This window comes from Pantherophis guttatus, chromosome 2 (assembly GCF_059756535.1).
Source record: "Pantherophis guttatus breed Tessera chromosome 2, ASM5975653v1, whole genome shotgun sequence".
NCBI classification, from domain to species: Eukaryota; Metazoa; Chordata; class Lepidosauria; order Squamata; family Colubridae; genus Pantherophis; species Pantherophis guttatus.
In genome coordinates this window covers 154,638,117-154,894,938 of record NC_142064.1, presented here as the reverse complement: position 1 = coordinate 154,894,938, position 256,822 = coordinate 154,638,117, and the positions used below count along the sequence as shown (strand labels likewise).

The 256,822-nt window shown below is 40.7% G+C and overlaps 9 protein-coding genes across 11 annotated transcripts; 3 read left to right on the top strand and 6 right to left on the bottom strand.

Annotated features, from left to right (window-relative positions):
* Positions 1 to 30,096: 30,096 nt before the first annotated feature.
* ACTG1 (actin gamma 1) lies at positions 30,097 to 34,025 on the bottom strand. Its single transcript, XM_034412759.3, has 6 exons — positions 33,942 to 34,025; positions 32,469 to 32,600; positions 32,139 to 32,378; positions 31,436 to 31,874; positions 31,130 to 31,311; positions 30,097 to 30,998 (listed from the first exon to the last, which is right to left on the bottom strand). Exons 2-6 carry the CDS (start codon positions 32,589 to 32,591, stop codon positions 30,855 to 30,857), a joined length of 1,128 nt encoding a protein of 375 aa, XP_034268650.1. The 5' UTR covers positions 32,592 to 32,600; positions 33,942 to 34,025; the 3' UTR covers positions 30,097 to 30,854.
* A 3,961-nt stretch (positions 34,026 to 37,986) lies between these two features.
* On the top strand, positions 37,987 to 116,043 carry FSCN2 (fascin actin-bundling protein 2, retinal). 3 transcript variants are annotated; one of them, XM_087887051.1, is made up of 8 exons: positions 37,987 to 38,654; positions 55,151 to 56,005; positions 59,207 to 59,293; positions 86,280 to 87,130; positions 106,917 to 107,073; positions 111,048 to 111,169; positions 112,719 to 112,886; positions 114,963 to 116,043. In XM_087887051.1, the coding sequence occupies exons 4-8, from the start codon at positions 86,311 to 86,313 to the stop codon at positions 115,166 to 115,168; spliced, it is 1,473 nt and encodes a 490-aa protein (XP_087743177.1). In that variant the 5' UTR covers positions 37,987 to 38,654; positions 55,151 to 56,005; positions 59,207 to 59,293; positions 86,280 to 86,310; the 3' UTR covers positions 115,169 to 116,043. The 3 variants fall into 3 exon arrangements, with proteins under 3 accessions (XP_087743177.1, XP_087743176.1, XP_034268649.1); XM_087887050.1 differs by lacking the exon at positions 59,207 to 59,293 and having other exon boundaries at positions 38,564 to 38,654; XM_034412758.3 differs by lacking the exons at positions 37,987 to 38,654; positions 55,151 to 56,005; positions 59,207 to 59,293 and adding an exon at positions 85,557 to 85,652.
* Positions 116,044 to 123,310: 7,267 nt separating this feature from the next.
* Positions 123,311 to 152,703, bottom strand: FAAP100 (FA core complex associated protein 100). Its single transcript, XM_034412755.3, has 10 exons — positions 152,413 to 152,703; positions 151,843 to 152,023; positions 147,089 to 147,207; positions 143,759 to 144,687; positions 136,934 to 137,087; positions 134,013 to 134,803; positions 132,341 to 132,477; positions 129,737 to 129,853; positions 128,516 to 128,602; positions 123,311 to 124,218 (listed from the first exon to the last, which is right to left on the bottom strand). Exons 2-10 carry the CDS (start codon positions 152,005 to 152,007, stop codon positions 124,093 to 124,095), a joined length of 2,625 nt encoding a protein of 874 aa, XP_034268646.2. The 5' UTR covers positions 152,008 to 152,023; positions 152,413 to 152,703; the 3' UTR covers positions 123,311 to 124,092.
* A 5,277-nt stretch (positions 152,704 to 157,980) lies between these two features.
* On the bottom strand, positions 157,981 to 161,647 carry LOC148115387 (uncharacterized). Its single transcript, XM_087887049.1, has 3 exons — positions 161,111 to 161,647; positions 159,810 to 159,939; positions 157,981 to 158,991 (listed from the first exon to the last, which is right to left on the bottom strand). Exons 1-3 carry the CDS (start codon positions 161,208 to 161,210, stop codon positions 158,721 to 158,723), a joined length of 501 nt encoding a protein of 166 aa, XP_087743175.1. The 5' UTR covers positions 161,211 to 161,647; the 3' UTR covers positions 157,981 to 158,720.
* A 4,122-nt stretch (positions 161,648 to 165,769) lies between these two features.
* NPLOC4 (NPL4 homolog, ubiquitin recognition factor) lies at positions 165,770 to 215,221 on the bottom strand. Its single transcript, XM_060688782.2, has 17 exons — positions 214,789 to 215,221; positions 210,577 to 210,657; positions 208,062 to 208,174; positions 203,639 to 203,818; positions 200,320 to 200,368; positions 199,464 to 199,558; positions 198,621 to 198,744; positions 196,013 to 196,192; positions 193,500 to 193,586; positions 191,465 to 191,536; positions 189,942 to 190,068; positions 184,994 to 185,154; positions 174,910 to 174,981; positions 172,846 to 172,941; positions 170,404 to 170,520; positions 168,167 to 168,269; positions 165,770 to 167,735 (listed from the first exon to the last, which is right to left on the bottom strand). The coding sequence occupies exons 1-17, from the start codon at positions 214,801 to 214,803 to the stop codon at positions 167,578 to 167,580; spliced, it is 1,830 nt and encodes a 609-aa protein (XP_060544765.2). The 5' UTR covers positions 214,804 to 215,221; the 3' UTR covers positions 165,770 to 167,577.
* A 2,824-nt stretch (positions 215,222 to 218,045) lies between these two features.
* On the top strand, positions 218,046 to 226,726 carry TSPAN10 (tetraspanin 10). Its single transcript, XM_034413046.3, has 3 exons — positions 218,046 to 218,264; positions 221,800 to 222,395; positions 224,394 to 226,726. Exons 1-3 carry the CDS (start codon positions 218,088 to 218,090, stop codon positions 224,722 to 224,724), a joined length of 1,104 nt encoding a protein of 367 aa, XP_034268937.2. The 5' UTR covers positions 218,046 to 218,087; the 3' UTR covers positions 224,725 to 226,726.
* Positions 226,727 to 226,802: 76 nt separating this feature from the next.
* PDE6G (phosphodiesterase 6G) lies at positions 226,803 to 236,047 on the bottom strand. Its single transcript, XM_034412749.2, has 4 exons — positions 235,957 to 236,047; positions 230,116 to 230,322; positions 229,138 to 229,178; positions 226,803 to 227,049 (listed from the first exon to the last, which is right to left on the bottom strand). Exons 1-4 carry the CDS (start codon positions 236,031 to 236,033, stop codon positions 226,973 to 226,975), a joined length of 402 nt encoding a protein of 133 aa, XP_034268640.2. The 5' UTR covers positions 236,034 to 236,047; the 3' UTR covers positions 226,803 to 226,972.
* A 591-nt stretch (positions 236,048 to 236,638) lies between these two features.
* OXLD1 (oxidoreductase like domain containing 1) lies at positions 236,639 to 242,172 on the bottom strand. Its single transcript, XM_034412748.3, has 2 exons — positions 242,033 to 242,172; positions 236,639 to 239,205 (listed from the first exon to the last, which is right to left on the bottom strand). Exons 1-2 carry the CDS (start codon positions 242,102 to 242,104, stop codon positions 238,762 to 238,764), a joined length of 516 nt encoding a protein of 171 aa, XP_034268639.2. The 5' UTR covers positions 242,105 to 242,172; the 3' UTR covers positions 236,639 to 238,761.
* An 89-nt stretch (positions 242,173 to 242,261) lies between these two features.
* On the top strand, positions 242,262 to 251,373 carry CCDC137 (coiled-coil domain containing 137). Its single transcript, XM_034412747.3, has 6 exons — positions 242,262 to 242,425; positions 244,845 to 244,972; positions 246,079 to 246,274; positions 247,117 to 247,199; positions 249,769 to 249,848; positions 250,137 to 251,373. The coding sequence occupies exons 1-6, from the start codon at positions 242,355 to 242,357 to the stop codon at positions 250,359 to 250,361; spliced, it is 783 nt and encodes a 260-aa protein (XP_034268638.2). The 5' UTR covers positions 242,262 to 242,354; the 3' UTR covers positions 250,362 to 251,373.
* Positions 251,374 to 256,822: the final 5,449 nt, after the last annotated feature.

Here is a 256,822-nt window from a genome sequence, read left to right as displayed (position 1 = left end):
GGGAGAAGCCACGTCTGTCTGCTCTCCGAACGAGCCTTGCGGAGCAAGGAACGAGGCGAAGATCCAAAACAGCTTTTCCACCGCGACAGTTCAGCGGAGGAATAGCGAAACACAAGTGCATCCTTGGGTGTAGAGAAAGACAGCCAGGTCCATGTGCTTTGCCCTGTAACGGTGGGCAGATCACGCCCAAAGCACGAGAGGGCAGCCCCCAGGTTCTCAAGAGAAAGGCCGTCAAGGGAAGGTAACATTAGAGATCGATCCACGAGTCATCTCAGTGTGTGATGCCCGTCCCCTCGTTTATTTAAGACTCGGGGCTTCGTCACCGTAGGTTTGGCTTACCCATGGGTTGTCTAAGCTCTCCAGCGTTGGCTGGATTCACACGTTAAAGCGAAACCAAATCGCAACCCGTGAATTCTTCCTCAGATTACAAATAGACGTGCACTAAAACCCAGAATAAACGCGGGGAGCCTTGCGTCAGAATAAATACGACGCCGTTACATTCGGATGTCTTTTATGTTTCCGTGGGCCTTTGGGGAGAGGGAAGGAAAGGAAAGGAAAGGAAGCGTCTGCTACGGTAGTAAAGAAGAGGCAAGATTTCTCGCACCCGTTTAGGAAACGTATAACCTAATCCTGGGTTTTTCAAGGAAAGAAGGGCGGCTGGGTCAGTATCTCGCAAAGCTTCCAGATGGCTTCGTAGGCGAAAGACGTAACTTGAGAGCAAACCTGGAGGACTGATTGCTCGCTCCTTGATATGCTCGGTCTACTTCTCGACAACCACAAGGCGAATGTATCTGGGTGGTAAAACTCAGATGATCTCTAGGTGGCGGCACTGAGATCCAGAAATAGCTAACTCTTTGCTGCCAACAAGCGACCGACGGGGGTTTTGCAGGGGAGATCTGGTAGCCCATGAGCTCCACAGGGGGCCTTCCGCAGCTCCAAGGCGCGAAATAAGTTACTGTCCTTTTTTAATTTGTGCTCAAAGCGGCTAGCCATTGCTAGTCTACTCGGGTTAAGTGCTCCCGAAGAGGATCACATTACCCGGTATCAAGGCAAGTCGCCTTCTTTTCAAAGGCTTTCCTGCCTGCTGTTCCCCCTTAACCCCTTCCCCTCTTGGGCGAGCCAATCCTTTTCCGGCATCGGAAGAAGTCGCTGTTGTTTTGAAGCTCCTAAAACCCCTCGCCGGCTCACAACCTCTCCTCACTAGCGATTTATAGCGTCACCCAGCCCTCGCGTGATGATGTATGGATTGTTTGATCAAACCATGGAAAATTTCCCAGCTTTCTGGCCTTTGGTAATCTTCCCAAGTTTCTCCCCCCTCCCCCCCTCGCTGCCTGCCTCGACAAAGCCAGCGGACCCGATTTCTTCTCCCACTCCAGTTTAAGCTGCGGGGAAGCGCGACTGTCGATTTCGCGCCGGCTTCTGAAGAGTTAAAGCCTGCCTCTCCCGCGCGTGCCTCCCGTGATCGAGCCACCCTCCCCAATCCGCGGTATAGCCGCCTGGCAGGGATTCCTTCCAACGCCACGATCTAAGAAGTCACCGACTAAGCAAGTTAACAAGTGAACAATCATATGCAGCCAATTTGGCGAGAGCTGAGCTGTGAGGGATGCCAATAGCGAGAGGTTAAAAAAAAAAGAAAAGAAAAGAAAAAGAAAAAAGAAAGGGAAGGGAAGGAAGGAAGTTAGGATTGGCAGCTTTTGCTACCACCTGGATAAGGACAAGACACACATTGGCAAACGTCCCCGGCACCTTCTCTGCCTCTGCCGCCACCGAGCTGCCTTTCCGTGACTTGATTGCCAAGTTTCCCTTTCACAGCAAGACAGTGGTGGCGTGCCACTCATAGGGGCCATTCAGTCCAGGGAGCAGCTCAAAAAGAAGAGCAGGTTGTACTGAAAGGGGATTGTCTATCTCCTCCTCTTGGTACCTTTTGACAAGTAGGGTTGTCCAATATTTGAACCCAGGATCAATTTTACTCTCAGATAAATGAACTTTGCAACGTGCACCGGCTTTGCCTTGGCATGTTCCTCTGCTGCCTACCCTCTGGTATGTTTACATTGCCAAAGCTCAGGTGCTCAGCTGTGGGGAGACAGAGCCTGTGATAGTAGAAACTACTTTCTGGGCATGTTTTTACAGGTTTCCTGTTTCTCATTCAGCCTCTTCCATACCAGGGTGCCTCCCAAGTTTGAGTGGACTACAGATCCCATCATCTCCATCTGGCAGAGCTATTATTGATTGAGCACGCGGTCTCTAGCCAGCAGCTGGATCTGCAATATTTAGCCCAGTATTTGCTTGGAATTTCCTTTCCATTTAACTGGAGCTTTTGGTAAATTTGTTTTATGACTGCAGCTCTAGCCTCCAATTTCAACATCTTTCCTTATTTACAGCTGCAAGAAAGCATAGGCCTCCCAGAATCAGCTGCACAAGAACACTTTCTAAGGGGGGGGGGGGGATCATTTTTTTCTGCCTGCTCTGGAACAATATGATATTGAGTTACTGTGTATGATGGATACAGAAAATCACAACCTTTTATTCCTAATTAATAAAGCAAATAGTTTCCATCCTCCCAGTTCCTTATAGCCACTCAAACCATCCCACTGCAGTCACTGAAGCATATATGAATAGAAATTATGAATGTATGCAAAAGGGGGAAAGAATTAAGCCTTTTGTCCTCCTTATGCAACCTTGCTGTCACACCATTTATTTTCTTCTGGTTTTTTTGAGATAGTTGGTGAATTAAGTTAATGAATGTAATCAGCAGTAAATGACCTTGAATTATTTCTCACTTGAGAAACAGTCCACCAGTGATATCAAAGTGGACTGCAATTTGGGATAAAAAAGATCCCACAATCTCCACAATCAATTCTGGATTTTATTCTGATAAAACTTTTTTCCCCTTTTCTTTCCACTATCCTGTCTCAATGCTACTAGTTCACCTAGTAGCAGGCGTGGTCATTTTGGCACTCAATGTAAAAAAAAAAAATCCATCAAATTGCCTGCTTCCTAGCCTCATGAATTTTACCCAAAACATGTGTTATTTATAGGTAATGCAAGGGATTGCTAATTTTTTGTTGTTTTAACAATATCATGTCTTAAGTATTGCATTTAATTTTTGTTCCTGTCCCCCTTGCCTTGTGGATCTTCTCATTCTGACCCCAATTTCCTGGCTTCACCTCTGCCCCCTTTTTAATATTAAGGGGTTAGGCTGATGTTTGCAATCCATGACAAGTAGATCTGTATAAGCTACATCTTACAACCAATCAAAGTAATTGGCCTTTCCAGGCATTTTTTTTTAAAAAAAGCAAGGACCCCCTCCCAGATTTAAGCACTTTCCAGTGCAATTTGCAAAAGGCAGACTTCTGCATCTACAACCAGCCCCATCTCCATGGCAGCCACCTGCTAATTTATTACATTTATGTATATTGTGGTTGCCACCTCTTCAAAAGAAGAGGGAAAAGAGATTGGGGGGGGGGGCAGAGACCAGTACTCATTTGTGCCTGTTAATCCAGTAAAAAATGTATGCAAACCAAGATTTAGGAAGGAAGGAAGGAAGGAAGGAAGGAAGGAAGGAAGGAAGGAAGGAAGGAAGGAAATGAGAAGGAGGGAGGAAGGGAAGGAAGGAAGATAGGAAGGAAATGAGAAGGAAGGAGGGAGGGAGGGAGGGAGGGAGGGAGGAAGGAAGGAAGGAAGGAAGGAAGGAAGGAAGGAAGGAAGGAAGGACGGACCAGGCCTAATCCGTGTAAATCTATTCAGCTGATGATGCTAATGTTACAATAAATTTGAAATCAAAGGCAAAGATGGTTCTAAAAAAGAATAGAAAGTGTGGTCAAGCAATTGCTTCCTTTGCCATGTAACCACAGAGAGCAAAAGGAAACCCTCTTTGCCTCTCCTTCCTTATATGCAGGTAGTCCTTGACTTACAAACCATTGGTTCAGCAATCATCTGAAGTTACAGCGGCACTGAACAAATGGTACTTATACCTGGTCCCTGAAGTTATAGCCATGGCAGCCCCTCCTCGGTGCCGTGATCAAAAGTCAGGCACTTGGCAACTCACCCACACTTATAACCACAGTGGTCTTTAACTCCCCCATCCACCTATCAGCCTCTATCCCTGCCCTGTTGACCTCCCTCTGCAGCAGCAGTGGTGCAAGGGCTGAAATAGAGGCCCAGGCAATCTCAGCTGGCGGCCACCATCCCCAAACCTCTACTTCAGACTCAGTACCAAGTGCCGCCTTGAGCCCCATGCCATGACCAGCAACCCCAGTGTGCTACAGTGCAAAGCCCCAGCTGACCCTCCCATCCTGCCGTCTGCTGGCCTGCACTCTACTTACCTTGATAACCCCGTCATCCTGCACTTGCTGACCCTGTCACCCACCTGGCTCCAACTGACCTTCACCATCTTCCTCCTGCTGTTGACAAAGCATCCCCAGCCTGACCCCATGCGAGGCAGTTGCTGCCTTTTCTAGGCCTTTTTCCTAAGTCTGGTCTCCAAAAGGCCAGAGACTGAGTGGGAGATAAATCAGGGATGAAATCCAGCAGGTTCTGACAGGTTCTGGTGAACCGGTAGCGGAAATTTTGAGTAGTTCGGAGAACCGGCAAATACCACCTCTGGCTGGCCCCAGAGTGGGGTGGGAATGGAGATTTTGCAGTATCCTTCCCTGCCATGCCCACCAAGTCACGCCCACCAAGCCACACCACGCCTACCAAGCCACGCCCACAGAACTGGTAGTAAAAAAAAATTGCATTTCACCACTGAGATAAATGGGTAGGGGGAATTGAAGAAAAAGCACATACTCAGGCTTAGGGCTGGGAGAGACCAAGCTGGGAGTGCCTTGGTTCAGAGTGCGTCCTTGTCTGATGACTGGTGGGATTCGGTTAATGACGGCAGCAAAGGGGTGCCAGACAGCAGATGCAGTTTTCCCCCAGTTCACCAAACAGGAATCATTAGACCCTGGTCATTTGCCCTCCTTTACCTTTGGAAGCTCCCTGTGTTTCAGAATGTGCCCTGCAAAGGAAAAGCTAAATGCCCACCACTGACGTCCTTCCCTTCCTCCCACCAATGCCTTGTTATCTCTGCAGAAGGCTCCCACTCGCTGATTATTTTTAAGCCTTACAAAGTCAAGTGGTCCCCTGCAGGCTGCTGCCTGGTGAGATCACTGCATTTCAGGTAGACTAGACGTTCCATTTTTATCCACCTATGCAGGGGACCCATCCTGAACCCCGCAGCAGATGCTGAATTGCAGCAGTGATACATCAGGGGCAATATTTTCTCTGCCTGTCTGAGCAGAAATGATCGCCCAATCGGGTGGGCCACCCCACGCTCCATCACTTTCATCGCTGCCCTTCCATGTGAAATAATCAGTTGTTAATCTAAAACCAAAGAAAACCGTTCCTAAAGCACAGCTAATCGAAAGCCAGATTCTCCCCAGGTTATTGGCTATACTGAAGCACAACCTGTCAATCATGGGAGTCTATTTCCTATTAGAAACCCTCCTAAATGGAAACTTGTTCATTTACCTCACTTTGTCTCCAAGGCTTTGTGAGTGAGGTGGGCAGTTTCTAAATTTGATATATAAATAAATTAATAACTAAAGATTTCAGACATACCTGCCTATGCCAGTGATTGACTTTGTATGAGTCCTCTTTCTCAGCATTGTGGTTCTTGATTCTTTCATCTCCTGTAGCCATTTCTTCTGCTGCTGCTTCTTTAACACTAAAGATGTGTGCTTGTTGAGAAGGGAATCTTTCCAGAAATTAGGAGATCTACCAGAGCCACTGTCTCACACAATCAGATTCAAAGACTGGTTTTCACAAGGCATTAAGATATAGTTTGCTTACTTATGGTGTGTTGAATAAAGCACAGTTCAAACTTCATGCTAAGGTATAACTTACAAAAATAGCTTACTTAGAACTACACGTGAAAAGAATCCAGGTCTTCTTGTTGACCACAAACTAAGCACGAGCAGCTGTATGATACAGCTATGAAAAAGGCAAATGCATGGGAGGTTAGGAATTTAGCCTTCACTGCCCTGGTCAGGTCTCACTCGGAATATTCTGTCCAGTTTTCATCACCCCACTTTAAAAAGGACAGTGACAAATACTACAGTGTGTTCAGAGGAAAGCTACAAGATGGGTGGGGGTGGGGAAATCAAGCCTTACAAAGGAACAAGAAAGGATTTGGGTATTTTAATTATAGGAAAAATGACAGAATGAAGATATAATAGCAGTCTTGAAATATCTGAAGAGTTGTCAAATAGAAGAGCAAATGAACTTATTCTCTATTGCCCCAGCGGGCAGGATCAGAACCAATGGATTAAATTATATGATAATAACTTCAAGGTAGACATCAGGGAGAATGTCTGGACTATATGAATTGTCAGCCTTCAATGTAGCACACAGGCTGCTCTATAAAGCAATGAATCCTCTTTTAGTGAAGTTCTTCAAACTAAACCTGGTTGGTCATTTGTCAACGATGCCATAGTCGTGAATCGTGCGCTAAGCAGGAGGTTGGATCAGATGACCTTCAAGGTCCCTTCCAATTCTACAATTTCACGATCTACAATCACTATGGGACATATTTGTGTAAACTTTTGTTTTCATCCAGGCTTTTTCAAACTATAATTCCAACATCCTATGTTACATCTGGCTCCAAAAAACAAAAACAAAAACAAAAATCCCACGGAGCCTTACATATCTCACAACTGCATAGTATCTCCCAGTGGGATGTGGAAAAGGAGGAATTCAGGAATGACCCAGATTGTTGGTGGTGACTTTGGGACCCCTTAGGCAACTCCGTTTCCTACATCAGTGCACTCCACCTCTTGGTCCAACCAGTAGCAGCTGCCGCCTCTCTTTCTGCTCCAGCTTTGTGCGTTAATCATTTCACTCCACAGCTAGTGTATGTTTACCCATTATTAATAAGGCTTGTCATCTCACTTCTTTCATCTAGGCCACCTCTGTGCCAAGGAGATCTTGGACTCATGGCTTTCCACTCTTTAAAGGGACAGCAGCTTTCCGTTGCTGTTTCTTACCCACCCAGCCCAATCCAAGCTGAAGCAAAAATCCATGCATTTCTTAGCTTTGGTGTGGAGCTTGTTACTCAAAAAGTTAGAATTAATGACCCAAACATATTTTTCTCCTGTGAAAATATGCCCTATGGCCTTAATCCATTATTTTCTAATTTGTATAAACTTCAGCCCTGGACTTTTATGACCTTTGCCTGTATCCCTTCTCGTTTCTGACCATCCATCCTCCAACTCTGGGCCCCATCCCAGAGAGCAGAGACTTTGCTGCAGCTGAAGGTCCAACTAACTCAGTGCTCTGCCTATAAAGTGCTCTGCCTATAATGCTCTGGGGAGACAGAAAGGGAAGGGAGGACATCTTTCTGCTCCAAAACAGCCGAGCTGAGCTGGATAATTGCTGTACCTATAATGTGCCTCACACCGTTATTGTACATTTCTTATTTACACTAAGAAACTAATAAGATTAGTTTGCCTCAAGGTCTTCATCAGTAAAGGGTATGGTAATCCTTCTTTTTGCCAATTTGCCCAGAAAGTTTAAAGAGTAGCAAGTAATAAATCTTCTTTCTTGTACAGTCTGGAAACATGGGCTGCTGGAACAAAGTTCAGGAGCCTGCAGTAAGGAGGGTTCTTCGATCAGCTGCAGCCATACTGTAGTTTTTATTTTTAAATCATCAGTTAAGATCCTGCTCTCTTCATCCTCTACTAATTGAGTGACTGATTCTCTCCCTCCCTCTTTCTGATCTTCCCCTCCAGCGAGAGAAATTTGGGAAGGGGGGGGATGAAAAAACAAGTACATGTTTCTGTAGGGAAAGGATAGAACACCTGGAGACCATAAATATGGAGTCTCCAAAGGCCTCCCCAATTCTGACAGCTCCGTGGCTCCCTCTCCTACTTATCTGCATATCACAGCGATTTTAAATGGTTGTAATGTAGTGATAAATGGGGGTGGGGAGGCAATGTTCTATTTTAAACTAGCACTTTGATGTTGCTGGCATTCAGCCTGACTCATAGTACAAGGACATCAGAATCCTTAGAATCAAGCTGGACCAATGGAGTTAAGGTGCTGAAATTGGTCATGGGGGAGGAAGAGTGGGAGGAAATGGTCTAATACTAGGCCAATCACAACCTCATTGTGTGGCCTTCACAAAATCAGTACATTCATGTACCTCTTGGCTTGTTTGTTTTCTTGTTTGGTTTTTATATCCCATCTTTTTTTATTTTTACAAATAACTCAAGGCAGCAAACGTATCTACTACTCCTTCCTCCTCCTATTTTCCCCACAACAACAACAACCCATTGAGTTGAGAGGGAGAAGGTGGCTGGCCCAGATGCCTTTTGTAGCTCCAGTGGAACTTGAATTCGCTGTCTCTTCCTTTCTAGCCTGGTGCCTTAACCACTGGATTAAACTGGCTCTTTAGAGATAGAAGCTGTTCTTTTTAGTTTTCCTGATGAGCACTTGATGCAACCTTTTCTTTAAAATATATATATTTTAAGCTATGCATTGGATGAGGGAAGAGAAGGTCATGTGGAATACAGTGGGACTTGGCTTCTCAGTAATATTGCATAAGGTTCAGTGACACGTTGTGGTCTCACAAATTTCAGTTCAATATATTTGAAATCAAGACTGACTATAAATGGAGGCAGGTGAGGAAGGGAATTGCAGTGCAGCTCCCTACAGGGTTCAGCGAGACAAACTCCCCTTCAAGCTGGTGTAGGATGTTAATGCTACTACTTATTGTTTGCAAGAGTCATTTTTACAGGACAAAATGTCTCCCTGAAATGATTGGCAACACAGTGAGAAGATACCTTCCTGCTGTTCTTGCTCATCTGCCCTGGAGCTCTGAGATTTCTTTTTAAATTAGCACGGGTGATCTATTAGGGAGAATGTTGGGGAAGGGCACTGCCCATCATTTTCTATTTTATAAAAAAAAGTTTTCAAAATCTGGAAAGGAGACTTGTGATGTCAATCAACATATCATACCTTTGGTCTTCTGATGCTTGCAGAAGTGAATAAATTCCATATTGCAAATAAAATGATGCAATGGATGCATTATCCGAATGGCATTTTCAGAGGGCTAAACCACAGCCTTGCAGTAATATCTACAATGATCATCTGTCCTTTTTGATAAAGGATAGTTTTTCATTTCAGAAAGCTGGCTTTTATATTTATTTTTTAAAAAAACTAACTTATTTTGATTATTTAACTTTTACTGTACAAATGATGCCATTTAATGCACAGTCATATATATATATATATATATATATATATATATATATATATATATATATATGATACACACACACATATACATATGAATATGTGTATACATGCACACGCACAGACACAGAATATATATTTTTGTACAGTTTTGCTTGGTTTTGCTCTTCCATTTGTTTGTAAAGCAAAGTTTTAAACAAAGCAATTTTTTATCCTTATGAATCTCTTTCAGCTTTGTTCTTTTTTCGGGTTTGTTCTTTATTTTTTTCAAGAAAACTTGGTCACCACATAAATATGCCATTATGTATACCATGACTTCTTTGTCTCTGTACTCAAACTGATTTTGCGGAAAGAGATTTTGAGTGCATTCTGAAGCACACATACTCAGAAGTTAGAGTTCTGAGGCTTTTAGGCCCAGATAACTATGTACACGATTGCAGTAAAAATAGGGATATCCTACACAAGATGTGGCAGCTTTTAATTTGTCCAGGTTATTGCCATCCCATCTGTCCTTAGAAAACTGTCTCATCTGTCTAATCTCTTCTCATGCACAAAACAAAATACATTAATTTGATTGGGTTAAATGGCTTCAAATATTCTGCATCAAAGATGGTTTTGGAGTAAAAGACATCATCCTTTTTACTTTTTCATCTTATTTTCTTCTTGTCTCTGTTCCTTAGGGTCCTCAATTTTTAACCAGTCTGTCCTTCGCTGCTAATGAGTGTGAAGATTATCCAGAGGCCAGAAGACTTTTCAAATGATGATTACCTGTTATGTGTTGTTTGATGATCCAGAGGTCACAAAATATTTCAGATAATGTCTAGGGTGTGTCAAATTTTTCAACTTTCAATTTCAAAACATTAGGGGTGCTCAAAAATTGTGACATGCCTTGGGGATTGTAAAGATATTTTGTTTATGGAGTTTCTCAGTCATCCAGGTCATGGTTGTCCCAAAGGTGCTTTTTCAAGAGGCAACTGGACTTTCTGGTTTTTCTTTGACGACATCATTCGTTTCGCTTCTCATCCACGCAAAATGATGTCTTCAAAGAAAAACCAGAAAGTCCAATTGCCTTTTGAAAAAGCACCTTTGGGATAAATATATTTTTGTTACTTTAATATAATTTAGATGTGCTTAGTAAGTAACTACATAAATATAACTTTTTAACATTTTGTTTGTTTCATTTGTTTACCCTTTGTGTGGGTGCACTACACCTCCTCCTTTGACCAACTAAAACTAGTACCAGAAGTATGGATGAAGGAGCTGATTGGTGCTATGCATTTTCACAATTACTGCGGCAGTGTCAGACTGCCCTCTAGTGTTCATATTACAAGCATGATTTGAATTGGAATTGAACACCACCAGTTGAATATGGTCCACCTGCTTTCTGCTTGACCAGATCATGGGAAAGCTGATCTTGGAGCTGCAATAGTGCAGATGACATCCATGAACTTCATTAAACCAAGTGGGTCGTATCTATTTTTGGAGATCAGAAAGTGAAGATACTATTCAATTTGGGATCTCTCTCCCCACTCTCCTTCCTCCATTAATTTGCAACAACTGTACAGACACTAATGCCTGTGCTTCCATTCTAGAAAATAATTTGGGCTATAAGATGATACTTAAAAGTTCAGTTGCTCCAGCCGAGCAAAAGAGAACTCGGGTTTTTGAATGCGAGGTTAAAAAATATAATCAGTCTCTCAGATTAATGTATGAGTGGTAAATGAGAAAAAGCAAGACAACAGCAAAAGAATGAATTAAAAAGATGCCCATTTTTTAAAATAGTGATTTTTAAAAAAGAAGACAAATACAGGTAGTCCTCAACCTACAACAGTTCATTTAGTGACCGTTTGAAGTTACAACAGTACTGGAAAAGGTGACTTGTTATCATTTCCACACTTATGGCCATTGCAGCATTTCTACATGATTCAGATGCTTGGCCACACTCTCATATATATGACAGTAGCAGTGTCCCCAGGTCATGTGACACCCCCCCTTCTGTGACCCCTCTTCTGACAAGCAAAATCAGTGGGGGAAGCCAGATTCACTTAACAACTGTGTTACTACCTTAACAACTACAGTGATTCACTTAACAACTGTCTCGCATAGACACAGAAATTTTGGGCTCAATTATGGTCATATGTTGAGGACTTCCTGTAGGATATAATGGCTTGCTAAGATTTCTTAGTGGTCACCTGAAGATAGTCTCAATATGCAGTTGGTCAACCAAAATACTATTTATTGTGATGAGTTTGGAGGCAGGTTCTTCAGTTATGAATTTTAGAAGTCATTCCCATAACTCTCACTCAGTGCCTGAATGATATTGTTTGTTGTTATTACAATTCCTGGATTCACATGAAAAAGCAAACTATAAAATAGTCAACTACATTTTAAGGTGACAGCATATTGGATTCACCACCCACAATGGCTGTGTTTAGATATTTGCCATAAAAAAGTTTCACCAGTTTCTTTATAGGAAAAGTCTGAAAAAGGTTATAAGGTCATAAACATAACAATTACTTAGTCATAGCTGTTCCCAATCTAATCCTCCACCACAGCACACATCACCACTGTAACTGAGTCTATCCAACGCTGCTGCTTTGCCTTCCTCTTCTTCCCTTTCCTTCTACCTTCCCTACATTAAGGTCTTCTCCAGAGAACTAAATCTTCTTGTAACGTGTGTAAAGTAGGATAATTTGAACCTGGTCATTTGTGCCTTGAATGAGAACACTGGGTTAAATTTGTTTGAAGGTCTATTGGCTTGTTTTCTTGGCTGTGCATTACTGTCTGTAAGTAATGTGATTGTATTCTCAGAGATCTTCTCCAAACTGACACACACATACACACATACACATAATAACAAAAAAGATCAAAACAGCTATTTTTGGCCCACGTTAATTTTTCAAAAATCTGTGAACAGCAGACAACCTCTCACTACACTTGAAATGTATCATGCAAACTCTTTTGGAATGCTTAACATATAAGTTTGTCACAGTGTATTAGGAGAGAACAAGCTTCAAAAAACAAACATCTGGGGTGCATAGAATAATTTATATAGAATCCTTTATATAGCAGTTACTAAATAGAAGTGTTTGTTGTCTTAATAGACAAGAATCCAAATCTTTTCCTGAATGTTAAAAAACACACACACACACACACACCAATTGAGACTATGTAATGAAGACATTTTGACCTGCTCAGAAATGGTGCAAAGCCCTTTCAGTGCTGTCATGATCAAGACTTTTATGTCTTAAGTGCTCATAAAATTGGGGTGGGAGGATACTGCAAGGAAGATACTTATAGAAAGCACATTTCTGGATATCAGGAAAAATGCAAGAAATGGACAGAATATCATCCCTAACTCTTACCTTTGTTTCTTTTTTCTTGCACCGTGCATATTAAAGATCCATCAATATCTACTTAAAAATCCTAACAGGTATTCACCTTCTTGTCAGTGGTGGGTTGCTCCCAGTCCGGTCCGGTTCCATAGAACTGGTATTAAAACCGGCGGGAGGCTCCGCCCGCCCACCACGACGTCATCATGGGTGATCTGCACATGCTGCGAATCGGTAGTAAAGATAAATGGAACCCACCCCTGCTTCTTGTTCATTAATGTACTGTGTTTCCACGAAAATAAGACTCTGTCCTATATTTTTTTGAACCCTGAAATAAGTGCTTGGCCTTATTGCCATGTGCTCAAAAACCCAATTAGGCTTATTATCAGGAGATGTCTTATTTTGGGGGAAACAGGGTAGACTTTTTCTTCCTAGCCTCTTAATGGATTTCTTTGGATAAAGGGATGGTTTTAATAATCCCAGCTTAGGTTATTGCAAATATTTTTTACAAAAATTAATAGCTGATAGCTATCCTAGATCAAGGGTGGGAGCCAGTGGTGGGTTGCCCCTGGTTCGCACCGGTTCTATAGAATCGGTGGTAAAACCGGTGGGAGGCTCTGCCCACCGACCCCGACATCATCAGAACGCTTCTGTGCATGTGCAGAAGAGCGCACATGCGCGCTTGCTTTGCTCATGCGCGCATGCAGCCCCATTGTGAACCGGTAGTGAAGGTAAGTAGAACCCACCTCTAATGGGAGCGATGGCTCTTTTATGACTTGTGGATTTCAACTCCCAGAATTCCTGAGCTAGCCATGCTGGCTCAGGAATTCTGGGAGTTGAAGTCCACAAGTCATAAAGTGGACCATCATTCCCCTGCCTCCCCCCGTCCTAGATCAACACATCTTATAATGAAAGGGTATAATAGTATTATTCTCTCAGTCCAGGATGTCTCTCATCTTTGGTTGGGTAGATAGCATTCTAAATCAATCCCACCTCGAGATCTGCCACTCAGAGGTTATTCATTGCACGCACTTATGCATAAAATGAAATATAAAATAATCAAAGTAAAAGTTAAAAAAAAAAAAGAATTCTGAGTAAACCTGACAAGCTTAGCTTTGACCTGCACCTGTCAATGGTGCAGGTCATTTTTTTTTTTAATTTCAACAAGCCGGGCTGGCCAAAATTTTTTAAATTTTAATTGTTAATTCTTTTTTAAATATTTAAATTGGGTTCTTTATTTTAATTATATAGGCCAAACTATTTAATATTTTTAAACTGTTTTTTAAATTTTATATTTGTTGGGTTTTATGCTGGCTGTACACCGCCCTGAGTCCCTTTGGGAGAAGGGCGGTACATAAATTAAATTAATAAATAATAAATAAATAAATAAAATATTTATGCCCCAAGGAGGTTAAGCTAGCAACCCTGCAAACCAGCAGTCACTGACCACACCTCAAACTAGCGAAGATGGTTATCTAGGAGGTATTTGGCTTGCACAAGCCCCCCTAGACTCACCACAGGCAGATAACATTCTCTCCCGTTTTTCCCCCCATAGCACAGGGTGTCATCCATCTATGACTCCCCTGTTACCCCTTCTCTACTTCAATCTATCATTCAGTCCTCTCACAAAGCTTTCTCTCGCAGAGCTTTCTTGGGGAAATTGGGGAGGGGGGGAGGAGCCTTCTTTCAGACCAATCAGTTAAAGCTAAAACAAAAGGCCCAGCTGCCATCACTCACTCTACAGTAGTTCTAAGAAACAAGCAGACGAAGTGAAGGAATCAGTGCTGCAGTTTCACATCGGCCTATATGGCTCCCTTGGCCTTTGGGACTGTCAAAAGCAGGCCTCCAATTGAGTACACATCTATGAAGACTTTCTCCCAACTGGAAAGCAACTAGGCTATTGTTCTGGGTCTGATTTGCCCAAAAGGATTCACACATTGTACTAGGCCATGATTTATTGAACAGGCATAATTCCCGTATACCTTTGATTCAAAAATCACAGGTTCACACATCACACTCTGCCCAAACTAAACAAAGTAGAGTTTAGTTATTGTGATTTCTATTTCAGACTGGGTAAAGTGTCTTCAGCAGGAACAGAACAAGTTTATATTTGGGGACTCTTCTTGCCTTGTAGTGGGTCATTTCTTTGTCTTCCCCCACTCATGTGCCCTGCTTCAGTCTTTTACTTCCTGACCAGAGGTGGGTTTCAGCAGGTTCTGACCAGTTCTGGAGAACCGATAGTGGAAATTTTGAGTAGTTCGGAGAATTGGTAGTAAAAATTCTGACTGGCCCCACCCTCATCTATTCTCTGCCTCCCAAGTCCCAGCTGATCGGGAGGAAATGGGGATTTTACAGTATCCTTCCCCTGGAGTGGGGTGGGGTGGAAATGAAGATTTTACAGTATCCTTCCCCTGCCACGCCCACCAAGCCATGCCCACCAAGCCACGCCATGCCCACCAAGCCACACCCACAGAACCAGTAGTAAAAAAATTTGAAACCCAACACTGTTCCTGACCCATCCAGATAAATGCAGTTTGCACAAGAGGTTGAAAAATAAAATTGAAAATAGCTGTGACAGAGTTAAGCTCCCAACTAGTCTCCTGGCCAGCTGGACCACTGAGAAGTCAGGCTGGTCACCAAATACAGCAGTAAAGAAGAGAAGAAATGGGGATACCTGTTTACAAAAATGCTTGTAATGCAAATGTTTAATTGCATACTTAGAAGCAATCTGCAGCATTTAAACAACAATGCATCTCAGTCACACCTTGAATCACCTATGAGCCTGATCTGTCTGCAGCACAGTAGCTAGCAGTCCTTCAGACACAGCATCGTCTTTTGCAAAGTCAGAAGCAAAACCATGGAGAGTTTATGATCTTGGCAGGAGCAGCAGCTGCACAAGGAGCCACAAGCAACATGCAAACATTCTAAGTCAATCTACAAGTTGTAAGAAGGTCAGAAAATACATGAGTGGAAAGAAAAGATGTACTACAGTGATGCAAGTTATGCATCATGTTAACCCATAGTAAGTTCATTAAGCCCCGATGATCAGGTTCACATGTCAGCTACAAACCTGAAAGATTGATTTCACAAACATACTAAGCCAAAGGCAAACAAAGAATATTACTGTATGGCATTTCTATTCAAACAGTAAGTTTGTCTGAGATGAGCAGTTCCAAACTGAGATAAATAAATAGTTTACTCATGGCATGATTAAAAGGCAGATAGTCCTCAATTTACAACAGTTTGTTTAGTGGCATTCAAAGTTACAACAGCACTGAAAAAAGTGACTTATGACCATTTTTCACTCTTACGACCATTGCAGCATCCCCATGATCAAGTGATCAAAATTCAGGCACTTGGCAACTGACTCATATTCATGACAGATGCAGTATCCTGGGGTCATGTATTCACCTTTTGCAACCTGACAAAGTCACTTAACAACCATGTTACTAAATTAACAATTGCAGCGAGTCACTTTATAGTGCAAGAAAAATTGTAAAATGGGGCTTAACAAATGTTTCACTTAGCAACAGAAATTTGGGGGTTGATTGTGGTCATAAGTCGAGGATTACCTTATAAAGGGATTTAGAAGGAAGAGAAATGGCAGATAAGAGAATACATAGGTGGGGTTTTTTTCCAATATGATGGTAGATTTTCATTATACAGGTGAAATGGACTGAATTATATAAATTGAAAGCATATTCAAAGTTATTGTCCCTGCATCACCTATTCACTGAGACATACAATCCACATCCATGAGACAAAGAGATTATGCCTACATGTATACATAGAGATCAGAATGAGATTGTTTCCAGTCCCTCCCTCTGTGGAAAATATAAGAAAGTTGATATTTTAAAACCAAAGAAAGAAGTTGCAGGATCATGGCTAGTAACAGTGGGGTTGAAGATAGCTCCCTGCCTATTGCTTCTGATTGGCAACGTCCCTAAATGCTACAACAATCCAAATAATTGAACCAGGGGGAAAATTATTTCAAGAGTTTTCTATCTCTGTAGGAATATATTAAAATGTTCAACCAGGAGGTTGCACTATATGTAATTTTTGTTTCTTTGAGTTGTACTAAATGAAACGTAATTTATTCCTCTCTACAAACTAGTAAACTGTGTACGATTTCAAATTTTAACCATTTTTAAGGTAGACATGAAGATACTTTATTTTCAATCTTTATGTGGTCTATACTATTTTTAGAGGTAGAATGAACTATTTTTAGCGTTGGGATGTCTTTTGGAATGTTCCACTTAAATTACCGACTGTGCTATTGTAACCTAAATAATTCTGCAATGTAACTTTAGCAACACTAGTTATTTGCCTTATAATGTCTAAAATTAAAAGGAGTTACATTTTACCTATTTTTAAAAATGAACTTTTGATTTTGTTAAGCTCTGCTAAGATTGGTCTATCTCCCAAGGAAAGAAGGAAAGGCTGAATCATCCATCTCTACACTATATAGGCAGGAGAAGCAGTGTCTGCAGGATCACACTTCTTTCACCTTTGGGACAGGCTTGTGATGTTGCAAAGCTTGTAGAAAAAGGACAGGGCATTTCTTGTAACCCTGCTGTGACATTGTTTTTACCAGTCTTGATTTTTAATCCCACCTTTATTTTTTTTTATAAATAACTTATGGCAATGAATATAATACTCCATCTTCCTATTTCCTCTACAACAACAACCCTGTAACATGACATCCGGTTGAGTAATTTGGATCAATCACCCACTCTCAGCCCAATCCTGTAAGGTAGATTGGGCTGAGAGTGAGTGACTGATCCAAATCACCCAACCGGCTGTCATGTCTAATACTGGACTAGAACCCATGCTTTCCTGGTTTCTAGCCTGGTACCTTAGCCACTAGACCAAACTGACTCCTATTGCTGTCCTATATGGAAACTGCTGGATAGGAGGTAAAATCATTTCACTTCTTTGATTTTTATCTTTTAATTACCATAAAGGCATAAGAGATAGAAGCAAGGGTGAAATTCAAAAATTTTCCTTACCAGTTCTGTGGGCATGGCTTGCTGGGCATGACAGGGGAAGGATATTGCAAAATCTCCATTCCCACCCCACTCTGGGGCCAGCCAGAGGTGGTATTTGCCGGTTCTCTGAACTACTCAAAATTTCTGCTACCAGTTCTTCAGAACCTGTTAGAACCTGCTGGATTTCACCCCTAGATAGGAGCCCAATCTGTTTTACACAAGAGGATTTAGAAGGACAACATCAAGTGAGGCCCTTCCTGGAGGATAGGAGATAGCAGTAGGAACTACCAAGCCACCAAGATGGTAAGGCTAAGATGTGAAGACCCATAAGGCTTTTGGGGAGGGGTCTGAAGCTACTAGTGTTCCATCCCATGGACTCAGCTATTGGTTTACAAAAGCTTACAAAACTTGTATGGGAGCTCACCCAAATGAGCAAGGAGGGTTACCAGAGGCAAAAAAGGGGGAAAGACTCAGAGATGGCTTCAAAATATTGATCAGTGGAACAACTTGCCTTCAGAAGTTGTAGTTGCTCCACAGAGGTGGGTTTCAGCAGGTTCTGATCAGTTCTGGAGAACCGATAGTGGAAATTTGGAGTAGTTCGGAGAACCGGTAATAAAAATTCTGACTGGCCCCACCCTCATCTATTCTCTGCCTCCCAAGTCCCAACTGATCAGGAGGGAATGGGGATTTTGCAGTATCCTTCCCCTGGAGTGGGGTGGGAATGGAGATTTTACAGTATCCTTCCCCTGCCACACCCACCAAGCCATGCCACGCCCACCAAGCCACACCCATAGAACCGGTAGTAAAAAATTTTGAAACCCACCACTGGTGCTTCATCACTTTTCTACAAGAGATTGGACAGCCATTTGTCTGAAATAGCAATAGCACTTAGGCTTATATACTGCTTTACAGCCCTCTCTAAGTGGTTTACAGAATCAGCATATTGCCCCCAACAGTCTGGGTCCTCATTTTACCCACCTCGGAAGGATGGAAGGCTGAGTCAACCTTGACCCTAGTGAGATTTGATCTGCCAAACTGCAGTAGCCTGCAGTACTGCATTCTAACCTCTGCGCCACCGCAGCTCGCGAAATGGTATAGGTATAGGTTTCTTGCCTGAGCAGGGGGTTAGACTAGAAAACCTCCAAGGTCCCTTCCAACTCTGTTATTCTGTAATCCTGCTTCTCAGATGAGGCACATAATACTGGAACCTCATTGTAAAGTCCCTGGTCTTTGGCCATCTCTGTTTGGATAAAAGACACAGTCAGAAAAAAAAAATCTGCAACTTCCTTAGTGTTACAAGGAGGCTGATATGAAAGATGATGTTCACTGAGGTAAACTAGATCTGAGCTATTTGGGACTTTAAAGGACAAAAAAAAACCCAGTTCCTGTGAATTGCCTGGAAACAGATTGGGTGCCAAGGGAGATATCTTTCAATACCAGTGTTTTATGTTCTGTTCAATCCTGCTAATAAATAGGCTGCCAAATTCTACTAATTGAAGTTTCTAGATACCATTTAATGACAGTCCCACGTAGAGCACATTCCAGTAGTTACAGCATAGCAACAGAAGCTTGAGGAGGCAACACAGCAAAAGAAAGGCAGGGAGGGGGGTGACCCACATCTAATATGCTCTAATGAGGAGACTATTTGTTCAGAAGAATAGTCTTGATATTAAATTTCTATTTGGTCAGATCCGAGCTGCAAATCCAGACAACTGCTAGACGGCAGCAGAGACCTATAAAAATTCCTAATTCTTTACTGCCATCCACTGATAGTGTGGATGTTTGCAGCACAGATTCAGTAGACCTCTCTTTATTTACCCATCAATTTCATGAAATGTTCAATTCCAATGCACAGGCTTATATCTCTTCCTCAACCTATTAAAAGAGCCAAGCTGTGCCTTTGTCTCTTGCCCATTGCTGACCCACTATTTACTTTATTTTGAGTAAATATGTAAAGTTGGGGAAGGTCAATCAGGATCCTGGTGACCAGTCTCTATGGTGGTTGCCTAAAGCTATGAGGATTTTATGTTTTTTCAGTAATCAAAACTGTTTTGCTTTCCAGGCTGCTGACAAGAAATAGCAGAATGTGGGTTACAGATCGTTATTTCAAATCCTGTTTGTGCTTCTATTAATTTGGTTGGTAAGATAGCTCAGACAGTTCTGAAAGTCAGTCCTTTTCAACATATCATTCAGTGTTTAAATAGTTAGTTTCATGGGAACAAATGATAGTGTCACATTCTTTAAAGTGTTTGAATTGGGTTCTCTTTGGAAACCCAGACAAAAAAAAAAATGTTTCCAGGTTTATGTGATGAGAAGCATATTTTATTTGGAAACCCCACCAAAGGAAATGGAGCCTACTGGAATGGAAAAGTATAGTCTTAAAGAAGACAAGAGAAAGTGTTAATGAACATACCCACCCAATATCACTTTCTTTTTCATTCAATATGTCTCTAGGGAACAAATCAATTCTTAATCTATGAGGCAAACCAGAAAAACAGCAAAGGAACAATTCACACAGTGTTGTAAGCTATGCTGTTATTTACTTGATGGAAAGTACCACCTACAGTACTGTATGTATTGAAAAAATTAATGGGAAAAATTGAGTTAGGTATTCTAATATGCTTATTATGTGAGAACGTTTGGAGTGGATGAGGAAGGCTAATTGCAGAGAAGGCTGTCACATTGTGAATTCTTTTTTAAAACCAAAAAAATAAATAAATTCCTGAATTAATCACCTTCAGCTTTCCCACCTCTCCAGAGCATGATACAATTAACCCATTGCCATATTTTTGAGACATTCAGGAACATCATTAGGGGAAATGAGCTGTGCAATGGGTGCATCTGGAGAAGAATTTGTTTTAGAAAGAATTACCTTAGAAAATACGCACGCCCTTTGAATGGGAAGACTTGCTATTTAATAATAGATATAGTATAAGTAACATAATTTTGAGGAAAAAACATGCTCTGGGTGGGGGAAAAAGTCCATCCTTTTAAATAAATATTGCAGGCCGTGGTATAAAAACAGGTGACTGTTGGTGAAACATTATATTTTATTTCCTGCATCACTACTTGCTATGCTTCATATCAAAATGTATGATGTTCACTAGGCAGGAAGGAATTTCTAGCAGAGATATTGCTTTATGTAGCCATGCACATGCATGTGTGTACAGACATGTAAATGTATGTATGTAATGTATGTGAGTCATAGAATCATAGGGCTGGAAGGGGTTCAATCTAAGTAGAATAGAAATTCAATGTGAAGAACTTCCTGAAATAATTTGAATCAATACCATGTTCCGCCACCTAAACTCCAGAGTAGGGAATTGCCAGCTAGATCTCTTCTGAGGTATATGAAGCAGTTAGCACTAAAGGGTTGGTGGGTGGGCTCATATTTCTATGCTGGTCACATCCTGGTTTTCCAACAGTAGAAGCATGACACAGAGCACCACATGGGGGCACCGTTTCCAAGCACTCTTGGGAGATATATCACTAATTTGGATAATAATCTAGAATAGTTTCTCAAGCTCAGCAAGTCTATGATGGGTGGACTTCCAAAATTCCCCAGCCAGCATCAATTCCACCAGTTGAAATCCACCCATCTTAAACTTGCTGAAGTTGAGAAATGCTGATCTAGATATTGATAGGATTTTGACTGGAGCAGAAAGTCTCACAAGTATCCAAACATCCAAACATATCCCAAATTCTGAAGATTTGCTTACATACCACTTTTGGCATTCAAACCTCTGGGGATTCTCCAACCTCTAATGTATTACATCCACTGAAGCATTGTAGGTAGTTCGCACAATCCAAGATCAGGAAATTGACAATACCCACCTGGTTTTAGCTTAGCTTTAAAAGCAAAGTAAGGGTGGATCCAGCTAAATTCCTGGGATGAAATAAGAAGCATCCCATAAGGACTATGTCAAATCATATACTTTCCAGGAATTATTTTGCCCTTTAAAGGACCAGGAATCTGAAGAAACAGGGCTCCAAACAATGAATGTAAAATGTGATTTAGTTCTCAATCTATTGCAAAAGTTTTGGAATGAAAAAGTTGCAGCTGGCCTGTTACAAGCTAAATAAAGATAAGAAAGCATTGTGAAATGAAAATTATCTGGGGGGGGGGCTCAATAACTTATAAGGAAGGTATAAAATGGATACTGGTATAAGAATGTTTCCAAAGTCTGAAAAGGGGAAAGAGGAGAGGGGAAATAAGTTAAAACTGATATTTCCAGCATTCTCTACTTTAGGGGAATGGGGGGGGGGGCAAAGGAGAGAATCAAAGCACCAAATGGAATAACGAGAACAATGTGAGCAGTTTCATTTTATTTCCAAATCTTTTCAACTATAGTTTCCAGCAGCTAGTGTGGTGGATGTGAAAAATGCTGGGTGTTTGCTCCAGAGGCCTCAGATTTTCCATCTAAGTGGCTCCTGAAGAGGCTGTGCTTTTTGCCCCGCTCTTCTGCCTTTTGATGCTGTCCTATGGCAGCAAGTGGATACATAGCACTTCTTCTGCTTACGCTGCTTCTCAGTGAGGACTATAAGGAAGTCGTGTGCAATCTGCTGAAAGTAGGTTAAGAAAGGATTTGCAACCAAAAGCTGTTTGTCAGCTCTAACCCTCACCCTCATTCCACAGGTTACATGCGCTAAAGAAAACCAGGAGGAGTTTGATGGCCCCCTTTCAATCCAACAAATTTAATTAAAAGGCATCAGCTTTTGTGAGCTAGAGCAAAAAGCTTATGTTTTTGTTTGGAACGCGACTAACAGATTTTCTTCTGATCTGGGGCAACCACTGACTAACACAGTTCTCCTATAGTATTTGCTAAAGAAGTAGAGGTGGTTATAATAACCAGATTTGCTAATGGAATTGATTCAGCATCTCACACATTCCCTTAAGTGGCCCTCTGGCAAAGGAGTTGCTGATGAGGCCAAGAGGTCCATCAAGGCAGGCTCATGCAGAGCTAGTTTTCTGGTAACTTGATTACTCAGCACTTCATGAGTCAAGAATTGGAAACAGGAACTGCTGAGAAACAGTGTGCTGGAGCTAGGGTTAGTTGCTATGAAAATCTTGCACGTGGGATCCAGTTAAGATGGCTTTAATTTATGCATGTGTGAGTAATTGAATGATAAATATCTTCATTTGATTTATTATTGCCTAAAGGAAAAAAAGCGCTCTGGCATTGCAAAATATGGCAAAGAAACACATGAAACAATAAACTTAGGACCTGAAGACTTACAGTCTCATTAAGTATCATCAGAATACACTAGAATGAAAAATTATACTTGCGTGAATCAGCCAAATATTAGAACAAGGATCACTGGAATGTAAGTCACAGAATTCTGATTTTCATTGGCATGTTGGTCAGAAATATGAAAAAAGGTAAGCAGGAGTGTTCTTCCTTTGTACCTTTAAGAACGCGTTTTCAAGAGTATCTTTTGGGGGGAATCACCCAATATGGGTGAGACTTGCCTATGAAATGTTTTCAGATTTGTAAATGTAAACGTGTTGATCAAAGGAGAAGCTAGCTTACCGTTGATTCTTCATTCTTTTGGATATTGATTGAGGAAAATTAAGAATGAGTAGAGATGCTTTTCTCAGAATCTGTCCCAGCACTTGAATGCTCAACAGGTATAGTGTTCCTCTGAAAGACAGGTTCCAAATTGGTGCTGAAGACAATTGTAGCGCTGCTGGATTCAAAACCCTTTGTTCCCTCAAGAGACCCTCTGATTAGGTTCCCCAGTTACACCAGTTTTTGACTAGCACAAGTAATTTCTCCTCTCTTGCCCTACACATTTATTTCAAGTAGGAGGATTTTAAAATATGGGCACCTAGTGGAGCTTTATCCCCCCTGTTGTAGCCAGAATAAGCCTCTGTCTTCACCACACTTCTATTATTACTTTGTTGGATATAGCAATAGAAAGTGCATCTAAGACCCACATATTCCAAAGCATAATGAGTGTGATTGAGAATGTATATTCCCTATAACCTTTCATATTGACAGGAGATGATGGAGAATAGTTTTTCAGTCACTAGGATAAGGCTCAGTTTAAGCCTATGTAGACGACTGTCATTATACCAGTTGTAGTTTATATAAACAGAACAACTAAGAAAAGGAATCAGGAATAAAAGATTTATATAAATATTGAACTGAAATGCTGGGTTTTTTTTTATTTACTTTGAAAGCATTCATATGCCTCCATAATATTAAAAGTTACACCAATGTGAAAACTTGACATTCCAATGGGATGTTCATCTATAGTTATAAAAACCTTTGAAAGGCTAGTGCTGTCCCACTTGAAAACCATCACAGATCCACTGTTAGACCCCCTGCAATTTGCATACCGAGCAAATAGATCAACAGATGATGCTGTTAATATGGCTCTGCACTACATCCTACAACATCTTGAATCTCCAAAGATCTATGCAAGGGTTCTCTTTGTAGATTTTAGTTCAGCATTCAATACCATCATTCCAGACATTGTTCTAACTAAGCTAAACCACCTAGCAATACCTGAACACACCTGTAAGTGGATCATAAGCTTCCTAAAAGACAGGAAGCAGCAGGTGAAGCTAAGCAGAATCACATCAGATACCTGTATAATTAGCACAGGGGCCCTCCAAGGCTGTGTGCTCTCTCCACTTCTCTTCTCTCTATATACCAATGACTGCATCTCAAACAATCCATCTGTTAAACTGCTTAAGTTCGCAGATGACACAACAGTGAACGGTCTCATTCGAGACAATGATGAATCCACATACAGATGGGAGGTTGAACAACTAGCCTCATAGTGCGACCAGAACAATCTGGAACTGAACACACTCAAAACCGTAGAAATGGTGGTAGACTTTAGGAGAAAACTTCCCATACTACCACTTCTTATAATACTAGACAACACAGTATCAACAATAGAGATCTTCAAATTTCTAGGTTCTACCATATCTCAAGATCTAAAATGGACACCTAACATTAAAAACATCATCAAAAAAGCACAACAAAGAATGTTCTTTCTGCACCAACTCAGAAAGCTCAAACTGCCCAAGGAGCTGCTGCTCCAGTTCTACAGAGGAATTATTGAGTCTGTCATCTGCACCTCTATACCTGTCTGGTTTGGTTCTGCAACCCAACAAGACAGACACAGACTTCAGAGGATAATTAGAACTGCAGAAAAAACAATTACTACCAACCTACCTTCCATTGAGGACCTGTATACTGCATGAGTCAAAAAGAGGGCTGTGAAAATATTTACAGACCCCTCGCATCCTGGACATAAACTGTTTCAACTCCTACCCTCAAAACGATGCTACAGAGTACTGCACACCAGAAGAACTAGACACAAGGACAGTTTTCCCCTGAACACGATCACTCTGCTAAATAAATAATTCCCTCAACACTGTCAAACTATTTATTAAGTTTGCACTACTATTAATCTTCTCATCGTTCCTATCACCCATCTCCTTCCACTAATGACTATATGACTGTAACCTTGTTGCTGGTATCCTTACGATTTATATTGTTTCCTAATATGATTCGATTGCTTATTTGTACCCTATGACTATAATTAAGTGTTGCACCTTATGATTCTTGACGAATGTATCTTTTCTTTTATGTACATTGAGAGCATATGCACCAAGACAAATTTCTTGTGTGTCCAATTACACTTGGCCAATAAAGGATTCTGTTCTGTTCTGTTCTGTTCTGTTCTGTTCTGTTCTATTCTATTCTATTCTATTCTATTCTATTCTATTCTATTCTATTCTATTCTATTCTATTCTATTCTATTCTATTATTCTATTCTATTCTATTGGAATGATCATTGTTGGAGAATTAAGTTTAAAAAAACCCTTAGTTGCTTGAAATAAATAATGCATTTTGGGTTCCTTCAGCTGTAAGAGCACATCTTGCTCATATTGCTGAGCACATTGTAAGCCGCCCTGAGTCTCCGGAGAAGAGCGGCATATAAATCAAATTAAAAAAAAAAAAACATCTCAAGGGTGATAGGCATACAAAAAACAAACTAATCTGAACCTGGATCTCTATGAAAACCTTCCTGCCGTGTCTTGTCCAGGGTAGAATAAATCTACTTCAGGAAGAAGGGAAAGGTGTGCATATGTATGTCAAAACTTGTGGGTCAAGGATGCATCAGATGGCTGTATAGGCTTCTGTGTGGGGACATAGGGTCCTACACAGACATGGGACTGATTGGCCCCATGATAACCCATGAGAACCCATGCTGTCTAGATTAACAACTTTTAATCTTCCCATTCTGGATCTCTCCATCTCTTGCAACTTTATAATGTTTTTAAATTTTTAATCTTAAATTACTTGGTTTTTGTTTTATATTATTAAATTGTACCAGAGCCCCCCTGTGAGGAAGATGGGTGGTTAATAAGATGATATAGATAGATGGTAGGTAGGTAGGTAGGTAGGTAGGTAGGTAAAATAGATAGATAGATAGATAGATAGATAGATAGATAGATAGATAGATAGATAGATAGATAGATGATAAATGGACCTCTGCAGTGGAAGATCATCCCCCTTCTCTCCTCCAGAGGTTGGTACCAGGAGAGTACAATTAAGGTTCTAAGTAAGAGGCACAGAGAACATCTGGAAGATGCAACAATCATAACAGAGGTGGAGCAGGTAAAAGCCAGCATTGTTATTGGAAGATGCTAGGGTCTCATGAAAGTTCCTGCAGGCAAGATACTTTGCTTGACAGCAGGAATGCTAGAGTTGAGGTGGGAGAGGGACAAATCAACAGTTCAACAGCCTGGGGGAGAGTTGAATTCATCAGTCTAGCTCCTCTGATGTTTAGTAGGTGACATCTGGCTGCCAAATCCCCTAGGATGAGGGTCTTTTTATTCCAGGACAAAGGAGTCCAAGGGTGTGGAATGCAGGGAGGGGGTGGAGCATGAGACTTGAATCAAGAGAACAGCAGGAGGCACAGTACACAGTGTTGGCAGCAATGCACCCTCTGTTAATCCCATTACTCAGCAGTTTATGCACACAGAGTTTAGCATATTGGCTCCCTTCCATGGTGACTTCTGTCCCCAACTACTATTGCTAGGTGATGCCAACCCCCCCCCTTTTTTTTTTCAGTGGCTAATTGAATGCAAAGGGTTGGAACATAACAAGAGGGGTTGTCAAGATGTAACTATCCATTTTAAAGAGAAGAATGGGACAGGATGTAAGAGCAACACCTCACTACCAATTATAGCTATGTTGAATTGGCCATATTTTATTGGCTTCCCCCCCCCCCAAAAAAAAAACAAGAGTAAATGTTGGTTACACAAATTCTAAGGGTGTGGTTACTTGGTTGTATAATATTCTTATGAGCAAGTGATGACTAAAATATAAATATTGAGTTTGGCACAATTGGCAAGTCATCATTTCCTTTCCATTTTCCAACCAAAGAGAGGTTATGCAAAGCAATGCTGACTTTATCCAGTAATAGTTGAAAAAAAAATGCCCTAAACTGTGGCCCAGATGATTATCTATCAATGATGATCTTGACAAAATGAACAAAACCTCTGAAATTATCTCATCAGATTTCAATTGCACTGGAACATTTGAATGTGTAAGTGAAGTAGATGGATGTCAAAAAGATAACTACCATCAAAGAATAATGGACAGTTCAAGACTGTAGCCTTAATATTTTTTAAAAGCAATTACAAGCCAAGTGATGCAAACAGTTAAGGGCAGTGTTTGCCCTTTTGAGTTATTTGTGAAAATAATGTGATATAAATCAACAAACCTAGAACTGATTATTTTTAAAGAAACAATGAAGGCATAGAAAGAAATAGGATTATTAATTTTAGAAATGGGTAGGGCATCTCCATGGCGAAGAAATAAAAGAAAGGACAAGAACAGATATACTAAAGAAATTTGGGGTTATCAAGAGCAAAATTCCAAAATTGTTAAGTTGTTGAATTTTATTAGTAGTTTTGTCAAAAGATGCAAAAAAATGCATTTCAGGTTAGAGAGGATTCAGACAAGAAATTATTAAAACTTCATCTCAGTCAGCCAGATGGATTTGGCATTTTTATCTGCCTACAGTATTGAGTCCTTCCCAAGGATAGGCAGATGTGAATGTTTTATGGTGTGAAAGGGTTCCTCCTTGATCCCAGTAAAGCTGCCTTTTGCAATAGAATGATGGTGATTGTATCAATGTCAATGGTGTTCAAGTGTTTTGGGATTGCACCCAAGGTGCTTATTACTATTTTGCTTACTTTTGCCAGTGGCTCTATTTCTATTTGCAGCTCTTTAAATTTTTTATTTTTTCTTCTGCTCTCCTCAGGAACTGCCACATCCACTATCCAGATTTTGTCTTTCTTTCTTATTAAAAATTGTTAAGTCTGGAGTGTTATGTGGCCGGTGCCTGTCGTTTGAATTCTAAAGCCTGAGCACTTAGCTTCTTCATTATTTATTATTTTCTCTATTTTATGGTCCCACCAATTCTTGTTTGCATTATTATTGCCATTATTGAATCACTTTATTATAATAGTATATAAAGAATAGTTAATGCTGTGAACCTAGAGATATACCAAGTCTTACACCAGATTCTAAAAGATCCAGGAGCAAAGGAACTGTCTTGCAGTCTCTTCCATGAACAGTACTGATTTAGCAGCTTCCTTTCTCCATGCCTTAACCTGCCCAGGCAGAGATCCAAAGATTTTGTACTTTTATGGGATTAAAAAAAGCATGCAGTAGTAAGGACTGCTTTAATCAGTCAGCCAGAACCAGCATCTGCAAGTATATTCATTTTTAAAGTGCATTTGATGCCTCCACATTTGGCATATCAAATTAAGATTGAGGCAACCAATTTGATCTAGTGGTTAAGGCACCAGACTAGACACCGTGAGACTGAATTTTATTCCTGCCATAGGCTTGAAAGCTGGCTGGGTGACCTTGAGCCAATCACTTTCTTAGCCCAGCCCACTTTATAGGCCCACCTTGTTGTGGGAAAAATGGGAAAGGTATTTATGTAGGTTGAATAAAAATCTAATAAAACTTAAAAAACAGATTTAATGTTTTTCTGTGTATTTGACTGGACCATTTATCCTTTTCCCAGCATCCTCAATTAAGTTGTGGGGGGAAATGATTTTGTATTGGAAGGTTTTGCATATCTTCACTGCAATATATGGCATTTGGATGAATGTGCAAATTCAGTTCCTAAGACTAAGCTTTTGTGTCATAATCTTGCCTCAAAAGTGAGACCAACAGAAGTTTGTTGTTACTTGGGGGCGAGTTGGTAGGGGTAGCCTTGCAAATTGCAATGTTGCTGACCCTTTTTTCTGCATGCTAGTCTTCACTACCTAGGGAATTCCCCAACTTTTACCAAACTTCGTCAATTCTACAAGATATTGCAAAAAATACAATAACCAGGGAACTTGGAGGTAGTGAGAACTCTTTTTTGGCCAAGGGAATGCTTCCCTAGCTGAATATTTTTTCTTAAGACATACTAGTGTGTTGAAAAGCTTACTTTGCTTAAAAGGGGTTCAAAATAAATCCTCCAGAAGGGAATTTCTAATATCTGTACCAATTGTGCGGTTATTTCCTTTAGTGTAGTTTTTTAACTAGCAATGCTACAGTATTTTATGCAGTATACCCCATATTTGAACATTTTTTCCTTTTAAAGTGTATTTAAGTGTGATTTATATGGAACTAACTTCTCAAAGCTGGAATTACATATCCTGTAAATTTAGCTTTAGATCTTTGTGGATCTACAAAATCAAATAGATTTGGCTTATTTAGATAACAGCTATTTTAAGACAATTAAGGTTTTGAAAATGAAGTGTGAAGACTATGATCTGGCACTTATGCTGCAGGTGACTCTAATAAAGCTAATTTACTTTTAGCTATTAAAGTTTTACAAACATTCAATTGTCCAGAAGAGTTTTACCCTAATCCAATTAAGATACATTTGGCCTCTGGAAAATGTACTGTTGCAATTATGGAACTAATCATCCGAGAACAGTAATGAAATTAATTATCTATGTTCTGGAAGTCGGTTACCAACTTCTTTGGATCAGTGAAGCATTTAATAGCATGGAGCCATCAGTTTCTCCAAGTAACCCAACTTTTTATGGATGAAACACTTCATCCTAATCTGATTATCCACTTATATTGTGGATAATCAGAAAACTTTAATGATGCAAAATGTGGAAACTTATCAGGCCTGTGGTAGGAGCCATCATTAGCCTAGTTTTTCAAAATTGATCTTTCAAATCAATTTCAATTCTGAAATATTTTGAAAGGCTTTGGGGGAATAGCACTTTATATATGAAAAAACACTCCCATCTTTTTGCCATTTTGCTCTCCATATTTTGTTCTCCATATGCTACATTACATTCCAGCTACATTATGTAAATATTTAGCTTTGTTAAGTAATGCTGGAGGTGATAGGAACAATGAAAACTTAAATTGCAGCCATGATGGATACATTGCTAGTTACAATTTTGCGACTTACCAAATGCATTATGTAGAATTTATCAAATTAAGTGAAAACAAACATAGTAAATAATTCCCTTAAGACAATGCACATTTCATTTACTGCAGCGCTTTTATTTTCCTTTCACAATGAAGTGTTGGGCATTACAATTCTCAACTTCAGGATGACTTACAAATTTTGGTTTTCTACTGTCATATGACAACATTAAGGCAACGTACAAAAATCTTACATAAATTAAACCTGATGATTAAATTTACAGGTGTCAATGCCAACATTGGAGCAACTCAATGTTTTGCCCAGTGATGTCTTGCTGGGACAAAGGTGAGCAAGGAAAGAAAAACAGGTTCATAAGGCTTGGATACAATACATTTCCAATCCTGTTAGGAACAGTGGCAAGACAAAAATGGCCATCCTTTTCACAAACTCTTGCCAGCCTCAACAATAAAGACCTGGAATTCTTAGCGCTTTGTGTAGTGAAGTCTGGTCTTTTGCTACCCTGTACAGATCTAGGCTCAGACTCCATTGCAGCATAGCTGGTTACACTGAGACTACTATCCCAGACAGTTAAACCTTATGTTCGTCAACACTATCCGTACTGTGTCCTAGGCCAGATGTGTATAGGGTAGTTATATACTGCTATGTACAAAGGGAACTTTAGTTCAAGGTCTTATCAGCAACAGGAATCTATCCTCAAAAGGTTATTGGAGACAGACTTCCCAATGACAAATGTTTGAAGAGAAGGCTTATTCCAGTTTCATGAGGCTAGCATGAGGCGTATATATTTGCCCAGGCAAATTTATACTGGTGAAAAAACTTAAATGCAGTAAAAACTGCACATTTGCCATAGTCTTTAGAAGCATTTACGGTGGACAATAGATGGGCCAGACTCATCATATTCTTGCTTGCTGATCCACATCTGCTGGAAGGTAGAGAGAGATGCAAGAATGGATCCACCAATCCAGACAGAGTATTTGCGTTCAGGAGGAGCAATAATCTGAAATAAAAGATAGGAGTTAAATGCAGAATAACCTGTGAAATACCCTTTTATTAAAAACAGCTCTAAAGTTTTAGAGAAAAATATCACCAAGAACCTGCCCTAACCATTACAAATGCTGTTAACCTCACCTTGATCTTCATTGTACTGGGAGCCAGTGCTGTGATCTCCTTCTGCATTCTGTCAGCAATTCCAGGATACATTGTGGTACCACCAGACAATACTGTGTTGGCATATAGGTCCTTTCTGATATCCACATCACACTTCATGATAGAATTGAAAGTGGTCTCATGAATGCCACAGGACTCCATACCTAGAAGAAAACACCCATGATTGCACTTGTATGCCAAACTACTTTTAACTCAATTTGTTCATATATTCAATAGTAATTAACCATACATTTCTGTGGAGATTATTTTATTAACTCAAATGCTTACCTAAGAAAGAAGGCTGGAAAAGGGCTTCGGGACACCTAAACCTCTCATTTCCAATTGTGATCACTTGGCCATCAGGCAACTCATAGCTCTTTTCCAAGGAAGAGGAGGAAGCAGCAGTAGCCATCTCCTGCTCGAAGTCCAAGGCAACATAACATAACTTCTCTTTTATGTCACGCACAATTTCCCTTTCAGCTGTGGTGGTAAAGCTGTAGCCTCTTTCTGTCAGAATCTTCATGAGGTAGTCTGTGAGGTCACGGCCAGCCAAATCAAGTCGCAAGATGGCATGAGGGAGAGCATAACCCTCATAGATGGGCACAGTGTGTGTGACACCATCACCAGAGTCCATTACAATACCAGTGGTACGACCAGAAGCATACAGGGACAACACAGCCTGGATGGCCACATACATGGCTGGAGTGTTGAATGTCTCAAACATGATCTAAAATAAACAAAAAAAGCAATTATTAAGTAATGAACAATTTTACTCACTAATGCACACCCATGCTGACATGCAAAGTATTTGATGTGAAGAGAAACCAAAAGAAAGCAAGCAGAAATACAACTGAAACCTGAGAGACTTGAAGGAAGGAAATGCCAGAAGAGTACAGAACCCTGAAAATAACCAAAAAAGAGAAGTTGTAATCTGAAAGAAATGATGGAATGGATGGAAATCATACATGCAAAAGATACACCAATGCTGTACCTGTGTCATTTTCTCTCTGTTGGCCTTAGGGTTCAAAGGCGCTTCTGTAAGCAGTACTGGGTGTTCTTCAGGGGCAACACGAAGCTCATTGTAGAAAGTATGATGCCAAATTTTCTCCATATCATCCCAGTTGGTGACAATTCCATGTTCAATCGGATACTTCAGGGTCAGGATACCTCTTTTGCTTTGGGCTTCATCTCCCACATAACTGTCTTTCTGTCCCATACCAACCATGACACCCTGAAAAAGGGAGATGAATTAGTACATGATAAAGAAAAGGCAAGCTCCATCTTCACTACACTTAATATCTTTGTAATTTTGGTAACTTACCTGGTGGCGAGGGCGTCCAACAATTGAAGGAAACACAGCCCGAGGAGCATCATCTCCAGCGAAGCCTGCTTTGCACATTCCAGAGCCATTGTCAATGACAAGTGCTGCAATTTCTTCTTCCATTTTGCAGATCTTTCAATAAAAATAGAATGCTTAGCAACCATGATTTGTTCCATCCCTGCAGCAACAATCTTACATCATCAACAATCAGTGCTTAGATCTGACTCTACCCCTTTTTACCACTAGAGGCTGCTCTGAATGCCTTTATGTCTGGAACCCCACCCACTTATGCTTTTCACCATGGCTTAACACTTTACTTCATTTAACTTGCATTGCAGAATCAGCAAGTCCTAATTCCCTCTTCTGAGCTCTGCCACACCAAAATCCACCAGTCCTCTATGCTTATCTAGTCATATCATACCAACTTCAATAAGAACTGCCTTTTAAGCAGGCAGAAGACTGTGGTTTAACCAGTCATAGAAGAACTCTCCCAAAGTTTTGAATTAAATACTCCCAACACCAATCCAGTATGTACACGAGGGGAGCTTTCTCCCATACAAAAGGCTGCCCTCTTTCCCTTGAACCAAATTTAGTTGACATTCACTGTGAAAAGCTTCCTTTATGCAATTTCTTCCCACTTAGGATTCCATTAAGTATGCCATTATTAGGGCATCCTGTCTGAAAGGCAAGCCACATTCATAAGTGTCGATATGGCTCCCAGGAAACCAATTCCTATTTCACACCTGAACACCTCAAGCAAGACCATAACATTTCACAGGTTTATTCTATCTTCTGCTAAATAAAAAAAAATAAATTAAACTTGTCATGCATTGCTCCCTACAGGTATGGAGGCGTTTCAGCCCAGCCTGTGCACTTTAACGCTGACCAAGAGACACAATACGCCCAGTTTCATTATGCCATTCAAACCCTAACCCCGCCTTCCCAAACCACCTACCACCGCCGTTCTTTGCTTTCCCCTAATTTAGACGCCTCGTTTTCCAAGCCTTTTCCCTCACAAGTCCTCCCTAGAAAAAGTAGCGCCCTTGCTTCTCTCTCTTCCCACGTTATTCTTCGCAGAAAAGGTTTCTCCCACCCCTCACTTCCCGCCTGATGACGTCAACGAGCAAAACCAGCCAACCGTATCGGAGCGACTGTTACCAGGAGAATAACTCCGCCCCCTCCCGCTCACCCCATTCAGGCAACCGTTACGCCCACGAACCGGTACCTCTCGCAGAGTCCCCCATAGAACGTTCCTGCTTCTCTCTTCCCTCCCCCCCCCCAACCACCACGCCGCCTCAAGAAACCGCCATGCAGAGCCTTTAACGGCTCTCCACCACGGCAACTCGATCGGTATCCAAGGACATTTTAATCAATGAATTGCGCCTCCTCCTCCCCAGCGATTTTAAAAAGGTTGGAAAACGCAAGTCCGATGCCGAAGGCCTCCGGGGAAGGCAGCCAGATGATCACACCTACCTGTTAAAACGGCAGGAGGTATCAGAAGGGAAAAAATAAAAGGAGTCGAGCTGCTGCTAGATCCGCTGCCGCCGGCTGAGTGAGACCGTTCCAACGCCAACCCCGCCCCTTTTATACCCAGGGGGAGCCGGCCCCCTCTCGCCGGCTGAGAACATCGCCATATATGGAGATCTTTCAGAAGTGCGAGCTCCCATTGGTTGATGGAGCCCGGGCCACGTGGGGCAGACGAAGGCGGCTTGGCAACGCCTATCTGAACCCCGGAATCTGTATGAGCCGCGGGAGGAGGGGGGGAGGGGCGCTCCTCTTTGCAGAAGACCCCCATCGCCGCAGCCCCTTGTTGGGCTCCATTTGCAGGTGAGGAAGGCGGCGCCGAAGGGGTTCAGGGCAAGGGCGCCCCAATAGAGAAAGTCCAACTCTGTGCAGCCTAGGATGGAAACGGGCTTCAGGAGTCACTGAATCAGTCCCGAGATTGTTAGGGAGGGGGGGTGTATTGGGGTACCCGGAGGTTCACTACTTCAGGGGTAGGTAGTGTGGTGCCCCCGCCAGATGTTTCTTGTTTGATTTCCCACTATCCTCTACCCTGACCCTGTTTTCTGGAGGTGATGGGTGTACAAAACATCTGGGTGTACCCGTTTGCCAAATCCTTATCTGTATTGCATTTGGGGTCCTGAGGCTTCCTGTGGCCTGGCTACTGACCATACAATGAGGGAACTGCAGTGCCAGCAGATATCACACACACACACACACACACGCAGAAACACACAAATGCAGGGTATCTACAGGGGAACCAAGATCACACATGAATCTTAATTTGGGGTGATTGCTTTTGGAATTATGGTACGTGGCTATCATGAAGGAGAAGTAAGTGCTCATGTGGCAGTTGGTTTTGTAGCTTGCTTTTTGGTGAAGTAGTTCAATACACCTGAGACTCAAAAGCAGGGAGATTTTTAATCTAGCCAAGGAACTATCAGTAGGAAAATAACTATTCAGTCCTCTAAATGCCAAAAGATAACTGCCACTCCATCTGTTTCACAACCGTCAAGGACAAGAACTTTGTCCTTTTTTAATGCAATGCCATTTTTCTCCTGGCCCACTCCTGTGTTCAAAAAAAAGCTGCTGCTTCATTGGTTGAAATGGCCTCCTTGGCCCACATATTGCCAAATTTGACTGGTACAATGCCTCACACGCTGCATTCACAGTAGTAAATATCCCATTTTATTGTTTTCCATAATGTGGGGTCCTCCATTTGTACTGGATTATACTCCCATGATCCCTCACTGATACAGTCAAAACACCATGCTATTGGAGATGATAAGAACTGTAGCTTAATAAATCTTGATCATCAAGTTGGGGAAGACTGCCTTACTAGATGACTTACAAGAATGAGGACAGCAAGATTCTTGTACCTATAGTCACAGCACAATGTTTTTTCTGTTCAAACAAACAGTTATGATGCACTAATATTCAGAATGTTTTAATAATTCTTTAGGAAATATAGGAGAGGAACATTCAAGGACACAAAGATGCCAACGAAATTCTTATTTTCTCCAGGCAAAAGAAATAATAAAACATACTGAATAGATAGACCCTAATGTGATTACAAAGCAAAACAGGAAACAGGAAACTTGTATCTGGTGGTGAAAAAATGGGAAAAGATTGTGCAGGACATCAATGGTTAGTGTCCAACATTTGAGAGTTTAGTCCTGTAAATTAGATATAGAGGATATTTTGCCTAAGAATCCTGGTTTATGCCATATAAGTAAGTACCAAGTAAGGGCAGTGTTTAAGTATCTTTAGGTACTTTAAAAGCTGAGGATGTCCTGTGTGTGTAGATTGGCAGACCACATTATGCAGTGGGTTTTCATGGGTGGGTTTTCCCTATTGTGTTGTCTGTATTCGGGAATGCTTCTCCCCCTCAAATTATGAGGTACCTACTATTACATCTTTTACATACCTGTTGGAGTCCTATTTCTTTACCTAGGGCCTAGGCCTTCCCTGGATGAATGTTGAATGTTTTGTTTTCCTTTCTATAAACTATTTAAAGGTATTAACATTTTTTATTTTACTTAATTATAAACTGCTTAAATAAATGATTGTAGGAGGAACAATGAATAAATATATGTATAAAAGAAAAAAATAAGAAAACTTTGGTTCATAACATTGCAGGATCTGAACAATATGAAGAATAACAAGTTTTCATCTTTGTTTAGAAGTATTAAATAAAAGAGGCTGTAGATGTAACCACAGAATTTACTGCTAAAATTCAAACAAAATCCAATGTTTTTGGAACTATATTTACAGGAAGCACACTTAATTATTTTAAAATATTGAAATAAATCAAATTCAAGGTAGCTTAGAAGACACCATCATAATGAACAAGAGGTTCTTGTGATCCTATACATATTGTATTTACATGACAATAGTAAGATGATAGTCTGCCAAAGAAAAACATTGCTGTTCCCTTGGCTATGACTTCAATTTTAGATTTTTTACAGTATCGACACATTTTGTCCTGCTGAGTTCTGCCTAATACTGCCAAAGCATTAGAAATGAAATGTGCTTCACCATCGTTTCATCTGTGTGAAAGAAAATGTATATGTGAGGTGAGAAAGATTCACTATTAAAATTTTTCCAATCATTATTTGTTTTCTTTTATCCATACTACTTTATCCATACTGTGAGAATCAGCCATAATACACTTGAGACAAAATGCTTTTTCTAACCCACATAAACTGCAGTGTTGCTTGCAAACATAACCTACCAAATATAGGTAAAACCAGTAGTCTCTGCCCATCCCTGTTCTATGTACACACCTAGAAAAATAACCAGACCTCACCTATAGGCAGGTGACTAAGCTTGTCCTTCCCATAAAATCATAACCTACTTAGTTTTCCTAAATTGGGAAGGTCTTTACCAATTCAAGTGATAGCTGAGTTCCAACACTCCCCCCTTGCAAATAAAACCAATCATTGAATCATAGAAATCAGATTCATCATAAGGAGGAAATAGTGTAATAATTGTGTTGGTTTCTATTGCTCAACTCCTAATGTACATTCACAAGATTTCAAAACAATGTTCTATAGATTCACAGCCGAGAATTGAACTGAAATATATGAAGAGGTAGGGATGGACAATCCCCATTATTGCTGATAAAGTGGTAAAGTGACTTTAGAGCCAACGTGCTTGTATTTAGGTTTGCTTTTCTTATACTGGTTCATCTATTATACAGGATATATCAATTCCAGGAGCCCTGGAGAGAATGCTAAGCTAGAAACATCACCACTCAGCTCTGGTTCATTCATTCAGTCATTCCTTACTCCTTAATACAGCATTTGAATTATTCAGATTAGAAATTGAATGTTTAAGGGATTGGATAGTTGCATGCTTTTAAAGTTTAGAGTGGGGAAATGCTTTGAATTCTTGAGAATATGCAAAAACTTCCACTTGCTTAAGTGGCATTTGGTCTGCTTTTGCTGACATTTTCCACGACATTTATGGAATTATCTTCAGATGGGAAAAGTTATATTGTTAACAGTTTTGAAAGAGACCAAAGGATTTAAGAATCTTGCAAGGGACTTGTTTGTGGGTAGCATCATAGATTTATGAGTGAAGGTGACGCACCAACTGATTTGATTTGTTGGCCTGTTTATTTTTAACGTTTTCTGGCCATTTAAATTCTATTATTCACAAATCCAATATAGGCATCTCTGCTCCAAAGTGTATTGAGACTCCCCCCTCCATATCTCTTATTATGGTCATAGTCAAACAACTATAATAGGAAGGCAAAAAGCTAGCCCACACTTGCTTGTCAAAACACACCTTTTGAACCCTCCAGAAAAAGGCCTGCGACTAGGGAACGAAGCTCTCAAAGCTGCTCCAATTTAATAAGCCAGGCACGTTAAGGGTCTCCAAGCTTGAGAGCGGAAGGCCCGGTTATTTCCCGCAACAGCCCTCTGGAAAGCATAAGGCTTCCCCCTCCGGTCATTTGCATTCCTCTCGGATTCTTTTGTGCTGAAAGAGAGGGCGTGTCTCCTCTGGAGGAGCCAAGATTGCGCTCCTGAGAGACATCGCTGCCGCTTCCCCTGGAGCTGCGCCCAACCAAGAGGAACCTTCCTCGTTCGCCATGTCGGTTCGCCAGGGTAGAGGTGCCCCACCCAAAAGGCATCGGGGGTGGGGTTGGGAGGGCAGAAGCAGGGTTAGTCAGAGCCCTGCGTCTGTACGCAGCAGCATCCCCGGCAGCTGTTTGCGTTAACTTGCATGCCCCCCGCTTGCTTAGGCAGCGCTGCTCCCCGGATGGTGCCTGATTTTGAGAAGACCCCGTTGGTTTTAGACAGAGCCCAGGAATGTGGGGCTGGGTGAGGAGATAAAGAGATTGGCTCTGTAGCCGAGACCGACAACCCTTAGAAGTGATATTGGGAGCTGGAGATGTCTCAATAAGGAGAGGCATAAACCTCCGTCACATCACTCAAATGCAGCAAAGGAGGGAGGGGGAAGGAGAGGTGAGCAGCGGAGAGTGCTCGCTGCGGAGGGTTGGGTTTGAAGGGGGAAAAAAAAAACAGCGCAGCGCAAACATGCTGACGAGGATTGGGGAGTGAGAGGGGGGCGACTTTCCTGCCTTTAACACATGACACATGGTAGGGCGAGGCGACGCTGGCAACCAGGATGCGAGTTTCTTTTGAAAGGCTTAAGCATTTCAGGGGCGCTTTAATGCAGGTAACTTGGCTGTTAACCTAATCGCAGCCAGCTGCTTCCCCGTTAATTGCAAATCAAGGGTTCATTTCACTCAACGTCGCCCGCCTTGGCGTGCGCTTTTCCCCACTTTCGCCCTTCCCGTCCTCATCAGACGTTTTCAAAAGGCTCGGGTTATTTTGCAAGCCCCTCTTCTCCTCCTCTGCTATCGGTTTTTTTTTTTTTAAATACTCGATCCGTCAGAAAATGCTTAGCACGTGCCCCAAACCGGGCCAACAAAGACCTTTCGCTTCCTGCGATCGAAATGAATGAAACGCTTCTTTCCCCCTCCCTCCCTCCCTCCCAAACCTTCGCTACACAATCATCCCTCGCCCGAAGCAAAACGTCGCCTCTTTGCACCGCTTTCGGAATCTGTTCGTCAGCGCGGGCCGCCTCCCCCAACTCTTCCCCCACTCCCCTCCCTCCTCTCCGTCGAGGCGTCCGCGTCATTCGTTTCGGGCAGAGCAGAGCAGGGCCGGGCTGGAGCCGCGCACGGAAACCCCGTGGGTGTGGGTTCCACAAAGCGGCGCCCAGGTGACCCGGCGTGCGCGGGGAGGGAAAAACAAAGGAGGCCTTTCTATGCCTATATTTGGAGATGGTTGGGCCGCTGTCTCGGAGATCCGCCCTTTCGGGCTCGGGGACGATGCACACCTACTGCCCCTCCCGCCCAAGGACGGCGGGCGAGGCGAATTGTTTCGGCTGGTGGATCGCCGGACTTTGATCGCTGGTGAAGGAGGGTTGGAGGAAATGCATTCTTAGGACAAGAGTCACCCATGCCCTGCATTAAGGTGGTTTTTCTTCCGTTGCCCCGTTCGCCCCTGATCTGATTTTAGCCTACCCAGAAAGGGAAAGATTCTGCCCACGTTTTACTGGGAAGTATCGCCATGCTGTTAAAATGGGGCTGAAACGTTCGGAAGAAGTTTTTAAAGAGATTCGGCTTCCACCTAAGCACAAGCTCAGATAGCCGAGAAACGGATATGCTGGGTGCAAAAGATAAAAAAATAAATGTTAAGGCTGAGGTTATTTATTCAGGAAATAAAGCTGCATTATCCGCAGCCGCTTTGCTTCTTGAGAAATCTTGGCTGGTATCAGATTTCGTATTATTAGTAAAGTGCACCAAGAGGCCTTTGGAGGCCGTTAAAATGTTCACCAGGGTGTGAAATGATTATTGGATAACATTACTGAATCAAGTGGGCTGATCCTTTATTTCCTGAAGCATAAACGTTTATAGGGTATTTTTTTCCCCAGGAAGTCATTTATTACAGATCAAGGGGTGAGAACTCCTCCCTTTGTCTTCATTTCCTGGGAGGGGGCTAGGTAACAATCAGGTCCAGTAATTAGATGTACAAGTGGCACTGAAAAAAGTGACTTATGACCATTTGGTCACATGATCAAAATTCAGACAAGTGACTCATATTTATGACAGTTGTCCTGGGGTCATGTGCTCACCTTTTTGGTACCATCTAAAAAGCAAAGTGAATGGGGAAGCCAGATTTATGTAATAACCATGTCACTAACTTAACCAGTAATAACACAGTAATTCAATTAACAACTGTGACAAGAAAGGTCATAAAATTGTTATAAAATTCACTTAACAATTGTGTCCCTAAGCAACTGATATTTTGGCCTCAGTTGTGATCCTAAGTCGAGGACTACCTATATCAGTTTTTTGTTTAGGATTTGAGGAAGTTTTGCCTATCTCCTCTCATTTTAATCATGTTTCTGTTAGCTTTGATAGACCAATACACCTGCTTAATTTTCTCTAGGTTGCTAGAGAGAAGCATAATGAAAAGATTCCATAATATGTTTGGATACTTTACAAATATAAATTTAATGAATAGAAGACTGGATTAGGACGTGGGGGCCCTTTCAGAAAATTCCTTTAGTTCAAAAGCCATTATAGTTAGTATTTCTCCTTAGGCTATTTTACAGGTCTATTTTGTGGCCCTGTAATAGACCACTTTACATAGGAAATCAGATATTTTTGTAGAAGATGGCTGAAGATGGTGGGCAATTTGTTAATGGAATCTGTTTGCAGAGGAAATGGTTATTTTTATACTGCTTGATTTTAAAGGGCCATAAAAGTTTCCTACCAGCTAGAAAGGAAAGGAAAGCATGTCATCTATAAATATAAATTTATAATGTCTGTGATGAAGAAGAAAGTGAGAGTGAATCACCTATTACTGAAACCTCAGTTTTTTGCAATTCATCTGATAGTAACATGCAATTTCCCACAATCCCTGTGCAAAAAAAAAAAAGCCAATACCCAGATACACCCTTCATAGTGGATTTTGGAAGTGAGGTAGAGAGTTTAGTAAAAGGAAAATCTCTGGAACTGCATATTTCGAGGAATTGATGAGCAAAACATTTGAATATGGAACCACTTTTAGCAAAAGAAAAAAAAATCCCAAACCTATGTTGGCAATACTTGCATTAAGTTACAAAATCATTCCCAAGTTTTTGATCCTCCTGCATCAAAGAAGGTGGTTAGGAAAAAAAGGGAGAGAAAGGAAAAGAGAAGGCTGATTGGTGGCTCCATCTGCAACCATTTGCTTAGCTAATTGCAATGGACTTGTTGCATTACACAAGCTAGGTTACTTTGTTGAGAAAAAGGAGCCAGCTCAGTTATCTGCCTGTCTGTGCCCTACCCAAGGACCAACACACTGTGATTAAAATGTGAGCAATGTCAGTCTCACACCTTCCACCAGCCAATCACTCTTAGCTTGGTTCTGCTTGTATTGCTCTTCTGCTTATTGGTTCTTCGATATCTCCATATAGGGTCAACCCCACAGAGGTTAACTTTTTGATACGGAAGCATTCCTACAGGGTAAAGGTGAAGGTAGCAGAAAGGAATATCTGCCTGCCTGGCTCTTTATTTTGGCAAGGCTAAGCACATTCTATATACTTTCAGCATTGTGATCTCAAAGAAAGCAAGAACACGCTGGAAGGGAGGAAGCAGTAGAGATTTTTTTTAAAAAAAAACCCGAGATATCTCTCATATGTCTTCACAGGATATGAGTTGGATCGCTACAATCAGATTTTTGTATTTTTCAGGCCACTATTATTTTTTTTTAATTCCTACCTCTCCTCCCCCTCTCCAAAATCTTTTCTCTATAGTGCCCTGCAGTTCTTCCATAGTAAATGGGAATGTGTGGGATTGCAGCTTTAAATTTAGTTCAGAAGGCTGGATTGCATTGATGAGGAGATCTCCATGGGGCAGTAAGCCAATTTTCCTAAAAGCCTGTTAAGCAGTGGTGGAGAGCCAATTGTGGACTGACAAACTGCAAGAAGGTTTAGCATCACAAGGTTATGATTTAGCAAATAACCCTTACAGAATGTTAACTGAATCATAACTCTTTATTGTGGCTACATGAATTAATGAGTGCATCTCAGTATTTCCAAAATCTCCAGATGAAGTACAAGGTAACAGGCAGATCAGTAAAAATTGTCACTGGATTAAGTCCAGATTAAGTTTGTTGAACTTGGCCACCATTGGGGGCATGACATAAATTCTATTGCTTCAAGTGAAGATAGGTAATATATTTGACATACTTGATAGAGAAGCAGGATAGTCCGTGTCCGGAGCATCACCTGCAGGTGACACTCTCTGCCCTGGAGGCTCAGTCAAACCGCTGGAGAACTTAGTAAATGTAACAGTGTCATAGCTAGTGGTAGGCCCTCCAAATACAGGTAATTCTCAACTTGCAGCCATTAGTTTAATGTTTGAAGTTACAACATCACTGAAAAAAGTGACTCTGGATTGTTCTTCATAAAACCATGGCAGCCTCCCCATGAATATGTGGTAAAAATTTGGATGCTTGGCAATTGGTTCATATTTATGATGGTTGCAGTGTCCCAGGGTCATGTGATTCCCTTTTGCGATCTTCTGACAAGAAGTTGGTTTCACTTAACAACCATGTTACTAACTTAACAGCTGCACTGATTCACTTAACAACTGTGGCAAGAAAGGTTGTCAAATGGAGAAAACTCACTTAACAACTGTCTCCCTTATCAACAGATTATTTATTATTTTATTTTATTTATTAAATTTGTATACCGCCCTTCTCCCGAAGGACTCAGAGCGGTGAACAGCCAAAATTAAAATACATACAGTATAAAAATTAAAATAAATTAAAACAGAATTAAATCAGTTTGGCTTCCCCAAATTTTAAAACCCCTTACCCATAAAATAGCCCATTAAAATTTTAAGGCAGCCCGGCTTGCTGAAATAAGGTCTTCAACGCTCGGCGGAAAGTACGGAGGTCCGGGATCAATCGTATTCCTGGGGGTAGCTCGTTCCAGAGGGTGGGTGCCCCCACAGAGAAGGCTCTCCCCCGGGGGTCGTCAGTCAACATTGCTTGACTGACGGCACCCTGAGGAGACCCTCTCTGTGGGAGCAGATTGGCTGGTGGGAGGTTATCGGTGGCAGAAGGTGGTCTCGTAAATAAATTTATAATATATAAATAATAAAATAAATAAATCTCGTAAATAAATCGTAAATTGTGGTCGTAAATCAAGGACTACCTGTAGAATGTTCTGGAAAAGGATTGACTGGGTTGTGTTATCCAAGGGGGTTTCCTGCTCCTCAGCTCCTATGTGGAGTTGGCACAACTGACTCCATGCTAAATCAGGAGGTTGAAATAACGTAAGGAATTGTATGCATGAAAAGTAATAAGCTTATTTCCCGCACCTTCACATACTACTTCTGGTCACCAACAGCATCTAAGAGATTTCAGAAGCGATAGTTCATTTATCGCATAAATCATTTCTCTTCTGTGAGTAAGTCATTTCACTTACGCAGCCAACCTTGATGTAAGGATTGTGTTTAAGTGCAATTTAGTCTTGGTCCTACCACCATCAAAGTAGTTGCTTAATTTATTTTCATTGAACTTTTAAAAAAAACCCCAGCCTTCACATTTCATTATTCTCACCAATTAAAATTGCCTTTTCTTCTCCAACAGATTTTCCCATGCATATTTTTGGATTTTGCCATTGGTGTTTGCAAGTGTAGAATGTGTGTTTTAGGGGAACTGAATCCTAGAAACAGGAAGGCCAGGCCAGGCCATGCTATACATCAAAGACCAAGAAATAGGGGCCTTTATTCCTATTGTTTTGCAAACAGCATTCCTTTGGAGATGATTGGTCATTATTTTTTCCCTTACAGAATGAACTGGGTTGAAATACAGCAGCTGGTCAGATTCCTTAGGTAGCAACAACTTTGTGGTTCTGTAACTCCCTCCCCCGTTCTTTTATGCCTGGGTATCTGCATTTTAGCCACAAGGCAGGAACACCCCCCCCCCCATTGCTTAGGCAGAGGTCATTTGATTGCATAATCCTTCCCATTCTTGATGTGGAAACACGAACCAGAGAAGCATGTTTTGCCACTTGCTCTGCCAGCTGTGCCAGTTCCTCCCAAGTTCACAGCCACGCTAGCCGTTTCTGTCTGGAGAAACCTCTCCTCTATCCACTCCCCTTGGATGTATGTTCTAAGTAGCATGTAACTTCTTGCCTGGTCATCTAAATTCGTAGGATTTTATAAGAGGGAGGGCCTATTGATTAAGCAAACGTAAATTTGCTGAGATCAGGCAACCTATTTTGACTCCAAGAACAACTGCGAGAGCCCTGCCTCTACAAATTCAGGAAGTAAGGCGGGATGGAAATAGCCAAGAATAATCAGAAGATGATTTGTACTATTTTACTTACTGTGGATTAGGGGTGTCAAATTTGATTTCATTGAGGGTCGCATCAGGGTTGTGTTTGACCTGGGGGGGGCGGAGTAGGCGTGGCCAGCGTGGGCCAGCACACTGTCACTCGTGTCGGGGGCGTCTGTAGTGGCCTGAGCACTCTGCCAGAGAAAACTGGCTCCTGAGCTCTGTTTTGTCTGGGACAGCCTCCTGCAACCCTCTGCCAGCGAAAACGGAGCTCGGGAGGGCCACGTGCATTTTTGCTGGCAGAGGCACCATGGGCCAGTCCTTCGCTGTTTCCAGGGCAACCCTGTGGGCCAGATCTAAGCACTCTGCAGGCCGGATCCGTCCCCCAGGCCTTGAGTTTGACACCCCTGCTGTTGATAGTATGGTGTGGTGTCAAATGATCTTCACAATTAGTACAAAATTGGGTCTGTGGGTGAATCTTATCTTTGCAATCCTGAGTATAAAATAGACATAGACTGGATGCTGTAGATTCCTTGGTACTTGCTCCAAATCACACTAACATAGGTCAGATGTACAGGTAGTCTCGGCTTACAGCAGTTCGTTTAGCGACCAGAGTTACAATAACATTGAAAAAAGTGACTTGTTAATGAACAAAGTTTAAGAACTATATGTTTATATGAGTACTAATATTATTGCAAAGTGACGGAAGATGTTTGGAACCAGTGATGTCATATCTATGTCCAATGTTTTTTAATTTTGTACTATTAATAAAAAACTTTTTTTAAAAACGGACTTGTGACTGTTTTTCACACTTGTGACCTTTGTGACATCCCCATGGTCATGTGATCAAAATTCAGGTGCTTGGCAATTGACTCATATTTATGACAGATGCCGTGTCCTGGGGTCACGTGATCCTCTTTTGCGACTTTCTGACAAGCAAAGCCAGATTTACTGAACAACAGTTTGTCTAATTTAACAATTACTGTGTTTCACTTAACTACTGTGGCAAGAAAGGTCGCAAGAAATGGGGCAAACTCACTTTCTGATGTTTCACTTAACATCAGAAATTTTGGGCTCAACTGTGTTCGTAAGTCGAGGACTACATGTATTGGGTTATAATTCCCTTAATTTCTAGTTAGAGAAATCTTAATAAATCTGGAAATGTGTTTCTCTACAAGGCTGGAGAAAGCAGTTGTGGCTGATCAGAGGGCTCTGTTTTGGGTTTTTCTTTTTCTTTTTTTCTTTCTTTTTTGCATGCTGGTAGGTTGAATTATAATTACTACCTGCCAAACAAGACCTTAATGAATAAATATTTATAATATGCATTCAGAATTCTGAACTGCATAGCCTGCTTGACAAGGCAAGCCAGAGTCTTCCAACAGAGCTCATTTTATTACATTGCTGTCAGTCTTGATCCCACCCTAATTGTGATCTGAAGAACAGGAGGCTGTCTTTCAACTGAAGAGAGATTTCCTTGTTAAGCTGTCTGGCAGATGATATACATCGCTGTGTATATTGACTGTAAGGTAGTTTCTTCTTCATGATTAGTGCGTACATACCTTGATTCTGAGCCATTGAAATGGTTGCAAGGGATGTGCAAGCACATGAAAAGGGAGGGGGCAGCACACTAGGTCTCCCCCCCCCCTTGCTGTTCAACAATAACAGTATCCATGGCCTCTACCCATTCCGGTAATAAGTGCAGAGACAATGACAAAGAGATCTTCAGAGGCTGATTTGAGTCATAGGCTTAGATCTTGTTACGAAATGGGGTTGAGGGGTACCCCGGACCGTGAACCAGCTCATGAGTAAACACACTGAGACTGAAATAATTCTGACAGAGGCGTCTTGTGTAAAAATATAATTTACTTTAAAACATTTAAAAAGCACTATGTCTTTAAGAAAACACATTAAAAACAAAGTCTTATCTGGGTATGTGAGGCAAGGCTATCTCCCTAGATCCCTCTCCACAATACCGAAAACAGTTCACAAAAGAATAAAGCTAGCATGAAGGTAAGCAGCTTCGGCGTCGATACATCATCAAGGCCATCATAATGGGAGCAGCACGAGCTTCACAGCTGAAAGTCACCTGAAGTAAAAACAGTTCAAACAGCAAACATTGCTTGAAGCTTGTGGGAGGAAGAAGGTCCAGCAGCAGTCCCGATGATAGCTTGCATGTTTCAAAACAGCAAAAGGCAAGCATCCGTGGGAGTCTCTCTGTAGGGACGTCTGGAGTCCTTATCTGCATTCTTCTCCCATCTGCGGCGTTGCACCAAGCTTCCTGCAGGAGCTGTGCATTTAGGCCTAGAGGACTAGGCCCGAGTAGCAAGCAAAAGGTCCTTGCTTATGTAAGAAGTCAACCTGCAATTATCTAGGGCGGGGAAGGCTTGCAGGTAATTGGCAACAGTAGATGGCTTGATTAAAACCATACTGTTTGTGAGTAGGCAGATAGCCACAGCAATCCTGGAAACACTTGTGACAATCCCCTTCTCTGCGGCTATTTGACTGGTTAACAAACATACATTCTACATTGGGTACATATATACATCAATGGGAAGTACATTCACATAGCCATCGACATTTTACCCAGGAGATAGAGGTGTTGGTCACGGGGCAGCGGTTTGGTAAACACATCCGCTACCTGTTCCTTGGTTTCACAATACACAGTCTTAATGAAACCTGTTTTCACCAATTGCCTCACATGTTTGTTTTGTATATCAATATGGCGCGATCTCTGGCCTACAGCATCGGCTTCCGATATGTTAATGGCAGCCATGTTATCCTCATAGACTTTTATAGGTTGCATGGGCTGCCTCCATAAGCTTACCAGGAGATCGTCAAACCAAACTAGGTTATTGGAAGCTTTGGACAAACTCACATACTCAGCTTCCGCTGTGGAGGTTGCAATTAACTTCTGCTTCCCAGAGTACCAATACACGGGGCTACTATTTAGGTATACAATGTACCCCGAGGTACTTTTTCTAGATCTAACATCCCCTGCCCAATCGGCATCCGAAAAACAACTCAATCTCAATTCTCTAGTTGCTTCTGGTTCCAATAACAATGAATAGTTCACAGTACCCTTTAAATACCTCAGGAGTCGTTTGATTCCGCTCCAATGGTACTGTGTGGGATGTTCAGAATGTCTAGATAACACATTTACACTTAGACTGATGTCCGGTCTAGTCCAATTTGCAATGTACAACAACGACCCAATCACGGACTTGTAAAGGGTCTTATCCTCAAACTCCGTGCTCTCAGTGTACATATTCTTAAGGAAGTCTGTTGCCATAGGGGTATCGCATGGCTTCGCCTCTACCATGCTACACTTTTTAAGCAATTCCTGAATCTTATCTTCCTGAGAGAGCCGAAACCCCTTCTCGGTTTTTACGAATTGCACCCCTAAAAATTTGCTAATGTGACCTAATGGTTTTAAGGCGAAACTCTTACTTAGGTCCTCAGAGAACTTCTTGTGCCTGTTCTCTGATCTGCAAATATATAGTATGTCATCGACGTACAACAGTACCGTTTCCCTAATGCCCTGATCTTCCTTGACAAAAACACACTCGTCAGCCGATGATGGTAAAAAGCCCATCTCTCTCAGGCTTTTAGTGAGACACTCGTACCATCGTTTACCAGATTGTTTTAAGCCGTATAGGCTCTTGTTCAACAACCACACATCATCTTCCCGATGGCTTACTCCCTGAGGAATCCTCACGTACAGCTCTTTGTCTAACTGGGCGTGCAGGTACGCGGTCTGAATATCGAACTGATATACATGTTCGCCTCGCATGGTAGCGATGGTGAGAGCTGTTCTCACGCTCTCAGGGCGCACCGTGGGTGAGAAGGTGTCCTCATAATCATCAGGGAATCTCTGCGAGAATCCCTGCGCTACTAGTCTCGCTTTATAGACAAAGCCCCCACCTTCAATGGGCTTTTGCTTGAAAAGCCACCTGGTGCCGATCACCCTCTTGTCTTTGGGCAATCTTGTTGGCATGAATACGTCCAGCCTTTTCAGGCTGTCTAATTCCGTATCCATGGCGGCCAGCCACTTCTGTCGTTCATGGTCAGGTAAGGCCAACACATCCTCATATCTCTGAGTGGTGGCCAAAACCTGGTCGACTGAGGTAACAAAGTCGTCGTACCTCTTAGGCTTATTGCCCCTGGTAACCCTAACTGGTCTGCCTTTAGGAGAGTCACTCACATCAGAGTCGTCTGATGAGTCATCTACCTCGTGACTATCACTATGCGCCTCAGAAGCTGGGTGCCTATCCTTCCTGGCTACCCCCATCTTATGCTTCAATACCCCTTTCAAGGGAGCCTGGGATGCACGCTTCCCAGAACCAGATGTATCCCTATCCTCGGGTAGGTTCTCCGATACATCCTCCGCTCGCCTATGACAACTACGGGAAGGGTTCTGAGTAAGAATCTCATTGGCATGGATCTTACTCCAATTGGCCCCTTCGTGAAAAGTGGCAGACCTTGATATCATTAATTTCCCGTTAGGGTAGGCAAACCTAAATGCCTTGGAGCCCTGCTCATAACCAACGAATCTCAGTTTAACAGAGATTGGGTCTCCCTTTCTCCTGAGCTCCTTCGGGACATGAACATCAGCCATCACTCCGAAAACATGGAGGTGTGCCAAGCTAGGCTTATGGCCGTATAGCACCTCATATGGGGTCTTCTGCACCACGCTAGACCACACTCGGTTCAAGGTGTAATTCGCGTATCTAACTGCTTCTACCCAATACGCGAAGTTTAATCCGGAATCCTCTAGGGTGCACCGCATCATAGTTTGTAAAACGCCATTGCGTCGTTCTGCGACGCCATTTTGAAACGCAGAGTAAGGCGCGGTGCGTAAGTGGACTATGCCCTTACTCCTCAACCAGCTGGAGAACTGCCTGGAATTAAATTCAGTCCCCCTGTCAGTTAAGATCTTCTTAACTCTGACCTGGTGCTGATTCTGGACTAAGTTACAAAATTCCTTAAACTTAGTCAACGTTTCACTCTTGGACATTAGGGGAAAAACGAATCCAAATCTGCTATGGTCGTCTACTATGGTAAGAAAGTACCGTCTCTTACCCACGGAAGGTGTGAATGGACCCACCAAATCCATGTGGACGAGCTGAAACGGGTGTTCAGAGTACCTCTGAGACCTCTTGGGCGCAGATTTCACCTTCAACTTTGCACTCCTACAAATTGAACAATCTAGAAATGTGTTACAATCATTGATCTTGGTTCCCCTTGAGTGTTCGGTTACCTTTTTCACTATAGGAAAACTCACATGACCTAGCCTGCGATGCATCAAGTGAGCACATTCATTGTGCAACGGCTCTCCTATAGAAATTGCATTAGCATTTTCAGGTTCCCTATTATCTGACTCTAAGTTAAAATTTAAAAACCTTTTATTAGCTTTACATTTGTCTTTACAAGGCTTCCTCTGGTGAAAGTCTTGATCCTCATCACCTAGTTCTAACTGTGATTCATTGTTACTGCCAAATGAGATAGTATAATTGCTATCGCTGCAGGTCACAGCATTCGTATTGGGGGAATAATAAGGCAAACCACCTATCTTCAAAACCTCCCCAATCACACATTTGTTGTTTTTGATCACAGCTGTTCCTCCTGAGAACAGAATCTCCATTCTAGGGTTCTCACATATCCTCATTAGGCTTAGCAAATTGTGATCTATCTCTGGTACGTACAATGCTCCATGAATCTTTCCTATCCCAGGAATATAAACATCTCCAATGCCAACAACATTCACCTTTTTACCGTTTGCAACTTTGACCATGGATTGATGCCTTCTCATATTAACAAATAACCTTCGGTCACTGACAACATGGTTACTGGCTCCACTGTCCATTAACCATAGTTGGTCTCGCTGTTCCCTTGTAAGCTCTGACTCAGTAGTTTCCACTATACCTACAGAGCTATCATTAAACCTGGGTTTGTTCCCTTTGTTGCCTTCATTTGGCTTTTTACCCCTTCTGTGGTTAGGAACGTCTCCATTTGGCTTTCTGCCAGGAGGCAATGACCTCCTTTTACATTTATTATCAGAAGGTACATTTGAGCATGCCCTAGCATTTACATTTTGTGGGCAATCCCTTCTATAATGTTCTCTTGAACCACAATTGAAGCATTCTCCGATAGTATATGCTCTATCTGAACTATCGGGCCTTCTTAAAGGTTTTTCCTTTTTGTGAAAAGCCGCCCTGCATTTTCGCAAGTTATCTTCTGCAATCAATCTGCCAGATAACACTTCTAAAGATAAGTTATTACAACTAACATTATCCAGTTGCGATATAAAATTATTCCAGCTAGGGTCAAGGGAATTGAGTATAACAGTAATGAGGGTTTGTTCAGACACTGTTTCCCCCCTCAACATCAATTCCTGCCTTAACCTGTTTAACTCACACAAGTGTTCATTAATATCTACTCCCGCCTTCAACCTTGCGGAATAGAACTCCCTATAAACTCTGTTTGTAACATGGGAGCTTTTTGAACAAAATAGCTTATGCAGTTTCACCCAAACTTCTGTTACGGTCAGGTTACTAGGTATACTGGGATATAGTGCAGGGTTAATGGACATCAATAAAATACAAAAGGCCTTATGATGTAAAAGATCAACTTCTAAGGACCATGGTCTAGGTGGGGGTTTTAACAACAACGATAAAACATTCTCTTTCATTAAAATTACTTGAATACTTTTAACCCATTCCTTAAAATTTCCTCCACCCACACTTAAACTTTTAAAATTAGAAGGAAGGACCTGTATATTATTAAACATGGAAACAGACATTAATTGATGTTCAAAATGTGGTCCATCCTGGAACGGGCAATAAGGCATTGGAATGGAAGCACACAGCACAGTGTCTTCCATCAGGCATTCTGACAATTGTTCCTCCCCAATGGGAGGGATTAAAACTTCAGGTTGTGCGGATGCAAAGCTCATCCTGGTTTGATCACAAAAGCTCGAGGGTCCTCTCTGGTGCACATCTCTAGGAATTTTTGGACGTGCTCCCAAATTCCTATCTTCAGTTGAGGCAGCCTCCGGAACCGTCCTGGATGTCGATGTCATCACGGATGGATATATCCCACTCGTGGCGTGCGCTGAATTAGTCGCAGACATCAGGGGTGCTTTGGTATGTGCAGCTACTATTTGTTGAGCCGATGGTGCCTGCAAACCATCGCCTAAAATGGTTGCCAAAGTTTCTATCACACTTGCAACCTTACGCTCAACATGAGAGTCTCTTAAATTTTTAGCAGAAGTCACTGATGTCATCAAGGGAGCTAAAGTCTTTATGGCCTGATCTATGATGGCTTCAACAGCAGGTGGCGCAATATCAACTTGGCCATGCTGGTTTAACAAAGAAGCAGGAACATTCAAATCAGGCAGTCTGTTATCCCCCATTCTCCACTTATGGTCTGAGGTGGGGGTTTTAGGAAAAGATTGAAAGTCTCTTACCGATCCGGTGTTTTGTAGGACTTCGATCTTCTTTCCTTTCACGGCTGGATTCTTTAATAATTCGCTAGAATCAGCAGTCGGGTTCTGACTTACTGTGGGCAAACCTAAAAACTGAAGGATTGCCTTCCTAAACTCATCATCCACCTCTGTATTTGTTTTCAAGACCTGAAGTGGCGTTCTTCCAGTCTCTACTTCTTTAGGTGATGATGGTTTACTCACTATCTTAGGCCCTTCACAAGTTGAGGCCTCTGCTCCAAAACTTACAGCTCCACTATTCTCTAAATCAATTAGAGTTTGGGGTTTTTCAGCCAAAACATTTTTGGCCTGAGCCCCAGACAGTCCAGTTTGTGACTTCATACTTTTTGCTGCTGCTGCTGCCCTAGTCAACATCTATTCAACTGCAGACATTCCAGTCTAGCGCGTTACCACATGAGCGTAAGTTCGTTAAACCATCCTCTGCTACCAACTGTTACGAAATGGGGTTGAGGGGTACCCCGGACCGTGAACCAGCTCATGAGTAAACACACTGAGACTGAAATAATTCTGACAGAGGCGTCTTGTGTAAAAATATAATTTATTTTAAAACATTTAAAAAGCACTATGTCTTTAAGAAAACACATTAAAAACAAAGTCTTATCTGGGTATGTGAGGCAAGGCTATCTCCCTAGATCCCTCTCCACAATACCGAAAACAGTTCACAAAAGAATAAAGCTAGCATGAAGGTAAGCAGCTTCGGCGTCGATACATCATCAAGGCCATCATAATGGGAGCAGCACGAGCTTCACAGCTGAAAGTCACCTGAAGTAAAAACAGTTCAAACAGCAAACATTGCTTGAAGCTTGTGGGAGGAAGAAGGTCCAGCAGCAGTCCCGATGATAGCTTGCATGTTTCAAAACAGCAAAAGGCAAGCATCCGTGGGAGTCTCTCTGTAGGGACGTCTGGAGTCCTTATCTGCATTCTTCTCCCATCTGCGGCGTTGCACCAAGCTTCCTGCAGGAGCTGTGCATTTAGGCCTAGAGGACTAGGCCCGAGTAGCAAGCAAAAGGTCCTTGCTTATGTAAGAAGTCAACCTGCAATTATCTAGGGCGGGGAAGGCTTGCAGGTAATTGGCAACAGTAGATGGCTTGATTAAAACCATACTGTTTGTGAGTAGGCAGATAGCCACAGCAATCCTGGAAACACTTGTGACAGATCTTGTACAAGGGCAACTTCCAATCCTCTCTCTCTCTCTCTCTCTCTCCTCCTTCCCCCCTCCTCCTCTCTCTCTCTAAACACAGTCCCTGCTGAAGAGCACATTTTGAATGTGTGATCTAAAAGCACCGGGAAATGCTCTCTGAAAGGAGCAGCTTCCATGATTATGGGGATAGGGAGAGTGGATAGTACATAGAGGCGAAATATCTCCAGCCAGTAAGAAAATTGAACCCTGGGGGTAGGATTGGAAGCCATTTGCTCTAAAATAAGGAAAGATGATGGTGTTTGAGTGCTTTTTGCCTATCAGAGTTATTTTCTCCCACCAACCCCCACCCCGCCTCCTGTGGCTTTTAGCCCAATAAGGACCTTTCTTATTCTCCATGTCCTTCACCCTTTATAACAAAATGGTGGAGAGGGTATTCTGTGAAATTGAGTCATCCAGAGTCTAAGGAATATCACTGGTGGATGAATGGAGCCTGGATAGCTGAGCAGACTAATGCATTGTAATTTAACTCCAGCTGCCTGCAATTACTGCGAGTTCAATTCTCACCAGGCTCAAGGTTGACTCAGCCTTCCATCCTTTCTAAGGTAGGTAAATTGAGGACCCAGTTTGTGGGGGCAATAAGCTGACTTTGTAAAAATATACAAAAGTATGAAGGCTATTGCTTAACGCATTGTAAGCCGCCCTGAGTCTCCGGAGAAGGGCGGCATATAAATCAAATTTTTTAAAAAAGGGTATCAGGAGCTCATGGAGAAACAGGTAGCTTTGTTTTGCTGTTGTTGTTCCTGGGTATTGTCTTTGCTGGCAGCAAAAGAGAATCAATTGGACTCCAGACAGAGGAAGCTGATTTCTATCGATCTAGCCCAGTATATTATCCACGTTGACCCATTTGTGGTTTGCCATGATTTCAGTCAAGACATTTTGTTTCATTTGCTCTCTAAGTTTTTATATACAGATGGCAGTAGTTTGCAAGCTTCAAAGTTTGCATGCAAAACGGGAGTGAAATCCAGCAGGTTCTGGAGAACCGGTAACGGAAATTTTGAGCAATTTGGAGAACCAGTAGTGGAAATTTTGAGTAGTTTGGAGAACTGGTAAATACCACCTCTGGCTGGCCCCAGAGTGAGGTGGGAATGGAGATTTTGCAATATCCTTCCCCCAGGGAGTGGGGTGGAAATGGTGATTTTGTAGTATCCTTCCCCTGCCACGTCCACCAAGCCACGCCTAGCCATGCCCACCAAACCACGCCCACAGAACCGATAGTAAAAAAAATTGGATTTCACCAGTGATGCAAAACGTATCCAATGCACCTGAGATAGAATCCTTCCCAACGTAAGAAGAACACCGGCTTGATAAGGATGATGTGGAGAAACACTTTGTACATATGTGCTCCTCAGCTTCTACCAAGGTTAAGTAGAAACTCACTTCTGAGTAATACAGGTGCAAGTGACCTTCAATTTTTATTTTCCTTGGTGAGGTAAACATCCTAAGAGAGCAAACAAAAGATTTCTATTGTCCCCCTTGTCAATTGTCCCTCTCAGTCAACATGGAGCAATTTGCCTGTATTCTTAATAATAAACATTGGGTGCCTCCAGATGGAAGACTCCTAACATTTCCTAGTCCAAGTGTATTTGTGCAACTATAGGTAGTCCCCATACAGCAGGGGTGTCAAACTCAAGGCCCATGGGCCGGATCCAGCCTGTGGGGTGCTTAGATCTGGCCCGCAGGGCCACCCTGAAAACAGTGAAGGACTGGTCCACACTCTGCCAGCAAAAACGGGCTCCCAATCTCTGTTTTTGGCTGGGACGGCCTCCTGCAACCCTCTGCCAGCGAAACGCGGCTTTCCGGAGCTCTGTTTTCACTGGCAGAAGGTTGCAGGAGGCTATCCCAGCTGAAAACAGAGATTGGGAGCCCGTTTTTGCTGGCAGAGCACTTCGGCCACAACATGTGCCCCTGATATGAGTGATGTCAAGCTGGCCACACCCACCCTGGTCACACCCTGCCCCACCACCACCGAGGTCAAACACAACCCTGATGCGGCCCTCAATGAAATTAAGTTTGACACCCCTGCCATACAGCAACCACAGTCAGAACCAGCAATTTGGTCTTTAAGTGAAATAGTCACTAAATGAAACCACATCTGTGCTTATGATTTTATGTCTGTTTTCTTTTGCAGAGCTGCAAAGGTCGCAAATGTGAGGATTGATTGCAAGATTACTTTTTCATCACTATCATAACTGTGAATGGTCACTAAACAAGGACTACAATATGCTGTCGTTTCCTCCTGGATAGATTTTCCATATAGATGCACCCGAGGAAAAGAAAAGAGAGAAGCAAAAAAGGGAAGAGTTAAAAATAGAGAAAGTAATATCTGCAGGGGCCTTCCTTTCAAATTCCATAAACGAAACAAGATGATTATAGAATGGATCCCCATCTGGAAGCTGTTATGCACATTGTTCAGCAACATAAAAATGGTGACCGCACTGCCTGCTCCTTAGTGAATTAGAGTCATATCCTGAAACAAGCAAAATAACAGCAAGAGTGGAAATTCAAGCTTGAAAACTGGAAGCAAAGCAGATGATTTTAATAATAGGATTCAAAATTCATCAGACCCGTTGGAGAACAGGACTTTCTTTATCTTCAAACTAATGTAGACAATCTAGTTTCATCCAGGGCAGTCTTTGTGATCCAAAGAGTCGTGTTTCAAAAATGATTCTAGAAAAGTGCTTCAGACTTTGCACAAACATGAATGGAGCACTTTTGTACTATTTATTAAATCTGAGTTTTGGGGAGCATCCAAAATTTCTGACAGAGAAACTTTTAAAAAGGCAGGCTGCTTTAATAAGTAATGGAGAAGCGCTGTGCTTGCCCTTGCATCAGGTCTGGCACTGGTGATGTTACCTAGTTTGGGTAATGAAACCCCTGCAAGAAAACAGTCAAGCTGAGATTCTTCTTTCCCCTGTCACACTGTGTTATAAGAAGTTGCACTAGCTGAGATTCGTGTTTTCCTGTAGCACCGTGAAGCATACAGGCAAGTTTCAGTGCTTATCTATTTGATGAATTATAAATTTAGCCATTCAAAAGCATCTTTAAGTGCCGCCATCTTCCAGCACTGCTGAGCATACCCAGTTTTAAATGGACCTGAATTTGATACATGTCATGATGATTGTTTTGAGATTTTATTTGGTTATTAGGCTACTATGAGCAAGGACACGTTTATTGGGGTTGCACATGTTTCAGAAATGATTCTGGAAAAGTGTTGAGCATGCACTTCCGAACCGGTAGGGAAGGTAAGTAGATTTCCCCCTAGAATAGAACAGAACAGAACAGAACAGAATTCCTTATTGGTCAAGTGTGATTGGACATAGAAGGAATTTGTCTCCTGTGAATAAGTTCTCAGTGTACATGCAAGCAACAAGTGATAATCATGATCATAACCATACAATAATTACAAATGATTATGTCAGTCGGTCAGTTATGTCAGATTTATATCAGAACTGTCAGTTGGTCAGTGCTTATTTCCAAGCCAATAATTATGTGCCTCATCCGTCTCCCTCTTCACCAAAACCCAAACAAAACGAATGTGCTTGTGTTTTGTTTCTGGTGCTTGTCATATTGACAAACTCAGCTGCCTGCAAAACTGCTGATGCTGACTTGCTGGCTATTCTGATTTTGGCCTCCTTCCATAATCTTTGCAGCATGGTAGGATCTCTGGAGGTGGGAGACTCAGGGACTCAAGAGTCCTTCCCAGTGGGCAGAGAGAGACCATATCTTCAAGCACAAGTTACTCCTTCTGCAGCAGTGTATGCTGTTTTGAAGTTATGTTTTCATATCACAGATACAACATTAGGATAACAATAAGGTGGTCTTCAACTTACGACCCAGATTTGAAGTCCCAACAGTCGGACGCCCTCCACTGTCATAAACTTTGGGTGCTCAGCAATACGACCACATTTATGGCCGTATGTAGCATCCTGCAGTCATGTGACCATATTTTATGCAGCACTTCCTACCTGGTTTTGGCAAAATCGTGTCTGTAGCGAAGTATTGGTTCGCTTAATGACCATGGCGTTGGCTTAACAACTGCCACAGAAAGTTGTAAAATTGGTTTTATGACCGTTGTAACATACAACTGTAATGGACAGGCTCCATTACGGTTATATGTTGAGGACCACCTGTATTTTAAAACAGGTCACAATTGCAATGACTATCGTGTGATCAGTAGGAGCCCCATTTTGTTTCAATTTTGTCTGGAAGACCTCTTGGATTTGCAGGGAGTGGACCTTCTGCGTTGTTAATAATTTTTAGGCTTTGACCATTGCAGAACCTTTTTTTTCTCATTAGGTTGCTAGGTTCTGATTAGTCCTTGAGGTGGATCTGGGTAACAGCCAATTCACTGCACTCATGGAAAGAGACCAAGCTAGATATTCTTTTTAAAGCTTTTGGTACAATTTAATACAATTTTGCACCAAGCAGGGCCTCATCTCATTAAGTCTGCATAACGTGTCATCCTTTCTGCTCTAAAGCTATCATGATCTGCTGGCTTGTGTTGTTTTCCCACTTTTATGTTGCTCAGTAACATTCTTTCCCACCATTTAGATGCAAAGCATGTGCTCCGTTGCTGAGCTAGGCCTCTCTGTATAAATTGAGTGCCGCAGCACTACATAGGAACCCTGGTCTTACCATGCTACCTCCTCAAAAAATCTGATTAATCTGATCATTCTAAAGAATGCTAAAGATCACTGTGGTAGTTTATTCATTCCTACCATCCATTGCACATGTTGAAATGGGTTTTCACCTACAGAAGCTTTAATGGGCTTATTATGGACCAGGAAGAAAGATGGCTTTACACATACTGTAGATCACTGCTTTCAAGGTTCTCCGATATCAAAATTATTAGACTAATCTGTCCAATCAGCCCTTATATCAAGGTTTCCTTCCCCCCCCCTTTATTCCAAAATTGGGCTGTGGGGGGAATGTACTGACACAAACCCAGAATTTAATACACCGTGTGAAAATCCTGAGAACATAAAGGGTATCTATTCCACTGCACAGTTTTGTATGTGAGGAAGATTTTAATGAGAAATTTAACAATACAGCTCTAGATGTATAAAGGAGCTTACTTGGAAAAGGAGAGAATAGGATAAACAAAGAAAGGCAGGCAGTCATTTAAAATTCTGAATAAAAACAATAAAATCAGTATAATTAAACTGCTTGCCTATTGCCTTAAGTTTCAAAACAGACGGGTTCTGCAAAGAGTGTATTTTGAGAAACAGCATCTTTATCTCCCATTTAGATGCTTATCACTGAAATTTGTCTCGTGTTCTTTTTTAGAAATTACATGGAAAATTTCTAGCCATTATTTAGAAAAAGGAAATACTAAAGGAAAGCCCTTCCTTAGTTATGTTTGTTTATTTGTTTTTATAAAGTTTGTTCATTTTTAATTTATTTTTATTTTACTTATTTGTTTTGATAAATGTACAGATCATCCTACATATAGCAACTCTGGGCAGCCTAAGTTGAAAGCCACTCAAAACAATGTAGACAGGAAAAAGCTTGTTATACTTAAAGGGAATTGATGGCTGTTTTGCACAATCAAGTAATATATTGCATTTCTGATGTCAGAGATCCAGCCAGCAAATAAGAAATGTATCCAGTAGCTCAATCTACTAGCTAAATCAATTGAATGACAAAAGGTTTGGCTAGTGGACAATCAATCATATGAAAAGATCTTAAGCTGAGGATTCATATCAAGAAAGAAAATAGGCATTTTAGTCTATTTATTAGATGCATTGTTGAGTCATTGCAACATACAGAAATTTGTCAATTTTTTTATCTCATTGGTAAATATTATTATAAGCAGTCCTTGCTTAGCAACCACAGTTGAAACCGGCAACTCAGTCATTATTAAGCAAAGTGGTCACTAAGTGAAACCATGACTGTGCTTATGACCTTACTTCAACTTCCTTTGGCTTTACAGATGTGTGAAGGTCATAAATGCGAGGATTGGTCTTAACATTACTTTTTCATCTCTGTTGTAACTGCGAACGGTTGTTAAATGAGGCAGTCGCTAAACAAGGACTACCTGTACAGCAAAAAGAGGCAATTGTTCCTCTTCCAAATGATCTAAAGGATCATTACAGCAGACAGCACATAACAATGGAACCACTGCTGTGGAAATTGTCTCTGTTCTTATCTTTTTATAATCAGCGTTCCTGATTATTCTTACCAGGAAGCCAGATGCAAAAAAAATGGGCAGGGCATCTATTCTTTTAACAGCTGTAGAGAAGGAGGAATTCCAGCTAATGCCTCTTATCATGTAAGTGACACTTAACTGAAATCTATTCTTTTATACAAGTATTAATGATTGAGGGGGATATGGTCACCCTATTATAAGGGGGAGAATCAAAGTACTGCTGAAATAAGCTATTGCTGATTAATAGTTCAGGTGTGCATGCATAAAACAAAAGGAAAGTTATTGGCATTGTAATGATTGATTACTGCAGACATACATCAGCAGAATGGAATAGCAAGGCTATTCTGAAGTTGCACTGCTTTGCTGTTTGCATAATAAGTACCGGTAATCCATGTTTACCTGAAGCAGGAATTACTGAATTATCCCTGGGTTCACACAACACACCTACACCAAACCTTGCTTTTCCTGCCATATGAAGCCACAGATTAGCCAATCACATTTTAGCAGGTTTTGGGCCCAGCTGCTCTATTTTTGCTTTAATTTACTGTCGTCAACCCCAGACTCGGAGGGGAGGGAAGGTGTTGATTAAGTACTGTACAGTTGAAGATAGGTATATACAGTTGAGCTGAAACCATTAGCATTAATAAAATTGTCTGCTCTTCCCCATGATGTTTTTTTCAGTGGGATTCTGAGTTATGTTTTGCTTTTTACTGTAATGTACATGACACATTTCAAAAATAAGAGAAGGAAGCCGAGAGGAGGAACAAGATAGTTGACTAAAGGCATCTTTTAAAAAGTATGTTTTAAAATAGACATTGCTGGGGGCGGGGGAGTATGGTGTCACTTTTGCTTTTTAAAAATATATTCCTGGGAACCCTTGCATAGACCTGCAGGCAGAATGATATGATAATAGGCATCTGAAGAGCTAGTTTGGTCTAATAGTGAAGGTGAAATAATAGTGAAAGCCTAGAAACCAGAAGACAGTGAATTCTAGTCCTGCCTTAGGCATGAAAGCCAACTGGGTAACCTTGGGCCAGTCACTCTCTCTCAACCCAACCCACCTCATAGAGTGGTTGTTGTGGGGAAAATAGGAGGAGGAAGGCATATTAGATAACTTCACCATCTTGAATTATTTATAAAAAATCATTTTTTTATGTACACTGAGAGTGTATGCACCGAAGACAAATTCCTTGTGTGTCCAATCACGCTTGGCCAATAAAGAATTCTATCCTATCCTACCCTACCCTACCCTACCCTACCCTACCCTACCCTACCCTACCCTACCCTACCCTACCCTACCCTATCCTACCCTACCCTACCCTACCCTACCCTACCCTACCCTACCCTACCCTACCCTACCCTGCCCTACCCTATTATTCTTTCTATTCTTTATCATGAGATATAAATAACTTCATAAATAGGATGTATTCTGTGGACTGAGTGTAGATAAAGGAACAATTTACTGAAGGTAAAAAGGATTGGATCTACCAGCCTTTCAGCCCATGTTGCAGCTGGGCTCCATCAGGTTGGTGCAGCTTTCCCCAATGGCTGGGAGTGTGAAAATAATAATAAACACTTCTGGAGTGAACCAGAGAAGATAGGCTTAGGCATCACGACTTCTGCACCTCTACTCTGCGGTCAGGCAAGTAAATAAAATTTGACAGTCTCCAAACAAACCATGCTTTACAAGCCACCAGACTCATTTATCCAGTTTTTCATCGGGTCCTGTTCTGAAGTAGGAAGATATTTTGTTTTCTGTATCTATTTAAATATTTTAAAAACTTGTTCTCAACTTTTGGTATTACAAAGAAGTTTCCTGCTAGTATTTGTCTACATCAGACTTCCTGATCATAGTCTATAAGTAGAGTTGATCATGTTACCCTGAGTTGGATGTGATCCTTCTGTTAAACAAACACATGGACACAAAGACAGGTGCATACTAGATGTTTTTCACAATCTGAGTTGCTTTTGATATTTAATCTTTTAAAAAATCGGAAAATGATTATAAAAGGATAACAAATACACAAGTCCTTCTTTCCCTCTTTCTAAAGAAAAGACACACTAAAAAGCAAAATGATATGTAAACCCACTCTTGTGATTTTAATTTGTAAATTAATTTTATTTGTTAAAATAGTGAAATACAAAAGAAAATAATATAAACTGAACAATTATTTTAAAGTAAGGAAAAAAGAACCAAATATGTTATTGGGATTAAATGGGCTAAACAAAATCCCACCCTTATGAACAGCTAAAAATATTCATCTAATAGCTATAAAAACCTTTACAGAAATAATCCTATTGCTAACCTTGTCATTATATCTGGATCATATTGCAACATATGATACAATTGAGCATCTTCTCAATTTTGAAAGCAACAATTATTTAAAAATAGATAAACTCATATCTGACCTAATCATTCCTTAAATTTAGGAGAATGAGTTACTTTCCAGTTAAAAAGGATTATCCATGTGATGACAAATTGTATGTTTTAGGAATATAGTTCAGGATTACATTGATATCCTTAAATATAATATTTCTTCCCAATGTTGTATCACCATTCATACTGAATTGAATCTAAACGAGAACTATAACAGAACAAGACTAAGAATAACAGAATCAGAGAATTTGTAGGGACCTTCTAGTCGTCCCAACAACCTGCTCAAGCAGGAGACCCTGTGCCATTCTGGACACATGGCTGTCCAACTTCTTAAAAACCTCCAGTGATGGAGCACCCACAATTTCTGGTGGCAAGCTGTTCCATTGATTAATTGTTCTCACTGTCAGGAAATCTCTCCTTATTTCTAGGTTGGTTCTCTCCTTGATTAGTTTCCATCCATTGCTGCTTCTTGTGCCTTCTGGTGCTGTGGGGAATAGAGGCTAGAGACTAAAATAGAGACTAGAGATTGAAAACTAAATGAACTTTCTTACATCACCAACATATGAAATCTAATATCCATTTCTTTATAAGCATTCTTTGAGGGGTCCAATAGACCCCAATAACATTTTCTGATTAATTTATTTTTAAATTATAGGAGTTGTAACTTGTATTTCACATTTCAGTTGTTGGTTTCTGTTCGAATATAGCATGTCTTAGAGCAGAGGTCTTCAAACTTGGCAGCTTTAAGACTTGTGGACTTCAACTCCCAGAATTCTCCAGCCTGCATAGCATAAAGTGTTAATCCTTTGCTTAGCCAAACATTTCATTAGATCTTCTTTTCTGTTATTGTTAAATTTGAGATATATTACAGTTTCAACTTCTCATAAGATTTGGTATCAAATGGAATCACTTACCGTACTCTAAATAGCCAATTAGGCCTAGTAACTTTCAATGCACAGAAAATATTTGTATATCTGGACCTCAAAATACAGTTCTCAGTGGGCCCAAAGAAGAAAATAATCTTACTAATTATTTTTCCCTTCCAATATAAATGTATACAGTTGAAAATCTGAGGGGTTAAAACCACTATCTTTATGGTGTAGGCATAATTTAGTCAAGAGATATTTTAGGACCTTTAAGCTTGTCACATAAATTTTCTCATTAACGTATCAATTTGTGTGAAATGTCTAACAGGAATTAACATTGAAATCCCTCTTAAGATATACATTAACCTCAATGTAATATTCCTTGTAATAATGTTAATCATACCCGAAAAATTAACGGAAACTTAACCATCCAATTATATCTATTGAACCTCCACCTATACATTTGGACATATTTAATTCAGCACGTTATGAAAACCAACTAACTAGTCGACTCAGGTATTTTATAGAATCTGTACAAATTGTAAATCCTAAATTACAATAATCTACAGATATAATAGATCCCAAAGGCATGTGTGATTTTTGGTTGATGGTAGACAAAGAAAAGCCCATCTGTTTATGGGAAGATCAGGTTTGGCAAAACCAGTTTGAGGTATAGAGCCAGAAATTGGCTGGGTGTTGATTTCCCATGAATTGTGTATGTTTCTTACCACTTGTTGGGTCTCCCACTCTTTGCCCTCCCCATGAGGGTGGGGATGAGGAGAGGAGCAGTGGCAAGCAAATGCTAGGTTTCTAACATGTTTCTATTCCTCCTTTGCAAAAAGTCTCCTTTGTGTAGAAGAGCCATAACAGCCTGCAATTGCCAAAAGCAGGAATCTGGTAGCATCTTTTCAGACACACAAATATTATTGGTTGGCATAAACTTTCAGGAACTACAGCTCAATTCATTGTATGAATGAATTGGAGTCTATCAGGAGCCTGATAGTACCTTATTTAGTTAACAAATTGCATGAAAAGGCATTGGTTTTCATGAGCTACATCTAAATTCATCAGATGCATATACTAGTAGACAGATGTGGGATTTGTCTAGTGCAGTGATGGCTAACCTTTTTGCCATCGCGTATCAAAAGCAGGGGAAGGATGGGGGGGTTACACGCACATGTGCCCACACCCATAATTCAGTGTGTGCCCCCGTGTGCACGACCCCCCCCTGTGCTCCCCCGCTTTTGGCATGTGATGGCCCGGTAGGTCCATTTTTCGCCCTCCCCAGGCTCCAGAGGCTTTCTTGGAGCCTGGGAAGGGTGAAAATGGCCTTTCCCACTCCCACCCTGAGGCCCTCTGGAGGCCAGAAATGGCCCATTGCCTGACTTCTGGTGGGACCGGAATGCCTGTTTTTCGCCCTCCCCAGGTTCCAGAGACTTTCTTGGAGCCTGGGGAGGGCGAAATAGGCCTTCCCTACCCCTATCCCAAGGCCCTCTGGAGGCTGGAAACACCCTGTTTCCTGACTTCTGGTGGTCCCAGAAGGCCCGAAAATCAGTTGGCCAGCACGCACATGGGAACTGGAGCTGAGGTAGGACAACGCTCGCATGCCCATAAATATGGCTCCACATGCCACCTGTGGCATGCATGCCATAGGAACGCCATCACAGGTCTAGTGTGTAAGGCACCAGGCTAGAAAGCAGAAGACCATCAGTTCAAGTCCTGCCTTAGCCATGAAAGCCAGCTGAGTGACTTTGGGCCAGTCACTTTTTCTCCATCCAACCTACCTCACAGAATTGTTGTTATGGGGAAAATAGGAAGAGGAAAGTATGTTAGATATGTTTGCTGTCTTGAATTATTTGTAAAAATAATAAAGTCAAGTAAATAAAATGAATTAAATTGATGTGAGATGGGTGGAAACGTGGAGGAAAGGGAAGATGAAGATGCAGGCCACATGTGAGATGGTTGCAATGCATTAAAACCCCTTTATATTTGTTGAGACCTTTTGAGATTACCTAAAACCTTTTGAAGTGTGTGTGTTCGGCAATTTCTCGATAGTGCTTTTAAAGTCCCACTTTTCTGAAGCAACCCCTTTGAGTCCTGCTATGGAGTGTCCTGATGGGTTAAAATGCTTAATACTGGTTTTGAATCTCATTGTCAAACTTGGGTAATAACTGTTTTGCACAATGTTTGTCCTATTTCTCTTATGTAGAATGCAGAAGGGTATTACTGACAGATGACGGGATATGTCACTTTGGAGGAAGTACATATGTGGGTGCCTCAATTCTTAGGTGTGCAGTTGTTGGGGTCTGTAATAGTACTTGCTGGTATAGATGTGGGGGCAAAGTAGACATCTGGAATTGTTGCAAGTCTATAGTATAGTATAGTATTAGTATTAGTATTAGTATTAGTATTAGTATTAGTATTAGTATAGTATAGTATAGTATAGTATAGTATAGTATAGTATAGTATAGTCTTTATTGTCTTTGTACATTATATATACAACGAAAATGGTTTAGCCTCTCTGGTGCAATCCAATTCTAGTTCCTGAATTGGCATCATTATCCTATTTCTTATTGCTTGTCAAAATCTGCTTCAGGTTGGATGGTTGTCTGCGTGCAAATGCTATATGGGTATGCCACCCAGTTGCTGAGAAAGTGTAGTGTCATTGTCCAGTATGGGCTGAAGCTTATTAATAATGCATTTCAGCGGTTTGAGCTGTGAGCAGTAAATGACAACCAGTAATTTTTCGCTATTCTGTTTCTGTGGTCTGCCTTTTAATAGGTCCTGCCTGGGAATTGATCTGGCTCTATTTATTTGTCTATTGATGTTACTGGGTGGGTAGTTCAGCCTCCTGAATGCCTGACTTAATTCTTAAAACACGGTTAAGAATGTCTGTGAAGTGGGTTAGAACAAATGCAAGGGTAGAGCATAGCTTTAGATTATAGATTTGGTGGTGTGATCTGGATGGAATCTGGAAGCATGCAGATATGTATGGCAATCTGTAGGTTTCCTGTATAATGGTGTTTTTGTGTTCATTGTATACTCTAACATCAAGGAAATGGGCTTGTTTGATTGGTAGGTCCAACCTGAGGTTGATGGTAAGGTGGAAGACTTGATGGAATTTGTTGATTCATTTCTGTGAGTCCAGATGATGAAAATGTCATCAATGAATCTCAGGTAAAACAGATGTTCAGGAGGTGAGAGTTAAGGAAGTAATGTTCTAAGTCTTAACTTAGCCTGGGGCCGTTGATCTCGCTATGGCGATCTTGCGAGACCCGGCCATGGAATGGAGTATATGGGTTTTTAATGTTTTCTTTAAAAAAATTTTTTTACGGGATATTGTTCGCATTGTTTTTTGCTGTAAGCCGCCCAGAGTCCCTAGGGCCGTGATGGCGAACCTATGGCACGGGTGCCACAGGTGGCACGCAGAGCCATATCTGTGGGCACGCAAGCGTTGCCCTACTCAGCTCAAGCGCACATATGCACGCCGGCCAGCTAATTTTCAGGCCTTCCGGGCCCACCTGAAGTCTGGAAATGGGCTGTTTCCGGCCTCTGGAGGGCCTCCCAAGTGAGGGAGGGAAGGCTGTTTTCACCCTTCCCAGGCTCCAAGAAAGCCTCTGGAGCCTGGGGAGGGCGGAAAAAAGGCCTACCAGGCCCACTGTGCCATCGCGTGCCAAAAGTGGGGGTAGTGCAGGGGGGGTCACGCACGCATGTGCAGGGGGTGGGGGGCACATTGAATTATGGGTATGGGCACACGCATGCACGACCACCCCGCATGATCCCCACTTTTGGCACGCAACAGCAAAAAGGTTAGCCATCACTGCCCTAGGGAGTTGGGCGGTATAGAAATGCGACAAACAAACAAACAAACAAACAAATCAGCCATAAAGAGTTTGGCCTAATGTGGAGCCATGTCTGCATCCACGACTATGCCAGTGATTTGCAGCAGCTTTATGATGTAAGTGCAAAAGTGAAACAGTTATGGGATGAGTCCAAAGTCTAGTGGCAAGCTGTGCTGTTTCAGCATCAAGGATGATGTTCTTCATAGACTGAAGTTCACATGTGGGGAAAGTTGGTATATAGTGGCTCAGCATCCGTGTGAAGAATATGATGGTAGAGAATTGCTTCTTGTCTTTATTGATGTAACCCATCTTATTCACGATTGCAACTGCCCCTCCTTGTTATTTTGTTGAGGCCGTAGGTGGCATTTTGATCTGCTCTGCTGAGATTGTTGTGTAAAAAAACTTTTTTTTTAAATTGATAATTCTGGCTTTATCTTGATGGCAAAAGTATTCAGTATAAAAATCCAATTCAGTTTTGCATCCACCTGGGGACATCCATGCAATAAGGTGCTTCGTTTTGTTTTTTAATGCATTTGGGATTTGGTGTGACCTTTAATTGTATGTTGTTCCAGGTGTGTTTTGTGGATGGCTGTGTGTCTGTGTTTTTTTTTCTTGTTTTGAAAGTACTCCCTTTTTTCTTAAGCATCCTCAAGCAGCAAGAAAATGTTTCAAGCTTCCTACCAAGTTGCACATTTTGTCTGGATTTAGTGGGGAGAAAGGAAAAACCTTGTGCCAGAATGGACTCTTCAGTTTGGCTGAGTGTGACTTCATAGATTCACAATATTGTATGGAGTCATTTCACTGAGTGGATATCTGTAAACATTTGAACATTTGTTTTCTTTTTCTTCAAGGAGGTGAGTTCTGTAGAGTAGGTTAGTTGTCTTGCCTGGTGAAGTCCTGAATTTAGTTAAATTTCCAGAATAGCGATGGCATTGGGGACTCGTTTTTGCTTGTTATAAAGGATGCCAACTGGATGGTTTCATGGAGAAAATATAGCATACAGATAGTCCTTGGGTTACAATTGGGACCAAAACTGCCATTGCTAAGCAACATAATTGTGACATTATGTAACTGCACCACTAAAGACCACCAGTCCTGGTTTCCATCCTTAAGTGAAGACTATGCAAGTTGTTAAATGAGGACCTCACATAACCACAACTTCCTGTCAGTTTTCCCATTGACTCTGCTTGTGGGAACCAATAGGGAATGTGGGAAATAATGATCACATGATCGCAGGGATTCTGTGAGGTCAGAGCTCTGAGGACCTATTGTGAATCCCCCTTGTTCAGCTTTGTTGCAAGTTCAAATATTCGCTGAAGATATGGTCATAATCCAGGGACCCCTGAAATCTTTGGCTGTAATCTGCGCAGTTTGTAGACGGTAGATGTTTATACTTTTGATCCTTTAGGGACAATGTCATGTTGTTTGCATTTGATTAGAAAAGGCATGTGTATTGTACTTACGCCAGTTTCTTAATAAGTTTTATGGCTGTTCACTCCATTGGGCTGAACCTGGTATTGAAGAAGAAAGCTGGGTTAGTTATATTTGTTCCCAGGTAACTCTAAAAGTCCAGGAATTTCAGGAAAGGGAGGATGATGTGCTATAATAGTTAGCAGAAATGGAATAAAATATATGCAATCAATTTCATTTCATTCAGATGTATCAGCAGTCTAACACTGGGGCAAAATGGTCCTTAGCTCTCAGTATCTCCCCACTCATCAGATAATTTCTCTGATGATATGAGTAGATTTGATTCAGGTAAGGAAGTATTAGCATAGCAAACAGTTGCAGAAATTATCAGGAGTAATCTAGTTCTTAAGGTCAAGGAGAATTGTACAAATCCACATAGAACTGCTGTTCATGTTTGTAAAGGGGAGAGTTTATAACTATTGCCTGCAATAACTTGTAATAATAAGTGCATAACTTTCTCATTTTATCTTAGATCAGCTGATCTGGATGTTTTTTGTCTAGTCAGTAAAACAGTTTGTTCCTGCAGCCTAGATACTGAATTAGCCCGTTTTCTATTTTTGTGTAATACCCGGAATCATAAACTAATCCAATAGCCTGCATTCCTGCTAAAAGCTTAGCCACAAAACAACAACCAGTGTTAAAACTAATCATGCTTAGCATGTTGTGTGAAGGCGATCAGATTTGACATGCTTTAGCTTGCTGGGTGAGCGCAGCTTGTGTTGTCCCTTTCGTTGTTGTCATTTTGGATTGTTGATTTTAATCTAAATCTTCAACAGTGGAAAGGTTTTAGAATGTGTAACCCAACAATGTCGTGTGTGAGGAATCATTGCGTTTAATTCCAAAATATGAAGATTGAAATCTGAGAAAGCCACGGATAAAATTTAAGCTGCTTCAGGACACAAAAGATAGATGAGGAGTTGCACTTCCAGATTGGGAGACATATTATCAAGCAGCAGTACTGTCCTGGGTCAAAGGCTGGATAGAATTAAAAAATCTTAGAACTTTAACCATTGAGGGACACGAACTTCAAATTGGCTGGCACTCCTTTATGTGGGATGAAAGATACAAAACACATTCATACTTTAAAAGACACACAATAAGAAACTCATTATAACAAATTTGGCTTAAAATTAAAAAACAACATTATATGAAAATACCAAGTTGGTTATCACCGGTAGAATCAATTAGACACCCAAATTTAACAGATAAGACAAAAATAATTAGATATAAAGATCTAATTGACTATCAAGGTAAATTGAAGACAAAACAACAATTGGAGACAGACTTATATTGGGAAATAGATTGGTGGACTTATACCCAAATACAATCTAAATATAGAGAACACATAAAAATATATGAAATTCATAAACAAAAACAAGAAATAGATAAAATTATTCTAGATTCAGAAAACAAACTAATTAGCAGAATTTACAAATTTCTTTTACGCTATAAAATGGAAGAAGAGACAGTCAAGGAAACGATGATTAAATGTGCTCAAAACATCAAACATACAATAAACTTGGAAAAATGGGAAAAATTTTGGCAAGTAAATATAAAATTAACAAGAGCAGTGGCGTACAAGGAAAACCAACTGAAAATGTTTTATAGGTGGCATATGTCTCCAACCAGACTGGCAAAAATACAGCCCAAAAACAGTCCGATCTGCTGGAAGTGTAAGAAGACACAAGGAACCTTCTATCATTTATGGTGGACATGCCCGGCAGCAAAGAAATTTTGGTCTAACATCAAAAAATGGTTGGAACAAATGACAGAAACACAGATAGATAAAGAACCAGAAACATTTTTACTAGGAATTTTTAATAAATCATACTCTAAAGATATTAAATATCTCACAATTCACATACTAACAGCTGCAAGAATAATATACGCAAAAAATTGGAAGCAAGAAAAAACGCCAAACGAAACAGATTTAATAGAAAATTTTTTAGAATGCGCTGAAATGGATAGGTTAACCAAAGAAAGAGAAGAAAGAGAAGAATCAGATTATTATAAAATATGGAATAAATGGTATAATTGGTTAAAAATTAGAAATAAACAAAAAACCTAGAGGGGAAATATTACCAGTATAGAAAATGTTATTATACTAAGGAGAGGTGAAGAAATATATAACAAGCAGAATGTCATTTTGAAACAATGCTTAAGAAGGAAACATAATTTCTTTTGTTTATATGTTGTATCAATGTTTGCCGTGTGTATGTTATGTTATGTTTTTTTTAATATTTATACTCTAATAAAAATTTATTTAAAAAAAAAAAAGACTAAGGGAGCAGCTCTGCTCCAGCACTGTAACTTTAAGAGCAGCTTAATCTGCAGACTTGAGATCTTCGGGCTTCTGACTCCCTGCTGAGGAAAGCTTCAGCTATTGATTTTTGCCGGCCAAACTCTTAAAGGCCAAATCCCTCTTCATCCCCACTCCTTAATCAAGAGTTTTGCTTGCCCTCCAGGGTTACTTTGGGTTGGGAATCCTCTGAAATGTTTCATTCTGGAGAAATTAGAACGAAATCATCAACCAATCTGGTACAAGGCATTTCATTCCCACAGGGCATATTTCAGAAAGATAGAAAGGAATTGGACCGGGCCTCATACACCAGCACACATTATAGATGCAGATGCTTTTTTGCAAAGGAAAAGGGCATTTTCCAGAATGTGCTCTGTGGGTGAGGGGAGAGCAATGGGTACCTTAAAACTTTTCATTGCGTACCAGTTCCTCCCCCGTCTCCCACTTCAGATCGCTCCTCCATGAGATTTCAGATATGCACCAGTGCCAGCGCATGCAGTCTATTGAGTTTAAACTGAATTATTCTGAGTTGGATCAGTATGAGAGGTCTTTTCTCTCATATTAAAAGGAGAAAGCCAGAACAATTCTATGAAAGGTCCCTGGATAGAGAAAAAGGATGCTTGGGCCGATTGTGTGCTTGCGTTGCATAGATTTTTCCCTTGGCGTGCTGTCAAATGGCTGTCTTTTGATTAGTGCTGCGCCCTTTCCTGAAACACATTTGAGCAGTGTGTTTTTAATCCTCTCAAGATTTTAGCCACACATTCAGAATTGGACACTGGTGACTTGTAGATTCCAGAAACGCTGGAAACAGTTGCGACTTTTGAGAACACAGATGCGTGATTGAAATGAAAAGGGCCTGTTTATAAGTGCATTTCATTTTTCTTGATAGAGAAACTGATAGAGCTGGCTGGAGCTTTAGCACAAGTACATTCTGTGTTCGTCCCTACCCAGCCCCCCCCACCTCCCCCCACCCCCCACCCCCGGTCTGGCAATCCATTTTAGTCTAGCTTTCATAGTAACCGGGATCAGATCTGGCAAAGCAGTTTAGCCCTTGTGCATTTATTCCAGGCTCATTACATTAAAACAGGCTCTTGTATGCACACTGAGTTGCGGTTCTCACGTGTATTATGGAACGTATAGAAACCTAGTGCTTTCCAGATGGATTTGACTGCAGTTCTCGTGTGTGCCAGCTAGCATGCCCAGTTGTCAAAATCCAAGTAATTCTAGTCATCTGTGCTGCAACCCCAATGTTCTGTAATGATTCAACCCTGAAAGGACATATATTAAAAAAATGAAGCTACCCTTAAATCTTCTCTCTTTGTCCTACATGAGTTAATGTGCTTACCTCAAACCTTAAGCTTGTACCAAATCAAGTAACTGCTTTCAGGGCTCTGCAAATCCTGTAAAAGAACTGCAGGGGAGCCTCTTGTGCATACAAAGCATCTCTTTGGCAAATTGTTCTTCAGCAAGGCTGTCACGCCTGCTTTGGGAGCTGCTTCCGGCTGCCTTACGTGTGCGTGCATGCAGAGCCACACCACTCCACTTTCTTCCCAGCTCCTACACATTGTGAATCACAGCTTTGAAGCATTGTACATCATATTGCCTTTTCTCGGAAAATTGTCCCTACAGCCATTGTAATCCTGCCTGGTGATGCACCAACCCTTTCTGGTTACCTGTGCTGCACTTTCCTTCCTAAGCCACCAGGTGGGCTCCTGGGTAGATGCAGTCCCAGATGCAACAGTCCATGCTGATGGGAGCCATCTCCAATATAGGACACGTGACATAGTCTGGCCCAACCTTCCCACGTTTTATTTTATTTATTTATCTGCTCATCCTATTTCTATTCCGCCCATTACATTTGCGTGACTCTGGGTAGTTTACAAATAAAGCCAGATGATCATATAAAAAGACATTGTAATGACAAAGTTAAAAACAGAATTAAAATGAAATTGAAAATGGAAGGGTTGAAGAAAACTAAAAAGGCATTTCTGAGGAGAGAAAACACAGGTTTTGTGTTCCATGCCTGCAAAATGGAACTTGATCCCTGGCTAGCTCTGTGGAGACCAAAGGGTCTGTAACAGGACAGAAAGACACAAACAACATCCATACGGTGCTTAATCTGATGCCATGCAAGAATCTTCCTGAGTTTTGTTTGCACAATATAGATTGGGAACAATCAAACAACTTAATAAATAAGCGCTATGGTCCCGTATCCGTTTCCTCATCTTACAACCAGGAAAGCATGGATCACCTTGCAAATTACGGCGACCATAAGTACACTTGCATAGAGTCAGTTCTCCTAAATGCGTAAAATGTGCTGCATAAATGCTATGCACAATTGCTACTTTGAGGTAGCCAGACCAGCTCTTCCAGAGAAATGCTGCAAAGACAATTTTGCAATTTCCTCTTGAGCTGTAGGGTGGGTGATTTCCCATTCTTTGGTTCTGGAATTTCCCCTTCTCTCATCAGATAGCAACAAAGGGTTGCACCTTGCAGCCCTCACCCTCGCCTCCAAAGTGTGCTGCTTCCCTATATCGGTAGGTGGTTGGGGGTTTTACACAGTTTTTGTTCCCTACTGTGAGGGAAGAACAGAAAAGGGAGAGTGGGTGCTGGCAAGTTGCCATTTTAGCTCTTCCTCCTTTGGCCAGCTGGAAGGAGTGCTGGCCCGCTCAACTGGTGGTGGAAGAAGTTGAGGATAATGGCTCATGGTACACAAAACCCTGGTGAGTGAAGGGCGAAGCTGTGTAGACATAGCTTAACGCTCTGCATCATGACCAATTCTATCAAGTTATAATGTAAACAGTTTTGTGGTCAGAGGAAGCCAAAGGGGTAATGGCCTGCTTCCTGCTGGGATTTACTGATTTACTCTGTGGCTAGTGAGTCCTTTTGAATGTACAGCCATGCAGAGGCCTGGACATTGCCAAGGTAGGAATACTCCTTGGTGGCAGAGAACCAAGAAAACCCCCACCACCCCTCTCTCTCCTGCCCTTTTAAGTCTTTGGGCCAGATTTCCATTGCAAGATAGCAATCCATATGGGACACCAAGCCCAGGTTGTCCTCGCCGCATGCTTGGAAAAACCGCCCACGGGGTGGGTATCAATTACAGAATTCAGTTGGTTGCCTTAAGCCTTACAAGAGTCTGTTACACTAAACTGTAGCTTTGCTGCTCACGTAACCTATACTGGCTTTCAGAGAGAAAACCAGCCAGTTCCAGGCGACTGTAAAAGGAGCCGCTGCAGAAAAAGGATGCTCTCAAGCATGAAATAATTATTAGGCAACCAATCCGCTGGGCCTATTTTCAGCAACAATATCTGCCACTTGGTATCAACTGAAACTTGAGCTACTCCTTCAAGGAGAAATCAGAATCCAGTCCAGCCTCCCACATCCTAATATTATGGGACTGTTGTTCCCCTGCTAGCTGAGGAGGATAAGCTTTGCGCTCTAATACAGCTGACAAATGTCGAGTTGGCCTTGTTTGTATGGTTACATAGGAGTTTATACCAAGCATCTTATATTACCGCCTTCCTTGTCATACCGCAAGTGCATTAATTCGCAGTCTGCCAGGCTTTTGAGGTGGGGGAAGAGCTATTCCAGTTTTCTTTCTCAGGTGTGCAAAACACTCAGAACCTTCACTTGCACTTTCATCCAGATCAGCCTCAATTTGTAACAGGGTTTACATAGGACAGACAGGACATGTTCTGCATTTTACAGAAAACATATGTTTCTATTTGAATAAGCACTTCATTAAATATGCAAAAATGTGTACATCTGGGAATGGAAGATTCTAGAGATCATTACATTGTCCTCCATATTTTATCATTTGGGGGAGGTTTGGTGGTTTCCAGAAGTTAATCTTATGAACTGGAAGCAGTTTTGAAATGTTTCAAGGACATGCAACCTCCAGATACACTTGTTTGTTCATAAACACTAAATTCAAAACATCTCAGACTGCTTCTAATTCCAGAAGTAACTTACTTCTGGAAACTATCAGCCTGGCACGTTCAGAGAAATCTGACATTTTCTGAGAGAAACAGAATGCTCTGGAGAGTTCTCGAGAATGTTACTATTTATTCCCAGATTGGTAAATTTTGCACATTCATCTCCATTAATTAAAAAAGAAACTTTCTTTTTAAGTTGAATTTAGCAAATTGGAAATTAAGACTTTAGTAATCTCACAATGCAAATAGTGAATGGAGTACTTTTTTAACTGATACGTTATTATAGATTTAAAGGTGCTAATTCCTCAGGCCATCTTTTGCACAAATATTTCATGTCCAGCCTAAGATGGGACAGAGACAGAAAAGGTGCAACTACCTTAATTACCTTGGGTAGACCTGATGAAATGATTCAATTATTATTTAAATTTATTACATCTAATATATGTGTAGAAGGCGAAATCCACCCACAGTAGCTAGTCTACAGATGGAATAAGAAAAGTAATTAGTAATTTGTCAGTATTGATGTTAACAGTTGGCTCACCAAAGCCACAGCAGTAGAATTGTAAATGCTACGTCACAGTTAAAGAACGGAAGGAAGGAAGGAAGGAGAAGAAGGAAGGAAGGAAGGAAGGAATCTATATTTGGAGTTTATTTATTGACCTCATTTATATGCAAGTAAGAATCACATCATAAAATAAAAGCATCCATAAGAAAAAGGAATCTCAAAATATATTAAAAAGGTAGAACTGAAAAGACCAGAAGATACGTTCTGGCAGTCCTCACTCCTGATTGGAGCATCTCCTCCTCCTCCTCCTCCTCCTCCTCCTCCTCCTCCTCCTCCTCCTCCTCCTCCTCCTCCCCTGATGGAACAGATAAGTCATAATAGCATTCCTAAATCCCAGAAGGGTCAGGAGGCCAACTCTCCAGGGAGAAAGAGTCCAAACCATGGGGGCAGCTATTGAAAAAAGCCCACTTCTGAGGCCCTATGTCATGCGATGCCTGTCATGTAAAACTGGACCTGGAAGAAGCTGGCCCCCTTTGATCTGGTTAGTCAGGCACAGGAATACAGGAGAACCTTTTCCCTTAAATAACAAAGTTGGAGTCATGGAAGCTGACAACCAGCAGCTTGAATGGTACCTAGAAGCCAGCTGCAGTCATTGCAGCTTCCTCAGCACTGGGATTATTCAGTATATCAATAAATACCCATCTCTGCTCAGAGAGCTGTTTTATACCAGCTGTAGCTTCCAAATCTTCAAGGGCAGCCCTGTATACAGAAGATACCTGTGGTGGAAGTTACTGTGAAAAGGCCTTCCAGAATCAGAAATGGCTGGAATCATCACACCAAACCTATCTATGCAACAGCCTGCCAAGTTCAATCTCTGACCTTTGAGCAGGAGCTGTGAGTCTTAGGAGGATACCCACCCACCCCCCAAAAATTGGGAAGCCTCACATCTTAGTACCACGTTTTCATACCAAAGGTAATGAGAACAATGAGAGCAAAGACCAAGAGGTAACTATTGCTGTAATAGAGAGGAAACTCCACACCATTGTAAAGGTTGAAGTTTTACAGTTTTTCCTAGGGTTGATACGCTGTGAGATTGCATATACGAATAGTTCAAATTCCAAAGCATTTTCAAGGGCCATTTTGCAATGAAACAATAGTAAAAGGAGAGTTAATGAACCAATTGAGGACAGAAAGATCAACAGAACAGTAAGTTGAGCGTACATAGAAAATGGAATAGTCGGAAAATTATCAAGTGATGAATAGCAGAACTGTGATTTAACAAAAAGGCTTGATGGTTAAAATATTGCCACTAAATATCCCAAATTCTTAATACGTAACCATAGATATGTTGCTCAGATATCCTAAGTAATAATAACAGAATGACTACAATCTTCTGAGTGTTTATTGCTCTGTTCCACAAAGAGGCATGAAATTCACAGAAATGCAATTTCACAATACTGTGAACACATCAATTAAACAGCAGTTATTCCTCTAGAAAATTATCATGAATCGACTGTACCCTGTGTTGAAATAGTTGACTCTGTAAATTCTGTAATAATAGAAACTGACTAAAATAATGAGAATTAAATCAATATATATCAGGTATAACTACAAGAGAGGTATTTCTAGGAGTTGAAATTCTGGCTACAAAATTACTGTTCTGGGTGGAATTTTGCCCAGCAGACTTAATTTCCTTAGAAGCATCTCCCTGAAGTGATTAGCTAGTTGTATCTTGCTGTCTTTCTCTGGATGTCCCTCCCCAGCCTAAGCTGGACCTGAAATATCAGTGCAGGCTGTGACTGGAAGGCGTGTCACTTCTAAATCCTTAAGAGCATATAAGTAAAATATTTATAGCTTATGTTGAACTATTCGTGATAATTTCCAATTTACAGGCTTTTTTGAAGCACAAGAGAATATTGGAGTGAGCTTCATATTATAATTTTAAATTGAGGAGGGTTTTTTATTATGGAAATTATCTGTATTTATATTATGGACATAAATTATACTATCATTTCTAGGCAATATAAGATTATCATTGTTAGTCCCAGCAAATATAGTATAGGCTAGCGGCTCCCCCAGCCTTTTGGGCACCAGGGACCGGTTCCATGGAGAGAGGTTTTCACTGGAGGAAGCATGGTTTCATGTGTTGCCTGCATCCCACGGATGGGGTTTGCCTTGTTTGCGCAGCCTGGTTTCTGGCGTGTCACAGATGGTTGCCGATCCACGGACAAGGGGTTGGAGACCCTTGGTATAGACCATAATAGAAGGGTGTAGAGACCCAGTGAGCATGCAGTCATATATGTAGCATATATCAGAAGTACCCTAAACCAGACAGGTCTCTTCCAAGAATGGTGCATCAGCTGCAAAGGGCAGCTGTGCAAATCCAGGAAAAATTCCTACTGCTTTAACACGCTTCCAATGACAGGTGCTATATATCGGAATGGGACAACTCGACATGACCAACCCTCCGCGGGACAATTCAACAATTCAATTTAATTATTTTAAATCATTTCAAAATTATTTTAATTTTGGTCATTCACATTTCATTTTGTCCCTCCTTTGGCATCCTTTCTTTAATGATTCTATTCCGCCATTTCTTCGATATTAGTATAACTCCTGTCCTCCAATGAGTTGTCCCATGGTGAGTTGGCCATGGAGAGTTGTCCCGCAGCGAGTTGGTTACAGCAAATTGATCACAGCAAGTTGGCCGCAGTGATTTATTCTAGACCTGCTATATGTATGCCCCCAAGCAGGGGTGAAATCCAGCAGGTTCTGACAGTTTCTGGAGAACCGGTAGCGGAAATTTTGAGTAGTTTGGAGAACCAGCAAATACCACCTCTGGCTGGCCCCTAAGTGGGGTGGGAATGGAGATTTTGCAATATCCTTCCCCCAGGAGTGGGGTGGGAATGGGGATTTTGCAGTATCCTTCCCCTGCCATGCCCACCAAGCCACGCCCACAGAACTGGTAGTAAAAAATTTGGATTTCCCCACTGCCCCCAAGTGCTCCAAATTCCCTTTTGTCTAGAATGCAGACGTTTGTACAGCTTTAAGGCATAACAATAGGGACTTAATTTCTTATTCTACAGACTTGGGCATAAACTCCTATAAGTCCCTCTGTCTCATCTAGTATAACATAAATCCCATTATCCACCCACCCATCTACATACTATCCATATTTTATATAATAAAACCTGGAAGAAGGTTGAGGAAGGGGCAAATGAAGGAATGGGGAGGCTGTTCTGCGAGCAGCTTGGAAGCACCTGCTTGGAAAGAGTAATATAATCAATCCTCATTATTTCCTGATTCCATATTTGCAAATTTGCTTAATCGCTAAAATTTATTTGTAACTGCCAAATCAATACAGGTACTGTAGTCCTTAACAACCATTCATTTAAGTTACAGTGGCACTGAAAGTGACAGGTAACCGTTTTTCACATCCCCAAGGTCACGTGATCAAAATTAGGATGCTTGGCAACTGGCATGTATTTATGCCAGTTGCCAGATCGTATTTGGCTCGCTACTTTCGCGAACCAATCAGTTGCTATTTTTTTTTTTAATTAGATTTAATTAGAAGTGGTGTAGGACTCCTGCCCTACACCCACTTCTGACAGATGGCAGTCCAGTCAATGGAGAAGCCAGATTCATTTAACAACCGTGTTACTAATTTAAAACCGCAGTGATTCATTTAATAACTGTGGCAAGAAAGGTTGCAAAATGAGGCAAAACTCCCTCAACAGTTGTCTTGCTTAGCAATGGAAATTTGGGGATCAATTGTGCTTGTAAGTCAAGCACAATGGTACTTGCAGGACTTTCATGGCCATTTGTGGACACATAGAGTGTGGGAAAACATTTGAGTCGCCTCATTTGCACATTCACAGTTGAGATTGAAGAAGGCAATGCACTGCCTTCTCGCTTCAGCTCTCATAATGTGTTGGCCCTTCGAAGTAGCCCAGACAAGAAACACAACCAGGAGTACTTGCTCCTGCTATCTCCCATTTTTTTTAGCCTAGTGACAACCACCATACCAAGCAAGCTCACTTATTGTATTGATTGGGTTACAAAATTGTTATGAGGCTTGCAGGAACCTAACCCTGGGTTTCCTGTAGAAACAATGGTTAGTATTTGCCCAAGTGTTTGCCCATTCAGTGTTTGTGTCAACTTTATAGAACTACTGCGAATAACAAATATTGACTGCAATTGTGGGCATAGTTGAGTAAAGTATAGAGAGGATTGAGATCTGTCTACTTGGAGACCAGCTCCAAATAAATCCAAGCAATTTTATTGGTCAGATAGCTGGAATATTTCTCATATCCATTTTATAGATAATTCTGGGGTTCGTCCCTTCTCAGCAATTCATCTAACAGAATACGTTTTCCCCCAAATGATTCCCTGTGAATTTAACAGGATGGATGGATGGATGGATGGATGGATGGATGGATGGATGGATAGATGGACGGACGGACACTTTTGAAATTTAGAGGCTGTTTGGAAGAGGCTGTTTGCTTGGTCAACTAAGTGAATCTTTTTTGTAATGCCTAACCTGCTTTCCTTCATCCAATTATCTTCCTGATTAATCTTATTTCCATCCAATTGCTCCTTCTTCCTCTTTCTTTGACTCCCAAAGGCAGCTATTTCTTCCCCTATCAGAAATCCTGAATTTTCTTCTTTCCGTCTGCTAGGAGGAGAAAAGAGTTTGCACTTGAATGTTTCTCTGTGTAAGACAGAATAACTGATGTATGCAGATTTAATTTTGTAAATGGATACTTCATTTTACAGGCAATTAATTTTAATCAGTAATTCAATGAGCATCCTGGCCTTGCCCTTTCTTGTTGTATGGCTTCTGACAGGTGTATATAAACATTCATACATACATAGGGTACATACAATTGTGTCATAAGCTCACATTTACTAGGTGAAGGTGGAGTCTCTTTAAGATTGGTTTCAGCTGAAATAGGCAAGCCAGGTTGATAAGATGGGGAAAGTAGATACTACACAGGTTTTCCCTGTCTGTCCTCCCTTTTGGAGAATTCAGACTCACCTTCCTTTCAGATAAATACAACATGTACAAGCACCATATAGAGTCTAAGCAAATTATGTCATTATCTGCAGCTCTGGCTGCTTTTCTTGGGTACAGGAACACAACTGAGATCAGGGAAATGAATGAAGTATGATCTGAGAGGATTGCAGGTCACAAGATGTGAGTCCATTCCAAAGGCAAAAATAAGGGAATAGATGAAATATGGAGTACCGTAGCACCCAGAGAATGTTTCTGAACCTAGAATTGAAAGTGAGAATGCAAAAAAAAAAAAAAAATGGCAGAAGAGCCCAGTCAAAGATTCAGGATACAAACACAGAGGGGGAGGGATACAAAAAGAAAACAAAATGGATAGATGAAACTGACAAGCTGTCTCCACAATTCACATCAATTTTATCTAATCTTATCCTCCATCCATTAAAAAAAACAACAACAACTAAGTTTTTAGATCTGTTACGAAATGTAAACTGGAGACTGTATTACACAGTCTAGACACTGGACTTGAGCATAAATTTGGAGAAAAGTAGAAAAAAGGCCGCCCAAGAAAGAATGTTCCCAATCTTGGTAAGGAAGTCCAATTCATATGGAGGTACCAGCCAAGTTGGAAAAGCCTTCTGAAGACCAAGATAAAGTTATGGGATCCTTGGTGCTCTCTGAGCTTGGTTATTTTCTTACAGATGTTTTAGTACCCAGCTAAGTATCATCATCAGTGCATCAATAGTTGGGTAATGAACCATCTGCAAGAAAACAGCCAAGCTCAGAAAGCACCAAGGACCCCACAGTTCAACCCTGAGCTACAAAATGTTCTCCTTTATTGATGTCATCTGGCTTTATTCTGTTTCACCATCTTCTAGATTCCACAAAGCACTCATTGTGTTAAATATTTGATGTCTGGATTTGGTTCTGATTGTTCATCTTTCATCTTTATTTTTAATATGAAAACGGTAGAAAGTGAATGAATTTGACTAACTCTATTGATAAGTCAAAGCTACTCAGTCTGGGATTAAATCAAAGATTAGCCACCCATGCTCAAGTTTTCTCTGGTTTTATTTCAGGCTACCAGATCTGGGCTGCAAAACTCCAGTTGAGCACAAAATGTCAGCAAAGATCTACCGCACAGTGCCGCATAGTTAATTCTAACACTTTTCTGTCATCCAGGCCTGTGCTAGCTATGAGGCTCCTGATACCGACTCCCATGTCATTCTTTGTCTGCGGAAAATTGCCTATCCTCTGGTCTAAATGAATGCACTGCCAGCAAGGCTCAGAGGGGAACCATCTTCCAGCTGAGCTAAAGGAGATTAACTACCCCAGGAGACAAAAATAATTTTATTTATTAATAATCTATTCTGCTTTTTCCTGCTTTAAAGGAGTCTCATATCTCTGAAACTTTCCGACCATTTGCCGAAGAGGAAAGCAGCAGATTAGAAGGTGTGGGCCTTGTTCTTTGACCCACCATTTTGAAAAGGCAGTCTAACAGAATATGTGGCTGCCTTTCCAAATCTGTTGTATGATAGAAAAAGATTAAAGAACGGAAACAGACAGGGCTAGAGGAAATTTCTGTGGCTTCCTTCAAGCAGAGGCAGAGGAACTGACATTTGTCAGAACAAAGGCTTCCTACCTACAGCTGCAGGATTGATTCTGCAAATACTTGATTCACACGTGCAGCAGGCGCTTCCTGTTAGTTTCAGAATGAAAAGAGTCAATAAATCCAGTTACAGCTGCTGATATCTTAGATACGCAAAGATAAATTGTTTAAATCCATCAAGAACAAAAACTGTTTTTTCCATTCTGTAACCAGGAAATGAACATTCAGATTGTAGGAGTATACAGTTAGATTATTAGAAGAAAATTAAGGCATACTTGTTTGGAAAACATGTAAACAGGGGTGTCAAACTGGCGGCCCGTGGGCTGGATGCATCATGCACAGGTCACGCCCATCCCAGCTCTGCGAATGGGAAAAATGTCATGAAACATCACATGAAGGCAATGTGACGCTGCGAGTTTGACACCCATGATGTAGCAGATCAGCTGAAAAATGTTGGCTTTATGCAAATGAATGCCTCTTTATATATAGATATCCCAGAAATCTGGAACTACTGGATCTGATCTATGGAAGAAATGTATATACCAGAGGTGGTATTCAGCAGGTTCTGACAGGGGTGGGTTCTACTTACCTTTACTACCAGTTCGCAATTGGAGCGCATGCACTTCTGGGCATGCACAGCTTCTGGGCATGTGCAGCTCGTCAATTATGATGTCCAGGTGGGTAGGCGGAGCTTCCCGCTGCTTTTACTACTGGTTCTATAGAATCAGACAGAACCAGAAGCAACCCACCACTGGGTTCTGACCACTTCTGGAGAACCAGTAGCGGGAATTTTGAGTAGTTCGGAGAACCGGTAAATACCACCTGTGACTGGGCCCGCCCCATCTATTCTCTGCCTCCCAAGTCCCAGCTGATTGGGAGGAAATGGGGATTTTGCAGTAACCTTTCCCTGGAGTGGGGAGGGAATGGAGATTTTACAGTATCCTTCCCCTGCCACGTCCACCAAGCCACGCCCACCAAGCCATGCCACACCCACTAAGCCACACCCACAGAAACGGTAGTAAAAAAAATTGAATCCCACCACTGGTATATATTCACGACATCCAGGAGGTATCAGGAAATGGGGCTTAGTAAATAATGGTTGGAACAACTGTTCTTCCCATTTATCTTAACCATATTCTCCTCTAGAAGTAAAAGCATTCTGTGGTGGATGAAGTGGGGAGCAATTCATGGAGTGAGTCACCTGACACACACACACACACACACACACAATTTCTTTGCTCCCATTTAGAAAGATGCAGATTAGGGGAATTGGCAGGATCTACCATATTTATGCCTTCTATGGTTTGGAAGGGCATATCCTGAACCACACACAGATACTCCAGTAGGCATTTCCTAACTAGGGAAGCTGTGTGGTAACTCTCAGTGATACTACTGTGTTCTCCTTTTGCCCTTGAGGAACAATGAAATAAATATTGATAAGGCTGAGTCAGCTCAGTTAGTGCTCACTTAGAACGATCAGCTTCTGCTAGTTTGATAGGGACCTAGTTGTGCTGGAAGAGAGAGGATAAAGCTGCTAGATGTGGCCTTCAAAGCTTCAGAAAACCTCTTTGCTACCACCTTGGGGGGTCTTCTGGATTTTTTTACAGCCCAGATTTTATTTGGGATGAAAATGGTCATGTAGCTTCTTTTAAGAAAGGCAAGCAGCACAGTGTAGAATGCAGTCCAAATTTTCTCTAAGACCAAATTCCATACATGGCAGGAATGAAGAATTTGTGGGCCTTTGGATGATGCTGAACAACATCTGAAAGCCATCCAGCCATGTAATTATTTTGGGAGCAACAATTCAGCAAAATATGGGGGAAGGGGCCATAGGCCCTTAATTCTAAATAGATGGGGTTCCTTGCTTCACAGTGAGGCTTCCTTTCTCAAAGGACAAGATTTCCTTTTTAAAACTTCTTCCCATGTTTCAGATGGACAACATTTATTCTGTAATTAAATTAAAAAAAAATTTTAATTTTAAAAGATTCTTATGTTTTGGGGAAGAAAAGGTTGTCTGAGAAAGTGATGACCTAATGATTGACACAAGGTTTAATTAGCTGTTTGGACTTCAAAAGTTGAAGAAGCGATTTTTCATAGATATAAAGCACTGTAGATAGGCGTGCCACGCATAAATGGTTCCCATTATCACCCTTGCTAATGCTAGGGTGAATCAGTGATTCATCAGGTTATCTTCCACATTGCTTAGTATTATGTCACATGAACAAAAGTGAAAACAGAGATATATAGATGCTAGCAGAATTCTCATTGTGTCTGCTTTGCCTTCTATCTTAAAAATGATGTACTTGTACTTTCCAGAGAACTATTCATACTAAACACCATTTGATGATGAAAACCATCTCCGCACAAATTTGTCTTGGCTCCAATAGTTAGATAGCATAGGTAAGGATCAAGTTCAAGTACAAAAGCAGGTCTCCCCTTCACTGACAGCTGACCATAGTCTGCATCAAAGAAACGGTACATTATAAATTGTATTTTCTTTCTAATGGGATTTTCTGGTATGTAATTATTCAGTTTCTTTCAGCACTGTGCTTAGGTTCAGAAGCATAGCCTCTAGTACAGGGGTCCCCAACCTTATCAGATCAGGGCCCTGGAAGTGGGTTAGCTCATGTGCATGGGCATTCCCACTTGCAACAGCAGCGGGTGAGTGTGTCTGCACGTGCTCCTTTTGCACAAGCAGCGGAAATTAAGCAGTCTTTAAGTGAATCCAACTTCTACTATTGAATTTGCTTTTCCAGCAGAAGACTGCTGGAAAGGTTGCAAATAGTGATCACATGACCCCGGGATGCTACAACCATCGTAAATACATGCTGGTTGCCAAGCACCCAAATTCTGATCATGTGACCATGGGGAGGCTCTGATAGTTGTAAGTGCGAAGACCGGTTGTAAGTCACTTTTTTCAGTGCTGTTGTAACCTGAATTGGTCACTAAGTGAATGATCATGAGTTGAGGATTGTCTGTACTAGCATTACTCCCCACTATCTAGACTCCTCCCTGACTCATGCAACACCCAAGCAGTGAACTGTTCTACTTAAACTTTGTCGAAGAGTAAGTTTCCCATTCATGTCTCACCACCAATATCAATTCCAATATTATATCGTGCCTCTACCAACTCTCCATTTCACCTTCGTATTACTAGAGTTTTCACAATATTCTCTAATCTCAGAAACACATTTTTCTATGGATGCAGGGAGCCTAGAGGGAAGAAAGGGGGTGGAAAAGCAACTGCCGAACTAGCACAAGAGATTTTGCTACTCGAGGCAAAGGGCAAAATGGAAGGTCCAATCAATCAGAATAGTGCTGGAAGGGACCTTGGAGGTCTTCTAGTCCAACCCCCTGCTCAAACAGGAGACCCTATGCCATTTCAGACAAGTGACTGTCCAGTCTCTTCTTAAAAACCTCCAGTGATGAAACACCCACAATTTCTGAAGGCAAGCTGTTCCACTGGTTAATTGTTCTCACTGTTAGGAAGTTTCTCCTTAATTCCAGGTTGCCTGTCTCCTTGGTGTCCCTTGCCCTCTTCTATCTAGAAGCAGGTGGGTGCATTTTTGGTTTTGGTTTTGTTTTTTATCCAGGAACACAAAGTTCTTCACTAAGTGGTGGGTTTCAAAATTTTTTACTACCGGTTCTGTGGGCGTGGCTTGGTGGGCAGGGCAGGGCATGGCTTGGTGAGCGTGGCTTGGTGGGCGTGGCAGAGGAAGGTTACTGCAAAATCCCCATTTCCTCCCGATCAGCTGGGACTTGGGAGGCAGAGAATAGATGGGGGCAGGGCCAGTCAGAGTTTTTACTAGCGGTTCTCCAAACTACTCAAAATTTCTGCTACCGGTTCTCCAGAACTGGTCAGAACCTGTTGAAACCCACCTCTGCCTTCACTGCACCTGAAAGCAATTAGGTAGCCTGGAAGTTTAGGAGAAATGCCAGATACTTTGGGATCTGTTACCTAAGGAAGCAGCTACATTTTGCCTAATGGAATAACTAGATGGAAATCTGGAATCCACTGCAGATCAATGATTGATTGATTGATTGATTGATTGGTTATATGCCATGGGTTTGGTATTGCTTCTTAGCAAACCCATAAATAGGGTACTTGGTATAGCTTCCATTCTGTATTTTGAATAATTTCTGCTTTAGCAGATTCCAAGATTTTGTGTTTAAATTAAGCAGCATTTCTTTGAGATTTACTTATTCAAGTCTTGGGTTTGCCATCCTAGCTGGCTCCATTTGCTTTATAGTCTGCCCTGATTCAACTTCTGGGTAGACCATTTCCTTAAACTTAAGGGATCCTGCCACTTTCCTTTTAAAGGAGCTACGGATTTGGGGCTACTTAACAGATGGAGGCAAAGAATCTGAAGGAGGATAAAAGAATTATACTAATAGAAAGGCCCTTTTAATTGTTAAGGAGATTAGAAGCTGAACCAAAGAGGCATTCAGCTCAAAGGTGACCTACCACATGGAATCAGAGAACCATGTAACTTTACACAGAGACAAAGAGGAATAAATCTTCCGCGGAGAAAATCAGCCAGGAAGGCAGCAGGTTTGGTTGCAAGGTACTGTAGCCCTAAGATGTGAAGGAGTTAGGTAGGGAATCTATGAAACATTTAGAGATACTGAGACAGCAAAGGAAAAGAGACGGAGCTATAGTGCAGAACGCCACTATTGTAGAATACAAGATCCCACTGAAGAACATAGCTGATCAAAAGGCTATTGTGCCACCTGTCAACCCCTTTTCGTTGTGGCTTTTATCTAGAAGCTCCACTATTGGTTACAGGAGGCTGGCAGCTCATTGAAAGCTTTGTAATCCTAGCTGTGCTAATTAAGCAAGGCTGGTGCAGTGCTAAGTGCCTACTTTCCCCCCCCCCTCCATCCCTGCTGTGCGGTGCAGAGGAGGAGGAGGAGGAGAAGTCAATGTGAGCAGTGCAGGAGAGAGCAATGCTGCCAGCTCAAGGAGGTGTGGAGGGCGGGGAAAAAGTAATGAACAAGATTGGTTTTATGGGTTGCAGATTAGATGAAGGAAAAGCTGCTGCAGACGGACCTGGCACTGGGGCATTTGCAGGTCACCCGTGGCTTTGACTGAGATGTAGACGCTCATTTGTTTTAATCCAATTCCTCAATTGTGAAGCTGGGCATAACTTTCATACTTATTAATAACTGGGAAAACTTGACTTTCACCCCAGTCTTTAGGATTGTTTGCTGTCTAGACTGAAGATGCCAACCAATGGGATCCACCAGGCCTTGAAGATCCAGTTTGGCTTAATCAACTCTGATAATCGCTATTTAACAGCAGAGCACTTTGGCTATAAAATCAATGCCTCGGCACCGAGTCTGAAAAGGAAGCAAATATGGAGCCTGGAACAGGACGGAGACAGCTCGGTGGTCTTCTTAAAGAGCCACCTAGGTAGGTACCTGTCTGCCGACAAGGATGGCAAGGTCTCCTGTGAAGCTGAGAAGCCAGAAACGGATGGGTGTTTTATCATTGTCACTCAGTCAGACGGACGCTGGGCGCTCCAGTCAGAACCGTACAAGCGCTTCTTTGGTGGTTCTGAAGACAGGTTGTCCTGTTTCGCCCAAACCATTACTGAAACTGAGCTCTGGATTGTACACTTGGCCATCCACCCCCAAGCTAATCTTTTGAGCGTTAGCAGGCGAAGGTATGCTCACCTCAGTGCCCAAGAGGACGAGATCTCTATAGACAGCAACATCCCTTGGGGTGTGGATTCGCTTATCACCCTTACCTTCCAGAACAAGAAGTATTGCCTACGAACCTGCGACAATCGCTACCTGCGCAACGATGGCACCTTGGTCCAGGAGCCTGACCGCCATTCAGGTTATACCCTGGAATTCAAGGCAGGGAAGTTGGCCTTCAAGGATTGTGATGGGAAATACCTAGCACCGGTGGGACCTACGGGCACTCTAAAATCTGGCAGGAGCTCCAAGCCAGGGAAAGATGAACTCTTTGATCTGGAAGAGAGTCATCCACAAGTGGTTTTCATGGCTTCCAATGGCAGATACGTCTCCATCCGTCAAGGTAATAAGTACATCCTTTTTTGCTTTGTGGAGCTGCCCTTAGCCGGGCAATGCTTCTCTCCCATTTCAGTAACAGGCTTATATGTGCCTAATCGTTCGTCTATCTTGAAGCTGGGAAATGTGCTTGTATTTGCTTAATTGGCTGGCTGCACAATGGGGGCAATGGCAGTATTTGTCATAGTTTCTGGAGATTTTTTGACATTTGATTTTCTAGACCTTTTTGGCAGTCATCTTCCTATCCTTCACTACATCTGTGTACCTGAATGAAAAGGGCATACATTTTAATTTCATTACCCTGTAACAATTCTTGATTTTCATCAGTGCACTGATCGGTTCATGAAATATAATAAAACTGTAACATAATGTGTTTGGCATGTTGCTTGAATCCAGTCACTGTAAATTGTAAATTTCAGTTTATGTGATGTATGAACCTTGACACTTACGGGCTCAGTCCACAAATCATAGCTTTAATATGAGGTACAGTATGCGTGGGACTGGTGTCTGAGCTGGGAAAAGTACAGATTACCTCAATTGTACAAAGGGGATTTGAATCCAAGAGGTATTATCGGTAAGAGCTGGGCTAGGATTTAAGAATGAAGGACATTCAGCAAAGTGAGCAGCCATAGATTGTCTCGGAGCTTTGTTGCAGCTGTCAGCTAGTTGAGTGTTAAACTGAGTCTCTTTAGTCTGTACTAGGGACTCAGTTAGCATTTCTGCTGCTGATTCTTTTGACAAGAAAGACACTCTTGAGTCCTGCCACAAAACCTCCTTTTGAATTAGCAAGTTGTTGCAAAGGTGGGGTAACTTAGCCCACATCAGCCTCAGCTAAAGCAGCTTACACCTGCTTTTGGGAACTCTCAGGATTCACTGACAGCCTGGTGGGGAATCAGTCTTTCCAAAGGATAGGAAAACACATCCCGGAGAGGAAAAAAAGCTTGTTTTCCGATAACTGCAGAGCACTGGGAGGATACCATCTTACTGAGTAGCCACCAGATTACAGGCTTCTGTGTGGGAATGGAGGGGCTGCTACCTGAAATAGTGTGAGGCTTTCTTTGTGTAGTAGATCTCATTAACTGACCTCCATTTCTGTCTAGTCACAAATGATTGAAAAATCAAATAGAGGTGTTCCTCAAAGTGCCTGAGACCTGATTGAGAAATGGCAGAGTTTTCAGAGCCCTTGATAAAGGACCTAGGATCTGAAGTGTTTATGGCGTACAAGAAATATTTCTCAGTACATCAACCTGCCTTCTTTGACACACAAGAGAAAAGCCCATAAGGAAAGCAAGCATGTCCCTGGATATCCCCCATCTAGTTTGGCACAAGACTTGTTGCATAAGTGTGATTTGTGCAACAGCTGTCCCACAGCTTCTATAAATTTCAGCAGCACACAGGCAGAGAATATGCTCATTATGTTTCATTTACTTCTGTGCCATTAGGTGATAGTACTTAGAGAATATCTTTCAAATCTTTCCTTCCTGATTTAAATCAGTCCAATCAGATCAGTGAGACCTGAGATCAACTTTTCAGGTTATCTGTTTTGAGTGCTGTCCATCAATAAAACTCAGAGCTTTTCAGCCGTAAAAATAAAACTCATTCCTAAAAATCAATCTCATTTTATACTTTGCTTTACAATTTTTTCAAGATGAATCTGAGGGTGTTATTTAGTTCATATTTTATTTATTTATTTATTTATTTATTTATTTATTTATTTATTTATTTAACTTTATTTAACCATCTTCCTCTTACGCATTTACCATCTACCTAAGGAATTATGACAATTACCTGCTTAAATATAAAGTGCCCAACATTATTGAAAATGCCTTCCTCTTTCATCTCAGAGCTGAATTTTGGGGTATGACAAACCAAACCTTATGAGGTAACTTTTTCATTTGGCTACAGAATGACTTTTATGCAGTTATGGTAATTAGATTGACCATCCAGACAACAATGTTGTCTTTAGTCATCAACCCATAGATTTTGTCTTCCTGGGCATGGCTTCCATTCTGCTCCTCATCTTAAAAAAAACAATCTGTTTAAGAAATCTTTTTGCAGATTTAAATGTTCTGTAGTGCTTTTTTTTAAAAAAATGTACGGGAATATGATGCAATGTCAGGCGCAGAGTCAGGAACACTCACTAAGCATAAAGCACTGAAGAGTTTATTATTACTACCTACACACAAGAGTCTGGTCAATTAATGGTCAAAGCTAAACTAGTCCTAAGGGTCAATGGAATTCACAGAAGGTTGAACTTAGGTCTCTTGTGGAAGCGCAAAGATTCCAAACTGCTGACACATTTAACCCCGCCTTCCAACTCATCTTAGCTTGCTCATCTCCTACATATGAACAGTGAAATTATTGTATATCCTTCATCTCATGTTTTCCTCATTTCTTCCGCTGGACACTCAAGTTCCTATAAACAACTGAACTATGTGCATACAGTATTTCCTTTTCCTAGAATTCAAATTTAAAAAAAAATCCAAATGCTACTGTGAAGTTAACTCAGTATCTTTTGTTTTCAAAGCGCAAAGGATATTTTTCTGTGGGTACCCAGAGGTGGGTAGTCTACCTGAAAACAAGTGTTCCTAATAGAATCTTATTTCCACAGGCCCATAGGACAATGCTGATCCTCCAAGGGAAACAAGAGTACAAAGTCAACCACACAATTTCCAGCAGATAATATTTGAAGCACTTTTGTGTGTGCACAATTTGTTTCTACAGTAATATGTCTTAGCTGACTACGTAGATGTGGTTATTAAAAGTTTTATACAACTACCAGCTTAATTCATTGCTGTTTCTCAGGAAAATCGGTGCTACAAAACAAGAGCTTTCTTTCAATGAACCTAGGAATTTAAGTTTTGTACTTCTGGAATTTCTTTTAAAAAAGAAACCCCCACATAAATATTCAAAAGACCTTCATACATGGGATTTTCCTTTGTGCTGTCTTTCTCTTTTTAATGGAGAAGAGCAGCTTATATTGAGTGATGAATTCAAAATTGCACCCTGTTAGCAATGGTGAGTTGAAAGCTACAAACAATACTTTGATCGCCCGCAGTAACTGAGTAATAATTACCTCAGTTGGTTTGCCTAACAGCAACATGACTTGCAGGATGCATAACTTTTATATTTGTCCTAGTTTTCTGCTATAACAGAATTCCATCACATAACCTTGAGTTTTTCCCATCACAACATTAGGAAAATTATCTATTGTTTCATATGCAGAAGAGATATAGAAATACAGCAGATTATCCCCCTCTCCAAAGCTAGCAAAGATATTCATAATCAATTTGATGTGAATACATGTTCTTTTGCTCTTGGTCATCGCCATCATCAAATTTTTAACTGTGATTTTTTTAAGCTCTAAAGTCTCCCAATAGGAAGAAACCAAGTAATTTTTTTTTTTTTGTGACATGAAGATCAAAGGCAAGATGTTAGGATTGATTTTAATGCTACAGGAGCAGGAGTTGATCTCTTTTACAACTGTAAGAAAAAAATACATTTCTTAGTGTTCCTGTAGTTTATAAAAGACAATTGCTGCTTGAATAGATGAATCCAACCCATTTAACACATTATGGTAAATTGTCCATTCCTTAGCATCGAGAACAAACTTAAAAAGAAGAAATAAGTTAGTAATTTAAAATGATAATAACTGAGTCATATTATCAGCAAACCAAAGGAATTATAGATTGATTTAAATTGATTTGGAAAAATGCCCTTGCTTTTTTTTCCATAGAAAAATGAAACATACACGAATCATTATTCTTGTTAATGTTATTTTAAGAGTCCAGGAGAGTTGAGTGCTTCTCTTTTTCTGATCTTTTGGCTGGTGTAAAACAAACTGAAATTCCATGCTTACAGCCTAAATTGTACAACCACAATATCTAAGGTATATAAGATTGCCAATTTCTGAATCAGAGTCCAATAACTACCGTTTCATGGCAGTGATGTATGGCAATTCACAGGGAATAAAATGTTATTTTCTCCATGAAAAGAAATCATTTGCACACAAAATCCTCTGGGAGTAACAATTTATATATTTTATTCTATTCAGATGTTTACATATTTTATTCTCACATTTCTTGAGCATGATATATGAACGAGAAAATTAAGAAAAGATCTAGGAGGACCAATACGTATATTAAATATGGAAAGATAAGATATAAAAGCCAAAAGAAAAAAAAAAAAAAAAGGAAACATACATGCCACAATTTCTTCTAATCAGAAAACTATTGCAGACAGCCTTCATATGTCTTAACTTATTCTTTGTAGAACTCTCTAATTCATGAGGCCTAAAATCTTACTTTTAAAAACAAAAGAGAAATAATGGAAATCAGTAGATACCCTGAAAAAAAAAACACACACTAAAAGATCCTGAGAGCCTTAGAGGTTTCTTGATTACAGAACTCAGTTCTCTAGCAAAAGCTACTCCTTTGTTGCTCACTTTGGTCCTAGTGAAGCCAAGAATACAGATCACTTGGTTTCTAAAAGCACATCCACACAGACTGCACGTAACATGGGTACCATGTCTCTGGCTTCCAAAGTTGTCCTTTTTTTGGTGGCTGAGCCAATTAACTTCTGGCTGAATTGTGATGCAGGAGGAATAGCTGTAGAGCAGAGAGTTTTTGGTGTTCGAGTTGGACAGGATGGTTCTTCTATTGGCAGGAAAACTTGCCTTATCCAGGATCCCAGCTTTCTGACTCTCCTTTTTGATGTTGGTGAAAGTATTAGGGACTATATTATGGATTATATATTTCCCTACCCAAATTCCATACATATATACATACATACTGATATAGAACCAGTCTGATGTGATGGTTAGATTAGAAACTGGGAGACGATGAGTCTCACTTTAGGCACACAAAGCCAGTTGAGTGATCTTGGGCCAGTCATTTTCTCTCAGCTCTAAGAAGAAGGCAATGGCAAACTACTTCTGAAATACCTTGTCAAGAAAACTGCAGGGACTTACCCAGGCAGTCTTTGAAAATCAGATACAACTGAGTGATAGATAGATAATAATTACCAGTTTTGCACATTGTGCTCTAACCTGGAGCTTTAAAAGTAAAAGAAACAATCTTCTACCTTAACCATTCACAGTGAACCATTCTGAAATTTACCTCCACCAAAATAAATAGCCACATGCAGACAAGAGGATCAGTCCAAATTGTCCTATATTGAAAAGGCATGCCTCTCAAGAAATCCTTGTTCGGGTTAGTTTTAACTGCACAAACTGCTGTGTAAAATTGCAGGTGTCTTCACAAGCCTGGTATAATTATTTGTTAATATTCTTTCCCAATTTGTTGTTTCCAAAGGGTTTGACCACTGTTCCCATCAGACACGTGCCTTATGGAACGTTAAATGAGACTGTAGGAACTATAATCCAGAACATCTGGATAAATCGACCAAATGGTTGCTGGCACACAATAAGTAGGATCAGGAAGTGCCACACTGCCCAAGGGCTAATGTTAATTTGTTTGCATGCCAATTTCCTTGGGAGTTGATCTCAGATGGACACCAAAACAAGTCATGGAGAGAAGATTGTATAGATGCCCCTATACAAAAGTGAGTGGCAATAGTAACTTCCACGTTCATTTGAAACCTGAGCAATCTAATGTGGAATCTGTTTCCTATGGCTATTTGCAAAATTATTACTTTTTTAAAAAAGGTTATCATACAAATGGTTGGAATTTTGCCTGTCAGATGCCATGAAACCTTAGGTTTAGTGTCTTGTCAATTTATAGAAAAACTGTCATTCCCGGCTCCTAAATGTGGAGTTCTGGTGCTGAGCATGAAGGAGGGGACGGGAGAGGAATCGTCCGCCAAACAATTCCAACAGTTTTTACATGACTGCATGTCCTTGGTGTCTGTTTATGAACTTGTCTACAGCTGAGCCAGCTTCTGCAATTAGAGCTGCAGCTGGTTTTGTTGTATGGGTTCCAGACAACTTTGCTATTATGCATCTCTGGGAATTAGGAGAAATCTTGCATTTCCTGACCGGTTGAAAACAGACTATTACCAATTGTGCTAAACCCTTTTTGTTTACCTTTGGTAACAGATATAACAGATCTGATAGGAATACAGGTAGTCCTCGACTTACCTTAACGTTCATTTGGTGTCGGTTCAAAGTTAGAAAGGCACTGAAAAAAAGTGACTTAGGACCGTTTTTCAGAGTTACGGCCTTTGCAGCATCCCCATGATCATGTGATCAAAACTCAGATTCAACAACATAAGATTCATACTTATGACCGTTGCAGCATCCCAGGGCCATGTGATCTTTTTTTGCAACCTTCTGACAAGCAAAGTCAATGGGGAAGCCAGATTCACTTAACAACCGTGTTGCTAACTTATCAACTGCAGCGATTCACTTAACAACCTGGGCAAGAAATGTCATAAAATGGGAAAATGCCACTTAAGAAATGTCTCACTTAGCAACAGAAATTTTGGGCTCAATTGTGGTCGTAAGTCAAGGTCTAGCTATATTCCCTCCCCTCTCACCCTCAGGGCCATTAACGCCAGCCGTTCTGTGGGAAAGCTCTCTGAAATAAGAACTTGGAGGAAAGACCTTCCCTGTAAACAACAAATTAATCTTAATACCTAGATATTTCTTCTGTATTGCTTTAAATCCACTTTGCTTCCCCTTTTTTCCCTGTCTTGTCTACCAGCTTTATAGTTCGTTTTCAGAAAGCCACTTCCATTTTTTTTCAATATAGTTCAATCAGTTTTAAATTCAATCCAAGTCAACTATCACCAATTCACAAGTTGGCAATAGCTGTATGACCTGCTGCAGAGAATGGTGTTAATGAAAAAACAAAGTTTGGAAGAAAAGTTGTCCAACATTCTGAATGAATATGATCCATGGGGGACGGGATGGGGGGGGGAAATAGGAAATAAGAATTGTATGTGAAGTTTAGGGATAAGTCTGTTTGTCAAGTTTTGAGATCGTCTCAAATAAATTGCATTTCAAACAAAGTCTTTGATAAAAACTCCCATTTATTAAGCACGACATTCTAAATCCTGGCTCATCGTAGCCAACACTAACTTCCAGACCCAAAATCCTCCCTTTCTGTTCCCTACTCCCCTGCACTCATTGCCCATTTTCCAAGTCATTCTACCCCTAATCTACTGCTCCATCTCAAAGGAATTTCCACCCTCCCATCTCATCTCCTAGGGGATATTATCTCCAGGGAAAATAAGTAGGTGAAAAGTCAAACGTCCCTTTCCAGACGCCTCCGCTTCTCCTTCTTATGTCAGCACTAGAGTAAATGAAGCTTGAAGTGCTGACACTGTTCATGTGTACTCATGGCAAAGGAATTAATTAAAAAGCATGACTGCTTCGATTGTTCATGATGAAAGATTTAGAGAATTAGCAAAGAATACCAGGTTGATGAGAACATGAAACAGTGGACCTCAATTTAAAAAAAAATGAGTATGAAAGAAAAGGAAATGAAACAAATGAGAGTGAAAGTAGCACAACTACAGGAAAAGAAAGTATGAGGTAGATTAATCTCACAGCAGAATGAATGGAAACGACACCACAGAAGGAAGATGTTGCCATCTCAGCTTTTCCGTTCTAAGCCCTCTTCCTTCCTAGGCAGGTGACCTGGAGCTTTGCTATTACTAAGAAGTTGGGATGAATTCCAGAAGCCATGCTCTGCATGCTTTCTGTACTTGGCTTGGCTTAGAGGAAGCGCATGATCATGTAATTAAGTAGGAAGCATGGGATGTTTTGCACAAATACGGACTTGAAGAGCAATTGCTGAATGCAGTAAGAGCACTATATGATGGAAACAAAGTATGTGTCCTAATTAATGAAAAGCTTAGTCAATGTATCAGCATTTGAATAAAGAATAATGTGTAATGTTTTCTTAATTATTTAATGTATTTATGGATGTAGTAGCTGTAGAGGTATGTTGTTTGTAAATCTGTATGCAGATCTGTACATACGGTAGTATGCGTGTACCTCAGATCCATACCTCTTGTTGCATCACGCAACCTAACATTCATAGCACATCATTCAGTCAACAATGCAGCAAAAACTATACCCAACATAGACTCATAGAGTAATACAGCCAACAACATACTTCCACAGTTAACTTTAAGCATCCATAAATATATTAAATGATCGTCGGGATATTGCACACCTTTAAGCTGTGTTTGATAGGAAAACGGAATAATAGCAAGTTACACATAGAAGCTAAAAAATACCCAGAACAAATGGATTAATTAGTCTACTTCGATGGAACGTTTAATAAAGATTGGGAAATGGAATCATGGAAAAATTTTAAGACATGCGTTTGTTGATAGAAAGGTAAATGGTGTGAGAACACTTCTTCCCACCTTGTTAAATGGAAACACTGGGTATGTGAAAAGAAACAAAAAAGTAAGTGAAATGCAAAGAAAAAGGAGAATTTATGAAGTGCATTGTAGAAACAGAAGAAGAGGTAGCTTCAGCACTCTAAGAGTGATGAATGAATGTGGATTGAATACAAAATGAAGTAATTCTTAGGAAAAAAAATACACGAAGATTGTTTGATCATTAGTGAGAACAAATGCAGCAGAAGACCAGGACAGACCAAAATAAGTCATGATTGGATGGAACCAATGACATTTTCCAAAAGAGAGGTGAAAAGTATAAAAGACAACCTATGAATCTTGTACTTCAAGCAAGATTTGTAGGATAGAAAGATGTGGTATGGCGAGATATGGTGTTAAATGCAAAGCAGATATAACAATTTCTCTTTCTTTCTCTTATCTCATGCCTTTAATTTCTTTACTGTGTTTTACTCTTTTTTTCTGCATGTTGATAACATTGCTTACCTAAGAAAGAGGGAGAAAATCTGTTTTGTGTTGATGAATAAAATATGCTTTCGGGAACAAAAGTGTCAATGTATGTTGGAAAGCTATGAAGTTAGCTTCTTCTTCCAAGGAGGAGATATCAGTCTTTCACAACTTGTCACGTTGGCAGTGTATCTAACTGACACAATTCTCAGCCAGAATAGCTTTCTGAGAGCTGCCGTTGCAACACATATAGAGAATGCCATTTTGAGAAAAGCAATATTACGGTGTCAAATCAATAGCAGACAAAACCCACCAATCACAACTAGCCTCAGTCTTTCTCTTTTTGACACGTTTTTATCATTTCCACCAGGGCTGCAGAATACCAAGAGATACCAGTATATTGGTAAGAGCACAGCTTATACAAAAAGCCCTTCTTTGGGCTACTCCAAGGAGGCATTGGGGGAAAGGCGTATCCGTGGTTCAGTACTGCCGACAGGCATGATTCCTCCAATCTGTGTCTATGTGCATGTATGAATGCGGTCCTTTCCAGAGATAAGCATTGGGGGGAGGGGAGATCAAATTAAACTCTCAAGAGATTTGCAATGAACTTGGAAAAATTGGAAACCAGCATGCTCACTAAGCTTTGGTTTAGTGAACCAAACAAACATAGGTCATTTCCCCATGGCTAAGTTAAAATGGTATCTACCATTCCTAGACCCAGCAAAAAACTATACATGAATAAAATTTGCTCTTCTCCTTTGCGGTCTCTTAATTTGCTGCAGGCACAATGTTGGCAATTGTACGGTACTTATTTATAGCATACAGGACATATTAAGGAGAATCCTCCAGCCTTTGCTCTTTCCTGCCATCAAATGTTACCAGTCCAGAAAAACCATCAAGCAATTGCTTTGGCATAGGATAGAGCTAAGCAACTTAGTGAGTTTTGAAAGATGGCTAGACCTGTGGGTTTAAGTATTTGTCAAGAACCCCCCTGTATTTATGTAACTGCAGATGCATTTAGAGGAAGACCATGATTGAAACACACTTTTTTAGAACAGCACTAAACCATCTGCAAATAGAGTCTGGCCATTGGCTGACACATATTTAACCCTATTCTGGAAAAGTGCTAAATTTGTGTTAAAAAAGAGCCAAAACAAATAATGATAGGTGCCCCAAAGGTGCTTTTTCAAGATGATTGAAAATCTCCATAGACATTGACAGATGCAAAGACTGGACAGTTTTACCATGAGGAAGCAGAGAATTCTTTTGGAGAGCCTGCTGATCAGGGTGATCTACCCAGAGATCAAGTGGATCCAGGAGCATAGTCTCGTTTGAAGGGAAGTCCAGGTTTTCTCACTGCCCAAAGCAGAGGACGACAGTAAAGAGAAGTGATGTTGGAGGAAGAAAAGAATATGCAGCAGTCTAAAATGAATAATAGGTGCCACATCAATCCTACCTCTCTCTTGACTATGATACTGATAGGATTGGGAAGCATGCAACAGAATAAAGAAAAAATTATTCTAATTTTAAAGTTCATTGTTATAAATGTAATCTAAATACCAATCTGCAGAATCAGATAGTCGACATCTTCATCAGTGAGGGATGGCTGTTAGTCATATACGTAAACCCAGATTCAGACTATTCCAGATTCTCTGTGCCATATATAGAAAATGCTGTTGTGTTGTAATACTGTAAAGAGAAACAGGGAAAACATGGAGAGGCTGAGTAAAAATCAAATTTTTCACTGTCTCAGCAGCCACTGATTAATGTTGGGAATCTCTGAGAAGTTGGAGAAGTCTAGAAATTTGAAGCAAAAGACCATGTCTTAGGAAGCCTTGTATTTATGTAAAAAAGGGCAATTACTTATAATCAAGTATTTGCACTACATATTTAAATGTCTGTTTTGTAAATCTTATTTTCTTTATCTCGCTGGACAAGTTATGGAATTGGGCATTTAATTTCAGTATCTGCCTATCTGCCTGCCTGCCTGCCTGCCTGCCTGCCTGCCTGCCTATCTATCTATCTATCTATCTATCTATCTATCTATCTATCTATCTATCTATCATCTATCTATCTATCTATCTATCTATCTATCTATCTATCTATCTATCATCTATCTATCTATCTATCTATATCTTACAAATTGCAATTCTTGGATGGCTAATTTAGAATTACAACAAAAAGAGAGGAATAAAAGTGATAAATATAAAACTGAAAAAGCACAATATATGCAGTACATACTACACCAAAGTATACTTTGGGCATAGTCATGAAAATGAACATTTTATTTTAGAATGCTCCGGTGCCCTGTAATATTTTGAACTCTCTCCAGATTGGAGATTTTTTGTGTGTGTGTTTTTGCCTGGAATATTGCCTTTCCTTACAGATTTTTTAAAAAACTAATTTGAAGCCTAGGGAAAAAAGGACTGAAACCTCCAAACTACCTCTGTACTAGATGATTAAGAGGTGGCCCTTTTAAAATTATTTAAATGTTTGTATTTTGATGTTTTTGAATTCCCAAAAAGTCATACCACGGTGCAAAAGTTTATCCCTCTTACACATTGGGATTAGAAGCTAAATGCCTTGTGAGACATCCCTTAGAGAAGAGGTGGTGGGAAAGGAGCTAACAAGCTACTATTTTAAAAAAAAGGGGGGGGAGGATCAGAATGTAAAGACCCAGAGGAATTTGGGGGTCCATAATAGTGCTTCTCCTCTTTTCCCTTCATAAATCTTCCCATACAATCTGCTATGTTGTTGATGTTGTTGATGATGCTGGAACATTCTTAGCTCCCATTGGCTACTTTATGTTGCTGGATATGTGTACCCATCTGCATGTGGATGCTGTCAGCCCCTTCTCTGCAGGAGAGATGGGGGAAGGTAGCAGGTAACATTTCATCCTCTCTTTCAATTAAGCTCGTAGAAACCCTCAGGAATTCTCTTCCTGTCCTTTCATCTAGAAGAGCAGAGAAACCCCCCTCCCCCCCAAACACTTTGATATTAACTTCGAGAGAGGAGACAACTGTTAACTATTCAGGTGTCAAAACTCACTTTCTCAGCCCCACTTCAGTGTTTAGGGAGAATGATTAGTAGTAAGTTTTCTCCCTATCAGGTAACTTTCAATAGGAAGACCAAGAAAGCCAGAGATATCCACCACTTCCCTTGTCACCATTCAATATGTTTGTATCCCTGTTTCTGTAATAGAATAAAATTTGACCATTGATGCAGTGCCATTTATGTCATATCTCTTTCTGATCACTAGGGGAAAGGCGGATTACATATTAATGCAGCCATGAAAAATAACTTCATATTCTCTCTAGAGAGTGAAAAGTAGCTTCAGGAGCAATTTCGAGAGAAAAATAACAAAAAGGTAAAAGTCTCTGCTATTATCAAATAATTGCTGTTTTGAGAAAAATGGGGAAATGTGCTTCATTTTTAATAGCACAACCATTTTAAAAATGCATGGCATATAAATTTTCCATGCTATATACGGCTCCCATACCTTCTAACCATTGATGTGTGGTAGAGCCCATTATATTCACATTAGAAAACGCAGGAAGGCCAGACTAATGAAAATATAAAAAGGTCAGAGAGGAGCTAAATTTTGAGCAAAGCTGATTGGCTGAAAAGGTTGCCAATGGAATGATCAGGCCAGGGGATTTATCTGACCAATGGGCTTTCACCTTTCTGTCAATTTGAATATCCTGCAAAATAGTGCTAAAAGGAGAGCAGTAATTGGTCTTCCTTGTCTACCCCAGCAAAAACTTTATGCCTACAAGGAGAGAAATTTCTCCTTCCCACTCATCCCTCACTGTTCAAATGATCTCCAATCACTGCTGTGATTTTTAAACATGTATTGATTTACGACAATTGAGCCCAAAATTTTTGTTGCTAAGTGAGACATTTGTTACATGAATTTTGCCCCATTTTACAACCTTTCTTGCCACAGTTGTTAAGTGAATCACTGCAGTCGTTAAATTAGTAACACAGCTGTTCAGCAAATCTGGCTTCCCCATTGACTTTGCTTGTCAGAAGGTCGCAAAGGGGGATCACATGACCCTGGGACACTGCAACCGTCATAAATCAGAGTCGGTTGCCAAGTGTATGTATTTTGATCATGTGACCATGGGGATGTGGAAACAGTTGTAAGTGTGAAAAACAATCATAAGTCATTTTTTCAGTGCTGTTGTAAGCTTCGAACGGTCACTAAATGAACTGTTCAAGTCGAGGTCTACCTGTACTATTCCCTATAAGAACCCTGAGGAATACATTGGGCTGGAAGTGATGGGTCCTAAATCACCCAGTGAGAATCTCACATTGGTGAGAGAGGGGCTAGAATCTGGTTTCTCCAGTGCTGCCACTCAATACTATAACTAGTATGTCACACAGGCTCTTAAAACATGATGATTTCGAGTGGTACGCGCATCCATTCAAAAATCAAAGTAAAGTAAAACTACTTATATATTCTCTAAATCTTCTTAACTTCTACCTCTGTTCTCTCCCTATATTCTTTCCCTTTCAAGCTGTGGGCTGATGCTTTCTGACAGTTGTTCCTGCGATCTGTATTCTCCCACTCTATGCTTGTCTTAATCCTTGTGTTTGCTTCAGTATCTCTTTTTGCTCACTTCTACCTACCGGTAATTACATGCACACATTGTGTGTGTGTAAAACTTCAATATGCGGAATATGGGTTGTCCTCGACCAACAAACACAATTGAGCCCAATATTTCCATTTGCTAAGCAAAACAGTTGTTAAGGCCTCGTTTTACGGCCTTTCTTGCCACGGTTGTTAAGTAAATCACTACAATTGTTAATTTATAATAACATTGTTGTTAAGTGAATCACTGCAGTTGTTAACTTAGTAACACAATTGTTAAGTGAATCATGGTTTCCTGTTGACTTTGCTTGTCAGAAGGTTGCAAAATGTGATCACTGCAACCAGTGATAAATACATTTATACAGTGATAAATACAGTTGCCAAGTGCCTGAAATTTGATTATGTGATCCCAGAGATCAGGGGTGGGTTCTACTTACCTTTACTACCGGTTTGCAACGGGGCCGCAATGGGGCATGTGCAGAAGCGTTTTCATGACATCAGGGTCAGTGGGCGGAGCCTCCCGCCAGTTTTACTACCGCTTCTATAGAACCGGTGCAAACCGGGGGCAACCCACCACTGCCAGGGATGCTATAGCAGTCTTAAGTATCAATTACATTTTTCAGTGCCATTCAGTGGTGGGTTGCCCCCGGTTCACACAGGTTCTATAGAACCGGTAGTAAAACCGGCAGGAGGCTCTGCCCACTGACCCCGACGTCATCAAAATGCTTCTGCTTCTGTGCAGAAGCTTGTGTGCTTGTGCGCGAGCAAAGCAAGCATGCGTGTACAGCCCTGTTGCAAACCGGTAGTAAAGGTAAGTAGAACCCACCCCTGGTGCCATTGTAACTTAAAACAGTCACTAAACAAATCATTGTAAATTCAGGACTACCTGTGTTGAGTTTCAAAGAAATGATAAATACAAAATAACACAAAGAGGGAAAATGGGGGGGGGGTTGATAAAGGGAAAATTTAAAAAGGTGACAAAAACAAACCAAAAAATACAAAAAGAAATAGTATAGAAAGAGGAATTTCTGACTTTTTTTAGTAGAGATACAAATATACAGTATAATATAGCAACCTGGAAATCTAGGAAAAGATTCCTTAACCTGTCTTTAAATCAAATTGTTTACATGCAGGAGATGAACAGCACAAAACCCTCCTTGCTGTGGACAGTATTCTCATCAATTCATCAGTGCTTAAGTTAGTCTATGATCATATTCAGCTTGCTGGTGGTTTTGCACTGCTAAAAATGCAGTGGATCTCTTGAAGTCCCCTGCCAGTAGTAGATTACCTCACGTGGGCTGCAAATTTCAGTCCATCATCCCTGATCCAAATCCTGTGAAGATTACTACGGTACCAAAAAATAACTTGGCTCGCCACACATCCTGTTTGACTTGGATTGTCTCAGTTTTGCACTCTGATTGTTCCAACTTATGTACAAAAAAAAAAATAATAATCCAGAAAAGCACAGCTAGAAATATGATCTCACTTTCTTTCCTCTTCTTTTGACCTTCAAGATCAGTTTATTCTGCTTTTCCATTGCTCTGAGGAGAAACAGGCGAAAATGCTTGATATTCAAATTCCCACTGTGCCTGGAAGGTCTTGAGTTCGCTTGATACGAACTGTGCCCAGTTTTCTGAGAATATTGTACAGCTAATCTCTAAGAGGCAAAATGTCTCTGTAGTTTATGTACAATTACTTGAAATCTAGTACACAAACAGATTATTTTTGCCAAAAATTAGAATAGCAAATTTAAAGGCAGTCTTTCTCCTGCCTTTAGATTTCTTTAACCTTTCTCCAATATTGACACTGCATATTATGGAAATACAAGTCTCCTTTTGTTGCTTGTCCTTCAGGGAGAGGAAATAGCACAATAATCCCATCCCCAATACTAAACTCATTCCACTTTGAGTATGAGGATGTAGTTTTCCACTGGCAGTTCATGTTTCATCTCACGCCACCTATCATCCATATTCCCAATGATCTGTAAAGCTTTAGTTGGTGTGTCTCTCCTCTTCCTACAATAAAATTTAGGTTGCTGTCAGCTCTGTTTCCCTACCAAACTCTTATCACTGGATTTATAGAGGAAGGCACTACTTAAAGAATCTGCCACTATGAAATATTTACCCGGGAAGTTCAATGTACACATCATAATCCACATCCTCTAAAGCTTCTTTAGGGAATTCAGCAGTGCTTTTCGGGTTTATGATCTAATTTTACCTGCAGTGTCCTCCCAAACATCACAGCCTGCCATTCTTTTATACTCTTTGAAGTCTCCCTCTCATCCAGATACGGTTCTCTAGCATACGTGAGAGGCTGCTGGTGTTATAACAATGCAGCTCCTAGTGCTGTCTCTGAGGTGAGAAACAAATTGCTTTTCTAGGCTGCATGACCAGAGTACAGGGAACTTGAATTCTCTGTCCTTAAGGATTACTCTATTGCCTGCCAATGATTTTCTGACCATTCCCATTCAGTTTCTTTTGTGTCAGTTGTTGTGCTTGCTGTAATCTGCACAATTTTGCCAGGTCATTTAATATTCCAAGGAGCCTCGGGTGCCTGTCACATTCCCTCGTCTCAGCATCTCTTGGATTCTTTCAGCTTCTATTTGGTCAGATGAGACGCTCTCTACTATCAGCAGATATCAGTATAAAACATATAGCCACGGGAGATGCTATTGAGATTCCATTTTCTATTCTGTTTCCTGTACTCACTGCTAAAAAAAATAAAATAAAAACAAATAACTCTTGGTCATGGTCCCTGATTGCATCTATGACATCTCCTTGTTTAATAGTGCAAGATGACTGTCACCTGCATTTTTTTTTATGCAGGCAATGTTCTCCTGCTCTTAATTTACATTTGAACACTTCAGAAGCTGGGTTAATGCCCGCTGGCAAATGTAGCTGCTATTATTATTATTATTATTATTATTATTATTATTATTATTATTAATTATTATTATCAAGCAAAGGCTGCAGCAACATTGGTAAAATAGCCTGACTTCTTAATGCTTGCACGCAGACTCCCTTTCCAATGACCTCCTAACATGAGGATTAGGGGTGGGGCAGATTTGGCAAGTGGAACGGGATTGAGTGGATCCTGCCTACTTCCAAGTTTATGCTGTATTAAATACTCTTTCTAAGTATATGTGACAGATGTTCAATTCTAATTGAGCACAAGAGTAATGGAAGACCTTCCTTTATGTTTTCAGTGAAGGTAAGTAGCAGGTATAAATCTACTTGCTCTCATCCTGTATGTTATTAGACCGATGGCTGCAGTTTTGGAGCTGATGAGAAAATTATCAGGTTAATAAAAAACTACCACAGAATTCTCCATCTTTTGGAGCACTGACCACCAACCATTTTGAATCAGGTGGAGAAGCTTTCTGTGCAAGGGTATATGATGGGCTTTTGACATAACACCTCTGGTGCCTGTATAAAGCCTTCGTCGTTATGGTCAGCACTGAGAATTAGGTTACTATTTACCATGCCAAGAAAGTTAGACCTGGATTAAGAACAAACATATTGGGTAACTCAGTTAGCAGTAGGTAACCCTTTGATGGCCAGGAGCCCCATTTGGCCTCTGAACATAGAAGGCCTCAATTAATAGGGTAATAGTGCAAATGCCTATCATTGTCAAGATTCTGAAGCAGGATTGGAGGGAATTTGGGAATTTCTTTGGTTTTTAAATTTACACCACTTTTTTTGCGCACAATCTCAGTAACTGTGGCTCCAGGAGGTTCCTAACTTAGAGCAAACTCCAGCAATTATGGAATAAGAGGGAAAGACACAAGGCTTTGAGGAGGTTTATTTATTTATTTGACAAGTTTATATGGCTGCCCATTTTCCCCAAAGTGACTCTAGGTGGCCTATCATAAAACTAGGAAACAAAATATTTTACAAACCCATTAAAATAGTAAATAGTAGGTAAAACCAAAGTGAGGGAAGATGTTACATCAAATATAATCAGCATGCAGGCTTTCTATCAGATGTAACATCAGTTTATTTGAGTAATGAAGCCTTTCTCGGTCTCCTGGATTTCAATTCCCTTTATTCCCAGATATTCAGGATTTAGGGCAGCAAATATAATTCCCAAATCTGGCATGACTGGAATCCTAGTGAGGAACGTCAATGTGCAAAACATTCTGAATTAAGCAGGTTTTGAGCCTGAAATAGTTGCCTGAAGCCCAAAACAGCCATCTGAAGCCTCTCCAGGAATGTCAAAATCTATTCTCGACTCAAAATGTTTTGTCCACCCTCAGCGAAGAGTCATGTGAGTTCAGCAACAAATAACACTCTTCAAGAGGTCATCACTCAGCTTAGCAGTACTTGACAATTTTGGTCCAGTCTCTAACATTTCCTTTTTGGCTTATAGTTTATCAAGACTTATACTCCAAAGGATCCTTAAGGAAGCAGATTCCATTGCAGCTCTGCCCCATGAAACCCAATAGCCTCCTAACCTTTTATCCTTTCTCAGAACATTAAAATCTAGCTCTTCTCCTAAATATTGGGATAGCGGGAAGTCAGGATGGGTTAAGAATGTGGGTTTCATCAGGGCAATGCAATTGTGGCACCAGATTTTTCTGGTTTTTAGCTTTATTGTTTTATTGCTTTTGGTTTTATGACTGCTTATATTGTTCTATTGGTTGTGAGCTGCCCAGGGTTGATTCTAAAACAGGCAGCTACACAAATGTTTTAAATAAATACGTAAATAATCTGGACCCTTTAGAGTCGGGTTTCAGGCCAGGATATAGTAGCAGGCAGTATTTATTGTACATATGGATAAGCTCTGCTGCTAGGATGGAGATAGTGTATCAATCCTGGCCCTCCTTGATTCCCTCAGTTGCTTTTTGTATCCTTCTGTGCTGGCTAAGGGTGCCAGGACTGGGGGGCATAATTCTTCAGTGGTTCTCTGCCTTCAAGGTTTCAATCAGTATTGGTAGTATGGGAAAGATGCAGCTCTAGGTCTCTGCTTTGTGAGATGGCACAGAGATCAATTCTCTTTCCACTCCTCTATAAGATTTAAATGAAACTGGTGGGCAAGATTATCTGTTGACATGGGGTCAAAAATAATCAATATATCTCTTATACCTTACGTATGTTTTGGGTTATCCAGATGATCCCATCAAGGTACATTCCCAAGGCCAATGTACGAATCTGGATGGAGAAGAACTTAGCTGAAAGAAAATCAGTGGCTCTGGTTTTCAGGGCCTCTCATATCTAGTAATTTCCATCTTTGCCTCAAGCAGAGTCAGTGCACACTGTAGGACTCCTTTTAGATTTGCATCTTAAGGAGCAGGTGGCAGTTGTGGCTGGGAGAGCCTTTGTATAAATATTTCATGTGCACTAGTTGTGCCTGTTCTTAGATCATGAAGCATACTCACAGCCACTCATGCTTTAGTCACCTCCCGAGTGGACTACTGCAACACACTACAACACACTGCATATGAGGCTACTGTTGAAAATCATTTAAAGCTTCAGCTGGTCCAGAATGAAACCACAGATTCTGAGTTGGGTATACCAAGGTACGCCTACATAACACTGTGAACTATGCTAGTCCTCAGTAGACTTCCAGGTGTTGGTCGTCACTTACGTAGCATGGGGCCTTATTGTTTGTGGGACTGCCTATCTGCAATGCAAAGGCATGCTCTACGTCCCTTCAGTAAAGTAATAAATGTCATCTGGTGGGCCTTTGGAAGCAATTCTGTCATGGTATTTATCTTATAGAACAGCATTCTGACAGAGATGCTATAAACAGCTCCAAACCTGCTGGCTTTCCAGAAGTCCATGAAGATCTGACTTTTCTCCAAGGCACTGAGACCAGGATGTTAATAGAGTTTGGGAATAGGTGTAGGTGATATGCTTGAATTAGATGTTTATAAGAGCCTCAAGTCAGTTTTTCTTCTTAATTAGTTTGAACAATTATGGTTTTTATCTTTCTCATTGCCCATTGTTAGATGGCTGGCCCTATAAATTGGTTGAATAAATGCATATTTATTCCAAGGGACAGAAAAGGACACCATATAACAGTAAACAAATAAATAAATATATTTTACAATAAACAACAAACAAATGTAAATGTAACCACACAACATAACAGAACAATGAATCAGGAACTCTCATTCAGCTGGGCCTAGTGGTCTTGAAGGCTTTCCTCAAAGTGAGCAGAGTTGAGTCTTGTTGCCTATTGAGAGGATTATAAATTCTACATAAAATTTGTAGTGATTATTATTAATAATGGGTGGTTAATAAAGCATAGTGTACTGTTTAATCATTTAAATAATTATTTACAAGTTCCATGTGTCTAAATTAGTACCACTACTTGAGCGCTTTTCTAAGGAACTTGGCATCTTCTCTCACAAACTCGATCAGATGTGAATTGGGATATCTGGTAACTAAATGATTTGAAAATACGTTCTTCCTTCTAGGTGTTAATGTCTCGGCCAATCAAGATGAAGAGACACACCATGAGACCTTCCAGATGCAGATTGACAAAGAAACCAAGAAGTGCATTTTCCATTCCAACACAGGCAACTACTGGACCTTAGTGGCACATGGAGGGATTCAAGCTATGGCTACTGAAATGTGAGTTGCACTGTGTCTTCATTTTGCTGGCAGGTCCCTAAAGCAGGAATTGATAACCTACGCTCAGTGGACCAAATATGGTTTAAAAGGAATATATTTTCATATCTGTCTGTGAGGCAGACATCACTGTAGATCATTACCACCTCCTTGGGCAGCCATTTTGGTGATGGCAATGTCAAGCAAAGTAGCTAGTCTCAGCGGTGACATGATCTCTAGCCCCTAAAGATTGCATAGTCCTACCTTAAATAATTAGGACTTCAGAAGTGTGTCCATTGCACGCACTAGGCATCATAATGAAGAACTCATTTGGGGGAGAAATGGGCACCAGATTTAGCAAAGAGCTACTGTAGGTTTTCATCAAAACAACAAAAATAACACTGCACCATCACAAAGCAGATTCTGTCTCTCTTTTTTTTTTGCAGACCCATAGAGTTAATGTGCCTGTGCAAAAGTGGGGAAGCTTGTGTCATGATGGCAAGATGCTGCTTTTGGCATCTGCTCCCCCATTTATCTTCCTCTGCAGAGTTTGCATGTAGACAATTGCTGTTTCTCAAGAACATGTCCCTTCCTCCTTCAGCAGCAACTGTTCCAACACAGTCTCTCTGCTTCTCTCCCTCCCCTCCCCTGTCCAAACCAATAACTTTGGCAAATGTGTAAGAATGGACCAGGTTGAAAAACGTCCTATGCAAATGACTCCATCTCTTTGAAAACACACACACACCTCGTGCGGGAATCCATGGTTGGACATTTGGATGGTGTGGGTGTTTTCAAAAAGTTATTCCTGTACGAAACGTTCATCTGCTTCTACACAAATAACAGCCAGTCAGTTGGTGGAAGGTTAAAATTGTTCAACTGCTTGATCAGAACTAATTTCATAATTCTCTTCTGCAGAATCTAGTTTCATAGATTCGGCATTGGACTACATTGATTTTATTATTTGTTTGTATGCTTGATTAATTGATGGTTGTGAGCAACAGAGCTACTGAGAGTTTGGCAGCTTACACATTTAATAGATCATTAAATTTATTATAGTTCAGTCAGCCAGATAATCAGACTGGATTTGGCACTTTTATCCACCTATTGCAGGAGTGTCAAACTCAAGGCCTAAGGGGTGCTTAGATCTGGCCTGCTGGAAACAGCTAAGGTCCGGCCCACGGTGCCTTTGCCAGCCAAAACAGAGCATGAGGGGGGGCCTCCGTTTTTGCTGGCAGAGGGCTGCAGGAGGCCATCGTGGCCGAAAACAGAGCTTGTGAGGGCCAAGCACGGCCCTCCCAAGCTCCGTTTTTGCTGGCAGAGGGTTGCAGGAGGCAGTTCCAGCTGAAAACGGAGCTGAGGAGCCAATTTTCAATGGCAGAGTGCTCGGGCCATAGGCGCCCTGACACGACTGACATCAAGCTGGCCACGCCCACCCTAGCCACGCCCACCCCACCCCACCCCACCCAAGGCCAACACAACCCTGATGCGGCCCCAAATGAAATCAAGTTTGACACCCCTGACCTATTGAGTCCTTCCCATGGACCTGGGATAGGCAGATGTTGCTGTTTGATGCTGTTAAATGATATTATAGCAGAATATATGTTGTTCCAAGAAAACCTGCCTTTTATGATTGAGTAATGGTGATTTTGTCAATGGTGGTGATTTTCAAGTGGTGCTTTAATTGTTTTGGAATTTCACCCAAGGTGCCAATCACTATTGGCATTATCTTTGCATTCTTTTGTTACTGTTATTCCACTTCTACTTGAAAGTCTTGGTATTTTGTGACTTTTTTCAGTTCTTTCTCTTTTCTTCTGCTGTCTTCAGTCCACTATCCACTATCTTTCTCTTTCGTCTTTCTTGTCAACAATTGTTGAGTCTGGGGTGGTTGGTTTTTTGTTGTTGTTGTTGTTGTTGTTGTTATACCGAAATGTTTTCTCAGTTGCTTGAGAACTTTTAATAGTAGAATTGGAGAATATGTCAGTGGCATCTTTGGACCACATAACTGAATCTGTGGAATATCTGGGATGCTGAGAAATTAAAAGCACCCTCAAGAGAGGAAGAATGGGATTACTGTAGGTTTTCAATGAAGGGGGTCAGCCTTTCCTCCAAACATTTCCTGGTTTTAAAAAAATCCCTTTCAGAAGTGGCTGTTGGTTTAGTACAAATCCCTGTGAGTATCTGAACATATTTCTCTTACTTTCCACATTGCCCTGGGAAAAATAATATTTTCAGGAAGATCATTTAGTTTGGGAAAACAACATGAGGGAAAAGAATAACATCTTTTCTCAGTGTCCTGGTTTCAATACAATGAAGAACAAGCACCACCTTCTTGGTTGTTTTTAGCTGTTTTTAATTTTAGAATCTGGGCGATCCAACAACAGCTTCTCTGCCTTCTCCTCCTCCAACTGCGCCCTCACTTCCCCTTTAACATGTGACACTTCTTTTAAGCAAGAACATTTAAGAACTTTCTAATCCAGGCAAGCATGAGCTCAAGGCTGCAGGCTAAAACTGGACAAAAGTAGATTAGATTAAAATTAGAATATTTAACAGTGAGTGGGATTAATTCTTGGAAACATATATGTAGACACTAAAGAAATATTTTTCCCCCTATTTTTCTTCAGTGACATGAACGCCTATTCAAAGACTAGGGCCGGATAGGACTTGGCAATAAAATGAAGCGCTGAAGATCCCTGAAGTTCCTTATAGAGATTTGTCACATCTAGGAAAATCCTATTTCTGCCCCTGAAAATAGCCTGGAGGCTTTTATGCTACAATTCACTGGAACCATCTCAAAGAATAATGAAAATATTCAGCGATATGTGCCATCTGAAGCCCCCTTTTTTTGGGGGGGGGGGGATGTGCATTACAAATGTGTTTCCTGACCTTCATTTTTCATTTAGTAAGGCAAATTCCCCACCCTACATACTTTCTCTCAGTCTGTGCACTGCCAAGTGTACTGGAGAACAGAACAGAACAGAACAGAACAGAACAAAACAGAACAGAACAGAACAGAACAGAACAGAACAGGCATAGGCATAGGCATAGGCATAGGCATAGGCATAGGCATAGGCATAGGCATAGGAATAGGAATAGGAATAGGAATAGGAATAGGAATAGGAATAGAATAACCTTGGAGGTCATCTAGTCTAACCACCTGCTCAAGCAGGATTCCCTACCCTACAGTGGCTGTCCAGTCTCTTCTTAAAAGCATCCATTGATGGGACATCCACAACTTCTGAAGGTAAGCCATTCCACTAGTTGTTCTCACTAATAGGAAATTTCTTCTTAGTTCTAGGTTGCTTCTCTCCTTGATTAGTTTCCATCCACTGTTTTTGTCTTGCCTTCTGGTGCTTTGGGAAAAATACTTACAATATTTAGTAGAATATGTAATGCAGAGGATTAGTGAGTCAGTGAAAACTTGCAAACCCAATGAGTTAAGGTAGGGTAAAGTTCAATAGTAATACATCTAAGCCTTCAGAAAACGGTTGCAACAGAGCAGGGGTGTCAAACTCAAGGCCCACAGGCTGGATTCGGCCCATGGGATGCTTAAATCTGGCCTGTAGGGCCGGCCTGGAAATAGCAAAGGACTGGCCTGCGGTGCCTCTGGCAGCCAAAATGGGGTGTAGGGGGCCCCCACACCCCATTTTGGCTGGCAGGATACTGCAGGAGGCATTTGTCCCGTCTCTCCCCCCTCCCCCCCCCGGCGGCCCACAGAGAACTACGATACTGATCCGGCCCTTGAAGAAATCCAGTTTGATACCCCTACAATAGAGCATGATAAACCTTTGTAAATACAATCCAAGGTGCACTTTTTACAAATATATCAAGATTCCATAGATCTCCCTCCCATGTTGTAGAGTGTGATGTATGTCAGCTTTATATGTGTAATAATTGTCGAATAGAACAGAAATAATAAAATCTTTGGAAGGAATGAATAGTTTCTCCTTTCTGATTCTTCCATCAATCCGTGCTCTTCCTTTCTGCTTTGGTTTCCTCAGATCCGCCAGCACTATGTTCGATCTTGAATGGCGTGGTCGCCGTGTTGCCCTTAAAGCTAACAATGGCAAATACATCTGCACCAAGAAGAATGGGCAACTGGCAGCTGTCAGTGACAGAGTGGGTGAGTCTTATGCCTGGATCCTGAAGGTGAAGCTCCCTGTGGGCTTTATTTCAGAAGCTCAGTCCTTCTAGATTAAAAAAAAAAAAGTAGGAAGCCATTGTGAGAAATCGGTTGTCTTTTGGATACTGAAGGACCACAACATCTCTGACAATTGCCGTGCTCACTGGAGTTTTAGTGGAGTGGTGGATTAGTCAAACCCATTCATTTTCTACTGCTTTCATATTAAAAATGGCTTTGAAAGATGAATAAACAAACCAAATCTGGACATCAACTATTTAACACAATTGCATGCTTTGTGGAATCGCAAAAATGGTAAAGCAGAACAAAGCCAGATAGTCTAACAATATCTGAAAGTATGGTTGACATTTCTATATAGCTCTAATTAATAGGCAAAAATAAAGAGAGTATAAATCCGGATCCCTCCAAATACATTGGACTACACTCTCATTATCTTTCTCTCTATCCCCCACTGCAAGCAATAAACTTTGGAGTTTATAAAAATCAAGAGGGATTGGAGAGAGCCAGACTAGATCTTGAGAAGTCTTTGTGTGTAATAGTGGAGAGCTAGATAGAGAATTGAAGAAAACTGAAGTTTCCAAGGAAATTGGAAGAAACCCAGTCTATTTCTAGAGATGATAGCTGTGTTCAGCAGTATGTTAAGCATTATGTTACCAGTATATGCTTATTTTGAGTTAAACATGTTATGTGAACCTGGGTAACCAAGCATGGTTAAGCACCAGGGGTGGGTTCTACTTACCTTTACCACCGGTTCGCAAGCGTGCGTGCGAGAGAAGCGAGCGCATGCACATTGCTTCTGCTTCTGCACAGAAGCTTCTGCTCATGCGCAGATTGCTGATGACGACATCCAGAGTGGTGGGCAGGGCCTCCCACCAGATTTATCACTCGTTCTTGCGAACCGATCCAAACCGGGGGCAACCAACCATTGTTAAGCACCACTGGCTTAGCAAATATGGGAACCTTATCATTGAATTAGTAGACCCTATTCAGCCAGTTTTGAAGCCATAGTTAGCAAAGCAGATGTTCAGATCAGTTACTAAGGAACAGGTAAATCAAAGGAGACTTATCTGCTCAATACAGGCTGACAAGAGACATCAGTGTGTTCTTGAGCTGAATCTAGAACAGTCTTGAGCTCTTTTATTGGTAAATAGTTATGCATCCTGTATGGGAAAACAATTTTAGCTAACAAGAGAATCCTAAAGCAAGACTTATTTAGTCTCAGAATTAAGAGACTATCCTATTTGGATTACCCAAGCATGGAAAGAAGCAGTTTCTTCAATATTTCTAGAATTTTGGCAGATGCAGGGAACTTGCAGAAATAAGACTATAAAACGAGCCCCAACTTCATAACCCTTACTTAAAATCTTCCCTTCTGTTTGCCAAATATCCACATGTTGTTAGAAACAGGCATTTCTAAGGGAGCAACCTTGTATTCATTTGTGTAAAACATCCTTTTTAGATTTCCTAGCTTTTCAGGGTTATGGTAGTCTCATTAACCTCAGAATGCACTGAGTTCCAGTTGTTGCCACAGGGAAAGATGAAGAATTTGTTCTCAAGCTGATCAACCGACCCATTCTAGTTCTTCGTGGGGCTCATGGCTTTGTTTGTTACCATCGCAACTCCAACTTGTTGGATGCCAACCGTTCCATCTATGATGTCTTCCACCTCAATTTCAATGATGGTGCTTACCAGGTCAAAGGTAATTAGTTGGCTGCAAACTGGGTGGTTGGAAGAGAGAAGGAGCTGGGGAACATTCTTCATTCACACAGTGAATTAATTAATTAATTAATTAATCAATCCCATGTCATACACGAAACACAGTGGGCCACTTCCTGCATGTGAGTGTAAACTAGTATACTCAAAAGTTGCTAAGTGTTTATGCTTTGAAGCTCCCATATACAATCACATGCAAACATGTCCATTTTGTTGTAATCCCTATATAATAATAGTTATTATATAACTATAGTCATCCCTACCCTATATAATAATAGTTATTGAATATTCTAAGTGCCAGTGCTTCTGTAGACAAAATACCGGTAGTCCCCGACTTAAAACAATTTGTTTAGTGAACAATTTGTTTGAAGTTACAATAGCACTGAAAAAAGTGATTTATGACCATTTTTCACACTTATGACTATTGCAGCATCCCCATGGCTATAGGATCAAAATTAAGACATTTGGCAACTTACTTTTATTTCTCATGGTTGCAGTTTTCCAGGGTCATGTGATCCCCTTTTGCAACCTTCCAACAAGCAAAGTCAATGGGGAAGCCAGATTCACTTAACAACCACGTTAATAATGTAATAAGCACCATGATTCACTTAACTGTGACAAGAACGGTTGTATAATGGGACAAAACTGATTTAACAAATGTCTCACTTAGTAGCAGGAATTTTGGGGCCAATTGTGATTGTAAGTCAAGGTCCACCTGTGTTACCATCCACAAGAAGGAAGTATTATTGTACAAGTGGAGAAATAGATTTTAAGAAAAAGGCCTAATGAAAACTGAACATGATCAACAGTCAAAGGCTACTGACTGTTGAAGAAAGAAAATTAAGACTGGAAGGGAAACAGCTATAATGGGCAGTTTAAGAGCATCAGGGTATTTAAAAAAAATTAACATAGAGCAGATCTTTACAATCCATCAGATAATTTCACACAGTAGATTAAACTGTGGAAAGTTATCCAAGTCACAAGGGAGCCTCACATCTGACTTGCCATATGGAGCTATCTCTGGGCTATCATAGTTAGCTGCTGTGCTGCTGTTGGTAGACACGAAAGAGATTGAGAACATTTCCTCCTTGCTCCAACTGTTCCATCATCCCCACCCTCTACTCCATGTGAGGAAAAGAAGATACTGATTTGCAAAAGAATCCAAAACTGCACATGTTAATTTTTCTTTCTGGATACTTATTGGGAAATAATTATGGTGATAGGAATCAAATCTCCCTGTATTGGGGGAAGATTGTGACCAAGTGAGAGTGTTTTGCATGCTGTTTTGCAGGTGCCACCTGGGGTGGGCAACTCCTTGTTCTCTTATCTCATTCCTCTACCTTGAGCAGCTATGGGCAGCTGTTCAATTGGAAGACATTTAAACAGAGGACTGGCCTTGGCAAAGGATGCATATGCCAGTGTTTTAATGAGGGAGCCTGGGGCTTCATGCTATTTTTAACATGGCTTTTATTTTCACTTCTCCTAACATGTTCTTGCATATGGTGGAACCATCTGCACTCTAGATTTTGTACTATGAACTTGAATGTGTTAGTTGTTGAATAAGAGAGCTGGACAAATGTTGTCTCTTTAGAGTCCCCCCCCCCAAAGAACTCTCATAATCACATCATCCTGGCACAAGTGCTCATTGTCATATTTCAACCATCGCTTTACAAAGTTTGAACATCCTGGTCAGCGGTGAAATCCACTTACCTTTGCTACCAGTTTGGGTGTGCTCCCGCATGGGAGCACCTCTTCTGTGCATGCGCAGAACCTTCTGTGCATGCGCAGGTGGTTAAAAAATGGGACGTAATGATGTCCTGGCGGGTGGGCCGACCCTCCCACCGCCAGCGTTACCGGTTCGGCGAGCTGGATAGAACCGGGGGGGGGGGAGGGAGGAGGATTTCACCACTGATCCTGTTCCATTATGGCTTCTGACTTGCATGTGTTTTCCCTATAAGAAAAACTATCAGGGAAACATCCAAGCAAGAGTTTAGAATGAATAAGGCCAAGTGGCTCCATTGTATGCGCCCTCCAATGACTTGTGCCTCTTTGGTGCTCTTAGGCTTCAGTGACAGGTTCTGGTACGTGGCTAGCAATGGCACCGTGTGCAGCGATGGTGAGACGTCTGAGGACTTCTTCTTTGAGTTCCGCGAATGCAGCCGGGTGGCCATTAAAGGGAAGAATGGCAAATACTTACGAGGAGACCCAGCTGGAAATCTGCGGGCTGATGCCGATACCCTAAACTGTGCGACATTCTGGGAGTACTGAGCCTCTCCCACAGGGTTTGAAATGCTCCAGGGCTCAGAGTGGCATGTGAGGGGAAGGTGAGTTCTGGCACCTGGACTCGAGGGGCCTTAAGCTTCCATACCCTGCAAAGAAAAAGATGGCTCAGAATAGAGGAACCTCTTCACCTAGGGGTATTTTATTTTATTTTTTGTCTTCCTTGCCTAAGTTTAGACGTGACACACTAGTAAGGCTCCTAGAAGGTTACTGTGCTGTGTCTGACTAAGTCACAGAGGTTGTATTTCCCTTCCAGTTTCCCTAGGACATCCTTGTTTTTTTCCTCCAGAGGTGTCATACCTTACAAGACCTCTGATGTAGGAATGTCAATGTTCCAGAAAACGTGGGTATGCAAAACAGAGGAGACACGACAGTTTCAGGATTCATTGCAAATGTGGAAAGTCAGCTCCTTCTAGCCGGATGCAATAACTGAAGACACAGGTTAGGGGTGCTCCCAATTCCCAACATAATAAAGGCTTGTGTAGTTATTTGGCCCTTAAAATCTGGTCTTTTAAAGCTAAGTAGCAATAGGCTCAGGACGTTCCTATATTCTCTGCTCTTGGCAGTTTCAGTCAAGGCCTGCAATATGTTTAATATATTCTGAATTTCCAGATTACTTTTGTTTCTAGGAGCAGCTCTTTTGAATCAAGCCCTTCCCACATTTAATATCCTGACTCAAGAGGTTGTAGCCAAAGATGGAAGGAATTTGGTTGTGTGTGGCTGTTCTCTCAGCCCAAATATCACAGGGTGGTATTGTGAGGAAAAACAGAGAGTGATAGAGCACACTATGTATTCCCCTTTGAGCTGATGTTATAAAAAGTGGGATTCAAATCTGATGAAATAAAGGCAATAAACGCATAAAATGTAATGTATCTTCTACTCTAGATGCCGAAGATATAGTTTAGAAGCTAACACACTCAGAAACGCCTGGCAGGAGGAGAATGAGGTGGTCCAGCTGTTGCGAGCTTTTTAATAAAATAAAATCCTGGGGTAAGACAAGAAGGGGAGTAAATGGAATTTTGGACAAAATATCGACTAAGATTTAAAGGAAGGAAAATTAGTGATGGATGAGCTTTTTTATATGAAGAATGGAGGGCTGGGGCTGGGGAATTCTTGCCTGAGTTAGAATTAATTTTACAATCAAGAGTTGCTCTTCAGGAAATTTTCACAATGCCCAGGGCTGTCCAGTTATTGAAGCAGCCTCTCTTCTACTCTGCTTCTATATCCGACATCCCTTCCGCAAATAACCTGAAAAGGAAGGAAGCTGGTTCAATGGAGTTTCCTGTCCCAACAGCTGTCATGCAACACCATTGTCTATGAGATCTCTACAGACACGGCTCCCCTAGTTTCTCCTGCCTGATGGAATGGGTCTGCTTCCACAGCACTGGAAAAAGCAAAGGCCTTTAGCAAGAGAACAGAGGCTGAGTGAGTTTTGGCTGGGACTTTTGTATTGTTTCAGAATTCACAGCATTCTGCCATATTAGTTTTTTTTTTTTTTTGCACCCCTTTTCTCTATTTTTACTCTTAAAGTAATGCCCAGTAATTGAAAAGCCGCACTATTGCTAATGCGGTGCAGGCAAAAACAGAAATCTTCCAGTGGAAGCAGCCTTTCTACACTCCCACCCACCTCCCATCCCCAGAAATGGATAGCCTCTCATTATCCAAAGGCAACAAACAGGCAGGAGTGTGGATACTAAATGAATGAGTATTTCAGATTTGTTGTCCAAAAGGTACTGTATGAGCATACTTGCATCTGAGAATGAGACTAGTATTTACTCCTTCAACTTAGAGTCATTAAAAACTCATCTGCTCAAAACCTGAAAAGTTAAACTGCAATAATGATGAAGAAAATTACAGCGGTTTGTAAAAAGATGCAGACCCATAAAACAGAATAGTTAATTCAGTTGCATGTAGACGTGTACTCTATTTATACTGTGGATGTGGTTGAAGAGGCAGCCTAGGGATTTTTATAAAAAATAAATATAGGTAGTGCTCACTTAACAACCCTAATTGGGGCCAGAAACTCTGCCATTAAGCAAAGCAGTTGCTGAGTGGGAAGTCAGATGACCATGACAGTGTTTTCTGGCTGGAAAGAGACAAGACCACACAGTTTTACAACTTCACCTGTTTGCTTGCCTCCTACCCACTCTCCTGCCCTTTGGAGTGCTCCAGTGCCTGCTTACTGTCTTGTACACAAAGAAAGTAATGTGATTACTGCACAGCTTGGGGCAGGAACACTATGCAAACAGCTTACAATACTCTCTTGAAATCTCTCTCCAATCTCTCCACTTTGTGAGAAGAATGGGGAGAAAAAGAACCAAGTGATTTTTGTAGTCACTTTCTCCTTTGCCCGATCTTTTCCTGCTGCCAGCAAGTTCTATTGCTTTCAATATGTAGAAGAATGAACAGCTTACTGTCTTGAAATGTCTTCCTCTCCCATCTTGCTGCTCTGCAAGCAGCAGAAGGGTCAAATCACTTGCTTTATTTTTCCTCTCTCCTCACAAGAGATTGGAGAGAAAGAGATTTCAAGAGAATAGTGTAAGCTGTTTGCCTAGCACATTTGTGACTCCTAGCTCCAGTCTACCAGTGTGATCACTTTCAATGTATGAAAGAACAAAACAGTTTATTCTCTTGCAATCCCTTCTTCTCCGATATCTCTGTTTTGCAAAGGGGAATAAAAGAAATAAAACACAGGTCACGCAAAGGACAGCACATACTGCCTGTAATGGCAAAATTGTGACCAAGGGACACTATGAAGGTCATAAATGGTCATAAATTAGTCATAACATTATTTTTTCAACTGGTATCTTATTTCCATGGTAACTTCCAATGGTCACGGAATAAGTAAGCAAAAAGCAAGGACTATCTGTACAATTCCTGGGGGTTCTTTGTTTCTTACACACCCAATTTATAAGCATACACAGTATAAAGCAACAGAAGCTTCTGTGTAAACATTTAACCCAGTCTAGTCCATGCTTTGTGCTGGCATTATTATCAACCAGATCTTGTTCTAATGGACCTGAGGAGTTCCTGAATACCTAGCCAAAGCATTTATTGTACCAGTCACCTCAATGCATGTACACACGCTTATACAGAGAAGAGAAAAATACCCATGGCAGTTACGCAGATGCTATGAAGTCAGGACATAGATGAAGGTGTGATATGGAGCACAAAGAGCAGCACAGCCTGTGGCCTGTGCTTTCCAGGACTCTGACCCAACTGAACTATTCAGTTGACACAGTTTACTCAGCACATTTCATATACTTGGCATTTTAAGAGCCACTCTATCCCTTTAACTCAAGGCTGGATATATTTGGCCTACTCACTGGCTACTCAGTAAAGTGAATATTCTGGGTCTACCATGGCATTCTGAACTGTGAATTAGCTATATTGGGTGAGCTCACATACAGTAGCAGGTTTTAAACTACGATTAGCTACAGAGGGATGCAGCATTGCACACAAACAGGGGCAGAAAACCTCTCCACTGTGCGGGTGTCTCGGTGCCAGCATTTCATCTGGAGGGCAGCTGTGCTCCAGCGAGAGCTGCCATTTAAGTTTTCCACAGGGTCCCATAACAAGGCTCCATCATGGGGAATAAAATGGCCTCTCTCAAGTACCTGACAATAATTCAGGCAAGTAAGCAAAGCGGTCCCTGGAGCCAGGAAAAAAAACCACCTGCCTTAGAATGCAGCTGCCACTTTTGAGAGGGAGAAAGAGAGGGAGGGAGGGAGGGAGAAAGAATGAATCCACGGAATAATTCGTTGTCCTTTAGCCTCTCATTCAAAAGTCATATTGGGGCAATGCTTCTATTGGGCCAACATGAAGGTCGCTAAGCCACGCAAGCTTTGGAAACCTTCCGAGCTTTCTGGGAAAAGGTTACAAACACTTGATCGGGGAAAGGGGAAAAAAAACAAGAAAACTGGCCGATTTAGGGTTTAAGGCAAGCCAGGCAGCCCGATTGGTTTCTCCAGCTTGAGGAATGTGGGCGGGGGCTGCAGACATTCAAATGATGATCTACCAGGTGATCGAGTACAAGACGCGGAAGGAGAAGCGGAAATCCTTTGTGCTGCAAAAGAAGGCGACAGCGAGATCGCCTCCTCCTCTTCCTCTCCCTCCCGCTGTCCCCGGCCCTTATAAAGGCAATTTTTTTTCCCTGCCCTGAAGGGAAAGGAAACAGGGCAAGTTCGGACAGAGCCATATAAGGCAAACAGAGCGACAGACTTTAGACCCCAGATCCAGCCGCAGATGTTAGGAAACCGCACAAGAGTAGCAATGATGCAGTATCGAATCTCGCTTATCTCGAACCGCCTCACATCAAAGGCAAAAAGAACACCGCGTCCCTTTAAAAAAAATAAAAATCCAGCCTTTTCCCCGAGCAAACAGACCGAGGGACACAGGCGTCCAATCTGCCCTCTGGCGAGCAAAGCCAAATTAGGGTTTGAATGGGGCTGAGGGTGTGTGTGCGTGCAATCGGTGGATGGAAAGGCACGTTCCTCACTTCATTCATAGAGAAGGAGCTCCTTGGCTCCGGTCGCTAAGCGTCAAATCACGCAAGGCGAGGGGTGGCCGCCTCTCTTGAACGTACAGCGAGCTGCTTCTTCATGCCTGCGCTGCGGAGAGGACCAGCGACTCCCACTGGGGACTGCGGCGCCGCCTGCCCCCCCCCCCCGGCCACCTTCTCGCCCCCCTGTATCCGGCTGTTGGGGCAGCGGGGCGAGTCCCCAATAAAGAAAATGGCATCGCTGTCAGACGGGGACCTTTGCAGGGGAGTGCGATTCCGCCTGGGCGAGACCGGCTTCGTAAATCGCCGGCCTTGCTTCGAAACGCTGAAAGGATGAATGAATGGGCGCTGGTTGGTGCTCCCCCGCCTGTGGGAGATGGGCAGTGAACGCCAGTTTAAGCTCGACATGAATTTCAATGAAAGAAAGAAGAAAAGCAGCCAACGCGGGCAAAAGTTATGACTGTTGAGCTAATGCAGGGTTAGGCCTCTGCCGATTTTTCTTTTTTGTGCGTGGGAAAGCTTGAAAAGACCCGTCTAATTAGAGGAAAAATCGTGTAGGGACTCAAGATATATTTGCTTTAAACAACTTATTAAGCACTGCCCGCTTTCATGTTATGAACCCCCCCTTCACTTGTTTCCACATACAGTTGACATCTGTTAATTGCATTGGGAACAATACCAAAGTGATGTATTGTTGCAACCCATAGTAGGCATTCATCAAAAAGCCAGGACATCTCTCTGCAGCAGCCAGCCATCTTGACATGAGCAAAATGTTTGATCTGTGCATTATTCACAACCAATGTGAGCGCACTTGGGTGTTATCCAAGCTGCTGCAAAGCAAGTGTATAAGTAGGTTCAGTCACTCTGTTGAGCCATACTGTTTAAAGTCAGATGTAATTGTACTTTTGTAAACCATCCTTAGTGGGGAAACATGCATATATGCAAGTGGGAGTTACTTAGCTTTAGTGTTACAGATTTCATCAATCTGGTCACTCCGGTTTAGAAATATAATTGTAAAACTCTCGTGAGCCTTAATCCAAAAATCTTGGTGAAATAAGTCATGTTTAATGCAACACGTGGACCAATCTGTATGTCCTGTGGGTTGGACTTCAAACCAGGCACTTATGTGGCTTATGGAAAGACACACCACCACATCAATATAACAAAAACACCCTTCTTTTGTGCGTATGTTTTGAGCTTGAAGAGATTCTCATTTTTCAGGGAACAGGCATAATGTGTTTTGTGTTAGTCTGCATAGGAAAAAGATAGCAAAAGAAAGAAATGCATCTGCGCCACAGGGGAAATAACAGCTCTATCACACTGCTAGTTTTTCAGACACACAAAAGCAAGCGCTCAGTGTATTGCATTTGGACAGAAGGCGGCTTCAAAATTGCTGAGAGATCTTGGGCAAGGAGCAGCAGGTGAGCTTTTAAACTCCTGCTGATCCCAGCGGATTTGCTGCTTGTGTGATGTTGGAGAGAGAGCTCACTAGAATGAGGAAGAGACTGCTAAATGGTTTGGGTAGCTGTGATGTTGCTATCTCTTAGGCAAGAGAACAGGGTTGAAAGAGGCTCCACCATAAGGTCACCTGATCCTGGGATGATCAACATGAGATGTATTCCCAAGAATTAAACAAGGAATATACTGTGGATCTTATGGCCCACTTGGCTAAGGACCTCTCATCTTAGAGCCAAAATGGCATTGCTCAGCTTCAGCCTCCATGGACCTCAGAGAAATCCCCTCCAAGCAACCCAGAGTTAATGGCATATTGACCTCTGCTGACGGCAAGAAGGTAGTGCAACTATATTCCTAATGCAGAAGACCAGACCAGCAATTTGCAGAGGAATTACACACAATTTGTCATAATGGGAAAACACAAGTGCGTCTGCTCTACAAATTTATCGCCCTAAAGGTATGTGTATAGTGGGGGATATGGGATAAATCAGAGCTCAGTTTGGCTGAGAAAAGTGTGGCTGACACTCTTGATGATAAACAAATAGGATACTTTCTAGGAAAGGAAACGAGGTAGGAGTCACGTATTCAGACTAGGATCCTGAAATTATATTTTTGAGTGCCAGGATGAATTCTTTGATGGAGTCTGGAGACCTGATTAATCTGGACTTGACTTCCTTTCTTTGAGCAAAACAATTCCAGCCGGGCCCTGGGAGTAGCCTCCTCCTCCTCCTTGCAGTGACTAGGAACCTCTTGTTTAGGTTCTCCAGCTTCAATACCCACCAGCTATGATTTCTCCAAGCAGAGATGCTCTCTAAATCCAATTCCTGCTCCTCATGGAGCTGGGGTGTGTGTCTGGACTCTCTCTGTACGTATTCAGCGCTGAATGGTTGTTGGCCGGCGTCCAATTAGGTTAGCACTGCAGGGAGGCTGAGACCCAGACCTGTCAATTCTTCCACTCAGGGCTTGCTGAGCAGGAGGCGAGGACACGAGCAGGGAATCGCAGTCTACAGAAGCACTATCAGTAACTGAAACCTGAACTTTTCTAAAGAAGGGCGCTGGGACTGTTCTCTATTTGGTTCCCTGCTTTTTCCCACTCAGACACAGCAGTGCTGCCTGTCCCCTCCCCCACCCCCAAATCCTTGCAAATGCCGCTGGTGGAGCACTCCAAGATTACAGGGGTTCAGATGAAGGAGCAGGAGCATCCACCTGAATTCCAATATATTAAGAGAAATTAGAAAAGGTGGGATGGGGGAAGGAGCAGCATATCTCCTCCTTTCGCTCAATACCTCAATACCTCAATATTCCCAAGCCTTGAACAACAAAGGTTCGCTTAACCTTCATTTTGGAAGGTTAATTACATAAATGCATGTGAGTGTATTTATGGAGCCTGACCCAGCTAGGTAAGCCGGGGAAAACGGCAGTTTCTGTAAAAAAAAAAAAAAAAAAAAAAACGGGGGTCCCTCAAGGAAGCTTCAGCTGCTGCTGCTTGGACCGCCCGGTCGTTGCTTCTATCGGGGAAGGAAAGGTCAGGCGAGGGGCATCCTAAGATTCAAGAAACAGGGCTTTGGACAGCTTCCCAAACACAAAGCAGGCATTCCCCCTGTGGGTGGTAACAGCTCTCTCTCTCTCTCTCTCTCCCCCCCCCCATTTTAAAATTTTCAGGCTGACCTGGTAACTACAAGGGAAAGGGCCGCATGGGGATGGGAGGGGAGGACAGCCCCATCTGCCTCGAAAGAGCTCCGGGATTCAAGGTGAGGATTCTCACTGAGGGCAGAGGGCAGCCATGACATCAATTATTCCAGATTGGACAAGAGGAAAGTGCATGGCAGCCTTCACCCCTGAGCAATGGTGTGTTTCCTAATGGCCTTTAGTGCCAGCCAGTGAGTGCCGGTGGTGTGGCTTTTCAATTATTCATCAGGAGGAGGCAGCTTTTAAAACAGATGCTGCATTAGCTCAGCAGGGAGGCAGCAGGCAAAGCCCCCAAGCTGCCAGGGGGAGGGGAAGGGAAGGAAGGGAAGGGAAGGGAAGGAAAGACTGGACTTCCCAGCAAGGGAGGGCTATCCCAGGAGTTAACAGCTTGACAAACGCTGGACATTTTCCCATCAATACAAGCCCCTTGAGAAGCAAAGATGGGTTAAAACACACATAAACACAAGTCTGCAGGAGTCTCTGCCTTGGAAATTGACAAGCAAGTAGTTTATAGAAAGGAAACATATTGGAAAAAGGAGCAAAATGTCCCATTAGAAAAAGGGATGCCGTACTAAGAGCACCCCCTGAGTTACCTAGGTATGTGACAGCCTGTTTTTTCCACAGTGTTTTCTGAAAAAATGTGACACAGCTAGAAGCATAGCCCTTTGGTGGTGATGGTGGCTGCTGCTGCTGCTGCTGCTCGGAATGAACCAAAAGGCGTTGCATTTCCAGCAAAATCTCCCCCTCCCTTCCCCACTGACAACTCACCAGACTTGCCTGCCACAGCAACGTTAAGTGCCACCAAAAGCGAGAAAAGCTAAACTAACGACATCGAGGGTAATCCACAACACACCACCCTCAGCCACGAGAGCGTCTTGCTAGCCATCCAAATTACATACATGCACCTGGGCATCTCTGCACACACGTGCACACAAGGACCGGACCACCTGCCTGCGTGTGAGAGCGTCACAATGCAACCAGGTGCCCGTCCAGGGTGGGCATAAAATACGGAGCCTAGGGAGGGCGGGCGGGGTAGCTAGTTGTGTTCAAAGGGAAGAGGATTGGGGATTGCAGGAGAAAGCTTGGCCCCTGATCCTTCAGTCTCCAGAGGAGCCGGGGTCTGCCTGTTGGGATCCTCCACCCCTTCTCTGCCACGCCCCTGCTTCAGCCTCCCATCCAGAAAGTGCACAGCCTGCTGCTCCCTTCATCCACCAGCTCTGGGCAGAGGCGACAGTGGGATCCTCCAAGGGGTGCCGCTGCTTGACACTCACAGGACCACAAGGCTGGGGTTGCGTAGCTGCTGGTAAACATGAAGAAGCTTCTCCACTGTTGCATCCGAATCATTCCCCAGGCACAAGTTATCCCGGAGGGACTGGGCTTCCTTTAACAGCATCTAACAGAACAGAATAACAGAATAACAGAATTGGAAGGGACCTTGGAGATCAAGTCCAACCCCCTGCTCAGGCAGGAAATCCATAATCCAATGTCATCATGAAATAAATCAGGGAAAAGACCTTTACATTTTGATAAAATGGAAGGCTTTGGGCATTTCTGAAAGCACTGGGGAGAACTTAGGTGCAAGGTGGGCTTCAAAATGAGCAAATCTCTGAAAGGCTAAATCCTACATTTGACCTCTTTTGGTCCATTCCATCCCAAAAAGATTGTTGTGGAGAATTATCATTTCTTGTGAACAGAACAGAACAGAACAGAACAATAGAGCTGGAAGAGATCTTGGAGGTCTTCTAATCCTACCTACTGCTCAAGCAGGAGACCCCATACCACTTCAGACAAATGGTTATCCAATATCTTCTTAAAAACTTCCAGTTTTGGAGCACTCACAACTTCTGGAGGCAAGTCATTCCACTAATTAATTGTTCTAATTGTCAGGAAATTTCTCCTTAGTTCTAGGTTGCTTTTCTCCTTGATTAGAACAGTGATTGATCAACAAGCTTCTCTGAAATGGCTGCCTTTGCTGGCAGGCTCATGCCCAACTAGAGAACATGGCTTTCCAAGCCCTCCTTACCCACACAGCCAGACTTCTACAATGCACTTTATTTGGGGCTGCCCTTCAAAGACACCTTGGAAGTTACAATGCAGTTCCTCTTCTTCAGGCATTCTATTAGTTACCTATAAAGCTCCTTATAACATTGTTCTATGCTCAGCAGGGAGCGTGGTCTGCAAGATGTTTTCCTGTCTATCCTGTCGAGTCATCTAATGAGGGCTTGTTCAAAATCTGGCAGCCCCACCACAGGTCTTTTGTGATGCATCCTACTCATTCTGCAACATGTTGCCTCCGAAGATAGAAATGGCCCATTTGGTGCTAACATTTTGCAGGGCTGTGAAAATAATTTCATGCAGGTGGGCTTTCAAAGCTTAAGGGGGGCTGGTCTGCCACTTTTTCTTCTTTTGTAGGTTTTTTTTTGGGGGGGGTGATATTGTGTTTTTTTGTTTTGGAGGGCAGGATGGTACTGTTTTTTTGTATAGGTTACTTTTAAGTTTTTATACACTACCTAGAATCTGGTGATACAGACTGATACACCATACAGATGGTCCTCACTTAACGATTGCCCCATTTAGTGACCATTTTAAATTACGATGGTGCCTAAAAAGTAACTTTATGATTGGTCCTGCGATCGCCATTCGTGTGCTTCACAGCCGGCTTCCAACAAGCAGAGTCAATAAGAGAAGCCAGAAATAAATAAATAAATAAAAACATGTGGTCACGTGATGTCTTGCTTAATGACCACAGAGGTTAGCGATTGGGAATTGCTGGTCCCACCTGTGCTAGTTAAGCAAGGATTATACATCTTCAATTCAAAAGAAGGATTTCCCATTAAATCTTTCTCCCTGCACAAGATTGTGTGGTTCTGCAGCTCTTTGTATGTTTCAGGATTGGCAGAATTTGTAATGGTCAGGGCTTCTGGCCTTCATACAGGAAGATCCAAAGCACCTTCCTTCCTATTTTTTTTTTTTTTTCTAGAGCTGGGCTAAAAGAATCCCTTCCAAACAGAAAGCAAACAAACAAACAAACCGTCCCCAGTTGGACAAACTAGGAGAATCCAGAATTTTGGCAGACCATCAGAGATGTCTTGGTGGGGGAACCCTTGATAGCTGTGCTGGTGAGGTTTTAAATCATCCCTCTCATCAGTTTATACTGGGGGGGGAAGGTGCTATTTACTGGATTTCTCTCCCTCTCCCTCCAGCTTTTCTGGATGAATATTAATTGGTTTACAGTAAAAAGCTAAGAATACCTTCGAGCTGAGAACATCGATTCTAAAATCTGCTGCTAGAATTTAATGGCCTGGACAGAAATTAACTCCGTGGCTACTGATAGACCACAGATGGCTCAGAATGAATGTGTTATTTGCATAATTAATCTGTGAAATCTATTACAAGATGATGTGAGGGTCACTAGCTGGCGGTCTGTAATGCGAGAGGGTAAATTGATCGAGGAGAGACCTAAGGCTATTAGATCCGAAGAGTAGATATTGGGGAAAGCAGGTCTCAAAAACTATCAACTGCAGAGGAATTTTAATCCAGTCAGTCATTTTCTTTCAGCCCGATCAACCTCGCTACTGCTGTTGTGAGGACAAAATATAGGTAGTCCCCAACGTACAGTCATTTATTTAGTGACCGTTTGAAGTTACGGCAGCAGTGGAAGAAGTGATTTATGAAACCAGTCCTCAAAAATTCAGGCACCTGACAACCAACAAGTATTTACAATGGTCGCAGCATCCCAGGGCCACCTGACCCTTCGCTATTTCAACCTTCGCAATCATCTTCTCACAAGCAAAGTCAATGCGGGGAACTGGGTTTGCTTAATGACCACGTGATTCACTTTTAATGACCACAGCAAAAACTTGTAAAATGGAATGTGACTCATGTAAGGACCTCCTCGCTTAGTGATGGGGGTCCCAGTCTGAATCGTAGTCCTAAATCAAGGACTGCTTCTAAATGACTACCTCTATTTAGCAAGATGAAAATCGTTATGAGTTTGCACGTAGATAAAATGATATTATCCACACATGAAATGGCAAGATATTTTATCTATTATGTCCAGAGTCTGCTAAAGTGAGGCCTGGTGATATCACCAACATCAGCAACAGCAACAAGAAGGGTGCATTTCTGTCTCATGCCTGTGAGCGTACCAGAGGCATCTTATTGGCTGCTGTGGGAAACATAGTACTGGATTAAAATCAGGGGTGGGTTCTACTTACCTTTACTACCGGTTCACAATGGGGCCGTGCGTGTGTGCTCGCTTCGCTCTTGTGCTCTTCTGCGCATGTTCAGAAACGTTTTGATGACGTCGGGGTCAGTGGGCGGAGCCTCCCGCCAGTTTTACTACTGGTTCTATACAACCGGTGCAAACCGGAGGCAACCCACCACTAATTAAAATGCACCTTGCCTGAGGGAGAAAAGCTATTCAGATGTTCTACATAAACCCAGGGTGGGCAGTGTGTATTTCCACGATTGCGGACAGGCAGAAAAGTGACAAGACAAAACTCAACCCTCAAGTGAAATCTTCAGTTGCATAAAAGGTTCCATTGTGAAATCACGGGTCATGCTTTATATGAATGTCTGCTTTTAGCTCTGGGCTAAGGCAGGGAAGGAAAGAATGGTATCGCTAATCAAATTATGGAACACATAAACAGAATGAACACAGCTGATTCAAGACTGGGCAAGGCAGTCAACAACTATGGAAGAAGCTGTAAATTCATTCCTTCATTGGCTCTGTCAAGCCAGATTCTGAAACTAAGATGTTCAGCCTCTCCAATTTCAATAAAGTGGCTGAAAACAAATGTGGAAGTCCTTGCTTATTGACCACTCATTTAGCAATCATTTGAAGATGGATTTGAACAAATGAAGAAATGGTAGTTACAACCAGTCCTTGAATCTATAGCTGTCATAGGTCCCTGCCACCCACAGTCACATAATCAAAATTCAGATATTTGGCAGCCTGCCTGCATTTACAACTGCAGTGTGCACTTCAATTCTCCCCAACTCCTATTTCCTGCTCCCCCCTCATCTCTGTCCTTTTGGCTGCCCTGCACTCCGTCTGCCCTTGCTGATCTTCTTCCTCCAGTGCCAAAAGGGCAGAGATGAGAGAGAGGGAAAGAGGGAGGGAGGGAGAGAAAGAGGGAGAGAGAGTGTGTTTCCCTGAAAATAAGACCAGGTCTTTTTTTTTGCTCCAAAAGACACATTAGGTCTTATTTTCTGGTTAGGTCTTATTTTCAGGGAAATACGGTACTAAATGTGTCCATCTGGCTGAAGATCTTAACTGGGGCTTATTTTGGGGGTAGGACTTCTATTACAAGCATCCTGAAAAATCATGCTAGGGCTTATTTTCTGCTTGGGTCTTATTTTCTGGGAAACACATTAGACAGATAGATGGAAAATGGAAGTCAGCCAGCAGGGCAGGAACATTTTGAGGTCCTCTCCTAATGACTGCACAGTTCTTGCCTAACAACCAGAACTACTGGAACTGCCTTCGCTAAGCAGTGTGGTCGTAAGATGTTTCACCCAACACTTTGCTTAGTGACAGAAAAGAGTTGTTAAGGACGACCTGTACTATGAAATCATGGAGTTCAGTCAAAGGCAAAGTGGTTGAATTTCTCCCATAGCCAGCTTGAATGAAGTCTGCAATGCACACTTGCTTCCCTCCAGTGTCTTGAGTCTGGGAAGCTGCTTACCTCATGGTTGGCTTGGATCTGTTGGAGATACTGCACTCTGATATCTGGGGGAGAAGAATCCTGGGCAGCTTGTTCCAAAATCAGAGCCTGTGTTAATCAGATCAAAACAAACAGGACTGCTTAAACCCCTCCTGTTTGAAGCAATGGTTTCTTCCATATGGTCCCATCCAGGCTCTATACTCTGCAGACAAGGGCCTTGTTTGTATGCTACCCCCAAAGGAAGCCTGCCTGGAATTAAATAGGGAAAGCATCTCCAGTCCTTGGTGGCGTTGTCAACACTCTGGAATTTCCTCCCCAAATCAGTCCAGCTGGCTTCTTCTTTGTCATGCTTTGAGAAAAAATTTGAAACATAGCCTTCTTTTCTATCTTTCCTTTCCTAGTTGCCATTTTTTACTATTGACAACATTTATCTTTACGTATAGTTAAAAGCATATTTACTCCACTGTTTTGATGTTGTAATTCTATAATGCTATTGGTCCTAATTGTTATTTATTCATTCTGTTATTACTCATTGATGAATGAGCCGAATATGTAAATGAGTGAAATCGAAAATAAATGCCAGGGCAAGGTGAGAAATACGACTACTAGGTCTTCAAATCCGACCCCTTGTGCTTTTTGAATGTGAAGTGATGGCCTAACAAATTCCTAAAGGATTAGGCCCAGCACCTCTGGGTTTCCTGCTCTCCTTCTCTTTAGGACATGCTGCCATTCCCACCTCCCACCCATGAAGCCTTAAGGACACCCAAATGACATGTCAAAGTTTTATGTTTTCTTTATCATCCCCAAAACGCAAGATTTGTAAAGAGTAGTTCTTTCACAGGGGTTCACAGATCGCGCAAACCGGTAGCAGCGAGTGCGGGAGGATCCTCCCACCCATCCGGATATAATGCACGACTACTGTGCATGCGCAGAAGGCTGTGCTCATGCGCAGAGGTGGCGCATGCGCTCCCATTTGCAAACCGGTAGGGAAGGTAAGTGAATCCCACTTCTGATGAGGACCATGGAATATTCATTCCCTTTCTTAAGAGAGAGGAAGTCTATGTGTCCTCAAGACTATTTCACAAATCAGCCCAGATTTTGGGGCAGGGCAACAGGAAAATACCATGCAGCCCCACCTCCTGCTGGATTGCAACCTAAATCCCTAACTTGTTTGTGCAACCAAAGTTTTCAGGATATAATAGGCAAACATCCTGCCTTCTTTCACTCTGCCACAGCACATACCTGAATGCGCCGAACCACAGCATGATGCAGTTGACACATGTTCACCAGTGGAGAGCCCTGGATGACAATCTCCACAGCTTGGATAGGACCTGCTGGGCTTAGGTCACTGACAGTCACCTGGGAGGAAAACAAGAATGTCACTGTCACCGGTTTCACCGAGCAGCGAAACTGAGAGTAAGGAAGTGTCAATCATTTTTTTTTTTTTAAATGGCTTTCATTTGACAGAGAAAAATAATCACTGTTCCACACCACTGACGCTCAAAGAGGAAAAAGAGAGAGGAAGAGAGTAGGGTTCCACCTTATGTAAGAGCACAGAAGGCCAAACAGCATTTTAAGCATGTAACTAATTTTTTCTTTCTTGCTTCCATGTTCTGAGCTATTTTGTCTGGAAGCACAGTATCCCTCTCCCAAATTTATTTATTTATATGATTTATGCCCCCAATTTAAGCTAAGGTAGCATGCTTGGAGAGCCTGTCACTGGAATGAAAGGAGAGTCAACGGACTCCTCCCAAAGTGGTTTTTCCAGTTCATTGAAAAGGTTACATTGCGTTTAAGCTCGTAGCATGCAGTGTGACCTGCAGCAAAAATTAGAATGGAAATTTTATACAGGTAGTCCTCGACCCAGTTCATTTCGTGAGCTCTTGAAGTTACAATGGCACTGAAAAAAAGTGACTTCTGACCATTTTTCACACTTGCAACCATTGCAGCATCTCCATGGTCACATGATCAAAATTCTGGATGCTTGGCAACTACCTCGTCTTTATGATGGTTTCAGTGTCTTGGGGTCATGAGACGATTTTTTGTGGCGTTCTGACGAGCAAAGTCAATGGGGAAGCCAGATTCCCTCAACAACCATGTTACTAACTTAACAACTGCAGTGATCCAGTTAACAATTATGACAACAAAGGTTGTAAAATAGGGCAAAATTCACTTAACAACTGTCTTGCTTAGCAATGGAAATTTTGAGCTCAATTGTAGTTGTAAGTCGAGGGCTACCTGTATTGCAGGCTAACTCTACCCACTGCCAGGAGTTTGATCCTGACCAGCTCAAGGTTGACTCAGCCTTCCATCCTGCTGAGGTTGGTAAAATGAGGACCCAGATTGTTGGGGGCAATATGCTTACATTGTAAACTGCCCAAAACTGCTATTTGTCCGGAATGGTATAGGGCCATGATGATGAACCTATGGCACATGTGCCACCTGTGGCACGTGGAGCCATATCAGTGGGCACCCAAGCATTTTCCTAGCTGAACTCCAACGTGCATGCGCACGCTGGCCAGCTGGTTTTCAGGCGTTCTGGGCCCACTGGAAGTCAGGAAACAGGCCATTTCCGGCCTCCGGGGATTGGGGAAAGCCGTTTTTGCCCTCCCCAGGCTTCTAGAAAGCCTCTGAGCCTGGGGAGGGTGAGAAATGGGCCCACTGTGCCATCATGTGCCAAAAGCAGAGGGAGCACGGGGGGGGGGGAGGTGTCGCATGTGTGTTGGGGGGTGCATTGAATTATGGGCGTGGGCACACAAGCACACACACACACCCCGTGCGACCCCCGCTTTTGGCATGCGACAACAAAAAAGTTAGCCATTACTGGTATTGGGTTTCCTGCAGAGACTTGGACTAGAACAGAAGTCCCTAACCTCTGATCCGTGGCCCAGTACTGGGTTCTGGCCCGTTGGGAACCAGGCTGTGCAAGTGGTGAGTGAGCAAGTGTCTGTGCCAAGCTACATTCGTGCAAGAGCCAGGTGAGTGCATGCACAAAGGTGCCATCGTGCAAGTGGTGGGCATGCATGCATGTGTGCAAAACTATTCCCCTCTCCCCCCCCTCCAGCTGTTGCCAGTGCTGCCACCACTACTAGTCCACAGAACCAGAAAGGTTGGGGACCGCTGGACTAGAAGACTCCAAGATCCCTTCCAAACCTGTTATTCTATGCTCCATGTAGCAAGACAAGAGCACATGTGAACCCATGAAAGAGGACAAGCAAGAAGCAGAGCGCATTTGTAATCACTCAGGATTACTAAATGGATCTTTACAAACTGCATCATGTCTAGGGCCATCATGGTGATCTCCACACCTTGAGCGAAATGCAGTTCTGCATCAGGAATGTTCTCCTCTCCCCCGCTTCCCTCTAATGCCGGCTCAATTGCAACTCAAGTTCCTAATTTGCATTTGTTTATCAAAATGTAAAATACATGTATGTATGTATGTATCTATGTACGTACATATGCATGTATTTAGTCATGTTTATGTAGCGTATATTGGCGGTGGAGACCCTTTGAGAGCTGTATGCAATGAAATTTCATTTTAATGTATGCCGATCGGTGTACATTCAAAGTGACAATAAAATTTAAGTCTAACAAAATGAAAATAGTGGAAAAATAGGGGAGGAAAAAGGGAAGAGGGAAAAAGTGTAGGGAAAAGGGAAAAAAGAAAGAAAACCATTGACCTCCATCTCTTTCTTTAGCGCAGTAGAATAAGATAATAACAAACAGCCTCAACTTTTTACTTTTACATAAAATCTATATGCAAGCCGTTTCTATGACAACAAACCCATCTAAACCAGCATAACCGAAAGTCAAAGTTTCACGGCCCAGTTACAACTCCTGCCTTGCCTCTCGGATGTTCAGCTGCACTTTGCCTCCATCCGGGGCCAACCCTTGCATGACTGCCACCTCCTGGCTCCGAAGGGCATCCGCTTCAGCATTTTCAGCCAGCAGCCATCGCAGCACAACACAGCACAACGACACTTCTGGGCAAAGATAACAAAAGAAGGGAAGAAGAGCAATCTTTGTTACCTGAAAAGCATGAGGATACCTGGGGATACCCGACTGACATTCCCTGATTCTCCTGCTGGCTTTCCAAACCTACCTAAGAGTCTTTAAGTCTAGGATGCTTTTTTCAAAAGGCTCCAAGAAAGCTTCTGGACCCTGGGGGTTGGCGAAAATGGGCCTATTGGCCGCACCATGCCATTGCATGCCAAAAGTGGTGGGGCGCGGGGGGCAGGCGCAGGGGGACATTGAATTTTGGTTGTGGGCACACAAATGTGCAACCCCCCGCGCAATCCCCGCTTTTGGCACGCGATGGCGGAAAGGTTAGCCATCACTGGTCTAGGACATATGTAACTTTGTAATAAAGATGTTAGACTGAACTGATTGTCTTATATCCTTTTGAGTGCAAGGACCCACCTTTACGAATATGAGTTCATGATGGTATGAATAAAAGACAATGGACATTTAGAAAAAGATAAACAATAATTTTATTCTTTCTGTTTTAACGGTAGCCTCCCCACAAGTTGTCTATGAGTGAGATGGGCAGTCTCCAATTTTTAAATATATATTTAAACACAAGAGATCTAAAAACCTATACTGCCGATAGGTATTAGATCTCTGTTCCAGTGAGATGGACAAAGGAAATGTCTACAATCCCTGTCTATCACTGCTTGCAATTCTTGCAAAATATTCCAAATCTCGCCGTCTTCCTCCCTGCAACACTACTTTGTTGAGAACCATTATGCAATTGTATACTCAACATCATATAAATATAAAATTTTAAGTATCCTTAGAAAACATTTTATTGCTTATCTTGGCAAGGTATCCACTCTAGTCTGGGCTGAAATTAATTCTCAGGATTAGCCGGAAATGAGGATTTGCTCATGGACATGGCGCACTACTTGCATTAATTTTAATTGCCAAGAGGAAAGTTATCCAGCTTCTATCACTGGATTTGGCTGCAACACTGTCCCCTGTTAACTCAAAGGATCTGGGAGTCATTTGCAGGCTTTTTGATGGTGGAAAACTCATTAGAACACAAAGGTGGCCTATTGCTGGCTTTCAGTCTATTAGTTTGACATTCTCTGACTCTGGAAGAGATTATGTAAAATAGCGATGGGAAACCTGGACCTGGCAGATGCTACAGGACTGCAATTCCCAGCATCCCTCATCACTGCCATACTGGCTGGTTGTGTAGCAACATCTGCAGAGCCACGGAGCTCCAACTCTTCTTTTAGAATTTTGCTGTGTGTGTGTGTGAAAAACAAAACAAAATTACAGGAAGTTCTGTCATCACATAACTCGGCCAAGAACATTATTAACTGGTCCATTGACAAGCGAGACCTCCCAAGTCTCTCACAACAGCTGCCTTGCAAATAATAGACACTGTTTTTTTAAGGGCAAACAGACCATGTGAGCTGTCAATGAAGGTGGGCCTTGGAGATGCTAAACCTAATGAAAGGCAAGGAGAGGACAAAAGACAGGAAGTTTAAAAATATTCACAGGTAACACACACCTTCACAGAAGGCCTTCAAGGACGTTCTCAGCAGTTCAGAGGATACCTTGATTGAAGCTATAGTTGGAGCCAAGTAATTTTCATCGATGATACTCGGTCCCTTTGGGACAAGCTCATCATTCTCTTCCATGCTCTTGAGAGATAACTTCAAGAAGTTTTCAACTGGATCCCCGGGGACAGAAATGGCCACAGCAGGTTGGGTAGCTTCAGACATTCCCTTGTTGTCATCCAAGCGAAGGCACTGCAGGAGGTCAATGGTGTCTTCCCTCAAGGGCAGGCAGATGCCTTCTCTGTCCAGAGCAAGGCCAGGGGAATCGTCTGAAAAGAGGTCATCCAGAAGCTCAGTGGATTCAGAAACGGTGCCTAAGATCTCCTGCAAGCTGTAGTAGAGGGAGCAGGAGACAGTGAAAGGCAGATTCAGTTTGGAGCCTTCGGCGGGGCTGACTGGAAGGGTCACCTCTGTCTTGTTCCCTGGAAGAAGCTGATCTATAGGGAAAGTATAGGTGGTGGCAGAATCTGAAGTAGTTTCCTCAAAGTCACAGGAGTTGGCGAAAAGCTGGACACAGAAGGTCCAGCCCCGCTCCAGGCTGCATTCGCTTGAGTTTTCCAAGATGCAGGAGATTGTCAAGGTGTCCTGAACCAGCATATGGCTCCAATGAGCAGCGATGGTGCAAGTGATGGGCTTCGGACCATTCTGGCTTGAAAGCAAAGCTGCACTCACGTTCATCACTTGGTTCAGGCAGGTCAAAGCTTGATTTTTTTGGTCCACAGCTTTTTTAAGGGAGGACACTCTGCAGGGATCAAAAGAGAAGGAAACACTGAATAAGACTGATGGTAAAAACTGCCTAAGAAATTCATATGCGAAAGACAGCTATGCAATAGAAAACCTATATGTTAGAAGATGTTGGAAACTGCTGGCCTTTTGCATGGCTTTGTTTGAAGGCTCAGCCAAGTGACCGGAGGGCCTGCAAGTAAGCTATGTTGGCACTGGACTCACTTCCATCCCTTGCTGAAGCCTACAGGTGTTCTGACCTAGACTTCCTTAGAAAGTATACAGCACAATCTTAGTCCCGGCAAACCTCTTTAATTCATACGGCTGTGAATTATTGTCATTCCCAGTCTGAAAGGCTTCTCAAACAGTCTTTCAGGGAAATGTTTACAAACACTCACCTTATCTCCCTTGGAATGCTGCCAGAGAATTAATTGACACATGCAGGGCAAGGCCAAACTTAGCACAGAGTCAAACAGAACTTTTCCAAAGCTTTTACCAACCAGATGAACTAACTGCTTCCTGCAAAAGCTCACGTCTCGTTCACTTCTCTTTTATGTTTTATGGGAGGGGCCAATCATCTCCAAGCCTTACTCCCAAGTCGACCCTGTTTTCTTAATTGTTCCTGTCTTCTGGCTGCTCTGTGCATGCGCACACTGGGAATAGGCTCCCGCTGTTCTTCTGCCTCACTGATGTCAGACTCCAGAGCAGGGGTGAAATGGAGGGGGGGGGGGTTAATGTGACTGGGTGGGCGTGGCCAACTTTTAAAAAAAAACTTTTCAAAGCATTTTTTCTAATGCTTTGAAAAGCCTTTGCCGCTCAGGCAACTCAGCTGGGATCGTCAGAGAGGCTTTTTTAAAAATATCTCTCTGCCAATCAGGCAACTCAGCTGGGATCGTCAGAGACTTTTCAAAGCATTTTTTTTACCACCTCTTCGGCCAAGAGGTTGCAGAAAAAAATGCTTTGAAAAGCCTCTGACTATCCCAGCTGAGCCACACAATCACTTTTAAAAGCATTTTTTCGTCGGAAGAGGTTATAGAAAAAATACTTTTAAAAGTAAAAAAAAAAAAAAAAGCCTCTGATGATCCTGCAGCTCGTGGGCATGGTGGGGGAGGGGGGGGCGCAGGGATTTTTGCTACCGGTTCTCTGAACCACCCACTGCCATCGCTACCGGATCGGGTGATCCGGTCCGAACCAGGAGCATTTCACCCCTGCTCCAGAGACTCCGGAGGCAGCAAAGAACTTCCAGATGGCCTTGGCCCGCTCTCTGCCTCTGACTCAGAGCCCTTGTCTGAGCCTCCCCAGACTCCAGGATTGGCCCACGTTCCTCCTCAACCTCCTCACTGTCCAAATCTGCTGCCAGCTCTGCTGGCCGCTGGCGGGCCACAACAGCAGGCCAGTTCTCAAGGAGAACTTCCAATGCAAGCTGCAGAGCCTGTACAGGTAGTCTTCAATTTACAACAGTTTATTTAGTGACTGTTCAATTACAATGGCACTGAAAAAAGTGACTTTTGATCGTTTTCCACACTTATGACCGTTGCAGCATCCCCATGGTCATGTGACTTACATTCAGATGCTTGACAACTGATTCATATTCACGACGGTTGCAATGTCCCCGGGTTATGTGATCCCCTTTTGCAACCTTCTGACAAGCAAAATCAAGGGGAAGCCAGATTCACTTAACAACTGCCTTAACAACTGCGGTGATTCGCTTAACAAATGTGGCAAGAAAATTCGTAAAATGGGGCAAAACCTAACAAATTTCTCGCTTAGCAACATAAATTTTGGGCTCAATTGTGGCTGTAAGTTGAGGACTACCTGTACTGCTCTTCTAGAAGCCCTTATGCCTCCGCTTCTTCCAGTTCCATTGACACCCCAAACAGAGCCTCCTGCATAGCTGTCACCTTCACCCATCGAGCCACTATTGCCATGTTTCCTGCCTTGTCCATTAACTGAGCATATTGTGGTTCACTCTTCCATCCCACTGTAGGGTTTAGCATCAAATCCTTGTGCCAGAAAATGCTGCTCAGGCAGGACAATCCAGGTAGCATTAGCAAATGCTTCCTGGAGAGTTCCTAAGCCATACAAGTAAAAATGCCAAATTTGTACTCTATATGCAAGGGATGCTATTCATAGAGAGGTCAACTCTTACCTTTCAGACACATGGCCTATCCCGGACAGCAGCTCTTTGATCCTCTGCCCAGCTTTGTCAGCGTTCATCTTGAGCGGCTGTGTATCATCTGGGCTACACAAGCCACACGTCATGAGACGGCCTTTGGCGGAGAGAGCCAGAAGTTCAGATTCTCCTGTGCATGGTGGCAATGTAGAAGAGGAGGAGACAAGCAGAGGAGAGAGTTAACACCATGGGGAAGATTTCCGTCTGCCTCCCCACAATAGATCAGAGAAGCAGAACTTGAAGTGTGAAGGTTACCTAGAGCCCTAAAGAGCCTTCACCAAGGACCTCCAAAGTGCTCCCATATTACCATGTTTAGGGTCACTGAAGGAGAAAATGATTAAACTCAATGGAAGGATAATTGTATAAAATTTAATTTTAAAAAATTAAATCAAAAGTAAGTCAAATCAGATTTGTCCTGATCCACCTACTACAGAATCTCTCGCATCTCCCCTACAAGCAGTCACCTTGTAGGGGAGATGGGTGTCCTAGAAATGTAATAAATAAATATATGTCAGACAAATAAATGCCCAGTTTTTAAAACCTGTGTACTCCTTGTATTTGTGTAGTCTAATGTAGTGGTTTTAAAGTGCTGGCCTAGAAACCGGGAGACTCTGAGTTCTAGTTCTAGTTTCGCCTTAGGCACGAAAGTCGGCTGGGTGACCTTGGGCCAGTCACTCTCTCTCAGCCCAACCTACATCACAGGGTGGTTGTTGTGGGAAAAATAAGAGGATGGAGTATTATGTATGCCTTGAGTTACTTATAAAGTAATAAAAGGTGGGATTAAAAAAACTAATAAATACAAATAATCCTCGTTTTATAACCATACATTTAGTGACCGTTAGAACGACACTGCAAAGTGATCTGTGACCATTTTTCACATTTACGACTGTTGCAGCGTGGTCACGTGATCAAAATCGGATGTTTGACAACAGGTTCATATTTATGACGGTTGCAGTGTCCCGGGGTCATGTGGTCACTTCTTGACAAGCAAAGTGAATGGGGAAACCGGATTGACCTAACAACCATGTTGCTAACTTAAGAACTGCAGTGATTCACTTAACAAAGATGGCAAGAATGGTCGTAAAATGGGGCAAAACTCACTCAACAGCTGTCTTGCTTAGCAAGAGGAATTTTGAGCTCAACTGTTGTTGTAAAGTTCAAACCATGAGGGATCTGTACTTCCCCATACAATACTCAAACAAACAAACAAAAATTTCTTCAACTTTTCCAAACAGGCAAACATGCTGACTGGGGAATTCTGGGAGTTGAAGTCCACACATCTTAAAGCTGCCAAGTTTGAAAAACACTGTCCTAGAACCATCTGACAATAAAAGCTCTGGAACAACTATGCTGGTTTGGAATTCTGAGGTTGTAGTTACACGACCTTAGAGAAGGAAGAAACGGGCAATCTAACCAGCATTTGGAAGACAGCTTTCATGATGCAACAAAAAGCTGAAATACCACTATCTCTGTCCGTGCACATGCCCCTCAATATCCCTGTCGCACCAGATATTCAAAACTCTTTCCTTTTCACAAAAGAGAGAAGAGAAGCAGGCATGTTGCCAATTAAATCACAACTCCACCACATTTATTACAATAAAACGGCAGGTGGCTGCAGCACAGTGTTTTATCTGGAAACGTGCCCACCTATACAGGAAAAAGATAAAAAGTAAGTTGGAAAGGGGACTGAGGATAGAAAGTATTTTGCATCAGAGGGAGGGAGTCGAACAGGGGCAAAGAAGATCACAAGAGAATTAAAGAGGTAATGGGGAATAAAAAGGATATTGGCTATGTTGTACGTATATGGATAGTGGCATATTGGTGTGGGTGTACATCCAGCCTGGATTTGGGTTGCAAATGTGTATTAACCTATGGATAACTCTTCTCAGCCTGCAGGAAGAACTGCAAGAAGAGAACATTGCTCAGCCTGTCCTGGAAGAGCTGAGATCAATTTCTGTGCACAGAAAGTAACTTCAGTCACTGCCACACTCATGCTGGGAGCAAAGCCATTGTAGACTCCCCCACTCCAGGGGGCAGAGAAAATCGTTGGTCCCAGGAGAGGCTTGAAGAGTGAAAACGAAACGCAGCAGACTCAGGGCTGACCAAAGAAAAGGCAGCAGAAGAAAAAGATGGTGGCAGCTGCTTCTTCTTCTTCTTCTTCACCATTTCTCATTCAAAAGCAAGATCCCAGCTGTTTGCTGCCAGGCAGGCACCCTGCCCTTTCCAGAGGCCAATACTTCATATAGAAACTGAGAAACTGAGAGTTCAAGACATGAAAGCCATGTCTGGGTGACCTTGGGCCACACTCTTTTTCAGCCCAAGCCACCTCACAGAGTTGTTGTGGGGAAATTAGGAGGAAGAAGGAACATTAGATATTTTCGCTGGCTTGAGTTGTTTATAAACACAGTAAAGATGGATATAAATTAGAAGATAGATAGATACCATAGACAGACAGACAGATAGACAGATCATCTTCCCCCTCAAAAGATCAAAGTGGGGAATGATGCTGAAAGTTGGGGGAAAGAACAACAAAATGGGGCAAATGGCAGGCAGAAAACCTACTTCCAGGAAGAGAAAAAAGGACAACTGTATATCCAGGTAAGTTCCCTTCCAGAATCCTTATCCTAGTTGAACGCTTCATTTTACTTGCTAATGATCCTTTCCAAATAGAACAATTTCATCCTAGGATGCAAGGAATTAGGGTTCAGAAACTGAAGAAAGAGCCCCTAGGGAAAGGAAGAGGCACAGTGACAACTGACCCCCACAACTAGATCTGGGATTGAACTGAGAATTGGACTTCCTGAATAGAGCCTTTTAAAATAAAACTTGCTGCTGGATCTCATTAGCATGTAAAGAAGGTTGAAGGAGAAAAAGTCTATTAACAGCTCAGAAATTAAAGCAGCACTAAAAATAAAGCTTATAGTGGGCCAGATAGCCAGCTTCTTACATGCTGCATAATTCTAAATCTCCTCCCTGCTGCTTTCAGAAACTGCTTCACTACCACTACAATTTGTCCACACAAACAAAACATTCCCAGTTTTCTTGCTTGCTTCTTCCTTATCCATTTCCATCCACCACCACCTCGCACAAAAAAAATAGTGCAGCTCCTTTAGGCAAGGGCCTTTCCACCATACCAAATACCCCAGTTATGGCAAGGATGGGTGCAAAGTCATTTGCTTCCTAAAACCGTGTTGGTAACTGGAACAACCCCCCCCGCTTTCCCCTCCTTTGTGTTCAAGGGGGAGACAAATGGCCTTTACCAATCCTTGTTAGAAAGGAAGTCTGTTTCCTGCATGCAGGATCTGAATGCCTCTGGCATGGTGAGCAAGCACAATGCAGATGTTTTGCACAAGAAAGGAAGAAAAGGGGGCGAACAGTGAACTGCTTAACTCCCCAGGTTACAGCATTTCAGAGCCATTTTGCTGAAAGGAGGCTGAGCTCTTGAACTAGAGTTCCACCCTCCTGTTTTCTTGATGGGGCTGAGTTGGTGCAAGCTGGCCTCAAGCTTTTCTCTGTGCAAAAGCCCGAAACAAGAAAGTATCACACACTAGCATATAATGACCATACAGCCTTTCCCCAAAGCTGCAAAGGCTGAGCTCCTTCAACTCAAATCAAGACATCCCTGTCTGACTAGGCAAGTATGATATGAACAAGCCACAGAAAATGGTCTTAACAAGGAGAGGGAGAGGGGGTAGGAAAAGGAACAAAGACTTCAATTCGATCTAGAGATTTAAGGCACCAGGGTGGAAACTAGGAGATGGTGAGTTCTAGTCTGGCCTGAGGAGATAGTGAGTTCTAGTCTGGCCTTAGGCCTGAAAACCAGCTGGGTGATTTTTTTCTCAGCCCAATTCACCTCCTGGGTGGTGTGGGGAAAATAGGAGAAGGAAGAAGTATGTTCGCACTTTGAGTTGTTTATAAAAATAATGAAGTCGGGATATAAAACAAACAAACTTTTTAGCTGGTCTAGGTCTATGCAATTTAAGACCACAGAGCCGTATCTAGTTATGAATTCAGTTTTGCCGCCCCTCAGATCACAGTTTCTGAAACACGGTGGAACACCTTCCTGGCATTTTGAAGTGGAGCGCTGCACCTGAAAACCAGAACAGAAGCTAAGGCTCTCTTAGCCTTGAGTGGATGATGGGCAGATTTGGAATTTAGTGAACATCTTGCGAGTTGGGCAACCTGCCCGTTCACAAAATAGCTGCACGGGGAACTAACTGGTTACAAAGCACCAATTTACCAGTATGCCAGCTCTTCCTCCTGCAGACTGCACTCTACGAATCCTTACTTACTTCTGTCATTTTTATGGGCAGCTAGATCAGAGGCTACAGCCACATATACTTTTATTTATTTATTTTTTAAAAAGTCCTTTTGGAGCCTGGAGATGTTTCTGGAAATTATCATGCTGGACTGGAGCCTGTGATATCACATTACAGAATGCCAATTTTCTCTTTAAAAAAACCAACCCCCCCCAAAACCAGTTTTCCATTAATCCTTGTTTATTAAAAATGAAAAGCTTATGAAGAATAGGAAGTCTTAAGGCAAACAAGAGAATGTCCGCAGGCACACTGGCATCCCTGGGCAATATGCTGGAGGTGCACCACCTCTAAGATCTGAAAGAGTGTTATTGTCATTAAAAAAAAAGGGGGGGGGAGGGAAGAGAGAAACCCTTGAGAACTTCTACTCCTCTAAGAGGAGGAAAAACTTATTTGCTTAGACAATATAAAGGTAATCCTCGACTTACAACCATTTGTTTAGTGACCATTTGAAGTTTACAATGACACTGAAAAAAGTGACTTATGACCAGTTTTTACACTTAAAACTGTAGCAGCCTACCCAGTCTGTGATCAAAATTTGGTTGCTTGGCAACCAACATGTATTTTATGACAGCTGCACTCTCTCCCACAATTATGTGGATCATCATTTGTAAATTTCCCAGCAGGTTTCCAACAAGCAATGGGGAAAGCCAGATTCACTTAACAACGTATGATTCACTTAATAACTGCAGTGATTCGTTTAACAATGGTGGCAAAAAAAAGTTTGTCCAATGGGGCACAACTCACTTAACAACTGTCTTGCTTCGTAATGCAAATTTTGGACTCCACTGTGGTCGTAAGGCAAGGACTACTTGTAATGGCCCCCTTTATATGATCACAAGCTGTAGCTATCATCAAATGAGTGTCTGGCGATAAATGACCACACATTGGTACTGATAACTTCTCTCCCCTGCTGCAATTTATCTACTGTGTCAAACATTGGGACATAATTATATCATGGCAACGTTTGTGTGATGACCTTATTGCCCAGATAAGACCTCACTTTAGTGCCACTGTGTTTTGCTGTGGAAGCTGCTCAAGGCAGCCTTGGACACAAACATTGCCCAATCTTGGACAAAATCTTAAAATTACTGCCAAGGTCCCTCAGCAACACCACAAGCTGAAGGATGGATTGACTAGGGATCTGTCTCCTGACTGAAGTCTGCAGCTCAGGGATTGTTTAACACATGTTACAACAAAGAAGCACACAACTTTCTTCTTTCATGTAGCCACCTCACAAGCCCAATGCAGTAACACACTTAGTTGCTGCCCTGGCCAACCTAGGGAGAGACAAAAGGTTTATTTCTCAAGGCCATTTTGGGCCTAAGAAAAGGTCAGCGTTAAAGAAAATCTTCTCTTGAGTTTTTCTGGATGTGATCCCCATTTGTTCTGAGGTAATACAGGTAGTCCTCGACTTACAACCATTTGTTCACTGACAATCTGAAGTTACCATGGTAACTTTCAGGTAAAAGTGACATGACTGCTTTTCACAGCCAGATGGTTTTTAACAACTATTTTACTAACTTAACAGCTGCAGGGATTCATTTAACCACTGTGGCAAGAAAGATCATAAAATGGGACCAAACTCATAATCGTTGTCTTGCTTAGCAATGGAAATTTGAGACTCGATTGTGGCCATAGGTTGAGGACTATCTGTACCATGGACAAATTCATTTTCAGCAAAAGTAATGTAAATACTGTTGACCTCACACCATTTCTAAGAAGTCTGTAAGGGGCGTGCATAAGAGCACCAGCGTGCCTACCGTCCCTGTCCTAACGTTCCCTTTATTTGTATTCATCTTATGTATTCAATTCATGCTTATACTTATATATATTATCTAATACGTACTTCAAAAATAAATAAATAAAACTAAATAAATAAAATATGAATCAGTACTTGAGCCTGAGTTAAGATACATTCTGTCCACACCACTATTTCCTCGTTTCTCTTCATAATTTACTGCAGGTAGTTCTACAGTGACAACTGTAATGGGGCCTTCTCATTATTCTTGTAAATTGTAATGGTCATAAAACAATTTGTGACTGACCCAATTTTACATTTTTTTTCCAGTAGTCATTAAGCAAACATGGCAGTCCTAAGTATGAACGCTGTGGTCATCAAGCGAACCCCTTGTTTGCTATGGCATGGTTTTGCCAAAAACTAGAAGTGTTGGTTTTCGGCAAAACCATCGTAAAGCATGGTCATGTGACTGCAGGACACTGCAAATGGCCATGAAGACATCCATATTGCCAAACACTCAAAGTGCTGCCTCATAACCATGGGGGATGGGCAGGTGCAACTGTCAGAACTTACAATTCAGGTCATAAATCCCTTTTCCAGGTTATAATTTTTAATGGTTGCTAAGTGACTGGTCAAGGACTACCTGTACTAATAGGTTCAATAGGATGTATCCAAAGAAGGACTTCATGTAAGTAGAATTATTCTACCGTTCCAGACTGCAGACCTATTCTAATGGTCTAATACCTTCTGATTCCCGGGAAGATAAGGAAAGCGCCACCACACTGCAGATACTCAAGCTTGCAGGAGACACAGCTGAAGGAAGGGTCCCTGCCGGAGCCTCCACTTTTTCAGCCTCAGGTGTGTTGCTGTCCAAGTCAACTGCATAGATGTCAGAATGGGTGCTGTAGTACATGCAACTTCCCCCGCTGCAGGCTGCACACAGAACTGGCCCTTGTAGGTAATACTCCCGGAGCTCTGGGACTTTGACTTCTTCTTCTTGAGAGGCCTTGATGGCCACCATTTTACCATAGTGTCCCAAAGCCACAACGCAGTCACAACCCAAGCCTCCATAGGCTGGATGCTCCTCCGCATCTGGAGATTTCCGTTCAGTCCTCAGGGCCCCAATGAAGACCACTGGCTCCTCCAGATGATGAAGGATCTTGACGGGTGAGTCTTCCCAGCCGTGGTCTCCAGGCGAGTTCAGGGCCTTCAAAGGCACTGAACACAACTGCCCATCGGGGAAGCCACAGAGGATCATGGGAGAATCCAGCATGGCAGCGTCTACACCGAAAAGGAGGCTGAAGAGAGGCTCTTCCAGCACGAACCCCCCAGAATGGCGAAGTCCCTCCCAATGTTTACTGGCACCAGGAGCAGATGCACAACACAGCACCGGGAGGAAGTGGGCTAAAGACATGTCGCCATCATTGCTTGTGCTGGTGGTGATGTCCACGTGACTGACTGGCTGATGTGGCAATTTCTCCTGGCTTTCAGGGCCTGGGAGTTTGTGGAGATTCATGCACCACTTCTCTCGGACTTGGGAAAGGGTGACCAAGACATCATTGAGCAGCGTGAAGGTGCAAAGTGTGGCATCAGGGAGAGCGCAGGCATCACAGCCCATGGGGAAGATGCTGGAAAAGCAGTCGCTTTCCTCGCCATCCGTCTGCTTCACTAACCTTCAAAGCAAACAAGAAAAACCTCTCAGAGTAGCCAAAGGGAGAAAACTCGGAAACAGCACTGGCAAATCAGAAGGTTTAGCATCCGCTTCACTGAGCTGGATTCAAGAATGGGGAGAGCTGGATTAAGACGGACAGAACAACACCTCTGGAGGGAAGTTCCAGCCCCTTAATTCTTTTTTATTTTTTGCCTATAAGAATTCTTTTTTAAGCTGCTTGGAACCTGGAAAAGAATGGCAAAAGAATGAATGGCAGAAAAACACACAAACAGCCAAGGGACAACCTAGATTTGAGAGCCAAGAACAGGACTCCCTGCAGATTTCTAATGTGTTCCTATAGGCTACATTAGAGGAGATGCTCTATCTGTGTCAATGGGACTGGCAGGGAGATTTGAATGTTCCCCTTGACCCAGTCTCCATTAAAAGCCGCAAGGTGTGAAGCTGCTGTTTGCACATGTTGCCTGACTGTATTAACAGTTTTGCTAGATAAGGAAAGGCAACCTCAGGAAGGTGTTGAGCTTCAGGGTTTATTATCGTGGTCTAGACAACCAATTTCCTGATGTTTCACCAGATGTTTTGAATGGTTATCCTGCCTCTGAAGATGCTAACCACAGTTTCCAGCAAATCATCAAGAAATCGGTTGTCTAGACTAGTGTTTCTTAAACTTCTTTGTTCTTAGGATTTCTTCCTGTGCTTAAAAGTTAGGGAGAATCCCAAAAGAGCTTATAATTCTTATGGATTTTATCTATCAATATCTACCATATTAAAAATTAAAATGGACACATTCATGAAATATTTATTAATTGAATCATGTAAAACTAACAATATTAAACCTATTAGATATTGATGTCATTTTTTCATGAAAAAAAATTTTTAACAAAGAAAAAAAATGAGAAGAGTGACATTGCTTTAACGTTTTGCAAATAACTTTAATATCTGGCAAATAATTTTGATTTCCCAGAACCTGAAAGGGTCTTGATGGACCTCCAGATGTTCTCAGAGCATACTTTAACAAATACTGGTCTAGACAATGCTTCCTAAATCTTGATGCTCAACACTACCCAACAGATACTACCCATGCAAGCATAGTGGGGGAAGGAAACGACAAACCTTGATTTTCACAATGCCAAGATTCTAGTCAAAGCTCAGGATTCCATGTTTTGATAGCCTCCCCATGTGTCTAGGTGAAACTTCCTAACAGTGAGAACAATTAACCTGTGAACCAGCTTGCCATCAAAAGTTGTAGGTGCTTCATCGCTGAAGGTTTTTAAGAAGAAACTGGACAGTCACTAGGATCCCCTGCTTGAGCAGAGTGTTGGACTAGAAGACCTCCAAAGTCCCTTCCAGCTCTATTCTGATTGACAGGAAACTGGGTGTATAACATTGGGCAAGATGGGTTTGTTGCTCATTCTTGGGGGTCAGGGTTTCAGGATTTGGGTGATACACCTTGTTTAAGGTCACAGTCCCCATTAATAAAAACATCTTCCTAAATCCAGTACTGACACAGAGAACCGTGTAAAAGATATTTTGCCATAAATATTCAGTTTTTGCCAAACTTCTACCCAGAGAGCTGCTGTTGGTTACATGCGTCTTGTAATACCAAGATGTGTTTATTACACTGTGCTTCTTAGCTCTTGAACATGGTTTGGAAATTGCTGTTACCCCAGAATCTAGTAACAGAGATGGGTGAGTGGTACGTCTTGAAAATGTCATATTCCTCTCCACCCCTATGTATTGCAACTTCAACAATCTTCTGTTCTCCTAATCTATCCTTGCCTTAGTTCCTCTTGCCTATGACTCCCAACCTTCTGGAAACATCCTGCATTCTCCAAAGAATCCGAGTTCTCCCTCCTGCTACTTTAGAAATGCCGCTTATTTCCTTCAAATCCCACTTTTGCATACATACCCCATCCTCATCCTCTATTATAAGCATCAGGAGTTAGATGTCATCGACAGCAAGATCATTCCCAAAGCTCCCAATCAGACTTCTCTACAAGTCATAGAAATCCAGCCCATTAACTGGCATTATCTGACCTACATGGACTCAACAGCGGTTCTATTGACAATATCTGGCCAACATATCAGACTTATCCTATCCTATATCGTACATCCTATAACCTATATCCTATTATATGCTTTATCCTATCTTACCCTACCCTATCCTATTCTATCTTTACATCCAGTTACAGGTGCTCCATTACTGGGGGTTTTCAAAAAAATACTGGACAGCCATTTGTCTGGAATGGTATAGGGTCTCCCGCTTGAGCAGAAGACCTCCAAGGCCCCTTCCAACCCTATCATTCTATGTTCTAGTCTATGTGATCACTCCAGCCTTTAATTCAAGAATTTTAGGCAAGGGAGAAAGCTTGAAATACTTAATGCAATCACATTCCATCCCTTACCTGCTTTGGTAGTCCAAGGACACGCAATAAATGCCAACTCCAGCACAGAGAATATACAGCTGATGGTGGAGAGGCAAGAGCTCCACATGCCAGACTTGATCAGGAAACCTGTAGACAGCCTAGGAAGAAAACAGGAAGGAGGATCGCAAAAAGCTTTCAGGAAAGTAAAATAATGCATTAGTAGACATCTTTACAGCCCATTTTCTGGTTTATAGACTCACGTTAGACCTCACAGGAAGACTGGGCACATAAATACATATCCAACTGGTCATCAATAGCCCTAGAATGAGCAGGGAAGACCTTCCCTAATAAAATCTGCTTTGGTTCCAGATAAACCAAAGTGTGCATTATTTACTATCAAACTAGAAATAGTCCTTGTTTAGTTGCTAAGCAACAGGGTTGTCAAGGAAAACATAACATAACCACAATGAACTCACTCCCTCGCTTCTGCCAGTCATTAAGTGAGACACCACCTGATCGTGACTTGCAATTTTACTGCTGGCTCCTCTATGGGCTCTGCTTGACAGAAGAAGGACGGCTATGAAGTGTGCAAATGACAATCACATGACTGCGGGATGCTGTGACAGTAGTAAAACCCAGAGCCCTCCCCAGTTGCAAAGTACCCTAATCTTGATCATGTGACCATGGGGATGCTGTGAGAGGTATAAATGTGAGAACCGTTACTTTTTCAACACTGTCATAATTTTGAATGGTCACTAAATAAGGCAATCATTAAAGGAGATCTACCTGTAACCTTACCCTGGCGATTGACACTTATTTCATTATAGGAGGTAAGAGTCCTTTACACCATTGAATTTATTTATTATTATTATTAGTAGTAGTAGTAGTAGTAGTGGTAGTGGTAGTGGTAGTGGTAGTGGTAGTAGTAGTACTGCTTCTTGGTTAGTAAAATAACATCGAGTAGGTGAAGCTTTTCTCCACTTATAGGTTAAATGGGAGAAATTTCAGTTTACTCCCCTCATGCCACTGTTGTCAAAAGCGTGAACACAATGCTGGAGAAAAGCTGGTAATCTTCACCCACGGAGGCCACAAACTTCATGTGGGAAAAAGTGAAAACCAAAACAAGGGGGAAATTGAAAATCTGTCTCTCCAAAAGCCGAGTTATATCACCACCTGTTTCAACTACCGCAATGCACAGGGCTGCCTTTAATCACCATCAGGAAGCTTCCGTTGGTAGAGAATGCAGCGGACCAAATACTCATCAGCAGACATCACTGGAGCCCGGAGCCCCTGTTACTGCAGGCTCCGCTTTGGCTGCTCATTGGCTTCTGTGTGCAAACTAAAGTGCAGATGTTAATCTACAAAGACCTTCATGCTTGGCAACAGGTTACTGGCAGAACTGCAGCACCCTATCAAATTGGCCTGTGCTTGTGTCAGGAGAATCAAGCAACTACTCCGTTTCTGGGAGGTCTGGAGAGTTAAAATGAGAGGAGGGGAGAAATATGTGCAGGCTTACTATAAAAGTAGAGCCATTACTCCTTGCCTGGGCTACCTTGAAGGACTTACCACCACTGAGGGTTGGATAGATTATGGTGCGATAGAAATCTACTAAAGAAATCAAGTAATAAGTTGCTGCCTTGAGCAGAATCAGACCCAGGATCCTTTGAGTATCATTTAAAACACCTCAGCACATCTAGTCTGAAGCCATTTTCTGTATATTCCTTGATTTAAAAGGAGCTTCATTCTCAGCTAGAGGGAAGCTTGAAGTAAAGCTTATTTGTTTTGTTTCTTTATCTGAGGATGTGCAGTTCTTACTATTTTTCACCTAAAAGCATACCCTCCAATAAGAGGAGAACGTTATTTTGCATGTCATTCCTCTTTTTAAGCTATTAGCGATTGCTGATGCGTTGCTGAACAAGTGGCATATTATATCCAAGATGGGGGCTATCATTTCAGCAATGAGAGAACAAGCAGCACTCAACACACACATCTGTCTGCAGTCAAAGCTGCAACAATATTATAAGCATAGAGAACTGGGTACCATCTCTGCACGAGAAATCCCTGCATTTCTATCATTTGTATTTTTATCATTTGTCTGATAAACTAATAATCTATATGCATATTAACCTATTTGTTACCTATCTCTCTATGTGAGTGGAAAGTGTGCAAGGTTCAGCCGGTTATTATCAAAATAGGCTTCTTAGGTAAAATCAAAAGAATAAATTAAAGGGGTGCTTTAATACAGGGTTTCTGAACCTCAGTAAGTTTCAAGTGTGCAATTTTAACTCCCAGAATTCCCTACCCAGCTTACCAGCTGGGGAATTCTGGGAGTTGAAATCCACCCACCTTAAAATTGTTGAGGTTCAAAAACATTGCTTTAATATGTGAAGGTATGGTTTAGATCAAGGAATCAACACTGGAAAATCTATGCAATCTGGGAAAAATATATTTCATATATGTATCACTTGTGACAATACAGCAAACAGAAAACATATCCTTCATTTTATAGTTCAACAAGACTACTCTAGAGACAAAAGGCAGATGTGTAAAGGCAGTTTTAAGGGGGAGAAGAATCACCACAGATTGATGTCAAGAATTGGATGCTAAGAATTGGATGCTACACGTAGGTGACTTATGAAGAACAACCGATTTGCTACCAAAGGTTGCTATGGTGAAAAAGATATCATAAAAAAATCAACAAGAAAAATCTAAATTAAAGATTTAGACAGTTAAGAGCTTCTCTGCATCTCACACATCCTCCCTGCCTGTTCAATTTTATAGGAAAAAATTAATAACCCAAGGAGTCTTTCAAACATTAAGCTGTGGTTTCCAGCACACTATTTATGTAAAATACCAGATAAAGGGGGGAGGAGGGAGAGTGGGGGTGAACTTGGATGATCTTGGGCTCGTGTTAGAATAATGCGATGGGAAGGGCATAAAACAAAGCATCAAACCAATCTGGGTTAACCATATAGGATCCATTTCACCTTGGTTTTCTCTGAACTACTATGCCATTCTTATTATTAAGCCTCCCACAGACACACACACACACGATATATGTGTTTGCAGTGCATTCTACTCATCTGTTCTCTGCTCCTAAGAAGCAGACTAGTTTTTTAAAAAGAAATTAACAGATTAAAAACTCAAGGGACTGATGAGGGAAAAACGCAACGCCCTAGCTACATTTCTAATCAAGTTTTACTTTTGTCAGGAGTAGCAAAGGAGCTAACTGTATGGACAATGTGATAGATCTCATTTGCTCTAATCCAGAACTATGAAGGGCAAACTTCATTTTCTCCCACTGCCTGATTTTCTCCTAAAAAATCACATGCTGGAAGACAACTTCCAACACTTATTTGCAAAATATTTCTGGTCCCTGATAGGAACCAAGCAAATGTAAACCGATGTGTTTTGAAAGCATCTTAAAAGGATGAACAATAAAAAAAATATGTGGGACACATATATTCGCCTTCATTCATGATAAAAAGAATTACTGGTCACAATCCAATCACTGAATGGATCCCATACTGTCAGGATATATTTTATGACTTGGATAGGTTAGCAAGTGCCCTACAGACGTTCTGGACACATTAGCTCTCAGAAATATGACAAATGAGAGATTTTATAGCCCAAACTTCTAGAGTGCACCAAGTTATCTCCCATTGTGCGAAAGGTACATTGTATGCAATTTTTGCTTTTCTTCACAGTTTCCTCTGGTGCAAGAATTTGCTTTCTGTCACTACTTTGGACTAATTCTCCTAAACAAAGCCACCAAAGACACTTTACTACTTCTATCTTTGAGTCTCCTGAAGGGAAGGAGCAGAGAAATTCAACATTCTGTTAGGGATAACATTATTGTGTTGCAGTGCTGCTCTACTTATTCTCTTTTTAGTTCAAATGCTTAGTATTAGGATTAGTGACATAAGATAGATCTGTATAGAATTCGCTTCGTGCTCATGTGCTGTATAAACATGTTTATTTTTAGCATTTATGGGGTTGAATAAAACTCATGATAAAATTACAAACTGGGAAACAGAGCTACCATGAAAATGAATGCATCTCTTCAAATCAGTTTTTACCCACCAAATCAAACTCAATTTACAGAGACTTTTGGGTACACTCATGCAGCCTTTTTGCCAACAGTATGGAATGATTTGGCAGCGCATTCTTGCAGAACACATTTTCAAGTTCCCTGTCTAGTCTACAGACCTGAAATTCCTAGAAGTTACCCATCCCAATACTAATCAGGAACGACCCTGCTTTGCTTCTGAGATCAATCAAGGTCAGCTTGATACAGCAACCTGCTGCAGACATACATCAGTGGGATTTAATTCATCCCGGCATCCTCTGATGCTTTGGACCACAATACCCATCATGCACTAAGTAAAGAGTGGAATTGTACTTCATTATATCTGGAAGCTGTCAGACTGGGGAAGGTAGCTTTAAAGCTAGCGCTAAAGGATGCAGTGTGAATTGCACCTGTAATTATCTTCTTCGGTGCTTAGACAATGCATTGTTCTGTACACTGAGGGGAGATATTAAAACAGGTTAAGAGAGGTCAACTAGGATTCTGTAATTATTAACATACTGTGTGTTTTCAAACTTTTAAACGCTGCTGCTGCTGCTGTTGTCATGATCTTTAAAGGCTCTGCCTCCTCCAGTCGCCCCATCAGCCCTAAAATTGCCTCCCAGCATCTGACCTGATTTCCAGCGTCTGGTATCTCCCCAGGTAGCTCCCGCCCCTGAAAAGAAGAAGGCTCGACTAGCAGGACCAAGCGCCAGTCCAGACGTACCTTCATCAGCCGCCCTTCTTGGTCGTAGACATAGACGTACTCGGTGCCATTGGAGAGGTAGATCTGGTTCTCGTGGCACAGCACGCGGGGCTTCCCGGCTGCCAATCCCCCAACCGGGCAGCAAAACCCCGCCAGGTAATCCACCCTGTGCCCCACCTGGGCCATGACTGCCGCTGCCAGCCTGGAAAAGGGGAATCAGAGAGATGTGGGGGCAGAACCGGAGAGCCCTTCAGGTGTCAGCCCGCCTCGTCTGCGAAAGCACGTGGGAACGGAGCAAGTCAGCTTGCGTGCAAGGGTCCGCCCCACCCGGGCCATACTACTACCCCGGTGGGAACGAAGAGAACAATAAACCCCGAAGGACAACACCCCTCACCCCCACCCCAACACACACACACACACTTTCACAATAGACAAGGCAAGGCTTGGAGACTTGGAATAGAATCGGCACAAACCGCAAATCAGCGGAGCTAAGCAAGCAACTGGTCTCGCCTCTCCCCCGCCCCTCCCCCAAACCCGGCATAGATGCCCCCCCCCGCTACAAAGCTAAAGGGGCGGAGCTGCCATTCTGACCCCGCCTCCTCCTTCTCTCCAAGGCAGCGGTCGGAACGCCACCAGTTACTAAGCGCGGGAAGAGGCGCTGCTTTACGGCTGTCTCTGTCTGTCTGTCTCTTCTCTCCGGACTGTCGACTGGAGCTGGCGGAAGCACAAGCGGCTGCAGAGAAGGTTTACGACGCGCCGTAAAGGGAGGGAAGGAAGGAGGGAGGGCAAGCTCTTGTCGCGCCTTCTCCCGCTGCTGGTGCGGCTCGCTGTTGCCATGGAGATGAGAAGAGCGGGTCCCCATACAGGAGCGGCTTGCTGGGGAATAAACGAATGTCAGGGCGCCCCAAGGAGAGGATGCTCCTTGGGGCGGGGCTGGGGCTACAAAGAGGGACGCACGGAGCCAATGCATGGCGGATGCGTGGTTTTGCATTTGTATTTGAAGGGGGGAAAGCTTAGAAAGCGTGTGTGGTTCCCACTGGTGGGAGGAGAAGGGAACACTGCAAAAAAAGAGTGGCTCAAACATTCTTGGCTGGACTGGGGTCCTCCGGGCATCCGAGAAACTCCTGGTCGATCTTGCCTTTGCCGGGAAGCCAAGCAGCATCGGGTCTGATGATCCCCGCTTGGATGGGAGACCACCAGGAAATCACAGGGCTGGATTGGGAAAGGGAACAATACATGTGCATGGACGGCAAAGCGGCTGCGTGGATGCGTCCATAGAGCCAAATGGAATAGCTTGACTCCAAGGTGTCTTTAATATGGGAACTCTTGAGAGTGGTTCCCGGTTGTTGCTGAAGGATGCCTGGGTTTTGTGGGACTCTTAACACTACCCTGTGAAATCAGATGTGTAGAGAAAAAGCAAGCACATCTGGACTCCAAGAGAGATCCCAATCATCCATTTTTGGAATTGAGTAAAGAGCTGAGGTGGCTCAGTGATAGTCCTCGACTTAATAGTTCCTTTAATGACAGTTCAAAATAATAATGGAACTGAAAAAAGTGACTTATCACCATTTTTTTTACACAACCGTTGCAGCATCTTCATGGTCATGTGATTAAAATTCAGATACTTGACAACTGACTCATATTTATGACCGTTGCAGTGTTCCAGGGTTATGCGATCACCTTTTGCAACCTTCTGACAAGCAAAGTCAATGGGGAAACCAGATTCATTTAACAACCGTGTTACTAATTTAACAACTGCAGTGATTCACTTAACTGTGGCAAGAAAGGTCGTGAAATGGGACAAAACTCACTTAACAACTGTCTTGCTTAGCAACAGAAATGTTGAGCTCGATTGTAAATCGAGGACTACCTGTATTGCAGGCTAACTGCCCACAGCCTGGAGTTTGGTCTTGATGGGGCTCATGGTTGACTCATCCTTCCCCAGTGTGTGAAATGAGGGGCCAGCTTGTTGGGAGCAATATGCCAATTGTAAACTGCCCAAGAGTGCTGTAAAGCACTATGGGGCAGGATATAAGTCTAAGTTCTATTGCTATTGCTATTGATTTTTCTGCAGATACTAAGTGTATGTCATGGCTCAAATATTGGATTTTAATCATCAGTTCATGAGTTGACTTTCAACTGGTTTCTTAAGTCTATCTTATAGGCCTGTTGTGGCTTTAAATAAATAGAAATGAGTATAGTCAGAAAAAAACAGCCCTCCCACCAAGTCAGTCACATTTTGCTCCGACTCTAAAAATCGGAATAGCAGTACAAAAAATAATGGTTGGTTTGGTGCCTAGCCAACAAAAGGTTCATGTAGGCTGGGCATTGTGGTATATTTGACATGTTGCTTGCTGTTGATTCCACAGCTTTTTGTTCTATTAAAGTTTTGTAATAATTGTTCAGATCCAACCCCACATTTCAAAGCTAGAATGAGAAAGTGGCAATCATTTGGCATTTGCATGCAACAGTAGCTGTAGGTGTCAGTGTAAAAAAAAAATAAAAAATAAAATCACAGTGCAGCTGAGACAGTAGATGGCAGTGTTGCTTGCAGTGATAGCTATCCTTCCAAAATACCATTAACATGATTTATTTCCTCTTATCTATTAACCCCCATTTGCCTTTATTATGCCTTAGTGTTTTTTCACGGATGAAAGCAAATATACATATCTCAGGAAATGTTGCCGGTCCAGTCTGGGTCAGTCACAGAGATTTTTTAGTATTTTTTTAATTTCATCAAGCTTGATTGCTGATTCACAAACTAAAATGGATTTAAATCTATTCTCTAGAAAACTGCAAAGTGATTATATGTGTAATCTTGATTTTGGGGGTTTGTAGATTTTGATAGGAGTTTATGCAACTGTGAAAATCAAAGATATAATAACAAACTTTAAAGATAGAGCCTACAAATGGTTCTATTTAAATATGTACATATCTGGAGCAAAAATGCACATAGAATAGTTTATAGAAGCTAGAAATTTTTCAGAAAGACATAAGAATGGCATTCTAATAGACACAAATTTGAAGAATACTTTTGTGCTTTTGCAGTGTATTAAATTTAATGAGTAGCCATAATATGGGGCATAATAGTCCCAGAAAATGTTAGATTGAAGTAAGGCTTGGAAATATTTTTAGAGAAGCCTCAATTGTTTGTTTTAATACATTTTGTTGATGTAACCTGAGGAAACATCTCACCCCAATGGGATTGGCCTGCTCCACTCAGATTGGCAGAAGGAGCAATGAGCAGACCCCGTTGGCCAAGGAGAAGAGCCTTTTCTGCTGTGGCTCCTATCATCTGAAACATCAAATCCCTCAAGGTGAGATATGCTTCTACCCTCTTGGCCTTCCAAAAGGGCCTTGAACAGCAGTGAAATCCAGCCGGATCTATCTGGCTCATGCAAACCGGTAGGGCCTGCGGTGGGAGGCTCCGCCCACCTGCCGGGACGTCATTATGTCCCGTTTTTGACCCTCTGTGCATGTGCAGAAGAGGTGCATGCGAGCGTGCGCTCACATTTCTGAACCAGTAGTGAAGGTAAGTGCATTTCACCGTTGGCCTTGAACCTGTCTCTTTCTATTCCTGGAGTCCAGATATGGGTTTGCGCCGGGGTGGTTTCTACTTACCTCTGGTACTGGTTCGCAATGGGAGTGTGCGCGTGCGCTTCTGTGCATGCGCAGATCGTTCATGATGACGTCCGGGCAGGTGGGCGGAGCTTCCCGCCGCCGTTACTACTGGTTCGCAAGAACTAGACAGAACCACTGGTGTGTGCCCTTCTGGAGGTGGGATTAGCAAATTACTAAATGAAAAATCCCACCTTCATCCCATTTTATTTATTTATTTATTATATTTCTATACCGCCTTTCTCCCGTAGGACTCAAGGCGGTGTACAGTCAAGAAAAATATAGACACACAAACATCTTAAAATTGCTAATTAAAATTATTACTTAGTTTGGTCAATTAAATAAAACCCAGAATTAGATAACATTTTTAAAAAATCATTCACATGTTCATATGTTTAGCCCCGCTTGTTGGAACATGAGGGTCTTGAGGGCACGGCGGAAAGCACGGAGATCAGGGATATTCCGTATCTCCAGGGGCAGTTCATTCCAAAGGGTTGGAGCCCTCACAGAGAAGGCCCTCCCCCTGGGAGTCGCCAGTCGGCATAATTTGACTGACGGTACCCTGAGTAGTCCCTCCCTGTGAGAACGAACTGGTCGTTTATAACTCCCCATCTTAGCCAATTCTCTATTAGTGTTACACCTACGGTTTTAATGTTTTATAATTTTATTTTATAATGTTATTAGCCACCCAGAGTTGTGTGATCGTGAGATGGGTGGCCTATAAATTTAATAAATAAATAAAATTTTAGCAAAATGAATACATTTGTATAAACATAAAGCAAGGACTTCATTTTGGTTACTAGGATCCATAGCAAAGTACGTGCTAGATTAATTTACAGATTTATTTGTACACTCAAAAAATATGCTTTGAAAAAATACACACTTAAAAATGCAGGTTCAAGAATGTCAGTCTCAAATGCTTACCTTCTTTACATAAAAATATTTCTGGCATAGCCATTAAATGCTTTGTGTCTGTGGGTGTATAATGAATGAGTCAATGCAATTTGGCCTTCCAAAAGCTATAGCTTACATTATGTAAACTTCAGTGTTTTTTGTTAAAAATGATGTATGTTCTTTATAATACACTAAATATCATTTATTAAATCCTGCTGAAAATTAAACTAGGTATATACGTTTTGTTTGTTTGTTTATAAAATGTATTGGCCGTCCATTTTACCTCAGAGTAACGCAATAAGTTGCAAGAGGGAGAAGAATAAATTACCTTGCCAAGTTTTTATTGACAAGCATAGCTCAAAACAAGTAAGAAAAGACTCATGCAGCTTTCCCCACACATTTGTCATATCCAAATAATTTGAAATGTTATAGCAAAACTTGACTGGGACAATTTTTCCAGTAGTTTATTGTAAAGAGGTGAGCTGATTTGTTTTTTAGGCCTTATGCCACCCATAACTTAACCTATCTGCAATCTATGTTTTAGGAAACTGTGAATCTTACAATACTAAACACAGCTTCAATGAGCATGATGTGGATGTTGATGGATGTGCTAAATCTGTGTCCCTAGTGCTTGAGAAGAGAAGTCTGGAAACAATCAAACCATTAAGCCGATTAAAAAATCAGCAGTGTTTTTCCATTGCTAAAACATGAGAGCCTGCGCAAAGGCCTGGTACCAAGATACAGCCTTCAAGGCATATGCTTACCAGCCATACATAACATCAAGCCACAATAGTCTGTCAGCTCCTAGGAGAACCAGAAAAGTTATATAATATGCAATTGCTTCTAATCTGTTTATATTTAGATATGTGGAAATTAGGCCTGACTTTTCTCTTTGGCTAAAACCAGCTTTGGCATAAAGATGGAGAAGAATTTGGATCCTTTGTGCTTAAAATGCACTCAGCTTCCTCTTTTGTAGCATCTGATCTGACTACAGTAGTGGGTTTTTAAAAAGGATCATTCAAGAAATAAGGAAGCTCATTAGTAAATTATAGCCAAAGGAGCCAATTTGCAGGGATTCGTCTTCAGGAAATGAAGCTTCTTATGAAGATGCTTACATGGACTGAAAGTTTTAGATCATGTGGCTGCCACTGGAGCACAGGGTACGCATTTTATCAAGCAGTTTTGGATACAAGAGCCTGTAATGCAATTATGGTCGATTTCTCATCTTGCAACCCTACACCTATGAGCAATTTAATGTCTCCTAGTTAAATATGCCCGCCTAGAAGTTTGAAAGCGTGCAAGTGCAAGTAGATTAATAGGTACCACTTTGGTGGGGAGGTAATAGCATTCTGTGCACCTTTGGTGTATAGCCATGCTGGTTACATGACCATAGAAATTGTCTTCAGACAACGCTGACTCCCTCGGCCAAGAAATGGAAAGGAGCACCGTGCCCTAGTGTCAGACACAACTGACAGGAAAAACTTTACCTTTTTAGTTAAATATTTAGACAAACGGTGGGCATTCTCTAATGGTGAGAACAGATAGGAAAAGACGTTTGTCATAACTGGTACACACACACACACACACACACACACACACACATCCACACAGATAAATTGGAATCGATGTAGAGAGTTGGTACTTTCCTTAATGTTGTATCCATAAGCAAATCTTTATTGATTGCCAGCCACCTTTAAATGTAAAATAGCTCTGCTTTTTCATAAAGTATTTCTGGAGTCATACATGGAATGTTTCAGTGAGCATAACAAATAGCAGTGCAAATAGAAGGATGTACATGTTTGCATGGGGTGTAAAATTCTGTATCTTAAAAATCAATTCATTTCTACTTCCAGAAATGGGTGGTGTAGATTGTAATGTAGTTTTCAGTCATGGAAAGTAACAAATAATCCCCATTTTGGTGGGTTATCATGGTTTGTAACTATTACACAGTGTGCAAATAGCATGTAAGAACTATGTAAAGCAGCCAGAATCATTCCTAACAAATTTAAGAACCAGAGAATGTGATACAAACTGGGTGCTGTATCTACTTTTTCAACCTGTCAGGTGGTGATTTCATCTGTCATTAAATTAAGCTGTGCATCACTTAAAACAGCGGCAGGGTTTTATGAGTCATAGTCTACTCTTAAGGAGACATGTCTTTGATAAAACCACTCTACCAAGGAACCGTTCCTTGGCATTCCAATAATACATTGGGAATTGTGTCTCCAGATTATCAGCCAAGAAAGGATTCCTATTTAATACCTTTATCCTGGGTCTGTCACACTTAAGCCCTCATAGGAAGTTTTTTTTAGGGGAAAAGACAGGCAGACAAAAGGATGCGTTTGGTTTCCAAAATTGCAGTGAAGGTCCGACACCAGCTGGAGCACTTATTGCCTTCCCTCAGACATGGGCTCTATGATCCGCCTCCCATTCCGGATCAGGATTCTGCGGCGTTTGGCTGGCAGGACGGCAACCCTTTTCTCTCCTAGTTGGGCAGCCCTGATGAAAGGCTTAGCAGGAGACAGGTTCTGCCTTTTGTTCATCTCATCTACAAAAGATTCCACCCCCTCAAAGCGTTTAGTTAGTTCTCCAAGATGTTCCTTGAGAGCATTAAATTCCTTGTATAGGTCATCCAGGGCATCAGAAAGAGGTTTGATTCTGAAAAGAGAACAGGCAAGAAGGGATATGGGTTAAATAACAAAACACCCTATGCTAATTTAACAGAATCCGGCTTTCATTTTATTCTGGCAAGGTTCAACAACAGAGCTGGATCTATGCTGCCAAACTCGATTATGGCATCTAGGCGGCAATTTATTTATATAGATGCAAGTCATTTGCGCAAAACTTTGCTCAAGCAAATGCTCATTTCTTGGGGATGCTTCCATAATACAGATGCAATGACATTGACCCAGAAATATTTATTTTATTTAGCTGTATAGTCCACAACAGTACATAGAATCATCGGGATGGAAGAGACCTTGAAGATCTTCTAGTCCAACCTTCTGCTCAAGGAGGCAGGTGTCCAATTTCATCAGCTCAGTCTTACCAATCTGCAAATGGTAAATTGCTTGTTTGTTCCTTCATTAGGGCTGGTTAACAGGCCAACATGTGCCATTGTTGCTTTTTGTGCACTACCCAGGATCTTTAAAGATTGAGCCAGTGTTTGGTTTTTTTAATCAAAATATATCTCAAGGTCTGGATACGTACACATTGGACCAAAAAACGGGTTCAAAAATGACTGAGGATGTTGTGAAAATCTACCCATTGGTTTTGTATGTTGTGCAAACATCCTAGGAGCATGTTCTATTTAATCTTAATCCTAATCCTATGAACAATTCGATTCCACTACCCTTGTTCTTCTAGATCAGCTGCTGACACAAATTTATCAATTCTCCACTAAGACTGGCATATTTTGAGGTGTTACACTAAGTCAATTAGAAACCTATTCAGATTTCTGCCTGGACCCCCGCTCTCACCTTCCATAGTCAGGCAACACTGTTTGGTGATCATGGAGGAGAAGATTCCTGATCTGAGTCATAATAGCAAATTTCCAGTTGTCAAGAACCACAGTAAGATTAGAACATCCCCTCGTATTGACTTTATCAGCTGGAAGAGGAAAGAGAAAAGAAGACCAAACTGGAATGTGATAAAACAAAGAAGGAGTTGTGTAAAATCGTCATCATTGTCTTAAAAAAAAATAAGGAAAAATAAACACCTTCAAATACAGATTGGGTGAATGCATAAAAAGAAAGTACTAGTGATTGGGAACATACCAAAAGATCTAGAAAAGCATTTGGACACCATATGAATCTCAGGACATCAATTACAAAATTTCACATTATTTGGTTCAATGCCTATATTACAATAGTATCATTAGCTAGATCCTTGAAAAGAATCTGAGTCAAAATACTGTGCTACATCCAGTCAGACTCAGAACTATCTGGTAGTTAGAACTATTGTGTGGTAATAACAACAACAACAACAACTTAACTCCTTCTTTTCCTTCCCCTCTTCCTCCAGTATTGCACTTTTGTTCCTAAATGCTGTACGCACCTGAGAAGGAGGCATTTCCACACCATTAACATGAAATCTAGTAGGACTATTGAGGACAACAGCCAGACCTTCACCATACATTCATACCTTCTTCATGGGTAAAAGAAAGTGCTCAAAAACCTCTGTAAAACAATGTGGCAGCTCACCCTTCTCATATGAGTTCAGGTGGAGAGCAAGTTTAGGAGGAATAAAGTTGCTTCATTAAACAAAATGACAGAATAAAGGGACCCTGATTTTTGAATTCATCTTCGGGGTGGAAAAAAGATCTGCCTTTCCTTCAGAGTTCATTTTAGAACCTACAGTATTGTTTCTAAAGTGAAATGTGCTCAACTCCCTGAAAACATGTCCTGGGAGCTGCACAAAGAGAAATATGATTTATAGTTAAAATTCAGTTGCTCACAGATACTTAAAACTGTGAAGAATCATGCATGCAGAAAAGAAGTTCAGAACTGTATAAGAAATGTGGAAATTGGAAGTTGGGAGAGGATTGGAATCTCAGATTAGCAGCCTTTATGAAAAACAAATGGGCTTTAGGGCATCTACTGTCGAAAGCAAGTGTGCCCCCACAATCATTCTCCCTTTGCACAACGGGGGTTCCAAGGCCCTTAGCAAAGAGGGGCCAGTCTATCCAAGTGCCCCTCTGCCCTAATTCACAATGAAGAAAACTTTGTTGTCCCAAGCAACAGCCGGCTTTCTGGGGAAGGCCATGTTTGGGACCTGTTACCTTCTGATCGGTAGTCCCATTCGGGGATGGATTCCCGCCGCTTCGATATGGCTGCACAGCTGACGGCAACCAACAACAGCAGCCAGAGAATCTGCTTCATGCTGCCTTGACAGCGGCAAGAGAAGGAAGACCAAATCAAAAGATCCTCTTTACAGTCTCCGCACAGACCTCACAGCCACATTCCTGTTCTGCGTCCAACCCCACCCTTTTTTTTCCTTGATGGCTCCCATATGGTCGCTCATCTAGCTGGGCTGGTCACCAGTTTGTCATATCAGTGGGCAGAGAAAAAAGGGGCGTCTCTTCTTCTGTAGCCGTAGAAACACAACACTCCTTGCATCCATTCACCAGTCCAAGTCCAGCTGGATGGAAATATTGTCCAGGGGTTTGATGACGTCATGTTGGAACTTGGATATCAACTGACTTATGACTGTCCTCTCCATAGAAGGTCCCCATTTCCTCCATGTGCCTCAATAGCTTTGAAACTTTGGGATGTTGCAAGTTGGAAAGAAGTGGAAGTGGGTGGACAGGAGAGAGTAGAAACTGTGGATCTGAGAACACAAATTGCTCAATCTTGCTAGCTCCTTATTGTTAGGATGGGGGTAGCTTAGGCTGTGTCTTCATTGGATTGGACCTGTGTCAACCAACATGTGATCATCTTTAGTCTGTTTATTAATTCAGCAGTAGATAAGCACAATAAATTATATGGTTGCTATTAAGGGTGCTATCATATTCTAACACACCAAGCATGAAGGGAAGAGGAAGAAAGAGATACAGCTGGCCGAAATCTCTCAAGACTGGAAATATTCTTTTTTTTATTTCATTCTCACTTGCATTCTTTCCCATGATTTCAGGCTAACAGACCAGGCTAGCTATAGCCAGTCAGAGAGTGGCTGCTGCAACTGCTTGAAGGCCCTTGTCACTTGGGGTCTGGGGGTCCTGTTTCCATTCCTCACCCAACCTCAGCTCTCCCCTCCTTTGTTCAGAACTGGTCCTTTTAAACCTTTCTCCCTTTGCATATAAAATAAGAGGCTGATTTGGGCCAATAGCTGAAACTAATGTCCGATTGCAGAAAAATAGAAAGGAGCAGATTAAATTGACGATGAGCAAGGCAAGTAATGTGACCTAGTCTGACATACAGAAGTCACGACTTTGCCATCTGAACCTAGCTATCTATGGATCTAGCCTGATGTCCTATTGTGTTTCCTATATAAACAGTAACAGAGTTGGAAGGGACCTTGGAGATCATCTAATCCAAACCCCTGCTCACGCAGGAGACCTGTGCTAGGGATTTGAACCACCGAACTGCTGACCTTTTCTGATCGACAAGCTCAGTATCTTAGCCACTGAGCCACCTACTCAGGCTAATATGTGCTTATCCATTCAAGACATTTTAATAGGAAGGAATTGAAAATGCATTAAGCCCGAAAAGTTAATGCTGCCGTCCAGTTTGCCACTTTCCAGATGAATTAGATTCCAACTCTGACTTGCCAGCCAGTCTGTGATCAAGACTTTCAAAAAAATATTTAATTTTTTTAAAAAAACCACAAATGAATAGAAACTTAATTTACCTGCTGAAATCTTCAGATGGCAAGATGTGGTAATTCTTTCAAGTCTAGCTTGTTTGTTTTTTTTTTCAAACCAAGATCTGCCTCTCTTCACTTTATAACATTGTCCTGAAATTTTGCCATTCTTCAAATTGTAAACAGATCCTTTTGGCCTGCTATAGGAAACACTCCGGTCTGCAGTTTATATCTCTGAAGGGATGGAGGAGGGAAGTAAGAGATGTGTGGGACAAATATTCCAAAGTACATTTTAGGTCACTAGCACTTAAGAGTAAAGAGGATAATTCTCTGTTTATTCATACTTTCTTTGATTGATAGACAAGAAAAAGGAGCAGCTCAGGGTAAAAGCTGTCCACTCCAACTCTGCTGCACACAATTCTGTTTATTCTGTTTAAAACTCTTGTTTACAAAGGCACAAAACTGCAATTCCCCAGCATGTGTTTTCTTGGGAAATATGGACAACTGGGAATTACAAAAGGTAAAAAGGCTTTGACTTACTTCTTTTGAAAGTTAGAGAGAAACGTCCCGTCTTGTTGGCATTAGCTTTGCTGCTCTCCCCCTTCCCCTTGCTCTTAATGATATCCAGACAATCATTTTTTTTTTTAAGTGGAAGAGCTCATTCAGCATGGTTCACATCAGGTAGCCAGATGGGGACATACGTCAGTCCCTTGTCAGTGTTTATGAGTCCAGATGGCACAATAGAGATAAGCAGAAGGAAAATGGATGGGAACACAAAACCTATCTCCTGACCTACAGAGCACTGGTAGAATTGGAAAAGGCCACTTCATCCATTGAGCCACAGCTCAACTCAAGAGTTAGAATCCAAATGAAAATATTCTCAACCAGATGGCTGTCTTGATCCTGAATGCAATCCGTGAAGAGAAGCCCATCATTTCTCTGGTTAATGAGCTCCAAGGCCTAACAGCAGTAAATTCAATCAAAATTTGTTTTTCCTGCAACTTTAAGCTATTCTTTGCTAGTTAGAATAATAGATCTTGACCTTCTTGGAAGGGATGTGCATGAAATTAAAAATGTTTTATCCTACATATGAAAGACAACACATCATGCCTTGGAAGTTTGTGTGGGCTATTCCAGGGAGGGAGGGCATTATCTGACCAAAGCAAATTAAGAAAATCTTAAACATACACCAATTGGATCTCCTCTGCCTCTACACAGTAACTAACACACCCTTTTTCTCCCACACTCTGCATCTACCTGCCATAACAGTCCTAGTTCTCTGAAGCCACGTCACTCTAGACCCGTGATGGCGAACCTATGGCACAGGTGCCCCAGGTGGCACGTGGACCCATATTGGTGGGTACGCGAGTGTTGCCTTAGCTCAGCTCCAGCACGCATGTGCGCCCTGGCCAACTGATTTTCAGGCCTTCCGGTCCCACTGCAAGTCAGGAAACTGGCTGTTTCCGGCCTCCGGGGGGGGGGATGGGGAAGGCTGTTTTTGCCCTCCCCAGGCTCTTAGAAAGCCTCTGGAGCCTGGGGAGGAGGAAAAACGAGCCTACCGGGCCCACGTGCCATCGCATGCCAAAAGCAGGGGGAACTGTGGGGGGATCCCGTGCGCATGCGCGGGATGGCAGGGAGCATTGAATTATGGATGTGGGCACCCGCACCCGCCAACCCCCCCCCCACTCTCCCCTGCTTTTGGCACGCGACGACAAAAAGGTTAGCCATCACTGCTCTAGACCTTCAATTTATCCTACCCTGGATCACATCTAAGAGAACCTATGTGGTACAGGTCCATGCACAAGACATGCACACTTTGGGTCAACTCACAGATACTATAATTGGTGCAAAGGACGCTCCATGCATGGAAGTCTTCACAGCCTTACTTTTCTGTGTATCGTCCTTTGACGTCTCTCTGGCATGCTATCATACCCCCATCCAAGATAAACATTTACAGCTGCTTCAAATTCTCTTCATTGGACTTAATGTTTCTAGTTCTTGCTCTTTTCTGGAAATACTTGTCTGAATTCTTTCCAAAACTGGTTTTCAGACCTTGATGCAATATTCAAGGTGTGATCTGGCTAACACAGAATGAAGTGCCAATTACTTCCCAAGACTTGGAAAATATTTGATTGATGCAAGTTAAAATTGCATTTGTTTTCTTGGAGCCACACCACAAGCTGGACATAGGTCCTCACTATTAAAACAAATATTTTAAGTTTTTTTTTTTCTTGAAAGGTCTATTATCTATGTGGCTTCCCCTATCCTATATCTGTGCATTTTATCTTTGTTTCCCCCTAAGTTGAGAATTTTGCATTTGTCTCTTAAATTGGTATATTTAGCTGTCCCATCAAAACCATTTTGAATGTTATTTCTCTCTTGTAAGGTATTAATATCTCAACAATGTTATATCCTTCATCAATTAATCCAAGTCATTGCCTTAGAATCACAGAATTGTGGAGTTTGAAGAGACCACAAGGGTCAATTAGTCCAATCCTCTGCAATGTGTAGAAAAGCCAATTAGTTTCTTCCTCAGGTGGTAGCAGTCCAGCCCCTTCTTAACAATATTCAAAGATGGAGAACCCATAACGTCTCTTGTTCCCATTATTTCTGGTCCTAGTTTATGTGGCAGTGGAAAGTAGTTCCTGACCATTTTCTCTATGGCAACCTTTTTATGATATTATGTCTGCTTTTGATCTTTTTTCCTCCCAACTCTTTCATACTTCTAAGTCATGATCCAGAAGGTCAGAAGTACGTTAATCTTCCTAACAGCCATCTTACATAAATGGCTCAGGTTTAGCCATTTGTTACCAATGGCTGCATCCATTAACATGTACAACCCATATCATATTTACATAAAACCTAGATTCTTTACTTGCCAGATTGCTAAAAACATGGATCCCAATTTTTTTATTTTAAGATGAGATTTGAAACAATAGCTGACTGCCCACATGCACAGCAAGCGCTTTAGAAATTAGATGTTGTTGGGACTTGAAGTGAATCACCATGACATATATATGTGTATTGGAACAATGCATGAATGGTTGTCAGGAGAAATGTTTGGGGCCCAAGGGCTGCATAAATTCAAATCGAGTAGAGAGCAAAGTGGAGAAAGCAACAAAAGGACCCGAAGCCATCATTTTGGATGCTTTTAATAGGTTTTTATTTGCAGGGCTGTTATTCAGTTAAGTCCAGTCCAAACCAAACATACACCTCTGCAACCCAAAGAACCAAGAAGAACAGCAAGAGCGGCTACAGCCCATTGAGCTTGAGAAATCTAGTCAAAATGCAAACCCAGGAAACAAAAGTCACACGTCCTGCCAGCAATAACTAGGGCCAGAGAGAGTGTTTATGAGCCCCAGCTACAACTGCCTTGAAAGGCAAAGACCGCATCCTTCACAGCAAGTGTTTGGAGGCCAGTCCTACATGCCCATAATGAAAATGGGAGCTGGGACGGAGGCACATTTTTTGGTGGTGACAAAGTCCTAGGAATATAAACTATGGCAGGGCAGAAACAAAGGCCGTATGTCCACACAACCAGAGAGTTGACGTGAAGGACCTCTTTCTCTCTAATGTTGCTAGGTTCATCAGGGTGATTATATAGGCTTGTTATGCAGCATACTTCTGCGAGGGGAATCAATTGTGACTTAACATAAACAGTCCTAGCAGAGATACTGGGAATTTTGGATAATGAAAAAAAAAAAAAAAATCCTGGACACTTTTGAATGGAGGAGCCCAGGTATCAGGAGAAAAAAGGAATAGGAGGCACAGCTAATAATGATTATGTGAACGGTAGGCAGGGTTGTGTTCTAGAGGCAAGGCCATTTCTATTGCAGTCACTATGTTCTAGAGGCAAGGTAATTTTTACACAGGCATTTTAGTGAGGTAAGACAAACTCCCATTCCAATATACACTCCATTTAACTTTGTTGTGCTGATCCCTGTGTAGTCATTAATAGACATGAATAAAATGCCTAGATATTTTGCCTGATCATAGCTTTGGATCCCAGGAAATTGCTTTAAATATAAAGGGAAAATAGTGCATGGAGACTTGGTACAAATAACTGCTTGTGAACTGTTGCTTTCCCAGTCCTGGCACAGCTGGAATGAAGCTGCTGTAGGATTCCGAATCTGGAAGTGGCAGGATATGCTTCCCGTTGCCAAACCAGGATGAAAATCACCTTCTCTCTTAGCTAACCATAGATGCAGAATTCTGGGAATTATTTTATATCTGCTGCCATTAGGGATGTAGGGCAAGAAATGGATGAAGAGGCAACCAGAATCATCTCTGCCTGGTTGAGAAAGATGTTCTTCCCTCACTCTCCAGTTCCGAGGTTTAACCTGGGGCTTTAAAGCCACAGTATGTCCTGCGGTCACACGTCACTCAATATGAAGCTATAATGAGAGAGTGGACCAATGTGGCTCAGGCACCAGTGACCCAGAAACTCTGGGGCTAAATGCAAAGCATGTCAAGAGAACAACATTACACAAGCTAGCCCTGGGGGACCAAGTCATCCCTTCAACACTACTGCCAAGCCTCACTGACAAGCTTAAGGCGGGGAAAGCTTGTGGCATGCAAGCTAACAGGGCGACACGGCCACACCGCCATGAGCCCCCAGAGCTGATCAGAGACCTGTGCGACTTCAGCTCAAGGGAAGCAGGACCTCTGGCTTTCTACAATACTGAGAGCAAAGAAAAGACAAGGCAGCACAGTGGGGCCATCTTATTTTTTCCCACCGGGACATCCTGTTCCAACTGCAAGCTGCCACCTAGTAAATGGCAATTGAATACCTGTGATATGGGTCCTTTCCCCCTTTTCCTGTCTTGCCCCGCCCCACACAGTACATCGTCCCAGGAGGAAGAACAGTCCTGCCTGGCTAAAGGTTTGCCTCTGTATTTCTGCCAGTTGGTCTGTAATGGCCGCCCCAATTGCCAAGCCAAACAGGGCCTAGCTCCGTGGGAGGCTACACATCTCGCAATGATCTGTGCCTGGTTGGTTCATGAAGGTGCAGTGCTGACAGGCCCACATTGAAGAAGTTGTTGCATGTGTTGAACTGCCCATGGCACCATATTCTTGGAGCCCTGGCAATTGAACGCCCACTGTGCCTGAAAAAGTGAAATCGAATAATTAGGAGATGGAAAAAACTCCCACAAGCAGAAAACATTTTTTGCCTGGGAACTTTACAAATTGCTAGATAATTTCTAGAGTGAATGAAATCTTCCCTTAGGAATATTCCCATTCCTTGGCCCAACACTGTCTAATTCTAATTCTTTCCACAGATTTCTACAACTGTATCCTCTAAAAACCCTTCCTTTTTTTCCTGCATGAATTAAATCATCGCTATATATATATATACACGGGTAACTACTTGGCTACAAAGTGTAAAGTTTTGTTTACTTGTGTTGCACTAAATTCATCCCCAAAGGGGGTTTCAAATCTAAATTCCAACATTAGGCAATTTGATATAGGTAAACAAAAGCTGTCCAGCATCTTTGGAGTGAGGCGATTCATAAAAAAGGAAGGACATTAAACATACTGCAAAGCTGCTCAATGGTAGCCCACTGTTCAGATTTTTTCCAGGTCTGAGCGAGTTCCTCATTCCGGGTTCTTACTGCCTCCAACAACAAGCTGATACTGTCCTAAAAGAGGAAATAAAACACATCACAACCCTACCTGCCACCGATAGCCTCCCACCGGCCAGTACGCTCCCACAGAGAGGGACTGCTCAGGGTGCCGTCGGCCAGGCAATGTCGGCTGGCAACCCCCAGGGGGAGGGCCTTCTCTGTGGCAGCACCTGACCTTTGGAACAACCTGCCCCCGGAGATACGTAGGATCCCAGATCTCCGTGCTTTTCGCCGTGCCCTTAAAACTTTTTTATTTCATCAAGCTGGGCTGGCTTGACCCCACCCCCCCTTAGATATTTTTAATTATAAATTGATTTTAGTTGGGGTGCTTTAAATTTTATATTGGGCCAAAACTTGTTTAATTCTTTTAAAATTAATCTTAAATTTTGCATGTGATGTTTTTATTCTTGGCTGTTCACCACCCTGAGTCCAGTAGGAGAAGGGCGGTATAAAAATCTAATAAAATAAAATAAATAAATAAAATAAAGGATTAATGCACCTTATTCCACTAGCTGTAACTGTTAGCAATATTTAATATTTAAATATTTAACTACACAAAGACAATTTTTGTCAAATGATTTACAATCTCCAAAATAGGTTGCATATTTCTTCTCTCACTTTCAGGACATCTAAAAGCATGGAGCAACAGTATAAAAATACATTTTGTTCCCCGAGACCTAAGAATGCCATTTCAGGAATCCTATTTCCATTCCAATTTTAAAGGCCAATTATTCTTGAAAGAAGTAAGAAATGAAACTTCTACTGCCTTGTTTAGCAGAATCTAGATAGAGGCATTGTATTGCATGTGTGCTGTTAGCTCCACTTATTTTGTGTGCCATGATTGAGTGGCACAAAAAGAACAAGTCAACATAGCCCAGACTCCTTTAAGAAAGGAACTGCCAACATAAAAACAAGACCACATTTAGAATACTGGTATGAGCAAGAATGCATGAATGAAACATCATGCTCCACATTTCAGTTAGCAGCAACTGCTGTCCGACATTCACAAGCGACACTATGCAGAATTACATTAAAATGGATTTGCTGAAGAAAAAAAACATTTATTGAGATTTGAACAGCAGGTGGCACTGCAGACAAGTTCTGAAATGAACTGGATAACAATATGCATTGTCATTTCATCCTTGTTCTTGAGCAAAGTGGGCTCAGGAAATAAAAATGTTTCTACTGGCTTCATAATCATATCACTGCATAAATGGCAGAATCTGTATTAGGGTTGCACATTGGATTTGTTACAGATCATATCCTAATGTATATGAATAATTGGGAAAGAAAACTGTTTGAAGGCTAGGATGGCTATTCACCAGAAAACAATTACTACACCTGTAAGTGTCATTACACTGACCTAACAGTAAAGTTACAGGAACTGATTTAAAAAGGATTAATGAAGCTTACTTCAAAAATGCCTGCTCTAATTTCTATGAAATTTAGAAAGATACATCTTCAAGAATTTCTGGCTTATGTGCCAATTTAACCCCATTCTGCTGAAAAACAGAACTCCTTGTGCTTTCTATACTATAAACTACAGAGTTCAGTTTCTCTAAATCAAAGGCAAATGGGAAAGGCTTCGTCCAGAATTATGAAAACTTTCTAAAATGTAATCCCATATTTTATCATTGACAACAATTGCATCATTACACTTTATTATCATAATAACATTCAGTAAACCTGGTTAATTACCCACTGGCAGCTCAACTATTCCACACATCATTACAGTTCTTTAGGCTCTCTGGAAAATACAGGACATTATTACTTTTCCTGCCTTTTTTTTTTTTATTGTTGATTGTAAAGGCAGAGCATCATGTTTATCAGTGATCTAGCAAAAGTTAGCAAATTTGGTTAGCCATAAGGATGGATTAAAAATAGACAAATGAGATTGCAGAATTGACCTTTTACAACAAGAATTTCTGATACAGAAAATTTAACAACATGCCTATGTGTCAAACTTGCTCCATCCAGGCTGAGCGACAATTCCTACCAACTTATTTCTTCAAACAGCTCAGAATTGACTGCCAAACTACCAATCTAGAAACCACTTCTAACAGTCAAGATATCCTGTTTTAAAGTTATGCTTAGCAGCCTTCTTAATGTAAGCTTTATGCTTTTCTCCAAAAATAAAGTCATTACATACCCTTAAAGGCATCACTTCATTGGTGACCAAGAAGAGGAGAAGATGGAAATCAGAGATGATGTCAAGGAATACAGAAGAGGTATTCTGGGACAAATATGTAGCTAGAATGTGAAAGTCCTACAAAGATTGACAAAAGCATTCTTTAGCCAACTGGAACATTCCATGCAATTTACCAGTATATGTAATACCCTGTCACAGGGCTGCAAAAACTGTTATCTCAATAGCTGTACTTCAATAGTGGGCAAGACCCAAGCAATTGGATGACTTTTTAATATGACATTATTACTAACTTTATTATTTAAGTTTATAATTGTTTAAGCATTTAATTCTTTCTATTTTTTTGTAGCAACATTCTCAAACTAAAATACCTGTAGTTCCCCCCCACTTTTTTTTTTTTGCCTTTTTAGTAAAAGTCTTATTATACTAAGACTCTTTTCTCAGGATCATAGCACCCTCTGCTGATGAAACTCTTCCAGCAAGAATGAATAGACAGAAATAGCATTCAGGAAGCAAACACATCAAATTTAAGAGATATGCAAGAAGACAAAGAAGCTGGGAAATATAGAGGCAAACAAAGCAGAAGGGAGGCAGAGAGACAGTAGGAAAAACGGGGAGGATGTGGAGGCAGCAAAAGAAACAGCAGTTGGTTGGGATGCAGAGGGCAGGAAATGTAATGTAGTTCTGTAGAAGCAACAGTAAAGAAAGGCTGGGAAAAACAGCATTGTAGGCTCAATTAGATACCCCACCACGTCATAACTGGCCTGCAGGTTTTGCATTTGGGCTCTCCTGTTCAGAGAGCAATTTCATACATTTTGTTCTATCTATGAAGACTGCTAGCATTTGTGATGTAAAGAGAGCAAATGAATGACACTCTGGGTTTTTTTTGCCAAAGAGCAACCAGATATTCCTTCCATATCAAGGAGAATTTAGATAAAACTTGCTCTTGAGAGAAATTTACTGTGTTTCTTTTTAAGTGGCTGGTAACAATAGTTAAGCAGAACTCATGAAGATAGTTGCAGAAAATTCTACTGCTTATAATTTTCATCCAATGTCTGACCAATGGTGTAATGCCATTCTCAACAATGGGGCAGATTAGGTAAGCTTTTTCAGTTGATAAGAATTGACAGTGAAAAGCTGAAGGAAGCTAAATTGTTTTTAGATCCAATAGTTCAGGGCTGTCAAACTCCCAGCCCATGGGCCGGATGCGTCACGCGCTGACCACATCCACGCCCTGTTTAGCGAAGGGGGAAAAGGTCCTGATACATCACATGACACCGCTGTGATGACATGAGTTTGACACCCCTGCAATAGTTCTTCTCTATCGCTATGAACATAGGCACAAAAGGGGATGGCAGGAATAGAAAAGACAGCAGATTATATTTTATTCCTCTTAAAGGACAAAATCTGCTTAGTGTTTCCTTTTTTTTTTTCAATAAAATATTGCAAAGATTTTTTGTTTGGTAGCAAAAGTCAAGGCTACAGCTGAAGCATATAGCGTATACGAACAGGTGTGCTAAATAGAAGTCTTATCGAGACACAATTTGTAACCATGGTAGGCATTTTGCTCATGGTAACATACATGCAAGCTTTTTCTGCTCTCCAGATATAGCAAAAACTTTATTTTACATGACTATGTGAAATCTGTTCACAAAGAATTAGTTAAATTTTCCACAAAACTAAAAAGGGGTGAATTAAAGCCTGATTTAGCACCAGCAGCTGATTGGCGGTTGGATTGGCTTCCCAGAATACTGCCTATCAGCTGTTCCAGGCTACAGGGATCGCCACCACCCATCGCCACTGTCACCACCCATCTCCGCTGCCACCTATCGCCACCTCTGCATGCCCCATTTTCAGTCTCTGCGCGTCCCATTTTTGGCCTCCGCACGCCCCATTTTTGGCCCGTTGCAGGTGACGATCCCCACCACCTGGAATAGGCCAAAAATAGGGTGTGTGGAGACCAAAAATGCGGCACATGGAGGCCAAAAATGGGACGCGCAGAGGCCGAAAATGGGATGTGTGGAGGTGGCAATAGGCACGCAGTGGCAATGGGCAGTGATGGCAGCGATCCCCACAGCCTAGAACAGCTGATAGTATTCCGGGAGGCAGATCCAACCGCCAATCAGCTGCTGGTGCTAAATCAGGGTGTGCTGAAGCTGACCAGGCTGTTTGCTACAAGGAGGCAAATTGCTGGGAGGCAGAGGCTGAAGGGTGGGGGCAGTGTGCAGGCGGGGCTTCGGCAACATTCGCTCTATAAGACGCACAGACATTTCCACCCACTTTTTTTGGGGGGGGAGTGCGTCTTATACACTGAAAAATACAGTATTTACCATTTGTAACTAAGCCAATTTTATGCATGATGTTATCTGCTTTTAAATATTAAAAAACTAAATAAATGCAATTGTGTAGCTACTTCCCTTCATTCAAACTGCTATTTACACTTACCTGAGTTTCTCCCAGTACATCACGATTCTCAATAGGGAATGGACTTTGAGAAATAGAAAATGTGTAAACTGGATCTTTTGGAAACGTGGTAGTAATCTTCAAAACAGTAAAAATGACAACAGTTGAAATTCAAATGACAAATGATGTTAACAGGCACTGCAAGAGACAGGGCAAAACCTCTATCACAGAGACAGGCCTCAGATAATAACTTTTTAAAAAAGACTCAGGTAGAAAAATTGAAAGGAGAGATGAAATGAAGTTTCTTATGGGTCTTCCAGTCTCTTTCTTTTAAAATCTCTTGTATGTCTCCCCATATATTTTTGCAAATATAAGCAAGCTATGGCTTTTTCAGTGTTTTGCATGAGGTAATTAAGAATCAGTTCACCTCTGACAAAAGGACTATATTGCCCAAGACTTCTGAGACCATCAAAGGTTCAAATTCCTACTGCTTTCTAGACTAGAGGGAGGTAAGACAGCTTATTTTAATATATATGTATATGTATATATGTATACATATATATATATATATATATTTATATGTGTGTGTGTGTGTGTATATGTATGTGTGTGTGTGTGTGTGTGTGTGTGTGTGTGTGTGTATATATATATATATATATATATATATATATATATATATATATATATGTTTTCGTAAATTTTCAACTAATTATCAACTAATCAAGATGTAACAACACAGCCAACCAACCCGCTTACAACAACAAAGCCAGCACTCTACACCTCCCCACCAGTATTTATAGAGAGATGGCATCTCCGATCACGCTTTGCTCGCACAAGCACGAAGCCAAAGACACCAGCCTGAAGATGACGAGTGAGACCTCATCGAAACATCGCCAAGATACTCTCAATCTTACACGTTAGCTATCACTGGCCTATCAGAATCTCTGCCTTAAATTGGTGCCACAATTTATTTATAAATGAATTGTAGCACCAATTATACATATTTATTTGTATTCCGCCTTAATTATATTTACAAATAACTGAAGGCGGCGAACATATCCAATACATCTTCCTCCTCCTATTTTCCTCATAACAACTCTATGAGTGGGTTGGGCTGAGACTGAGAGTGACTGGCCCACAGACATCCAGCTGTCTTTCATGGCTAAGGTGGGACTTAAATTCATAGTTTTCGGTTTTCTAGCCCAGTGCCTTAACCAAGTTCTCTGAATTATGTGTTAATTTCTATTTTATCTTTCTACATGTTACAATTGTATCATCTACTGATTAATCACCTTTGAAATGTATTCTTTTATTTAGCAAAATATCTTCCCATCATTTTAATGTCAAATCTAAGGAATATATAGATGTCATAGATTATTAATCAAAGTGTTAAGCCTCGGAGGGCAATATCACTGATTTTTTAAATTCATCTTTCTATTCAAATCAAGTGTTTAATAAATAATTTAAATAAATAAATAAATAATAAAAATGAAATAAAAATAGGATAAAACAAGATAATTAATTATACAAAAATAGAATAAAAACAATTCAGTTAAAACATAATATAGGAATGCTTATATTTGCCTCCGAAATTGAAAGTCTCTTCAACAGAAACTTCTAAAACAAAGTCATGACTTGTGTTAGAAAAAGGAAAAATGGAGGAGCAAAAATAAAGTAAGAAACATTATGAATACACCTTGAGTTGTGAAAATAAACGTAGGATAGAGACCTAAATAAATAAAGCCATATCACACATACATTGCTTAATCATTTCTCTGAAAGATACAACACACACTTGTTCTCTTATAGATGTAATCACTAACATCTCTGTGAAGATGACACTTCCCACTTATTTAACATACAAACATAATTTTGTAGGAGCAGTGAGATCCTTTGAGCAGTATGTTAATATAGAAATTAAACATTGAGGTTTTACACAACCAAAAGAAAATTGCAATCAGAAAGCTATACATTACTTGTTAGCACTTACCTTTCCAGTATGGCAAGAGCCCCCCCATTTACCTTATGGAGAGAATTCTGCATATAACTATTCAATGTTTCTATTTACTTTAGCCAAAGTAAAAAGTAAGCAAAATTGATACTTACATCTATGATTAGGTACTCAACAGGGAGAGGACGAGCTAGCTGAGTGATCTCATTGCCAAACTTGTCTATATCCTAAAACAAAAGCCATTCCAAATTGTTAGGCAAAACAACTAACCAAGAATTATGAAGAGAACAATACCCTGTTTCCCCCAAAATAAGACATCCCCTGATAATAAGCCCAATCGGGCTTTTGAGCGCATGGCAATAAGGCCAAGCGCTTATTTCAGGGTTCAAAAAAAATATAAGACAAGGTCTTATTTTTGGGGAAACACGGTAGTTTAATGGAGAGAAGAAAAAAATTAAACACAGTAAATCAGAGGCCCATTGGTCAATCACTAGTATGTCATCTAAGCACCAGCAAACTGATAGGATTCTAACATTCAAGAATCTTTCATACAGTTTCATCTCATTGTACCTCAGTAACTAAAATATGAATTCACATATTTAAATTTATAAAATAAATCAAAAACATTCAGGGGTTCGAGTTATAAAAAAAGACCATATAAAACAAGCAGTCTTCTAGTATTTTAAAATATTTATCCCATTTTTTCCTCTGAAAAAGAGTGTATAAAACTAATTATACCATTAACTGCATGGTTTATTTAAAATGTGCAGATACCACCCTCTCTCTTTCCCTTTCCCTCCCCCTCCCTCCCCCCCTCTGTATCCTATATAAGCATTATATATACATATACATACATACATACATACATACATATATATATATATGACTTGTATTTATTTCCTTGATGTGTTGAATTCAGAAATGCTATCGGTACGCCAAAGGTTCTAGAACCATTCCATGTTTTGTGACTTTTTTGCTGTTTTGTGCCCATTTGTCAAAATGGGGTTGCACTTATAACCATGTAATTCACTTAATGACCAAGTGATTTAATTACTACCAAAAAAAAAATTAATAAAATCAAGTCCGGTCATGTTGTGGCTCAATTTACAACTGAAATGTCAGTCCCAATTATGATTATAAACCAAGAATTACCTGTAGACTTTTTGGGAAAGGAAGATCCCCTAAAACTATTCTTATTGTCTTTTCATGTGCACTAAGACATTAAAAAAGCAATCTGTCAGGGTATGTAGATTAAATAGCTGTAAACTGATGAGAGGTTGTAAGCGGAGGCAACTGAAAGCTGATGCAATGGGAATGAGGCAGCAGGGTTACTGCCACATTAAGAAGCTGGGTCAGAAGCTGCCTATATAAGGGAAGACATGAGAGGGCATCTCCCTTCTCCTCATGTTCTCTTTCATTGTGTATCTCAGTAGCTGTCTGATAAGGTATTTAACCATGTCTAAGTCTGTAAATATTTAGCTATATACAAACCACTGTTATTTATCTAAAGGCTGTGTGTGCTGTGTGCTGTGTTTTGCTTCTGGGTTTATCCCATAATACTAGTTACGCTGCCTAAACTCTGACACAATCGGAGGAAAAATTTAATAATTATCATTATAGATATCGCTGTCTTTTTAAGATTACTTCCCCTTATTTTTAGCTGTTGCTATGTTGCTCACTAGAAAGGTAATTTTTGACTTGTCTCAAATTTGACACAATGTTGTTTTTTGTTATTATTTTAAATGCCTAGGTTTTTCTGACATTCTTTACAGGCTTCATCTACTATTGACAGAACATATGCACAGAAGCAATGCATGTTACGAACTTGAATGACTATCCCACACAGCTTTGAGTGTGCTCTCTTTCTTTTCATTAAATTTTCTAAATCACAATTTAAATGGTATTAATAACCTACTCAAATACAAATCAATTATACATTTATAATCCCCAACCGTAAAATTTTTTGTTTCTTATGGTTTGAAAATGTAGCCACGAGGCAGGTTCCAAGGCTACCTGGACAAGGTAATCCATGTAATTTACTTGATGTACTACTAGGAAACCCTGGGAGGAAGAAGATAAACTTCACCACATCTAGTTGTACAGGTGTACGTACACATGCAGCCCGAAACGGAGAGAAAAGGAGAGCTGGAGAGAAATGTGAAATCCTAAAATGGGCACCGCTGATGAACAATGCACAAGCTAATCAGAACATCAAGGTGTAGCTGAGTCAGTCAAACTTATAATTCTCAAAACTGCAGATTCAAATTTTATTTATCTCTTGGTCCCTGTCTCTCCACCTCATGGAAAAGGTTTCAGTTTCACAAAAGCAATTCAACTCTTTTCTAATTATTACTTGCCAAACAACTATAAATATGCCAACATGTCAAGTTTAATCATTTTAGCTGGTTAACAAGACTGTCTTTACACAAAGAAGCAGCTGTTAACCCATAGCTGGAAACACAGAAGTGTATCACTGACCTCTTCTTACTTCACTGCATGATCAGTTAGGCATCTAGTGAAAAATGTAACTCAGTAGGCTTTCCAAGCATAATGTAAAAAAAAAACCAAAAACTCACAGATGTTTTATTGCTTAAACAAGGTTAGTATAATGCTTGGTATAGTGACATTTCCAATAATTACTGCAAGGGCCAGTGCTTTTAGATATTTTAAACTTCAGCAGGAAAATTTGGAGGGGAAGAAAGTTTACACAGCAGACGAACATACATATATATATATAGTTTCTTTTCATGGGCATGTCTCAGCATTTATTGTGAAATCTAGTGTACTTCCATAGCACAATTAATCTCTATATAGTATGGCACAAGGTTTTGCCCCACACGTACCAATGATATTAAGCATAATATTTTAGACAAAAGTTGTCTTTCTTTTAGGAATGCTCTTACATTACTGAGAATATCAAGCCAGCAGCCATGAGCAATTATCCAACAGGAGTGCTTTTTCCACATAAAGACAAAAAACAAATTCAGTGAAACCAATCTATAGACTCGCTTATGCAAGGGAGAATTTGCCATGCCACTCATATAATTTGCCAATCTGGAATACATCTTTAAATCCAATGAAGTTCTAATATGCAGTAACATTTTCCCAGTACCTGTTCACCTTCATATTTTTCTTTGGGGAATTTCAAATTAAGTATCTTTAAAAAAAAAAAAAGGGTGGGGGAAGCAAGTTTCTGAAATCGAAGTGAAAAAAATGGCTGAATAGCTTTCAAACAAAATCTTTGTTCTCTCTAGTATAAAACAATAATAGAAAATGTAGTAAATAAACCCAGAATCACAAGATGAAGAAAGAACATATAATCCCTTGCTAATTATATTTTCGAAAGCCTTTTAGTACAGTAAACATCAAGTACAGCAACCACAAGGAAAATACTATTTTCTTTGCTAATTTGGCAGTAGTTATGATGCTTCCCATTTGTGAGCAGTATGGAATACCACGTAAAGGACGGCATGAAGTTGTATCTCCATGTTAGTTAAATATATATTTACAGTAAACAGGAGGAAGGAAAGATCTGGTTCCCGATTAGGTTGTTTTTTAAAATACTTATTTGGCTTGTAAAATAGAATCCTTCTTAACTCCAAGTAAGCAATGAACTGATTCATCTAAGTAGAAAAGCACTGTAGGAAAACTATTTCAATTACAACACTTGGAGCAAATGAATATGAGCCACTAAGTGTGCTGTGACTGCAATAAAAGGCAAATGCAATTTATGCTGCTTCAAAAAATGTACTCATTCCAAATTTTCATTATTCTACTTTAGTCTGACTCCACATCTAGTATTGCATTCAATTCTGGACATATTTTAAGGAGGATTCAGAGAAACTGAAACAGATCCAGGGAAGGGTAGTGAGGAAAACTAGGACAGGACAAGATATAATGCCTATGAAGAGAGCTCGAAGGAGTTGGAAATGTTTCAAATTAAGCAGTTTTCAAATGTCTTAAAGGATGGCACACAAAGTTCAAGACTGTGAGTTATAGTCCACCAACCTTACCCATCTACCTCCACATTGTTTTATAGTAGCTATCTGGATGTAGCTAGCTACAAGGATAGGAAGGAGAAAAGAAGGAGATGGACATGTACTACAGAATTTGCTGAACCAAAAGAATCTTGAGCATCTTTAATAATTATTGCAACTAACAGTAAGCTCTGTATTTGACATCTCACCTAGCCTTTATCTTCAGATGTAATACTCCATTCTACAGTACATACAAAGCATTCATCATTCAGTAAGACCAAGAGTATTATTTAAAATGAGAATGAAGAAAGCTATTTAACCAAAAATATCCCACCACCACTGAAATCACATGATGGAATGGAACCTTATGCACATGACTTCATGTGGAAACTAAAATCTAGTAACTGGCATTTCTTCAGGCCAGCATACAATGGCCTGATGAAATGCAGGCTGAACCAATAGCAGAATTGCAAAAACCTTACCCAGTTTGTTTCTGAAAAGAGAAAACTGTAGGACAGGCAAAGGTCTCCTTGCAAAAACAATGTCATCAACTGTCTTTCTTTATTAAACCTAAATGCTTAAACATCAGAGCATGAATAAAAACCTTTGCTCACTGCAAAGATGAGTGATATCTTTTCGCTAATGCCAAGATCACAGCTATTCTTTTGACGTCAATAAGGAAACAGAGTCCTGCAAAAGCAGTAAACTTCAGATACTTTGAAGGCTTCAAAGGATCCATAAAATTTAGGTGCCCTTTGAATTTTTGGGGCATGATATATGGAATGTTGATTGATGGAATGTTGAGCCATCCCTGAAATAAGTCTGTGACTAGAACCCCAAGGTGGAGGAACCCACTTCAAGAGTACAACACAGCTGAACTCTCACAAGGGTGCCCAATAAAATGTCAATTAGACAGTGGAAAGTTAAACTTCATAAATTAACTAAACTCCACTTCAGGAAGAAGGTGTTCATATACATAGAAACACATAAATCAAAGATGGTTCATCATAAATTTCAAACTGAAATATATACCAAGTTTTAAATGAATTCCCCATTCAGGGCTTCCAATAACTTCATTCCACTATGTTGTAGCCAATGGCAATATATGTTAAAAGAAACACCAAACACGTATAGGTTTGTTATGCTATATACAGATGATTTTGCCTATTATATAGGATCCTCTCCCACAACTCAAGGAAATCTCCAGTGATAACTTCAGCTTGATAGAAAGGAAACTTTGTTTTCAAATTATTGAAAGTAGACGGTTTATTTAAACTATTAATCTTGTATGATTCCTGATTTTAAAGAAATTCATGAAGACTCTGCACATCATACAAATGAAAAAGGAAAGAAGTCTAACTCATGTAGCCTTCTAACATATAGCTCATGTAACTAACTCAGGTGCTACTGTTAGTGCTTGCTTACCTTGCTTACCGAGTGCCTTGTGCAATGACCGTTTAAAATTACGATGGTGGTAAAAAATAATTTTGCAAACGTTTTTCACATTTACATCCGTTACAGCGTCCTACATTCATCTGATTGTCATTTGCATAATTCACAACTGCCCACATCTATAACTGTCCACAGCATCCCTATTATGTGATTACCGTTTGCCAATTTCACAGCTGGCTTGCAACAAGCAGATTTAGTATGGAAGATGGAAGTAAAATCTTAAAAGTCGTGGTCACTTGATTTTTCTGTTTAGTGACTGTGTGATCAGTCTCGATTGTGGTTGCTAAGGGAGGAATACCTGCTGTACTATATAAATGTTGTTATAGTATTTCAGCCTATAGTATTTCAGGGGCTGTTTCCTTGATCAACTGGTACAGAGAAAACAGCTATTTAGAATATTTATTCCCATTTTCACATTTCCCAATTTTCAAACTAGGGTAAGCTTTTATCTCTCTATGCTAACTGAGTCTGAGTCAAAATTCAATCAACAGCCTTACTGCCAATTCTTCTTGGTCTTAAAAAAAAAGCCAAGATAAAAGACTGTGGCAAAAAAACCCTAAAGGTGTTGCTAGGGAAAAATGCCTCATTTTATAGAATAAGAGCAAGCCTGGGGCTCCCGTTTTTCCTATGTTTGTCGTATTTAAGACACGGATTATTCATATGTTCTCAGAAGAACTGGCAAGATCAGTAAAAGGCTGTCTAGGGAGCAACAATCACCAGCCTACTTCCACAAGTACAACGCACAAGTGTGACTTGAAGAAGAGGTTTAATATTTTCACTTTAAACCTTCTCTTCAATCACTACAGTTTATAATATTTTCAACAATTTTTCTCAGCCATGTAACTTGAGCCCCAATATATGCTTTTTTGTAAGCAACAATACCAACTCAGCAACTCCATTTCAAACGTAAAGAAATAACAGACTCGGACCACATACCTCCTGCAAGGCACAGGGTTTGTACAGGCACTGCTTCAAATCTATCTCGTTTTACATATATCACCTTTTTTCTGACCACAGGAGCTTTCAAACCATCTGTTCTTCTACCCAGTTAGACAACATAGGGGTTCAATAGCTTCTGCTGTATTTAAACTGCTGTTAACATTGAGAGATAAATGTACTCCACATTACACAAACATTGGCTTCTTGGGGCATATCCAATAAATTTCTAAAAGCTCTTTTATGGGAATGCTACCCATATATACTGCTCTTCAATGCTCTCAGGCACAAATCTTTCATTATTTTATAGAAGAGCACTTGTGGTGTGCCTCGGAGAAATCTCCCAAGAGACAAAAATCTGAATCTCCCAGAAGACCTTCATCCCAATGAATAATTTAATCTAAGTACTTCAATTAGCTTTGTCCCATCTCTCTTATCTAAATCTCCAACCTGGAATCAAAATATGTTCCTTAATCCCCAACAATAAATGGTTCAGCCTCGTGTGTCCCTGATGTGAAGGTCGGAAATATCTCCTGATTATTATTGTTTATTTACTTTTTAGTTTTATATTGAAGCAAAAGACTTGTGATCAAGTTAGTGGCTTAAAATAAGCATTAGTTTCCCTTCAAAATTTTCATTTTTGTGTTTTCTCCAAACTGGAAAAGCAGTTCTCGCATGTCTAAGTCCTATGTTCAGCAGTGTACAAGTTCTGCCCAATATGTATCCTTAGTGATATAAAGCTATAAAAATATTCCCCCGGAGAGTAGGAATTAAAAGTGTAAATTATTACTCAGATTAATTGATTAGTCAGATCAATTAAGCAAGATAACATTTATTGAAAGAAACCTTGTTTTACTACATTTTAAGATTTATATTTCTATTTTAAATCTATCATAAATGCTTTAAAAGCCAGAGTATCTTGGTGATCCCAACAGAAGTTTGCAATCTCACAATCAACCCAGTCTGCACATAATATTAAAGATTCATTGTATAAATTGAAAGAATTAGAAATCCAAAGAATCCATATTACAGACTAACATTAGATCTTTATCTAATGTTGACATTAGACAAAAGTATAAATGAAATTGGCAATTAAGGACATTAATTCTCTTTCTGGAGTGATGCTGCACTATTAACAATATTTGTATATATTAAAACCAGATGCATATTAATTATAGTTCATCAAACATTGACAATTTTGGATATACTTTGAAAAATATTAAGAAAGCATTACTTTAATAAAAATATTTAGATTACCAAGCTTCTTTGTTTTTAAAGAATGGGTTAAAGATTTCCTGCTTTAAAAATACAGCACTGCAAAAAATTCTAAATAGGTATCATATGAACCATAAGAATTAAGATAGTTTTAAGAATTGTATTGCTGTGGTAAGAAAAAAATGCAGCCTGCCTGCATTAACAGACTAGGAATATTACCTTTATCTCCATTAGGTTCCTATCTTATGGATGTATAAAAGCCTTTTCTTGGCATAGCTTCCCCTCTTCACAATGACCACCCACACCTTACTCTTAGCCTCGGAGGCTCTTTAAATCCTTGTTTTGCATTTTATTATTTTGCACTTTGCTGCAATTCATGCTTCTCACCAGGTACCTTATAAGCATATTCTACACATACCACAAAACTATTCTGGCTGGCTGTGAGAAACCTGCAGCTTTTATTGCTGCATCATTTTGCTTCAGTGAACATCTCATCTAAGCATAATTGGGCCAAGGAGGGAAAAAAACCCCAAACAAACATTAGTTGGGGATTTAAAGTCAGCTGAGGGATGGCAGCAACTACCAAACACAAGTGGCATTGTTAATTCTAAGAGCTTGCTAGGAGGCATGATGGAGAGCACCACATACTTCACGCTGAAGTTGAGCTGGCTCTGGAAAGTGATGGGACACTATTACAAAAAGAAAATTTGATCTTATACAAGAAAATATTGCAAACATGTATTTCCATAGATATGGATGTACTATTTGTAAGCAGTGGGTGCAAGTATGCAGGCTCCAATTTTTCTTCAATCACATAGCTAACTATTCTGTCCTTCACTTGACCTCTCAACTTCCAGTTTCAGACTTCTTTGCTCTGGACCTGACATAGAATGTTAACAGCATAAAACTGCCAACAAGACTGATGGCTCTCCAAGTTTAAGAAACCCAACTCTGATATGCATTGTACAAATAATAACAGAGATAGTTTATGCTACTGTATGGAGGAGACAAATCAGTAATGTCATCTTCAAAGGCATGGAGATGATTAGGTGGGATTCCGAAACCAGAAAAGAAGGAAGCCGGAAGAGCTGCTGAATTGGAGAGGAAAAAAATAAAATGGGACCCTATGGATTTATTAGTTCTGGTTAGCACTGATAGGATTAGTGGCTATATATCAACATATTCTTTTTAAATTCTGAAAGGCTGGTACTATGTTTACTTCAACGTCATTCATATAAGAGAAAGATCATGGGAGTAAAATACACCAGCTGAGGTATTTGACACGGTATCTTGAATGCAAATTCAATGAATTAAAAACGTGAAATATTTTAATCCGACTGAAAAAAGACATAAAAACCAAAGATTTAATAGGCATTCATCCGTTAATGGATGTAAAGCCTCTTGGAAGTGCCAATAAGCAAAAGTACTCAAAACTATATCAGTAATCAGCAGAGATCTGGTTTGGAGTGGAAAAATATACAAAAACCATTTATATCCTAGAATTAAAAAAAAAAAATAACGCTGAGGGCAAAGGGCAGATGAGCCAGAGGCTGAAAGAGAGATTTCTGGAAAGGAGGAGGAGGATAGCTGGCAACCAAAAAAAAAAAAAAGGATTCTAGGCAGCACTAATTATGAAGGTTTTTTGGTTCTGGGAAAGCCAGAATCAGAATTGGTGGTGGTCCCAAAACCACTGAAGAGAAAAGAGGAACAAGAGACATGCCTTTCTGGCAGAAATGGCTTCCCAAAAAGACTAAAGAGAATGAACATTATCCAAGAAAGAATATCAGCTAGTGTAATTAACTCCTTACTTAATTCCAAGTAAGAAAGAAATATAGAAACAGCAACTGCAGACATTTCGTCAACATTACAGACCGCAAACATATACTTATTTAGAAGAAAAGAACCTTTAGCATGCATGGCTGGGTGCACATAAAACAGGCTGATGTTTTATGACTAACAGAATAACAGAGTGGGAAAGGATCTTGAAGGTCTTCCAGTCCAACCCTTACTCAAACAGGAAACCCTATATCATTTCAGACAAATGGTTGTCTAGTATCTTCTTAAAAACCTCCAGCGTTGGCACAGCCACAACTTTTTGAGGTAAGTTATTCCATTGATTAATTGTTCTGTCAGGAAATTTCTCCTTAGTTCTAGGTTGCTTCTCTCCTTGATTAGTTTCTACCCATTGCTTCTTGTCCTGCCTTCTGGTGCTTTGGAGAATAGTTGACACACACCCCTTCATGGTGGCAGCCCCTTAGATATTAGAACACTGCTATCATATCACCCCTAGTCCTTCTTTTCATCTTTACCACCATAAGAACTTTACCCTCCTTATCAGAAAGGATAGGAAGTAGGAGAGTGGGGGAAAGTAAACTTGCTTTAATGAAGAACTGCTTGAAGTACTTTACATGAATGAAAGCAAAACTAAGAACTTGTCTTGCTTTGCTAATAAAATAAAAAGCACGAGGTTGTAAACTGTGAGTTGGATCCCACTTACTTATGAAACCCTTCTGATTCAAGCTACTCCTTCCCTCCAGATCATAAGTAAATGAAACCGTCTATGGTTTGTAAGACACTGAAAACTACAGATAAACCATGTATCTTTACTGGTCGTCACAGAAGTCATATATTAACAGAGATGTAGGTTATGAATATTTACCTTATAGAAGACATCAGGCACATATTGTTCACTGCTGGATTCCTTTGCATAGCCGAGTTCTGGAGCATCACGGCATGGCAACAAACATTCATCACGCACTAGAGCCATGCACTGATTGGATACTTGGTAGCCCTCAAAGTGGACTTGGTTGTCAGGACCCCCTGAAACAGAGATAGTTTAAGAAGAGAAGTTTGACAGAGTTAGGTCAGAACACGCCTCAAGCTGCTAGATGGGTTATCACTGATTTTATGAAGAACATATTACTTCATTAAGAAATTCAGCCTCAATTCAGAGTTGCCCAGACAGAACAGACTTTTTCTAGAACCTGGGCTTAAAAGTTTTCAAATGACGAATGATATAGCACTATCCAAAGGATTCACCACATATAGGGGATTGTTTTAAAGACATATTGTTCATTAGACAATAAGGCATAGAACATCATATATCATGTTTACATCATTCCTGAAAGATTAAATAAACGGATTCCTTATATATATATTTTACTGTGAAGTATATTTTTACAAGGGTAGCACTGAGCATTGTGTCCTTCCCAATTCTTCTCCTACAACCTGTTCACAATACCTTACCTAAGATCAAATGGGCATTTATAAACATTACAGGTAGTCCTTGCTTACTGACAGTAATTGCAACTGGAATTTCACTAAATAATGTGCCATAAAATTCAATGCCACTTGACTACATCACTTAGTGACTGCAATCCTGGCAGTCCCCATTGCTGTCATTTCTACTTTTATTCTTTATTCTTTATAATAGTCTTTATTATTCATTTGCCACGAACTCCCAAATTTTAGTTCTAAGTAGCTGGCAACTAAAAAACAATTTATTCAAATACAACAGTTAGAAGAGCAAAGCACAACAAACAAACAAACAAACAAACAAACAAACCAAAACTAATCCCAGACTAAAAAGAGGCTCCATAATCATCTATATTCAAAGCCTGGGAGAACAATAAGATCTTCAGTAATTTCCTGATAGACATAAGGCCAGGAGCCACACAAATGTCTGGGGGCGGATCATGGCGCAGGGCAGAAATTGCAACCAAGAAAGCTGGCTTTCTGTAACAATGTATTTTTTAATTGATGAGACTCAGAGCACACCGCTCTGCTGGACCAAACCAGATGGGCAGAAGCAACCGGAGAGCTCTGAGATAGCAGGCCCTATGCCAGGAAGGGTTTTAAGGTGATAACTAGCATCTTGAATTGCCCCCAGAAGCAAACTGGCAACCAGTATAGCCTGCAAAGCAGCAGGATCATATTCCCATAATGTGTTGCCCCTATCATTGCATGCACCACCCTATTCTCAAGAGTGACTGCCTGACCGCACTAAACATAAAAATATTTAGTCGACATAAAAGTTTTAAATAATAAATAAAACCATGTAGTGATTTACCAACACACACACCCCACACCCTCAACGATTCATGTTTCTGTACAAGTTCTTCCTAAATGTTCAAAACTTTAGATAGCAAATTAAATCATTCCATCGAAAGGCAGAATTGTTAGGCTGACAAAATTTTCCTATATTTACTTATGTTTTAATTTTGGTGAGCTTTTGCTGAGTTAGAAATCAAAGGCAGACCTTACAAAACTGCTTTTTGAAATATAATTCATTTCATATTACAAGTTTCCTTTACAATATCAATTTTGAGACGGCGATTTTACATTCATGAAGCTTATACATAAATGGGCATAATTGAGTGTCAAGTGGTAATCTACTTATAACATGGGAATTGCTTCTCCTCCTCCTCTCTCCACTCCTAAAATCAGGTCCTATACTCAGATTTAAAGACGTCACAGAGGAATGAACTCATCTTTTAATTCTGCTGACAGGAGCAGTTCTGTCATGAACTCAATGTGTTGAATGAAAATCTCCTAATGTTTTTGTTGTCTCTGAAAATGGCATCCTATTTCTATTTGCAAGAGCTCAGTTTTCTTTAGAATCCTGTCTCTAACATATAAGCTGCTACCACTTATGCTACACAAATTAGCAGTGCTGACTATGTCATCTGTGCTAACACCAGCTGTAGATAGTTGCTCATTCTTCTCAACCTTATCCCCATCTGTCTATTGCTGAAAAAGTGAATGAAGGGTCACATGCAGCCCAAATTAAGGACTGCTTAGTAAAAAAAAAAGCTTAATGTTTAATGCAATGAGGTAAACACAGAGGCAAAGATTCTGGTGTTATCCAAATTGTCCACTACCATTTTATACAAAGAGATCATTTGTAATATTCTTAAAAGACAATTTTGCATTGGACATATAAGAGAAATATAGCCTTTAGAGAAAATTACTCTATAGTGATGTGACTCTACAAAGGAACCTCCAAAACAGCACCAAGAGGTATTGAGGCATCTGCAGAAGTCCAAAATTAACTTTTAAAAAAATTAAGATCAGCAAAATCTAAAATATCACTAAGTATTTCTAACTCTGGGAAATATCACTTAATTAATTGCAAATAATGGTGAAAGTGCAGTGGTGGCCCTGAGGTTTCTACTCAGCTGCTGACAAGCAAGTAATCTAGTGACATGGATTACTATGTTTCAGGAAGCACATTATATAACAAACACTTCATTAATTAAAAAGAACCTTACAAATTGGCCTAAGAGAAAACCAAGCATCATGAGGAGAAAAAAATCCACAAAAGTACCATATTATCATCCTTTCCCTATCTAAATCTCATTTTGTGGGGGAAGGATAGAAAGACTTGAGCTTGAGCAAGCAAGTAACAAAGAAGGTCAAATGCGACTTTCTGTTACGTCCTTCTATTATTTCTGTCCTGTTTTTCTGAGCATCTTTGAATGATCGCAACACATGTATTACTAATGTAGAAGCCATTTAATTTAGCAGCTGGAATATACTACTCATTCAAGATATCTATGGAGATTGTCAGTCATCCAGGTCATGGTTGTCCCAAAAGTGCTTTTTCAAAAGGCAACCAGAGAAACTTGTTTTTCCTTGAAGAAAACAAGAAGTTTCTTCAGTTCTGACTTCAGTTCTGATAGTGAGTACTGAAGAAGCAAAACATCTTCAAGGAAAAACAAAGTGCAGTTGTCTTTTGAAAAAACCCCCTTGGTATACTCATTTAAGTTTTAAATCAAAATTCTGCTGTTGGGTTTTCTTATTTAGAGAAAGAAACCAAAACAGAAGAACAAAAGTAATTAATATACTCAAATAACTAATTGAAGCCCACACAGTGAATGTTTTACTGCATAAATTGTCAATGTATATTACTATCATTTTAATGGTATCACTACAAAATTAAATGAAATGTTGAGTACCGGCAGACCATGACATTTTAAGAAGCTATGAAATTACTAATCTGACATGCCTGGCCTAATTTTCTCTCTCTTTTATAAAAGATTTTTAATTTTTAATATTTTTTAGTATTTTATATATTCAAATTTTAAAATTGGTTTTAAATTGATTGGGGTTTTAATTTGTCTGGGCCAAAACTATTTAATTTGATTTTAATTCTACTTTTTAAATTTTGTATGTATGTATTTTATTGTTTGGCTGTGCACCGCCCTGAGTCCTTCGGGAGTAGAGCGGTATAGAAATCAAATCAAATAAATAAATAAATAAATGTGTGGATTTTTTTGTGAAGAAAAAAAGATTTAGCCAAATAATAGGGTTCATCTATTCTTTTTTGCTCTGCAGTGCTAATTTTGAAAACATACTCTTGTGGATTCTTTGCTTTTTGGGGGTGGGGGGGTGGGGAGGAAAAATGCATGTGATTGGCAAAATAAAAAGGGTAGGGACTACAGTTGGGTGAAGTTAACCTTTTCTTCTACAGATGCAGGAGCACATTAGGATCCATAACTGTACAGGTAGTCCTTGACTTACAACAGTGCATTTATGACCATCCAAAGTTAAATCGGCACTGAATAAAGTGACTTATGACCATTTTGCACAATTACAAACCTATACAGCATCCCCATGGTCATATGATTAAAATTCAGATGCTTGACAACTGGTTCATATTTATGACAGGGGCTGTGTCTCAGGGTCATGTGATCACCTTTTGTGATCTGACAAGCAAAGTCAATGGGGAAGTCAGATTCACTTAACAACTGGTTTACTAACTTAACAATTTCAGTGATTCACTAAACAATGGTGGCAAGAAATGTTGTAAAATGGGAAAAAACTCACTCAACAAATGTCTCACTTAACAACAGAAATGTTGGGCTCATTTGTGGTCGTAAGTCGAGGATTGCCTGTATTTGAAAACTGCAAGAGACTAGATTGTGGAATTTAAAACTAAAGATACTTGGATGAAAAATATTTAGCGAGGAATAAATTTCAATATAATTACAGTACAGCTTGCCAGTTCAAACAAAATGAGTTATGGCAACATAAACTAGTAGAAGAGAAAAGAATCTGTGTTATAAGAAGGCAAAAAAAAAGTTAAAAGTGACATCTGAAATCAATCACCAATTCATGTACCCTGGCAACTTTCCTATATTTACATATTTCTAAATAGTGTTAAGTTGCCAATATCCAAAATAGCCATACAAAAATATAATAAAATGGTTGATTGAAATAGTAGTTAAACGCAGCGGGAATAAAACTACTAAAATAGGCCATATGCAGCAGTAATATAAACAGATTAAAAAGGCCTACAGGAATAAAAAATTATTTGCCTCGCACTAAAAATAACAGAATAGACAGCAGGTGGACCTCTTTATAGAATTAATTCCATATCTAAGGAACTTTTACTGAAAAACCCTGCTTCTGTTTTGCCATCCAACATACCTAAGCATATACCCTGCCATTTTTGTAAGCAGAAAAGTCAGAATGTAGAGCAAAATACATTGTGTTTGATTTTGAACATTTCTGATATCTGGAAAACCTTGCTTTTTTATCTTGGGAAGGAAGACAGACAAGAACTCTTCAGGTTAAGGAGAAAGACTACAGTATTTTATTGTTACCTGTAGCTACAACAGTCACAAACTTAGATCCAAAATTTCCATCTGGAGACAAGCGGCATATGTTTGGCTGCTGGTTTTGAAAATGCCCAGCTGTAATGCATTCTTCTGCACTAAGGAAATAGGCATCCTAAAGAGGAAGAAAAGATAAGACAACACAGGTGAGTGTTTTTAAGGAAACATAACAGGATTTATTTTTTAAAAAGTATAAATTAATATCCAGCATAGATTATCATCCTGGAAAAAGATTAGCCAGTTATCAGGTGATCCTCATGCCTGTGCATTTTCATTACTCTACCATGTTTTCTGACAGAATAGAAGAATTGAGATTAGGGTATTTGGTATTCCTTGATATGAGAAATTACAAGCAGACTCTGTGTATAATAGATAATTTAAACAAGCACATTAGGAAAATGAATTGGGAAATTAGATTTGAAAATGAAAAATAAATCATGTTTATCTACTTGATTTCTAGTTGAGAACATTTAAGACCAATTTTAAACATTTACCCTTTCTATCAGTGACATTTCAACATGTGTTTAAAATACTTAAATGATCTAACAATTTTTACAAAACTATAAAAATTAATATGGACTATTCCTAAGGTTTTCATACTGCCAGACTTCCCAAGGAACCAATATACCTCTATACAAATAAAACTGCATTAAGTTTTGATCTCACTGGTATTTGGTAGTATCTCAGTGGTAAGATGCTATCAGTTTTAGACTTAGTTTTAGACTTGGTCTATATATTTCAATTTCATCAAGGTGGAAAAAGAGTGATAGAAATAGTTAAACTTTCCTGTTCAATTTTGATCTCAAAATAATGTCCAGCTAAGATATTTATTAAAATATTGTAGATGATTCAATACTTGAAGGATTGGAATTAGGAGAAAAAAAATGGAAAACTGATTAGCATAAAAAGACTGGAATAAATGTGGGGAACATTCAGTTATTAAATATTCAGTATGTAAGCTATTGTCATAATTGTACAACTAGGCTTCAATTGGCAGATATAATAGTTTAACCAAATGCATTATAGAGATATGGTATAGCGATATGGTGTTCTCACAGCAAAAAACACTACAGGCAAGATGACTGCTAGGGAAGTTTTGTTTCAAAAAAGTTTCAGCAGGTGACAGGATTCAGCTCATCTTGTCTGTGTCCAGAAGCCAAGTGGCTTCAGGTCTGGTTAGTACTTTGATGGGAGACATCGAGGGCTACAGACCAAGAAGTCACAAAAAGCCACCTTGGAAAAAAGTAAACTATTTCCATATTTTTTTGCTAAGAAAACTACACGGAGTTGTGCAAATTGTTGCCAAGAATAAAGCCCAATTCAAATGAGACTTTATCTTTTTATTGAAGGGAAAGGGAAATACATTGTGAGATCTAGTATTAAAATGTGCTACATATTCCTTCTGTATCACAGGATTCCTTTTGAACTCCTGTTCCTCATGAATTTTGTATCTAGATGATGCAATATTTGCTGTAAAACCAGAAGCAAATTAAAGAGGAAAAAGTTCTTACTTTGTTTCGGCTGTAGCGAACAGTTCCCTTCCGTGTGTCCTCTGAAACCAGATCTGTGAATATCCAGCCAACCTTAAAACACAATACATATACATATATATATTTATTTTTCTGTCTTGTTTTATTTTAAAATGTTGCCCATTCTAGTTAGTACAATATAGTCTCCATTATATAAATCCCTTAGGGAAAATATGCTTCACAGCTGTCTGGAAAAAGAAATTATTTCTCTAGCATTGCAGAACTCATTTGAATACATTTTATAGTGCCAGCTGGTAAGACCTGCAGTTTTAGGCTCCCTTATGAAAAGATCTGATGACTTCTACAGGGTTCCTACTTTTTGCCCTCCTTGCAAAAAAAAAAGAAAAAAGAAAAAAAAGGGGTATTTAGTCTCCTATGATTTGGACAGTAAAATCAAGAGCAGTTCACAGAGCTGCTCTCAATATTCAATTTTTATATTAGTTAATCTAAAAAGCAACATCAAATCTTTTCATTCAGGTCTTTCTGGCTTAGGAGCTGTGCATCTTTCAAAACTGCCTGCTTATGGAATCTGACCAACAGGTGAAGATCTGTGAGGGAAGGCACATTATGGGTCCCATATTTGAAGAAATATTGTCAAGGGCGCCCTCTGTTATGGCCTCTTCTTCTACAGAACATTGTCCCTAGAGCAGCTACCCCAATCTTTTGGGCACCAGGGACTGGTTCCATGGAGAGAAGTTTTTCTGTGGAGCGGAGGGCGTCGTGGTTTTGCATGCTGCCTGAATCCCACGGATGGGGCTTCGCTTGTTTACGTGGACCAGTTTCTGGCATAACATGGCCTGATGCCAGTCCAGGGACTGGGGTTTGGGGACCCCTGCCCTACAAGTAAGGACAGTCTATCCCTATTAGTGCTTGAGGAAGTGGTAAAAAATAGGGCTCTTCTACACAGTTTCAGTGGGTGGAATCAAAATGTGGCTGATCCAAAGTGAAAGAAGTTTGATGAGTATTGAGCTCATGGGTGTTTATCAGAATTATATTTTACTTCATTATTACCTTATATACAGTATTTTAATTCTAATTAGTGAAAGAAGAAATTGTAAACTGCTAAAAGTCTGATCAACTGGTATGTCATTCTATCCAAATATATAAATAATGCTCTGTGATCAAAAGAGCGACTTTTCGATTTTAAGTTCATTCTCACTTGTCTCACCTTTGGGTTCTTGTCCAATTGTTACTTTCTTATAATCACACAAATTTGTTTTCTGTGAAAATATTGTTTTATGACATACTGTAGCCCCTCATGGCATTTTGTGACAATACTGACAGCACTCTCAAAATCCCAAACATATTTACCAGCTCAAAAGGTTGGCAACTAATAAGAAAACAAACTTACAGCCAAAAAGAAAAAAATCCATGTGTAGATAAAGATGTTTGCATAAATCCAAATTAATATTTTGTCATGTGATTTGGTGTACCTGGATTAAAAATGCCCAAGCTCCAGGAAATAAAATCTATTTTATTTCTCTGGAACAGGGATTAACAATAAAAATTACCTCCACCTATATAAGAAAATTAATTATTGATCTGAAAGCTGATGTGCCACAATTAAAAAAAATCACTGGCAGTCTTTAGATAAAGAAAATCAAAATACAAGTCAAAATTAAACATATTAATATGTTGTTTAAAAACTGAAATATAATGATGGCTATATAATTTTAACAATACATAACTTTTCAAAATGTTTTTATTTTATATTTAAGTATAATGGGGGTAGTTTTATTTATTTTTAATGCAGACTTGTTATTTCTTTTTTCTTTTTTGGATTTCTCCCTTTTTTCCTCCATTAGGCAGATAGGGTTTTTTTTGTTTGTCAGATAGTTTATTATAAAATATTTCTTTTCTTTAAAATACATGCACTTTTACACAACTGCAATACAATTATATTGCAACATGGTTTGTATAAATTGCATATTAATAAAATGATTCAGTACTTAGTAAGGTTTTCTTCACTTGTATAAAGAATTTTCTTCAGCATTTCGACTCAAATGTATTTCGATACCTTTCTTAGGCCAAGTTTTGCAGCAATCTCATCCACAACCTCGGCTTTTGGATCTTCCAGGAGCTCTAGACTATTTTGTGTACCAATCTAAAAGAAAAAAAGCAATTAGAAAACTAATTTTTAACAGATAGACATTTAGCACTTGAAAGGGAAAATAACATTATCCAAAATGAGGAGATATCAGAAGAATGAAAACAGACAAGCTATTTTGTCCCATTTACAGAAGTTTCACTTATGCATATACAGTAACAGACCTATACTTATGTAATGTTTAGAACATGTACTGTATGCTTCCCTGATAAAATCAGACTTTGCTTTCAAGAATCAGAATAAGAGTAATAGAGTTGGAAGGGACCTTGGAGGCAGGGGTGGGTTCTAAATTTTTTTACTACCGGTTCTGTGGGCGTGGCTTATTTTGTGGGTGTGGCTTGGAGGTCATGTGACTAGGTGGGCGTGGCTAGTTAGTCAGAGTCATTTCTGGAAGGTCTTCGCACTTACGACCAGTCCTCGCACTTACGACCCGACTCATTTGTTTGCTTTTATCACTGATCAGCTGTAGGACGGCCCTTTGAAGCCCCGCGGCAGGAGTTTAAACAGTTTTTTTCCCTCTAGTCATCAGCTGGGACTCAGGAGGCAGCAATAGATCGGGGGTGGGACCAAATAAAAGGTAAGAATAATGGGGGGGGGGAGGGCAGGGGGGAGAACCGGTTCGGTGACGTCATATCGTCACCGCTACCGGCTCGGCCGAACCGGACCGAACCGGCAGGAACCCACCACTGCTTGGAGGTCTTCTAGTCCAAAATCCTGCTCAAGCAGGGGACCCCATACCATTTCAGACAAATGGCTTAAAAACCTCTGGTGATAGAGCACCCAGAACTTCTGAAGTTCCACTGATTAATTGTTCTGACATGAATAGGCTGGTTCTCTCCTTGATTAGTTTCAATCCATTGCTTCTTCCACCTTAATCTTAAAAATTGACCTAAGCATTAAGACACTGTCAGAATGCGTTGGAACCACCCCATATAGAGATGGATAGCAATGACTTATGAGACAGCAGATGAAGGATCAACAGAGAATTCCTCCACTGCACTCCTTTCCAAGCGGGCTAACCAGACTGATGCAAAAATAAGCTGAATGCAAATCAACTCAAAGATTCCAGAGTTCTGTGTTCCTCTCTATTTTGCCTGTCCGTGTCCCTTTTTAATTTGTCTTCTCCCTTTAAAAGGTTTAATTAATTTTCCTCCTTCCTCCAAATAGGTTTGATTTCCCTTTCTCCAACTGATGGATGTGTGGGTGGGTGGAAGGAAATGTAACTTAGTTCTCTTTTTAATTGGACTTTTGCATATATCTTATGCCTATCAGCAAATTCCCTTTGAGTTTCTGCCTACATTCCAGAATTCAAGAAGAATTAGAACTGATGGCAATGGTAAATAATTGGCTTGGTTTCCAGATCATGATTAAAATGTGGAAACCTAGTTAGGGCAGAAGTCTACATTAACTTTTCCTCTTTAACATCATTGTTAACAATGATGATAAACTCTACAATTATAACTATAGTTATTGCTCCATCTGAATCACCTTTCAGTACTCAGTGAACAGTGCCATCTGGTGAATTAATATGAACTTGCAGTTTTGAAAAAAATCCAAGGCACCCTAATCTTACCAATTTATTGGGCTGTATGAACCATTGAGAGGTGCCCTTTACAAAGCAGCCGAATACCCTGACCCTTTTATTCAAAATGCCAAGGCATTGTCCCTTCACCAACACTGTTTTAAGGGCTTCTGCATATATGTGCATGCTCAGATAACACTTTGGCTAGGACTACACTCAAAGTGCTTTATCAACAATAGCAATAGAAATGTTGATGAAGATCTCAAAGTAGCAAAAGCAAAACAGCAAAAGCTCTGCCATTGTTGTATGACTTTCTCAACAACTGAGACTGGCTGACTTGCCAATGTGAGGGGCAAATTCTAATTTATAAAAAGAAATAGCTATCTGTTGCTGACTCAGTTTGATGTACCTAAAGTTCTTTAGCCTATCATTCAAGTTTTCAGCTCAGCATGGTGTTACATTAAAAATATCCATGCTTGCAATATAAATGCTTATCAGTTACAGATCAATGCATACTTGGCAACCTGTCTTCCTCAACCATATAAATTGGGCAGGCATATTTTCAGCAGAAGCAGAAGGAAGCATGCAAAGACCTTTTCCCCCACTTCAGATTATAGGAAAGCAATTATGTACAAAGCCTAAATTAATAGAGAGCCTACAAACCTTTGTTTAATATAAACATGCCCAAAGAGATTTAATTTCACATAAACATGAAAATGTTTAGACTGAAATCAAGTTTCTTTTAAAAGCAAGACTGCTCATAGAAAAATTCTTCTCCCCAAAATACACTAATGAATTTTTCTACTTCAATTATCAGAAAATACAAGAGAAATGTTGTTTCCCAGGCATTCTTCTACAGTATATGGAGCAAGTCAGGGGATTTTAGAGTAGGATTTGATACCTGCGGAGGTTCATAGATGGCAGAAACCTCAGCTCGAATACCCAGAGGAATGTCTTTATGTTCTGTGTACCTCCCATATAGATATCCAAAATGTTGATTTCCTGTTTTTCTCCAGAAGTCCAAGAAACGATCTGCAATTGTATGGTTCTCAAACATGATATTATCCACATGTCTATATTTCTGCCATATTTGAAAAAAAAAATCATAAAGCCATAATCAAATACTTCCCCTATCAGAATCAGTAGAGTTTAATATAGTCACAAAACTGTGGATATTAGCCTGCTGTTTTTTTAACTCCGCTTGCTTCATTTGGAGTTATGGTAAGCCAAAATTCTTTTTATGAACAGCATACTGTTTGATCATTCCCACTTGGCTGCTTCTGCTAATAGAAGTAGCTGAACAATGACAGCTCTATCCATGAAGAAAAAACTTCAGCTTCTTTCTCTTCTTTTATGCTATGTTAGCTAGGAGGTTCATGAATTGCAGAAACCTCAGCTTGGATTCTCAGAAGATATCTTTATATTCTGCATACTTCATATATAAATACCCAGAATTTCTCTGTCTACTTTTCTCTAAAAGTCTTGCTTCAACTATATGATTCTCAAAGATATTACTTACAAATTTGTGAGCCATAGTTCAACAATATTAAAGAATTTAGTTTACTGTGATATTTGAACGTGGCCAATTATTTCTTACACATTTATAGATCTTCACTTTTTCCAATATTTTTGGATCCATAGACACATTTTGTATTTTGGGTTATTGCTTTATACAACATAGCATAATGACTGACATACACCTTGAATGGCCTGCAAAATTCATCGTTGTAAAAAACATTTATTTAATACAAAGAGACATCATTGAGACCCAACAAAACCAAGATGTGGTTGTAACAATCCTTTATCCTGCAGCAATCCTTATTCAACTGGAGTGAGAGCACAACTTTTGAATATCAGTTTCAAAAGGATTCCTTGCATAGTGAATTGTCAAAATGCGCCTCTAATTTATACCAGTAGCAGGAGTAAATTTCCAGACATTCAATTCTAACTTTCTATATGGAATCCCAATCATGGTCTATGGGCACTTTGACATAACAATTAAAAAAAAAACACCTATCCACATGTCACTGTTCTACTTTCAGTCACAGTCCTAGGCAGTTCCTAGTACTTTACACTTGTGGGATGGTCCCAGTTTACAGGTTTTCTTTTTTGTTGATCTTGATGGCTTACTACCATGATGGCGAACCTATGGCACGCATGCCGGAAGTGGCACACAAAGCCATCTCTCCGGGGATGTGAGCCATCGCCCGTTGCTCTTCTGGGTTCCGGCGCACCAGCCAGCTGGTCTTCACGTGTGCAGGAGCACTGGAAAACGGAAGAGCAGCCGCCCGGTGTGCATGTGCGTGTTGGGAAGATGATCTTCCGGTTTCCGGCGCGCGCATGTGCACCGGCCACCTGGTTTCTGGCGTGCATGTGTGCGGGAAGACCAGGTGGCTGGTGCACATATGCGCGCCAGAAACCAAAAGATCATCTTCCTGGCGAACGCATGCGCACCGGAAAGCTGTTCTTCTGGTTTCCGGCGCTCCCGCACATGTGAAGACCAGCTGGCCAGCGTGCCAGAACCCAGAAGAGCAATGGGAGATGGCTCACATGCCCAGAGAGATGGCTCTGCATGCCCAAAGGCCCAGAGAGGGGATCCCGGCGGGCACTTCCTAGGGGAGCAGAGCTGTCGGCACTGGACAGCTGGGCCGAGGCTTCCATACCTCCTCACCTGAGCAGGTTTCTTGCATGGCCCCAGCCCTCCAGCCCATCGCACTGACTCGCATCTGCTGTCCAGAGCGCCTGGCTGGCTCAAGTGCCCCAGAAGAGCAGCAGTCGTGGTGGTAGCCACAGGGCGAGGGGCAGGAACGACCAGCTGGCCCTCGCAGCCGCTCCTCCTCCTCCAGCATCCCAGCTGGAAGTGGCAGCGCAAGAACCGCCACTGCCCCCTCACCTGGCGGCGGCAGGAGCAACACACAGGACAGCCGGTCGGGGGACGAGAGGGCAGCGGCAGTTCTCGTGCTAGTACTTCCAGCCAGGATGCTGGAGGAGGAGGAGCTGCTGTTGGGGAGGTGAGGTGCCCCAGGAGGGCTGGAGGAGAGCACAGCTCCTCATGCATGGAGATGCCGCCGAAGGCCCGGTTCGCCGGCTGGGGTGCAGCTGCGGGGCCGGCTGGTCACTCCTGCCCCTCGCCCTGCAGCTGCTCCCGCCGCTGCTGCTCTTCTGGGGTGGCGAGGCTGCGTAGGAGCTGAGTCTGCACAGGAAGAATGTCTCTCCAGCCACAGGGTAAGAGGTGCACCAGCCAGGAAGCAATCATGCTCCCTTCTCAGAAGGGGCGGGAGGGGCGGGCTGCGCTGGCTTGTTATTGCTATAGGGTCCTGAAAATGCTACACAAATTATTAAACAAGGACCTATAGAAAACTCAAGCCCGCCTTTTGCTTATTTAGCATTGCAGGAAAACAGTGAATAGGCAGTATGGTGGCGATTCCTTCCAAAATGAACATCATAGGCAAGAACTTTCTCCACTGCCTTGAAAAACTAGCTTTCATTATGGCTAATACTCATCTTACCTGCCTGTTGAGTGTGATAGCACTTGGCTGGCACTTGGTACAGATTCCTTCTGGCCATGGAGGATGCCCCTCACATCCAGATTTAATCTTGCAGCTAATGTTTTCAAGAGCAACAAACTTCCCCCTAAACAAAAGAAGAAACATGCTTAATATCTTTTTAAAAATCCCAATAAACATACAGCAGACATCCTGCCAGAGGATGCCACCAGACTCTACAACTATAGGCAGTCTGCATATAACTCCCTAATTCTCATTGTAAACTGAGGTGGGGGGAGGGAGGTGGGGGGGAAAGGAGAAACAGCAGTTCAATGCAGAAACCAACCTGCCTCTTCTCTCATTTACACTGGTATTAGCAAACATATCAAGTATGCAAATAACTGCTAACACAGTGTGATCAACATAGAAATTGTAAACATGAGAAACATCAGTTGCAGATGCACAGCATAATAAAAAATAAAGATGTTTTAACATTTGTTACCTTCTATGCATGGAATACGTTTTATGAGAAATCACCATAAAAAGAAACGTACATGAGAGATTAATGGAAAGATTGTGCTTCTAGGACAGTTTTTTTTTTATTCTGACCTTTGCTGATATGACAAAACTGTAGATTTGTTACCCCCTTCAAAAATGCCTTCGCTGCACCAACGTATAGGTCAGTTTAAGCTCAACAACCAAGGGAAAAAAAATAAAATTCATCTCACCCCAATTTAATGAACTTATTTAAAAGTGATTGTTACTATTTGAAGCCAATTTGTTTTTGCCCTATCGTTTTCTACTTTTTCAGATTTTGCCATCTATGTCATCTTTCTACTCTCCTGCAGTAGGTACAAAGTTTCTTACTTGTCTGCACCTCCGGTCAGTTTCCTGATGTAGGCATGGAATGACATATGCTTCACAGGAGGTTCCAGATGGTTTAAATAATCCTCATCAAAAGGCTGCCAAGACCAAATACACAAAGGAAAATCAGGTCAGACACCTGCTTGATAATACATTGATCACCGTAGAAATGGATCTTTTAGTCTGACGTTCAATGTGGAAATAATTAGGCAACGTTATGCTCTTTTTCCACAGCAGTTGCTATTCTGACAGTAATAGTGGAGCCCTTTCTTCTCCCTCCCCTGAACATTAAAATATTTTACTCTTGCCCAAAATAGCTTTAGAAACCCAACCTGTCTCATGGATGTAATATTCTTGTTTTTTTACCTTACAGAGCTAAAAACAAAGCTAGAGAATTCTAGCAGAGGTTACCTAGCTAACTGAAGAATCTGTGCACAACTAAAAATGATTAAAAGGTTATTATATAAATCATTAATAAAAACAATGCAGGATATAAGCATACCCCACCCCCATAAGCAGCTTTAAGTTGTAGCTTTTAAAAAGTAAAGAATCTACTTCCAATATAAGTGGAAAATACCAACTGCATATGCTGTCTTGAAACTTGTAACATGAAATAGTATATCCTGTTAAAACCACTATTGCAAAAAGCCAGATGTCAAAAAACAGATAAATCCAAGTTTTGATTTGACAGGTATATCCAAGGGTCCAATTTTGCCTCTTTAACCATTATCAGCACAGCTAGGATACATTAAAGTTTCAACAACATTCTCTCTATTGATGCCATTAAGGCAACTTTATACATCAAGAAAACTTTTACCTTGTAAAGTATTACTATAATAGCTTTCACTTATCTGCTTACCTCTAAAGGTACACAATGTACACATTTACCCAATGGACCATGTCGACATCTGTGTAAAGAGAACATCAGCTAAATTTACTGGCAAAAACAGAAAAGCACTCTATTTTGTAAAGCTTTACAGATTAATACTTAATACAGATTCGTAAATTAATATGAGCCCAACGGACTGGAATTTCTATTGCTAAACAAAGCAGTCATTAAGCAAAACATGACATGACTGCACCAATTAGCAATAGCAGTTCCATGTTGCAGTTGTTAGGGACTCAGCAGTCATTAGGTGAGGACCTCATGTTTCTCCTGCCCTGCCTATCTATCTGTCCTTGTGGTCACCCCTGGCACTCTGCACCCCTGCTATCCCAGGTGAACTTCACCATTTTCTTCTGCTTCTGCCTGTTCCTGATAAGGTCTTCAGAAGGTCTCACACAGCCAGCAGCTGCCTTGTAGAGAGCCAGGCCAGGCATATCTTGTCAACAGAAAAAGGCAGCAAAGGCCAGCTGGGGGTGGTAGAAAGGGGCAGCTGAATGCAGGGCAATAGGGATGCCGAGGGAAGCAGAATTCATAATGGCCAAAAATGGCCAAAAGGACAGAGATGGAGAGGAGACAGGTGAGTAAGTGAAGTCAAAGCACACCTTGTGGCCCTCAATGTGAACAGGCTGTCAAGTACCTGAATTTTGATCATGTGATCGGAGCATTTCAATGGTTGTAATGTCAAGAACCAATTGTAAATACCATTCATTCAGCACTGTCATAACTTCAAACAGTTGCTGAATGAATAGTCGTTAAGGACTGCCTGTACTGATTACAGATTAACAAATGGTTAAGCACACATCAGCTAAGAATTACTGTGCTGATTGCCAACTACACTGAAAATGTTCCCTAATTCCAGAAATGTAATTATGGAGAGTACTGATAAGATACAATGTTATTTTTGTTAATAATAGAATAGAAAGACAGATTGGTTATATTGTTGCAGAAAAGATCCAGAGCAGCATCTTCCATTTCCATCTATTTAAGGAGACAATAGACTATTATTCTATGTGTTTTGTTAATATGATTTATTGGGTTAGGGATTTTCTGTCTTCACTGTGAGTTGTATTGTGTTGGGGTGGGGGTGCACTGAGGGAGCTCAACCAATCTCATTGTACATATGTTGTGCACTGACAATAAAGATTTGAAGTGAATTTGAATTGAATTGTATTCAATATTTTAAAAATCTTTCATTTATTCAATATTTATTTTAACAGCAGGTCTTTCAGAACAACTTTCTTTCTCTGCTATTGGCATTTTCTTCATAAAAGTTAGTGTGTTCTTAGTATCTTTCAATATAAAGTCAGGCATAAATTCAACAAAAGAGATTTTTTGCCTATGATGTTTTCATGAGCACTTTTTTCAAAACCACACAACTGCGAACAATACTTCACTATTCAAAGGTTTTTGGTTTTTGATCTTCACTGAAGCAATCATTCCAATACATGGAAAACTACATAAAGGGGCGATGTAGACCTATCTAACCTTAAAAGAAATAACACATTATAAAAGTTTAAATCAGATTCTTATAATAGTTACTATTAATAGAGGTCTGCTCTAAAATTTATAGCTATACTCCAAATGTAGCCTTCTGGTGGTCCAATGCTATTTCCTCAGACAGACACCAACTACAATGTTCTCAGTGTACCCTGTGAGAATAATATATTTTGTGTCTCTTTAAAGATTCCAGCTAGAAAAAAAATGGTTATCAAAAGCAATTCTGAGCTTCTCAATATATGTGAGAAATACTAAAGCATGCACCATCTCTGAAGTTTTACAGGTGTAAAAGATTTAGAAGATAAAAACCAAGCAAATTGTCTACAATCATGTCCATATCTTCTTGATAAGACTTCTTCTACTGGCTTAACAAAAAAGTATCTATGCGGCCTTTCTGTTATTATTTTTGTTATTATTTTTGCTCTTGCACGGGCATAAACCACCCTATATTTGTTAGTGGCAATTTCAAATCTTCCATGTTGTTGATGTTTGGGATACGCAATTCTAAGCATGCTTTAAATGTTCAATTAAATTGGAATTTTTTTTCAAACTAATCAGCCATCCAATGTCATTCTCAGCAAGAGTCACATTGTTTGCAATAGATGATCCAGTGAGCGCTACTTCCTATGTTTACAGCCTACAAATATTGAAGTTGCCACTTCAGAAGCTTCTTTCCCATAACTCATGTTAAATCAAGGACTTCTGTAATTTAGTTGACTAAATATTTCTCACCCTAAGCTGCTGTTACTACCGTGTTTCCCCGAAAATAAGACCCTGTCTTATATTTTTTGAACCCTGAAATAAGTGCTTGGCCTTATTGCCATGCACTCAAAAGCCTGATTGGGCTTATTATCAGGGGATATCTTATTTGGGGGAAACAGGGTAGAAATCCAGTTAGTCCAACCACAATGATTAAATTAAAGACAGACAGGACTTTTACTGAGAATACTGGAATTCTGAACAAGTAATTGTATTTAATAAAAACAAATCAAGCTTATACTACGTGTTTACAGCTCTCTTGCACAACTTAAGTTTGGCTAAAGTAAGAAGCTACTCCATATTTTACCCAGATTTGGATGAAATTATTCATGTCTACTATTATTACGTCTACAGTACAGATGTAAGGACATAGGCCAAATTGTGGCATTCCAAGATTTTAGATGGAAACAAATGGATTACTCAAGTAGTAAGCTACAATATTATTTCATTATGTGCTTTTAACAAATGATTACTACGATGCACTTCATTCTACAAAGCTCTAAACGATTTGAAGGTCAGGTGAGGTCTAACAACAATTAACATGGATCAGGCCTTTTCAATAGCTGTCAGTGTTCTTTATGAACAACAGTAATGTATTTTGTTTTAAAGGAATAGAATTACAAATCTCTCTGAGGCTACTTTCTGTGAGAATTTCAGAGCGGATATTTACTGAACACATAGCCATGTATTCATTACCATATAGTATAAGGCTGACTTTCCTACAAAAGCCAGTACCATTTTTCCCCCATGGCCTATTCTGAAGATCAATACATCAATTTTCCAGATTTCTAAAGAAAGAATCGAGAAAGAATTGAGTTGTTCCACATAAGCAGCGCTAAAACATGTAGCATCTTCAGCTATTATCAACCCATCTCAGAGAACTAAATTACTACCAAATTGTGGGAAAGTGCTTCAACACGAATTGACATGGGATTACTTTAGTTACCTTTGAGAATGGGGAACAGAGAAGGAAAACAGGAAACAAACAGCAAACTGTAAGGAATTTTGTGGAATAAGAAAACACAATGATATTTACAATTGCTGGTCTCTGCTTCTATAAATTTTCCCATCCTGTTTTATTAGGTACTGATCAATTTCATCTTCTACCACCTGGGGAACACCTAGTGGGCGTGTTCCTTGAGAAATTGAGGTATCCATGTTCTCAGAGGAAGAGCCAGGTGCGCTTGATGGAAAAAGAAATAGCATATCTCCATGTCTGCAAAAACAAAAAACAGAAGTATTAGAAAAAATGGTAGAATTGTTACAGAATTATCAATTTCAGAATGATATTCAACTGCATCAAACTATTTTAATTTGGAAGTACTTAGGGGGATTTTAGGTGGACATTCTACAGGATTGGCAATTATACAGATTATAGATTTCATTATACCATCTTTTCCATTTACAGAATGGAGTGAGATTAAGCCGAAGTATTCTATAAAAAAATTGAGACAATCTTCTCTGAACTCTCCTTTCTTCTTCCAAGCTGTCAGGACCATCTTCCGAACTAGTCTGAATGGTGCCTCAACTTTCTGAAACAGCTTTTCAGGAAACTACAGACATAATCAAGTAAACAGTCTCCCCATTCTTGCAACTGACTTTCCTGTGAGCAGAATTTAGATCAAAGGAAAACTAGATCTAAACCCAAAGTGTACTGAGTCTATACTAGAATTATCTTATGATTATTTACTTGCAAGTAAGTTTCCCTGAGTTCAATTGAAGTTATTGTAAGATAAATGCACAGAGGACTGTGACTGAAGAACTTCCCAGTTTTTACATCATTTCTTTTTATCTCATGACAAATAATGCTGGCTCTTTTGAAGCTGCATTTTTCTGAGATGTCATTTCCCAAAGAGCCATTTTTATAATGGTAGCAAAAGGACTACCACCTCCCCATCCTATTCAAGATAAGAACAGACCAAGGAAAGAATAAGTTCTAAACAGCTTCAGATTTCTGCCTTTTTCCGCCTACAATTATTGGCAAGCTGCCAAACACTAGTAGACTAAGGATGATTCACAAGGGAAATGATGAATAACCTATTCTACCAAGGTTAGCTTTTCTTCTCTGAACAGTAACATCAAGGGTTGATGGAGAAACCAATTAATTGCCTGCTCCAAATAAAAAGTACCTTCAAGGAAAATAGAGCAGTCTCCTCCTTTTACGTTTCATAGAAAAAAAGTGAGGAGGTTTTGTCTCGTTTCAATTGGCATTTAGGAATTAAACATGCTATGCCATATTTTAATAGCTGCTATTTTAATTGTAGTAATGTACCATCAAAATTGAGTGAGCAATATATAAATGTGTTAAATAAGCACAGCATGTACAGGAAGCCCTTGAGTTACATCTGCTATTGGAAATGGAGTTGCCACTGCTAAATAATGCAGTTGTAAAATATGACATTGCCCGATTGCATCACTTAGCAACCAGAAATCCTCAGTCTGGCTGTTGTCATAACCCAGAGGTGTGGGTCGTTAAGCAGGAAGCAGAGGGAGTCCCAGGTAAAAAGTACAGAGGTGTTGCAGGGAGTGGGAGAGACCCTGAGAGGCTCAGCACAGATCATAAGTGTGAGTGATGGAGGCCAGGGAAAGAGAACATAAGGTTCACGTGTATGAACTGCAACTGCAGGGAAAATGAGGAAAGAGGGTGAGGGGTCCATGCAATCATAGAGAAGACACTGAAAGACAATATGGCGTATATGCATGCATGCATGAGTGAGTGAGTGAGGGTGAATGCGTCCATGCGAGTACTGGGAGAGTGAGGCAGAGGGTGCTGGGTGCATGCAAACGAAGGGGGAAAGAAGGGCATGGTGTGTGCGAGCCAGAAAGACTAAAGGGGGTGGGGGGGAAGACTTACTTGACTTTTCTTGTGAAAAGTCTGCAGGGAAGTTGACAAATGGCAAACATGTGACTGAGGGATGCTGAAGCCAATCATAGGTGGGAGCTGGTTGCCAAACACTCACATTTTGTTGCCATGACCATAGCCAGAACTCTGAGGACCAGTTGTAAATCCCTCCGTTCAGCGCATTGTCACTTCAAATAGTGGTTGGACAAAAGGCTGTAACTCAAAAACTAGCTGCATTTACCTCAGATAGATTCTATAGGTCTTTATCATAAAATACATGCAGCATATGTACTTATGATAAAGACCCACCAAAGCCTTTTGAAATTTCAGACTATAGAAAAGGTGCAACTGTGGCTAGTCTTCCCCCCCCCCCATCATAATGGAGAAAATGAGGACGCTAAATGTGATCCACCAAGCATCCTCTTGCTGAAATGTGGAATAGACCCTACAATGACTATGCAGATACATTTTACTATCATAGTATACCAGTTTGTGAAAAGCAACGTTATTCCAAAAGAAAGCATAATTAAATAGACTGCTCCCTAGTTATAAAAGTGACAACAGAATAAGATATTTAAAGTGAAAAGCAAGAACAATTACAATTGTCCTTTCTTTACCCTGAAACATATAATGAATCAGCCAAGAGGAAAGCAAATAGTCAACTTTTTGAGAGATGGGTAGCTATATAAATTTGATAGACGGACAGATAGATGCCATGTGTATGCCTACATAACCTATTTGAGTTTAAAATTCTTTTCTCTTCTATAAATATAGTGCTTGAAACATTCAAAAACTTCAAACTTTTAAAGAACAATTTACTTCCTGAGAAACAATTCATCCACCTAACCATGCTGACTTATTTGTGTTATGTGAAATACATATGCAAGTATCCTGAAAAGATCCCACCTGTTGTAGATGGAGTTACTCTCTCTAGTTGTAAAACAAACAAATCCCAAGTAATCCACAACATGTCTGGGTATTTCATACTTTTGCAAGATGGCAAATCAATTGAATATGTCACAGCTGCACCGATGGAAATAAATAGGACTTTTGTGACAGAGCCATCTCCCTCCTGGTTCCTTCAGGCAGAGAGGGTAAGGTTCAAAGATATTTCTTTAAAGGAAGGTGAAGATACTACCAAAGTGGTATGTGTCCTCCAAAAGAAGCCATATTTTGATCCACTATGGTGGAAAACCACTGCTCAGTCTCCAAATTCTCCTTTTTCGGAGCACATTATAGAAAAAATGACCAGTTCAGAATTCAGTCTTCAGTCAAGATTCAGACTTAGACATGGCAGAGAAGCAGTGCTAGTTGCTCTGGTGAAGACTTTTCATTGGGACCTAGAAAGTTGGAGTGTGCCTCTCTTAATCCTTTTGGACCTTTTCAGTGGCTTCTGAAATCATCAACCATAGTGATTTACTACACCATCAACAGGAGGAGAAACTGGGGGCCTTACTTTGCAATGGCTCTCCTCTTATTTACTGGCCAGGTCCAGTCAACAGTGGAACAGGAGGAGTAATCAAGCCCAGTGGCTGCTCCAGTATAGGTGCTCCAAAGCTTGGTTCTTTTCACATTGCTTTTTAGCATCTGCAGTAAGTTTCTACCTACTGTGTCTCTTTGCTAAGGCTGGGTCTGCCTACATATATTACTTGATCACATTTAGCTGATGGGAGAGGTCACCCATGAAATATCACCAGTTCATTGATAGTAACTCAATTGTGTATCACTTTCTAACTTAAAGCCAAGAGGTTGTGAGGGCCTGGGTGGCTAGAAACAAACTATAGTCTTTGGACAGGGTTGTCTGCAGCTTGTGGATATTTGTGGACACTATAACTGGGAGCAGGGGCTGATCAGCCAGTTGTAACCCTACTCGGACCTGGAAACCCTGGTGAGAATAACTCATGCTCTTTGGACATGTTGAGATTGCATGTGCTCTGGGAGGGGGGGGGGCTGCCTTTGATGATTATTCAGAAGTTGATAGAGTGCAGCAGCCAAAATGACACTAGGTGAGAATCATTATAAAAGTGTAATTCTATTCTCTGCAGTATAGGTTGCTTTCTGAAACCAATTAAAATGCTGCTTTTAACCTATAAAGCTCTATATACATAGATGGGTTTGTTCTAGGGTACTTTAAAAACCATTTCCTCCAGGCAGAATTTGCTGGTTCCTGAATTCAAAGATGGGAGGAGAGGGATGTTCAAGGTTCCACCCTTATGAGAATACAAAAGGTCATAGGCCAAAAAGAAATGCTTTTTGTGGCCTCCAAATCCCGGAACACTTTGCCCTTGGAAGTATATCTGGTACTCTCCCTAATAAGTCTTTTGCAAAGCAATGGGCATTTAGGGATTGATGGGGTTTACTTGTTTGGTGATTGGGCAGCTCTGTGGTTATGAGTTTTTATTTTCCTCTTTGTTAGTATTTTGACTTGATACATATAATGCAATGCCAAAACCATTTTAGCTAGATAGCATAACAATACATAAAAGAAATAAGAACCCGGCAAATATTTAACAGATACACATATAAAGATATCACAATACATTCTCTTAACTTGTCAAAACACAATGGCAATTAACTCTAGTCCAAGTGTGGCCCCAATATTTTACTGAATACTTACTTGATCTTCAGTAAATTGAGGGATTTATTGGGAGAAGATGTGATCTCACCAGTCCTGTTTCTATTGATGTACACAGAAAATCCATTATTTCTGAAGCCAAATTCTTTTGCAACCTATACAAACAAATTAATTTATTGATAGAAATCAAGATAAAAAACATCTTATTCTGGCTGTAAATATTACAAAAGTGTGAATGTAATTTATCATACTTACATTATAACAGCTATTCAAAGAATCTACAGTACATTTCAATTATTTGTTCACATTTAAATTAAGGCTCTATAAGGATGGATTTTAGAAACTAAGCCTGATTGCTAATGTTAATGATTAACTGTATTTAATCCATTTGTGGAGGAAAACATATTGCTTCAACCAAATTAATCAAATCACCAGCTGAAACTGGTATAAAAGGGGGGGCAAATAAAGCTAACATCTTTCAACATTTTCTCTCTGTGTAGTTTAATACAGAAGGAAATTAGTAAGAACATTCACTGCTTCACAATATATCCAAATACATACAATATAAAACCTCATTAGAGCTAACAAGGTATTTATAAATTGGACATCCAAATAAGTGACATTAAATTGAAATATGGCTATCAATATACTTTTGAAATTTATTCTCTGCAGAAACTCATCTGGCTCTTTTGCATAAATGTACTCCTTCTATTTTAGGATTCAACAACTCCTAGACAGCATGGCCAACCTGAGCAAAATTTATGCTTGCCATAATCCTATCCACACACAACAGGGATGAACTCTTTGAACAGAACATGGAGCTCAGGAACCAACACCATGGGTTAGGGGAAGTGCCTTTTCTACATCAGAAGAATATGGGATCTTCCTCACTGTATACATTTTCGGATTCTCAGGGGTCAGCAAAAAACTTCATGGTTTTCCTATTGCTTCTGATGTTTAGCGTAGAATTAGGGGGAACCTTGCTAGTAAAGCTGTACAGGTAGTTTTCAATTTACAGCATTTAATGACTGTTCGAAATTACAACAGCACTGAAAAAAAGTGACTTAAGACCATTTTTCACATTTAAAACCGTTGCAGCATCCCCATGGTAAGATAATCAAAATTCAAGTCCTTTGCAACTGGGTCCTATTTATGACAGTTACAGTGTCCTGGGGTCATGTGATCACCTTTTGCGAACTTATGATAAGCAAACGGGAAAGCCAGATTCAGTTAACAATCGTGTTACTAATTTAACAACTAAAGTAATTCACTTAAAAACTGCGGCAAAAAAGGGTGTAAAATGGGACAAAATTCATTTAACAAATGTCTCGCTTAGCAACAAAAACTTTGGGCTAAATTGTGGTTGTAAGTCAAGGACTACATGTATTTCAGTTTTAAGTTATAACTACACCATGATTTTGAGCTATTTATTTTATTAAAATGAACATGGCCATTACTTTGAAAGTAGCGCTTTAAAGTTAAGTATGTTTAAAAGTACAATTACATCTTCAATAAAAAATTATGGCGTATGCTGTATTGGTTACTTACATTCTTAAATAAGCTGTCAATTTTTTTCTTTTTAGTATTTATTCGGTTTGGTTGCAAAACCTGCTTATTTTCACCTTGCTTGCTGATTTAATATGGTAAAACCATCCATGCATAATGTGACAAGGGGTATGTCCTTCAGCCATTTTTCAGAGAGCCTATTTTCAGCTCTGAGTGACTGACTGGCCTACAGACACCCAATTGGCTTCTGTGCCTAAGGGAGGATTAGAATCAGAGTCTCACTGCATCTAATTCAGTACCTTAACCAGCTATATGATACTGGCCCTCACTACATAGTCAATAATTACAATAATTATAATATATAGGTCTATCTGTACATTCCTCAGAATTAGGAATTAAATTCTGCAGAATGTAATATAATCCTATTCCTACTACATATGCAGATGGGGATTCTGCATAACAGTTATAGAATGTTAAAGGAATAAACTAACATGGCAATTCTGAATTGCAATAATTGTTTCTCATCCTGCTCACCTTATCTGTACTAATCCTACTGGTCTCTCAACAAGATAAAAAGCTTTTTTGCTCTACAACATCTGACTGGCAGATGCTGTAATTTATCACACTAGATCTTTTCCCGTCAAACATTTTAAAACAATCCTTCAACAGAAATACATTGCAACGTGTCAGGACAAGTTCAAAACAGAGCCTAACAATATATTCTCTAGACACTCATAGTACAATTTAACACTGCATTCAGATGTAGACTCCATAACGTGACCCCATCCCAACCTATTGTTTTGCAATTTTATCTATTTGGTCAGCCTGATTTGGCCTAATAAAAGCAGTGTCAATAGAGATTCTGGAATTTCTTTGCTTTCTTTAATTCAGATAAAGTTTCAGTGAAAATTCAAAGTGAAAATGCATCACCAAAAGTTTCTGTGTAAAAACTAAACAGTATAGATGCTTGGGCTGGCTTATTCAACCAATGTGAGATGAACTTTTATTAATATCTTAGGGTAGCCCAAAGAATATGCCAAAAACAGAATACCTTTTTCAGAAATGTTGCAGCAGTTTCTCGTTTTGTTGCAGTAATACGTTTCACTCCTTCTGGTGACTGGACACGGATTATCTATAAGGAATTTTAGAGATTTGGAAAAAAGGTAAACCAAAATAACTTAAAAATAATATAATATTTTATTTATGTAATTTATATGCCGCCCTTCTCCTGTAGGACTCAGGGCGGCTTACAAAAATGACAGAGAATTACATAAACCGTTAAAATCAATTTAAAATTAATTAAAATCAAATTAAAATTATGAAATATTTAGAATCCCCCTACGGATTCAGCCCATATGGCGAAAAAGCCACGTCTTTAATTCACGGCAGAAGGAGAGGAGGTCCGGGGCTATCCTAAGGCCAGTGGGCAGCTCATTCCAGAGGGATGATTAAAGGATGTTCATGGTTAAGGCCAAAAAATATCATATACAGAAGTCTGACTCTAGAATACGCGAGAGATGTAACGTTTCATGAATATTATTTTTAACATATAAAAGTTAGTTTGTCAATAGTAATGAAATTAATACCTAAGTACAATAGGATTGTATTTAACAATAGGATTACAATAGAAGTACAATAGGATTGTACTTAACTATTAATTTCATTACTTCAGCTAGTGATACCATAGTATTAGAAAAACACAATGAATTTTAAGGTTTTAAGTTACAAAGCTTTAACTTGCAGAGCTTTAATTTAGGCCTATAAATAAAATTCATGTGCTTTTCAGACTGTTAAACGAATATTACATCACGTTGCATCATTAATTGCTAGCATGCTTCATTTTAAAGGAAAATTGTCATCCATCTTCATTAAAATGAAAAGTCACACCAATCCTGAGGGATACATAGGGACACAGAAAGAATAGCATCTATTTACTGAGGAAGTCAAGCTTAGCTTTGATAAGAGACTAACTTGTTTTTGGCAACATTTAGCACTAAACACTACATTATATCATCTTATGGAATTTAAAAAGATGGACAAGCTGCATTAATATGCACAACCCTATATCCTTTCCTATGCCACTGCTCAGAGTTCAAATTTATACTTGAAAGATGATGTAATTTAAGGGCAGATTCTACAGATTAATTGGTGCTAACTTCACTTCAATGTAAGAATTGAACATGGTGGAAATTCACACATGCTAATGTCCTATAAAATGTTTGAAACACTTTTTAATATGATAGCTTTCCAACACGTGCTTCCAGAAAAATGTAATAATGCAAAGAAGCAATTCTATATGGCTTTCTTGATAATTCTATTATAATAAGCATATGTAATTTCAGGTTGAATATGAATTGGATCTGACTACACTGCAGCACAGCACCATTGTGAAGCAATTCTGTCTTTAAAAGGTAAAGATGCTCTTGTATTGAGCTCAACTCCTTTGCCTCGAAGTGCTGATTCCATAATTCCAGCTAGGATTCCACCTGGAGACACAGCTAAATGACTAAGCCTAGGACCACGCCAAACCATTAATTATCTCCTTGAACAATGTCCAAATCTTAAAATCTCTTTGAAACTAGATAATGTATGTGCATACATATGTACACACCCACTTTCTATTGGGTACAAATTTCAAGAGGAAACTTAATTTTTAAAAATAGGAACATTTAAAAGTTTGGTGTATAATTAAAAAAATACTTTAAAGAAAAGCTGATAGACTGCAATTTCCAGACGTGGATGTGCAGATATTTACCAACTGGTACCTTAGGAGATATTCCAAAAAATAGATACTGCTAACCATGAAACCTGACAAATGTCATTTATAAACTTGAATTTTGCAACAGTGATATTTTGGAACTGTAGTAAGTAGTTAAATTACTTTTTTTCTGAAAATTTGGAGAAAAATAGCAAATGGCATTTATTTCAAAATTATATAATCTCCCATAGTTTTGTTTTGAAATGTGCAATAGTCCATTACATATTTATGTAATTATACATACCATAGTTATTGGCAGTTTGAAATAAATTGTATTATTAAAATTAATAAATAAAATTGAAATTTTAGTATAAACTTTGGTAATAAAGAAATCAGATATAATTTGAATGGATGTATAAGTGGCTTAAAGGATACCACAAGGACACCCTGGTTTTTTGTTTTTTGTTTAATTTGATTTATATGCCGCCCTTCTCCGGAGACTCAGGGCGGCTTACAATGCGCTAAGCAATAGCCTTCATCCTTTTGTATATTTATACAAGTCAGCTTATTGCCCCCACAACTGGGTCCTCAATTTACCTACCTTAGAAAGGATGGAAGGCTGAGTCAACCTTGAGCCTGGCGAGATTCGAACCTGCAGTAATTGCAGGCAGCTGGTCTTAATAACAGGGTGCTTTAGACCACTGTACTACCAAGGCTCCTTTTAGTTTTAAAAGGAAACTAAAGATTCTGTAAAGCACTGTATCAAAATACTGATTAAATTCAACTAAAAGCAGAATTTAAATCAAACTGATTCATATTATAGTCTAGCTGCTGAGGTGGAAGGCTACAGATTACCTGCCAAAGTTGCTCAAATTGCCTGCAATTTGCAATATATAAGTAATTGTATCAATGTAGCCAAATACAATGTAGCCAGTACTAATACCAAAGATATTGACAATCCATTAATATAAAACAAGGCAAATTGACCTAAATTTATTAAAACGTGTGCTGTCCAATTTTATGAAATATTATACAAATTTAGCTGCCAAGAGAGAACTTTAAAATTTGGATTGGTCCTGCTATATACATATTTTTCTATCTATTTCTTTATTAAAATAAAATCTGATAGAAAAGAAAGATGGAAGTGCAACATGCTTTTAACCATGGTAGGACCTGCTTACTCTTCAGTACGCCTTAACTCAGGGGTGGGCAACTGTGGCCCTTTTACAACCTGTGGACTTCAACTCCCAGAATTCCTGAGCTAGCCAAGGGAGTTGAAGTCCACAGGTTGTAAAAGGGCCACAGTTGCCACCCCTGCCTTAACTAAACTTTCTCACTGATCATAAAGGACAGGGAAGAGTTTTTCACCTTTGCCAATTCAGATAAGAAAAACATTGTAGATACCTCTTAAATGCTGTTAATATAAAGCAAGTATTGAAGTACTTCTAGCATAGTCAAAGCTTCACTTATTTACTGAGGAGTTTCTTACTGTCAAAAATCCAAAACAAGTGATCCACCGATTTATGCTGTCTGGCATTCAAAGTGATACAATAATTATGGGAATGTGGGCAGGAAGTCATATATCCTATGGCTGTAGCTATCTTAATTTATTGCAAGTAATGTTAATATTGAACCTAGATTCAAAATAATTAGGGTTTGAAAGGAAAAAATTCAGATAGAGTTACAGAAACTTTTGTCAGCTTTTTCCAAGTTGTTGTTGTTGCCTTCTAGATGTATTAGACTACAATTCCTACGAACATATCATCTTGGAATTATAGTATTTATATAATTATATTTAAATAGTCCAGTATTTCAAGAGAGAAAAAAAAATCTCTAGAGATAAGATTCTTATTCTACGTATCATGTGTTTGTACCAAATCCTCAGCTTTTCATTTTCTTTCCATATATCCTGCCCTAAGGAGAGAGAAAGACCCCAATTGTTAAGCCAGTCCAATTTACTGGACATATATCCATGCTATATATCCACACATTTTCTTCAGAGAAAGCGGTGGGTGGTGGGTGAAAATTGTTCATTTCTGGTCCATCTTGCCCAGTGACACTACTTTTTTTTTTGGAGGGGAGGGGGAGAAGGAAAAAAATATATAACGAAACTGGCTTGAAAAGCTCTGATGTGCTGAGTTCTTCCCTCTCTGGAATGACACTCAATGAAGGTGGGGAGGGGAGAGCCGCTATCTTCAGCTGCAGCAGCCCCCTCCCCGCACCCCTATTCAGGGAGGTCGCCGCAATTCCCCTTTGCTCTTCCACAAACCTAGCAAGGGAGACGGGGCAAGAAAATAAACCCCACGGGTTGGTGCCTCCCATCTTCCCAACTAGGCAGAGCTGTCAACCCCCAGCCGGGCAGGCGCTGGGGAAGCCCAAGGGGGAGCCCTGAGCGCGGCGCCTTCCTTCCCCCCACCCCCTACCCCGGCTTCACAATGACAAAAGACCGGAGGGAGGGAAACCACCCCCGGGGGGGGGGGGAGTTGAGGGAAGAGAGGAGGGAGATACCACCACCCCGCTTTCCCCCTCCCCGGCTTCGTCCCCCTCAACGAGCCTTGAACTTACAATGGTCTCCGCCATATCCTTGCCGCCGTTCCGACCCTCGTCCGGCAGCTCCGCCCCTTTACCCGCCCCTCTCCGCTGCTCGTGCGCCGCCAATACTGCCGCGTCACCGTTCCCGCCCGGTAGCGCAGGAGAAGCAACAAGGTTCCGGGTAGAAAAGGTCCGCCCCGAAGAAGACGCTGCGTCTTCGTCCCTCTCTTTCCTTCCCTGCCCCCCCCCCCCCCCCCATTCGATGGCTCCGCCTAGTGGCTTCTCGGCTGTTGTCCCAGAAGTCCTTTTTTTTTTTTTTCAAGGAGGCAATTCTGAACTTTCTTGTGGTTTTTTTTTTTCTTTTCAATCTTGACTTGGATGACTGAGAATCTCTACAGACTTTTTATCCGAGAGATTTCTTCCCATCCCCCCCACCCCCCGAGCCGCGTCTCTGCGCAAAAAGATCGGGGAAGGGAGCAGCTTAGTCTCTCACGGCACAAAAAGCCATAAAGTCTCGAGTCTGCAACGTCTATGGCAGTGTTTCTCAACCTTGGTAGCTTGAAGATGGGTGGACTTCAACTCCCAGAATCCCCCAGCCAGCGCTGCTGGCTGGGGGATTCTGGGAGTTGAAGTCCACCCATCTTCAAGCTACCAAGGTTGAGAAACACTGGTCTATGGAGATTCTCAGTCATCCAGGTCATGGTTGTCCCAAAAGTGCTCTTTTTTCCCAAGAGGCAACTGGACTTTCTGGTTTTTTCTTTGAAGACGTTTCGCTTCTCATCCAAGAAGCTCCTTCAGCTCTGACTGGATCCTTCCATTCCCCCACCATCCAGTCAGAACTGAAGAAGCTTCTTGGATGAGAAGCGAAACGTCTTCAAAGAAAAAACCAGAAAGCCCAGTTGCCTCTTGGGAAAAAAGAGCACTTTTGGGACAACCATGACCTGGATGACCTCTTGAAAAAACACCTTTGGGTCTTGAGTCTGCGGTTAAGAAAACCGAACCCCGCACTTGCCAAACTTTTACTATCCTCAAAGTTGCTTCAAACAGGGTGTCTGAGGAAAGCTACTTTCTACTCAAAACTCATTTTTTGCTTACTGAGAAGTGATTTTACTTGAAATAATTACTTGGGTTGAATATCGAACTAAAATTTTTTTCTTTGCTTTGATGTGGTTTGGTGAATAAGCCACAACCAAGACAGACCATGTTTTGTCATATGGGGATCAATAATTCCTCATAAGATTGTCAGAATTATGTATGAGTTATCTTAATAAGCCGTATTATATTTTCATTCTGTTGTGATGAATGAATTTAACCTTTGTAGCTTGCGACTGGTTTATGACTCATGTTTATGATTCATGTTGTAGTGTGTACCTAGTCCTAGCTAATACATAGTGTGTCAACAAACTATGATTAAGACAAAAGGTTAATGTGATGCATGAGCATGGCTACTTTAATTTCAGATCCCCTGGATACTTTCAGCAGCCTTTGAAAATGAAGTTATGTCATATCTAGATAGAATTTAAATTTAGATTGTCTTCTATGCATGTGTAAAAGTGAAACTGCTATATTAATAAGGGAAATGTAGTTTTTTTTTATTTTTATTTTTTTAAATTTGATTTATATGCCGCCCTTCTCCAGAGACTCAGGGCGGCTTACAATGCGTTAAGCAATAGCCTTCATACTTTTGTATATTTATACAAAGTCAGCTTATTGCCCCCACAAACTGGGTCCTCAATTTACCTACCTTAGAAAGGATGGAAGGCTGAGTCAACCTTGAGCCTGGGGAGATTCGAACTTGCAATAATTGCAGACAGCTGAATGTTAATAACAGGCTTTTTAGTTTGTTGAGCTATCCAGGCTCCTTAGTCAACCCAGTTATGTAGTCAACATTACTTTTTATTTGTGTATGGTTTGCTATACATATTTAGGTAAGCCATAGTACATTTAATCAGAAGCATTGTATAAAACACAATCATAAGCTATTGTTTGCAAATCATTATGGCTAAATTCACATTGCAAATTAAGCCCAAAATTTAAAAACCCACATGTGATAGGTGAATGCTAATAACTATTATTGGAAGGAGAAACACTGATCAAAGCATGCATTTGCAACACACTGTCATTCTGACAAAAAATTGAAAAATGGTTTGGTTCAACATTCAAACTATTCTTTGGAACATTACACTTGATACAATTGTTCTCTAAACAATTTTACAGCCATCAGTATATAATATAAGCTACTCATTTATTGCAATTATAGTTGCAGACTAATTAAACTGATCTAGTTCCAGGTAAATGTGTTTAAATTACCCATTGGTTCCTCTCAGCAAAAGTTTAGCAGATTCAGGATTGTGTTTCTTTACACACCTGTTTGCAAATACTATGTAAGCCCTCTTGTAAATATCCCTAAAGCTATCATTTTTTAAAATGTACATGTCAATAGTAGTACAATAATATATTGTATGCACTGCACATCACAATATCCTGGATTGTGTAGGTATGGAGAAAGTTATCTTGATTCTTGGTGATACTGTATAGCCTTGTACATATTCAGTCCAATATTCAGTTTAAAATTACTGTAATTGTAAGATTTTTAAAAACCATGTTTCATATAATATACATCTTGATAATAGGGTTAAACATCATTATTATTACTTTAGGGATAGGAAACCAAGGGTGAGGGAGAATGGGTTGATTTCAGCCATGCAGAAAATTTACAACTGAATTTGGAAATTCACATCTACATCCATATTTTATTCAGTGGATTCAGGCCAGATACTCTACAATCTGTACACATTCCTTTTTTGATATTTAATGTGCCTCTTGTTCACAATATACTTGCACTGGAACACCGTAACATTATGTATTAAGGTAAATGCATATATAATATAAATGAGCTTTTTATGTTGATATCTGTTACAGAATCAACATATTGATGCAACCAGAATACATTTTTGTACATCCTCTGAGTATATAATTATAAAGGTCATGCAAAGTATTGAAATGTTTGTGAAATAATTGGAAGCAGCTTTTCAAATGATTTAGGCCTGGGAGCTTTGCAAAAGATATAGCTGCTTTAAAGATTGAAAGAAAGGTGTTTTATTTGTAGTCCTATGCATTGTAAACCTTAACTATCCCGTCTGAATGTTTTACATAGACTTAATAGTTATACAGTACTATGCACTCAGCTGACAGGCATAATGATATACTACTATTTAATGAATATACTTACAGCAAGTGAGACAAAGCAAGTCTTTTTAAGCTGAGAAATGTGATTTCTCACATGATGCAAGTATGACTGTGGTAGGTCTATTCCAAAATTCTCCTCATACATGAATATTGGACTGTTATCTGGCTACTGCAAAGAGTTGTGGAATCATTTCAAATCCATTTCATGCTGTACATTAAATATGAAGAAATCAATTACAATTGTGAATTCTTTCTTGAAGTATCTTCACTTTCCAAGTACCAAGATGGGAGAAGATGAAATAAAAGCTTTGCTATCAAAGGTAATAACAAGGATTTGTGTTATATGTTGGCCTTGTTTCAGCTTTTATCCAAGGAAATCTTGAATCTTTGTTCTTGGCATATGATGTTACTCTTCAGTTGTGTTTGTTTTTTAACTGGGAGATTATTCTTCGTTGCCTAAGAAGCAGGCGTAAGGCAGTGTGACAGAAATGCTTCAGAGGTGTCAACTCTCTAATCCATCCTACAGCAGTCTCCAATAAGAAATAGTATTAATAAATTGTAAGCAAGTATATTTTTTAAAAGTAAAAGCCCACTGAATTTTATGGCACTTTTTTCAGATAAATATGTTGAATCATCTTAACTTTTTTATAAGTGTCCCTTAAAAATGATCAAAGTAAAATCGTTTTTATTTTGATTATTTGATTATAGTAACTTTTTAAATTAAAAATGGTTATTTGCTGACAAAGAGCTATTTTCAGTCCCATTTTATGTTTATTGTTCTTGGCAATATTACTTTTGCTATATTTCAATACAAGTGTCAACCTGACCATCAAATTTTCATATTGCATCTCTTCACTTATTTAAAACAGTTCCTTTTTCAGTTCAAATTATATCTTATTGTATCAGTATCTTTTTCTCTTGTCCATGACTTTTTTTTCGGGGGGGGGGGCATATTTGCTGAATGAAATTATGTAGCCAGAGGAAATACAATACTAAGCAAAGCTAAAATCAAATATGTACATAACTTTTTCAGTTAAACAATTCCAGGTGATTTAAAGATTTTTAACATCAATATTTTTTCAGGATTTTCAAATATTTATCCTAAAGCAGCACTTCTGAATAATTCAGATTCATACAACATACTAAACCATGGCAATGTTTACTATTACACCAAAATCATCGTAGTTAAGGAAAAGTACATTTACCAGAATTACTTTCCTTGACTGGGTTTTTTGTTTGTTTGTTTGTTTATTTATTTATTTAATTATTCAAAATTACATTGGATTATTGTCTTCTGACCTCCGGAAATAGAGCCAGGAGAATAAAGTAGCCAAAATAGAGACTTTTCTGTTATAACCACTCCATTCTTCTCTCTTTTCACTATTTATGGGTAGATAGTTACATGGCGACACCTTACAACTATTCACTATATATTTATCTTATTTATGTTCTGCGGTAATTTGGTGACTTGCAGCTAATTTGGTTTGAAAACATGGTATAGTAAATTTAAATTAAATGAAAAAATGCATCATAAAATTAAATGACACAAGACTATATAAATAAAATAGTTAAATAAAAAACAGTGGGTTCCACTTAACTAAGAATGTAAGAAGGGCCAATTTTATCTATGCCAGAAGGCTTTCCCAGAATACAGTACCCACCCTGCAACTGAGAAGCAACACCCCAATTCCATGCTTCGCACCCCAACTTCTCAGAAGTGGGAAGTGACATTTTAAAAGAATTTTATGTACAATAATATGCCACTGGTACTCATTTTTCTCATTCCAAATCTTTGTATTTTGTTTATAAATGACAGCATGCTCAGCCCTTCCCATGATTTTTTTCTCACTGTTTCTTGATAATACTCACCTTCTAAATTCTTGCGTATTATAATGGCCATTATTTATTTTATTCATCACATTCTAGAACTGCTCATCTCCCTTACAGAGGGACTCTGGGCAGTGTGGAATAAAATATTCACACATAACAACAATTGATAAAAGTTAAAATTTAAAAAGAGGCAAGGATGATTAAAAACAATGTTAAAAATTAATTAAAAGGTGAAGGGAGGGCTTTCTTGGTGCTAATCACCCTCACAGCCATGTATCCCTCTGTGCGCCCCAAGCAAGGCCACAGAGCCATGCTTTCACAGCATTCTGGAAGGCCAGGAGGGTGGCAGCCCGCCTCAATTCTGGGGGGAGAATGTTCCCTAGGGCAGGGGTAATGACAGAGAAGGCTCTCTTTTTGGACACCACCATTTGGACTTCTTTAACTAATGTGGTCTGCATCATATGTTCCCTGCCTAACCAGGTAGGATGGACTGATGTATTGAGACAAAGATGGTTTTCTCATTGTAAAGAGATTCAGTTCTATTTTCCATGGATTACCTAAACACAATGCGTTCCAATCACACTGTATAGTTAATCTCATCAGGCAAGAATCTTTCACACTCTACCAAGTGGTCAGTCTTGATTAACAAATGAGCGTTGCCGGTACTTCCAACCACTGATATATTTAGGCTCCTCTCTCAGAATAATAGTCTGTATGGCGAATAATAGGTTGACATCCATAAAGGTATATGTCCTTTTTTTTTAATATGCAAAATGCTAGAAATTCCTTTTTTATGCAAATTATTTCAGAAAATATGGTTGAGGTATTACAAGTACCTTATTCAAATTATTGTATTCTTTCATAGATTTTTTTTCCCTAAGGTTGTACCAAATTCCACCTAGAGTCGTTAGAGCAGGCAGTGTACAAAAGTACATAAGTAAGTAACACTGGAAAGCAGAAATTAATATACATGGAAGATCTATTCCTCTTCTATGGAACAATAGGGCACGAGTAGAAAAATCATTGCCTTTAGTGTACAGGTAGTCCTCAACCTACATCCACAATTGAGCCCAAAATTTTTGTTGGGCTCAGACATTTGTTAAATGAGTTTTGTCTCATTTTGCGACCTTTCTTGCCACACTTGTTAAGTGAATCACTGCGATTATTAAATTAGCAACATGATTCTTAAGTGAATCTGGCTTCCCCATTGACTTTGCTTCTCAGAAGGTCGCAAAAGGGGATCACATGACGTGGAACCAGGGGTAGGTTGCCCCCAATACGGACCGGTTTGCAAGAACCAGTAGTAAAACTGGCGGGAGGCTCCACCCACTGACCCGGACGGCATCATAGGTGATCTGTGCATGCGCAGAAGCTTCTGCACATGAGCAGAAGAGTGTGCGCATGGGCACGATGCGAACCGGTAGTAAAGGTAAGTAGAACCCACCCCTGTGTGGAACACTGCAACCATTATTAATATGAGACCGTTGCCAAGCATCTGAATTTTAATCACATGACCACAGGGATGCTGCAACAGTTATAAGTGTGAAAAATGGTTATAACTCTTTTCAGTGCTGTTGTAACTTTGAACAGTAACCAAACAGATTGTTGTAAGTCAAGGACTACCTCTATGTTGAATTATAACACCAATTACACTCAGTTTTGGCCATAGTAGTTAGAGTTAAAAGCCATACTCAAGTCAGGAAACATTTGGATGGCCATAGTTTCCTTATCCATGCCATAGATTCCAGATGTATTGAAGGGTATACTTAATCCCCATGAGGTCCCAAACATCTTCATTGCTATAATCTGGTGGCATAGAGAAATGAATCTTGTGGTTGTTGTTTTTAATAATCCGGTCATATTGTAAAAATGTTAAATTTTAAAAACTGACACAAAAATATTTCAGAGTTTTTCAGTTATGTATTGCCTTTCAAACACTGTAGGAAAAATGCATGTTCTATCTTATTTTGTTTCCTATTTCTGATATATAATTTCCATTATCTGATTCTCTTCTATGTTTATTAGAATGATCACAAGCCTTATTCGTATAATGCACAAGGCACACCTCTGAGCCTTGATGGACAAGAAAGTGGTCGTTCTTGGAACCAAGCAAGACAATGGCACCTCCTTCATCAGTCTTCCCATGTTCCTCTGGATTCATTTAGCCACTGTGCTAAATGCTTGACCTTTATTTGGAACACAGTTTTCTCCATTATAGGATTATTCATTTTGGCCATAGGAATTTGGGGGCTCTCAGAGAAGGAATCCCTGGAAAGTGAACGAATAACATATTTGGGCAGTGACCCCATGCTTTTTTTTGTATTAGTGGGGCTAGTAGCTACATCTGTATCCCTTTTGGGCTGTACAGGAGCCCTCTTTGAAAGCCTCTTTCTTCTGAAGCTTTTTACTGGAGGAATAATACTTTTTTTGGTTTTGGAACTTTTGAGTGGAATTGTTGTCTTTTCTCTGAGACAACATATCAAGGCTTCCTTGCAAAATGTTCTTATGGTGGCAATGTTACAGTACCAGGACGACCTAGATCTCCAGTTCATTATGGATGAAATTCAATCAGGTCTCCAATGCTGTGGAGTAAAGTCTTATCTGGACTGGAAAGCAAATTTGTGAGTAAAATTTTTGGCCTATATTATCAGTTTCCAGGAAAGATAGGTGTGCCAAAGCAGAAAAGTATAACTAATCCTTGGAGAACATGGCAATCTAGAAATATGATTGGATGGAGGGATGATGGAGGGATGGACAGATGGATGGACGGACAGATGGACAGACAGACACACACACACACACAGAGATATATATAATTGTAGCACTGAAATCTGGAAAATGTAAATGTTATTTTCATTTTAACATTGTTCAATTAATGTCACTGGAATTTTGCTGCCAAGGGATTGTCTCCAAAGTAGACAATCAAAGTAAGCTTTGTATAATTAATATGAGTGAATGGATGGTTCGGTTTGCTGTTTGATTTCAGGAATGCTTCTATATATTTCCATCTAGAAACAATGCAAGGTATTTTATTATTTCTGCATGGAAATATAAGGGAGCATTCCTGTAGAATTAAAATAAACAGCACTGCATGATGAAAAGTATCTCCCAGAACAGATTATTCTTAGTCTGCAACATTAGGCACGGTAGTCCCCCACATATGTTGAATTATAATGTCCATCCTCTCTGATCATACCCATAAGAACTGGAATCCTATACACTATTAGTAGGTTTGCAGCTTACTCACCTTATCCTTAGTTTGGTTAGATAGAGACAGGAATCTCTTTCTTGCCCCTTCATATAAAATACCATCTTATATAGCAGCACTAGATAACAAGTCATTATTGTCTTCCTGTTAAATGTGCTATGAACAGTCTTTGTTTTCATTATACATAAAGGTATGCCCATGTATCTCTTCTGTTGCCTTTCTTGACATTCTTTCTTTCTGAGATGCTTAAAATAATCCTGATAAAGAACAGTGTGATAATAATGACTGGCTCTTTTGCTTCAGCAATATTGCCTCCGTTTTTCCTTGGAGGAGAATGGTTAATCAAGCCTCTCTAGGTTTTTTGGTTTAGGTATTTTCCCATTTTCTATGTTTTGAATCAGTCTTTTGGTTGGCCATATGTGCCGTTTAAATATTAGTATCTTTGTTTATTGGGGAGTCACTGTGATATGTTTTCATCTTTACTTGTTAGATACTCTAGATAATTCCTAATCTGTTTGATTAATGTATTATCTCTGATTACAGTAAAAATAGAAATAAACAGTTTTCATTGCAAATGAGGCCTGTGAACACATTCTTGGCCCAGTTACCTTTAACAACCTCAGCTGTCTGATCAGCACAGGAGGGTGGAGGGTGGAGGTTAAATTCAGTCTACTTCACTATCTCAAGAACTCAGGGCGTGTTATCAGAACTGGGTCTTGTCAGTTTGGAAACCAAACATAAATAGATATTGCAAGGAACATTATTCTTTTGGTGATAGGTAAAATTGGTTTCAGCCCATTGTTCAAAGACTTCCTTGGTTAATGCACGTCTTTATAGTTAGGACTTTTGACCCAAGCCAAATCCTTAGGAGAAATTATAGTTGTACTTACCGTTCCTTGAGTCACTGCAGCAGGCTTGAGTCCTAGCAAGCAGTCTAACAACTGATTTTACGAACTATCCATTAGATGAAGAGGAAAAAAGGTAAATTGAGATACAGATAGAATCTTCACAATTTGTGCTAGATTCAAGATTTTCTGGATCCCAGTAGCAGTGGTGGGTTGTCCTCGGTTCGGACCGATTCACAAGAACCAGTAGTAAAACCGGCGGGAGGCTCCGCCCACTGTCCCCGATGTAATCATGAAGCTTCTGCACATGCACGCACATGGCCCTGTTGCGAACTGGTAGTAAAGGTAAGTACAACTCACCCCTGCCCAGTAGCAATGGGGTAGGGGGTGGTTTCTTGTTGTTGCATATATAGATCTTGATCCAATGAATTCACAGATAGATTGGCCATGGGATCTGGTTTACATTGGGACAATGAAGTAGATATTGAAAAAAAACCTGGGAGATGCACCTTGGGATGAACTTAAGAATGAAATGTTCTTCCTCTTTTTTTTTTTTAATTTAACAGGTATTTTAACTGCACTTCTCCAGGTGTGCAAGCCTGTGGCGTTCCTGCATCGTGTTGTCTGAATCCACTGGAAAATGGTACCATCCTGAATTCTCAGTGTGGCTTTGGCACCCTGGGCATGGAAGAGTTTGCAGTTCAAAGCACCATCTATCTTGGAGGCTGTGTTCCCCAGTTAAACAGGTGGCTCAATAGTCACGCAGGAACAATAGGCTTCTCTGCTGTAGTTTTGATTGTGATCGAAATAGGTAGCCTGTTTCTGGCCATGAGGCTCCTAGCAGGCATTGCTTCTGCTCGGACTCAGCATTATAGCGGGAAGGAGGGCATGCATTAGTTCTCCTATTGGGAGAGATGGATGTATTTATAATCTTTTGAGGAATATCAATCTAAAGTATTATATAATATCATTTGTACTAGTTAATTTACCTAGGATAAAATGGACAGGGGGAGGGGAACAAAAGCTGCTTTTCACATGTATTTATCTTGCTCATTCTCCTAGTTCCCTTTGTTTTCTGATAATTCCTGTCACCTCTTCACTCTGCACATACTTGTAAACATGGTCAGAAAAAAAGGAATAATGTAGCAGATGACCTTTACACCCAGGTCACTTCCCTATAAATCTAGTAACTCATTATTCATAGTCATTTCTCATTCATTTCTGATTTTGATATGGAACTACTTCCAATCCAGGTACAGGTTTCCAAAACAAGAAGCAAAAACAGGAACACTTTGTCCCTTCTGATTCTTTCTCACACTTTTTTGAAGTGAAAGTACAGCAACTGCATATTGTAGCAGATCTTCACTCAGGAGATACTGAGGTGCCAAATGCAAAAGGCACAAATGCTAGTACTTTGCCATACCTCATTTACAGAATACAGAATAATAGACTAAGAGGAGACCATGGAGGTTTTCTAGTCCAATCCCCTGCTCAAGCAGAAGATCCTATGCCATTCTGGACAAATAGTTGTCCAATCTCTTCTTAAAACATCTGGTGTTGGAGCATCTCCAACTTATGGAGGCAAGACTTTAATTGTTTTCACTACCAGGAAATTTCTTCTTATTTCTAGGTTGGTTGTTTCCTTGACAAGTTTCCATCCATAACTTCTTGTTCTGACTTCAGGTGCTTTGGAGAATAGGTTGACTCCCTCTTTTTTGTGACAGCCCATTAAATTTTGGAAGACTGCTATCATGTCATCCCTGGTCCTTCTGTTCATGAGATTAGACATATCTAGTTCCTGCAACCGTTCATCATACAGTTTAGCCTCCATCTCCCCAATTATCTTTGCTTCTCTTCTCTGTCCTCATTCTAGAGTCTCAACATCTTTTTTTGTATCTTGATGACCAAAACTGGGTGCAGTATTCCAAGTGTGATCTTACCAAAAATGAGTTTTACAAAGATACTTATATTGCCTTAATATAATATTTTCCTCATATGCTTCATTCAGTCCTGGTTATAAATAGTTTTGGTTCTTCATTAATTATATATAACATTTTCCTTCTTAAATCTATTCTGTGTCATATTTTAACGTATACAATCAACAATTTTTGACCCATTGAATTAAATGCATCAATTGTTACATAGCAGCAGTACAGACATCCCTTCTAAAATATAATGGCTTTATGTGTGGTGGAGAAATTGAGGCCGGAATTCTGTATTCATTTATCTAGAAGCAAACACTATTGAATTAATTCTCCTCCACTAAAAAGGAAGTACAGTTTTTATCTAAATAAATATCTATCTTGTCCAAACACTTTATTCTGTTTGTTCTTAGTTGAACGTTTCCTCTCTAGGATTATACAGGAGATGTACATTAACATTTTCAATATTTTTATTTTGTGCAAATATAACCTGTAATTATTCAGATTTCTTTTTAAATCTTAAAGGTGCATCACTGCAGTCCATCTTCTGAACCTTCAGTTACTGGCATCTTACCTAAGCAAGGAATATTACAGTAGTTTTCAGTTAGGTCAGCTACTGCTTAAAGTTTTTATGATCCAAGGGACAGATCAGAAGGAAAGAGGACCAGTTTTATTTAGTGGTTAAGACACCAGGCTAGAAATTAGGAAAGCGAAAGTTCTAGTCCCATTTTAGGCATGAAAGCCATCTGCATGATTTTGGGTCAGTCACTCTCTCTCAACCCATGATATCAGGTTTGGGCAACAAATAGTCAGTTCCTGTTACAAGCAATGGACTCTCAGATGATCCAGAAAAAAAGGAGGGATGCTGCACATGTGGGGGAAAAACACTAGGATTTAAAAAACAGATTAGAAGGAAATGACAGACTTGTAAAATGTGGGATTTACTGCATATAAAATGAAGTCATTACTCTGGTTCATTGTGACTTTTTTTTGCAAATGTTTAATTGGGGAGGAAATCCTTGCAGGAACCATGGTATGAAACCAAGCCTAAAATTTATTCACTTGGATTTTATTTTAGTGAGCAATTGCTACAGGCCCTAACAGGCTGCTACTGGGAGAGTGAATTTGCAGGGCTAGGCATATGGATAATGCAAATGCTCATGAACTGTTCTTGCTTGCTGAATGAAAGGCATATATTCGGCCTGTTTCTGGCTTCTACATCTTCAAATGATACCATACTGTGCCAGTTCATGGAGCTCCAGGTGGCTGAAAGCTTCCCAGGGACAGATCACAGTGATATCTGAAAGAGAGAAGAGCCCACATCAATTCAACCCTTATTACTTCTTGCCAGCATTAACTTTCTGATGACATGAACATGTCTTCAAACCTTGTAAGGTATTTGAAAAACCAGACAATGGAATGGGATCATGATCAGTTTTTGAGTCCTTTGGAATGGTACTGAGGGCTACAGTCACCTTATTGCCATCTGATCGAAGTATCAATGCAGATGTTACATACAGATGACAATTCAATACTTCCATATAGCCATTCAAAAGGATAGAGATCAAATGGGCTACAATAGTTATCCCTAGCCAAATAAATAAGGACATTTTAGAAAGCAGACAGATTTATTCGGACCTCTTGAAGACTTTGCTCATGTGCATTGAAGCTTAATGTGTAATCTGACTCATGGATTGTGTGAATCCATCAAATTTTGGTTTATTCACTAACAGTGCTTAAGTGAAGCATAGCTTGCTGTGTAGCATAAAACCCAGCTGCAAACAAAGTGCTTTTATAGGAATTTATGAGAGGAAAAGAATAACAGAGGCATCTGAGCCTCTGATAGCATTTTTGGAATAGGATGATAGCTAGGGAGATGCTTATAGTATTCCTAGGTCTATACAATGCTTTCGATCCAGCCTTCAAAAGATACTTAAGCATGCAAAAGCACAAACCCAGCACTTGTCAGGCTACAACAAGGTGTTCAGAGAGGTGCTACTTTTGCACTCTCACACATGCCAAAACAGCTTTTGGAGCACTGTTTGTCTCTACAAGTTATTGCAAAATAAAAATCATACTTCAGGATGATGTCTGGCCCCTTTACACTGGTACAAATAAAAAGTTTGATAATAATAAATGAAAGATGTGCCACATGCAGCTTAGTGCTGCTAGACTTCATCGGGGTGGGCCTTCTGAGCTAGGTACACACATCCAGTGGTGGGTTCCTCCCGGTTCGGTCCGGTTCGGCCGAGCCGGTAGCGGTGATGATATGACGTCACCGAACCGGTTCTCCTCCCCCGTGCCCTCCCACCCCCCACGTTATTCTTACCTTTTATTTGGTCCCACCCCCAATCTATTGCTGCCTCCTGAGTCCCAGCTGATGACTAGAGGGAAAAAAACTCTTTAAACTCTTGCCACGGGGCTTCAAAGGGCCGTCCTACAGCTGATCAGTGTTAAAAGCAAACAAATGAGTCGGGTCGTAAGTGTGAGGACTGGTCGTAAATGCGAGGACCTTCTAGAAATGACTCTGACCACCTAGCCATGCCCACCTAGTCACATGACCTCCAAGCCACACCCACAAAATAAGCCACGCCCACAGAACTGGTAGTAAAAAAATTTAGAACCCACCCCTGCACACATCGTCTCTGCCAAAACTCATTATTGTCTGATAATCAAGAGTAAAAGCACCTCAGGTACTTTTTGAAGCCGTTTACTTCCCTATCCCCCTTCCTAATGTCCCCCAGAAGCCAATTTCTGTGCAAGAACCACTTGCAGTTGGTTCTTTATCCAATATAATGCTCCCGTTGTAATCCTTGATGAAAAAAAACCCTTCCAAGTAGAAAATATGAGGACACCCATGAATGCAATCTGGCCGAAACTGGGCATTTTGCACCTGCTGGTCTGGAACTGCTACCAATAATCATACAAATCAGTTAAGAGGAGTTGGTGGAATTGTGTTGGCTCTGCTCAGATCTGCCTACTATCTGCCTAATTCCCTGTTTTTTGGAGCAGGTTCTATGGTTGATCCTTCCTAAAACAAATTGATTGTGGATTATATTCCTTTTATGCAACCCGTCCAGAGAGAATGCTTGTTATAAAAAAGAACAGAAATATAACTGCCAAAATATAATAAGGGAGTAAAATTACAGGAACAAGGAATTCACAGTTTACTGAGGGAATTCAGTTAATTTAGATGAAGAAAGCAAGCCACTGACAGTAGAAAGGTTTCAATGTGAGTTGTGACATTGCCCAAAATATCCCATCCGTGGCTGAAAACAGCTGGACCTGCCCACAGCAATGTGGAGAAGGATAAACTGCAAGGAGCCTGCAGAAGCCTCACTTTCTCACTTCAGCACTTCAGTTAATGTAATCAATTGATCCTTCATACCTGTTCCCAAGCCTTCCATACCAGGAATGTCGTCACCAAACCTGCAAAAGAAAAAGAAACTATGTTCCTAAAATGTTGGCTTCCACGCACGATCACTTCATGGAAATATTACCTCTTTATTCAGTTGCACATAAGTTGGGTGATTTTATTTATTTATTTATTTTTTGCTTTAATTTATATGCCGCCCTTCTCCGGAGACTCAGGGTGGTTTACAATGCATTAAGCAATAGCCTTCATACTTTTGTATATTTATACAAAGTCAGCTTATTGCCCCCACAAACTGGGTCCTCATTAAAAAAAGCTATTCTTTTTGACAGAAGAGAATTATAGAAATAATGTAAGGGAGTTCAGGAATTGGTCTGCAGCTACACTGCAGGGAAACACCCATACAGATATCTAAGCAATATGTACAGGTAGTCCTCAATTTACGACCACAATTGAACCCAAAATTTCCATTGCTAAGCAAGGCCATTGTTAAGTGAGCTTTGCCCCATTTTATGACCTTTTTTTGCCACAGTTACTAAACAAAATCTCTGAAGTTGCTAAGTGAATTGTGATCATTAAGCGAATCTGGCTTCCCTATTGACTTTGGTTGTCACAAGCTGGCTGGGAAGGTTACAAATAGTGACAGTGCAACCATCATAAATACATGCCATTTGCCAAGAGCCCAAATTTTGATCATGTGACTGTGGAAATGCTGCAACAGACATATGTGTGAAAACTGGTCATAAGTCACTTTTTTTCAGTACTGTTGTAACTTCAAACACTTATTAAATGAACAGTTGAAAGTCCAGGACTACCTGTATGTGTTTCTTTTCTATCATACTTTATACATTACAATTGAATGGCAGTTGCGGGTATGGCCCTAGAAGGAAGTCACATTGTGGCTTTGAAGGGCCAGTTGGGACTGGAACTCAAGTTGGGCAGCTTTGATTTAAAAGAAAGTGAACTCCCTTCTTCCTGCAAAATGTATCTCACCCTTGGACACCTTTCTTTGGTGGCTTGCTCTTGAACTGCCTGGTTTGTCTCTGTTTGAATTTGGGAGGGCCTTTCCTAGGAGTGACAGGCCCCCCAGTCACCCTGGTGGCAGGTTTGAATTCTGGTTTTGGAACTTCAAGGTTCATGGCTGGGATGAAAGAACGTCGCTTTTGAACAAAAGCCCTCCTGATTTTGGTGGGTTTTAATCTGTTAGATAAAAAAGAAAAAGAAAAAATAATTCTGGAGTCTATCATTAGAGGCAGTTGAAATATGTCACCTAGAAACTGTGTTTGCAGTTCCTCAAGGAATATATTGTTAGAAGGCAAACCCACTTAAACATCAGAAAATGTTTCTGAACAGTAAGAGCAAATCAACTGAGAGGTGATGGATGTCATTCATTAACCCACTGCAGTGGTGGTATTCAGCTGGTTCTATCCGGTTTGGGCAAACCAGCAGCGGCAGGAGGCTTCACCCACCTGCCTGGATGTAATCATGTCCCATTTTTGATGCTCTGTACATGCACGGAAGGTCCTGTGCATGCTCACATTTGCGAACCTGCAGCAAAGGTAAGTGAATACTATCCCTGATCCATTGGATGTGTTGAAGGAGAAGCTAAGCAACTATCCATCTGCGATGTTTTAAACTGGACTAATCAGAGGATGGGACTCAAGGATTTCAAAGGACCCTTGCAGCTCTATGATTCTAAGACCTGGACAAAAGAAATCAACAGAGAAGTTCATTTAACATACCATATGTGTGAACCCAGCCATGCACTAAGATTGCGTAATGAAGTAACAATTGCTTGCATAATTGTCCCCACTTCCTAGGATCTGTCCCTGTGGGAAGTGCTTGCAGGTGACGTACTGACTGTTCTTTGCTTTAATTATGTGACTAGAAAGGTTTGATGTACATATTTGGGTTGGGGTCTATTTATGCAACTCTGATGCTGAAGTACCGGTTCTTCTGAAAACACTAAATTTTCAGAGCCAATCAGAAAAATCAGGCTGTGATCCAGAAAATATCTGGTTTCTTTCCTTGGCACTGCTAAGATCTGGCTTGCTCAAGCATTTTCCTGTTGCATTGAGATCACCTAATGCTTTCTGTTTCCATCACTAGAAATGAGACTGAGGAGAACAACACAGTAAGATACTACGGTAGAAGAATATTTCACCAGAGCCCTATGCTAAACTGATCATCACTGTGCAGACAGTCCACTTGCCAGGCACAATACTGGCAGCAGACAGGTGTGTGTGTGTGTGTGTGTGTGTGTGTGTGTGTGTGTGTGTGTGTGTGTGTGTGTGCTATTGAGCATCATTCTGGAGGAAGACTGGGTTTAATGAATCCTTGCATTTGCTTTGGTGCAGAGACATATCCTCAGCAGATCCAGGGGTTTTACTTTGGGCAATTTAGCACCAGTTATTGGCTGCCATCCAGATAGAACAATGGGATAAAACAACATTAGTCTCATCCAGGGTGACACTTCTCAGGTTCACATTCAAATCCCTGAAAAGATGCTAATCTGATTAGAGTGCTCCACTCCCCCTTAAGTAGTTTTAGGCTTGTTCCCAGGATGGAAAAGGATTTTCTTGGTTTGTTTCATCAGCTCTTATTAATTTTCTCAAAACTATTCTATCACCCATCTTGATAAATTCAGCCCTGCAAGAGCAATGTTACCTTTTTCAGGGTCAAATGCCAGAAATCATGGATTCCACAATTCATCCGGCAAGTAAATTTGGAAGAATTTGCCTTCCATCTCCCACCCCTGGGACATTTTCCATGGGCTAAGAACATACACATACAGACACACCTCCAATCTACCTGCAATCTACCTTCACAAAAGCTTACATTTTCACCTTTTTCCTAGAAACTTTTTAACATTTTGCAAATCTAGCTGCTTCTCTCACATCTATGAATATAACCAGAGCCTACTATTTTAATTACCCTTTGTGGCTAACCAAGATCCTCTTCTCATGCTACCAAAAACTGTAGAAGCTTTGATAGCTGAACTCCAAATCTTCCATGGAATTTCAGTCTCGTTGGCATTTAGACTTGCATTATTTTAGCCTCATTTAAATTGCACAACACATTCATTATCCTAGGAAAAAAGTTAGTCAGAAACGGTGAATTACCCAAACCGGCTTTGTTTAAAAACCACCCACCTGGGTCTCTTCCTTGCAGATGGAAAAACGACCACAACTAGCTTTAGAAGAATGTAACAGCTGGAAGGTGGGTGGAATAAATTGGCTGGTGACTAAAAACTGATAGAAACTTTCGGTTACTTACCAGAAATTAAAGATGCACCCACTCAAATCCCTATTGCAAGTCTTAATGATGATAGCAGGTCTATATGAGTCAGCCTTTATAATATGTATCCGTAGTTGGTCAAAGTTTGTTCTGGAGGGTTCAGAGGTGTTACAATGTATTATATTCCTCATAATAGGTTTATGACTCTTGTTTTTAATCCAGTATCATCCCTAGTTTATAGATACATTGTTTATTGTGTGCTTATGTCAGGGTGAGGAAGTAGTCATGCAAGTAGTCACTGACTTACAAACACAAATGGAACTGGAACTTCTGTCATTAAGCGATACAGTTATTAAGTGAGTTGCACCCAATTTTATGACCGTTTTGTCAGGGGTTGTTAAGTGAATGCCGTTTCCCCTATTGACCTTGCTTGTTGGAAGCCTCCTGGGAATCATAATCACATGACCCTCTAGATAGAAGATGCTGCAAATATCGTAAATACATACTAGTTGCCAAGCACCCACATTTTGATCATTGATCACAGGGGATGCTGTGACAGTCTTAAGTGTGAGGACCAGTTATAAGTCACTTTTAGCATTTAAATTTGAATTATTTTTAATGTTTAAATATTACAACAAAAATATTTTTAAGCAATGTTACTGGGATAAGTTTTAAATATTTGCCTCTGTTGACTTTAGAGACAAAAACCTCCCAGGCCCACTTCTAGCAGCCTGTAAATGAATCCATGGTAATGCTTTCTATACCCTGAAGATTTCAGAGAAAGCAGCTAGGAAAGGAGATAGCAGAGTTACTGTTATTCTGGCAAACAGAGAAATCTGCAAGGACAGCTTGTTCCCCTAGGCATGAAACAATCTAGTCAAAAATGCCTAAATTCCACCCATTCAATTATATCCTGAAATGGGGCTCCTACTGTAGGTTTTGAAAATGAGAACAGTTAATATGATCACAAAGAATTATTCCAGTTAAAAGGAACCATTGTCATGCTAGATTGCCAGCTTATCAAATTGGTTCTTTGAACAAATTGAAACAGGCGCAGTTAAGTTTCCTGCCGATTTTTCTTTTCATCTGAATTTTATTCTTTAATAATAATAATAATAATAATTTTATTTCTATACGGCCCTTCTCCCGAAGGACTCAGGGCGGTGTACAGCCTATTTAAAAACACAGACAAAACAACGATATAAAATTTAAAATAATTAAATAAAGTGGCTCAGATTTAAAACCCCAATAAATTTAAATACCCCAATTTAAAAACTATTGTGTTGCTAGTCCGGCCTGGCGGAACAATAGGGTCTTCAATGCGCAGCAAAACGCCCGGAGGTCGGAGATCTTACGAATTTCCGGGGGCAGTTCGTTCCACAGGGCTGGGGCTCCCACAGAGAAGGCCCTCCCCCTGGGCGCCGCCAGCCGACATAACTTGGCTGACGGCACCCTGAGGAGACCCTCTCTGTGGGAACGGACTGGTCGGTGGGAGGCTATTGGTGGCAGAAGACGGTCTCGGAGGTACCCGGGTCCTATGCCATGGAGCGCTTTAAAGGTGGTAACCAACACCTTGAATCGCACCCGGAAGACCACTGGGAGCCAGTGCAGCTCGCGCAGGAGGGGTGTCACATGGGCACAACGAGTTGCGCCCATAACCACCCGCGCGGCCGCATTCTGGACCAGTTGGAGCCTCCGAGTGCTCTTCAAGGGGAGCCCCATGTAGAGAGCATTACAATAGTCCAACCGGGAAGTAACAAGGGCATGAGTGACTGTGCGCAGGGCGTCCCGATCCAGAAAGGGCTGCAACTGGCGAATCAGGCGAACCTGATAAAAGGCCCCCCTGGCCACGGCCGTCATATGCTCTTCTAAAGACAGCCGTGCGTCCAGGAGGACACCCAGATTGCGAGCCCTCTCTGTGGGGGGCAAAGATTCACCCCCAATAGTCAGCGATGGCACCTGCTGACTATATCGGGGCGCCGGAAGCCACAGCCACTCGGTCTTTGAGGGGTTGAGTCTGAGCCTGTTCCTCCCCATCCAGACCCGCACGGCCTCCAGGCAGCGAGACATCACATCAAGGGCATCGTTGGGGTGGTCTGGGGTGGAGATGTACAGCTGAGTATCATCAGCGTACAGATGGCACTTCACCCCAAAACCACGGATGATCTCACCCAGCGGCTTCACATAAATGTTGAACAGGAGGGGCGAGAGGACTGACCCTTGCGGCACTCCCCATGCGAGACGCCTCGAGGTCGACCTCTGTCCCCCTGCCAACACAAACTGCGAGCGGTCGGAGAGGAAGGAGGAGAACCACCGCAAAACGGTGCCCCCTATTCCTAACCCCCTCAACCGCTGCAGCATGATACCATGGTCGATGGTATCAAAAGCCGCTGAGAGATCTAATAGGACTAGGACAGAGGAGCAACCCCTGTCCCGAGCCCTCCAGAGATCATCCACCAATGCGACCAATGCCGTTTCTGTGCTGTACCCCTGCCTGAAGCCCGACTGGTACAGGTCTAGATAGATAGCTTCATCCAGGTGCCGGGGAAGTTGTCGTGCCACCACGCTCTCAACAACCTTCGCCACAAAACGAAGGTTGGAGACTGGACGGTAGTTGGCTAATTCAGCCGGGTCCAGGGAAGGCTTCTTGAGGAGGGGCCTCACTACCGCCTCTTTCAAGGTGGCAGGAAAGGCACCCTCACCGTCACTCAGAGAAGCACCTATAATCCCCTGGAGCCAGCCTCGTGTAACCTCCCGGGTTTAAAGCGTTCAAGGTAGAAATCTGGCTAAGGTGGGGGATATATTTTTTTTAGTCAGGGGCAACTGACAACCATGATAGCAAGGACTCACCTCCCTCATTTGCTTTACAATCAAGGACCCAAACTTTGGGTTTTGTTCTTTTACTGCCTATAAAAAGTCAACAGATGCCCCTGTCTCATTCATACATAACAGTAAGCTATGCTTGGCTTAACCAGTGTGTACTGAATCAACCGCCAATCATTGGATTCCTACAATACATTTGGATATACCGGTAAGTCATTATCTAACAATTGCAACGGATATGTTCAAACATCTTGTTAAACCTTAAATCGTTTGTTGCACGAATCCAGCCCGTAACAAGATCTTCTTGTGGCCCTTCTGAAAAGCAAGAAACAGTTGACTGCAAAGTTACAGCAATGGCAGTTGTCAGCTAAGATCTTCCAAAGTTATTTTCCACTGGCGACCCTTTATGGAAAAAAAGTAGAGGACAATGTAACCCGTTCAATTCTTTCACCCGTGTCTAATACTGACAATAGAGTGGGTGTAAGGACTTCATAAATAAAGGTCAGGGCTGCCTGACTGCACAGTGGCTAATCAGGCAGTAACCATGGATAAAGTATGTCCTTGCCATGGTATCTGGCACCGGATGACACAGCAATGCAAGACCAAACACAACTCACTGGTAAGCAGCGATTAAAGCGAGAGAGGTGACATCTCGCCTCCTCTTTGTTACTGTTCAGTTAAAAATAACCACCTCAGTGTTATAGAACAGAGATACTGTGAAAGGGGCAGAAGGATTTATGTCCTTCCATTCCCTTTGGGTCCTGCTTTACCTACCTTTCCAAGTGCCATTTCCATGTGATGTTCTGCCTCTTGAGTTTTGTCCAGAGGTTAACCACAAACCCCACATCCATAGCTGGTCAACAAGTAAATCCTGGGGTGATAAGTTAAAGTAACTTTGAGTGAAGCTAATTGTAAAACACTCTGCCCGGAACACAGTTTGACCCATAGATCAAATTCAGATGACACATTACATTTACTGATAAGCCTAGTTTAACAAGCTATAATGCGACATAGCCAATGACTAGGAAGAGATTTATCACCACTGCTTCCTATGGCATTCTCTATGCAGACGTTCACTGCTAAGGTCATCTAAGCAGAAAGTTTCTCAGTTTCCCTCTGTATAAAACATGAAACATTTTTGAGGTCTCTTTGTAAATTATAAACGGAAAGTGCTTCCCACTGATGCAGACTTAATGGTTGAATTGACACAATGCAGTAAGTTATACTAAGAGTTTGCTGAACTGCAGCTACAAGATCAGGCTGCAAACTTCCAATGGAAGCAGAGTCAGGATTTTCTTTATCTCTTTGTTGCCATCTACTGGTTGCCTGGATTTTGCAAGCCAAATATGGTGGACCTACTTTACTCTAACCATCATATACAGAATAGAGAACAGTTGCTGACATGCTATGCCAAAAGCAAGCTATCCACGTAATGAGTTTGCAAGTTCCAGTAATCCAGTAATTATCCATCTTATTATAAAAACTATAGGGGAAAGAAAACAAAAGCACAAGATACAGATTTAGAATGTAGTGTACAGTAATGCATAGTTCTGTAGTCACTTCAGTTCCATGCTCAGCTGTGAAGCTCATCAAATGAGCTCAATTTAATTACTCTCAGACTAATCTTCCCAACATAACTACATTTGTGATTCACCCAGTGTAGTTATGATTCACTGGTTAAATGGATGAGTTTGCAAATATGCTAAACCCTTAAAAGACTCTATCTACGATATCTACTGTACTCTATCAATCATAGCTTCCCATCTCACCAAAAGTGGCATACAACAAAGTGCGCTGGATCCACAAACTGTACTTGGCAAAAACCAAATATCACATTATCACAGTGTGGGTGTACCAACCCTACATACTGTGCGGAGGTCTTACTGACTTGGAGAAAAGGCAGCATGTATGGGAAATAAATATTGCTCTATAAAGTGCCATTGCATTAATACCACTACATCAAAATAAAAATTGAGATTTCTTAAGGAGAGTAGTGCAGATGATGGAATTGTGCACAGTGTGCCCCTAAGCAAAAGTAAAATACAGAAGATAGCTGCATTCGGACATGACAGCAGGTCAACAGAACCAACATCTGGAAGTAGTCTATAGTGTACTTTGTGAGTATCTGTGCACCTTTGAATCAGTGTTGACTCCTTCGTGATTGCCTGGACTAGTCCCCTCAGTTTTCTTGGGAAGGATTTTCGAAAGTGGTTTGCCAAAGCCTCCTTCCTAAGGCTAAGAGAAATACTGGCTGGTCCATGGTCATCCAGCTGACTTTGACTCCAAGGTAGGGGTAGAACTCACAACCTCCCGGTTTATAGCCTGATTCATAGATATAGTGTACATGATCATTATTATTCACCTAAAATATTCGTAACATTCTAAGTGCTGTGAAGATATGAAAAACAAGCATACCCCTGTTTTCAGCCTCCGATAGAAATAAAAGGGGAAAGAGAATGGAATAATAGATTCTTCCCTAGATGAAAGATGAGGCCAGATTGGCTCCTCACTGGCCAGCCAGTCAACCAGCTGGTTGCAGTAGTCTTCCTGTGAGCTAGAGGTACAGCTCTGCAATGGTATTTAGTGTCATGGTAAATTGCAAAGTTCAGAATATATTTTCCTTCAATTCTGCAGTATCATACCTGCTGGCAGATGGAGCAGATATTTCTTTTTACCACAGAGCAGCAATATAAGCATTTTATAGCTATTCAGAGTGACTTAAGATTTAGCCCAGGAGCTTTTGCATTTCAGCAAGCTGATGGGGAAAGAAGATTAATGGATCCTAAAGGAGTTATCCTGGGTTGTGATTTGAAGGCAAGGATACACTAACAAATGTAAAGCTGGGTCTGGTCAATATATAAATCAATCTCCTGGAAATATCTTGTACGTCTGGTTTAGAGACATGATGCGAGACCACAACGGGGCCTATTTATTTTTAGCTTAACATAATGTATGAGCCCAACCTTTAAGGCTTAGGGTTATCTATAAACACATTACAGCTTGTTCAGCAACCACACTGAAAAAGATACTGGTTCACTGCAGTGAGTGATCCTACTTTCTACTAAAAGATGTTGGGGCTGAAATTTGGCACATGTTTATTTGACAAAGGGATCCATTTGTTCCTAGCTGCCCACTTAAATCAGAACTCCTTTACTATAATACCATCTATGACAAGGGTGTCAAACTCGTGGTTGGGGGCCAGATGCATCACATGCTGGCCACGCCCACCCCCATTTTAGCAAAAGGGAAGAAAATCACTGATACATCACGTGACGACGTGACGACACGAGTTTGACACCCCTGATCTATGAGATCAATGTGACATTCCGAAAAATGTGAAGCACAAACCCAGTTAATGAAAATAGCCGGTCATACCAAATATCATCCCTCTGGTTTAAGTAGATTAAATTTTAAAAGAAGACAGTAATATAATAATAGACACTCAGTCATTAGAACTCTTTATATAAATTAAAATATATCATCTCTTACAGAAGATAAGATAATAAATAATTAGCTTTTCCTCTTCAAAGTCTCCTATAGTCCAAAACCATGTGATAAATGTGCATCAGGTCAAAAATGTCAGTCTTTCTTCATCCGGAACTTAATTTCCATCTTCAGGAACATTTTAATATTTTCATCCTCTATATGTTTCTCCACAGCTGCCAAAGCTTGCTCGCCACCATCCTTGTAGTATTTCAGAACCTCTTCTGCATAAGCAATCCAGACACAGTTGTGGCATCCACTCATACAACACGTTGTGGGAGGGAGAAGCGTTGGTGGGGTGGCAAAACAGGTCCCTGAAGAAGCAGTTTCCTTCTGGGAGCAGGACTTATCCTTCAGGGAAGCAGCCTTTTGGGTGTTGTTCCCACTCTCTGCATCTGCACAGAAGCGACGCTGTCCACCCTTTAGTAGTGCTCCAGGGAGCCAGCCTATATTTACCAGCCTCCCATGGAAGGATCTTTTCAGTAGGGCCAGTGTTGCTATATCACTAGCCTCAGGGCCCCAAAACAGATATATATACTTCTGGTAAGAACAAAAACAAAATTAAATCCCAATGTGTCTATATCTCACTTCTCTCTTATTTCCAGGATCCAACCCATCTTTGAAATCAAACCAAGCAAAGATACGACCTACAGAATTTCACTTATTTTTCCGGAAATATATCATGCCTACAAGATGTGGGTTACATTCCACTCGGGACTTTGGGGTTACGTTCCACTTTTTTCGTGACAGCATTTCACTCTCTTGACGATGCTCTGAAAACAAAAATCACCCAAGTTGTGGTGAGATCCCAACTCTTTTTTCTGATGTATGACTTTCTACATACCATGTTTCCCTGAAAATAAGACCCTGTCATATAGTTTTTGAACCCCAAAATAAGCGTTTGGCCTTATTTTCAGGGAGGTCTTATTATTTTAGGGCGCATGGAATAAGATGGGGCTCCTCTTGCTGTCTTACCTGATTTCCAGCTCTGCGTTTAAATATTTTCGGGGAGGGCTTATTTTAGCGCATGCGCTCAAAAGCCCGATTGGGCTTATTATCAGGGGATGTCTTATTTTCAGGGAAACAGGGTAGAATGCTGAATATTATGCATTTAAGTAGATTCAGATTTAAAATAATTTTGACCTGGTATGAGAAAGTTGACTTTGGAATGCATTATTAGCTCAAACTGCCCAAGGAGCTGCTGATACAATTCTACAGAGAAATTATTGAGTCTGTCATCTGCACATCTATAACTGTCTGGTTGGGTTCTTCAACCCAACAAGACAGACACAGACTTGCTACCAACCTGCCTTCCATTGAGGACCTGTATATTGCACAAGTCAAAAAGAGGGCTGTGAAAATATTTACAGACCCCGCATCCTGGACATAAACTGTTTCAACTCCTACCCTCAAAATGAAGCTATACAGCACTGCATATCAGAACAACTAGACACAAGAACAGTTTTTTTCCCAAATGCCATCACTCTGCTAAACAAATAATTCTCTCAACACTGTCAAACTAGTTATTAAGTCTGCATTACTATTAATCTCATTGTTCCTATCACCCATCTCCTCACACTTATGACTGTATGACTGTAACCTTGTTGCTGGTATCCTTATGGTTTATATTGACTGTTTCCTAATATGATTTGATTGCTTATTTGTTCCCTATGACTATCATTAAGTGTTGTACCTTATGATTTTTGATGAACGTATCTTTTCCTTTATGTACACTGAGAGCGTATGTACCAAGACAAATTCCTTGTGTGTCAAATCTCGGTGTGTGGATTTTGCACCAGTACAAGTGTTATTTAAATTAATATATATTCTAAAATTAATCTTAGCTTATATTAATGTCCCATTTCTCCTTATTTCTGTTCTCTAATGTAGGAAGAATTATCTTTCTGGGTTCAGCTCCAAGTGGGAAAAAAGACACTGGAAACATGGAGACTGCTTGGAAAGATGGGTTTAATGGTGGACAGGATCACATGGTTTTAGTTCCTGAACAGAAAAGGGCCGAGATGCAGCGAGTCCCCGGGTTTTATGCCCTCTCTGGCTTTGAACTTCCTGGGGCCCCGAAAGAGTATCCTGATTGGTTGTCAGATTCCAAGGGGGTGGGGGTCTTAGCTAGCCTTGCTGGCTGATGTAATCTTCCCAGGTTCCATGTGGTGAGTTTCTGTTGCTAGATGGGTCCTATTGTGTTCGTTTCTGTTGCTAGATGGGTCCTATTGTGTTGCAGATGATAGTCTACTGACAAAGATGGGAGGGAATTGAGTTTCCGCCTCTGGCCCATTGACAAAGGTGGGGGGGGCAAGAAGGTTAGCTTACTGATTATTTAGTTTAGGTAAAGGGATGTTATGTTATATATAAATTTACAGTTGAATGTTGCTTTGAAATGTATAGTATAAGGGGGATATAATAATATTGTTAGAAGGGTGGAGATAGGTTAGCTTACTGATTGTTTAATTTAGGAAAAGGGATGTTATGCTATATTAATATATATAAAAGATTTGAATTAAGAGATATATGTATGGGGGAGGAGGAAATGGATAGACTATGAGCTGAAATTGTCAAATTAGGATTTGTTATATAATTTTACAGCTGAATGTTGCTTTGAAATGTATAGTATAAGGGGGATATAATAATATTGTTAGAAAGAAAGGGTCAGCATATGGGGGGTGGAGTAAAAAGGATGGTAAAGTATTATATAATCTGTTATTAATTTGGATTTTATTTTGGAGAAGCCACGGGTGGGAGGGGTTTTCAATATATATATATATATATATATATATATATACACACACACACACACACACACACACACACACACACACACACAAAGAATTAACATCCAACACATCATCTGGCTTCTGGTGGCCTAATCCTGTTCTAGATGCGAACCAGGAAGCAATTTTTGGCACTCTTTGTGGTTATGATTCTCCTTTGCTGAACATCCAGCACTGACAAACAATCTGGAGAACTTGGAAACATGATTATTATTTTAGTACTCTACTGAATCCTAATGAAGATGCTAACGTCAAAGGACCTTAGAATCAGAAATGATGTTTTAACCATTTGAAAAAAGAATTTAAAGGAGAGTTTGGGGCAGGATAATCCTTCAACACTAAGGACTCAACACTCTCGGACTGGTAAACTGAAGACAACTTGACTGCATTCCAAATAAACATTGGCAAGATCAGACATTTAAATCATAATAGTGGTTGAAACAGAATAAACCTAATGGGCTTGTTTAATTGAAAATGTACCACTTTGGTTTATTTGGTAAACAAGCAACCCGCCCTTAGCGTTTTGTGAACGCAGCTAAACTGTGATTTTACCCACTATTTCTCCCGGCTAAAATGCTCACCTGACCCGCTTCTGATGTACCAAAAGTACCTGCCAACCCGCGGCGGCGGCAGAAAACCCCCAAATGCAACATCTCTCCGGGCGCCTTTAGGCAACCCTGTCTCCTTCGCCGCCTGCAGGTAGTGACGTCTCCTTCGTCCAATAGCGATCTCGATTCTGCCCTAACTTCCGATAGAAGTGACGAGCTTCACCAATCGGAGAGCGCTGATGGACGGGGAAATTGCACCCCCCCCCGGAAGAAGGCGGGGAATAGAGTGCCTAAGCAAGGGAAGACTGAGCTAGGAAGCGACTGCAGCACGTGGGGGCGTTTGTCAGAAGCAGCGATGGGCAAAAAAGAGAAGAAAGTTGCTGTGGCTTCCGCTGCTCCGCGGGAGGGGCTTCTCCCCCGTAGTAGGTCTGTATCAATCCGGTGAGCTTTTTTTGGGTGTGAGTAAGTGTGTGTGTGTGCAATTTAAAGCACTTTGCTTATTCTGTGTCAATGACAGGTAAAACAACCCCGTGGGGTTGACCAGTTTTATTACCATCTTAACTCACTTACCACTCAATCGTAACAATCATGTTTGAGGTTGCCCAGTCAATGTAGAACTAATTGGGATTTTGACTGGCTACTGCTTGATTCTGCACGTGTTTATTCTTTGCTCCCATTCTCTTGGCCCAACCCTTCTCACCCAGTTGTTGTAGGGAAAATAGGAGGCAGGAATATTAGGTAAGGAAGGATGCTATCTTGAGTTATATATGAAAATGGAATAATGATATCTGCAAAAAATACCCTTTGCCTGCATGCAAGAATTGGGGAGAACCCAAAACAGGCAGAGTAAAAGAAAACGAAGAAGCTAAAAGTGCTCTGGAAGTTTAAAACGTATATAGATAAACACCTGCTACCTAGCACCCCAGACTCAACAATTGTCAATAAAAAAGACAAAAAAAAAAAAAGTCTGGGTAGTACCATAGGTGTTGGCAGTACCTAGAGGCAGTAGAAAAGAAACAACTGGAAAATAAAATCACAAAATAAAACTTGCAAATAGAAGTGGAATGACTGGCAAAAGAAACCAAAGATAGTACAAATAGTAATAGGTGCCTTGGGTGCAATCCCAAAACATATGGAGCATCCCTGGAACACCATTGGCATTGACAAAATCCCCATCAGTCGATTTCAAAAGGCAGCTTTATTTGGAACAATCTACATCCTGGGATGATACTTTGACACTATCAAGCAATAACATCTGCCTATCCCACGTCCTTGGGAAGGACTCAATAGTTGGATAAAACTGCCAAATCCCATCTAAACATCTGGTGGACTATGCAACCAACCATAATAATAAAACCTCTTCCTTACTAGCATTTTTCATCTTCCCAATGATCATAATGCCTGAGAATACTGGGAACTGAAGTCATAATAATCATCATAATCTATGAAAGGTTGCTATAATTTATCTTACTTATTAGCCAGCAGTATTAAGATTTCTATATGTTTTATCTCCTTTCCCAGCACCGTGGAAATGCTTACAGATGTCTCCAGGTCTATGCTGGAGGGGGGGATTCAATTTGAAGTGTTGCTCATTATGTAATTGTTATGATACCAGAGATCAAAGAGATGTGCCACCACATGCCTTTCAGATACCTGTGATAGACCCATTGTGAACATGGGTCTGGATTAGATTGTAAGCAGTAGCAACAAGATATCATATTTATGACATACTGGTATTCATTCTTTCTTTCCTATGTGGAGAAAGATATGGTATTAACAATTTTTTAAAGTTATGGTAGAGTAACATGCTTTTCTTAGGATGTGGGGGGCACCTGAAAGATGAAGAACACTCCTGATGAATACTTTTTTTTTTTTTTAAATTTGATTTATATGCCGCCCTTCTCCGGAGACTCAGGGCGGCTTACAATGCGTTAAGCAATAGCCTTCATACTTTTGTATATTTATACAAAGTCAGCTTATTGCCCCCACAATCTGGGTCCTCATTTTACCTACCTTAGAAAGGATGGAAGGCTGAGTCAACCTTGAGCCTGGTGAGATTTGAACTTGCAGTAATTGCAGGCAGCAGATGTAAGTGGATGTTAATTAGTCTGCTGAGCCACCAGAGCTACTGAAAGACCACTTTAAATATAGGGCTGGCTATGGTACTAATTCAGACTAATATATGTGCTTCCAGCATCATCTCATTCATTCTGCTGAATGAGGTGGTTGAAATTCCATTACAGAGCAAGATACGAAAATGTGAGACAAATGCTTGCATCTGTCATAAAACGGTTCTTTCAACTCACCTAGGTTAGATTGTATGTTGTTGTTGTTGTTGTTGTTGTTGTTGTTATTTGATGCTGATGCCTGAAGACAGCAGAATAGAAGAGAAAGAACTGGAGAAGATACCAAAATACAAAGGCCTACAAATAGAACTAGAATGACTTGTGACAAAGGCAAGCAACGGTAGTACCAATAGTAATAGGCGCCTTGGGTGCAATCCCAAAGCAACTGGAGCACCACTTGAACACCATAGGCATTGACAAATTTGCCTTCAGTCAATTGGAGAAGGCGGCTTTACTTGGAACTGCTTCCATCCTGCGACGATATCTGTTACACCGTCAAACATCCAAATCTACCTATCCCAGGTCCTTGGTAAGGACTTGATAGACAAAAATGCCAAATCCAGTCTGAACATCTGTCTGACTGTGCGATGATTAATAATAACAATAATAGCAATAACAACAATAATAAAGTTGACTGAGTTTCATGTTTAATGAATAAAAGAGATAATAATAATAATGATGTTAACCGTACCAATCTTTCTCTCTTGTTTTAATTTTAGCCATGTGAAGAAAAAGACAAATTCAAAACCAGATTGCCTGAATCAGCAAGAAATTCCATATCGGTTGAGAGAAATCATGAGGAGCCGAAATGAACTAAAAAACCCCACCCGCAAGAAGAAGAAAGCTGGTAAAAAGCAGCTTTATGATTTGATATTCAGTATATGTTCCAGCAACCGGCCAAAAATTCTTGGGAAGTGTCATCTTGACAACTCTCCTGGATGGTATTAGTTTGAGGGAGTCTGCCTTATAAGGATTTTTTTTATCAGAAGGATGGAAGACACTGGGACTCCAGAGCTGCATGGGATTCTCACTCTCCTTTTTGGTCCTTCCCCTTAAATTCTCTGTTATGGCACTGAAAATTAGTGGAACAATTTCTCAATGCTTTGGAAAAGAAAATATAGAAAAACTCTAGGATATGCCCCAACATAGCTTAAAGCAGTTTTAAAAACAAAGAAAATCCCATTTTGGATTGGTTGGAAGATGGGCGGTTATATAAATGTTTTAAATAAATGAACAAATTTTCTGCAGAGAAAGAACACTGAATAATTTAAGCAAAATATTGACTCAAACCACACATTTTGTTTAGCCTATCCAGTTTGCCTCAGAGCTTGCCATCAGCCCTCTAAATAAAAAATAAAGAAGCTGCTTATCATCAAAACCTAAGCCTAATAAATTAGATAAATAAATCCACCCCTTTTTTATAGTAGTATAACATGCATACAAACATGCTATATTTGTATACTGTAGAGTTGTAACTCTTTTACGTTTACATGGAGGGAATACAGGTTACAGAGTAAATGTGGACAATACTTTTGTAAATCCATTTTGTGACCAACATTTCAGATACGCCCTTATGGCTGGGGATCCCCAAGTGCTTGCTTTAAGTAGTTCTCTAGTAACCAAGGGTACAATGCAAATAGGTACCATACTTGCATCTAATTACTAAATTCAATATTATATTTGGTTGCTCTCTAATACTGCACATGGGCCATAAAATAATGGTGCTGTACAGCTAGAGAAATCCAAGATGGCTTGTTAATAGCAGAATACCTTTTTCCTACAGATCCTAGAAAATTGCTTTTAAATATCAGGTTACTTTATTGACAGATAACTCTTATTTGCTGAGCTATCTGTCGGTATTTTGCAGAGTGACTAGGTTAGGGGCTCTATCTGTTTCCTACAATGTCCATGAAAGTTGTTGGGCAGATTATAACATCTGTGTTTTTGTCGCAGCAAATAAGCAGAGGCCTCAGTCAGAGGGTGACATACCAGTACCGAAGTTCAAGAGACGGCGAGGGGAAACGCAGACCTCATACAATAGACGTATGGACCGGGAAATTGAGCACGTGCGCTTTCTCACTGAAAACCAAACACAGCGTGAGCCTGAAAAAGAGATAAAAGTCCAAGAAAAGTCACAGAAGAAAAAAGAGTTAAGTTTGAATTTGCAGCCCTTGAATTAGGGCGGCGCTACAGTCCGAAACAGTGTTTGCCTTTGGCGTTTAGTCATGCCGGCGACATGACCATGGAGACGTCTTTGGACAGCGCTGGCTCTTCGGCTTTGAAACGGAGATGAGCATCGCCCCTAGAGTTGGGAACGATTAGCACATACAGTATGTGCGAGGGGAACCTTTACCTTTACTTTTTACAGTCTGAAAGCCTTGAGATAAATTTGTTATTGATAATCCAGTTTTCCTTATTTCATCCTCATAACAATTCCATAAAGTTAACTTTTTGGCCAGTATGTTATGACTGAATACAGGATTTTCCCAAACCACTGTCAATCTCTCTAGCCATTAGGCCTTAAAGGTTATTACCGACCTCTGCTCACCAAATGTACAATTAACCCCAGAACTTACATGTAAGAATTCCATCCTTCAGGAACTCCTGAAGCATGTTCCATTTAGGAGAGGAGGAAATGAATTAGTTATTAATAACAATATCTCTTCTTCCTCTTCTGTGCCTTAACTCAGCCCTGTTCTTTTGGTTAATAGTAGCAATTCCTTTCAGTCTGGAATGTTTATTTTTCATCTTGATTCTGTGTCAGTTAAGACCATACTACTCCCTACAAACTGCAGTGGAATTTAAAAGTGGTTCCAAGTTTACATGCTTACTGTAACATCCTTTATTGGATAGAGGATACATTGATTCTTATCGCTGTATGAAGAGCTTTATGGCCTCTTTATTTCCGGCTGTGAATGGTTCTTTCTTGACATGCCTATGGACAGCTCTGAAATTTCTGTATCCTTTGTTTAACAAAGTCTGTTTCTCTAGATTTCAGAAGAAGAGGCTGGAAAAAATCCGTAAGCAAAAAACAGAGAAAAAAATAACAATGCTCGAGAAGGATCTTCTCAAAGGTAGGATAATAATTTGCCCAGAAAATACTGCCACCGCCTTGTAATGTTTTTGCTTATAGATGCTATTTCATGGATCTTTTAAAAACTTCTCCTTCAATATTTATTTATTTGTTTGTGTGCTAATTTGGTACAAATCACAAATCCCAGCAATTTCGGGCACTCCGTGAAGTAAAAAAAGTACAGTTAAACCCTATAACAATAAGAACAAAGCAACAAAACAACCCAGGCAACAATGAAAACATACACACATAAAACTCAAAGGGGCTTCAGCTACTGTAGCAAAAGTTTGGTTGAGGAGCGAGGTACACACACACAACACACACACACACCACACATGCAACAAAACAAAACAAAACAAAACAAAACAAAACAAAACAAAACAAAACAAAACAAAACAAAACAAAACAAAACAAAAAAGCCCAACAATTTAGACATCCATACTAAGCCCCTGCAACAAATTTCCCATCTGGCTACCAACTTTTTCTGTACATTTTGGGTAGCATTTCATATAGAATTAGATAAGCCCCTGAACTTGTTTTGTAGCAACCCAGTGACTTAGAGAATCTGACTTCCATAGAGAGGGGAAGGCTGATAGCATAGATTGAGGTTATATTTATTTTATCAGTATGATTAGTAATTTATGAAATATCTATGTACTATTCCACATCCATAAGCAACCCTTGTGTGGCAGCCACATACAAAGATTTAAAGAAAGATTAATAATAAAGTAAAGAAGATTCATAATGATTCGACCAACTAAGAAACAGAAATATGGAGTATTTGATATGGAATCAAAAAGAAAATAAAGTTGATATCAAATGAGACCTGTTCCAGAGGGCTTTCCAAAGCACTTGCAAAAAAAGCTCTCTCTTTGTGATGAATCTGTCCTGTTAGCATTTAGAGAAAGATTTTCTCTGAAGAGATTAATCCATGATCATGATAATATGGACAGCTACTTCAAGAACTTGGGTCACAAAGCATTTAAAGCCCTCAACGTGGTAAATTGTGATAAGCAGATGTGGAGCTTTTCTGAGGAAATGCTGTATGTAAATGGCTGCATACGGGAAAGACTGTCAAAATTCTGATATATTCTGGAGTCAGTTTGGACTAATTGTTAATGTGCACCAGGCTAGAAAGCAGGAGATCATGGTCCCCCCCCTTAGGCATGAAGGCTGACTGGGTGATTTTGAGCCAATCACTTTCTCTCAGCCCAATTCATCCCACAGGTGTTGTGGGGAAAGTAAGAGGAGGAAGGAATATTGTGTTTCCTGCCTTGAGTTTTTTTATAAAAATAATAAAGGCAGGATACAATACTAGGTTTGCAAATTGCAGTAAGCTTTGGTTGGTTTAAATGGCGTGTTGAATAAACAGCCATTGATTGAGTCTGCCCAGCATGCTAAACTGAAAGCCATGGTTTAGAAATTACGGTGTCTAGTGTTACACAATAAAGCAAGCCAGAAAAAAGCCATGGCTGCTGGGCTTAGTACCAGTCCATAGCTTTAGACGATAAGATTGATTTGATTATTTGGTAGGAGTCTGAATCCTTTTGCTTTTGTCCCCCTCCAAAAATGGACAGCTGAATCAAAATCTATTCCAATCAAAGTTTCTGTAGATCTGGGGAGCTGCACATCATAAGCCCTGCGTACGGCTGGAAGAGCAGAAGCAGCTTATGTAGCAAACCACTTCTTGTAATTTGTCTGAAAGGGGAATAAACTTTTTAATGAGCCACTAGTGTCCTTCAGGTGGTTATCAGCTTATCTTGCCAGAGAGCCACTCTTATGGAATATGCTCGCTTCTGCATCACTTTCAGAGTTAGTGCTGTATATTTTGACACTTCTTTATGAACAAACCAAGTTCTTTCTAGGAGAGAGATTTATGTTTAGCTGATGTCTGAGATAAGAGACAATTGCATTGGTATCGGAGCTTGGTAAACTTGCTTACTGCAGAATACAGTAGAGTGGTAATATGGTAGGCATGGGACTGCTCAATTCCTTCTCATTTCTCTTTGTTTCAATGCGGCTCAACTTTTGTTTCAAAACACAATATGAAAGAGAGATCTTATAGTGGATAAGGGAGTCACAAGTTGGTCACTGGGAATCATGGGTAGAATCTCTGAGAACAAAGCACATAATAAAACATTGTGACCCAAGTGCAAAAATCAGGCATTGTGATAACACAAGTTTCATTAAGTCTGATTTTCAGATGCGGGAGTGGGGGTATAATATGGATTTTATTTAACTGGATTTTTAATGTTGTACACTTCCAAGTATCACCATTTGTGAGTTGGGCGGCTATATAAATTTGTTCAATCCAGCAGTAATGTGGCAGGATTGCTTTAGCTTTTATTTTTTATTGTTATTAGCTGTCTGTGGTTAATGTGTGAACATAGGCGGCCATAAAAGAGTTTTAAATAAATACAATCCTTTTGACAGGTGGCTATGGCTAGAGTGGATTTCTGGCTAAAAATTTGCTTGATTGTGAGAAATAATGAAAGAAGCATGTTGAATTATTTTGGAATTGTTTTTGCAATTATCAGATTTGGAACTGCCTTCTTTCCATTCCCTTTTAGACTCAATAAATTTTGGAGAAGTTGCTCTACAGCCTCCCACGCTTACAGCGAAACCCAGAAAGAGTGTTATCAAAGACAAGGTATGTCATTTTATTGAGCAAAGTTCTACTTCTCTTTTCTAATTGTGCCAGTGGCCATGCAAGCTTCTGTTTTTGCTGTGGAAGGAATTTACCTGATCAGCAGCAAGGCTCAGAATAGGTTACTGATTGGTATTTAATAGTATTATGTTAAGCTAACTGTTCCTGGGTTTTATATTTTTTTTAGACATCCTCCTCTTACAGCTGATTCTCTTCAGGATTGCTCTCAAATTCAACCCATATCCATTTTTCCTCTTCACGATTCTTCAGCTAATTTTTCTTTTCTTCCAGGGTGATCAGAGGCAGCAACTTCTCCTAACGCCTCTTTTGGGCTCCGGCAGGAAAGCCAGTGTTAAAAAACCAGTCCATGCCTCTCTCGCTCGCCAAAGGATCGTTCAAGAGGAGAGAGAACGGGTTGTCCAAGCTTATCGGGATATAAAGAAAAGGAAACAGCAGCAGCAACAGCAGTTGAAGGAAAGCTTTCGTGCTATAGATGAACTAAAGAAACCAGCCTGAGTTGGCAGAACAGTTATATCATTCCGAGAAACACGATGCCATTACAAACCAATTATAGAATGACAACTAAGTCTACTTCTCCTTTCCACTTCGAATGAGAAGTAACCAGCAACACTGATAAGCAGATTAACAGCTGAGCAATGCAAGTTTACAAGCTTCGCTTTTCTGAGCAGACCAAATTCTTTAAAAAGTGTTTCTTGTATCTCAGTTTGTTGAATTTGTAACATGAAGAAACACCTACACACACACACACACACATTTGCACCCCCTACTTCCAAAAGGATTAGTAATTTGGATTGGCTACAAGAGTCGGAGCTAGTTTTCAGATATCAATCTATTTTGATGTTTCTCATAAACCTCCTTCCGATGCTGAAGAAAACTGTTCTCCAGTTGGACATTGCACTCCTTTTGGAATTTTTTTAAGTCTGTGTGTGTTTTCCCCATACCTGGATTGTCAAAAAAGTTTGTGAAAAAAACAAAACAATCCAGACTGGGTCCCTCTTTGAAGTTTAGTTACCAGCTTCTGAATCAAAGTCAGAGATGTGTTGAGGGACTTGGACCATTTTCTCCAAGATGTTATCAGAGGCAGATGAATTGGATTAAAATATGTTTCTACACAAATGTATCTTCTTGCTAGTTTGCTGGTTCTATTGTTGAAAATGATTTCCTTGCAGAAGAGAAAAGGGATTGCTACTCTAGGTACAGCTACTAGATGGACATCCACCATTGAATACCAGCAAAAACTTTGATGGGATGGAAGTCCTTAAGAGAAGATAAAGCAGAAGGCGCACTTCCTTGGCAGAGGTTTAAGATGAAGGGGAGGAAGCAACATGCTTATTTTGCAGAGCATTTTTGACAACTTTATGAAAGCGATCAGAGGGAGACAATTTTGCCATCTTTGTCTTTCCCTTCCAAATCCTGGTGCTGTTGTACAATAATAAGAACATGTATTGGCAAAAACCAATGAAAGAATTTAAATAGAGAAATAAAGCGGCATTGCTGTACCCAGTAACAGTCACTCTGTATTCTTGACTCTACAAGCTGGTGTTATTTTAAAAGTGGTGTGAAAAATGACTTTAAAAAAAAATCAAGTGTGTATTTGTAGGATGAGGTTCTCAAAGCAAAGGTGACTGGCAAAGTGAGGTAGCAAAATTTCAAACAGTCCATAAAAAGCAGAAATAATTGGTTGATTGGAGGAGGGGGAAATTGAAAATCCTTAGTTGAAAAATACAGTAAGATCAATACTGTATTGGGCACAGTCTTGAGGGGTGGTTGGTCCTAACGAAGGTACTGTTGGCGTGTGGGCTTTGGATGGTGCAGCATAGATTTGTCAGTAGATGGCAGGATCTGTATGCAATGAATTCTTTTCCTTAAGCAAGCTCTTTCTCTGAAGCAACCTTTTTTTCTCTATAATGGAAGAATGTGGTATAAATAGAGAACACCCTATTTATATTCCCCCTGCAGTTATCTGTAGTTTTAACACAGTTTCTGATGTTCCAGGATGAGGTTCCGCTAAAACCTTTTTAAATGAAACATAGTCTGTAGTTTTCTGGTATCTCTGGGTCAGAAGTGGTATTCAGCAGGTTCTGACCAGTTCTGGAGAACTGGTAGCGGAAATTTTGAGTAGTTCAGAGAACCGGTAAATACCACCTCTGACTGGTCCCGCCCCCATCTATTCTCTGCCTCCCGAGTCCCAGCTGATCAGGAGGAAATGGAGATTTTGCAGTAAATTTCCCCTGGAGTGGGGTGGGAGTGGAGATTTTACAGTATCCTTCCCCTGCCACGCTCACCAAGCCACGCCCTAGCCATGCCATGCCACGCACACCAAGCCATGCCTACAGAACCGGTAGTAAAAAATTTTGAATCCCACCACTGCTCTGGGTGTATTGTATAGGTCAGTGATGGCAAACCTTTTGGTCTTGGCATGTACAAATTCAGAAAATGTCTAACCTGACTGCTGGCATATCATAACACATCCCAATAAAAGAGAAACCATTCTCTCTTTTCCCCACCTTCAATCTAGGCCACCCTGAACAACAGCACTCAGCGCGAAACTAGGCCTACAGTAAAGACTTGGACTTCAACCTCTGCTGCCACTCAAACAGGCTGCCTTGCATTTATTTATTTATTTGTTTGTTTGTTTCTTTATATTTATATACCGCCCTTCTCCCGAAGGACTCGGGGCGGTGAACAGCCAACAGATAAAACACAAGAAATACAAAATTTAAAAACAGTATTAAAATCCAAGTAAATTAATTTGGCCAATTAAAACACCCCTATATTAAAACCGATAATTAACAATTTAAGAATTAAAACAATTTAAAAGAGTTAGGCCAGCCCAGCTTGCTGGAATAAAAACGTCTTTAGGGAATGACAAAAGGTGTGAAGATCCGGGATCCGCCGTATCTCCGGGGACAACTCATTCCAGAGGGTAGGTGCCTCCACAGAGAAGGCTCTCCCCCTGGGGGCCCCAAGGCACAATTGCACCCATGGCCCAGCACTTCCTAGGATCTGTCATGTGTTGCTTATCTTCAAGTGGGGTTCTCTTTATGTTGACAAGCCCCTGTGGCCTATGTGAGGCTGCTCTGGGTTGCCCGAGGCCTTTATTCTTGAAGCAATTTTCAAAATATTCTTCTGCAGTTTCTGAAATCCAGGCGAAAGCACACCCCATTCTCCCACGATTTTTGGAGGCTCCGTATGCTGTGCAAGAACACACCCCTCTTGTGCGTTCTGTAAACTGTGAGAGAGCACACCCCATTCCCATGTGGTCTCTGTAATCTCCGAAAAATCATTCAAGAACAGGGAGTGCTTTTGAGAATATTTGTTGTCAGGTGTTAATGAACACAGGTGTGTCACCCAAAACGCCATGTCATCTTTGATACAGGTGTCAGGTTTGCCATCACTGGTATAGGTTCTAGAAAGGATATATTCTGGTTTCTCTGCTTCTTTCAGCTCTTTGCTGGAGACTGATCTTAGATTTCTCAGCTTATCCTTGAGATTTCTAAAACAGCTTCTACCTTCTGAATATTTGGAAAGCTGTTTACATGGGCGAGCACCTTGATTCCTTGAGATACAATTGCACCTACCGTGTTGCCACTTAAGACACAGTTCCCATTATCTTTGCTGTCAGGTAGTAAAAAGTGAGCATTCTTAAGAATGCAGCCCGACGGCACAGCGTTTTAAAGCATTTAATTGTGTTTGGTCACACTACTTCCATCAGTGAATGTCTTAACTGTCAGTTGGTATTTTAAAAAATAAAAAGGGTGCTCTGTTCGTGCCCCCAAACAAGATTGCAAAAAGTGAATGTTTTGTGTCAGTAGGCTATTTTAATGAAATATATTAATAGGCTTTAATAGGAATTTAGTCTGGAAAGAATTCGATGCAATTTCAAAAAAACTTGCAATCAAAATATTCTGATAAAAATTGAATCAGCTGAACAGTTTTTGATCCTAAGTTCTAGACCCCAGGTGGCACACGGAGCCATCTCTGCAGGCATGCGAGCTGTTGCCCTAGGTCAGCTGCACCGTGCATGCGTGTGCACCGGCCAGTTGATTTTTGGCTGGCCCCAACCATGCCACCTGTCCCCTCCCAGGAGTCTCCATGCGGCCCGTTTTGGATGCCAGGTAAGTACAGGGCTTGAGCAGAGGCTCTGGGAGGTGAAAAACGGGCCTCCCAGAAGTCCGGAAATGGGGCATTTCCGGCCTCCGGAGGCTTCAGGGAGGCCTGCTAGGCCCAAAACAGGGCACGGGTGTGTGTGTGTTGCACATGCATGTGCAGGGGCGGGGGAGCATGGGGGGTCGTGCGTGTATGCGCAGGGGGTACAGGGGATACGGGGGGCATTGCATTATGAGTGTGGGCACACGCATGTGCGCTATCGTGCGTGCACACATGCTTTTGGCACCCGAGGAAAAAAAGGTTAGCCATCGCTGTTCTAGACTTTGCCATGAAGTAATAGGCTAAAGGGGTAAATTTTCAAAAATGTGGAAGCTAAACACATGGAGAGAGACCCAGATTTGGGCTAAGAAGGACTTTGAGGCGAATCTCTGCTTTATTTTGTATTTAAGGCTGGAACCTCAGTTTTTATAGATAGGGATAAATCACATTTATGGGACATTTTTTAGTCGTGACTATGTAATGCTGCAGAAGCTAAAGGTAGTTGAAGGATATCTTACCCTGAGGAACCACCTGCTGTAGCAGATCCATCTTGAAGTTTCCATAAAAAGAAATATATAGACAGAATGAATTCCTACAGTTCATTTCCCCATGTACTTAGACATTTCTAAAAAGCCATGGATCAGGAAGTTTTTCTTAATGAACTGAAATTTATGGGTATATTGTGAAGGCTTTTGGAAGAGAGCTTGTGAGGTCATCAGAGGGGAAAGTGTCAAAGAAGACAAATGATGGAAAATTGTTCAGAGAGCCTGAAGTTGGATAGATATTCTGGAAAACTGAATGGAAAGTAACAATGTCACCTTTTAAAAACATTGAAAAAGCACAATATGTTTTCAGTAGCACCAGTTTTACAGTCCAGGCAATGTCCAATTCAGAAGAGAAAGAGGATATTCTCCCCCTCCTCCCCATCACCGAGAGCCCTTTGTACCTTATTCCAAACTGATATATAAGTAAATAGAACAAATTATTAGATGAACATATCTGACATAAGAGAAGATGACTCTGATTAATTCTTGGACTGGGAATCTACCTGAAAATGCGAGTGCCATGAGCTAGTCTGAGAAGTTGAAAAACTTTCCCTACTGTTTGAATGGAAGCAGCATGGATGTTTTATTAGATGCCTATGGAGTCACCAAGTTTGCTATTAGCAAGAAGGAAGATAGGACAGTAGTTTCAGAACCTTAGAAACCTAGAAAACTGCCAGCACAGGTGCTGATTTTAAAACTAGCTGCTCCATGAATTTGTCCTATTGATGTGTTGTTCTTTTTATAGTTTTTAATAATGCATTCGGCCTTAAAATTTAGGCAGAAAAAAAATGCACAAGTTTATGAAATCCTTGAATTGTTTGTAAAAATAATAAAGGCAGGATACAAATAAATAAATACAATTTCTAGATGTGTTAGTGGTGTCTTTTGTCCTTGCTGCCTTCTTCAAGTCCCAATATTTTCTAGCTTTAGCTGACTCAAGCGTTCTTTTTCTTCTACCGTTGTCTGAGATCTAATGAAAAAACTTAAGGCAGACATGGGAGCTATTTTTCAAGCCGTTCTTGCTAAAATGTTTTGTTTGAATATCAGGTGTCCTGAGCTGGATTCTATTTGTACAGGTAACAGAAATGCAGTGTTTGCTATTTTTCCAGTCTGGGGTTACACTGATTGTGGGTCTATGTGTTTGCCTTAAGCTGTTTTCAAAGAGAAACTGCCCCCTTGTGCAAGCTTTCCCTCACACCCCCATTTTATGGCTGAAATTGTAGTTTGAAGGTTTGCTTGGGGCAGCACCATATCAACAGTTCCAAGGGGATATAAATGTATGTTAAGATGGAAACATGTTCTGAAGGAATCCAAAACTCTAATGTATGTCCAGAGAAACTAACAGTTGGTGTGGAAGTATAAAGTAAGCTGGTTTCTTTGCCCTATGATCACATGCAATGGGTATCTCTAAGTCACGTGGAAAATCAACATGCCAGAAATAAATTATGATCCCTGTTTCATACAGGACACTGTTATGAAAGTGCAATTTGAAATTCGGGCAATTCTTTGTTTTTCTGATCTTGAGAAAAAAAAATTATAATGAATAAAAACAGACCTGTCAGAATGTAAAGGACTTTCTTGTTCCCCATCTCTTGTTGATTTGGCTTGGAGCTTCAAAATCATCACTGGGGCAGAGATTTAGAGTCCTGGATTTATATTGCATGCTACTTGGCTGGTACTCAGAATCTGAGATAGCAAGTGTGTTTCAAATTTTCACCAGAACGGAACAGAACAGAACAGAACAGAACAGAACAGAACTCAATTCAATTCAATTCAATTCAATTCAATTCAATTCAATTCAATTCAATTCAATTCAATTCAACTCAATTCTTTATTGGCCAAGTGTGTTTGGACACACAAGGAATTTGTCTTTGGTGCATACACTCTCAGTGTACATAAAGAAAAATAAAATACATTCATCAGGAATCATAAGATACAACACTTAGTGATAGTCATAGGTTACTAATAAGCAATCAAATTGTACTAGGAAACAAAACAATATAAATTGTAAAGATACAAGCAACATGGTTATAGTCATAAGTGGGAAGAGATAGGTACTAGAAAGGATGACAAGAAAAATAGTGTTGCTGTGCTGCTTCCTGTTCAGCTGAGCCTGTCATTGAAGAGTTGGTTGCTGGATTAAAAATAGACTCTTTGTAAGTACTAGCTTTTTAAATTACAGGTAGTCCTCAATTTAACAACCATTTCCTCAAACAACCATTAACAAACAACTAATTCCCTCAACACTGTCAAACTAGTTAC

What these genes read in the sequence shown, in the direction of transcription:
- ACTG1 (XM_034412759.3), bottom strand. Translation starts at nt 32,591, where the DNA reads ATGGAAGAAGAAATTGCAGCACTTGTCATTGACAATGGCTCTGGAATG. An exon ending in ACAGAGAGAAAATGACACAG is followed by an intron (nt 31,875 to 32,138) that starts GTACAGCATTGG and finishes TGTTTATTTTAG; the next exon opens with ATCATGTTTGAGACATTCAA. An exon ending in TTTCCAGCCTTCTTTCTTAG is followed by an intron (nt 31,312 to 31,435) that starts GTAAGCATTTGA and finishes GTTTTCTTCTAG; the next exon opens with GTATGGAGTCCTGTGGCATT.
- FSCN2 (XM_087887051.1), top strand. Translation starts at nt 86,311, where the DNA reads ATGCCAACCAATGGGATCCACCAGGCCTTGAAGATCCAGTTTGGCTTA. An exon ending in ATACGTCTCCATCCGTCAAG is followed by an intron (nt 87,131 to 106,916) that starts GTAATAAGTACA and finishes TCTTCCTTCTAG; the next exon opens with GTGTTAATGTCTCGGCCAAT. An exon ending in TGGTGCTTACCAGGTCAAAG is followed by an intron (nt 112,887 to 114,962) that starts GTAATTAGTTGG and finishes TGGTGCTCTTAG; the next exon opens with GCTTCAGTGACAGGTTCTGG.
- FAAP100 (XM_034412755.3), bottom strand. Translation starts at nt 152,007, where the DNA reads ATGGCCCAGGTGGGGCACAGGGTGGATTACCTGGCGGGGTTTTGCTGC. An exon ending in ATAGGCCATGTGTCTGAAAG is followed by an intron (nt 134,804 to 136,933) that starts GTAAGAGTTGAC and finishes TGATCCCTGCAG; the next exon opens with AGTGTCCTCCCTTAAAAAAG. An exon ending in TGCAGCTGAACATCCGAGAG is followed by an intron (nt 129,854 to 132,340) that starts GCAAGGCAGGAG and finishes TTTTCCTCCCAG; the next exon opens with GTGACTGTCAGTGACCTAAG.
- LOC148115387 (XM_087887049.1), bottom strand. Translation starts at nt 161,210, where the DNA reads ATGAAGCAGATTCTCTGGCTGCTGTTGTTGGTTGCCGTCAGCTGTGCA. An exon ending in ATGGGACTACCGATCAGAAG is followed by an intron (nt 159,940 to 161,110) that starts GTAACAGGTCCC and finishes TTCCTCTTCCAG; the next exon opens with CTGATAAAGTCAATACGAGG. An exon ending in GTGTTGCCTGACTATGGAAG is followed by an intron (nt 158,992 to 159,809) that starts GTGAGAGCGGGG and finishes TTCTCTTTTCAG; the next exon opens with AATCAAACCTCTTTCTGATG.
- NPLOC4 (XM_060688782.2), bottom strand. An exon ending in CCATCTATGAACCTCCGCAG is followed by an intron (nt 193,587 to 196,012) that starts GTATCAAATCCT and finishes TTTTTCTTTTAG; the next exon opens with ATTGGTACACAAAATAGTCT. An exon ending in TTGAGTACCTAATCATAGAT is followed by an intron (nt 172,942 to 174,909) that starts GTAAGTATCAAT and finishes ACTGTTTTGAAG; the next exon opens with ATTACTACCACGTTTCCAAA.
- TSPAN10 (XM_034413046.3), top strand. Translation starts at nt 218,088, where the DNA reads ATGAATATTGGACTGTTATCTGGCTACTGCAAAGAGTTGTGGAATCAT. An exon ending in TAAAAGCTTTGCTATCAAAG is followed by an intron (nt 218,265 to 221,799) that starts GTAATAACAAGG and finishes TATGTTTATTAG; the next exon opens with AATGATCACAAGCCTTATTC. An exon ending in CTGGACTGGAAAGCAAATTT is followed by an intron (nt 222,396 to 224,393) that starts GTGAGTAAAATT and finishes TTAATTTAACAG; the next exon opens with GTATTTTAACTGCACTTCTC.
- PDE6G (XM_034412749.2), bottom strand. Translation starts at nt 236,033, where the DNA reads ATGGATGTGGGGTTTGTGGTTAACCTCTGGACAAAACTCAAGAGGCAG. An exon ending in TGGAAATGGCACTTGGAAAG is followed by an intron (nt 230,323 to 235,956) that starts GTAGGTAAAGCA and finishes TTTATCTAACAG; the next exon opens with ATTAAAACCCACCAAAATCA. An exon ending in CCAAAGAAAGGTGTCCAAGG is followed by an intron (nt 229,179 to 230,115) that starts GTGAGATACATT and finishes TTTCTTTTGCAG; the next exon opens with GTTTGGTGACGACATTCCTG.
- OXLD1 (XM_034412748.3), bottom strand. Translation starts at nt 242,104, where the DNA reads ATGTTGCATTTGGGGGTTTTCTGCCGCCGCCGCGGGTTGGCAGGTACT. An exon ending in GTACATCAGAAGCGGGTCAG is followed by an intron (nt 239,206 to 242,032) that starts GTGAGCATTTTA and finishes TGTTCTTACCAG; the next exon opens with AAGTATATATATCTGTTTTG.
- CCDC137 (XM_034412747.3), top strand. Translation starts at nt 242,355, where the DNA reads ATGGGCAAAAAAGAGAAGAAAGTTGCTGTGGCTTCCGCTGCTCCGCGG. An exon ending in AAGTCACAGAAGAAAAAAGA is followed by an intron (nt 246,275 to 247,116) that starts GTTAAGTTTGAA and finishes CTGTTTCTCTAG; the next exon opens with ATTTCAGAAGAAGAGGCTGG. An exon ending in AGAGTGTTATCAAAGACAAG is followed by an intron (nt 249,849 to 250,136) that starts GTATGTCATTTT and finishes CTTTTCTTCCAG; the next exon opens with GGTGATCAGAGGCAGCAACT.